This window comes from Suncus etruscus, chromosome 20 (genome assembly GCF_024139225.1).
Source record: "Suncus etruscus isolate mSunEtr1 chromosome 20, mSunEtr1.pri.cur, whole genome shotgun sequence".
Lineage (NCBI taxonomy): Eukaryota > Metazoa > Chordata > Mammalia > Eulipotyphla > Soricidae > Suncus > Suncus etruscus.
In genome coordinates, this window is record NC_064867.1 from 24,931,637 (window position 1) to 25,180,337 (window position 248,701).

General features: G+C 43.0%; 4 protein-coding genes, 1 non-coding gene and 1 pseudogene across 6 annotated transcripts; 4 read left to right on the forward strand and 2 right to left on the reverse strand.

Moving 5' to 3' along the window:
• Positions 1-9,846: 9,846 nt before the first annotated feature.
• EAF1 (ELL associated factor 1) lies at positions 9,847-24,659 on the reverse strand. Its single transcript, XM_049766147.1, has 6 exons — positions 24,514-24,659; positions 21,732-21,826; positions 19,028-19,164; positions 15,942-16,144; positions 14,035-14,274; positions 9,847-10,283 (listed from the first exon to the last, which is right to left on the reverse strand). Exons 1-6 carry the CDS (start codon positions 24,614-24,616, stop codon positions 10,237-10,239), a joined length of 825 nt encoding a protein of 274 aa, XP_049622104.1. The 5' UTR covers positions 24,617-24,659; the 3' UTR covers positions 9,847-10,236.
• Positions 19,401-19,500, forward strand: LOC125998372 (uncharacterized; annotated as a pseudogene).
• Positions 24,660-25,943: 1,284 nt separating the features above from the next.
• On the forward strand, positions 25,944-37,932 carry METTL6 (methyltransferase 6, methylcytidine). The gene is made up of 5 exons (XM_049766146.1): positions 25,944-26,269; positions 27,024-27,158; positions 35,126-35,296; positions 36,952-37,093; positions 37,736-37,932. The coding sequence occupies exons 1-5, from the start codon at positions 26,045-26,047 to the stop codon at positions 37,927-37,929; spliced, it is 867 nt and encodes a 288-aa protein (XP_049622103.1). The 5' UTR covers positions 25,944-26,044; the 3' UTR covers positions 37,930-37,932.
• Positions 37,933-108,999: 71,067 nt separating this feature from the next.
• SH3BP5 (SH3 domain binding protein 5) lies at positions 109,000-182,818 on the forward strand. The gene is made up of 9 exons (XM_049766140.1): positions 109,000-109,384; positions 111,213-111,275; positions 138,263-138,391; positions 171,555-171,719; positions 177,867-177,997; positions 178,839-178,881; positions 179,592-179,808; positions 181,071-181,322; positions 181,469-182,818. The coding sequence occupies exons 1-9, from the start codon at positions 109,196-109,198 to the stop codon at positions 181,675-181,677; spliced, it is 1,398 nt and encodes a 465-aa protein (XP_049622097.1). The 5' UTR covers positions 109,000-109,195; the 3' UTR covers positions 181,678-182,818.
• LOC125998382 (U1 spliceosomal RNA) lies at positions 122,582-122,745 on the forward strand. The gene has a single exon (XR_007491965.1). It is a non-coding gene; the product is annotated as a U1 spliceosomal RNA (small nuclear RNA).
• A 995-nt stretch (positions 182,819-183,813) lies between the features above and the next one.
• Positions 183,814-225,683, reverse strand: CAPN7 (calpain 7). 2 transcript variants are annotated; one of them, XM_049766133.1, is made up of 21 exons: positions 225,565-225,683; positions 222,338-222,446; positions 216,542-216,699; positions 214,768-214,835; positions 212,646-212,846; positions 210,771-210,857; positions 206,469-206,595; positions 205,060-205,145; positions 202,455-202,548; positions 200,869-201,015; positions 198,913-199,019; positions 197,336-197,456; positions 194,957-195,101; positions 194,775-194,874; positions 194,393-194,528; positions 192,954-193,029; positions 188,873-189,018; positions 186,782-186,844; positions 186,087-186,217; positions 185,040-185,132; positions 183,814-184,955 (listed from the first exon to the last, which is right to left on the reverse strand). In XM_049766133.1, the coding sequence occupies exons 1-21, from the start codon at positions 225,664-225,666 to the stop codon at positions 184,811-184,813; spliced, it is 2,442 nt and encodes an 813-aa protein (XP_049622090.1). In that variant the 5' UTR covers positions 225,667-225,683; the 3' UTR covers positions 183,814-184,810. The 2 variants fall into 2 exon arrangements, with proteins under 2 accessions (XP_049622090.1, XP_049622091.1); XM_049766134.1 differs by lacking the exons at positions 188,873-189,018; positions 194,393-194,528.
• Between the last annotated feature and the right edge of the window lie 23,018 nt (positions 225,684-248,701).

Sequence of the window (248,701 nt, forward strand, 5' to 3'; positions counted from 1 at the left end):
CCACCAGATCTCCTGGCCTTGTAGGAGAATGTTAGGTATGGGTGGATTGGAGATCTTCCTTGCCTGGGACTTGGCAATAAGGGAACCTGTCCTGGGACCAATTTGGTCCTTTTCTGGCTGTGATTCTCCTCCAAGGCATGGGTCTATGGGTCCAAGATTAAAGGTGATCTTCGGTCTTTAATCTTTAATATTCGATCATGCTCCAGGGATCCAGGAAACAACTGTTTCCACTTCAATCCCATGGTTCTGAGCTTAATCCCCTCCCACACCAAATGTGACACCTACTCACACCTGTGAGCAGGAGGGTTGGTGAGGGACAAGGTCTGTTGAGGGAGGTTAGGACTTGGATATGAGGTTTCCTCATGTGCCACTCTGGGCCCCCATGGACTTGCACTGCATCAAATCTTCATGAAAGTGTATGCCAGGGGCAGAGGACATACTAAGAAAGTTTTCCTATAAACTCTGACATCTCTATAGGCACCTCCCTTAGTACTGTTGTCCCAGGACTCAGTATAAGGGAGTCTCTCAGATTCTTTCAAGAGGGTTTTATAGGGCAGAGAATGAAGGGTCTTCAGAAATGGTCACAAGAGGTTATGCCTGTCCAGCTGTTTTTTGTTGGTAAGTGGCAAAAACTTCAACCCAAATAAGATATAAAGCATGAGTGAAGCTTATGGGTTCAAGGAACATACATTTCGAATGAAGAGTGGAGATCAAGCACTTCCCCACTTAGATTCTTGTTTCAGTCATCTACATCTCTCCTATTAACTTGCCCCTCCAAGATGGCAACTGCAACCTGAATATCCAGGAGAAATTCTGGCCCAGTGTCTCCCGTCTACCAAGTTGCCTTTTCTCTGAAGCCCTAGCAACTTACCTGGAACTTCTATTTAGGGTCACAAGTCCCTTTCTAAGCCAATATCAATTACCAAGAGAATGACACGGAGTGCCTGCACCATTTTGTTTTTATTTTTTTGGGTCACTCCCAGTGACGTTCAGGGCTTACTCCTGGCTATGCGCTCAGAAATCGCTCCTGGCTTGGGAGACCATATGGGACCATGGGGGATCGAACCATGGTCTGTCCTAGATTAGGGCGTGCAAGGCAAACGCCCTACCGCTTGCACCACTGCTCTGGCCTCGTGCCTGCTCCTTTTTTGTTTGTGCTCACTCCAGTCCCTCTTTTATTTCTCTTTATTAGTATCTTTATTTAAACATCTTGATTACAAATGATTGTGATTAGGTTTCAGTCAGGTAAAGAACACCCCCCTTCACCAGTGCAACATTCCCACCACCAATGTCCCAAATCTCCCTCCATCCCACCCCACCCTCACCCGTATGCCAGAAAGGCTTTCCAGTTTCCTCATTCATTCACATGGTTATAGTATTTCTCAGTGTAGTTATTTCTATAACTGCACTCCTCACTCTTTGTGGTGAGCTTCATGAAGTGAGCTGAAAGTTCCAGCCCTCCTCTCATTGTCTCTGAGGATTGTTGCAAAAATGACTTATTTTTCTTAAAACCCATAGATGAGTGAGACTATTCTGCATCTCTCTCTCTCTCTCTCTCTCTCTCTCTCTCTCTGACTTATTTCATTCAGCATGATAGATTCCATGCACATCCTGGGCCGGGGTGATCTTATAACCTTTGATTAAAAGGAGCAGGCACAATTTCCTCCAAAAATTAAAAATTGTGCCTGCTCCTTTTTTTTTTTTTTTTTTTGGGGGGGGCCACACCCAGCATTGCTCAGGGGTTACTCCTAGCTGTCTGCTCAGAAATAGCTCCTGGCAGGCACGGGGGACCATATGGGACACCGGGATTCGAACCAACCATCTTTGGTCCTGGATGGGCTGCTTGCAAGGCAAACACTGCTGTGCTATCTCTCCGGGCCCGTGCCTGCTCCTTTTAATCAAAGGTTATAAGATCACCCCGGCCCAGGATGCTCCAGGAGTACTAGATTGCGTGGGAGAAAGGGTAGCAGCCAAATCAAATACTGGGAAATACTGTGGGAAATAGGTGCTCGGAATATACTCACTGCAGCATTTGCTTTTGCTTCTCCAAGAACACGAGTTGTTTTGGGGGTCATTTGGAAAGGCTGCCCAACCCCCAGAGGGTGCTTGTTTGATTGGTTTGGAGAGGCAGATTTTCATAGGGCACCTCAGGATGTGGAAAATTTGCTGTAGTTTTGAAAAGGGAGAGCCCTAGATTTAGAGACTAGTTGGTCACCAGCTCATTTCGGACAACTTGCTTCACTTCTCTACTTCCTCCTTCATAAACTGGGTCATGGTGAACTTTACTGATAATTAATTAAACCTTGTGACACCTCAGGATGACTGATGTGTCATTATCATCACTGTGTGTCAGGGCAAGCCACTTAAAAACCCGAAGTAACTTCCCCCCTCTCCTTGAGGCTGTGGATGAGTTACAGCAGTTGGCACTATGGCAAAGCTGTGAAAATGGCCAACGTATGCTCACACGCTGAGTACTGGCCTCTCTGAGGATGAGTACCTCTAGGGATGATCCTGAAGACCAGCAGAATAAGGTTTATTGACCAAAAACCCAAACTATTGGGCATTTCATTGAAAGTCAAAGTTAGGTTAAGATTTGGGAAGGGGTTGAAGAGATAGTACAGCAGTAGGGCGTTTGCTTTGCATGCAACTGACCCAAAACAGATGGTGGTTCAAATCCCCGCATCCCATACGGTCACCTGAGCTCTGCTGGGTGTGACCCAAAAACAAAAACAAGATTTGGGAAGGGAACGGATGTACAGAGATTATAAAGGGAACAGCCAGGAAGAAAAGGGGGGCATTGATACTTCTGTGGGCATTCTCAAGAACGGGGTGAGGGTCAGATTCCCCTTTCTCCATGAACCACAGCAGCCCAGTACCACACTTTACAACTCCAATAGACACAGCCCAGCTCTATAATTAACTTTAAACTTCTAACCTACAATTTTGTTTCAGATCTATAAATTCTTGACCTCAAAATTTTATAGTAGTGTCAGTCTTGTAATATCAAAAACTGATGGGAAAGTTACATAGTTATCTACCAAACTCAGTGAACCTAAATCGTGACACAGGAGGTTCTATTAGCACTAACCACAGCTCAGTAAATCCTTAGACATGGAATTTATTTAGTAAAATAAGGGAGAGATTTAACAATCACTTTAAATTTACCCTTGTTGGTCTAAGTTCTGATAATTCCATTTGTGTTTGTATCGCTTTTGGAACAAGCAATATGAAACACATTTGTGCCTGCTTGGAGGCAGGCTATAGTGGTGGGTGGAAGTAGGGACACTGGTAAAGGGAGGGGTCATACTATTGGTAGGATTGGTGTTAGAACATTTTTTTTGTTTTGTTTTTGGTCACACCCAGCAGCGTTCAGGGGCTACTCTTGGCTCTACGCTCAGAAATCACTCCTGGCAGGCTCGGGGGACCATATGGGATGCCGGGATTCAAACCACTGACCTTCTGCATGCAAGGCAAATGTTTTACCTCCATGCTATCTCTTCGGCCTCAGTGTTAGAACATTTAATGTCTAAAATGATTTCTGAAATAACTTGGTAAATCAGTGTTATAATTTAAACAAAAGGGGGGGGGGGAGGAGCAGCCAGGGAAAGGTGAGATCATGTTATAATGGGATTGACCCTGTCTAGACGAACATGCCGCTTTCTTGGAAAAATATCACAAAGAACCACACGAGTGCTCTGCCTTCAACTATTGCCAAGGGCAGAGGGAAACACTTTGTGGTAGTTACTCATGTACTTCTGCCACAAATTCCAGGCAAGAGCAAAATGTTCTATTCTTATAGATGAGCTTGTAATCTGCCAAGAGTTGACAGCTCAGAATTTTACTCAAAATTCTCTTCCAGTAGCAGGAGTTTCACTAGAAAGAAAGCAGCAGTCACTCAGAAAAAGGACATTAGGACATTCTCAGCTGTAGCAAAGCTTGGGACACAATGAGATCAAGATGGTTTCCTGAACCCTTGGCTGCTGGCTCTGTAACAGCTGCACTGACCCTCCTGCAAATGGCAACACAGTTAATCTTTTTGTCCAAGGAGGACCAAATTTTTCCTTTTACAGTAACTTAAGGCCAACTGCTCCAAGGACCCATCACTTCGGCTGGAAACCATAACCAGGAAGGGTTTAGATCCAGGACACCTTTTAACCCATTTTGAAAAGTTGTTTGAGGGCCAAACTGCTATGCAAAGTCCAGTTGGGGACTGGGCCTTAGGAAGCTGTGCTTGGGAAGATGCTCAAAGTTTCTTCAACTTATGGGTCACACACTTTGCCACTTTAATAGGGACTTGGAGGCTGCAAATCCCCAAGCCTCTTAATTAATGAACAATGTCTACTTCATGTCTGCTTTGCTTCAGTTGCTGGCCGTGTCCTCCCTACATTCAGTGAAAGTTGGAGCTTCTGTTTGTGGGGTAACTATGAGAACACAGGTCAAGGGCCTTGGCACTTCACCATTGTGAGGTAACTGAATTTGAGCAACCTGTTACTGACCTGGGCCCAGCAGATCCACAAATGAGGTATTGTCTTCATTTGTATCCACTCTGGGGTGTCCATCAGACAAGGGGAATGGGTTAAAATATCCCACCCCTAAGAAGTAGAACTCATATTACCTGTTAAAGAAGTGCTTTCTTTTACTTTTGTTTCTGTGGGACCTCCAAGCAGTGCCGAGAGATCACAGGCCCTCTGGGTTAGCAATTCAATACTTCAAAGGAACTTTTGCTCTGGGAATTCATTGAAATTCTCTTGAGCCCAAGACATCTGAATTCTAGAAGTAACTCTATTTAAAAAATTGGCTACTTCATCTGACTTCTGTTCTCTTGTTCCCACCATTTCCTTTATAGGAATGAAAAAGGATCCATGTAAACTGAAATTCTACCAGGGCACTTATGTTGATGGAAAATTTAAACTGTTGCTATTTGGGCTCCCAAAATTCCTTTAAGGACTGTGAGGAATTGTCTTGTTTTTCCTCTAGCCCCAACCCCAGTACAACTTTTGGTTTTGATCTTGATGTCCAAACCCTAATCTGTGTCATACCAAATTCCATGCCCAGCTACCCACCTCCATCCCAAGGTTACCCTCATTCCATCACCTCTTAAGTTGAAATTGGTCACCCTGATCCTGGAGTTTCAGCTGAGGCTCATCAAGACAAATGTCTCAGAGCAGTGGGGTCCAAATCGTAGGGTTCATTAGAGTGGCCTGAAGACATGTGGATGGACTCTCCAGTCCTGCCCATTGCCAAAGAGCCAAGTCATCTCAGTTGATGCCACAACTGCCACCAACAAACATCATGAGACATAATGGTTGTTACAAGCCATTAAGCTTTGGGGTAGCTTATTAGTGAACAACAGGTTACAGGAAATGTGTTTTAGGTGATAAAGGGTGGGAGGGAAGCAAACAAATATAGGGGCTAAGGAGCAAAGTGCCAAGTCTAGAGGAGCTTGGATTGGGTTTGGTGCCTTCTATAGGTATCATAAATAATAAGCCTTCTATTATTTGGCCAGGAAAAAACTGTGAGGGACCTTAGAGAACCTATATTCCAGTGTTTGATCATGGTGGAAATAAGGGTAGGTAGAGATAGTAGATTGTAATAACCGTCCTAAATCTTCACATCTTCTTCCATTCATATCCCTTCCAAGGCACTTGCAACTCCTTTTGTCGATTGGGAAAAGTCTATTTTCCCATCCTCTGATTCTCAGCTCAGCAATGGTGAAAGGCTCAGTTGTCTGCCTTCTCATTCAAGCACCTCTGCCTTTTGTTACAAGCAGCTGGGTTGCTAGAAAGTAAGACACATGGAGCCAATCCATTTGTGCTGGCCAAAGCACTCCCATATATGCCAAACCTCAGAACTGCAGGTTTGCGAAGGTGCTCAGTCAAGACCATTCCCTCTAAAGTTATGCAATTCAGGGTTGACAAAAGGAATGTTTGCTGTCTTAACCCAGAGTCTTGCTATAGCATGTTAAATGTTCAATGTAGTGGAAACAGTAAAAACAGGATACAACTCAGGTGGATCAATGATTTTCACTTCTTCACCAATCTTGGTTGAGTCTCAAACTTCTCCTTCCTCTAAGGAAATAGAGGTGAGGAGGAGTAAGCAGCCAAGGATTCCTAGTTGACTTCTCTTAATAAGTGCTTATATTTATTTTTTGGGTTTTGGGTCACACCTGGTGTTGGCGCTCAGGAGGTTACTCCTGGCTCTGTGCTCAGAAATCGCTCCTGGCAGGCACGAGGGACCTCGTGGGATGCCAGGATTCGAACCACCGACAGTCCTGTATTGGTTGCTTGCAAGGCAAACATCCTACAGCTGTGCTATCTCTTTGGCTCCCACAAGTGCTTATATTTGATCTAATTTTAAGTACCCTGTAGGTGAAAGACACAATTGGGGCCAGAATAAAAGCAGTGAGTAGGAGGCTTGTGTGCATGAGGGCAACTCTGGTTCAATCCCTAGCATCAAATATAGTTCCCTAAACCACACAAGGCATCATTTCTGAACGAAGAGCCAGGAGTAAAACCTGAGCAGCACCAGGTGAGGGCCCAAAATAAAACAAAGAAACAAAACAAACAAAAAAAAGATGGTCAGAGACAATTTAGGAGTTCACAGCTAGCAAGAGAGCCAAGGCTGCCAGACAGGTGTGGACATGGCTGTCCACAAGTGTGAAATTGGAAGCAGGAGGTAGGTCACCTCCAGCTTGTGAGTATTATTGTGCATAGCCCCCACATAATTGTGTGGATGGCATTCAAGATGAAAGGACTAGTCTGTCTTGCAATTCAGCTGAATCTAGGACTCATGCTTCTTTTTTGCCTTGCTTTCCATATCAGGTAAAAGGGCCTCAGTTGCCATGTGGCTTTCTAAAGTAATTCTTTTGTTTTGAACAGCCTTTAAAGTTGATGTGTACATCCTAGTATTAAACCCAAAGCAAAAGGTGTCATTAGACTTGAGCACAAAGGATTTTTAAAAGATTCCATTTTTCGGGGCTGGAGGGATAACACAGTGGTAGAGTGTTTGCCTTGTACGTAGCCAACCCAGGATGGACCTGGCATCCTATGTGGTCCCCCAAACTGTCAGGTGTGATTTCTGAGCACAGAGCCAGGAGTAACCCCTGAGTGTTGCCCGGTGTGGCCCATTAAAAAAAAAATTCTATTTTTCATTTTTTTTCAAATCATTAATTCCTGCTAAGAAAGTAAAATCCACCAAGACATGGAATATTGCTGACCTTCATTTTTTACTTAAATATAGTGATCTTTTTAGGAGAACAAAAGTTACTTTACATAGCAAATATTTTACATAAATGTAAACATGCACATCTACTTTATAATTAAGCAAAACAAACTTTTAGGCACAAAGTTTTAAGAATCATTTATGAGAGTGAACCCAAGACAAAAGTAATATGAGCAACATAAAAACACGTTTCATAAAGCTTTAATTGGTCTTGTCTTCCAACCTATTGGTTAAGGCCTGAGTTTTGGAATTCATACCTTCCTTGCCAACTGGAAGCATCCAATTTGGCTATACCAAAATTTATCCACCTATTTACTCTTTCAAGATAATGTAATAAATACATCACACACACAGACACACATATACATAAAACCACGTTCACTCCCACACACCCTGACTGAAGCAGTCTCTCAAATAGGACAAAGGGATTTTTGAATTGTCATGTTTCCTACCACTGAAGCACATATATATTAATACCACACCCAGAAATGAGAAATAATCCTGCCACAGAAATAAAATAGTAAATGAGTGGCATCACTACAGATCACTAGTACAAAGTTCCCCCAACTCATGTCTTCACCGTGGCTTTGCATGGAACCCTCGGTGCTTTGGACCAAAATCATTTTACTTTGCCGAGTGACCCAAGGAATGGCAGACCAATACAGTATGAGGAAAATTTAACATCTAAAAATTCATGAAAATCAGCATGAATCTGAGAGACTTCCAATTCATAAAAACCAGCGGATTCCAAACATCTGGACTCTTGTCTGTCTCTCCCAATTTCCCTGTCAGTTATCTCTGCCTCCTTCCCATCAGACTGTCAGCATTGGAGGTTTCTTCCTGTGGACACTGCAGGGAACAGAGATGAGAACAGTCCCAACTCTTGAGGAATTCACACCAAAATGAACTCAAGTGAGAGGAAGGTTAGTAAACCCCAAAAATTGGGGGGTGGGGAGATAAGAGAACTAAAACACCAGAGACAGAACCTATGACGATGGCAGATTTGAGGTGGGGTGGGGTGGGATAAGGGTAGGTGGAACTGAGAAGGCACAGAGGTAGGAAAAGCAAGTGCAGTCTGCTGAGATTCCTTACTTTGGGGGGTAGAGACAGAGACCTGCAGGAGTAGGCTGTGTGGTTTGAGCAGAAGGAACGAGCTGAGGGATGGAGCTCACCAGTCACCAAGTCAGTCCTCCACACAGGGATTTCCCATAGAAACATCTCGACCAACATGCTTCAAACCACAGTTCTCTCTCTATCAATCGACTTCAGAAGTGGAGGAAAAGAGAGGCTTAAAAGCTGTATTTCGTTCAAGTTCCTGAAGCCTGCCCCAATAAAGATCAGTGAATACAATTCCCATCTCCAATAATTCAAGTCTCTCAACCATGACCATCGCCTTCCCTGAGTTGTCATTTCCCAGGAAGTACAAAGCACTTAGCAACTCATTATATACAAGTCCCTATCTGCCATTAATTAAACCCACTAAACCTTATAAGGGACTAAGAATCCAGATTAAAGAGGCGATCCACCCAAATGCCTATGATGGGTAGAGAGGAATAAGGATACACCACACGCCGATCAGTTACCTCTGCAATTCCCTGGGGTCCCCACATAGGTGAAACAGTCACCAACAGGCCTAACTTTAACCAGTCTCCATCCCTGACTCTCTGCTTTCTTCCTTGGTCTGATCACATCCTTCCCTTAGCTGAGGAGGAGGAGACCATCTGAGTTCACTGATCTTAAGGAACAACAGTCATGTTTAGTCTGTATTCACTCCAATGGTGGAAATGGGCTACTCCATACTAACTCTGGGATCACCCATGACAGACATTTACTAGTGACCTGTTTCTTGCAACAACAAACTTATTTGGAAACTGCTCACTGCAGAAGGCAACCTTGTGACTTAGCTCAAGTTGTCTATAAAATATAGCCATCAGTCCAGGAGTCAGGCACAAACAGTGGTACAAAAGCATGAATGCAAATACCGCACCCAAACATGTGCTTGCTTCATACAGCACAGCTCCCTCGGTTCTGGTCTGGGAAGCCAGCAGCTGCTTCCCAGTTCTGAGAAACTTGTCTTCACTGTAGCTCTCTCCCCTTGCCCCTGGTCCCAAGTCTGCTGAATGAATAACATTCGGGAGGAATCTACTACGTGGAACTAAAAGACCCAATTCAATGGAGTCACAGAATCAGCTGCTGTGTTTATCTGCTCATCCAACTACATGAGTTAGGAATTGCCTGGATTTGAATCTGATGAACCCATTATTGTGGTCTTGTAACTCCAAGTAAAGAGCCAGTGGATATATTAGTTCCATGTAGGAGAACTCTGGTTCCGATAGAGGAAATTTCAGGAAGGGAGTAGTGAGAAAAGCATGGAGTGGAGGCAGGAAGCCACCATAGTGCAGAGGTGTGTTTCCCTTTCCTGTACTGAGAGGGCTTGAGGAACAGAGGTTAGGTGGGGGGTGGGGGGGGGTGCCCAGCTCAGAAGCTAGCTCCCACCTGGAAGTCTACTTCTAGACAGGCTCGTCACGCTTGGTCTAACAAAGGTTCCTTCCACTTTTTGTCAACAACTGAAAGTGGTTCTAGAACAGTCTATGTGGCACTTTGAGGTTCCACTCTCTTGTGAATCTCTCCAAGACAGTGTTTCACTTCACTGCTGCAGACCAACTGCCCAACTGGTGGCTACTGAGGTTTGAAGCTGTATCATCACTGGCCTGGTGAGGGAAGGGCCTGAGTCCCTTAGGGCACTCTGGTTTTCATTAACAGTCTTAACCAAATAGAAATGCAGTTCTGTAAGTTCTTCTATAGCTCTACTTAAACTCGGAAACACGAGATTACATGAGAAAAATCACCCATCACCACCAAGTCGAAGGACTGGAATATGAGAGCTCCGGAGCCTCAAACTCCTATAGGTCACCAACCCACCACATTTTCCTCTTGACTATGGATTCCATGCTCAAGTAGCCCCGTCTTGCAGCGTATTTGTGAACCAATTGGCTGATTTCAAAAGATCTGGCTCTAGTCATCACTGTCACTGCCAGACTCACTCAACTGCAAGTCATTCCCTATAAAAAAGAAAACAGAATCAAATCAAAATGACACATTTAAAATGGCCACCGCCCTACATAAACATCCCTATCCCTGGAACCCCGGGAACTGAGGATTTCTTTTTAAACTTTATTTATTTGATTAACTGATTGATTGGCTTTGGGGCCACACCCAATAGTGCTCAGGGGTCACTCTGCTCTCAGAAACCGCCCTTGGCAGGCTGGGGGACCATATGGGATGCCGAGAAGGTTGGCTGCATGCAAGGCAAATGCCCTACTGCTGTGCTATCTCTGCAGCCCCAAGAAACTGAGGATCTTGGTTACCACTCTATAGCACAAACAGGTCAGTTTCATTAGGAAAACCTGCTTAGGTCACTGACAAAACTGGTACAGTCAACATTTCAAAAGAAATGTTATTTTTGTAAGTGTAAGACATAGCACCACTCCTTACAGGGATAGACTGGGGGACAAGTAGGTGAAACTGAATTTAAATGTACTAAGAGAGAAAAGACAAATAATGGATTCACTAGTGGAATGGCTTAACTGAAGGCTGCTTTTGTAAAAGCAGAAATAATAAATAGTAGGTAGGCTCCCCTTACAAAAGCAGCTGGGCACTGCTCACACCAATATGTTAACACTGCCTCTGGCATGCCACTGTCCAAGACACACCTCAAATCTCATCTGATGAGTTTCCTGTAAAATCTTCAATGTTTAGTGTGTGTCTGATTTAAGAACAGAGACTATAAGGTCATCTAAGACTAAAAGAAATTCAGGACATCCCTTCCATTAAATTACAAAAAAGCATCTTTTTAACTTCCAGAATGCAAGTATCTGTGCCAGGTCCTTTTAAATTTTGTTCTAAGGTCACAGGGGTCCTTGATATTCTATTGGGAGTGGGCAACTGAGACCTGTCTTCTCTAAGGACACACCACTGTGCAGTGCTAGATTTTCTTCACATGTTGCAACCTGAACAACTTTTGGCAACAGATGTGGATGTTAAGAATCTACTGGCTAAAAAAAAAAAAAAAAGAAAGAAAGAATCTACTGGCTTAAAACAAACACAAAAGAATTCAGTGGCTTTCTATTAAGTTAGACAATAAGAAAATTAGCAGGGGCTGGAGCAATAGCACAGAGGGTAGGGCATTTGCCTTCCACATGGCAGACCCAAGTTCAATTTCTGGCATCCCTTATCGTCCCCCAAACCTGCCAGGAGCGACCCCAGAGTACCACCAGATGTGGACTTTCCTACCCCTCAAAAAAGCAAAGCAAAGAAAAAGAACTACAATAAATAGATCTGTTTGAACTTGGACTAAACCAGTTCTGTGAAGAATTTTATAACTGGGTTTTTTAGCTCCAGTCACACTAACCTGTCACACATGAACATAATATCCTTACTTGGGAAGACATCCTGCTCAAAGTACTGAGGGAGAGTTACTGTTTCTATGGCCCATTACCTCTCCCAAGTCTAGAATAGAACCTTGGTCAGCCAAACGCAAAGCAAAAGCCCTACCTGCTGTACTATTGCTCTAGCCCGTAGTGTAGCACAGGGAAATGTACTGAAGAAAAATAAGTTATGTTATTACTACTTTGTATGTTTTTTTTTTTACTTTGAAGTGTAGCAAATATGTAATTTTTGCTGAGTTAAGAGATCACCTGACCCTTGTGTATTGACTGAGCACAAGGAAGAAATCAGTTATGGCCAAGGTGGCTGACTATTTTACCAGGGTGACACCAAATGTGAAATGTGAAATTTACTATTTCATGTCACTTGAAAGAAGCACTAAGCAGCTCCAGTTTGGGCCAGAAAGATAGTGCAATAGGTAAAGCACTTGCCTTACACACGGCTGACTAGAGTTCAATCCCCAGCAGCTCACTAGAAATGAGCCCGATAGCAGAGCCAGGAATAAGCACTGAGCACAGCCAGGTTTGACCCAAATCAAGAAAAAAAAAAATAGAACTTGTTATCTAGAATGTGGGAGACAGACTGGGAATAGCAGATCTTACACAGGTCATAACAGTGCTGAGCTGATTCAAGTTGTAAGAGTAGGACCAGGCAACTGTGAGCTCAGGGGTCAGTGGCACAGGTCTTTCAGCTCAAGAGCCTCAAGTGAATCCCTGATACTACCCTGTTGGCCAAGATCAACAGTAGGTGTGAGCATCACCACATCTGGCAGATCCAAACGTTGAGCCCTCTGGCCTGGGTGGCAGATTATTGCTGGGAATGCCCCACCCTCCGAAAAAAAAGGGCAAGGCTACAGGAGGGAACGCAATAGTACAGTGAGTAGGGTGCTTGCTGTGCATGTAGTCATTCAGATTTAATCTCTAGTATCTCAAATGGTCCCCAATTCCTGCAAGGAGTGATTCCTAAGTACAAAGTCTGAAGTAAATCCTGAGCACTGCTGGGGTAGGCAAAAAACAAAACACCCCAAAGAAACAACCAAAAAAGAGCAAGAGCTAATGTAGTGGCCTTCAATGGGTAATTCTGCCCCACCCCATTTTTCAATGTCATGAGACAATTTTGATAAAATTGAGAGAATGAAAATAAAATTTACTGGACTGAGTCAACTTATTTATTTTGGGACACACCCAGGAGTGATTAGGATTTACTTCCTGGCTCTAAGTTCAGGAACTACTCAGGAATTACATATGGGATGCCAGGAATCGAATCCAGGTTGATCATGTGCAAGGCAATGCCCTACCAACTATATAGCACTTTAGCCCGGGAGGTCGGCTTTTAACCATCTTGTGATGCACAGGACAGACCCCACAACCAAGATTCATCTGGTCCAGCTGTATCTAAGTTAAGAACCATCTCTGACCCATAGTAGATGATGAAGAACTAGGTTAGCTTCCCCATCACTATCTCCAGGCCTTCTAACCTCCTGAAAGAAAATCATGCCAGAGGAGAACATTTGGCAGGACTTCAAAAACAATTTGCCTTTTGGCTCCTCCTTACACCCGTGTTCACACCATCTGTATTGGAACACATCTACATTAAAACAGCTCTTCTTGGAGCTGGAGAGATAACACAGTGGTAGGGCGTTTGCCTTGCATGCAGCCGATTCACGACGGACAACGATGGTTCGAATCCTGGCATCCCATATGGTCCCCTGAGCCAGCCAGGAGTGATTTATGAGTGCAGAGCCAGGAGTAACCCAGGAGCACTGCTCGGGTGTGACCCAAAAATCAAACAAACAAACAAAAAAACAAAACAAAAAACCCCAGCTCTTTTGCCAAAGGTGAGGTGGACTCCAAATATAGCCTAAAAGGCTGCCAGTCTATGGGTTGCAAGATACTACAGTGGAGACACTGGGTTTCTGAGAACATAAGGAAACTTAGAGGCAGGAGACAAGTCTGGTGGCAGGCAGAGGCCCTCAAACCTGGCATAAACAAGCCGAGAAAGCCTTACTGGGCACACTTCAGCACTTTTTCCAGTTTCTTAAAACCCTAAATTGGGCCAAGTGAGGCAGAAAAAGGAAGAAGCGATTTTTAGCTTTATGCTTCTTTTTTCCCCACTACTGGATAATTTACAGCTTTATGGCTCTGGTTTGGGGGGCCACACCCAGCAGTGCACAGGGGTTACTCCTGCTGGTGAGTGCAGGAGCACATGGTGCCAGGAATGAAACTCAGGCAGGTCTCTAGCATGAAAAGCATGCAGACGTGTGCACTCTAGCCACCCGTGCTGAAGTGCTATCTTCTCTCTCCAGCCTTCCAACTCATCTCTGCCTTTTTTAGGCCGGAGCTATTTTTGAATTTCTACCATACTCACGGAGGGTGTTCATGAGCTGGTTGCTTCCTTGAGTACGATCGGTCCCGTTGGCAACATCTAGCCTGCTGCCATAGGGCTGCTGGTGCGAGGGCTGTGGCGGAGAGGCGGAGGTGTTGTCCTCACCGCCACTGCTGGAGCTGTCGTCATCATCGTCACTTCCTGAGGAGCTCTCCGAATCCGAGGAGCTGCTCCCACTGCTGCTGCTCATCTGCTCGATGATGTCGACCTCAGCCCTCAGCTCTGGAAGGAAATGACACGCGGGATGAGCACAACAGCCCAATCTCCTGGCGGTGTTCAGGAGAAAGCACAGCACAATCCAACAGCAAGGAAGGAATCATTTCGCTAAAATCCTACTTCTCAGGCCCCACACAACCACTTCTCATGACAATCCCATCTTCAAAGAAAGAAGGCTTCTGAAACTTGACCTCCGGAACCAGAAAGCAAACTGGTTCTGGCTAAGGGAGAATGGTTATTCTGTTGGGAGTGAGTTGTCTCTTTTGGCTTTATTCACTTGAATTACAAGATTTAACTCTAGATAAGAAGCAGCAATACTAAAGAGTTGTAAAGCATTTGATGAGGAGCTGGAAGGATAAGTAGATTGTTTTAGATGTGCCACTAAGCAGAAGAGAGAAGTCAAAGTATATTCTCTGACATTCTGGAATAAAGGCCAGCGCAGCAGTATCTTTGTCCTCTCCAGCTCTTCCATCCCATATTATGAGACTTAGACGAGAAAAAGTAATGGGGAAAGTGTGTGTGTGCGCGCGCACGCGCATGTGTGTGTGTGTGTGTACTGAAAACATTGACAATACATCAATTACAGACTCTATAAAGCAAGATGTGGGGCTGGAGTGGTAGTACAGCAGGTAGGGTGTTTGCCTTGCACATGGCAGACCTGGGTTTGATCCCCAGCATCCCATATGGTTCTCAGTGTCTTGCCACAGTGATTTCTGAGCTCAGAGATAGGAATAATCCCTAATCCTGCTGGGTGGGTGTGGCCAAAATCAAAATCAAAACAAAAACATTAAAGCAAGCTGCCAAACTTTCCTACTCAAACATAGAATAGGGACTTAAACCTAATAATTCTTTCAAACATAACTGACAACAACGAACAACTCATAGGCTAATTTCTCAAGAGTACCCAATATCTACAAATAAAAAAAAAAATCAAGAGACTTAACTGAAAACTGACTAGAGTGATCTTAGAGGCACTTCTACAAGATGCTTCCTAAGGACAACTCATCGGCATTTTGATATTTACAGACTTTACAAAGAACAGGATGTCCTCATCCAGTAAAACACTAACATGGGCACAACTGGTTTTCTTCCCCACACCCCATTTTTTAAAATTAATATCTTTATTTAAACACCTTGATTACAAACATGATTGTGGTTGGGTTTCAGTCATGTAAAGAACACGCCCCTTCACCAGTGCAACATTCCCATCACCAATGTCCCAAATCTCCCTCCTCCCCACCCCACCCCCACCTGTGCTCTAGACAGGCTTTCTACTTACCTCATTCACCTGGTTATGATAATTCTCGATGTAGTTATTTCTCTAACTGCACCCAAACCCCATTTTTACTTTTTTTCCCTCCACACCCATTTTTGATTCAAACATAAGATTCAGAAGTGCATGCAAATATGTAGAAATGGAAACATTTTTCCCCAGAGCCTAAAAACATGCTACATGGACTTGTTAGACAGCAGTCGGGAGCCATTATCTAAATGCAAAACAGTTGCAGAGACAGAGGCAACTCAAGTCACTTTTCCTCATCCACTGAGATAAATGGCAGCACCCGCCCTCCTGATCTGGAAGGTAGCTGATAGGGCAATATGGCACCGGATGATTTCCACAAACATGGTTCCCATCCATCCAGGCTCGCAAGGCTCCTAGGAATGTGCTTTACCTCGTTTGATGTCATCCAGCTGAGGCTCAGGTGAGGGGTTGTCTTTCAAGGGAGAAGTTTTGGATCCAGCTGGAGGCTTCGTTGGGGCTCTGAAGGGCATCGGTGGTGGCGGTGGTGGAGGTGGCTGTGGTGGCTGTGAGGGCTGTGGGGGACGTGTGGGCTGCTGTTCCATCCGGGCTTGGATTTTACTGCTACCCTCAGCTCTGAAATGAGAATTAGACTATAAATGGGTGGGAAGGGAGGGAGGGAGAAGGTGAAGGTGCGAGAGAGGGAGAGGGAGGAGAAATTCTTGAATTTTTCCAGGTGGCTACTCAGAAAACCAGCTCTTACGTTTCAAAAATACTGGCGAATTTACATTTTTTATTATAATAATATGATTGTTCACTCAACTGACTGCATCCTGATTCTACACTATGTACCAGAGACAGAAGAAAATGGATCTGTCCTCAGAGAACTTCCCAGCAAACAGTGGACTCAGCACATGGATATGGAGAAGCAAACTGGAAGAGGAAAATCGTCTTCTGCCTGAAGACAAGACTACTCGACAAATACACGACAGGAAGCTATGATCCTACATGTGTTTAAAATAAAACCAGCTCTTCAATTTACTGGCCAGTTTGTACATTTTCCCGTGACTTTCCATTTTTTTTGTCATGTACAAGTTAGCTCCTACTGCTAGATAAGCAATGAAAATGTACCAAAACAGAAAATGCCATTTCAACATGTCCTGGCTGGTAAAGGGACCAGCCAGCCAGCATATTTCAAATTTTAACCTGGTGATTTAATGAAACTATGGGTTCTGACTAAAGAGATCTGGAAGCTACATTTTTTTGTTTTGTTTTGTTTTTTTGGGCCACACCCGGTAACGCTCAGGGGTTACTCCTGGCTATGTGCTCAGAAGTTGCTCCTGGCTTGGGGGACCATATGGGACACCGGGGGATCGAACCGAGGTCCGTCCAAGGCTAGCGCAGGCAAGGCAGGCACCTTACCTTTTGGAAGCTACACTTTTTATAAGCATCAGAGAGATAGCATTACTAGTCCCTAGAAGAACACTGAGGCAACAGCACTGGTGGAGCAGCAGGTATAGGAGAGGTGCTCAGAAATAAGCCTGGAGAATCCACAGACCTTTTTCAGGGCTGGGGCATCCCGTGTATTGAGTACACATGCCAACCAGGTGCCAGTGAGTCAAAATTAGGAGCAATGTCTGAAAAGAATGACTACTATCAATACCTTAGCAAAGAACAAGGAAAAAAAAGAGATCTGGAAGAATGTGTTGAGCTCAGAGCTGCAGTGACTCTCTACTATTTTCATGGCTGCAAAATGGATCAAATAAACAAAATAGGTCTCACCCTGAAAATTCAAGGAGCTGCCAACTATTTTTTTTATTGTGCTTTGCATGTCTGAGACAGAATATTTAACTTCTCCCTAAACTAGCCTGTGCTCGGCACTAAAGAGAGGCAGGGGCCAGGGTGTGGTTAAGCCATCGAGCACTTGATGTGTTCACATTGAGTGGACACCCCAAAGTACCACATCCTCATAATACAGTGCTGGGGGCCGGAGAGATAGTACGGAGGTAGGGCGTTTGCCTTGCATGCAGAAGGATGGTGGTTTGAATCCTAGCATCCCATATGGCCCCCCCGAGCCTGCCAGGAGTGACTTCTGAGCATAGAGCCAGGAGTAACCCCTGAGCACTGCCGGGTGTGACCCAAAATACAATAAATAAATAAATAAATAAATAAAATAAAATACAGTGCTGGGTTAAGAATGGAGTGGATGGAAAGCAACTCTGCAGACACCAGCACAGGTGATGAATTTAGATAAAGTGCAATTCTCAGTCTTTTCATCCATTTTGGCTTAAAAGACTTTTAAACTTTAATTTGAATGGGAGGGCACATCCTGTGGCATTCAGGAATGACTTGTGGCCATGCTCCTGTGGTGTTAGGGATTAGAACCAGGTGATGACTACTTCAACAGCAAGCAAGGCAAGTGCCTCCCATCCTGTACTATCTCTGGTCCATATTTTGACTTTTAAAAAGCTAGGGGCTAGTGACAGTACAACAGGTAGGGCATTAGTCTTGCACAATGCCATCCCAGTTCAATCCCTGGCATCCATATGGCCCCCTGAGCACCTCCAGGAGTAATTCCTGAGTGCAGAGCCAGGAGTGAGCCCTGAGCTGAGTGTGGCCTCAAAACAAAACAAAACCATTTTAAAAAAAATTAAAAAGGCAACCACTTCCCCTAGGATAGCATCTTCAGAAGAGACAATTTGTGAAGATTAGATAACACACATAGACATCTTAGCCAAGAGCCTGGCACAGAATATATGGCAGTTCTTTTTCTTTTTCTGAATTAGTAAAGAAAATGTAGACACAAATAAATGCTGTGCTCTAACACTATAAAATTTAATTACAACTTTGCAATAATTGCTATATCACAACATAACATATAAAGTTGCTTGGTTACTTCTTTTTATGAGGGGGCACACCCAGTGGTACTCACAGGAGCTTTCTCCTGGCAAGTTGGGGAGATCATATGGGATGCTGGGAGCTGAACTTGGGTAACCATCATGCAAAGCAAACACACACCTACTGTACTATTATTCCAGCCCCCATGCTTGGTTACTTTTATTTGTAAAATGATTTTTACTTTTCAAAATAAAATCTGACCTCCCATAAGATGCCTGCTGAATAAAATATTCAGGAGAACTCCAAAATCAGGCAAAGCTTTAATTTGTCAAATGTATATTGTAAAAAAAAATAATATTTTCATTATTCTTTCCCTCGTCACATTCCCATATCCCCGTTCTCATTATTCTTTCTTAACTCCATTCATTCAAGTATTTCAGGTGGTACTGTATTAGTAATTGTGAGATTAATAAAACTGATTTATAAAACACATCTTTTCTCCAACAAGTTCTACACTTCATGATTTCTTTCCATTCTATTTGGGAGAAATACAGGGGTCTGCCTGGGAGATTGGCTATCACGTGGATGAAAATCTGAGTCCTCCAGATGCTTAAGTCCTCATGAGAGTGAAGAGGTGATACAAAGGCAGGGGCTTTGAAGACTTGAATCTGGGTCACGTACCGTGTTTTCTTGACCTGAATGCTGCTACTGAGTTTTTCCAGCACATATTCCCCAGTGTCATGGTTGATGATAAGTACACAGTCTTTTTGATAAGGCCTTTTGTTCCCTTTGAATACAGTCATTGGTGGTGTGGATCCCTACATGTCACCAAGAAAAGCAAGTTAAACAGATTGGTAATGAATAGCTAAACTTATTCTATAGACACTTAAGAGGAATGGAATGAACTAACTCGCATTTAACCCTCTGGCTTCCTGGGTAAAAATAAAACAGAAACAATATAGCAAGCATGAGTGAGCTTGTAATTAGTTCTAGGTAATCTAGAAAGGTAATTTATTCATTTTCCTGGACATAAGCAAATCTTAAATAATGGTACTTGCTTCGGCAGCATATATACTAAAATTGAAACAATGCAGAGATTAGCATGGCTCCTGCATAAGGATGACATGCAAATTTGTGAAGTATTCCCTATTTTAAATGCACATTAGTGAAGGCTGTCACTGTGTGACTATAACCTAATCATGAACAACTTTATCTGTAAAAAAAACAAAAAACAAAAAACAAAATAAAACTGTCTTATGAACAACCTTGTAACCAACCAGGTGTTTAAATTAAAAAAAAAAAAAAAAAAAAGGTAACGTATGGGCCACAGAATGGTCTAGCAGGAGTCCTCAAACTTTTTAAACAGGGGGCCAGTTCACTGTCCCTCAGACCATTGGAGGGTCTGACTATAGTAAAAACAAAACTTATGAACAAATTCTTATGCACACTGCATATATCTTATTTTGCAATGAAGAAACAAAACAGATACAAACATAATATGTGGCACGCGGGCCACAGTTTGAGGAGCACTGGTCTAGGGTATATGTTTTACATATAGGAGTCCCAGGTTAATCTCTGGCACACCATGGCCCTCCAAGCACTGCTATAAACAACTCCTGAACCAAGAGTGAACCTTAGCCCAAAAATAATAATGGTGGGGCCAGAGAGATAGCACAGCAGCAGGCATTTGCCTTGCATGCAGAAGGACGGTGGTTTGAATACTGGAATCCTGTATGGTCCCCCGAGTCTACCAGGGGCAATTTCTGAGCATAGAGCCAGAAGTAACCCCTGAGTGCTGACAGGTGTGACCCAAAAACAAAACAAAACAAAATAGTAATGTGACACAGGAATAAGGAAAGGAAATTATTTGCTGCTCACATTACCCTGCATATAGCTCTCACTATGAAAGGCAAAACAGGTGAATGATGTGTAACTTCCTCATGTCACGTAACTGGCTGAGCATCTCCAAGGGCCGGTATATTCAGAACAGCTCAGAGTAAGGACACCAGGCTACTCCTCTGCTTTGGTTCTGAGGTCAAAAAATAAAATCTTAAAACCAGACATCTGGCCCTCCAGCTTTGTGGATCCTCGGCCTTAGTGCTCACAGCAGGAGGCAGCTGGCCTGCCTTCCCATCCACAGGCTCTAGTTTACAGGCATATACAAGCTTCCGCCATCAATATCCCGCCCTTCCCTCTCTTCCAATTACTCAACTCTTCACAATCTGCTCGAAGGTCACTTCCTTAGGCAAGCCTTCCCTGATTTTCTACAAAAAGTGTAAGTTTTCTTATGTTTGTTTACAGATGATGTTCCCCAAAGGCAAGAAATGTGCCTACTTAATTTTAAGGCGGTCTTCTCTGCCTAGTGATGTGCACACTGGGGACTCCATATTTATAAATATAAGTTTTACACAGAATTCAAAACAGCTTGTTCCCTGACTCCTCATCCAGAGAGCAAAATTTAAAGAGTTGGAAGGGACCTTAGGGATTTATTTAACCCATTTATATTATACCGGGAAAATTAAGGTCCAAAGGGAGATGATGTAACCTGCTAAAGGCAGTTAAAGAAACAAACAGCCAGTTTGGACTACAGACAAGTAAATTTTCCTCTGCACAGCATTCCTGAGTTGGCCTGTACAGAACCCCATCTACGGTGCTGAGCAGACCATTCCATCTGGGGGAAACCAAGAACTTGGACGTCCTAGGATAGGGCTACGACGGGCAATGCCAGGTTCATTAAAGAGCCTGACCCTCAGGTTTTGTGATCAGAGTGCAATCTTGAGTAAGACTTCACAAAGCTTTGCAAGGGATTGCAACTCAGCTTTCCATGGGTGCCTTCTAGCCTTCAGATAGCCCAATGCTCCGAACCTCCACACCCCAGGTGGAATTATATGCCTGTTCTTCACTCCTTTCCTAACAACTGAAAAGCCATCACCTTCAGTTGATCCTGCACACAGTAACTTCTGGCCTGGGAACTCAACTTTCTGAAGGCTGCTGTAAACATGCAAAGGCTCTGAGGCCTCCTCTCTTCCAAGTCACTTTGGGGAACTCTTCAGAATTCCTATGGGGAGCTCCTAACTCATGGGGGGGCAGGGCTAAAGCTGAGCTAACACCTTGTTTACAAGGTAGCACAGGGAAGAGGAGTTTATACCCTCTATGGTTAAGCCAGTCATTCAGAATATAGACACTTTGGGGGGAAGGTCCACACCTGGTGATGTTGAGGGGTTACTTCTGGCAGGTTCGGGATGCTGAGGATGGAGGCAAGGCAAATGCCCTACCAGCTGCTATCTCTCTAGCCCCAGAATTTAGACATTCAGATGGCAACATACTCTAAGGATTCCCTGTGAATTAACACTACCAAAAAAATGCAACGAAGGCATAAACTTACAGGGATATGTGGCAGTGTGATTGTGACTTCATCTCCTTTGCCAACCTGAAGCTCTCCTTCGCAGGAAGTGTCAATAGATGCTGGCTTAAAGTCATCTAAGGAAAGAAAAAAAGCATTTATCCACCTTACACTAAAGGCTTCCTAGGCATTCGCTTTTAGGAACTAAGCAAACAGTTGCATTAATCAATAAGCAAAAAATTAAATAAAAAAATTAAATGTGGGGCCGAAGAGATAGCATGGAGGTAAGGCGTTTGCCTTGCATGCAGAAAGTCGATGGTTCAAATCCTGGCATCCCATAGGGTCCCACAAGCCTGCCAGGAACGATTTCTGAACATAGAGCCAGGAGGAACTCCTGAGCGCTGCCAGGTGTGACCCAAAAACTAAAAGAAAATATAAAAAATTAAATGTGGGGCTGGAGTGATAGCACAGGAGGTAGGGTGTTTGCTTTGCAAAGCAGCTGATCAGGTTTTGATCCCTGGCATCCCATATGCTCCCCCTAAGCAGGCCAGGAGTAATCTATGAGCACAGAGCCAGGAGTAACCACTGAGTGTTGCCAGGAGTGGCCCAAAAACCAAAACGACAATGTCACTGTGAGGAGATGAGAATATAGCTCAAAAAAGATTCACACTTCTCATGTGTAGAATGCTGGCACAGAAAATCACACACACACACACACACACACACACACACACACACACACACACACACACACACACACACACACATGAAATTTAGCCCCCACTCCCTGTCCCCCAAAGCTTCACATATACAAAACAACAGTATAATGAATACACACACACACACACACACACACACACACACACACACACACACACACACACACACACACGAAATTTAGCCCCCGCTCCCTGTCCCCCAAAGCTTCACATATAGAAAACAACAGTATAATGAGCCCCTGGGTACTATTACCCAATAGTGGTGTCACCCAGGGACAATCTTGCTTCATCTCTACCTCCACATATTTTTCCTCCCTCCCCAGCTCATTTTTAAAATGACTTTCTTGATTTTTCTTGGGCCACACCTGGTGGTGCTCAAGGCTTACTCCTGATTTTTCACTCAAGGATTGCTCCTAGCTGGCCCAGGAGACTATAATAGGATACAGGGGATCAAACCCAGATGGGCAGCAAACAAGGCAAGCACACTATCAGTTCTACTATCCCTTCGGCCCCACCCAGCTGTTTAGACCAAAAGGGATGCCAGAGTGAGTTCCAATGCGGGTAGATAGGGTAAAAGGCAAATGCCCTCCCCCACTGTGCTATCACAACTGCCCCAGCTGTGTTATTTTAAAAGGAGAAAAAAAATGAGTTGTGTGTGTCTGTTTTCACCTTCGTGCCCTTATTTTGTTAAGCAAAAACATTATCTACCCTTAAATGGCAGATGGTAACCCATGTCTTTTTATGCCCTAGTGCTTCACATGAGTTGTTAGGGAGGATCAAAGCATTTCATAGAGCCCATTAAAAAAACACTGTGATTGTAAAACCCTGTAAGGAATAAGGAAGGCCACCGTGACATATAAGCAGGAACTCTGCAATTTGAAACGAGCTATTGTACTTCCAAAGCTTTAACAAAAAAGATCTCCCTGAACGGGGGTGGGGGGTGGTGGGGGGGAGGCATTCACAGATGATGGCTGGAGAGTTATTATCTCTGCCAAAGCAATACTTCTCCAATTCCAACTGCAGTTAGGCTGGGCGTGTTCAGCGGCCACCTCCCTCCACCTTATCCTGCTTCAGATGGCCCTTAAGTGTAGGGTCTTCTTCCAAATGCCTTCCACCCCATTACAACATCCCTTCCATGCAAAGGCCACTTCTCTGCCACACACACCCCCCCCCCTCCCCAAGAATCTTCTCTCCAGAGAGCCAGATCGACAGGCTGTCAATAGCAATGGTAGTGAGAAAAAAGTAATGACAGGCAAGTGACTACGCCAGGATGGCTCTTCATTATGGAGCACACCCTCTGGCAGTGCAGTTGAGTCACAATATTAGCGCCTCGGACATAAACAAGTCATAACCAGCACTGGCTCTCCCCTGTGAATCATAGGGAAGGGCAGCTAGACTGCTGACCCCCCACATCTTTCCCTGGGACCGCCCCCCCCAGGAGTCTGTAAATCAACCCCAGAGCCCAGACAGTCCATGCAGAACCATCATTCGGACAGTCCTTATGCTTCTATCCTTTTTGCAACTAGTACTCATGGGTGAAGCTCATTGCCAGGCCCCCCAAAAAATTCTTGACTTCATGCTATTCTAGGAATAGCATGGAATGGGCTTGGGGGGAGCAAACCATAGAGGAGCCCCTCTTCCAAGGTGGAAGGGGCCTTGTGGGGTGGTTGGCAGGAGAATAATTAGGAGGGGTGTTTCAGCTTTTGGTAAAGAAAAGAACTGGGGTACAGGTGAGCACAAGCAAGGAGGGCTGGGAGAAGAAAATAGAGAGGGCCCAGTAGTTTTGCAAAGAAGCATCTGGGACCAGGAGGCAGGAGAACAGTGTTTCTGTGTGTGTGTGGTGGGGGGAAGATGAGGCATTGGGGTGCAATGGGGGTGGGTGGGAATGTTGGGGTGAAAAATCTAAATCCCTGAGAGGTTGAGGTGCAGGTGAGGCTGGTTGGGGTGAAAAAAAAATCTAAATTTCGGAGAGGGTGCAGGTGAGGCTGGCAGAAGTTGGGGGGGCCTCCCCAACTCTTTGCAGGGCCAGTGGAAGAGGGGTGGGAGCTGTGATGAGCAGAGGCGCAGCAGCAGCCCCGAGGGGACACGAGGACGCACGCACTCACAGCGAATGGTGTGGAACGAGGTCCGGGGCCGCTTCTCGAAGCTCTCCCCGAGTCGCAGGCAATGCTCCTCGCGGTCCAGCAGCGGGTTCGCCGTCCCGTTCATGGCGTCCGGGAGAACCAGGCGCCCATGCAGAGGTGCCCAGCCGGCGCCCAGCCGGGACCGGAAGTCAGACCACTCCGCGGCGACTGGGTGCGGGGAAGCCGGGCGGAAGTGACGTAAGGGACATCCGCCACAACGGGCGGGACTTCCGCAAGTATGGCCGCCGCCACCGCCCTGATGAGCCAACTTCCGGCTTCTCGCAGGCCGGCTGGGTCGACTTCCGGGGCATCGCGTCGTCGCTGCCCCGGCTGCCCGGTTCGACTTCCGGGTCATGAGCATGGCGGAAGATTGAGGGCTCCTAGTTGTACCCACCCAGCAAGGTGAGGCCTGGAACTGACGACAGCACTCTATGGCGACGGATAGGATTATAGAGTCATTATGGTTGACTCCCTACAACGCCCCCTAGGAGACGGAAGACTTGATTTGCAACGGGGAACCTGAGAAAGAGGGGTCCCACGCCTGGCATCTTGGGGTCTCTGAGGGCCTGAAGAGCAAAGCCTCCTTTGCTTCATGTGCTTCATGTGTTTCATGTGCTTCATATGCTTCATGTTTTTTCATGTGCTTCATATATTTCATTACTTCATGGGCTTCATGCTTCATTTATTTCATGTGCTTCATGTTCTTTCAGAGGAGGCTAGACACCCGCCCTGAGCATCATGATTCTTTCTCCCTGGAAAAAAACATACCGTCTTCTTTTTTGGGGGGGGGAACTGGTTCCCCCATTGTCTGTCCATTGACAGACCACCCCAAACACATACCCTGTTGCTTTCAGTCTGGGTCCACTTGGTCGTGGATTTTATTTCTTACCTCAGTCATTTTCCAGAGGCAAAGTAGAAGCGACCCCAGGACTGTGAGAGAGGGGAGAGGGCTTGGTTGGGCATTGGGAAGTGATGAAGGTGTAGTCACTGTCAAGACTGTCAAAGTTGACACGGTTGTAGCCACGTTGCCCTACCTACACTGTCACAAGAAGCAACAACAACTGAAGTCATCCCTTTGTCAGACACTGAAAAAATTTTTTTTCCTCTGCTGGGTCTCCTGACCCATTTTATGTGTCTTTTTTTCTAAATATATATGTATATATATAAATGGCCTCATTGCAGTGGTGGGTTTACCCTGGTGTGGTTTGAGTCAGAGTTGGGGGGTGCTGAAGGCTCCGACCCCTTTGTGAGCTCACTGAAGGGAGGGGCTGATGGGTCTCTGTAACCTCTTCACTGATGAATTGATCTGTTTGCAGCGTTTTCAAAAACTGTCCTAAAATCCCTAAATCGGAATCTCATTCTCTTTCCTCCAAATTACCAGATGCTGCTTGAAGCTTCACATCCATTCAACCTCAGGAGCCATCTGTAAGAAAACTATGCCTGCATTGGATTGGATTCCTTCCTTACTCCCCTGCCTTCAGCAGTATTAAATGTATGACCGTGCAATTATAAGATGGTTTCTCTGCAAAAGAAAGAGCAGCAGACAAGGATTCTCAGCTCAGAAGAAGAGGAGAAACTGAAAAAAGACCAGACTTTAGTATCTGAATTTAAACAGCAAAAGCTGGAAAAAGAGGCCCAGAAAAATTGGGATCTTTTTTACAAGAGAAATAGTACTAATTTTTTCAAAGATAGACACTGGACCACCAGAGAGTTTGAGGAACTGAGATCATGTAGGGAGGTAAGCTAATGATGCTTATCAATGCAAAGTTTCTTCTTGTAAACTTGTAAAAAGGAAGGAGTGCTTTCGTGAATTCCCACGGAGAGGGTGGCACATATAGGAAGCGTGCCAGACAGAATTTACCTTAGAAATAAACTGGTTTGCTGGGTGGAGAGAGTACAGGAATTAAGACACTTGATTTGCATGCTGCCAAACCCAGTTTGATCCCCAGAGGACCATGAGTTGTGGCTCCCAAGTTAAAAATTTTTTAAAAAGGAGAAAAAATGGTTTTAAGTAATTTAGCCATTGCTTAGATATACAATTTAATGGGCATTTACTCTTTAATGCTAATCCAAAAGTTGTAAATGTTAGATTCATTTTTAGTGACTTCTTAGATAGACTCTAATTTGTGACAATGATAAACACTTTCCCTTGACCTTTTTCTGGAACTTGGCACGAGTTTTACAGGTTAATCCTTATAATTACGTTGTGAAGGAGGTTTAGTATGAACCCCACTTGCAGATGAAAGTGAACACAAGCCTGTTTAAGGGATTTAAACAGGACAGGACACAGGTAAGGAGAGGGATTCTGCAAGTAGTTTAGTTGTGGATTTGGCTCTGTGTTCTATTTCTCCACATTTGGCTTTCCAGCATCGAATGTAGATGAGTTATTGACATTTGCTTGTATATCATGGCACTCATATTCTGGACCTTATGTTCATATTTTGTTGCTTTCTTCATATATAAACCTACTATACTTTGGATTCTCTTCTTAGTTTGAAGATCAAAAGCTGACTATACTTGAAGCCGGATGCGGTGTTGGTAATTGTTTATTCCCACTTTTAGAAGAAGATCAAAATATCTTTGCCTATGCCTGTGATTTTTCTCCAAGAGCAGTCGAATATGTCAAGGTTGGTCCCCCATCCATATATTTTCTTCTGTTACCTTTGTTGTTGTTTTTGTATCTATTAGATATGGTTTATCTGACCACCAAATTCATATCCTTCTTTGTTCTTTTCCTTCCCTTGAAGTTAAATAACTGGGGTCACTTTGAGAATACTTTTCTTGTTACATACATATTTAGAAATAGCTTTAATTGGAAACTTATTCCCAGACTAAAATTTAAGGAGCATTTTGCTACTTCTGTAGACATTTTTTATTTGTGAAAGTTTTTCAACTATATATGTCAAGAGATTTCATTCTTTTTGGGGGCGAGGAGGGGCACACCTGGCAATGCTCAAGGGTTACTCTCAGCTCTGCACTCAGAAATCACTCAGACAGGCTCAGGGGAGCCATATGTGATGCCAGGGATTGAATCCGGGTCCATACCAGGTCAACCACATGCAAGGCAAACACCCTAACACTGTGTTATTGCTCCAGCCCCAAGATATTTCATTCTTTAATGTCTGCACACATAAAAAAATTTTCTCGAGACCTGGAGAGGTAGTACAGTAGGGAGGGCCCTTACCTTGCATGCAGATCATCTGCAACATCTCATATTATCCCCGAAGACTGCTAGGAATGATCTCCACAAAGAGTCAGGAATAAGCCCTGAGCATCGCAGGATGTGATCCTAAAACAAAAGAAAAAGTAACTTTTCTATCTAACAACAGACTTATCGTCTCTAATCTTTTCATGTCTTTAATATCCAACCCAGATTCAAATATCTCCATCTAGTTCCAGTGTGTTTTGTAAAACATTTTTTCTTTGCAATTTGCTAAAGATTGAACACTTGGCTCAACACCTGCCTGCCATACACTCTGCAGCTCATTATAGCTGATTTAACCAGGTACTAATCTTGAATTTCATCGTGTACCTTAACTCTCTTTAGCACAAAATACTCCTGACTTACGCTTTGAACTTTTTCTCCACTGACAATTTTAGGAGAGTAAGTCATTTTCTGTGATAAATCTCCACATACAAATGGGCTTGAAAATGTCTTTCTTGGGTTTTTGTTTGCGTTTTGGTCATACCCGGTAATATCTACACTCCTGGTGTTGCACTCAGTGATCACCACTGGCAGTGCTTGGGGAACCATAAGTAGTGCTAGGGAATCAAATCTTGGCTGTATGCAAGGCAAGCATCCTAATCACTATTTTAACTTGTAGTTCCATCCCCTGTAGTTCCTGTAAAATAAAAGTGAATTTGAATCAGGTAAATTATTTTTAGAAAAATTGATAAGGGATGTACCTGCCATATTTCCTCTGATCAACAGGCCCTAATACTTATTTATCTCACCACAAAATAAGCCTGTTTTTTTTTTTTTTGTTTTGTTTTTTTGTTTTTTTGTTTTTGGGCTACACCCGGCGGTGCTCAGGGGTTACTCCTGGCTGTCTGCTCAGAAATAGCTCCTGGCAGGCACGGGGGACCATATGGGACAATGGGATTCGAACCAACCACCTTTGGTCCTAGATCGGCTGCTTGCAAGGCAAACGCCGCTGTGCTATCTCTCCGGGCCCGAATAAGCCTGTTTTGATTGAATTGAAATAACTTCTTAATTTCACTTATAATTTTTACTTGTAAATTTTACTTTTGCTATCATGGAAGAAATGTTGGCAGCATGTATGTAATCTCCTATATATTTTCCTGCCGTTAGCATCCATTTAGATTTTTTTGTTTCCTAGAAGTATAACATTGTGCTGTAACTTGCACTCTTTACATTGTCTCTTGTAAAACCATACACTGTATTTCAAACCTCAGGTGAGTGGGTCTGAAGCAGCTTAGCAGCAAAGAATTAATAATCCAAGACAGTCATAAGGGAGAGAATCTTGGAATCAGGTGGCTTTTCGCCTTGTGGTCTCTAGCCCGCCAAACCAAAAATTCTGTTTACCAGATCAAATTCCAACTGGTTGGGGAAGGGTTGAATGAGAGAAAAAAGTTAGTCTCGGCGGACTTTTACATGGTTTTTTTTTTGTTTGTTTGTTTGTTTTGTTTGTTTTTGGGTCACACCCGGCGGTGCTCAGGGGTTACTCCTGGCTGTCTGCTCAGAAATAGCTCCTGGCAGGCACAGGGGACCATATGGGACACCGGGATTCGAACCAACCACCTTTGGTCCTGGATCGGCTACTTGCAAGGCAAACGCCGCTGTGCTATCTCTCCGGGCCAGGCCTTTTACATGTTAAAGAAATGAGTGAGAAGGAAAGAGAAAGCTGGGAAAGGTGTTTTGGGTAAAAGCAGGGTATAATCTAACAACTTCCTATAAATCTATAGGATAGTGCATATATGTATTTCGCCTTTACTTTACCTGTCATCGTATTTCTTTTTATTTACTTGAGTTTGTGTGTGTTTGTCCCATGTGTGGTAGTGCTGAGGGGCTGCTCCTAATCCTATACTCAGGAATCACTCCTGGCAGTGCTCAGGGAACCATATGGGATGCTGGATTGAAATCAGGCCAGCAGTGTGCGAGGCAAATACCTTATCTACTGTGTCTACTAATACAGTCCTACAAGGATCATGCTTGACATTGATCAGAACCATATGTAGTGCTGGAAGTCAAAGTGGGTTTGATTAAAGTGTTACTTCTTGAAAATATTTTTAAGTTTTTCTCTGTGGTGTGAGGTGGTATCTCATCGTTGTTTTGATTTGCATCTCCCTGATGATTAGTGATGTGGAGCACTTTTTCATGTGTCTTTTGGCCATTTGTATTTCTTCTTTGTCAAAGTGTCTGTTCATTTCTTCTCCCCATTTTTTGATGGGATTAGATGTTTTTTTCTTGTAAAGTTCTGTCAGTGCCTTGTATATTTTGGAGATTAGCCCCTTATCTGATGGGTATTGGGTGAATAGTTTCTCCCACTCAGTGGGTGGCTCTTGTATCCTGGGCACTATTTCCTTTGAGGTGCAGAAACTTCTCAGCTTAATATATTCCCATCTGTTAATCTCTGCTTTCACTTGCTTGGAGAGTGCAGTTTCCTCCTTGAAGATGCCTGTAATGTCCTGGAGTGTCTTGCCTATGTGCTGTTCTATATATCTTATGGTTTGGGGGCTGATATCGAGGTCTTTAATCCATTTGGATTTTACCTTCGTGCATGATGATAGCTGGGGGTCTACGTTCAATTTTTTGCAAGCGGCTATCCAATTGTGCCAACACCACTTGTTGAAGAGGCTTTCCCTGCTCCATTTAGGGTTTCCTGCTCCACAGAGAATGGCGCACATCACAAAGAATGAGAACAAACAGTGTTGGCGGGGATGTGGAGAGAAAGGAACTCTTATCCACTGCTGGTGGGAATGCCGTCTAGTTCAACCTTTATGGAAAGCGATATGGAGATTCCTTCAAAAACTGGAAATCGAGCTCCCATATGATCCAGCTATACCACTCCTAGGAATATACCCTAGGAACACAAAATCACAGTACAAAAACCCCTTCCTTACACCTATATTCATTGCAGCACTATTTACCATAGCAAGACTCTGGAAACAACCAAGATGCCCTTCAACAGATGAATGGCTAAAGAAACTGTGGTACATATACACAATGGAATATTATGCAGCTGTCAGGAGAGATGAAGTCATGAAATTTTCCTATACATGGATGTATACGGAATCTATTATGCTGAGTGAAATAAGTCAGAGAGAGAGAGAAAAACGCAGAATGGTCTCACTCATCTATTGGTTTTAAGAGAAATGAAAGACATTCTTGCAATAATAATTTCCAGACACAAAAGTGAAAAGAGCTGGATGTTCCAGCTCACCATAGGAAGCTCACCACAAAGAGTGATGAGTTTAGTTAGAGAAATAACTACATTTTGAACTTTCCTTATAATGAGAATGTATGAGGGAAATGGAGAGCCTGTTTAGAGTACAGGCGGGGGTTGGGTGGGTAGGAGGGAGACTTGGACATTGGTGATGGGAATGTTGCACTGGTGATGGGTGGTGTTCTTTACATGACTGAAACCCAAAAACAATCATGTATGTAATCAAGGTGTTTAAATAAAAAATAAATAAATAAAACTAGTGGCACTACAAAAAAAAAAAAAAAGAAAATATTTTTAAGTTTTTGTATAGTTAAATTTTCTTAATGACATTTCCCTCTAAGAGAATAAAACTACCTTTTTTCCTACCCCTTCCACATTAGGTTTTTTTTAGATTTTTTCATTCTATGGGCAAAAAGAACCTTTCCACATTAGGCTTTTTTAGGTTTCCCTATTCTATGGGCAAAAAAAAATCCCAAAAAACCCTCCATGTCTTTTATTTTGTTTATTCCTTATAACCAAAAAGTTTAAAGATACTGTAATAGAAAAATGTTTCTCTTCTAATTATGATTTCCTTTATTCCATATATGTATATATAAACACACACATAATATATATGGACATATGTAAAAGAGAGGCTAATGTGTGCCCAGTTGTTCTAAGCTCTGAGAAATATAGTAAACAAAATAGACAAGTCTCCATGCATATAGATCCACTATAATAGGAATTCTCTGTTCAGGTGTCCTGTCCATTTTTTCTTTTTCTTTTTTGGGGTTTTTTTTTTGTTTTGTTTTGTTTGTTTTTTTGGTTTTTGGGCCACACCCGCCGGTGCTCAGGGGATACTCCTGGCTGTCTGCTCAGAAATAGCTCCTGGCAGGCACGGGGGACCAGATGGGACACCGGGATTTGAACCAACCACCTTTGGTCCTGAATCGGTTGCTTGCAAGGCAAACACCGCTGTGCTATCTCTCCGGGCCCTGTCCATTTTTTTCTGTCACTTCTTTTACTTTAAGGATATAGTCTAGCTGTTACAAATGTTTCTTCCAGTTTATTCATCATTGCTTTATGGTATTTTTAAGTTTGTTTAGGTTAATGGACTTTTCTTCGCCATGTTTAAGTTTAACTATTTTCTCTTTGCATTTTCTAGTTGTAATTCTTTTTGTTTGTTTGTTTTTTTTAGTTTTGGAACCACTCCCAAAGGTTATCAGTGGTTAGTCCTGGCTCTTCTCTCAGGAATTACTCCTGTCAGGGTACCATATAGGATGCAGGGTAGGCTGCATGTAAGGCAAGAGCCCTACCTTCTGTGCTATCATTCTGGCCCATTGTAATTCTTGTCTAACCAGGTCATTGACTCCTCCCTAGTTGTAGGCATCCATACAGATAAGCTTCTTAAAAGCATTCTTCATTTTTTACAGTTTTTTTCTTTTTGTAATTTCCAGGTATGTTTTTGTTTCTGCTGACATCTCTCTGACCTCACTTATATGCCCTGATCACAAATTGTTCTTTCAGTGACCAACCTTTTAGTCCCATCCCAGTAGTACTTCTGAGTCTGACTGCTGATTGGTCTTCAGATTGCTATTTCTTACCTTTTGGTATGCCTCATGTTTTAATGGTTGAGAGTGGTTATACTGTATAGAACCTATAAATATTTGTTATTGATTACTAAGGAAATAAGTGTAATGGTCTAGCTGGGAGTTGGGCTGAGGGTGACGTCTGTTGTCCCATGGTTACCTATGAGGTTGGTTATTATGTGGGTCTGGAAACCTGGACTCCTCCAGCAACCTTATTTTTTTTTTCCTCTCTTCACTTGGCTTTGGCTCTTCTCTTTGTGCTATTCCCTTAGTTTCTTGTATTACCCTCCCAGTTGGATGTGAGGGTATTGTTCTCTAAAATTCTGAATCTTAGGCAGTTTTTTGGGTTGACTTTGAGTTTGAGGTTTTGTTTTGGGGCCACACCTGGTAGTGTTCTGGGCCTATTCCTGGCTTTGTGTTCAGGGGTCACTCTTACAGACTCAGGTGAGCATATGTGGTACTGGTGATAGAACCCAAGTCACCAGCATGCAAAGCAAGCACCCTAACACTGGCCCAGTTGTTTGGTTGTTGTTATTGTCTTTTTTTTTTTTTTAAATAGGGGTTATTCCTGGTAGTGCTCAAGCCCTGTGGTACAAAAAACTGTCATGGGATGCTCAGGACCTTACCTGGTCAGGCAGTGTGCAGGAAGCTTTTTAGATCTGTATAGTTGAGATCTGTGTCTCAGAATAAGCCTTCACTGGTGTGTTTGCCTCTCTAGACACATTTTCTTTCCCATCTCTTCCACTTCTGGAGGAGGAAGAAGAGATTGTATCTTCCTCAAAGGTCCTAAAGCTATTTTCCCTGATGTTCTAAAATGACCTTTGCCCTGCAGATTTTCTTTTCTTTTTTCTTATAAGGATGAGAAAGGCCAACTCCAGCCTGGGCACCATTCATTCTGAGAGCCTGGTGGTGATGTTGCCAGAAACACTAGTGAAAGGGCAAGGATAGGCCTCTGGACCCTGGAGTCTCAGTTATGTAACAGTGCCTGCCTAAATAATCTCCACAGCTTGGTGGCTTTTCACTCTCATCCCTCAGCCTTGGAAAAGCACGTTTTTAGTTCCCTTTTCTCCCAGAAAATTTGGAATGGCTATTCTTTGACATCTGTTCTCTGCTTTTGCTTCACAAAAGAAGTCCTTCTCTACTTCTCTGCAGGCCTTTTCTTGTGAGGATGAGACCATCTTTCTGCCTTAGCCATCTGAGCTGAATCTGGACATCCTTTCATTATCATTTAACTACTTGTTCTTCACTACCATGAATGAGGCTAGTGTTCAAATGCAATACATTGAGAAGTTCATGTTTCTTCTTCTTCTTCTTCTTCTTCTTCTTCTTCTTCTTCTTCTTCTTCTTCTTCTTCTTCTTCTTCTTCTTCTTCTTCTTCTTCCTCCTCTTCTTCTTCCTCCTCCTTCTTCTTCTTCTTCTCCTCCTCCTCCTCCTTCTTCTTCTTCTTCCTCCTCTCTTCTTCCTTCTTCTTCTTCTTCTTCTTCTTCTTCTTCTTCTTCTTCTTCTTCTTCTTCTTCTTCTTCTTCTTCTTCTTCTTCTTCTTCTTCTTCTTCTTCTTCTTCTTCACCTTTATTGCCTACTTATTTTAGTCTGTCATTTGTATCATTTTCCATGTATATTTAAATGTACAAGTCTTTTTTTGGGTTCTGTTCAGTCTCAGTGATCTGTTTGTCCATATTCACAATCCACATAGTTTTAGTAGTTAATTTTGTGTTTGCTTTGAAGTCCAGTAGAAAACCCCCTTCATTGGTCTTTATTTTAAATAGTCATCAATGGTTTTACTCTGAGATGACAGATTCACCTTGTCAAATTTTAGAAATATATTGTGATTTGGTTGAGATTCTGCTGGGTATAATTACAAGTGGAATCATAGGGAAAGTTGACATTTTTTCAATGTTATCTCTTCCCATCCATTGAGCTTTCTGCTTCTCTTTTTCACATCTTCATTTACACAGAAGCTAATTTTAATATATATTTTTTTGTGGCACACTTAGGTCTAGACCCACCAACCAGAATGGACCAGGAACATGCCAGTAGTCTTAAAAATAGGTTTATTTAACTTAACTATACCCCAGAACTATGGGCTCATCTTAATAAGGGGTGCTGGAAGTAATCCTCATAGGATTTAGATTGGTATTTGATGAGTCAAGGGAAGATTAAATAAGTAAGACCAGTTAAATAAGTCTGGTCAACATTCCTTTGGAAATAAGTAGCTTTGAATGTGTGATGACCATGGTCTCTAATCAGTTAAGGATGATTTGTTAAAAAAAAAAAGGCCAGAAAAATAGCTTACTAGGCTGAAACTTTGCATTCTGTTCAATTCCTGGTACCACATGAATAGCTGGGAGTAACCTTCAAACACCATTGGGTGGCCCAAAACACACACACACACACACACACACACACACACACAAAATTATTCATTACAATGATATCTTGCCTCTCATGGCAATATTGAACTTTATGACCTTTAGCAAAATGCATTTCTCATTTTCCCTAGGAATAAAGGGATTTTTTTTTTTATTTCTCTGCAGCAGAACACAGTCTCCCTTTGCTGCTGTTTTTCTCTATCTGTATGGATGCTGAGTTGAAATTCTTTCATGCTTTCCCCTTCTTTAGCAGAATCCTTTATACAACACAGAAAGATGCAAGGTTTTCCACTGTGATCTGACGAAAGATGACCTTCTGGAACATGTGCCCTCAGAATCGGTCGATGTTGTCACATTGATATTTGTGCTCTCTGCTGTACACCCAGAAAAGATGCACCGAGTCTTACAAAACATTTACAAGGTCAGTGATGGAGTGTGCACTTGAGAACTGGACTTCCTGGTCTTGCTTCACTTCCCCCTACATCCTCTCAGTAGGCAGCATTGTCAGTGTCCAGAATCAAATGGCCACCTTAGTTCTGCTCTTAGTGGTCATTACTGCTGGTGGCCATTATTGCTCTTCAGAGATTGGCCAGGATGTCTGCACTTACCCTAACACTGAGGAGCTGGGGGGAATACCTGATCACTATACTATGATCAGGGGAGGTGGTAGGGTCATAATTATTATTTTACAGGCGAGAGATGTTTTATAGGTGAGAGGGAGAAGATTATTTACTTCACTTGTTAATAGAAGCTGAGGGACTGAAGTTAACGAATGGGCTTTCTTTCCCTCTGGGCCTCATAGCCTGGCCCTCTCAAGTGAATACTAAACCTCTTTCCCATGAACTGAGGGTCTCAAATGTCCCCTTCTCCATTATATTTCCACTTACAACTTAGAATCTCTGACCAATGTAAAAATGTTTGGCTTCAAGAGCCTCTTTGTTGACAGTATTCAAAAGGCACCTGAAGCTTTACTAAGAACTTACTAATTAAGCAAATACAGCAGATGGGAGAATTTTGGAAATCACCTTCAATGATCTATTTAGGAAGAGGAGGAACTATGTCAACTGATATCCAAAATCTAGTTAACATGGAGTAAGTGTGGTAAAACAATCATCCTGATGTAGTGACCAGAGTAAGATTGAACGGAATTTGATACAGCATGCGTCTCTATTAGTGTCACTCTGACTTGGTAGTCTCGGGAAGTTTGAAAGCATTTTCGCATGAAAAGCAAGTAGGTAGCATTGGTTTTGGGCCTGAAAAAATTGTTCATATAGCTCTTTATTTTAGACAGTGGGGTCCATTAACGCCCACTCTGCTGGTCTTGAGACATATTTGGAAGGCAGCTATGCTCACCACTATACTACTAACGTCACTGTGAGACATATTTTGTCAAATCTGACAGGCTTTTATGGAACCTCATGGGCTTCACCCTACCCTCTCTCCACTTATGAGCCCTCCTCACACAGGGCTCGGATTCCTCATTGAATTCCGTTGACCTAAGAGTGGGTCTTGGCCTCCACTTAGGTCAAACTTGTTGTGGGGTCCTGGGTGTCATTTGCTTCCTTTATCTTTTAGTTAGCATAAGTCTCCTTGGCTCACAGGCCAGAAATCACCTTCTTTCCCCTCAGAATTGGATCAGATTCCTTGAGAAAATGTCTGGTAAGCTAGAGAGTACCAGGTGTAATTACTGTGCTGATGAATGATGCTATTTGAAGCAAAGGGAGAAAAGGAAAATTCCAGTCAGAATCAGACAAAGATAAATATCAATTTTTTTTATCTTTTTTTTTTTTCAGAGACATTTTGTTATAGGCTATGACAGGTATAATGTTGGGAGAAGGGGCTTGATGTCACATCAGACTCTGTCTCTCCTATTTTGCTAGGTTGACTTTTCTTGCACATTGGCCTACTTCTGTCCCATGCCTGCCTGTGTTTAGTAAAGGGCCATTTCCCTCTTGTGGAGGGTTCACTCTTTCCCCTCTCTTCAGGCTCCCAAATCTCAGGCTTCTAATTGAAGATATTTCAAGGTTGTTATAAATTCCTAAAGTAATGTGTAGTCCTCTTGCTTTTGTCTCACAGGTTTTAAAACCAGGCAAGAGCGTGTTATTTCGTGACTATGGGCTCAATGATCATGCCATGCTGAGGTTTAAAGCCAGCAGCAAGCTTGGAGAAAACTTTTATGTGCGACAAGACGGGACCAGATCATATTTTTTCACTGCTGGTAAGGGGAAGGCTAGCATTTGTGCCATCACATCCTTTATCTTGATTGCATTAGCTCTGCTGTGCTGGGTGGAGAGACGGTGAGATTGGGAGGGATTGGGGGGGATAGGGTAGGAGTGGCAGGGACGGGATGACCAGCTATGTGTGGCTCACTGGCACCAAACTCTGCAACCATCTGTCCCACGCCTACAGGGCCCATCTGGGAATGTACCCCCCTCGTTCTCAGGGATTCTTCCTGCTAAGGGGTTACTCCTGGCTATGTGCTCAGAAATCGCTCCTGGCTTGGTACACCAGAGGGGATGCCGGTGGATCAAACTGTGGTCCTCCTAGGCTAGCACGCTCTGGGCCCCCTCCTCCTTTTCCTAACAGTCTCCATGGGGATCTGAAAGGACTTGAGGAAGCAGATCGGAAACTCTTCTGGACTTAGCCATAAGTAGAGCAAGTACAAACCAGGTGATGCCTTGAGATGTTTTTCCCTGGTCCAAAAAGCCAAAAATCATTTTATGAAAGCAATTGAGGGTTGAGGTGCAGAGAGATGGGTTTGGGTCCAGGTCTGCTGCCACACAGTCCCCTAAGAACTCCTGAGCACTGTCAGGTGTGGCCCCAAAAAAGATGTGAGCGTTGTTGATGCTTTATCTTCCAGAATTCCTGGCACGGCTTTTCACGGATTTGGGCTATGAAAAAGTGGTCAACGAGTATGTGCTTCGAGAGACTGTGAATAAAAAGGAGGGGCTGTGTGTGCCCCGAGTTTTCCTACAGAGCAAATTCCAGAAGGTACCAAAGACTCCTCCCACTTCCGAGGCCCCTAGCCCCAAGTCTGATATTTTGCAGAACTGAGCTTTGTGTCCTTTTCGGGAGCTGAGTCACTCTAGTTGTCGTTTTTTTATATCATAGTTTATTTAATGAGGAAATAAAATAATAAATATATTTATAATTATATTTTTATATGTGGGTTTTGCATTATTTTAAGTCGCAAGGACATTTATGCTACAGAAAGGTAAGTACAATTCTAAGTCCTGCAGAGGAAAGGAATCTGAGCAGTATGACCCCCAATCCCCCTGGAAGGAAAGTCTCAGGCTCCTGGGTGTGGAGCCCTGGAGTGCCACCAGCCACCCTGCAGATCGCAGACAGCCCTGGAGAGCTGGCGGCCAAGACAGGAATAACCCATCACATGTATTTTTAGTGCCCACACTTGTTCTCTTTTTGTCATTTCCTGGTGTCTCATTTTTGCTCCTTTTCCCTTCTCCACATATAACCAGATCTCTGGACTCTGCTGTCTCAGCCACCCACTGTGGATCCCTGTCATTTTTTTGGAGGGACTAGGGATCCAGCAGTGCTCAAGAGACTCAAGACCATTCCTGGCATGCCCAGTTCTGGAGCCTGAAAGTCCCTTACTGGCAGCTACCAGGTCCACCCTGCCAATGATTGGGACATCGGGGTGCTGGTGCTGGGTGTCACTAGGCCATGCCTGGCAATACTTGGGGGAGCCATGTAGTGTTGGGGATCAAATGCAGGTCTTTTTGCATGCAAAGCATGCTGCTTAAATCATTGGAGCTCTCCCCAGTCCCTTAAATCACTGTTTCTGGCAAAGCTAGTTCACCAGAATGTAAATACTAAATTAAACCTACTTTGGGAGTACTAATGATCACCATGGTCTGTAAGGCCCTTCCCACCCCCACCCCACCCCACATACTTAGATAACACCAGTTCTGTTCTCCAGTCTAAGGGTTTTTTTTACTTATATTCCATTGGTCAGTGTGCTCATGGAGTGTTTGTCTATCCCCTGTTTCCTGACTTTCCTTTCCTTTCCTTTCTTTTCCTTTCCTTTTCTTTACTTAATTTAGTAAGGCCTCTCCAGTCCATCCATGTTGTAGCAAAAGGCAATAGTCAGTCTTTTCTGAGGAAAAGGTAGTATTCCACTGTGTATATAGACCATGGTTCCTTTAACTACTCTGTTGTTGGGCAGTTGGGCATTTCCAGGTCTTCACTATGTAAATAGAGGTGTGTCATAATTGGAATATTTAAAGCAGACAGTACAGGGATTAAGGCACTTGCTTTGTATGTGGTGAATTTGGGCTCTATCCCCAGCATTTCATATGGTCCCCAGAGCACAGGCATGTGTGATCCCTAAGCACAAAGCTAGGAATAGCCTCTGAGTAGCAGCAGGTTGGCTTTAACCCAAAGCAAGTTAATAACTTATCCACCTCTGACACCCACCAAGCATGGTAACCTTTCATCACACCACTTAAATATATTTTAAGAATTTAGTTAATGAATGAAGTGATACAGTTCATGAAGGTTTTAGCTAACAACAGTCAATTGGACTTAAGGCAAAACAGAGGTCAAGAGATGGTTCAATGACCTAAGGTAACATTTTGCAAGCATGGGACCTTGAGTTTGACTCAAAGACACATGAAAACAGCATCTGCTTTGAGCCTGTGTCCTCCACAGCCCCTACCCTCAGGTCCACAACATCAGGGTACAACCTCTGGTGTGAACTAAAGTATGATTCCCAGCCAGCAACACAACTTATAGAAAGAGTACTCAGGCTGAAGTGAATGCTTGCATGCAGCTTTGCTTGCAAACTGCCTGGGTTCAATCCCTGTCATCCCATAGGGTCCCCCCAGAGCCCTCCAGGAGTGACTCCTGAGCACAGAGCCAGGAGTAAACCCTTGGTACCACCAAACATGAACCAACACATCCACCACCACAAAAAGCACCACACTAGGTGCACAAGTGTGCAGACAAATGTGTGTGTAGCCTTTGGTCATTGCAAGAACAACAAAGCCAAGGGTTTCATAAGGGCTGGGTTTAATATGATCACATCTGTGGACCCTGAGCTCTTCTTCCACCAGAGCTCCAGATCCTAACTGCAAGGGAGTAGGGTCTCAGAGTTTGTGAACCTGGGACCCAGGACAGTATGGCCCTGGTTTGGTTGCAAAGCTCTTAATCATAATGATTATTTATGGAATGATATGGACAGAATTGACCAACATTGCCCATCTTCACAGATGAGGCCCCAGCAAAGTTAAGAGTACAGGTCAGCAATACTATAGGAAATAGCATCAATAGGGGCTCAAGAGTTAGTGCAGAAGTTAAGACACTTTTTTTTTTTTTGGTTTTAGGGTCACACCCGACAGCGCTCAGGGGTTACTCCTGGCTCTATGCTCAGAAATTGCTTCTGGCAGGCTCGTGACCATATGGGATGCCGGGATTCAAACCACCGTGCTTCTACATGCAAGGCAAATTTCCTACCTCCATGCTATCTCTTTAGCCCAAGGCACTTTTTTATGCTTTTTATGCCACTGACCTCAGTTCGATTCCTGGTACCAGAGAGCACTGACAGGAGATACCTCTGAGCATAGAAACAGTACTCAATACTTCTGGCTCCCAACCCCACAACCTCCCAAGATAGACACAAAAAGCATAAATAGCATGGCATATATATAAATAAATATATATATATACACATACTATATAGCATGTGACATGTAGATGGCATGCCATAGTTTATAGTATTGTAGAATATAATTCTTTTAATATTTTAATGTATAACATTACATATATATTTGTATAATACCTACACAATAATTAAATTGTAGTACATGATTTGGAGTAATCCGTTCAGGACTTTTCAATATTACCGCCAACTTTTCCTAGTCTTTTCAAAAGTCCCATCTCTAAAGCTCCTATTTCAAAGGGCCAGACACAAAGGGCTCCTGGGATTAAATGAGATTTTCAGGCGGGGTTGCTTTATTCATTCCAAAGTGCCAGTATGACTCAGGTTGTATTCCCTAGAAAATCATTTCTCCTGTGAAAGTTCATCATCAACTCTCCATGAAAGCTGTCCTTTTAAACCTGGGGTCCATGAAAGGGCGGAATGTAGATGTTATACCTCAAGGTGGCGCTAGATACCAACTGTACCATCTCCATGCTCTCCCACTTTGGAGCGTGTCCATTTTTGTTATTGTCTGAAAAAGGAACCTATTTATGCATGTGTTTTTGCAGCCTGCTTTAGAAAGGAGGGGCACACTTAGCCCAGCACTCGGTTTCCTTTGCCTTTTGAAGGTAATTTGCTTTCTACTAACTTTGGTGGTACATTATTGGCAGTATCTACCTGTGACAGTTTCTGAGGGTATCAGCGAGACTCCCAGACATCATATATATACATACATACATATATACACAGATATATCATATATATGATACTTATTTGCTTCCTACATTCTAGTTTGACAGCACTTGGTTTCCTGTTCCACAGTTGTTAACTACCAAAAAATGTAAAATAAATAATATATACCAAGAGTTTTTCAGGATCACGTTTGCTTTTAGGGAGCAAATAGTTAATATAAATTTCAATAGGCTTTGCTTCTAAAATGAAATGTTCCATTTAAAATAAGATGCCATCAGGGTCAGAGAGATAGTACAGCAGGTAAGGCGTTTGCCTTGCTCACACTAAGGCGTTTGCCTTGCTCACACAGCCAACTGGGGTTCAACCTCGCACACCACATATGGTCCCTCAAAAAGATTGGAGTAATTTCTCAGCATGACTGGGTGCGGTCCAAACAAAATAAAATGCCATCCCTCCTCCACCCCATTTGTCTATTTGTCCTTTCTGGGTGGGATTTTATGAGATGGTGTTCAATAAGGGGCCCTGTGTGGGTCCAGGGCCTTGTGGCATCACTGTGACTGGGCAGATTGGGTATAAGAGGGAGGAAAACAGCCACAACCATAGCTTTAGCAAGCCCCAGTAAGACAGTTATGAAACACAGCATGAGTTCTTAGAACACCATAAGAAAGGAAAAGAGGAAGAAAGTGGTGGAAAACCTGATTGTGACACTGGTCATCATCATCTGGTAAGATCACATTTTTATAGTAGAAGCATCCTAGGCTCTGGCTTGGGGTGTTACCATAGAGATGAAAACATAATGCACAACTATTCTAGAATGTTCTACCAAGGACAAATAGGTCTGTGCAAGGGACACCAAAACTTGTTAACTTGAGACAATTCTCAGAGGTAAGACAAGGATAACCAAGTTACACTGAAATCATTTCTCCTTAAACTTGGATTCCCTTTTCCAACCTATAAGACAATTTTTTTTTTTGGTTTTTGGACCACACCCATTTGACGCTCAGGGTTACTCCTGGCTATGAGCTCAGAAATCATCCCTGGCTTGGGGGGACCATATGGGACACCAGGGGATCGAACCGCGGTCTGTCCTATGCTAGCACTTGCAAGGCAGACACCCTACCTCTAGCACCACCTTCACGGCTCCAAGTTTTGTTTTGTCTTTTTTTTTTTTTTTTGACAAGTTTTAAAAATGATAATACTCAGGGCCAGAGCAATAGCACAGATTATAGGATGTTTGCCTTACACGTCGAAGATCTGGGTTCAATCCCTGGCATCTCCTATGGTCCCCCAAACCTGCCAGGAGTGGTTTCTGAGTGCAAAGCCAGAAGTAACCCCTTATTGCCACCTTGGTAGAACGTTCTAGAACAGCTGCGTGCGATGTTTTCATAAACATAAATAAAAGGGACAGATATTTAATGATCTCTCTGGTATGTGGGACTTGAAGATGCACAGCAAGGCAGCAACAAAGATCCAAAGGCAATGTAATGGAGAACTAACACAATTGAGTAGGGGTGAGAGCTCCAGGTGAGAGGGAGCTAGGGTGAGGTGGAGGGGAGAGAGATGAATACACTGGTGATGGTTTTGATGTTGGAATAACATCCACCAGAAACAATTACTTATAGTATGATAAATCAAAAAAACGAAACTCAGGTCTCACTCTTTCATCTCCACATCTCAGATCTTTGGTTTGCCCCTCCATCCTTTTAGAAAAGCTTAACATCTCAATTGACATCCCTGTGGCTTTTCTGGGATTGAAATTCTACCCTCTCTTTTTGCTAGGTCCCAGAACCTTTCCCATATCAACAGACCACCTCCATGTCGCCTGAGCAGCACTCCTCATCAAACTCCATATCGCTCACATTTACAACTTTTGTCATTGGGCAAAGACAGCAAGAAAGGGAGAGAGGACATTAGCCTAACCCCTCAGAGACTCCAGGAGCTAACTACAACGCTTCATGTTCAGCACAGCAAGAGCACAATAAACACAATGGGGAGGACACATAGATATTCACCGTACTCAACGTGGGATATAAAGAAACTTAGTAAGGGAATAAAAATCAATGGAAGCCATTGAACTGAAGACTTTGTCCATAAAACTGAGCTTACATGGGAGGGAAGGATAGGATGGTCCCTGGTGATACTGGTAGGAGGAAGCAGGCCCTCTGGTGAGCCTGGAATGTTGCAATGATGTATGAAGGAAAAGCACAATTCACTGTATTATCAATCTTGGCACCTCAATAAAAATGAAAAGCAAAAGAAAAGAAAAAGAAAATATTGGGGTTGGAGAGATAGCATGGAGGTAATGCATGCCTTGCATGCAGAAGGACGGTGGTTCGAATCCAGGCATCCCATATGGTCCCCTGAACCTACCAGGAGCGATTTCTGAGCATAGAGCCAGGAGTAACCCCTAAGCGCTGCCAGGTGTGACCCCAAAACAAAACAAAATAAAACAAAACAAAAGATTGTGGGGAAATGTTGAACTTCAGACCTGGAGGATGGTTTAGTGGTAGAGCACTGGTTTTACACATAGGAGGTTCCTGGTTCAATCTCTAGTAACATACACAAGCATGTTTACACACACACATTCACATATATTGACTTTCTTGGATGCATACTACAATTTTACAATCTCTTCTCTTTCTTAGTGCTATGCTTTTTGGGAAATTTACAATTCTTTCATAGAGTTTTAAACTTCTGCTTTTCTATTTTTAAATTTGAAGAAGACTTTCTTGTTCATTCTCTATTTTTGGGGTCACACCCATTGGTTATCAGGGCTTCCTCGTGGCTCTATCTGTGCTTAGGGATCACTACTGGTTGTAGTCAAAGGACCATATGCAGTGCCAGGGATCATACCAGGGTCAGTTGTATGCAAGAAAAGTGCCTTACCTGGTGTACTATTTCTTGGACCCCAATCAGAGTCTCTTTTTAAGCAATGTCTTATCTTTCTAAGGCAAGAGTCTCTCGGAGTTCACATGTTCCCCCAGGTGGCAAATGTTCCTTTAGAAGGTGGTAAAAACAACAAATCCAAAATTTAGATATTACAGCAACGTGTGACCTTGCAAAACTCTCAACTCCAACTCAAAATTTCTCGCTCTTTAATACTAAATTGTTCTTATTATGGAAAAAGAACATTTCATTCTAATTTTTCCACTTGGAGTTATAATTTTTCTGCCTAGTCTCTACATAAGAGTCCGAGATCTCCTGAGGAAAAAGTACCAATAGACTTTTATATTTATGGAGCAATAGTGGGCAGGACATTTGCCTTGCAGTAGCTGACCTGGATTCAATCCTCAGTACCACATTTGGTCCCCTAAGTGATCCCTAAAGAGGGATCCCTAGGTACATAGCTAGGAGTTAGCCCTGAGCACTGACATCTATGGTACACCAAAACAAAACAAAAAATATATTTATGTATATAAATAGTATATATTTGTTTACTATTACATGTGTTGATATACTTTACAAACTTGCCTATCTATTTATACATTTCTTATGTGCATCTGTTATAATTTACTTTAAAGAATTGGCTCACACAGTTACAGAGACTGAGAAGTCAACAAGTTGAGACATAAAGAATGGATAATAGTGTTCTAGTCAGAAGCAAAGGCCTGAGAAGCAGCAGAGAGTGTCTGGAAGTCTGTTTCAATCAGTATGAAGGCAGATACTAGGATTCAAGGTCAAAGAACTTTCTTTCTTTCTTTTTCTTTCTTTCTTTCTTTCTTTCTTTCTTTCTTTCTTTCTTTCTTTCTTTCTTTCTTTCTTTCTTTCTTTCTTTCTTTCTTTCTTTCTTCTTTCTTTCTTTCTTTCTTTCTTTCTCTTTCTTTCTTTCTTTCTTTTTTTCTTCTTTCTTTCTTTCTTTCTTTCTTCTTTCTTTCTTTTCTTTTCTTTTTCTTTCTTTCTTTCTTTCTTTCTTTCTTCTTCTTTCTTTTCTTTCTTTCTTTCTTTCTTTCTTTCTTTCTTTCTTTCTCTCTCTCTTTCCTTTTCTTTCTTCTTTCTTTTTCTTTCTTTCTCCTTCCTCCCTTCCTAACTTCTTTCCTAGACACTGTTCTCAGGTGGTGGGTGATCCTTGGTTTTCTATGTACATTTTAACAATGGAGGGCTAAAAGGGAGCTGAGGGGCTTCTTGTATGACTATCTTGGTGGGCCATTGCATTATATAAGACACTATGGCCTCGTTTTAGCTCTCTCCAGAAAATGAGCTTCTGTCCCAAGCCTTAGGGATACCCTCCAATGTTTCTGTGATTTGAGAGCAAGCCAATAGTCTATAGAACACATAGAGTTTATAGACCATAGGTTAGATTAGTATAATTAGAATTAGATTCTAGAAGCCTCAGATTAGTGAGAACAGCAAAGCACAGTTGAAAAAGCTGGGGGCAAAATGCTAAGAATGGTTAGGCAAATTTAAGCACAACTAGATAATGAAATAGAATATGATTCTCAGTGTAGTTATTTCTCTAAATGCGCTCATCACTCTTCATAATAATGTCAGTGAGTGAGGGGTCTAGAAAACCTGTCTTGAATACAGGCAGGGGGGCAGGGGGAAGAGATGGGGCATTGCTGACGGGAAGGTTGCAGGGGTGAAGGGGGGTGTTCTTGTTATGACTGAAACCCAACTACAATTATGTTTGTAATCACAGTGTATAAATAAAAAAAAAATTATTTAAATAAAAAAGTGAATAATGCCCCCTGGGGAAAAAAGAATAGGGTCCTTATATGTGTGTGTTTTCTGTTCCTTTTTTGTATGTATGTGTGTAAACTGATTTAAAAATAAAAAGCCACATCATAAAATTTACCATCTGAACCTTCTTTAAATTCAGTCCTGTGAACAACATTCATTTTGTTGCGAAAACAGAACTCAGGATATTTCCATTTTGCAAATCTGACACTATTTATACCCATTAAACATTTCCTCCCTCTTCCCCTGTCACAGCCCCCAGGCTTCTGGTAAAACCCACTTTACTTTCTATTTCTATGAATCTGTGTGTGTGTGTGTGTGTGTGTTTAAAGATATCTCATAGAAATGGAATGTGACAGTGTTTGTCTTTTGGGCTTCTTTATTTAACTTAGTACAATGTCCTCAAGGTTCATCCATGTTATGGCAAGAGACATGATTTTCTTCCTTCTTAAAGCTGAAAAAAAAATTAATGTATCTGCCACATTTTGTTTATCTTTTTTATACACTGATAGATATTTGGGTTGCTACTATCTTGAGGCAATTATGAATAAAACTACCATGATCCTGACTATAGGAACCCCTCAGAAACATTCCAAACTTTTGGCTAAATACCCATTAGGATTGCTGGATCAGAGGATAGTTCTAATGTCAAGACTGGAGCTATTTTAATTGTTTTCCATAGCAGCTGAACCATCTACAGTCTACCAAATGGAACAAGAGTTCTACTTTTTTATATCTTCAGTAACTTGTCATTTTATTTATTTTATTTTATTTGGGTTTTGGCCACACCTGGCAGTACTCAGGCTCTGCATGCAGAAATTACTTCTGGCAGGCTTGAGGGACCAAATGAGATGCTGGGGATGGGACCCAGTGCAAGGCAAATGCTTTGCCCTCTGTGCTATTGCTCCAGTATATTTACTATATCTTTTATCCAGTATCTTTTATTATATCTTCAGTAACTTTTAGGATTTTTTAAAAATTTATTTATTGATTGATTAATTGGTTTTGGGCCACACCCAATGGTGCTCAAGGTCTCTCCTGACTCTGCACTCAGAAATCACCCCTAGCGTGTTGGGGGATCATATGGGATGCCAGGAATTAAACTGTGTCTGTCCCAGGTCGGTCACATGCAAGGCAAACACCCTACTGCTGTGCTGTCTCTCCAGCCCCAACTTTTACTATTTTGTATACTTATATATATATATATATTATTTTTTGGTTTTTGGGCCACACCTGGTGATGCTCAGGGGTTAGTCTTGGCTATTCACTCAGAAATCGCTCCTGGCTTGGGGGACCAAATGGGATGCCGGGGATCAAACTGAAGTCCATCCTAGATCAGCCACATGTAAGGCAAATACCCCACAGATGTGTTATTGCTTCAGCCCCTATTTTGTATATTTTTGATCATAACCATCCTAATGAGTAGGATAACCTAATAGATATCACTAATGGACATCTCGTTGTGGCTTTGATTTGCTTTTCTCTGATGATATATGCTTGTTGGCCATTTATCTCTCATCTTTGGAAAATGTGTATTTCAATTCTCTGAACTTTTTTTTTTTTGTTTTGTTTTTGGGCCACACCCGGCGGTGCTCAGGGGTTACTCCTAGCTGTCTGCTCAGAAATAACTCCTGGCAGGCACGGGGGACCATAGGGGACACCAGGATTAGAACCAATCACCTTAGGTCCTGGATCGTCTACTTGCAAGGCAAATGCCGCTGTGCTATCTCTCAGGGCCCTCTCTGCACATTTTTTAATTGGGTTGTTTTGCTTTGAGTGGTAGGAATTCTTCATATATTTTATCATTACCACCTTTCCTAAAATGTTTTCTTGATTTTAGAGTGGTCTGGGTATTGTGGCTTCACATTGGATCTCTAAAGTTCTCACAAATGTATCCTGGTGGTTTATTGGGGTTGCCACAGTGTTGGTGAGGGAAAGAAGCCTGTGGTTTGCTTCCAAGTCTGCTATTTTGCTGATATCATTATTGTAGGGAAAGACTTTTAGCATTTTAGTAAAATGTTTGTGTTACAGTGTTAAATTTTAAAAAATTCATTTATGAAACTGTAAGATTTGTCTGAACTATGTAAAAATATTCATAGAAAAATTACTGGTAAGAAAATCAGTACCATACATTGTTAATGCTTTTCTTGTCCATATGGGATGCTAAATATTTTATAATAGATAGGTAAACCTTTATAATGAGGAGTAGAGGTCATTAAATAAAGCAACCAAAAACTCAGAGGCAGACATGATGGTTTATTAGGAAAGAAGACTTCTGTAGCCATAAGCCCAAGAGCCGAGAAATAGTGCTCTTACGAGTAGGCAGAATGGATTAGATAAATAGAGCAGGGGGTGAAGTTGGGAATAAATAAGTTGTGGCCAAGCCATAACCTCTGTGAGTGTTATCAGGAGAAATAAGAAATGGCCTCCCAGTCAGCTCAGATAGCGGGAGCTTCCCTGGTAAATGCATACTTTATATGGGAGGAAAACTTTCTCCCACCTTAACCTGGTCTGTTCCAGTTAAACATAAAGATCAACAGGAAGCAAGGGAACCATAGGGAGAGAGAAAGTGGAAATACCAGGACTTTCAGTCCTTCCTCGAATGACAGGCCCAAGTTGCCCAACTTGAGGGAGTTTCCAAAAGTAAGGTGACCAACTATTCCAGTTTGTCAGCAGTGTCCTAGTTTTATCTTCAAAGCCCAGAATACAGAAAATTCCCTCACAATGCCCCCTATGCCCCATAAATACCCATGACACTCTACATACTCACACATACAATTCAAAGCCACTCACAGAAATACCCCATTTCCCACATACACACAGAATATGCTCATACAAATATCACACAGATTTACCTAGCTTTGGCTAACCTTCATGCAATACCTGAGAATGAATTTGTTGTCTTTGGAGAAACATCTTCAATGGACAGAATTCCATTAAGGAATGGGTACTTTTTTGTTGTTGTTTTGGGCCAAATCTGGAGGTGTTCAGGGGTTACTCCTGGCTCAGAAATTACTCCCGGTTAGGGGACCATATGGGATGCTGGGGATAAACCCAGGTCAGCTGCTTGCAAAACAAATTCCCTCCCTTCTGCTATCACTCTGTCCCTGAATGAGTACTTTATTTTATTTTAGTTTTTTGGTGTTTGGGCCACACCCAGTGGTGCTCAGAGGTTATTCCTGGCTGTCTGCTCAGAAATAGCTCCTGGCAGGCACGGGGGACCAAATGGGACACCGGGATTCGAACCAACCACCTTTGGTCCTGGATCGGCTGCTTGCAAGGCAAACGCTGCTGTGCTATCTCTCCGAGCCCGAGTACTTTATTTTTAAAATACCTTTATTTAAACACTGTGATTACAAAGATGACTATAGTTGGATTTCAGTTGAATGAGTACTTTTGTATTATATAGAAAAAGGTCCTATTTTGGGCATGTGAAGCTGGAGTGTGGTTTGGTGTAACTTGGTGGGAATTGTGTCTTCTAGCCCTTCTCCAAAGCACAGAGCTCAGCAAGCAAAGCTATGGCTGGCATTGCACCAACCACTCTCTCCCTTGCCTCCCCAGGGTCCACCTAGTAGGAACTGCTTTGTGGAGCACCAACCATTTGATCATCAGTGAGCAGTTTGCTTCGGATCTCACATGGATATGTTTCCTGTTCCAGAGATGTCTTTCACATCAGCGATGCCAAAGAGAGAGAGAGAAAACAATCCAGTTCACTGAAATATACATATTTTGCCTAGAGACACTGCTATATGTGATATCCCAAAACACATAACTCTAATGTATGTTTTTTTTACACACAAATTAAGAATTTACAAGGGAGATATCTAAAAGAAATAAAATGTCATCATCTAGAGAGGAAATAAGGCAGCCAAGGGCTATACTGATTCCAGAACAAGAAGCCCAGCAGTAGACACAAAGATGGAAATGGATGTTTCCTTACATCAGCCCCCACCCTTTAAAAAATTGATTGATTGGTTTCTGGGTCACACCAGCAGTGCTCAGGGGTTACTCCTGGTTCTGCACTCAGAAATCGCCCCTGGCAGGCTGGGGGACCATATGGGATGCCCGGAATTGAACTGGCCCCCTCCCAGGTCAGACATATGCAGGGCAAATGCCCTACCGTTGTGCTATCTCTTTGGCCCCTACATCAGCCCCTTTACTCAGGCTAGAGAGAATAAAGTGCAGACCTTTCTGCCCTTATTCCTGCCACTGCCCTACTTTTTCTCACTCCTTCAGGTCCTAATAAAATATGTCCGAGAATTTTTCTTATCATTTTTATGTCTCCTCGCCCTTCTGTTTTTCATTTTCTTGTCTCTTAGAATGACACCAGATAATTTTTCAGCACTGTCTTGCACTTCTTTAATTTTTCCTTTAATTGCATTTCTCTGTTATTAAATTTACCCAGTGAGATTGGTATGTGCATAAGATGTTTGGTTATTGCATTTTTTCCCCTGAAGCTCTAATTAGTTCTGGGAAGACAGTATCACAAGTTTAGAATAGTTTCCTGTTCGTGAAGATAGTTGTATATTTGCCTTGTTGAGTTAGTTACTTGAAGTTACTTTATAATGAAGTTACTCTCCTCCCAGCATTTGAATGTGCTACTCTAAGCAGATAGGGACACTAAGCATTTTCAACCCCCTTTAAAAATTCAGGGTTTGATATTCCCTAATCCAATTAACAATGCCTACCAGAAAAATAGTTAAGCCAAGGAAATAAAACACATACTACATATTCAAAATAGAAGATGGGAGCCAAAGTGAATCCTAAAGTTTCTGGTACTTGGATGAATTGATATCTACAAGGTAGTAGCTGCAATTGTATGAGTAGAGATAACAGTGAAGTCCCAGGAAAATATAGACATGTTATAAAACTGTTATAATTCAGTAGAAACTCCCAAATAGGAAGCAGAAGCAAACAGAGGTAAGTTGTGAGGCTTCTCCCCAAGTTTTTACCTGATGAATTGAAGCTACTAATGAAATTTTCAAGGGCTTGTTGAGTAGAAAGATGAGCATGTTAATGTGATGTTAAAATTTCACTTCAGATGAAGAGCAGAGCAATAGCACAGTGGGTAGGGCATTTGCTTTGCATGGCCTACCTGGGTTTGGCCCCTTGCATCCTATATGGTCCCCCAAGCCTGCCAGGAGTGATTTCTGAGTGAAGAGCCAGGAGTAATCCCTGAGGGGCCCCGGGTATGGTCCAGAAACCAAATTTAAAAAGAAAAATCTCAGATAAACTTATAAACATTCATGGGACAAAAATGTATGTTGGGAGAGGGAGGTTAATAAAATTTATGTATGTGACTTTTTCCTTTTTAACTGCTGCCATGTGTTTATGAGCATTGGTTTCTCCAGCTGTGAAATAACCAGATTGCATTGATCAGTGCTTACCAAATTTTAATGTTCACACAGATTCCCTAAAATTTCATTATACTCTGAATTCAGGTCTGGATGGGTGTTGAGATTCTAAGAAGCCCGTAAGTGATTCCAACACTCTTGATCTCTTTCCCCACCCCCTTACCAATGAGAATAGAGATTTATACACAAACTTTACACTCTTCTATGAGATGAGTTCAGGCAAACAGGGACTTTTGGAGCCTGGCTAGATGATTCCAGCTCAAATATCAGGTCAAGTCTCTTCTTGAAAGTGTCCTTGGAATTTCTGTTCTGCAATGCTTTTCATCAGGCTAGGCTGGGAGCCCTTCATGTCCCCTCATGTCTTTGTGCTTGGAACTCAATTAATACTTGTGCTATAAATGTCAGGAGAAATTAAATTTCCATGGAAAGGAGACAGGAGATGATTCAGCCTGTTTGTGAACAGAGCTTAAAAGCCCAGGGTCTGCTTATTCTCAGAGTTGAAAATATTTCCTTAAACACTGTTGTGGATAAACTGACCTGTATCCTCCAACTCCCCCATACTAAAATCATTTCAATTCATTTACTGTGACCCCAACTTTACAATATTAATGCATTTGGAGACAGGATCTTTAAAATGATTAGGTCAGGGGTAGCTCAATGATAGAATGCATGTCTTCCATGGATTTGCTCCCTAGCACACAAAGAAATATTTAAAAATAAAGATGTCATCAAAGGGTCCAGGAAGAGAGGTCATAGGGCTACAGCACATGACTGGAATGTATGAGGCACCAGGTTCAACCTGGCATCACCTCTAGAGCATTATTTATTTATTTATTTATTTTGGTTTTTGGGCCACACCCGGCGTTGCTCAGGGGTTACTCCTGGCTGTCTGCTCAGAAATAGCTCCTGGCAGGCACGGGGGACCATGTGGAACACCGGGATTCGAACCAACCACCTTTGGTCCTGGATCAGCTGCTTGCAAGGCAAACACCGCTGTGTTATCTCTCCGGGCCCACCTCTAGAGCATTATTGCATGTTGCCCTGGTAGCTTCCAATGAAGAGACCCCAAGAAGTGAAAAGATGGCCAGAGCAATAGCACAGAGAGGAGAGCATTTGACTTGCATGTGGTTGACTTGAGTTCAATCTCTTGCTTCCCATATGATCCTCCAAGCACCACCACCAGGAATGATCCCTGAGCAAAACAAAGGTAATTCCAGTTAGATGAAGTGATATAGGTGGGGAGTTATCCAACAGGGCAAGGAAGAAGAGGAAGAGCCAGCAGGGATGTTTGGCACACAGAGAAAGGCCACATGAGGATTTAGCAAGAAGATAGATGTTGATAAGGCAGAGAAAGAGAGAGGCCTCAGGAGAAATAATATGACTCATAGTCATCAGAGGCTTGGTCTTGGCACATCTAGAAAGGTGAGAAAGTGGACACCTGCTTTTTTAATTTTAAATAATATTTTTATTTAAACTCCGTGATTACAAACATGATTGTAGTTGGGTTTCAGTTATAACAAGAACACTCCTCTTTGGACACCTACTTTTAATGATTCATGTCATGGTACAGATACGCTTATGGCCTCCTGCACTTACTCAACCTTCTCCTATCCTATTCTGATTTCTGCTTTCCCAGAATGCTCAGCATTCAGCCATCTCCCTCCACAACAGTGACCCTGCTAAAGTCAGGAGAAAAGCTTCCCAGAGCCTGTTAGTTCTGAGGGGAAGCCTGTAAAAGTGAAAAAGGCTAAAACAATTATTACGGTAGTTGTTCTGGGTTCTTGGGGGATGTGAGTAGGAATAGCACAACCATAACCATAAGTCTTTATGTATCACCTGCAAGAGGTCAATAACATCCTTTGCTCAGGATGGAGACCCCAGCAGCTCCCTATTAGCATTACTCTTTCTGCACCAGCTTTCTTGCAGCTTTCTGCACCAGCGCCATCTTTCCAGCATCTCTTCTTCCACCATAGCCTCTTCCTAGCTGTTCTTTCTGTGGCAACTTCTTACAGTTGTTTCTACCACTTCCAAAATGGCAATGCCCAAAATCTCGTGAACTATGGTTATATGTTTTATATATTCTTGCCCATTATCTGATTGGTTTTGCCCAGTAAAAATGGCGTGTGTGGCTTGTGTTTGTAAAACCAATCAATATATTTGGTCCTTTAAAAAGGCCAATAAGCTCCATAACAACCAGTCAGCTCAACTAGATAGCAACCAATCAAATGCGCTCTACAACATACATGCAGATGGTATCGAGGTACCTCTCTATCACTTCCACTATAATGAGTTCAGGGAAATAGAATCATGCCAGATGGGAATTAGGATCTCTTAGGCTGCTGATGACTACATTGCCTTTGAATCAAAGAATTGACTTTCAGGCCTGTGTTCTTGCCTCATCAATTCCTCTTGGTCCTGGAAGTTGTTGGTATGATTCAGCCTTCTTACCAATTCACATTCTCTTCTGTTTCTCAGAGGCTGGCTTCCTGGAAACAATAGGTTGCCAAGGTTCTTTCCAGCAGGGTTTCTTGCTAATTAGAGTTTTGTAGTGCAAGAGATTGAATAGAATGTACCTTTGCCAATTTTTGAGTTTTGGTTGTGGTACCAGGGCAGAGTGAGGAATGAAACTGTAATGTGGGGCTAACATGGAAATCTCACTTAGCACAGGAGCTAGATCCTAGACCCAACGCTCTTCTATTTTTTTTTTTTTTTTTAGTTTTTGGGCCACACCCGTTTGACTCTCAGGGGTTACTCCTGGCTATGCGCTCAGAAATCGCCCCTGGCTTGGGGGGACCATATGGGATTCCAGGGGATTGAACCATGGTCTGTCCTACCCTAGCGCTTGCAAGGCAGACACACCTTACCTCTAGCGCCACCTTCCCAGCCCCACATTCTTTTATTTGTGTGTGTGTGTGTGTGTGTGTCAAATTTTACTTTATACACTCTTCTATTTTTAATGAGAGAAGGAAGACACCTTCTTCTACATCCCCCTATAACAATAGCTGTAGCAGAAGTAGGCAACTGTGTCTCTGCAATTGAAACTCTTTTTTTGGTGTAAGTTGGGGGGTTGGGCTATATTTGATTGGGACTACTCCAGGCTCTGTGCTCAGTGATCATTCCTAACAGCACTCTAGGGACCATATATAGGGCAGAGTTGCATCAGACAAATTCCATAACCCCTTTACTAACTCTCTGGCACCCAAATAAAGTAGAAAATTTAAATGAACCAGTGACTGTAGAAAATATTAGAAGAGGGCCCGGAGAGATAGCACAGCGGCGTTTGCCTTGCAAGCAGCTGATCCAGGACCAAAGGTGGTTGGTTCGAATCCTGGTGTCCCCCGAGCCTGCCAGGAGCTATTTCTGAGCAGATAGCTAGGAGTAACCCCTGAGCACCACCGGGTGTGGCCCAAAAAACTCCCCCCACCAAAAAAAAAAAAAAAGAAAATATTAGAAGGGTAAAAAAATTTGATGTGATAGAGGTACCAGGATGAAATGGTTGCAACGGCAACTTTTCTCTAATGTTTTTTAAAAGCAAGTTGTTGGAAGGTGGTTCAATATTGGAGCACTTACCTTGTGTAAGTGAGGCCCTGGGTTTGATCCTTGGCACCGAAAACTAAGTTAGAAAATAAAATACAAGTAGTTTCAATGCTATGCTAATCCTTGACACTCAAAGTTGGTCCATGGACTAGTGGCATTAGTATTAGTGAGAGGCACCTGGCCTGCATGCAGTTGATCCCGTTTGATCCCCAGCACCATATATTGTCCCCTGAGCATAGACCTGGAGTAAACCCTGAGCACTGCCTAGTGTACACCAGTGGTGCCCAGGGTTTACTCCTGGCAGTACTCAGGAACCACATGTGTGGCAGGGATGGAAGCTGTTATAGATATGTGCAAGGCAGGCATTTTACCCTTTGTACTGTCTCTAAACATAGTTTTAAAAATATGAAAAACTTGGGGCTGGAGTGATAACATAGCGGGTAGGACATTTGCCTCTCAGTGTGGCCCAGAAACCAACCAACCAGCAAACAAACAACTTTAGTAATAAAGTTGACAAAGACAGAACCTCTTACAAAAACATAAAAGACCAATATCACTTTTAATTAAAAATAAAATCATGGGGCTGGAGAGATAGCATGGAGGGCATTTGCCTTGCATGCAGAAGGATGGTGGTTTGAATCCTGGCATCCCATATGGTCCCCCAAGCCTGCCAGGAGCGATTTCTGAGTGTAGATCTAGGGGTAACCCCTGAGCGCTGCTGGGTGTGACCTCCCCCTAAAAAACCCTCAAAATAAAATCAAATCAGTAATAACCCAGAAACATGATATAATGAGGTTAGGTTAGTTGAATTCAAATACATGAGCAGGGTATGTTGGTTTAACCAAGCCTTTGGGAAAAAAATTTTATTTTTTAGAAAAGACCTGCTTTGTAGCATTTATCAATTGCCATGGTAGAAATATTCCCACTACTAATGACTAATGATAACCATAGTTAATATTAAGGTCATTCTGCTTCTAGTGGAGAATGGAGCTGATAAACTACCATGAACTCAACCAGTTTAGAAATTACTGAAAAGCAAATAGTTTTCAGAGGTGAAAAAGCTGGTGGTCCATATTCCTGCAGAGAGGGTTATTTGAACTCTAATCAGAGATCCGTTGCTGCAGTTATTTTGATTCTTTTGTTTTTGTTTTTGGGCCACACCCAGCTGACTCTGCACTCAGAAATCGCCCCTGGCTTGGAGGATGGGATGCTGGGGATTGAACTTGCATCTATCCTGGGAGAGCCGCATGCAAGTCAAACACCCTACCACTGTGCTACCACTCCGGCCCCTGCCACAGTTATTTTGGGAGGAGAACCACGTAATTACAATATAAATAAGAACATTGGGAAGAAGATGGGTGGGCATGGCCTGCAGTGAGCTCCGTCCTATCTCCCACTCAGCAAGGTTCCAGCCCCTCTGAGTCTCTGCAAGTTTGGGTTCTGAAAACTGCACAAACTACCTGTGAGGCCTCACTTAGACTTGCTAGGCTCCCCCAGGCCTGGGTCCATCAGATCTTTCTGTAGTAGTCACAGCCAAGTCACAACCACTTCACATGCCAAAAACAGAGCTGGCAGCAGGGACACACCTGATCCTTTGCCCTGGGGATCCTGCTTTAGGCACGTCTGCCCCTTCTTTATGCAGAGGACAGAAGAGATAGACAGAGAAATGGTTTTTTTCCTGCCTAGGCTCCTTCTTTGACTTGCCTCCACATCCTCATTGTTGTCACACTCTGCACTGCATCTTCGTGTTTATTTGGCATAATTATAGCAGCCCTTCCTTCTGGAACTATCATCTTTTGATTTAGTTATTATCCATAGTGAATTTTCTTTTGGAGAGGGCATCTCCCCAAAAGTTTGGGGCCATCTCCAGCAATGTTTGGGAGTGGGTCACTCTCTCTGTAGTGCTAAGGTGGAATCAGGGTCAGCTGCATACAAGGCAAGTGTCTTGACCCCTGTACTATCTGTGGGTCTCTCGGCTGTCAGTTTTCATTGCTACTGAACTATTCTGACCAGCCCCCTTCTCCAGTGCCACTATTCCTCTTTATCAAGAAAGCCATTTAGTACAGAAATCCAAACCGTCGTGCCTATCAACAATGAAGAGAATTAGCAACCACATTCATTTCCTAGAACTTCTACAAGATTCTGGGGAAGTGGCCTAAAGTCAGTGACAACTTCCAGTTGTGCCAGTTTTGGGGGTAACCAGATGTTCTCAGAGACTCCCAAAGCACATCTAGGAAGAAGCATATTGCACAGCGACACCCTCTTGCCAGCCCTCCTCTCAATCTTGTAAGAACACTTCTAATTGCCAATGGCCAGGATCCTATTTATTTATCTAGTCGTGGAACAAATAATACTGATGGAAGGAAACCCTGACATTCCTCAGGGAATGGGAGAAATAGAAAGAGCCCCACAAACCAACAAAGAAGGAGGTTTTAGAGAGACACAGTGATGTGGAGAAAACCAGTAAGAGAGGTTGAGAGTTACATAAGCTCTGTAAGTCAGGGAAGGATTTCTGGGGAAAGAAAGACTCTAAACTGGAATGAATATATAGCTTGTGAAGAACTGGGGGGTGGCTGGGGGCATATCTCAGGGTTCAAGGACCAGCTAGACAGAGCAGAGGTGGGTGGGTTTGATTTGGTGTGACTGTGTCTGTGAGGCCTCAGAAATTCTGAAATTCTGACTTCATTGTCAGGCAAGTCTTTGTAGTGTGGTGTGCAGAGTGGCCTGGGCTGAGCCACTATGGAAACAAGACAGGCTCTTCTGGTGACCAGAACCAGTGAACCCAGCAAGTCACTTGGGGATGCAGAGCTGAGTCATCAGAAGTCGCTCCTTAAAGCCTGTCCCACAGGCAGAACCAATCACTGCAAACCCGTAACACTTCAATTACCACTCTGAAAACATACCCTTGTGTTTCATGCTGGAACAACAATAATAACAGGGCAAATGCTCTCCATGTCATCCCTTCTAACTCCTCCTGCTCCTAATGATTAACTTCAGCAGGGAACTCATTTGCTCAATCCACCTGCTCTTGCAAAAAAATCTAGGAAGTTCGAGTTCCTCAGGATCTCTGCCCTAATCTGTTCAGCCTTAACCTCCAGTGGAGTAGACTTTCCCTACACACATTATATAGAGGTCAAGGATTTTGATGGTAGGGATGTTTCCCATGATGCACATTAGATTGTTTTGACAGAATTTTATTATCCCAAATCCTTTTACCATCAGAGAGGAAAGCATTTAACCATTTCTTTCTATTTAGACACTCTGTCACTCAACACCCGATGGTTATATCCCTATAAGATTCCACATGCCACACTGGGTAGGAGCTGGGCACACAGAGACAAAAAGTTTAACTCCTGGGCTTGAGTTGGAGTGACAATCTTCAGAGTTCATTAGAACCCCTCAATGATTATTGGTTTTTTTTTTTGGTTTTTTTTTTTTTGGTTTTTGGGTCACACCCGGCAGCACTCAGGGGTTACTCCCAGCTCTATGCTCAGAAATTGCTCCTGGTAGGTTTGGGAGACCATATGAAATGCTGGGATTTGAACCACCGTCCTTCTACATGCAAGGCAAATGCCCTACCTCCATGCCATCTCTCTGGCCCCAATGATTATTGTTGAATATTTACTCAGTATCACATTCTTCATAAGGTTCTTCCAACATCCCAGAAAATGGATGTGACCACTATCATTTTGCTGATGAATATGCACTTAAAACTTACTAATCATTAAATTTTTTTTTTTTTTTTTTTTTTTTTTTTTTTTTTTTTTTAAATTTTTATTTTTAATTATGAGAACAAGGGTGCAAAGTAAGAGGACAAGGTAAAGTTACAGTGGAAGGACAATCACCCATAACATAATTCTCAGAAGTCCCCTTGCTGATATATTAACTTTGAAATTTCAGCCAAAGAACATTAAGATAAATAACACAGAATCCATGTACAATTACTTTGTCCCTCAAGTCCCCAGATTGTAATACATTATAATATTTCTTAACAGTACACAAGGCAATCTAAAGCCATAAAACTTACGTAACTCCTTAAACATTACAGGCATAGTATTTTCTTACATTTCCATATACATGCATATTAGCTTAAGTTAACCTCAAATTTTAAGTGAGTTCTTTTTAAGGATTAGAGTTAAAGGAGCACAGTAAGAATGGTGTTAGAGTGGCAATTGTTGTTTGCATAGGCTCACCAAAATATGAGGAACATGGAAAGAAATAACCTTGGCCTAAGTACAAAGAGACCAGACCCCTGAAGTTTCCTGGCACAAGACCAAGTCTAGGCTCCAAGCAAGCTAGATCGTCCAATCCAATACATTGTCTGTAGTGCCAACACACTTTTATTTTTCACACAGTCTCTGTTGTTGGTATCATGTTTCTGTATTAAAGATCCTGGAATCTGCATATCTTACATTGAAGTCAGGACGTGGAGCATCCTCTCCTTTCACCTCACAATCAAAGGGCAATGCAGGGAGCCCTGTCCTGTAAGCCGGTCGTTGTTGTTGTTAAGTCTTCTCAGTGTTAAGGGAAGTCTCTTTTGAGCAGGTCGAAGTCTGAGCAGTGTAGGTCTTCCATGGTAGAGGATTGCTTCCAAGTGATGTTATAGACCAGCCTGGATGTTTCGTGGATGGCTTTCCTGGTTCAGGGGAGAATGGAATATGCCCTTTCTTCTGACGTCTGTGCCAGGTCGTTATGTCAATGTTCAGGGTGTAAGGTCCCTTTGCACTACAAGGTTTGTGTGTTCTAATCTCTATTAGATAGGATCTTATTTGTATTTATACTATTTTCCCATTTTAATGTGCCTATGCAAATAAGAAGCAATGCCACATGGTGTTATTGGCGCGTATGGGGGCCATAAGAACAATTACAATGATTCCATTGACATGATTCAATCATAAGCATTAAACTGGGGGACTCTTCCACCAAAATTCCTTGTTAAACAGCTCAAAAAGAGAACATAAAAAGTGGTTAGAATCATCACTATATAAGACAACATTTAGTAAGAATTATAGCTGTCAGAGAAAAAACACAAAATATTCTAAAGAAATACGTGTCCATTTTATGTATCTTGAAACAGTTTGGGGTTGTCATACACAATGCACAGCTTTGGACTGTGATTACGATTCTACACTACTGAAGTTAAAAAGAGAAAACTAGATTAGTGATGTTTGAGAAGGGGTTAGAGAGTTAAGGAGTGAAAAAGAGCTTTGTAGGGGTGTGGGAAAGGGGAGAATACAAAATAAACATTCTGTGTACGGAAAACATAACATAAGAATAAGGGATATTCTGAATACATGAAATACATGAAGTACGCGCGGGGGCGTAAGCCCCCGCGCGGTTCTGTAGTTTTTGGATGCCTAGGGAGGAATTTCTCACCCCCTCCCCCCAAGGCCCGATTAACCAGGCGTGGCCCTGAAGACCCGCCTGGTGTAGGGGGAATCATGCTCTCCTGGACAAAGTGGTCAGCCCAGGGTCCTATGGCTAGCTGTCCTGCCCAGAGCCCCCATCATACCAGTCAAAAGCCCACGAAATCCTGGCATGTGGAGTGTTCTGGTCCCAGCCGAGCCTCTGTGGTTTTTGGATGCCTAGGAAGGATTTCTCACCCCCTCCCCCCAGGGCCCGATTAACCAGGCGTGGCCCTGAAGACCCGCCTGGTGTGGGGGAATCTTGTTCCCCTGGACTAAGTGGTCAGCCCAGGGGTCCTATGGCTAGCTGTCCTGCCCAGAGCCCCCAACATACCAGGCAAACACACCAAGAAATCCTGGCATTCGGAGTGTTCTGGGCCCAGCCAAGGCTCTGCAGTTTTTGGATGCCTAGGGAGGAATTTCTCACCCCCTCCCCCCAAGGCCCGATTAACCAGGCGTGGCCCTGAAGACCCGCCTGGTGTGGGGGGAATCATGCTCTCCTGGACAAAGTGGTCAGCCCAGGGTCCTATGGCTAGCTGTCCTGCCCAGAGCCCCCATCATACCAGTCAAAAGCCCACGAAATCCTGGCATGTGGAGTGTTCTGGTCCCAGCCGAGCCTCTGTGGTTTTTGGATGCCTAGGAAGGATTTCTCACCCCCTCCCCCCAGGGCCCGATTAACCAGGCGTGGCCCTGAAGACCCGCCTGGTGTGGGGGAATCTTGTTCCCCTGGACTAAGTGGTCAGCCCAGGGGTCCTATGGCTAGCTGTCCTGCCCAGAGCCCCCAACATACCAGGCAAACACACCAAGAAATCCTGGCATTCGGAGTGTTCTGGGCCCAGCCAAGGCTCTGCAGTTTTTGGATGCCTAGGGAGGAATTTCTCACCCCCTCCCCCCAAGGCCCGATTAACCAGGCGTGGCCCTGAAGACCCGCCTGGTGTGGGGGGAATCATGCTCTCCTGGACAAAGTGGTCAGCCCAGGGTCCTATGGCTAGCTGTCCTGCCCAGAGCCCCCATCATACCAGTCAAAAGCCCACGAAATCCTGGCATGTGGAGTGTTCTGGTCCCAGCCGAGCCTCTGTGGTTTTTGGATGCCTAGGAAGGATTTCTCACCCCCTCCCCCCAGGGCCCGATTAACCAGGCGTGGCCCTGAAGACCCGCCTGGTGTGGGGGAATCTTGTTCCCCTGGACTAAGTGGTCAGCCCAGGGGTCCTATGGCTAGCTGTCCTGCCCAGAGCCCCCAACATACCAGGCAAACACACCAAGAAATCCTGGCATTCGGAGTGTTCTGGGCCCAGCCAAGGCTCTGCAGTTTTTGGATGCCTAGGGAGGAATTTCTCACCCCCTCCCCCCAAGGCCCGATTAACCAGGCGTGGCCCTGAAGACCCGCCTGGTGTGGGGGGAATCATGCTCTCCTGGACAAAGTGGTCAGCCCAGGGTCCTATGGCTAGCTGTCCTGCCCAGAGCCCCCATCATACCAGTCAAAAGCCCACGAAATCCTGGCATGTGGAGTGTTCTGGTCCCAGCCGAGCCTCTGTGGTTTTTGGATGCCTAGGAAGGATTTCTCACCCCCCCCCCAGGGCCCGATTAACCAGGCGTGGCCCTGAAGACCCGCCTGGTGTGGGGGAATCTTGTTCCCCTGGACTAAGTGGTCAGCCCAGGGGTCCTATGGCTAGCTGTCCTGCCCAGAGCCCCCAACATACCAGGCAAACACACCAAGAAATCCTGGCATTCGGAGTGTTCTGGGCCCAGCCAAGGCTCTGCAGTTTTTGGATGCCTAGGGAGGAATTTCTCACCCCCTCCCCCCAAGGCCCGATTAACCAGGCGTGGCCCTGAAGACCCGCCTGGTGTGGGGGGAATCATGCTCTCCTGGACAAAGTGGTCAGCCCAGGGTCCTATGGCTAGCTGTCCTGCCCAGAGCCCCCATCATACCAGTCAAAAGCCCACGAAATCCTGGCATGTGGAGTGTTCTGGTCCCAGCCGAGCCTCTGTGGTTTTTGGATGCCTAGGAAGGATTTCTCACCCCCTCCCCCCAGGGCCCGATTAACCAGGCGTGGCCCTGAAGACCCGCCTGGTGTGGGGGAATCTTGTTCCCCTGGACTAAGTGGTCAGCCCAGGGGTCCTATGGCTAGCTGTCCTGCCCAGAGCCCCCAACATACCAGGCAAACACACCAAGAAATCCTGGCATTCGGAGTGTTCTGGGCCCAGCCAAGGCTCTGCAGTTTTTGGATGCCTAGGGAGGAATTTCTCACCCCCTCCCCCCAAGGCCCGATTAACCAGGCGTGGCCCTGAAGACCCGCCTGGTGTGGGGGGAATCATGCTCTCCTGGACAAAGTGGTCAGCCCAGGGTCCTATGGCTAGCTGTCCTGCCCAGAGCCCCCATCATACCAGTCAAAAGCCCACGAAATCCTGGCATGTGGAGTGTTTTGGTCCCAGCCGAGCCTCTGTGGTTTTTGGATGCCTAGGAAGGATTTCTCACCCCCTCCCCCCAGGGCCCGATTAACCAGGCGTGGCCCTGAAGACCCGCCTGGTGTGGGGGAATCTTGTTCCCCTGGACTAAGTGGTCAGCCCAGGGGTCCTATGGCTAGCTGTCCTGCCCAGAGCCCCCAACATACCAGGCAAACACACCAAGAAATCCTGGCATTCGGAGTGTTCTGGGCCCAGCCAAGGCTCTGCAGTTTTTGGATGCCTAGGGAGGAATTTCTCACCCCCTCCCCCCAAGGCCCGATTAACCAGGCGTGGCCCTGAAGACCCGCCTGGTGTGGGGGGAATCATGCTCTCCTGGACAAAGTGGTCAGCCCAGGGTCCTATGGCTAGCTGTCCTGCCCAGAGCCCCCATCATACCAGTCAAAAGCCCACGAAATCCTGGCATGTGGAGTGTTCTGGTCCCAGCCGAGCCTCTGTGGTTTTTGGATGCCTAGGAAGGATTTCTCACCCCCTCCCCCCAGGGCCCGATTAACCAGGCGTGGCCCTGAAGACCCGCCTGGTGTGGGGGAATCTTGTTCCCCTGGACTAAGTGGTCAGCCCAGGGGTCCTATGGCTAGCTGTCCTGCCCAGAGCCCCCAACATACCAGGCAAACACACCAAGAAATCCTGGCATTCGGAGTGTTCTGGGCCCAGCCAAGGCTCTGCAGTTTTTGGATGCCTAGGGAGGAATTTCTCACCCCCTCCCCCCAAGGCCCGATTAACCAGGCGTGGCCCTGAAGACCCGCCTGGTGTGGGGGGAATCATGCTCTCCTGGACAAAGTGGTCAGCCCAGGGTCCTATGGCTAGCTGTCCTGCCCAGAGCCCCCATCATACCAGTCAAAAGCCCACGAAATCCTGGCATGTGGAGTGTTCTGGTCCCAGCCGAGCCTCTGTGGTTTTTGGATGCCTAGGAAGGATTTCTCACCCCCTCCCCCCAGGGCCCGATTAACCAGGCGTGGCCCTGAAGACCCGCCTGGTGTGGGGGAATCTTGTTCCCCTGGACTAAGTGGTCAGCCCAGGGGTCCTATGGCTAGCTGTCCTGCCCAGAGCCCCCAACATACCAGGCAAACACACCAAGAAATCCTGGCATTCGGAGTGTTCTGGGCCCAGCCAAGGCTCTGCAGTTTTTGGATGCCTAGGGAGGAATTTCTCACCCCCTCCCCCCAAGGCCCGATTAACCAGGCGTGGCCCTGAAGACCCGCCTGGTGTGGGGGGAATCATGCTCTCCTGGACAAAGTGGTCAGCCCAGGGTCCTATGGCTAGCTGTCCTGCCCAGAGCCCCCATCATACCAGTCAAAAGCCCACGAAATCCTGGCATGTGGGTGTTCTGGTCCCAGCCGAGCCTCTGTGGTTTTTGGATGCCTAGGAAGGATTTCTCACCCCCTCCCCCCAGGGCCCGATTAACCAGGCGTGGCCCTGAAGACCCGCCTGGTGTGGGGGAATCTTGTTCCCCTGGACTAAGTGGTCAGCCCAGGGGTCCTATGGCTAGCTGTCCTGCCCAGAGCCCCCAACATACCAGGCAAACACACCAAGAAATCCTGGCATTCGGAGTGTTCTGGGCCCAGCCAAGGCTCTGCAGTTTTTGGATGCCTAGGGAGGAATTTCTCACCCCCTCCCCCCAAGGCCCGATTAACCAGGCGTGGCCCTGAAGACCCGCCTGGTGTGGGGGGAATCATGCTCTCCTGGACAAAGTGGTCAGCCCAGGGTCCTATGGCTAGCTGTCCTGCCCAGAGCCCCCATCATACCAGTCAAAAAGCCCACGAAATCCTGGCATGTGGAGTGTTTTGGTCCCAGCCGAGCCTCTGTGGTTTTTGGATGCCTAGGAAGGATTTCTCACCCCCTCCCCCCAGGGCCCGATTAACCAGGCGTGGCCCTGAAGACCCGCCTGGTGTGGGGGAATCTTGTTCCCCTGGACTAAGTGGTCAGCCCAGGGGTCCTATGGCTAGCTGTCCTGCCCAGAGCCCCCAACATACCAGGCAAACACACCAAGAAATCCTGGCATTCGGAGTGTTCTGGGCCCAGCCAAGGCTCTGCAGTTTTTGGATGCCTAGGGAGGAATTTCTCACCCCCTCCCCCCAAGGCCCGATTAACCAGGCGTGGCCCTGAAGACCCGCCTGGTGTGGGGGGAATCATGCTCTCCTGGACAAAGTGGTCAGCCCAGGGTCCTATGGCTAGCTGTCCTGCCCAGAGCCCCCATCATACCAGTCAAAAGCCCACGAAATCCTGGCATGTGGAGTGTTCTGGTCCCAGCCGAGCCTCTGTGGTTTTTTGGATGCCTAGGAAGGATTTCTCACCCCCTCCCCCCAGGGCCCGATTAACCAGGCGTGGCCCTGAAGACCCGCCTGGTGTGGGGGAATCTTGTTCCCCTGGACTAAGTGGTCAGCCCAGGGGTCCTATGGCTAGCTGTCCTGCCCAGAGCCCCCAACATACCAGGCAAACACACCAAGAAATCCTGGCATTCGGAGTGTTCTGGGCCCAGCCAAGGCTCTGCAGTTTTGGATGCCTAGGGAGGAATTTCTCACCCCCTCCCCCCAAGGCCCGATTAACCAGGCGTGGCCCTGAAGACCCGCCTGGTGTGGGGGGAATCATGCTCTCCTGGACAAAGTGGTCAGCCCAGGGTCCTATGGCTAGCTGTCCTGCCCAGAGCCCCCATCATACCAGTCAAAAGCCCACGAAATCCTGGCATGTGGAGTGTTCTGGTCCCAGCCGAGCCTCTGTGGTTTTTGGATGCCTAGGAAGGATTTCTCACCCCCTCCCCCCAGGGCCCGATTAACCAGGCGTGGCCCTGAAGACCCGCCTGGTGTGGGGGTATACTGGTGCCCTGGACTAAGTGGTCAGCCCAGGGGTCCTATGGCTAGCTGTCCTGCCCAGAGCCCCCAACATACCAGGCAAACACACCAAGAAATCCTGGCATTCGGAGTGTTCTGGGCCCAGCCAAGGCTCTGCAGTTTTTGGATGCCTAGGGAGGAATTTCTCACCCCTCCCCCCAAGGCCCGATTAACCAGGCGTGGCCCTGAAGACCCGCCTGGTGTGGGGGGAATCATGCTCTCCTGGACAAAGTGGTCAGCCCAGGGTCCTATGGCTAGCTGTCCTGCCCAGAGCCCCCATCATACCAGTCAAAAGCCCACGAAATCCGGCATGTGGAGTGTTCTGGTCCCAGCCGAGCCTCTGTGGTTTTTGGATGCCTAGGAAGGATTTCTCACCCCCTCCCCCCAGGGCCCGATTAACCAGGCGTGGCCCTGAAGACCCGCCTGGTGTGGGGGAATCTTGTTCCCCTGGACTAAGTGGTCAGCCCAGGGGTCCTATGGCTAGCTGTCCTGCCCAGAGCCCCCAACATACCAGGCAAACACACCAAGAAATCCTGGCATTCGGAGTGTTCTGGGCCCAGCCAAGGCTCTGCAGTTTTTGGATGCCTAGGGAGGAATTTCTCACACCCTCCCCCCAAGGCCCGATTAACCAGGCGTGGCCCTGAAGACCCGCCTGGTGTGGGGGGAATCATGCTCTCCTGGACAAAGTGGTCAGCCCAGGGTCCTATGGCTAGCTGTCCTGCCCAGAGCCCCCATCATACCAGTCAAAAGCCCACGAAATCCTGGCATGTGGAGTGTTCTGGTCCCAGCCGAGCCTCTGTGGTTTTTGGATGCCTAGGAAGGATTTCTCACCCCCTCCCCCCAGGGCCCGATTAACCAGGCGTGGCCCTGAAGACCCGCCTGGTGTGGGGGAATCTTGTTCCCCTGGACTAAGTGGTCAGCCCAGGGGTCCTATGGCTAGCTGTCCTGCCCAGAGCCCCCAACATACCAGGCAAACACACCAAGAAATCCTGGCATTCGGAGTGTTCTGGGCCCAGCCAAGGCTCTGCAGTTTTTGGATGCCTAGGGAGGAATTTCTCACCCCCTCCCCCCAAGGCCCGATTAACCAGGCGTGGCCCTGAAGACCCGCCTGGTGTGGGGGGAATCATGCTCTCCTGGACAAAGTGGTCAGCCCAGGGTCCTATGGCTAGCTGTCCTGCCCAGAGCCCCCATCATACCAGTCAAAAGCCCACGAAATCCTGGCATGTGGAGTGTTCTGGTCCCAGCCGAGCCTCTGTGGTTTTTGGATGCCTAGGAGGATTTCTCACCCCCTCCCCCCAGGGCCCGATTAACCAGGCGTGGCCCTGAAGACCCGCCTGGTGTGGGGGAATCTTGTTCCCCTGGACTAAGTGGTCAGCCCAGGGGTCCTATGGCTAGCTGTCCTGCCCAGAGCCCCCAACATACCAGGCAAACACACCAAGAAATCCTGGCATTCGGAGTGTTCTGGGCCCAGCCAAGGCTCTGCAGTTTTTGGATGCCTAGGGAGGAATTTCTCACCCCCTCCCCCCAAGGCCCGATTAACCAGGCGTGGCCCTGAAGACCCGCCTGGTGTGGGGGGAATCATGCTCTCCTGGACAAAGTGGTCAGCCCAGGGTCCTATGGCTAGCTGTCCTGCCCAGAGCCCCCATCATACCAGTCAAAAGCCCACGAAATCCTGGCATGTGGAGTGTTCTGGTCCCAGCCGAGCCTCTGTGGTTTTTGGATGCCTAGGAAGGATTTCTCACCCCCTCCCCCCAGGGCCCGATTAACCAGGCGTGGCCCTGAAGACCCGCCTGGTGTGGGGGAATCTTGTTCCCCTGGACTAAGTGGTCAGCCCAGGGGTCCTATGGCTAGCTGTCCTGCCCAGAGCCCCCAACATACCAGGCAAACACACCAAGAAATCCTGGCATTCGGAGTGTTCTGGGCCCAGCCAAGGCTCTGCAGTTTTTGGATGCCTAGGGAGGAATTTCTCACCCCCTCCCCCCAAGGCCCGATTAACCAGGCGTGGCCCTGAAGACCCGCCTGGTGTGGGGGGAATCATGCTCTCCTGGACAAAGTGGTCAGCCCAGGGTCCTATGGCTAGCTGTCCTGCCCAGAGCCCCCATCATACCAGTCAAAAGCCCACGAAATCCTGGCATGTGGAGTGTTCTGGTCCCAGCCGAGCCTCTGTGGTTTTTGGATGCCTAGGAAGGATTTCTCACCCCCTCCCCCCAGGGCCCGATTAACCAGGCGTGGCCCTGAAGACCCGCCTGGTGTGGGGGAATCTTGTTCCCCTGGACTAAGTGGTCAGCCCAGGGGTCCTATGGCTAGCTGTCCTGCCCAGAGCCCCCAACATACCAGGCAAACACACCAAGAAATCCTGGCATTCGGAGTGTTCTGGGCCCAGCCAAGGCTCTGCAGTTTTTGGATGCCTAGGGAGGAATTTCTCACCCCCTCCCCCCAAGGCCCGATTAACCAGGCGTGGCCCTGAAGACCCGCCTGGTGTGGGGGGAATCATGCTCTCCTGGACAAAGTGGTCAGCCCAGGGTCCTATGGCTAGCTGTCCTGCCCAGAGCCCCCATCATACCAGTCAAAAGCCCACGAAATCCTGGCATGTGGAGTGTTTTGGTCCCAGCCGAGCCTCTGTGGTTTTTGGATGCCTAGGAAGGATTTCTCACCCCCTCCCCCCAGGGCCCGATTAACCAGGCGTGGCCCTGAAGACCCGCCTGGTGTGGGGGAATCTTGTTCCCCTGGACTAAGTGGTCAGCCCAGGGGTCCTATGGCTAGCTGTCCTGCCCAGAGCCCCCAACATACCAGGCAAACACACCAAGAAATCCTGGCATTCGGAGTGTTCTGGGCCCAGCCAAGGCTCTGCAGTTTTTGGATGCCTAGGGAGGAATTTCTCACCCCCTCCCCCCAAGGCCCGATTAACCAGGCGTGGCCCTGAAGACCCGCCTGGTGTGGGGGGAATCAAGCTCTCCTGGACAAAGTGGTCAGCCCAGGGTCCTATGGCTAGCTGTCCTGCCCAGAGCCCCCATCATACCAGTCAAAAGCCCACGAATCCTGGCATGTGGAGTGTTCTGGTCCCAGCCGAGCCTCTGTGGTTTTTGGATGCCTAGGAAGGATTTCTCACCCCCTCCCCCCAGGGCCCGATTAACCAGGCGTGGCCCTGAAGACCCGCCTGGTGTGGGGGAATCTTGTTCCCCTGGACTAAGTGGTCAGCCCAGGGGTCCTATGGCTAGCTGTCCTGCCCAGAGCCCCCAACATACCAGGCAAACACACCAAGAAATCCTGGCATTCGGAGTGTTCTGGGCCCAGCCAAGGCTCTGCAGTTTTTGGATGCCTAGGGAGGAATTTCTCACCCCCTCCCCCCAAGGCCCGATTAACCAGGCGTGGCCCTGAAGACCCGCCTGGTGTGGGGGGAATCATGCTCTCCTGGACAAAGTGGTCAGCCCAGGGTCCTATGGCTAGCTGTCCTGCCCAGAGCCCCCATCATACCAGTCAAAAGCCCACGAAATCCTGGCATGTGGAGAGTTCTGGTCCCAGCCGAGCCTCTGTGGTTTTTGGATGCCTAGGAAGGATTTCTCACCCCCCTCCCCCCAGGGCCCGATTAACCAGGCGTGGCCCTGAAGACCCGCCTGGTGTGGGGGAATCTTGTTCCCCTGGACTAAGTGGTCAGCCCAGGGGTCCTATGGCTAGCTGTCCTGCCCAGAGCCCCCAACATACCAGGCAAACACACCAAGAAATCCTGGCATCGGAGTGTTCTGGGCCCAGCCAAGGCTCTGCAGTTTTTGGATGCCTAGGGAGGAATTTCTCACCCCCTCCCCCCAAGGCCCGATTAACCAGGCGTGGCCCTGAAGACCCGCCTGGTGTGGGGGGAATCATGCTCTCCTGGACAAAGTGGTCAGCCCAGGGTCCTATGGCTAGCTGTCCTGCCCAGAGCCCCCATCATACCAGTCAAAAGCCCACGAAATCCTGGCATGTGAGTGTTCTGGTCCCAGCCGAGCCTCTGTGGTTTTTGGATGCCTAGGAAGGATTTCTCACCCCCTCACCCCAGGGCCCGATTAACCAGGCGTGGCCCTGAAGACCCGCCTGGTGTGGGGGAATCTTGTTCCCCTGGACTAAGTGGTCAGCCCAGGGGTCCTATGGCTAGCTGTCCTGCCCAGAGCCCCCAACATACCAGGCAAACACACCAAGAAATCCTGGCATTCGGAGTGTTCTGGGCCCAGCCAAGGCTCTGCAGTTTTTGGATGCCTAGGGAGGAATTTCTCACCCCCTCCCCCCAAGGCCCGATTAACCAGGCGTGGCCCTGAAGACCCGCCTGGTGTGGGGGGAATCATGCTCTCCTGGACAAAGTGGTCAGCCCAGGGTCCTATGGCTAGCTGTCCTGCCCAGAGCCCCCATCATACCAGTCAAAAGCCCACGAAATCCTGGCATGTGGAGTGTTTTGGTCCCAGCCGAGCCTCTGTGGTTTTTGGATGCCTAGGAAGGATTTCTCACCCCCTCCCCCCAGGGCCCGATTAACCAGGCGTGGCCCTGAAGACCCGCCTGGTGTGGGGGAATCTTGTTCCCCTGGACTAAGTGGTCAGCCCAGGGGTCCTATGGCTAGCTGTCCTGCCCAGAGCCCCCAACATACCAGGCAAACACACCAAGAAATCCTGGCATTCGGAGTGTTCTGGGCCCAGCCAAGGCTCTGCAGTTTTTGGATGCCTAGGGAGGAATTTCTCCTAATCATTAAATTTTAATTAAAAATGTTATTTAGGTGATGTGTGATTAACATATGAAGGCTGGGTGAAGCTATGGTTTTAGTTAGCAGCATTGCTAGTCCTAAAACTAGGCCTGCTCAACTCAAAACTCCATGTTCTTTCCCTTTTGGGCTTCTGAATTGAACTTGATTAGGCTTGTTTCTTTGAGGGATCCCACCTAATGGTGAGCAGGCTTACTCCTGGCTTTGTGCTGGCAGGATTCACAGACTGTATGGGGATCAAATCTGAGTCAATGGTCAGAGTGAAAGCACAACAGTAGGATGTTTACTTTGCATGTGGCTGACCTGGGATAGAGCCGGGTTCGATCCTTAGCATGCCATAGGGTCCCCCGAGCCTGTCAGGAGAGATTTCTGAGCACAGAGTCAGGAGTAAACCTTGAGAACCACTGGGTGTGGCCCCAAAACAAAACAAACAAAACAAAACAAAACAACAAAAAAAAACAACACGCTGAGTCAGCTGTGTGCAAGGCAATCATCTTTATCTGCTGTACTATCTCTCCAAACACCCACCCCAACCCCTTTCACCCCATCTGAACTTGAAAGCAGATCGGACTCAAAGAGAAGAGAAAGGAAGGCTGAGGTCCCTCCTGTCCAAAGAGAAGCCTTCTTGTGTCATTACACAACCAGGAGGAAGTCTCATGTCAGGGATGATAAAGTCTCAGCAAGAAAAGCACCATGAAAACAATAATAATTCATATTAAGGGACATCGTGGAAAAACCCAGCAGGCTGTTTCTCTTCAAATGAGTCATCCTTGGGAGATGCTGGAGAGGGATTAGAAAATGGATGGGTTATGGGATCAGAGCTGCAGGAGTCAGGCCTGCCAGCAACCAGCTGCCCGGAGGAGGCGGGAGGAGGATAGGATGCTCTTGGGACTTTGGTGAACATCCACTAGAGTCCTCCCACATCTGTGGTCCTATGTCATAATTTGGGAAACTGCACCCACAGGACTTAAAGTTCAGATGGTAAACCTAATAGAGTCTGTAATATGTCTAATGGGAGGGAAGAGGTTTTGTGGAAAGACTGGGGTGTATGCAAACAAGGTATGATTTATCCTTTGTAGGACTGGGCCACCATGGAAGTCAGTAAAAGAATTTCCCTTGATGAGCACAGCAGTAGGAGCTGACAGGGGTGCTTGCTCTTTTCAGGCAGAGGGAACTCTTTCTTCAGAAACCCTGTTCCACCACCATGTGCCTGGATTAGGCAAGGTAAAGGAGAGTTTATAGTGATAGGAATGGAGAATGGAGGGAGAATTTGCTCAGAGCTAGCAAGGTAAGTGAAAAATCTCCCATCATGCAGGCCTTGGGCATGATAGATTTTGCATTGGAAACAGTGGGCACTAAAAGCTTTAGAATCAGTGAAAAACAATCAAAAAGCTGCAGGGACAAAGAGAAAGTACATAGGTTAAAACACTTGCCTTGCAGCAGAGGCCATGACAATAATTCAAATCCTGGGACCACCTATAGTTTCCCAAATGTCACCAGGTGTTTTCCCTGAGTACTGTCATCTGTGGCAAAAAAAATTGTCTTGTAGATAGTCAGTGAAGGAGTTCCAAGGTGACATAGGGAAAGAGAATTTATACCTGTTTTTCTTTGGAAGAGGGGAGGAGTCACACCCATCAGCACTCAGAGGTTATTCCTGGGTCTGAGCTCAGAAATAACTCCTGGCAGGCTTGAGGGACCAATATGATATAAGGCAAACACCATACCTGTTGTGTTATCTATGTCATACTTGAGCCCAATAATTTATATTTTGGTTTTCTGAAGTCAGCCATTCTCTCTGTCCTGAAGTCATCCAGCCATCTGTCCATTCTTGTCACTGTAATAACAGATATGACACTGTGAGATGAATACCTAGATCATTGGAGAGCCATTTATAGCACCATTTATTTTTATTTATTTTTTTTAATTTTGTATTACACCTGGCAGTGTTCAGAGCTTATTCCTAGCTCTGTGCTCAGGGATGACTTCCAGGTGTGTGTGTGTGTGGGGGGGGTTGTTCATGTCCCTGCCATATGCTCCCCCTAACCATATAGTGCTAGGGAATAAACTCAGGTCAGTGGCATGCAAAGCAAGTGTTTTACTGGCTATACTATCTTCCTGGCTTCTCTGATAGCATTTTGATGAGTGTGTTTAGTATAATCAGTTTCCTTGGACATTCTAGGCATTTACTTTGGTGCATTTCAAGTTGTATTCTGGTTAAGACTTCCTTGGCACTGAGATTTTTAGGGGGGCAGGGGTCTGGCTTAAGGCCTTTCCAAGCCAGGATATTTTGGAGATATCCAATCTTTTTCTCTAACCATGGTAGCTCCCATCTGAAGAAAACTTCCTTCCTTCCTTCCTTCCTTCCTTCCTTCCTTCCTTCCTTCCTTCCTTCCTTCCTTCCTTCCTTCCTTCCTTCCTCCTTCCTTCCTTCCTTCCTTCCTTCCTTCCTCCTTCCTTCTTCTTCCTTCCTTCCTTCCTTTCCTTTCTTTCTTTCTTTCTTTCTTTCTTTCTTTCTTTCTTTCTTCTTTCTTTCTTTCTTTCTTTCTTTCTTTCTTTCTTCTTTCTTTCTTTCTTTCTTTTTTCTTTCTCTTTCTTTCTTTTCTTTCTTTCTTTCTTTCTTTCTTTCTTTCTTTCTTTCTTTCTTTCTTTCTTTCTTTCTGTGTTTCTTTCTTTCTTTGTTTCTCTCTCTCTCTCTCTCTCTCTCTCTATTTCTTTCTTTCTTTCTTTCTTTCTTTCTTTCTTTCTTTCTTTCTCTCTCTCTTTCTTTCTTTCTTTCTTTCTTTCTTTTTTTTAATTTTTCTTCTTCTTTTTTTTTTTTTTTAAGAAAACTTTCTAAAAGTCCTCTCATACACAGGCAGCTAGGACAAAGGCTCTGCACTGAGAATCTGAAGCCAGGCCTCCCAGACAGGAATCCTGGGACTGCCCTTTTCAGGTGGAAGACACAGCTAGCTGCATGCCAAGTAGCATCTAATTTCCTTTGTAAAATAATCCTCACTAACTGGGTTATTGGGAGAATTAAATCAGAATGTGTGCAAAGCCTTGGCTGGGTGCTCAGCTCCTTACCCCTTGGAACTGTAAGGTCTCTGGAGTGACCTGAGGACCTTGAGAGGGACATCTAGGGAACAGAACAATCCATTTGCTCCCACTCATATTGGTTGCATTTATCTGGTTTTCTCTACCAATGACTTAAGAATTTCTGACCCCCAAAACAAGGCAATATTATCATCCTCAAAGTTGAGGTTGCATAATGGTGCTCACCAAAGGAAACTCAAACCTGAGTTCTGAGACAAATTGTGGATTTGAGAGGCAATCTCAGGAAGTGGAGTAAGGAAGTGTGACAGAGAAGAGAGAAAAGCCAAAAAAGTATATTACTGAACAGGTACCCCAAAGGACAGCTGGGTCCCTTCTCAGAGGCTGTGTAGGCCATACTCTAGTATTTTCCTGGGGCAAGGGGCTGGGGACTCCTACCCATTGATCTTGGGGGCCTTGGTCTGGAGGTGGGTCTTATTTATGTTCCTATCTCCCAAACTGAGGGGGTGGGAAAAGCTCTGTATAGTGGATAAGCACCCCGGAGAGAAAACCATGTGTACAAGAATTTTCTTCCAGGGCTATGGTAGATCTGGGGCCCAGACTATATCCCATATTGTGGAGCAGGTGAATTGGACACCCCTTTCCCCAAAGCACAGAAGAGACTAAAAACTGATTGGCTTTGACTTTGAGAATGTGGCTGAAAAAGGCTGGACCCCTGAATCTTCAACTTCTTTCCTCACGCCCCCACTTGTTGAGTCAGCTGTGGTTTTTCACAGGTGGTTCCTTTGGCAACTCATATGTGATTTAGTCTTGAAGGGTGTGCTTAGAACTTCTCACCACCCACTTTCAGGCTCCACATTAACTTTTCAGGGATCTGAGGGGGTTGTCGGATAATTATTTTGGTAACTGTTAATTAGCAAAAAAAATTTTTTTTTCAAAAAGCAAACAAAACAAAAACAAAATAACACCTCCCGAATCAAAACTGAACACTCTGAGTTCCTGGGATGTTTCTTTCTGGCTATTATCTTTCAATTAAATGAGCACCATAACTGGCTGTGCAAAATCTGTTTGCCTGTGAACTATTTGATTCATTTGGTTGGGTCTCAATATAGGGTAAGTAGTAGGATCTTGAATTTCATTGAGTAAGCAAGGGATCATAGTTGTGGCATGTTCCATAAAATAACAAAAACAAAAACAAAAACAACATCTACTTAGATTGCAGGTTGGAGAAGTTATGTATTGATTATCACTCTTCTAAAACAGCACGCAGTGGAGACCAGAAAGGTAACTCAATGGACTGAACTCAGGTTTAGAAAGCAGGAGTCCCTGCACTATGTGATCCCACCTCTGGCCCACAGCACCCCTGGAGCAACCCCTCGAGCATAAAAAACTTCTGAGCTGGGAGTAGTTCCCAGCACCATTGGGTGAGGTCCCCAAACAGACACAAACACGAGGCCTCCAAGGCAAAGGAAAAGAAACACACAATCTGTACTATGGATCTGACTTTTTATAAAGTTTGCAAGTTTATGGAAAAGAACTGGAAGGGAGAATGGGAAAGTAACTCATGTTTTACAAATATAATCAATTAAACATAGAGTAGAATAAGTACAGAGGTTTAGGCACATACATGCCTTGCATGTAGCTGAACTGGTTTGATCCCTGGCATCACAAATGGTCCCCTAAGGGTAGTCTGACATCACTATTAAACAGAAAATCAGGAATATTCCCAAAGCACTGCCTGATGTGTGTCCCAAGTCTCTCCCACTGCAAATAAAATAAAATAAAACATAAATAAAAATAAAGTCATATTCTATCATCAAGTTCCATCATGACAAGAAAACTTTCATTCTCTCTCTCTCTCTCTTTTTTTTTTTTATGTTTTTTGGGCCACACTCGGCAGTGCTCAGGGGTTACTCCTGGCTGTCTGCTCAGAAATAGCTCCTGGCAGACACGGGGGACCATATGGGACACCGGGATTCGAACCAACCACCTTTGGTCCTGGATCGGCTGCTTGCAAGGCAAACGCCCTGTGCTATCTCTCCGGGCCCCATTCTGTTGTCAACTTTTTGGGCTCAGATCAAGTTACAAAGTCAATTGTCTCCCATCCTTTTTTGTTTTGTAGGCAAAGAAATTGGGGCTGGCAAGAGACACATTCTAGACATGGATGGACCTTAGAAACAGTAAGATGAGAGAGGGAAGCCAGACACAGCAGGTTACATGGTGTGTGGTTCCGCTTACGTCACATTTCTTCAAAAAGACAAATTTAAAGCTTCCCAGTCAGTAATTTCCCAGTCATTCTGGAAAAAAAGGGGTTGAGTCTGAAAAGGAATTGGGGCAAGAGGAACATTTTTCCAATGGTGGAATAATCCTCAAACTGAATAATGGTGATACTGCTGCATGCATTACAGAGCTCATCAAATATTGACCTTCATGCTCTGCAGAGCAGACAAGAAAGTCATTGAAGAGAGAAACAGTGGGAATGCACCATACCCCACCATTTGCAAAATCCCAGGCACTAGTAGGAAACAGCTTCTGGTTCATGTGGGATAGAAATGCTCACTGAAATTGGGAGGAGTGTAGCCCTCCACAGTGTGTACTTTAGCAGTCCTCACAAAATAAGCCTCCTCAAACACTCTAAGAGAAAATTTGCCTTGTGTTTGACTTGCTTGACTTGAAACATTAAAGCAATAACCTCTTTGCACAGGAGACCCCAACATCTCTCTTGTACCAGGAAGAGCAGACACAGCAAAATCAGAGAGCGGGAGGGAGCTAACTGTACAAACAGTCTTTTATGCTTTCTGTGTGACACACGAATAATGTAAAGAGAAGCAGGTGTGATTAAGTGTAATAATGTTTTCTTGAACGTGATATTTCCAAAGTCTTATTATTTTGTCCTAAAAGCAATATAAAAATGATGAATGAGATGTTTTACTTTTTTTTTAATATTAAGTCCTCAAACTCTGATATGTGTTATATAGAGCCATGCCCAGCGCAAATTATATTGTCAGGTGTTATTCTTTTGGCAAACACAGGTGAGAGCCTCCTGTTTGTCTTTTTATTTTATTTTATTTTATTCTATTTTATCTTATTTTGTTGGGGTCACACCCGGCTTTTTGCTCAGGGGTCACTCCTGGGTCTATATTCAGAAATCGCTCCTGGCAGGCTCGGAGGACCATAAGGGATGCCGGGATTCGTCCTTCTGCATGCAAGGCAAACGCCTTACCTCGATGCTATCTCTCCGGCCCCTCCTGTTTGTCATTTATTTTTATTTTGGTTTTTGGGTCACATCCAACTGCGCTCAGGGGTTACTCCTGGCTCTATGCTCAGAAATCGCTCCTGGCAAACTTGGGGACCATATGGGATGCCGGGATTCGAACCACTGTCCTTCTGTATGCAAGGCAAACACCCTACCTCCATGCTATTTTTCTGACCCCAAGTCTCCTATTAATGAGTGCTAGAAGATTTGAAGAAACTTTTGTAAGGTGAGAATTGTCTTCATGAAAACCATCCATTGCTAATTTTAAAACAAAGTGTATTTTAAATTGTATTTGATAAAAGGACACATTATACCTGTGATCTCATTTTGAAAAGGGGCAAAGGTATCACAGTTGGTTTAGGGGTTACCAGGGCAACATTCAGTGCCAAGCACAACTGGGCTGGGGTCACCAGGTCTACATCCAGGATCCAGTTTAGGGTTGCATTGTGGAGCTTGAAAATGAGGGCTTGCATGTGGTGTCAGGGATCAAACTCAAGACTAGGGTTCAAACTCATGCTATCTATGTCTTTCACTACTTGAGCTGTTTCCCCCAGACCTGATATTTTTTTTTGCAAAATTAATTTTTCACAAAGTCCTAAGACACTTTTTCATATGCTCCGTGGGTTTCATTTTTAGATCTTGCTTAAATCCTGAGGACCTGCAGTAAAAGATCTATCCAATTTTCAAAGCTGCCTGCAGTCCTTTAGAAATATATCAGTAGAGGCACAAAGTTATTCTTTGGGAGGGCCTTTGATTAGTTGGATTTCATGGGGGCAGAATAAAGGTTATTCAGGTTTGGCTAATATGAATAATATGAATCTTATGCAATAGATCATTTTAGGGATTAAGATTTGCTACCCATTCAAGGTAAAACTGATCTGCTCCAGGGACTGGAGACATAGCATTGAGGTAAGGTGTTTGCCTTGCATGCAGAAGGACGCTGGTTCGAATCCTGGCATCCCATATGGTCCCCTGAGTCTGCCAGGAGAGATTTCTGAGTGTAGAGCCAGGAGTAACTCCTGAGCGCTGCCGGATGTGACCCAAAAACCAAAATAAAAACAAACAAACAAACAAACAAACAAAAAACAACGATCTACTCCACATTATTTGCTGTTCACCTTGAACATTTGCACTTGTAGCTGATCTCCCAGCTTTCTTGTGCCATTCAAAGTATTCTGCAGATGTCTGTAGCACCTGGGGAAAATTTCCTCCAGAAAAACTGTGATTGCATTGTCTCTTTAAGTAAACTGGAAAATACAATTAGGGAAAAAAAGGCAACTTCATAACAGGAAGGCAGGCAGGCGACCGAGTTCCCAGTTACTGTAGATTTCTCCTGGAAATCCCCCTTTTGGCAACAGTGAATGATTGTTTTATTTATCCTCCACCACCCCTGGTTTAAAATCATGTCCTTAGGATGCAGGTGTCACTATTAGTCCCCCATTGCCTTTTCCCCAAGTCTCCCTCCATATATTTCCTTTTCCTCCCAGAAAAATAGGCCCACAGCCAGGGTAATATTTGAGTCACTGACATTGTTAAGGGCGCTGTATCATGGAAGGCTCCTCACACAAATGTCAGGAAGGAAGAAGAAGCTTTTCCCTTGGCTATTTCATCACCAGTCTCCCACCTTTAACCTAGATATCCTAAGATGTACAATTCCCATCTTCTATCTTTCATTTTCTGGCTCTGGAGCTTCCTCTGGCACTTCCCATATCCTCATGATCTTCAGTGAGAATTGATCTCTGTCTCCACCTCAGCTTTTTCTTGTTCACACATATCACCACCAGTGCCCACATGAGAATGTGGTAATAAATTCAGCACCCCAAACTGTCCCCCAGAATATGTTCCTCCCTATTTCCAGTGGCTCAGATCTCTGTCATCAGTTCCCTTCATTCCTGTGCTCAGAACTCTGTTCTCTGGGGGTCTGGAGCTATAACTCAGTGGGGAGAGTATTTGCCTTGCACACAGTCAGCCCAGGTTTGATCTCCCACATCCCATGTGGTCCCCTGATCATCACCAGGAGTGATTTTGAACACAGAGCCAGGAAGAACCCCTGGGCACTGCAGGATGTGGCCCCCAAACCAAACCAAAACAACAACTGCAAAAAGAACTCTCTTTCCATTTGTTCTCACGTCAAAGACAATTCTTGTGTGGCAAGAGGGCAAAACCTTTTCTGCACTTAATAAAATATAACTCCTGTCATGCTCCTGGATGGATATTTAACTCTCAATTCCCCCCCCCAAAAAAAACAAAACTTAGGTAGAGACTTGTGTAGAGGTGGTCTTTTGGGGAAGGAGGGAATAGGGTATGAGAGACAATAAAGGATGTATGTAGTCATCCATTGGTTATTGTGATGAGCAACTGGGCTCATTCTGAATGGAGAGAAATGGGCTCTTACCCCACAAACTGTCCCTTCTCAGGAGCTGAATATAGGTGTATTTATCCATTGATTCTTCATTCCCCCAGTGGCTGAGGGCTGCCCAGGAATGTTAACACTCCCCATCCACCCCCACACCCAAACTCCATACTTTAGACTGCTGGTGTAGAGGACAAATGAACTTCCAAAACTTGACTTGAGAGAAGTCGGGGACTTCTGGTGCTAAAGTTGAGGTACTGAATGGGCCTGAAGAAGGCTGCTCTTGTTCACAACCCACACCCAGAGTGGTGAGCTGTGGGATAGAATTGAAATAGCTAAAATGGCTGTCTTCTGGGTTCTTGGGCACAGAGAGTAAGATTAGTACTCTGACCACTGGATGTCTTCTATGTTACAACTCCTTTATTTTGTTTCTGTTTTTGTTTTTGGGTCACACCTACACGTACTCTTGGCTTTACATTCAGGAATTACTCCTGGCAGTGCATGGGGAATCATTATTAGATGGGGAATGCATCTTGGGGAATGCATTATTAGATGCTTTAGATGGGATGACGGAGATGGAGCCAGGTCAGCTGCCTGTAAGGCAAACCACCCTACCCGCTGGACTTTCGCTTGGGCCCACAACTCATTTTTATAAAACAGGGCTTCATGTTTTTAATTAATGAATGAAGATGTTGAACATTTACCATTTATGATTTCTAATCTAGTTCATGGGTAGATAGATATAATCCACACCAATGTTCTTTAGATCTGCTCATTAATTTTTATTTTATTATTTTTAAATTTATATGTTAACATTTTTTTAATTTGGGTAAAGAACAAAGTTACTGATAGTTGAGTTTTATGCATGAAACTCTTCAACATTAATCCTACCACCAGTGTTACAATTCTTTGTGTAGTGCTCACAGAAGTCTAGTCTACCACAGTCTCTGTTTAGGATCAGGACCCCAGAAACTCATTCCCAGTTTATTTCCTGTAGTATCTTCTCAGAGTAGTTTCATTCTCATTCAGTTCTGCAATACCAGCAACTCATAACTTAATAGGTGTCTGCACTTCTGTTGTCTCATTGGTTATGCCTGTTTTTTTTTTGTTTGTTTGTTTGTTTTTGGGCCACACCCGGCGGTGCTCAGGGGTTATTCCTGGCTGTCTGCTCAGTAATAGCTCCTGGCAGGTACGGGGGACCATATGGGACACTGGGATTCGAACCAACCACCTTTGGTCCTGGATCGGCTGCTTGCAAGGCAAACACCGCTGTGCTATCTCTCCGGCCCCGGTTATGCCTGTTATAATTGGCAATCTGATTGGTTACCCACAATGACTAATCAGATCTCCTAGAAACAACCAATCAGAGCAGTTCTACAGCTTCCATTCAGATGGTGTATATAAAGAGGTGCTTGCCTCAAGTCCACAGTAATGGAAGTCCTAGCCACTGCTCATACATGCTAACTAAAAGTTTTCCTCCTTATTTTCCCTTAGCAAGTAGAAAAAAAAATAGAAAATATACCCAGAACAGTATTCACCTGCTACAGTCATTTCTTCACTTCAAGTTGGGACACTCAGATACAGCCGTGGGACTGCAATTGAATGGGGCATGATGCAGAGACCTCCTTCACTGGGGTTTATTTCCTAACTCCTGTGGTTTCCCAAGTGAGATTTCTTGGCAAAAGTCAGGTCTGTAGGGGCTGGAGCAATAGCACAGTGGTAGGGCATTTTCCTTGCACGCAGCTGATCCAGGATAAATCTTGGTTTGATCTCCAGTGCCCCATACGTCCCCTGAGCCAGGAGCAATTTCTGAGCGCATAGCAAAGAGTAACCCCTGAGAGTCACAGGATATGGCCCCCCAATAAAGGCAAAAAAAAAAGTCAGGTCTTTATAAGGTCATCTCCAGTGTAGTGGGCACACTTGACCTGTGGCTTTCAATATATAGATCCCAGGACACACAGAGCATGATAGAAAATCTCTCTATGTGTCCAGGGCTTTGGCAACACTCAGAGCCAATTTGTATGAGGTTTCCACATGGCATTTTCTATAGTGGAGCCTCCAATGAGGCTCAAACAAGTCTCTTTGATCACTAAGAACTTGCAACAAGGCAGAAGAAAGAGTAAGGGCCCACCAAGGAGCCACTGGTGCACCACTATTGGGCGATATTTCATGTTAATCTGATGTCCCCCTAACACATTCTCAAAGTACCAAGATTATTGTTTAGACAGACAGAGAGACAGAGAGGGCATCTGAGATAATGAACAGGGTAGCTCTTAAAAGCTGGGATTCTTCTAGTTAGGTCATGACAGGGCTGAGACTTTTAGTGAAGGGCTGGCTATGCCCCAATGGTTATTCTGATAGATGCCGATGATTTATTGTAATCAGAACACACCCAAGACCTTACTGATGTGAACTTGTTTGATAAAAAACTGTCTAATACATTCATGACCACCCATTGACATATGAGGACATGGTGTGCCCCAGAGATAAAAGACTCAGTTAGGTTTGCATTGTTTTTATAAGGAGTAAATCTGGGATTTTAAACTAGATCCTGGCCAAAGGTAGGTAAATGACTTTTGTGTTAACACTCATCAACTCTCCACCACACACACACATCTTCTTAGATACAGGAGACAGTCAACCTAATAGGCCAATCACCATCTTGCTTTGCTAACATGGATTGCAAATGTTTAATCAGAGCTTAGGACCTGGGGGTCAGATCTTTTTTTTTTTTTAAGAACCATCCTGGAGGGCCCAGAGAGATAGCACAGCGGTGTTTGCCTTGCAAGCAGCCAATCCAGGACCAAAGGTGGTTGGTTTGAATCCCGGTGTCCCATATGGTCCCCCGTGCCTGCCAGGAGCTATTTCTGAGCAGACAGCCAGGAGTAACCCCTGAGCACTGCCGGGTGTGGCCCAAAAACCAAAAAAAAAAAAAAAAAAAAAAAGAACCATCCTGGAATAGGATAAGGGACAAACTTTTCTTCATGTCCTCCTCACACACTGTGATTAATTATTTTAAAAATAACAATAGATTCTGTATTCAGGATTCTGTTGTTTTAATTTTTCCTAAATGTTTGTCATGAGAAATGTTTTTCAGGAAAAAGAAGAATAACGAAAGTTCTAGTTTGTATTCTACGTGATGTGCTGGGTCCTGATTACAGAAATCTGCTGCAGGCTGTTTGGCAACACTGTCAGAAGTTTGCATAAACATTTTTCCTTGGGAATGCGTGGAAGGAAGAACATGAGTGATTGCACACAATAGAAAGAAAACTGCAACCTCATGGGCTTGTTGGTCTTCCAGAATGAGAAGAAAGCTGTGCAATATTTACACTTGCTGCTCAGGGGCTACGCTCCTGTGGATTTTGTTTTATATTAAAGCGACGGGCCTGAATTTCTCAGGAAGGAATTTGTCATCAGTTTTGCAGTTGATGAAGTGGTACCCAATAGGACTAAAAGCTCTTCGTGGACTGAAAGCTCTTGTCGATTGGAAAGGACACAAAATCCTTGAACCTTCCATGAATGGGCTTTGACGCATTAATTAGTCATTCATTCTCAAAGGTTTAATTATTGTTGGACTCACTTGTTTACAACCAACACTTTCTTCAACCCCTTCTGCCATTGTTCAGTGCACATTCCTCACAGAATTTGCTGTGGTGGAAGTGTCATGGTCAGAGAATCACATGGTCAGAGAATCATATGGTCAGAAAATCATTTCCTTCTCTGTTCTCTTTGTTGAGTTGTTTCTCCAGTAGCTTTTGACTCAGGCCACTCAGTCCTGCTTGAATATTCCAATATTCTTTTCAGGCTTTCATGAAACCAGCTTGCCAGCTCCCTTCTGCTTTTCACAACCTCTCTTTCTATCATCATCTCTCATATGTACATCTCTGTTGCTGATAACCTTTAGTTATTATTGCCCTTCCCCAGACTCTCTCTACACTATTTTCTTGTGATTATTTCTTCCAGACTTTTGGCTTTCAGTAATATTTACTGAGTTTTCTAAACTTTTACCCTGACCTCCAGACTCAAGTATTTAACTACTTAGGAGACTTTGCTCCACAGATGCCTGACACATACTCTACACTTAATATTGCAAAACAAAGCTCTTGAAAATCTTTTCTTCCTGCATTTTTTTGATGGTAAAAGAAAATATCACAGTTAATTAACTACTCTTAATATAGTTGCTCCAGTCAAGAACTTAGAAGTTATGTTTGGTTGCTCTCTTCTCTGATTTCCATTCCATGAACTTCTGGTTTCCTGGCCTTACTTTTTTTTTTTTACTCTATTTCTGCAATGGATCTTTTTTTAAAAGTTTATTTTATTGAGACAATTGTGATTAATAGAATCCTTCATAGTTGCATTTGAGTTATACAATGAGTCAAGGCCCCTCCCACCACCAGCGTTAACCTCCCTCCATCAATGGCCCCAGAATGTATCCTATACCACTACTCTTTGCCCCCTGGCCTGCCAGTGTAAAAGGTCCCTTTAAGTTTAGATTGTTAAAATTTAGGTCCTTGAATCTATTATCCTTGACTCTGGCTAGGATATTTAGTTCTGTCCTTATTTATTTCCCCACCAATGCATCTGAGACCACTTGGCCTTTCTTGATCCTTTCTTCTTAGCTTTATAGAAAAATGTGGACATATGTGGTAAAAAAAAAAAAAAAAGTAATTTGTGTCCTGAAGTTTTATGGAAAAGGCGAGAGTCCCAGTTTAAATGACCTTTTAAACATCAAGGTCAACATTGTATTTTACTTGTTTAAAACTCTAGAAATTTTTCATCACTTAGAATAAAACTCAAATCTCTCAGACTTTCAGTTCATTCTATGGCTTAACCCAGTGATCTGTGAACTTTTATGTAATGGGCCACAGGGTAAATACTTTAACTTTGTGAGCCCTTTGATCTCTGTTGCAATCACTCCACCTTGTTAAAACAAGAGAGTAGCCCATGGGTAATGGCTTAAATTAATGTGGCTATCTTCCAATGAAGCTTTATTTTTTAAATAAAAATCAATCAATTGACTAGATTTGGCTGGGTAGACACAATTTTCTGAGCCTTCCTACCTTTCCAGTCTCATAGCACTCTTCCCTTCACTCTGTACCTCACTGACTAGGCAGACAGTATTCCAAGTTGGCCATTAGTTTCTTCCAGTCCTAAATATTAATGTGCCACTCTTTGGATATGATCATCCACGATCACTTTGGTCATTGTGATCATGAAATTGCCAGAATGGATGTTCTAAGACTTCTAAATAAAGGCTTAATAAGATGTTCAGCTTCTGTATTCTCTCAGAATTCAGCCACCATAATATGAGAAAACATGAGCCACGCAGACCGCGTGGAGAAGATGTAAGGAATCCCTGGTCTTGCAGCATGGATGTGAGAGAGCCTTTGAATGTGTTCTAGATCAGCCATGCATCCAGATCATCCCAACAGCTGGAATCACAAGAGCATAAAATTTCCCAGAAGAGCCCATGTATGTCACAGAACCATGAGGGAGAGAATCTTATTGCCTTAAGCTGTTCTATCCATGCTTTGGCAGCAGTAGAAAATTGAAGCAGGGTTTCATCTCTATTCCCCAAATTCTTCTATCATTCTTCCCTTAGCATCAGCTATCATCTCTCTCTTTTGAATGTTTCCACTCCTGATCTACCCTTGCCTGGGCCCTTTCCTCCTCAAGGTTGGCCTGCTGATGCTCTATTTAGTTGTTTATAGAAAGCTACCCTGGAAAGCTACCCTTTCTTTATCACAGTCTGGTGGCAGAAACCCCCCTTTTCTCTCCCCACCTCTGTCTGAACTTCATGATTGACTTGCAATGGAGGCAAAGCCATTGCAGAGCCAGTCCTAGGAACTGTTGGTTAGGTGAGACTGTCACTGGGGCTTATTGTGCAGATTCTAATTAAACTTGTTGGTAGCCCACCCATCCTTTCCAAGGTTCTGGCTTGTCTGGGAATAGTCAATACAAAGAAGAGCAGACAGAAGAGAGGAAGAGAGGGTTTAGGTGAGACAGAAGAGAGGAAGAGAGTATAACTGGCTCTAGTCATACTTGGAACAAAAATTGCCTCGAATTTTTCTTTGTTTTCTTTTTTTTATGGAGGCCACACCCATTTGATGCTCAGGGGTTACTCCTGGCTAAGCGCTCAGAAATTGCCCCTGGCTTGGGGGGACCATATGGGACACCAGAGGATCTAACTGCAGTCCTTCCTTGGCTAGCGCTCGCAAGGCAGACACCTTACCTCATGCGCCACCTCACCGACCCCTAATTTTTAAATGATACAGGCCAATATATATTCTACTCTACTATTACTTTTGCGTAGGCCAGTTTGAGTTGTGTATCATTATTCTTATAATAGCCTTACCAGAAGCTATTATACTCATTACTGAATTCACTTTTCATCATTTTCACCATAGGTCATGTTGAATAATATGTATAGCAATTTAACATGGCCAGTGTCTTAATTCAGTAGTATCTTAATATTAATAATTTCATATGATATCCAGAATCAGAAAATATATTTTACACTTGAAAAGTGAACAGATTTTGAAGCTAGAGTTCCTGTTTTTGTATTCAGGGAGGATTTCTGGTAGTGCTATTGCATGCAAGACAAGTGACCTACTCATTGTACTATCTCCCCAGTCCTTTTCTGAACACATTTTATGTTTACTGTAGCACTGGACTGGGAAACCATAGAGGAAGAATCTTTGAGACTCATGGTTACATGACACAAGGACTCTTTCCAGTCTACTATTTTCTGCCAATATGAGAACCCTGTGTTCTCTATATCCCTTCTAGTCTTTACTATGGGTCAGAACTGAGAATGAAGGCAGAAAAGTAGGTCTAGTGGAACAGTGAATCATGATCTTTTAGCTCTGGTTTTTTAGTCTTTTATGACTTCTCTGAAGGACCATCAATCTCCATTGATTTTCAGCCTGGACTCTAGGCAGTCACGATTCAGCTAAATACCTCAGTGATATATATAAGGGGCTCCTCATTACTGGATTTATGATCTCACTCCTGGAGATAAGTGGAACAGTGTTTAAGGATGGGTGAGCCATCATAACAAAAAGGCCCAACTGTTTAATGTCTAAACCCAAAGGGATTTTATTTATAGCTTTAGGCAACAACAGATCAGGTGATCAATTTGATTGGGGTTCTTTCAGTCATGTAGTTATTTGGGGGAATCTAAGATTTAATTCTACTTCAAAGATCTGCTAATCTCTAGATCTTCATTATTATCTGTATTCGACAGAAGGAGGAGGAAATCATTAAGGCGAATACATGGGAAGCTTTTGTGGAATGGGCCTGAAAAATAGCATATCCCTGCTGCTCAGTGGAACACAAAGCTACATACAATGAGACAACTGGTGGTAAAGAAAAGCTGTTTCCATAAGAGTTTAAAAATGAAACCAGGACAGCTAATGACCTTTTTTTCTTTTTTTGGTTTTTGGAGCACATCCAGTGATGCTCAGAAGTTACTCCTGGCTATATGCTCAGGGATTGAACTCAGGTCTGTCCTGGGTAAGCTGCATGTCAAAAGCCCTACAACTCTGCTATCGATTCGGTCCCAGCTAATGACCTTCTAATACTATCATGACACCAAGTTAACCACTTTAAACACACATCTTTCCTTTATTTTTTATTTTTATATACACCCATTGGTTCTCAGTCCTTACTCTTGGCTCTGTGCTGAGGGTTCACTCCTTGAGGTCAAGAGGAGAACATATATGGTACAAGGGACTGAACCTAGGTTGGCCAGGCAGGTTGGCCACATGCAAAACAAACACCTTAAACCACTGTCCTATTTCTCAGGCATAAACATCTTTTCCTTTTAAAAGCAAGCTTCTGTTTCTGATTGTTAGGTCAAAATCTTGTCCCTTTGATTCTTTCTCTAGTTGTCAGGTTGCAGCCACATTGTGCATATACAATGCTGGTAGTATAAAAATGATGGCACGATAAAACTGAGTGTTGCAAAATGAGAAAGATTTTGAGATTGAGAAAACAATTTTGGGAAGCTGCTATAATTATTTGCAAAGCTATTGACAAATCAGGAACTGACAGTGTTAGGCCAGAAAATAGCTTGGGGTTCAAGACACTCAAATGAGAAAGAATGGGCTATAAAATGGGTGAGAGATCCTTGGGAGAATTAATTATTGATTCATGAAGATTTATTTTCCTTGGTGAAAGGATGTTGGCACTCTGGTGGTGGGTATGATGAGGAGACTGCATTTCTAAGATATTAATATCAAATCTATTATAAATCTTCGTGCCTAAATGAAAAAATTATTTTTTGCTTTTTGGGCCATATCCAGTGATGCTCAGGGGTTACTCCTGGCTATATGCTCAGAAATCGCTCCTGGCTTGGGGGACCATATGGGACGCTGGAGAATTAAACTTGGTCTGTGTGCAAGGAAATGCCCTACCACTTGCACCACCACTCAGGCTTCTAAATGAAAAATGTTTTAAAAAATAGATTTTCGGAGGCCGAATCCCTTCCCTGCGAACCCAGGAGGCCAGGTAAGGCCCGGTCCCCAGCGGCTGCCAGGCCGAGCCCCTTCCCCTGCGAACCCGGGAGGCGCGGAAACAGCCTTGTAAGGCCCGTTCCCCCGCGGCTGCCAGGCCGAGCCCCTTCCCTGCGAACCCGGGAGGCGCGGAAACGGCCTTGTAAGGCCCGTTCCCCCGCGGCTGCCAGGCCGAGCCCCTTCCCCTGCGAACCCGGGAGGCGCGGAATCGGCCAGGTAAGGCCCAGTCCCCCGCGGCTGCCAGGCCGAGCCCCTTCCCTGCGAACCCGGGAGGCGCGGAAACGGCCTTGTAAGGCCCGTTCCCCTGCGGCTGCCAGGCCGAATCCCTTCCCTGCGAACCCGGGAGGCGCGGAAACGGCCTTGTAAGGCCCGTTCCCCCGCGGCTGCCAGGCCGAATCCCTTCCCTGCGAACCCGGGAGGCACGGAAACGGCCTTGTAAGGCCCGTTCCCCCGCTGCTGCCAGGCCGAGCCCCTTCCCCAGGAACCAACAAGCGCTGAGGAGAGTGGCTTGAGGGAAGCCCTTCCTCTGGGTAGGCACCTGGAAGGGCAACTTGAACAACCCGAATAGACAAGGGAGATAGGGCCAGTCGTCTGGCCCCTCAGGTGACCTAGAACAGTCCATCCCCTAGGGCCCTGGAGTGGACCAGGGGCTCCCCAAGGACGAGAGCTCTGGGTTGGGCGGAAGGAACTCCTTCAACGGAGGCTTGGAGGGGACGGAGCTCCATTGACTCTCGGAGAGAGGAGGGGGGATAGAGAACTAGGCTCAACAGCGCCAGCAAACATTGTGGCCAGGAGCGGAACTGCACCGCTGACAGAACTAAGGAGCAGAAAAGGGACAGGACCCACAGGGAAGGCTGACCCCTAGGCAGCAAAGGGGAGGAGAAAGAGCTAGGTTCAACAAGCTCACCCAACAGGCCCCTCTAGAACCACCTTCAGGAAGGGGAACAAGCAGGCCGAAAAAAGAAGCCACAGCACTCCAAAGCACACCATTAAATACAAAGAACCATGCGCAAATCAAGAAGATCCCTAATAACTGGAGACACCATGACAAATCCTAGCAAGTTCCCAAGTCCACCAAATCGCACAGATCCAGGGGAAGAAGACTTAAAAACGGTAATGAGGAAGGAAATGCAGGAATTACTAACATAATGAAAGAAACCCTAGCTACCGAATATAAGAACACCATGGAAGAACGAATCAGCCAAATTAAAGAAGAAATGTCAAAGAACATGAGAGAGACCATACAAAAAGAAGTGAAGGACTTAAGAGACAAAGTAACAAGCCTTACGAGCAGAAACACAGAGTTGGAGAAGCACATCGAAGAACTCGAAGGAAAACTACAATCAAAAAAAGATCAAGAAACCAACAAAGAAATAAAAGGCAAAGCACTGGAAGGAAAAATCCAATATCTAATGAACAAGGACAAAAGAAACAATCTAAGAATTGTGGGTATACCAGAAGGGGAGGAAATAGGGAAAGGGGAAGAACAGGTAGTCAGGGAGATAATAACAGAGAACTTCCCCACCCTCTGGAAAGACACTTCAGGACAAATCCAGGAAGTCAAGAGGGTCCCTAATAAAATAGACCCTAATAAGCCAACACCAAGACACATAATAATCCAAATGGCAAAAAACAAAGAGAAAGAGGAACTCCTGAAAGCAATAAGGGAGAAAAAAAACCTCAAGTACAAAGGAAAGGACATAAGAATCAAACCGGATCTCCCATTTGAAATAATTCAAGCAAGAAGACAGTGGAATGACATATTTACACGACTGAATGAAAGAAATTTCCAACCCAGGGTCCAATACCCAGCAAAACTATCATTCATATGGGAGGGCAGAATAAAAACATTCTCAAACATGAACGAACTTGAACTATTTGTGCAAACCAAGCCGATCCTAAACGACTTACTCAGAGATGAATTACACAATCCAAACCCCCGATTGTAACAACAACCACTCCACACAATACAACGGCACAACAGTCCTCTCTATCAATAATTTCCCTAAATGTGAATGGACTGAACTCTCCAATTAAAAGACACATAGTAGAGAACTGGGTTAGGAAAAATAAACCGGACTTCTGCTGTCTGCAAGAAACACACCTACAGTTACAGGATAAGCACAGGCTTAGAATAAAAGGATGGAAAGTAATTATTCAGGCCAATGGAAAACAAAAAAGAGCAGGGACAGCCATTCTTATATCAGACCAAATTGTATTCAACCTCAAGAAAGTGATCAGAGACAAAGAGGGTCACTACTTACTGATCAGGGGAACATTAGATCAAGAAACACTAACCCTGGTCAATATCTATGCACCTAATGTAGAGTCAGCAAAATATGTGAGGCAACTACTGGCAAACCTGGAGAAACACATGAAGGGAAATGTGATAATAGTAGGGGACCTCAATACTCCACTATCACCATTGGACAGATCCACCAAACAGAAAAATAGCAAAGAAATAAGAGCTCTAAATGAAAAATTAGAAGATTTAGGGCTAATAGATTTATATAGAGCCCTCCATCCCCAGAAAGCAGAATACACATTCTTCTCAAACCCACATGGAACCTTCTCCAGAATAGATCATGTCTTAGGATACAAAGCCAACCTATATAAGACCACAAAGGTAAGGATCATAAGAAGTACCCTTTCAGATCACTATGCAACAGAGGTTAAAATTGATGTCAAGAAGAAGCAATGGAGAAAAACTAATACCTGGAGATTAAACAACATGCTGCTCAACAACAGCTGGATCAAAGAACAACTCAAGGAAGAAATAAAAAGATTCCTTGAGACAAATGACAATGAAGAGACAACATGTCAAAACTTATGGGACACAGCAAAAGCAGTAATTAGGGGGAAACTCATAGCAATACAGGCCTATGTCAAGAAACAGGAAAACAACAAAACCAACAGTTTAAAAGATCACCTCAAAGAACTGGAACAACAGCAACAGAGGAATCCAACCACAACCAGAATTCAAGAAATAATAAAAACCAGAGCAGAAATAAACAACATCGAAACCAAGAAAACAATACAAAAAATCAACGAGACCAGGAGTTGGTTTTTCGAAAAAATAAACAAGATAGACAAACCATTGGCAAAACTCACCAAAAAAAAGAGGGAAAACACCCAAATCAGTAGGATCACAAATGAAAGGGGAGAGATTACAACAGAACCCCAAGAAATACAACACATCATGAGATCATATTATGAACAACTATACTCAACTAGGTTAGAGAACCCAGTAGAAATCGACAGATTCTTGGACAAACACCCTATTCCAAGACTGGAAAAGGAGGATCTAGAAAGACTAAACAGACCAATCACCTCAGAGGAAATTGAAGATGTAATTAAAAAACTCCCTAAGAACAAAAGCCCAGGCCCAGATGGATTTACAGGTGAATTCTATCAAACATTTCAAGAAGACTTACTACCACTTTTCCATAGGCTTTTCCAAACCATAGAAAAAACAGGAATCCTCCCCAACTCCTTTTATGAGGCTAATATCACACTCATTCCCAAAGAAGGCATAGACACCACCAAAAAAGAAAACTACAGACCAATCTCACTAATGAACATAGATGCAAAGATACTTAACAAAATCTTAGCAAACCGAATCCAACACTTCATCAAAAAGATCATACATCACGACCAAGTGGGATTCATACCAGGAATGCAAGGTTGGTTCAACATACGCAAATCAATCAATCTGATACATCACATCAACAACATGAAAGACAAAAACCACATGATCATATCAATCGATGCAGAGAAGGCGTTTGACAAAATCCAACATCCTTTCATGTTAAAGACACTCAGCAAAATAGGGTTAGAAGGAACTTTCCTCAAGATAGTTACAGCTATATATGAAAAGCCTACAGCCAACATTATACTTAATGGCGAGAAACTAGAAGCATTCCCACTAAGGTCAGGAACTAGACAAGGCTGTCCACTCTCTCCACTCTTATTCAATATAACCTTAGAAGTCCTAGCAATAGCAATTCGACAAGAGAAGGGAATCAAAGGAATTCAAATAGGGAAAGAGGAACACAAGCTATCTCTATTTGCCGACGATATGATGATATACATCGAAAACCCTAAAGAGTCCACAGTAAAACTCCTAGAAACAATCAGCCAATACAGCAAAGTGGCTGGATACAAAGTCAATACACAAAAGACAGTTGCGTTTCTATATACAAACAATGAAGCTGAGGAGAGAGAGATTAAAAATGCAATCCCATTTAAGATAGTATCAAAAAATATCAAGTATCTAGGAATCAACCTTACAAGAGAAGTGAAAGACCTATACCAGGGAAACTTCAAAACGCTTCAGAAAGAAATTGAAGACGATCTAAAGAAATGGAAGAACATCCCATGCTCATGGATAGGTAGAATTAACATAGTCAAAATGACTATCCTACCCAAACTTCTATATAGATTTAATGCAATCCCTATCCAAATCCAGACACAATTCTTTAAAGAAATAGAACAATCAATCACAAAATTCATCTGGAACCACAAAAGAGCCAGGATAGCCAAACACATACTCAAAAACAAGAAGCTGGGTGGAATCTCCTTACCTAACTTGAAACTATACTATAAAGCCATAGTAATCAAAACAGCATGGTACTGGAACAGAGACAGGACCTCAGACCAGTGGGTTCGAACAGATTTCCCAGACATAAACCCCCAGATATACAGCCAACTAATATTTGATAAAAGAGGCAAGAATCTGAAATGGAACAAAGAAAGCCTATTCAACAAATGGTGTTGGCACAACTGGAAAACCACATGTACGAAAGTGAAAATCAACCCATACCTCACTCCTTATACAAAAGTCAACTCAAAATGGATCAAAGACCTTGAAATCAGACCCGAATCTATAAAATTTATTGAGAATAAAATAGGGAGAACACTTGAAGACCTATATATCAAAAAGGTCTTCGAGAATGGAACACCAATGGCAAGAACCTTAGCAGCAAACATAAACAAATGGGACTACATCAAACTAAAAAGCTTCTGCATGGCGAAAGAAACCTTACTTTATGCAAGAAGACAGTTAACAGAATGGGAAAAAATCTTTTCACTAGACATATCAGATAAAGGGCTGATATCTAGAACTTACAAAGCACTCAGAAAACTGAGCCCCTCAAAACCAAATAAAGCCATAAAAAAATGGGGAGAAGAAATGAATAGACACTTTTCTGAGGAAGACAGAAGGATGGCTAACAAACACATGAAAACATGCTCACCTTCACTCATCATCAGAGAGATCCAAATTAAGACAACAATGAGATACCACCTTACACCAGTGAGGATGGCTCACATCAAAAATACTGAGAACAATCTTTGTTGGCGGGGATGCGGTATGAAGGGAACCCTCATCCACTGCTGGTGGGAATGCCCCCTAGTCCAACATCTATGGAGAACAGTCTGGAGAGTGCTCAAAGAACTCAGAATTGAGCTCCCTTTTGACCCAGCAATTGCACTTCTAGGTATATACCCCCAAGGTGGAAGAACATTCATCCCAAAATACGTGTGCACCCCACTATTTATCGCAGCACTCAGTATAATAGCCAAATCTTGGAACCAACCGCGATGTCCAACAACAGATGAATGGATCATTAAGATGTGGTATCTATACACAATGGAATATTACATGGCAGTCAGAAACGATACAATCACAGATTTTGCAGCAACGTGGATGGACCTAGATCATGTTATGTTAAACAAAGTAAGTCAGAAGACAAAAGATAAACACAGAATGGTAGCACTATTCTGAAGCACATAGAACATACATCTTAATCACAACTAATACTTAACAATCAAATAACAGGGTCTAACAGGATAAAAACTCCAAACACTGTAATAGTCAACATATACCTGGGAACAGTGCCCAAAACACATGAAAAACTAACAACACAAACTTTCGACTACACATTATACCACGAAGAAAACAGCAACACCAGAACAGCAGCATAGAGAGAACAGCTACGTAATCAACCTTCTACAACAAGGGCTCATAATAGTCCTGTAGAGATCGTATACAGGAACACAGGTAAAGAATACCAAGGCAAACCACTGACTCCAATGGAAACATCCCATAACACTACGTATTAATGCCTCTATCTTACTATATGTAAAATAACCTCTCAGCTTCTCTGTCCACAGGCGTTCTTGGATACAAAGGGCGGACAAGCTAAGATGGCAGCTCGGGATACCACACGAGATACCATACCTAGTTTGCACTACGAGATGACCCCGAGAAAACTCTTTTTTTTTTTTTTTGAGAAATCTCTTTAACATACACTTTATCTCTAGGTTTACCTTCTTTTAGGCTTTCAAGCACGTGACCAGTCAAACCACCGAAGCAGTAACAGCGACGAACAGACTCAAACTACATGCTCTATTCACTGAACACATTCAAGCAAACTAGCATTCCCTTGTTATTCTCTCCTCTCTTCTCACCACTTGCTTTTTGATTTTTTTCTCTTTTATTCTTTTCTTTACTTTCTATCTTTTCTTTTCTCCCTTTCTTTCTAATGTATTTTTCTCTTTTCTCCCTCCCTACCCCTTCCATTCACCTTACCCTTTCCCCCCTCTGGAAACCCAACTATCCCTCCACCCCTCAATCCCATCCAGACCTCCCTCTATATTAAAACACTTCACCCTCAGTCCTTAATCTATTAGGCAACAAGATCGACCTCCTACCCCAACGAACCAGTACCCAGCACCCAAGAGAAGGGACACCCAGTCAAACCCACACCTCGTCCCGGACAAGAAAAGACAGCCAACTCCCCTGCGGACTCATGCTGCGAGGCCCTCCCTACCAACTCCCCCTAATGTGGACTGTTACTTGAAACCGGACCTAGGTCCAAAAGTATCCCCAATGCAAGAACTCTTCCAAGACCTCCCTGCCGCAAATTTTTACCAACCTGAAGAAGGTCAGGGGGTGGGATAGGAAGATGCCTGAGAACCCACACATTACAACAAAAACCCAAAAGACAATGGGAAAAACTGTACTTCCAACATAGGCATAGGACCTGTAATACACCACCTCGTTACCTGCTCTCCCCCAAATGTAAGGTAGTCTTTTGCACCACTTTGGCCCTTTAAAACCTTCGCGAACTCATTTTTCTTCTTTTCTTAAATTTATTTATTTTTTTTTAAATGTTGGTCCTACATATACATTTGCGAGCACATACATTTTTATTTATTTCTTCTTTCTTTTTTTTTAATTTTAATTTTTATTTTTATCATTTTTGGGTATGTGACCTGTGTCTGTTATACCCTCTGTCCACCCCCAGCTACACCGACAATATAATGTAGCACCATTTCCCCCTGCAAAGACACACTAAATAAAGGGGAAATCTTACATATATATATATAAAACAAAAAGAGCTCTTATCTACTAGAGATAGGAACTCATAGTTGTTTACAATACAGGGATATCTCCTACCTTGAAAATATGTCATGTGGAATCAGCTTAGACCTCAGGTGATTAGATACCATTCATCCAGCCTTGAAATCTGGATCCCAGACATAGAATCGGCACAGCTCTTCACAACAGCTACAGGAAACAAACTCCATCTGAGCCAGCCTTAATACTGCGGGGTCAACAACAAGGGCCAGCTCTAACATGATATCCTGACAATGAGGAAAATGCGAACAACTTGTCCTGAGAGCAGATTAGCATACCTTACCAGCTAACGACAAGACAAAACCAGAAGACGCGGCACCATTTGGTAGGTCCAAAAGCCAAGATCATGACTTACAGATGACTGGCTACTAGAACCACGACCAGACAGTATACACCTTGGGCCCAATATAAAAGCCCTAGTTCAGGGTTTGCACTATGACTTGCACAATAATCATGATCCCTAGTCCCAAAGGTCTGACAGAGACAACTGCAACTGAATGGGGCTTCTGGAAGCACAAAGAAAGATGCTATCCTAGGTGCCATCCTAGGTTCAGTGCAAAGACCAAGATCACCAACCACAGAAGATGGATTAAAACGACACTGAGGCAACAGAACCTCTAGAACCACAAAGACTGACTTCATCATAAGTCCCACCTCAGGACTGTGCAGATACGGAGACCTCTACACACAGAGCTCTGATTGTATCACCCTGGACAGAGCAGAAGTCTTCCACACACAAAAAAAAAAAACACCACCGGGAGAATAAATGATCCTGAGCAAAGTCTAGAGCTGATCCCATGACAGTATACTCCAAGGACGGAGAAACCCCATATTTCTTAGGCCAAGTGAATTCCTTTCCGAATGACCCCAATATTTACTGTGCCAGGGCAGGAGGGGAAAAAACAAAAATACAAAAACCACAAAACCTTGGTTATTTCATATATACATATATTTTTCCCTTCATTTATTATTGTTACTATTATTTTTATATACCTATCTATTTTGGTCGATTTCTCTGTTTGGGTGTGACTACTGAAATCGTGGTCCCCAATTATACTTATTTTTTTTTTCTCTTCTTTTCTCTTCTTTCGTTATGTGCTATGCCATGTTTCTTATTTCAAGACCATGCGTGTTTTTGGTTTGTTTGTTTGGTTTTTGGTTGTTTGTTGTGTTTTGTTTTGCTTTGTTTTTCATCTGTTTTTTTTTTTTTTTGAGGTGCTTATCGATATAGATGGAGTCCCCACTGGATAATTGACTCTTTTTTTGGTACTGGTGGAGTGTTTCAACTTCTTTTTCTCCTTCATCTCCCAAATCGATGATGAGAGCCTCTAGAAGGATTCCATCCATTTTTGGAGTATTAGACTCTTACCCCAGTTTATTTATCTTCTCTTTTTCAGGCAAAATTATGCAACTTGAATTAGCTAGTCCTGCCTACAGTTAGAGGGGGAGATAAGGGAGGCATTAAGACCAAACAGGGGCAAGACTACTAAGTAGTGGGTTGGATACAGAGGGGACCACATATTCTAGCCTCCCTGGGGGTGAGGGAAGAGGAAATGGGAGGTAGAACAAAAACGGAGGTGTAGGGAGGACAAATTGGTGATGGGAATCCCCCCTGATTTTATGTAAATATGTACCTAAAATGTTATTGTCAACAATATGTAAGACACTATGATCAAAATAAAAATTATATATATTATAAAAAAAAATAGATTTTCGGGGCCAGAGAGATAGCATGGAGGTAAGGTGTTTGCCTTTCATGCAGAAGATCATTGGTTAGAATCCCGGCATCCCATTTGGTCTCCTGAGCCGGCCAGGAGCAAATTCTAAGCATGGAGCCAGGAGTAACCCCTGAGTGCTGCCAATGTGACCCAAAAGTCAAAAAAAAAAAGTAGATTTTCCTCGAATTATGTGATTGTGATTGTTGGGGTTTGTTTTCTGGGCTGTACATGTGGTGGCCAGGAACTTATTCCTAGCTCTCTTCTCAGGATCACCATATGTGTTGCTGTTGATCAAACCTGAGTCAGCCTCATGCAAGGCAAACACCTTACTCACTGTACTATTGTTCTGGCCCCCCAAATGATGAGATTTATGATTATCTTCTAAAATTCAGATCTTAATTGAAGAATTTGATATTACTATATTTTATCATAAAAATACATGGGACTGGGGATATAGTTCTGATGAGTAGAGAATATGCTTAGCATGTTGAAGACTGAAGTCTGATCAAGTATGCCTCCTCCCCAAGCTCTATTGAATGTGGCTTTAGGAAACCCCAAGCAGCATAGGACTGAATAGTGCTATGCCACCAGGCTAACTTGAACTATAAAGTCAAGGACTATGAGACAAGGGCTGCCAATCTCATGCCTGAGCTTTGTTTAGTGAGTTTTCACTACAAAAATATATTCTAGAGTTGCTTATCTGTTGTTGTTTTATTTGGGGGTTGGATTTAGGCCTCACTTGTTAATACAAATTTTTCTTACCTTTTGCTTGAAGTTTGTCCCAGCAGTGATCAGGAGATCAGGTGATACCAAAGATCAAACTGTGATCAGCCAAATATAAAGAGGCCTTAATTCTTATACTATCTCTCCACCCTATTAGCTGACAGTTTTGTACTGTTATTGTCAATACTATTAATGAACGGATTGTAGTACTCTTCCTTGCTCTGCTCTAAGATTCAACCTTTTAATACTGTTGGATTAGGACAACCCTAGGGCTTTGTCCAATTCCTTTCCCTTCAGAATTTCCTCTTTCCTATTAGTCATTTATATCTATATGCAGTGACTTGCACTTCTTTAATTTTTCTGTTTGGGGGACACATTCACTGATGCATTTCTATAGGTGGGCATAGATAGGATAGGTCTACTGGACATCACCATATGGGTCATTGAAAGTCTCTCGGTCGCAGGTTTTCAAAAACACACTTTGGGATTTCAAACCTGTTTCCCAGGTATTTCCTGCTTTGCTCATTTCTCCAGACAAAATTTTGAGTCATTCTTGATGCCTCTGACTTCACCCATCACACATCCCATGAATAAACAAGTTTGGTGAGGCCTCCCTTCAAACAGCACCCTGAATCCACTCCACCTTATTTCTCCACTAGAACTTGGTTCAAATGCTCCCATCCTTCTCTGGACCCTGTGACACCTTCACCTGGGATTCTCACCTTCTCTCTTGCCATCCTGTGGAGGTCATCCCATCTCCATAGTACAGCCACCATCATCTTGGATGATGACTGTTCTCAAAAGAAAGTCTCACCTCATTAAATTTAGGCCTACCTGTCTTTGTCACTCTCAGTCCACTCCATGCAGATTAGGAGTCTTATTGGCCCCTCCTTAGATCTCTTCTGTCTCAATCATTCTTTCCTCCAGAACACTTGGCTCTCCCTGATGCTTCCTCATAGTACATGATGTGTTTAGAGTGGTTAACTTGGTGTCATGATAATATTAGAAGGTCATTAGCTGGGGCAAGAGCAATAGAGCAGTGGTAGGGCATTGCCTGACACATTTGCTGACCCAGGACAGACCTGAGTTCGATCCCCAGTATCTGTGGAGATACTTTCCTCATCTTCCCTTGCTGTGGTCCTCAAACTTTGTAAACAGGGGGCAAATTCACTGTCTCTCAGACTGTTGGAGAGCCAGACTATAGTAAAAACAAAAACTATGAACAAATTCCAATGCATTCTGCATATATCTTATTTTGAAATGAAGAAAAAAAAAGGGGGGGGACAAATACAATATGTGGCCCACGGGCCATAGTTTGAGGACCACTTTAAAAGCAATCTTGGTTTCTGTGATTATTCCTTCACTGTCACCATCATTATTACCAAATGCATCTATTTCATTTATTTTTAATCCCCCTACCCAGGTTTTTCCTTAGACTATTACTCCCTTACTCTCCACCCCTGTGAAAACTGGGTTTGTATCTAACTTCTTCATTGCTGTGTCTTCGTTAACACAAGCAGTTACAAAAGAGATGCTCAGTGAACCTATTCATTAAGAAAAAAAAAAAAAAAGAATAGTGGGTTCTGAAAGATAGCACAGTGGTGGGGCATTTGCCCTGCATATGTAGCTGACCTGGAAGGGACCCAGTTTGATTCCCAGCATTCCATATGGTCCCCAGAGCCTGCCAGAAGTGATTTCTGAGCCCAGAGACAGGAGTAACTTCTAAGCGCCTCCGGGTGTGGCTCAGAAACCAATCAATCAATAAAAAATAAAAATAAAGTTTAAAAAAATAAAAAATAATAGAACAAATAAATTTGGCAATTTAAATTTTTATTTTGCAGGCTGTCTCCTTAAGGCCCTTTTTCCATTTTTAATATAAAAGGTTGGTTTCCTTGATAAGTGGATTTATTTAAGGCACCTTTTCCTGTACCGATTATCTTTGAACAATGAAGAGCCCCTGTGTGGCTCATTTCCTTCCTTGACTGGACAAATAAGCACAATGACTAAGGAAGCGAGGGCAGGGCTGACATGATTTGTTTTTGGTGAAGTCAAGCTGGGCCACTGTAATCAATTATTTTCTTTTCCAGAGGTACAGAAATGCTCTTATCCCTCTAAAATCCATTTAGAGTTGCATGTTAAGATAACTGGTCTGGGTCTGTAGTATGAGCACTTCTTCTTTTCAACAGGACATTTTTGTGTCTCTAGGATTCCAGAACCATTTTCAAGAACTAAAGGCTAAAACCATAGATAAACATTCAAAGTTTCTTTCCCTGGTTGTCTCAGTACTCTGACCTGTTATTTATCAAGATCAAGAAAGCTGAGTTTAAATAATTTAGGACACAATTAAAAGGTCTCATGATGGGAGAACAGCCATAGGGCAAGGTAATTTGATAATAGGCTGGGGCCAGAGAGATAGCATGGAGGTAGGGCGTTTGCCTTGCATACAGAAGGACAGTGGTTTGAATCCCGGCATTACATATGGTCTCCCCGAACCTGCCAGGAGCAATTTCTTAGTATAGAGCAGGGGTCTCAAACTCGCGGCCCGTGGGCCATTTGAGGCCCTCCGTACAACATTTTGTGGCCCGCGGCCGGCCTTCAAATATCGCAGTATTTGCGATTATTCGCTTACCAAATAATCGCAATAAAAATTGCATTAGTAAGAAAAAAAATCGCATTAAACATTCGCATACCCCGAGCAGTTCCTTTCGGGGTATGCAAATGTTTAATGCGATATTTTATTGCGAATATTCGGTAAGCAAAATCCCTTATGCGGCCCAACCTCACCCCGACTTTGCCTCCTGTGGCCCCCAGGTAAGTTGAGTTTGAGATCCCTGGTATAGAGTCAGGAGTAACTCCTGAGCGCTGCTGGGTGTGACCTTCCCCCCCCCCCGCAAAATAATTTGACAACAAGCAAAAGTCATAGAATCTCAGAACTAAATAGCTGCTTCTTCAATGTGGAGGCTCTGAACCTCCCAGAGAATCAGATATTCTGTCTCCGGGAGTTCCCAGAATGAACCAGGTACCATGAAAAATGTAGTTAGAGGACTGGAGATCTACTTTAAAATTCTCTCTTAGGACTGGAGAGAGAGCTTCTAGAGATGAGTGCATGCTTTGCCTGCAGGAGCTTTGAATTTTGTTCCCAGCAGAACACTTCCAGGGAAGACACCTGAACACTAGGCTGGATGTAACTTCAAGAACTATTCCACAATCAATATAAATAAGCAAAATTCTCTTTAGGGATCAGACAAGGGGTCAAGTGTTAGGGTCATGTGCCCAGCATATGTCCACCCCCAAACCGTAAAATGCAACTTTCTTCCCTCTCAATAATTGCTAAGATTCCCTGGAGGTCCCATAGGGGATCCCATAGGTCGAGGAGGAAGAAGATAGATTTGATGGTCTTCCCTTTCTCACTTTGCTGCAGGGTGTTGAGGAAAGATGAGGGTGCAGCCTGCTGGTTTGAGTGAGTTTGGCCCACAGAAGGCTGGGAACGGGTGTCCTTTCTCAAAGATTGGCCACTCATCACCACTCCAGAGCTTTGCCCAGGAATTGAGTTTGCCTGCCACCTGGCCCAAGTCCTGCCGGAGAGATAGCATGGAGGTAGAGTGTTTGCCTTGCATGCAGAAAGATGGTGGTTCGAATCCCGGCATCCCATATGGTCCCCCGAGTCTGCTAGGAGCGATTTCTGAGCCTAGAGCCAGGAATAACCCCTGAGCGCTGCCGGATGTGACCTACTCTCCCCCAAAATAGTCTGCATCAACCTGGCAAATTGTGGTGTCTATTCTGATCCAAGTGGGAGCTCCCAGCTATGAGCTCTGTTCTAAGGCTCTGCCTTAAGCAAATTGGTTTAAGAGGAGACACTCCGTGTGTTAGGTCACTTCCAGCAGATGGAGTGTGATATAGTTTTTGTTCTTTTTTTAGTTTTTGTTATTCCTAAGATAAATTATTCATTTCTATGTTGGAGAGGTTAACAAGCAGATGCAGAAAATTTTGTAGAAGGCTTTAGGCTAAAACTAACAATATTCAGGACTTACACATAACTCTGTGCTCAGGGATCTCTTCTGGCAATGCTTGGGGCCTTGTATAAGGCAAGCACCGTATCCCTTACACCATGTCTCCAACTCTAAATCATTTTTATTTTTTAAAAATTATGTTGCTGGGCATCTTAATTTAAATAACACTGATTTGTCAAAAAGAGCTTTAACTGTATGATTCTGACTTCTGATTTGGAGCCTCATTTATTTGGAGGTGTGTTTACCTGAGTCAGGAGACTAATTTTGAACCTAGCTTTCAGAACCCTGAAACCTATACCCAGAATAGTATGTAGAGCAGGCATGTAGAAGATGCCCATTAATTTCATGCTTTTTGTTTGTTTGTTTGTTTTTGGGTCACACCCGGCGGTGCTCAGGGGTCACTCCTGGCTGTCTGCTCAGAAATAGCTCCTGGCAGACACGGGGGACCATATGGGACACCGGGATTCGAACCAACCACCTTTGGTCCTGGATTGGCTGCTTGCAAGGCAAACGCCGCTGTACTATCTCTCCGGGCCCAATTTCATGCTTATTAAATGCTGCTGAGCATGTTCCATTTATAAATTTCACTTTAAAAAGTTAAAAAAATAATGGGGCCTTGGGACTGGAGAGATAGCATGGAGGTAAGGCGTTTGCCTTGCATACAGAAGGTTGGTGGTTTGAATCCTGCATCCCATATGGTCCCCCAAGCCTGCCAGGAGCAATTTCTGAGTGTAGAGCCAGGAGTAACCCTTGAGCGCTGCCGGGTGTGACCCAGAAACCAAAAGTAACAATAATAATAATAATAATAATAATAATAATACTGGAGAGATAGCACAGCAGTAAGGCATTTGCCTTGCACACAGCTAACACAGGACAGATCCTGGTTTAATTCCCGGCATTTCATATGGTCCCTCGAGCCTGCCAGGAGCAATATTTGAATGCAGAGTCAGGAGTAACCCCTGAGTATCACCAAGTGTAATGCCCCCCCCAAAAAAAGTTAAAAAATATTACCTGTTGGGGCCAGCGAGATGGCACTAGAGGTGTCTGCCTTGCAAGCACTAGCCAAGGAAGGACCTAGGTTTGATCCCCCAGCATCCCATATGGTCCCCCCCAAGCCAGGGGCAATTTCTGAGTGCTTAGCCAGGAGTAACCCCTGAGCATCAAATGGGTGTGGCCCGAAAAACCAAAAAAACAAACAAAAACAAAACAAAACAAAAAATATTACTTGTTACTAGTCCATATGAATGAGTACAGTTTCAATGGTGCTGCCATTGAGAACTCAGAGTGACAAGTGTGTTATCTCCAGTCCCCACAACTAAATGTTTGCAGCCCCCAGACATAGCAACTATGAGGATGATAATAAAACAACCAAGAGGAGGAAAGGGGAAAAAGTGATTTAAGATCTCAAAGCATGATTTTTCATGTGATATCTACTGAGGTGGGTATTGTTGAGCACTTAAAACCACTTAAAATAACCTGACCTAAAAATGAATTCATCTAAAAATAAAATGATGGCATGTTCTCAGCAACATATTTTTAAGGAAAGAAAACCCAATGATTCCAAAATGAAAACAGAAAAGCTCTTCTAAAGCAAAATAAGAACACTATTTTACCTTTTTTTTTTTTATTTTGCAAATCTCTTTCATGTGTGACTTACTGGTTCTCGCATTTGAAGTCTGTTGTGGTGTCATGTCATGTGGCGTCCGGAAAATTTTAGTGCACACTTGTAAGAGAATGAGTGTGAAAAAAGGCAAATATGGTCCTAATATTTGTATGAAAGTGGCTTTTATTTCTGGGAAGACCTGAAGTTTTCAGAGAGTATCAGGGCTCTCCGGCTTTTATCTAGAGACCAAGGATCCTAGCTACAATGGATTTTGAATATTTTCTTGGTTTACAAACAGCTTCTATGACTGGCCTTTTTAGGATGTGCAATCAGCAGAATAAGATGCTGTACATTGTACATGCTCCTCCATAACTTTGGAAACCTGTGACTGGGATGGGATAACCACTTCCATAACTAGGTTATGTAAGGTCAGAATTGACTTTAAGGATGGGAGTCTAAGGGGCCCATGAGACAGTATAGACAAGATGCTTGTCTTAACATGTGGTTCATTCATCTTTTGCACCACATGGTCCCCCAAAACATTGCAGGGAATGACTTCCCTCATCTCACCAAAGAGCCTTGAGTTCCTTCCACAAATACTAGCAGATGTGGTCGCAAAACAAAAGACAAAATGAGTGACTGGGGGGGGGCAGGGAGATAGCTTAAAGGGCTAAAAACTCAGGTTTTTTTCATGTGGGAAGTCCAGTTTGATCTCTGACACTACATGGTCCTCTGAGCATTCACAGAATAATCCTTGTAGTAATGAGGTGAGAGTAGTCCCTAAACATCATAGGATATGCACCATCTCACACACTGACCCTCCGGGCCAATGGGAGATCTGACATATTTAAAGGGACTGGGCCCTTTTTGAAGAAGAGACCAAAGGGTGTGATTTTGTGCTGCTGCCTTTGATGATGAAAGTGACCAAGTGATAAGTAAGGTAAGGCAGGCAGCCACCAGTAGTTAGGATTGTCCCTTTACGATCAGGCCGTACAATAGAAAACTCAACCATAGGGAAGGAAATTTAGCTAGTTGACTGAACAAACTTGGAGAATTGTTCTCTGAGCTTCAGGAAAGGAAGGGAGACTGCTCATGCCCTGATTTGAGACTGTGCAGAGAATCTAGCCAGGCTGATGGGCCTGGATGTCAGATTCCAGCTATAAGAATTAGTTAGGTTGTTTGAAGTCATGAAATTTGTGATAAATTGTCACATTCCAGTAGGAAATAAATGGAATATGGTGCTGTCTTTTAAAATTATAAATATAGGGGCCGGAGAGATAGCACAGCAGTGTTTGTCTTGCAAGCAGCCAGCCCAGGTCCCAAGGTGGTTGGTTCGAATCCTGGCATCCCATATGGTCCCCTGTGCCTGCCAGGAGCTATTTCTGAGCAGACAGCCAGGAGTAAACTATTAATTGTCAAAAAATGAAGTTTTTATTTTGGATCCTTCCTCTCATCATATTAGGTCTTTTTCAGGTTTTTTGTTGCAGAAGTAACAGTCTTCGTTAAGTATGGATTCTTCCTCTGAGAGTATTTTCTTTTCTTTTCTTTTCTTTTTTTTTTTAGTTTTTGGGCCACACTCGGCGGTGCTCAGGGGTTACTCCTGGCTGTCTGCTCAGAAATAGCTCCTGGAAGGCACGGGGACCATATGGGACACCGGGATTCGAACCAACCACCTTTGGTCCTGGATTGGCTGCTTGCAAGGCAAACGCCGCTGTGCTATCTCTCCGGGTCACTCTGAGAATATTTTCAATGCATCCTTATATGTAGCTTCCCTGACATCACAGTGATTTTTATAGCACCAGTAGCTGATATGCATGGTGTATATATGCCAGCATATAGCATGTGTGTAATTATGTGTGTACCAATAGCAGATGGAAGCTACAGATACAGAATACTGCTTTGGTTTCTTTTTCTCAATTTCACTTCAGAACATCTGAGATTTATGCTCAAGTTAGTGTGGGTCTTTCCTGAAAATAAGAAAAATAGTCTGAACTGGTATCAGTTTTTTTTTTGGGAAGCTGTTTTGTTTTTGGATCACACCCAGAGGTGCTCAGGCATTACTTCTAGCTCTACATTCAGAAATTACTCCCAGGGGAGTAATTAAGTAATTAAGTCCCAGGGGACTTATGGAATGCTGGAAATCGAATCCCAGTCAGCTGCATGCTAGACAAACCCTACCAACTGTGGTATTGCTTTGGCTCCTGAGAGCAATTTCTTTATGTTGCACATATCTTTTTTTTAATTTATTTTTATTTTTTTATTTTTGGGTCACACCCGGTGATGCTCAGAAGTTTCTCCTGGTTATGGAGCTCAGAGATCGCTCCTGGCTTGGGGACAATATGGGACACTGGAGATTAAATCAGGTCCATCCTAGTTAGGTCGAGTGAAAGGCAAATGCCCTACAGCTGTGCTATCACTCTGGCCCCTGCACATATCTTTTTGAATCACTTTTGCTCTTAGATCAAAGTTAGAATAGCAGAGTCTTTTTAATTTTATTTTTGAAAAATTATGGTATCAAAGTTTATAATAGTATTGAAGTTGTTATTTTATAGTTGCAGAAACTATACCAATCTTTCTCACTAGAGACTCAAAGATCCCTTGTAGTGGATAATAGTTTATCCCATGGATCACTCCTGCCATAGTTCTATTGATTATGTCTCATAGTCTGTTCTATTACAACAATTTAATTCCTTGTTTGGTATTTTTACACTCTGTATTTGGGAAAGGTAATTTGCTATTTATCTCTCTTTTTTTTTACTATTTACTTAACATGCACGATCAATTCCATCCAAGTTACAACAAATTGTGAAGCTCCATCTTTTTTTCAGAGCCCAATAGTATTCCATTATGCATATGTCATAAATTATTTGGCTACCAAAAAATGGTTCACTTTGGTTGGATCCAGAACTTGGCTAATGTGAATAATGGTTCAATGAACACAGGTGTAAACACATGTGCTTTTTGAAAGTAATGTGTTCATGGGGCAGAGTTTCAGGAGTGGAATCACAAGGTTATAGGAAAAAGTTTTATCATAATGTTTTGAGAAGTCTTTAAAGCATTTTCTAGAGGCTGAACTATACAACAGTCCCATTAATGGTGAATGAAGATTTTTACCACATCCTTACCAACACTGTTTTTGTTTGTTTTTTCCCCCATATATTCCATTTTTGCTGGTATGAGATGATAGTTCATTGGCCGTTGGGTTTGCCTTTCTGTAATGACATTTGTAGAGTTCTTTGGAGGCTGCTATTTAGCACAGTGAGCATGAATTTGCCAGCAAATTTAGAGTCAAGACTTTGCATAGCTGTTTCTAACCTCTGCCATTTACTCAGATGTTGAACCTGCTCAGCAACAGGCTCCAGTCTAAACCACTAGGGAAAGTTGGGTGGCTTTTCTATCTCCAAGTGACCCTTAATGGCTACCTTGTCCTTGCTTTCCTTTACCACTAGAAAATCAAAGAAAACAGTGCCTTTAGCAAGGAGCCACAGAATAGTTTCCTAAGACTTGCAACTGTTCTCTTCATATGTATGTGTGTAAAACAAGATATATATATATATGTATATATATATAAACTTATTTCTTATTTTGCTTTTTTAAAATTTTGTCTCTTACTTTGTTTGTTTATTTTGGCCACACCAATGGTGCTCAGGGATCACTCCTGGTAGGGGATCATATCTAGTGTCAGGGATTGAATCCATATCTACTGCATGAAAGGCAAGTGCCTTACCAGTCTCTCCAGTCACTGCTCTCTGATTGATGTGTGTGTGTGTGTGTGTGTGTGTGTGTGTGTGTGTGTGTGTGGTTTTAGGGCCATACCCAGTATCGTTCAGGGCTTACTTTTACTTCTGGCTCTGTATTCAGGGAACACTTCTGGCTGGGGGTCTGCAGGATCACAGGTCAGCTAAGTGCTTTTTTTTTTTTCTTTTTCTTTTTTATTTAAAGAGCTATGTGAGGGGACCGGAGTGATGCTACTGAGGTAAGGTATTTGCCTTGCATGCAGCCAACACAGGACAGACCCTAGTTCGAATCCCAGCATCCCATTTGGTCCCCTGAGCCTGCCAGGAGTGATTTATGAGCTTAGAGCCAGGAGTAACCCCTGAGCACTGCCAAGAATGACCCCCCCCCAAAAGAGCTATGTGAACAGACACAGGAAAACTATGTATGTTACCTCCAGGAGAAAAGATGGTGGTGCTATGTGGTACTAGGTGGAAGACATTTTCCAGACTAATGGCCTATAAGATCAACAGAGCGGGCTAGATTTCTAGGGTATCTCTTAGTCCAGGGTAAGCTCCTTTTTCAGGCAAGTTGGTCCTCTATTCTCACAGAGCCTGAGGACTGGGATTCTGTGTAGAAGACATCCATGACTTGCTCCTGAGTGGCCAGTGACATCACAGTAACCAACCCTTCTGTGCCCTTTGTGATGTTGAGTTGGCTTCTTATTGGGACTGGGAGACAAGAAACTCCAAATCTACTAAGTTCATTTACTGGGGTGCGGCCTGACACCTGCCTGAAAAGATATGTCCACCTCACACTATTCCGCACCCCTCAGTGGATTCTCCAAGTTTCCTGGCTGTCCAGGTAGGACCCCAACCCCATCATAATGAGAAAGCCTGGTGTGTGGGGAGTGAGGGGAATTCCTTGCTAGCGCTCTGCACTTACCTGGCTGCCTAGAACTCCCTTTTTGAAGGGCCCTGCCACCCCCCTGGCTCCCTTTGGCACCTTTGGGTGTCTCTGAGCAGGTTTTAACCCCCTTTCTTAGGGAAATCAAACCGACTCAATTCCCAAGCTCAGGGGGGATACTCACTAGGAGGAGACACAATGAGTCTTGAAAGTGACTCAGGGTTCAAGAAAGATTTCATCTTCCAGGAGTAAAAAGACTCCCAAGGGGCCAGAGATAGCATAGTAGGGTGTTTTGCTTTGCACGCTGCCGACCCAGCATGGATGGTAGTTTGAATCCCAGCATCCCATATGGTCCCAGGAGCCTGCCAGGAGCGATTTCTGAGTGCAGAGCCATCACCCCTGAGCACCATTGGATGTGACCCCAAAACAAAGAAAAAGAAAGAGAAAGAAAGAAAGAGAAAGAAAGAAAGAAAGAAAGAAAGAAAGAAAGAAAGAAAGAAAGAAAGAAAGAAAGAAAGAAAGAAAGAAAAGAAAAAGAAGAAAGAAAGAAAGAAAAGAAAGAAAAAAGAAAGAAAAGAAAAAGAAGAAGGAAGAAGAAGAAGAAAGAAAGAAAGAAGGAAGGAAAGGAAGAAGAAAGAAAGAAAGGAAGGAAGAAAGAAGAAAGAGAAGAGAAAAGAAAGAAAGAAAGAAAGAAAAGAAAGAAAGAAAGAAAAAGAAAGAGAAAGAAAAGACTCCCCAAGCTTACCACAAAGTGATGAGTGCAGTTAGAGAAATAACATTGAGAACTATCCTAACAATGTGAATGAATGAGGGAAGTGGAAAGCCTTTCTAGAGTACAGGCCGGTGTGGGGTGGGGAGGAGGGAGATTTGGGACTTTGGTGATGGGAATGTTGCACTGGTGAAGGGGGGTGGGGGGATGTTCTTTACATGACTGAAACCCAACTACAATCATATTTATAATCAAGGTGTTTAAGTAAAGATAGTAATAAAAAAATAGTAACATAAATCCAGTGACAACATGTTAAATGGTGAAAAAGGGTTTGTTTGATCATTTGAGTTATTTTATTGGTCATCATTTTTAAAGTCTCAAATGTGTATTAAACATAGTTTTTTTTAAAAAAGACTCCCCAACTATCCTGCTCTCCTAGGGCCTGAAAATATGGGGTGACTGCTGCTCTCCAGGCAGTAAACGCTGGGGGGCTAGGAAGAAAGAGAAAAGGCGCCCCAACTTTCCTGCCTTCCTGAAAATATGAAGGCGACAGCTACTTTTCAGACAGCAGACTCTGGGGGACTGACTCTCCTTGAAAGAAAGAAAAAAAGGCTCCCCAACTTTCCTGCCCTTCCAGGGGTTGAAAATATGGGGGTAACAGCTACTCTCCAGACAGCAGAGACTGGGGGGCTGTGTGTATGGGGGGGGTTAATGCTCACTCTTATTGGAGATACTGAATTCGAATTCCAGTGGACACCCCTCGAGGCCTGTGTGTGTGTGTGCGTGTGTGGGCCGGCCCAAGGGGCAGGCAGGGCTGGAGAGGAGGCCAGGCCTGCTCGGGGCGAGCGGGCGGATTTGCCTTTGGATTTGGGGCGGAGCGGGTGGGTTGTGCTGACGGCCTCGGCAGAAAGGGGGCGGCCTCGCCCAGCCTCTCTCCTTGCACACACAGCCTGGGCCGGCCACACGCTCCTATCCGATCCCATCGGATCCCCACCGAAAGCCCAGCAGCCGTTCAACCGGCTCCGCATGGACAAGGCATCGAAGTGGGGTCGCTCGGAAGAGGAGCCGGCCGAGGGATTGCTGCTGTCATCTGCCCGGGACCTGGAGGAGGACGAGGAGGAGGAAGAGGAGGAAGAAGAGGAGGAGGAGGGGATGAAGCCAGGACTGGTGGTGGAGGAGGCGGAGGAAGAGGAGGAGGTGGACCCTCGCATCCAGGTAAAGGGGACTCTCCTCCAAGTCTACACCCATCACCCCATCTCCAGCCTCCAGGAGCTAGGAGGTTAGGGTTGGAATAATCCATTTTCCAACCCCCCGAATCGGTTTGCAGCAACTGCAAGAGCCTGCGTAGACGCGGCCTGATTGAATGTTGGGGAGCCCCCCCCACCTCCAGATCCTCCCTGCAAAATCTGGGGCAGCCCCGGCTGCTAGGAGGATGTGCAACAAAGAGAAATGGAGTGGCCGGGCTCCTCATGCGGGTTTGGGGGTCCCTAGCTAGACTTGCAGTTAGGATGGACCCCCCCCCCCCACTCCTGGCCAGACCCGGGAGGGTGGAGGAGGAAGGCTTGGGGATCCCCCTGGGGTGTCCAGGCTGGGTTTAGGGGGGCGTTGCCCATCCCCGCGGCGTGGGCTGCAGCCCTCACCTGGCAGAGATGCCCCTCTGATGGCCCGAGTCCATCTTCAACGCGTTATGGTTGAGAAAACTAGGGGTTCATTGTCACTGCAGTGGGGGCTCCCTGCTTGCTTTGGCCTTGATTTGGCCTAAGACACCCAGTGTTTCTGTTTATGGGGTCTTGGGGAATGGAACTCAGGAGTCACAGATGAGCTAAGCTCAGGTGGGGAGAAGCTAAGGGCCAAGCTTTTCTGCCTATTTTTTGGGGGTGGGTGGGTGTTGTGTGTGTGTGTGTCTGTCTGTCTGTCTGTCTGTCTGTCTGTCTGTCTGTCTGTCTGTGTGTCTGTCTGTGTGTGTGTGTATCTGTCTTTATGTCTAAGGAAGGAATTAAAAAACCAATTTCCCCACCCGAGTTGATAGTTTTAACCTCCTTGCCTTTTTATTTTTATTTTTTTCCAAGCCAAAAACAAAACAGATCTCCTTCCCGGAACCCCCTGTTATTGTAGCCTTTCCATAAGTCATTTTGGGGAAAAAAATAATGTTGCTTTTAAAGCACGATCTGAATGAAATGTTGGGGGTGCCAATCCGGTTTGCAGCACACGAATCAATTAAAAACTCATTTAACTGAGCTGCTGGAGTTGGAATGAATTGTTTGGGTCAGATTAGCAAGGTAAGGATCAGATAGGAAAAAAAAAAAAACTTTGCATTAGGAATTATTCTATTAATTAAAACCATCGGTTTGTATTCTTGGATCAGAAATCAGAAATCTGTTAACAAGATCTTTTGTCTGCCGGGTAAAAGGAGTTAACTTCTTGTTGTTAGCTTTTTTTTTCTTCACAAAATGCCAGTTTGTGTGTTTTCTCTTTAAACGCTCAGAATTAAAGCTTGTCTTTCTTTCTTTCTTTTTTCTTAAAACAAACTTGCCAGTGGAATAGTTGACTGATAATTTCAGCTTTTTAGAGAATATTTAACCACTAAGTCAATGTGTGAATTCTGTCTGCTCTTGATTTAAATAATTTTTCTGGATTTTTACTCATGACTTGGCCCTATTTATTTCTTTCTTGTCTCTTCTGGTACGTTCTTGCCTAAAGCAGAAAGAAGGTTGTTTTGATTTGACCCTCCAAAGCCATTTAAAAATCTGGTGGGTTTACCTGCAGGCACATACCTGGAGTAAATATTTGACATTCTAAGAAAAATTCCTAGAGCCTTGCAAGATTTTCAGGAGGCTTCCATTAGGAAAAGGATTTCAGAAAATGCTGACTGTGATTTTCTTCTCCAGCCAAGGTCCAATTATTTATTTCCCTTGAGAATAAATACCTACCTGTCTCTTCTGACATTTGTGCTTGAGTAATTTTTCAGGTACGGGCTGAGTCACACTGAAAACAAAGGACCAAGACCTTATGCCATTTTCTCACTTGTTCTTTTCTTCCTTAGGGAGAACTTGAGAAGTTAAATCAGTCCACGGATGATATCAACAGACGGGAGACTGAACTTGAGGTACGGATCGTGGGTCTCTGTTCTTGGTGAATGGGTTTCAGGCCTCTGGTACCTAGCAGCTTGCCTTGGTAGTACTATATGAATTATTATATTATAGTTTGGCATTGTTTCCACAGAGTTGAGCAATGGCTGGCTGTCTTGACCAGATAGAATATACCACCGAGGTCCAGCCTTTGGGAGGAACACATGTGGATCCAATTTCACATGTTTTTCATCATGGAAGCTCCATGGGGCCAAGACCAAGGGCAATGTAAAACATTGCACAAACTGGGGTTCTAAAGTGAACATAGCTTTGGAAAAGCTGTGAGGACTGAGGGGGAAATGAGCCGAAGCCTTTACAGAGAAACTCATAAAAGAGCTCACAAAACCCCTTCTGGATTTCAAGCAGTTTCTTCTATTTACATTTGGAAACCTTGTGGATTTCCTCAAATTCATACCTCTTTGGCCTGTCCTCCTATAAATTCACCCCATTTCCAAGTCTCTGCTCATTTCTTTGTCTGTTGGAGTGTAGAATGTAATTATTTTAATGGTAACTAAAAGCTGTTTAGACTAGGACTGGCTTTCCTGCTGGGAAAAATCTTGGAAGACTAGAACTTGATTTGAATTTCATGAGCATCCTCCAACCTGCCTGTAAACGGATTAGCATTTTCACAGCTACTGATTAGTCTCCATGCCTTTTTTCAAAGTGGCTGGTTGTACCATCTATCAGCAAATTTGAACCTTCCCTCCTCTAAATATGTCAATATGTCTGAGAGCCTGTGAATCATTGGTAGAGAGTTGAAGTAATGCTGAGGGCTGCTGGGAGGGCCTATTACTGGAGAAAGAGTATGTAATATTAACTTGAAGGGACAGAAAATACATGCTTCATAAGAATGAATGTTTGGGTGATACAATTGTTTTGGGAATACAATTACCAGGAATTCCCTAGCAGCTCCTTCCTTCCTTCCTTCCTTCCTTCCTTCCTTCCTTCCTTCCTTCCTTCCTTCCTTCCTTCCTTCCTTCCTTCCTTCCTTCCTTCCTTCCTTCCTTCCTTCCTTCCTTCTTCTGTCTCTGTCTCTTTCCCTGTCTCTCTGTCTCTGTCTCTCTCTCACCAGTGATTGAACTCAGGACATCACATCTGGCAAAGTAATTGCTCCACTAACTGAGCTATATCGCCAGCCCCTACAGACAGCCTTGATTTCTGACTGCATGGATAGGCCTGGAAAATATTGACTCTAGAATTAAAAATCTTGTTGCAAAGAGCTATATGTCAAAGGTTATCCTGGTCCTTTATTCCAATGGTAGTTGACTTTGTTTTTTTTCCTCCAAGTGACTTAAAATTCTACAAGGTGTTTTTTTTTTTTATATTAAGCCCCAAGGGCAAAACACTACTTTTTCTATAGGATTTTTAATTTATAAGCTACTTTTATAAGCTTTAACTACTGTCATTCTCTTACAATGGCCTAGATCTATGCTTCCAATATAGTGGCCTGTAGCATAATGGCTATGGAACTAAAAATTACTGTTTTTTTCTCTGGCAGTGCCAGGGTGAGATACAGAAAGCCAAGAATCATTTTTTTTTTTTTTTGGTCTGTTTTTTGTTTTTGTTTTTGGATCACACCCGGCGGTGCTCAGGGGATAATCCTGGCAGGCTGGGGGACCATATGGGATGCCAGGAATCAAACCGAGGTCCATCCAGGGTTGATGCATGGAAGGCAAATGCCCTACTATCTCTCTGGTCCTGAAAGCAAGAATGTTAAGAATCTTAAGTTGAGGGCCCGGAGAGATAGCACAGCGGTGTTTGCCTGGCAAGCAGCTGATCCAGGACCAAAGGTGGTTGGTTCGAATCCTGGTGTCCCATATGGTCCCCCGTGCCTGCCAGGAGCTATTTCTGAGCAGACAGCCAGGAATAACCCCTGAACATCGCTGGGTGTGGCCCAAAAACCAAACCAAACAAAACAAAACAAGAATCTTAAGTTGAAATGCTCGTAATCCCCAAGATGAGAAAGCACCATAAAATTTAAAAAGATTAAAAATTAAAAAAAGGACGAAAAATCCAGTTTTTCAGCTACACTAGCCATACTTTAAGAACTCAACAGCCATAAATGGAGAAGAGAACAGTTTAATTTTTGTAAAACAATTCTACCATGATACCATGGGTAAGAGACTTGGCATCTTAGGGTTTAGAAAGGACCAATTGAGGGGCCGGCGAGGTGGCGCTAGAGGTAAGGTGTCTGCTTTGCAAGCGCCAGCCAAGGAAGGACCGAGGTTCGATCCCCTGGCGTCCCATATGGTACCCCCAAGCCAGGGGCAATTTCTGAACACTTAGCCAGGAGTAAGTAACCCCTGAGCATCAAATGGGTATGACTCAAAAAACCAAAGGAAAAAAAAAAAGGACCAGTCGAATAAATATTATATTCTCTAGGTTTTACGTAATGACAAGAGGGCCCCATGTCTCATTCCTCACAGAGGTCAAAGTGCAGATGTTCAACTTTTTTTAATCCTAATTTCCAAATTTCTCTCAGCCTAGACTTGGGAATTTGTATGTCACAGAAAACCACTAGACAGGTATTTCCTTGTTCTGAACTGTGCTTGGCAGCATTGAAGAGAGGTGGTCAGAACTGGCTTATATTTCAGATTAACCTTTCAATGAATCTCTAATCATGGTGGGCTTGTAGAATTCTAGTTGGAACTACACAAATCATTGAAACCTTCTTGCTAGCCATGGTAAAATGTGAAAAGAAAATAGTTTGGATTAGTTTTAATATGTAGTATCCAAATCCAGATATCCAAAACAGTATCATTTCAACATAGACTCTATGTTAAAAATGCAAACACATGCAATAATTTACATACATTTTTGTATTAAGTCTTTTATTCCTATTTTATACCTAAAGTATATTTAATTCTTGGGAATAGCTTGAAATCTCATGGGTTCTCTTACCAGACAGGCCAAGAAGGGTGCAGCTCTGGGTGCTTGTCACACTGCAGGAGATTCAGAGGGTTGTGTGTGTGTGTGTGTGTGTGTGTGTGTGCGCGCGCGCGCGTGCGTGCATGTGTGTATATGTGTGTGTGTCCCATGTGTTGTGGCCTTCAGTCAACTCTGGCATCATAAACTTGTGTCTGAGACTTCTGTTGGCAATCTCAAAGATAAGTTCAGAGGCTGACTAAGGACTTCATCTTCAGGGAGTTCATGTTGGAACAGAGGGAGAAGATAACTATAGATTGGAGCAGCTGTACCTACTGCCATAAGCCCCATGTGTGGACAGGAACTGAAGAGTCACTTGACTGTCTTGGGAGAGAAGTCTCAGATGGAACCTGAGCAGAAGCCTGCAAAGGGAGACAGCAGCATATGGGTAGTGGGGTGGTTAGGGGTTATGGGACAGGAAGCAGCCATTTCAGTCTCTGGTCAGTAGTGGTAGTATTTGAGGTTGTTGTTTTCTCTGCAGCAGCATTGCTTTCTGAAAAAAATTATGGGGCCCAAATCCTGTTTCTAGTTCCTGCTAACTCTATCTGCTTCCTGTTAGCTTTTGGTTCTCCTCTCTTTGGCAGTGCATTCATCCAGAGCCGTGTTTTAGGCATTTCTGTTCACATACACCTTAATACCTTTTTTTTTTTTTTTTTTTTTTTTTTGATTTTGGGCCACACCCGGCGTTGCTCAGAGGTTACTTCTGGCTGTCTGCTCAGAAATAGCTCCTGGAGGCACGGGGGATCATATGGGACACCGGGATTTGAACCAACCACCTTAGGTCCTGGATCGGCTGCTTGCAAGGCAAACACCGCTGTACTATCTCTCTGGGCCCACCTTAATACCTTTAATACCTTTAAACACCTTTAATAAGATGCTGTTAATTTTGTATTGGGCTCTGGGATGTCTGATCAAATGAGGACCCGCATGAGTTTCTCTATTAGGCAGGTGATATCAAGAGGCTCCAGACAGATCACGACACTGAAAGCCATTTTGTTTTCCTATTAAAAACAATTTGTTTTGGTATCTATTGAGAGTAGGGGCCTATTTCAAACAAGAAATTCAGTTAAACACAACAACATGCAAAGTGCAAAACACTGACCCTAAGAGAACTTAGGAGACCTGTTCTCTAGAGGGAATTTCTGTGGAGTGAAAGTGGCCTTGTTCCCCAGAAGGTGGATGATGCATGTACTTCATATGTGTGTGTGCATTCCTGGCCTTTGTGGTAGCTCTCCATTTTGCACCCATATGGCTCCATGTTGACTCAATAGTGATGTCCTTTTGGGGCTTTTTGAGGAGGAGGAGGGAGACAATCAAGCAAGCAAATTGTCCCACACTCAACTTTAATCACTGCTGGTACATTTTGGATCACCTATTGTGTACCAAGAGGACAGTTTTAGGAGCTAGAGGCAGAATGGTGAAGAGTAGATAGGAAAACTCTCTGCCCCCCCACCAACATTTTTATTAAAGAGAGGGAGGAAATGCAACAAGCAGTGTAAATAGAGTGGGGTGGGAAGATAGTTTAACTGGTACCTGAGTTCTAATCTTGGCACCTCATTCCTTTTCTCTCCCCCCCACCCCCCAGCATAAAGGGTAGGAGCCCCACTGTCCTTAGCACCTTAGATCACTTGTTGACTATTGCCAGTTGTCCCCTGAACTCCTGAGCACTGCTTAGGAACACCCCTTACCCAGTCATCCAGAGTGAACAGCTTAGCCAGTCAAGGGGCCACACATGAATGGTAGATGCACTTTTCATCTGCATGGTGTTGGCTCCAGCCAACTTTTGTTAAGTTTGATTAAAATGAGACATAGCACAGACTTTCTGCATATCATTGCAATCAAGGTTTACAATGTTCTGTGCCAGTTATTTTATTTATGTTACCTTGCTATTGTCATCATTTCCTGGCATGCTCCAAGTCTGGCTCATGTAGGACATGGAACGGTCAAAGGGAAGAGGAAGGACAGAAATGACAGGGCTGGGGCCAGTAAGGTGGTGCTAGAGGTAAGCGCTAGCCAAGGAAGAACTGCGGTTCAATCCCCCGGCGTCCCATATGGTCCCCCAAGCCAGGGGCAATTTCTGAGCTCTTAGCCAGGAGTAACCCCTGAGCATCAAATGGTTGTGGCCCGAAAAACCAAAAAAAAAAAAAAAAAAAAAAAAAGAAAGAAAGAAAAAGAAATGACAGTATTACATAGCTTTCTTTGGCTTCAAACTTTTCAGCTGCTTTGACTTTTTCTCTTGCCCTTTTCCCATGTGGGGAAAAAGCAGTTCATTGTGAATATTCCTGCCTTTTGCCTCTCTGCTTGGGCATAAAGGGTGTCTTGAGTTGACTTGTGGGGCAATTTGCACTGAAAAAGTACTTGACTCTGGACATCTGTGTTCCTTATGCTTGCGATGAGCCAATGAGCCTCCCCCTACTCCCCAGTCTGCCTAATTCTTTTCCTGCCAGAAACCAGAGAACATTTTCCCTTTGGGGGAAAAGAAATTGTTGAGCCATGAAACTTGGGTGTGGGGTAAAACTAATCAATGAGTAGCCCAAATTAGGGAGAGAAAACTTTTTGTTTGTTTCTTTGGGGGGGGGGCACACCCATTGGTGATCAGAAGTTACTCCTGACTCTGAACTTAGGAATTACTTCTAGTGGTATTTGGGATACCATGTAGGTAGCTGGATATAGAATCTGAGTCAGCTGTGTAAAAAGCAAGCACGCTACCTGCTTATACCTCAAGTTTATTTTCTGAGAGGACAGAGCACATTTTTTTCTTTAAGATTATTGTGAGTGTGTTATGAGTATGTTTACACTGTGGGTTTTATTTATTTATTTGGATTTTTGGGTTACACTTAGTAATGCTCAGGGGCTACTCCTGGCTCTGCACTCAGAAATTGCTCCTGGCTTTGGGGGACCATATGGGATGCCGGGGGATTGAATTGCGGTTTGTCCTAGGTCAGACATTGTGGGTTTTATTGTTATTTCTTTTTGGGCCACATCGGGCAGTGCTTGGGACTTATTCCTGGATCTATGCTCAGGCATAACTCCTGATAGTGCATAGGAGGTCATATTTAGTGCTGAGTCTTGAACCAGAGTCATCTGTATGCAAGACAATTGCCTGAGCCCTGTGCCATCTCTCTGGCCTGTTGGCTATGTTTTAAAGGAAGTGTTTTTAGAATGCTTGAAGTGCCCCACGGAGTAGAGGAAGCCAGAAAGACTTGTTTCTTGAAGCTGGCTCTTACTTCAGGTTCTTTCCCTAATCTCTATGACCCCAGGTACAATCTGGCTCAAGTAGACCTGGAGAAGTTTATGACCCTTAAGCTGAACCCTTTTGTGTGACTACTCAGCAGAAGCTCAAATTTAGTCCCTGCCCTGCTGATGTGGCCTAGATTAGGGGCCTGCAGTCAAGGAGTCTGGGAGACAGGCAAAAGTTTTTGGGGAGTCAGAATGTAAGTTATGGTATAGGGGGCAAGTCACTTGGAAGGGGCAGTTAAGAGCCTAGAAATGGAGACGAGCCAACCTCACAGATGTCATCTGCAACTGGAACAGTGTTGGGGAGCAGTGTTGATCTAGCTGTGACACTTGAAGTCTCAGTGATTTTGGGAATCTGAGTTGGAGCTCTTGGTGCCCTCATGGCTTTGACCTGGAGATTGACTACCAGAGTGGTTGAACTTCCAGCTTTCTGTTTCAGAAGTCTCCACCACACACACACACACACACACACACACACACACACACACACACACACACACACACACACACACACGAGCGCACATACACATAGCTGGCATTCCAGAGGACAATAACTTTTTGACTAGTAATTACATTTGCAATGTTTATTCTAAGGAGGGTCAGAGAGATAGTATAGGAATTAAGGTATTTACTTTGCATGCAGTCAATCTGGGTTTGATTTCTGGCACTGGAAGCATGAGCAAAGAGCCAGGAATAAGCCCTAAGCATCACCAGGGGTATGGTCCAAATAACCAAAACCAAAAAAAATTTTTTTCTAAGGAAATAATTGGGTAAGGATGCAGGTTAAATATTATTTATCTCAGTGTGGCTAAAAATGTTGCTCTAACTATCCACTATCAATAAGGGATGGGGCCAATGAATGAATACAATGCTTAGGCAAATGCCAAGAGAATTTAGGTTTTAAGGTGATTACAGTTTGGGGCTGGAGTGGTAGTAGAATGGAGGTAGAGGTCTTGCCTTGTATGATCTCTTGGCATTCATATGGTACCCTGATCACCAGAGGAGTAAATCTTGAGTGTAGAGCCAGAAGTAACCCTTGAGCATTGCTGGGTGTGGTCCCAAAACAAAACAAAGAATGATGATAATTTACTGCTCACATAAAGAAGACATAAATGTATAGAGCAATGGCCCTCAAACTATGGCCCGCGGGCCACATATTGTATTTATTCCCATTTTGTTTCTTCACTTCTAAATAAGATATATGCAGTGTGCATAGAAATTTGTTCATGATTTTTGTTTTTACTATAATCTGGCCCTCCAACAGTCTGAAGGACAGTGAACTGGCCCCCTGTTTAAAAAGTTTGAGGACCCCTGGTAGAGGCAGGTTCCAAGGAGCATGTATGGATGCTATGAAAAATAGGTTTTATGTATTATTTATGTATTTATGTATTATTATGTATTAAAATAAATATCTGGAAAAGATGACCCAGCAATTAATTGTTAGACCTAATGAGAGATGAACAATAACTATTGTTTCCACATTTCCTACATTTTTTATCTTTTTGGTTTTTATTTTTGGGCCTCACCCGTTTGATGCTCAGGGGTTACTCCTGGCTAAGTGCTCAGAAATTGCCCCTGACTAGGGGGGACCATATGGGACACCGGGGGATTGAACTGCGGTCCTTTCTTGGCTAGCGCTTGCAAGGCTTACCTTACCTCTAGCGCCACCTCTTCGTCCCCCATTTCCTACATTTTCTAAATTAATTTGCTTTGAAATTATATTACTCTATGGTCATAAACTAGAATAAATAGCATCAAATTTCAAACCCTGAAGAGGGGTGGGGAAGGGAAGACTTGGGGACACAGATGAGAACCTATGTGAAGTTCAGTGGTCAAGCACTTTGTTTGCAAGCACAAGGATGTGAGTTTGTGACCCTTAGAATTGCCCTCTATGTACCAGGCATGAAAACAGGATTTCATTCCCAAGCCTATGTGAACATCACAGGTAGGGGGTTGAAATACAACCAGCACCATGGCCAGGTATGTGAGCCCTAGTGTGTCCTGTAACCTTAAATGTGCACAAGAACTACAATTTGATAGTTTGACCCCCAATGAGCCGCATAACCAAGTGCGTGTGATCCTTGGTCATTGCAACACAAAAGATAGTGAAGGGGAATGAAAACATGTCTGAGGTCTGGTAACTTTGAGAGGATGTCAACCCATTGGATCCTGGTTTTCCTTGTCTGTGATTTGGGGTTGGGATTCTGGCCTATACTCCCAGTGGCCTGGAGGACAGAAGATATTTTTTGTGGGTGTGCTTTGAGAGCTACAGCACTGAGCAAAAGAGAGGCCTCCTTCATTAAATTTGGGGATGCTGGTAAGGAAAAGGTACTAAGAAGCTGTCTTCTGGGCACAGGTTGTAGCTCTGATCTCTATCCCCAGGCCTTGCCATGGTATGAGAAAGAAAGGTTGGGGAGAAAAAATTAGGAAGAAGGAGAGAGGAGAGGAGAGAGGAGGGATGGAAGGAGGCCAGAGGAGAGGATGCAAGAAGTCACTGGTACTGTTTAGGGATATTGCAGCATGGACCTAGGGATCACTTTGAATGTTGAAATCTGTTTCCTTGTGCTGAACTTCATTTTGTTAGACTCCTGGCATGTAATAGATTCTGAAGAACTATAGTCACGGGTCTCTAGTACAAGGCTGTGTTCTGAAAATTGCTTCATTAGATGATTTTGTCACTGCAAATGTCATGAAATTTATGTATTCAAAGCCAGATCATTTAGCTGCATTGTGCAATATAGACTAGGGTATGATTTGTGGGAACCACCTCCATAGAATATGAGGTCCTTTGTGGTCAAAAAAGTCATTTAGCCACGAGACTGTGTTTGAATGGACACATAGCAACCTATTGGGTGGTGGCCTTGGACAACCCAAAGTGTGTATCCTCAGTCTTCAGTTCCCTTTTCTCCAGGACAGGGTACTGTCTGCTCCTAAAAAACAGAGAGGTGGTGGCCACAGTGCAGAGGGAACTAACAGGAAAGTCTCAGGTCTACTCTGGAATGTTCCTTCCTGCTTTTGTGCCTTGTCTTTGGTGCACCAAACAACCGTATGTAATAGGTATCCTCACCCCCATTTTTCGATGCCAAAAGAGCTCAGGGTTCAAGGACTCTGTGCAGGAGAGCTCTCAGCAGGAGTGGGATGGGTTTTAGAGTATGTTGAGTAGTCACTATTCACCAGATGAATCACAATACAGGGGAGAAGAGAGCCTGCTCAGAGTCTATGCTGGGTCCTCCCTGTCTCCCCATCTTTCTGGGTCATTATTGAGCTTGTATGCTGGTCTAGCTCCCCAGTAGATTCAGCCCCCAAAAGGAGGGGTGCTGGGCCTCTCATCTTCATGTGCCTTTAACATGAAGGTTCTCAGGAGCCTGTCCTGGAATTACAGTCACCCCCAGGTTGTTCTTAGGCAGGGCTCATCCTGGGGACAGTTGCAACATGGTTGAGGCTATGCCTGCATCATCCTGCCTCTCCCCAGACTTCCTGTTTTGCTGAAGACTTTACTTACTGAGATGGAAGGTCCCACCCTATTTAGAGATGCTCACATTTTCAGAGGGCCTTCATGGCTGTGGACTCAGGACCCTGAAATATTTTGTGGGGAAAAAATTAGGTGATGAAACTATAAAGCCCATGTGTGCCCATACACACAATATATATGATTTGTGCACAGGAGTGAGACAAGTCTGAGAACGGTGTGTTAGTTGTAGGGTATGTCTTCTTTCTTTTATGAATGTCTTTGTTACCAAAGGTGAAACAAATACAGAGAGAGTAAGACTGTAAAAAACACTTTTAAAAAGCAACGTGACTTTGGCTGTGACATCCAAGTGGCACTTCATGTTTCAAGCTTTTTTTGATGATGATGATGATGATGATGATGATGATGATGATGATGATGAGGAGGAGGAGGAGGAGGAGGAGGAGGAAGAGGAGGACTAGTGTTGGCTCAAGGTAGGCTGGTGGGAGAAAAAGAAATGCATTTTTCTGGGCCGGAGATATAGCACAGTGGTAGGGTTTTTGCTTGCACGCAGTCGATCTAACATGGATGGTGGTTCAAATCCCGGCATCCCATATGGTCCCCCGTACCTGCCAGGAACGATTTTTGAGTGCAGAGCCAAAAGTAACACCTGAGCACTGCAAGTGTGATACCCCCCTCCCCCCCCCAAAAAAGAAGCCAAAAGTGGTGCATTTTTTTTTTTTTTTGGTTTTTGGGTCACACCCGGCAGTGCTCAGGGGTTACTCCTGGCTGTCTGCTCAGAAATAGCTCCTGGCAGGCACGGGGGACCATATGGGACACCGGGATTCGAACCAACCACCTTTGGTCCTGGATCGGCTGCTTGCAAGGCAAACACCGCTGTGCTATCTCTCCGGGCCCAAAAGTGGTGCATTTTTATGTAGTTTGAGAAACATCATTTTAGAACAAAGTGCCTTTGGATGTTACTACTGGTTATCCCTCATGAAGAATGCTGGTGACTTTGTTTTCATTTCCTGGTGTTTTCAGAATCATTCACAATGCCCGTATTTGATCTTTGTCACAGGCTGGCAATGAATGGGTAGGAGAATGAAGCACTGTTACAAGATGAAGTTTCTGAGTTGAATAAATGAATTAAAAAAAAAAGAATTTTAGGAACTATGATGAAGGCTGTCGGGGAACGGGGTGGCAGTAGGGATGTTGAGTTCGGCAGTCCCAGCCTTGTTGTAGGTGCAACCCAACATGGGTGGGTTTGCTTGGTGAATTGCTTGATTGTAGGTTGCTCAATGTGGTCATTCATGGAAAGAAAAAAAAAAGCCATGAAGGAATCTTAGTATTATCTACAGCCACAAAAAATCTTCATTTAGAAAATTCTTAAAAAAAAAACCACTCACTGATAATTGCCCAGTATTAACATTCCAAATACTAAGACTAATATTTAGATATCAAGTTTAGCTACTGTAGTAGTAAGTTTCTTTTTTGTAGTAGTAAGTTTTGAGCACTAACATCATTTCTTTCTTTCTTTTATTTTTTCTGACCCTAACATCATTTCTAAATGGATGAAGACTAGCAGTCACATGGAGGCTCTTTCTCTCTGTAATAGTAAAATATTACATATAAAAATAATTATATATAAATAATAGAGAAATATCATTCAGCATACTTACATAGCAGGGGAGATACCATGATCACAAAGGTGGTTTCCCCAGGGCAAGGCATATCCATTGCACTCTGGATGTGCTGACCCCTTCGATTTCCCCAAATGTGGGAAACTCGACTGCATAATTTGTGGTAGTGGGGGACTGTGTTTGTGCTCTCCCCTGAAAAAAAAAAAAGAAATATCATTCAGCCACCTTATGAGAAGAAGTTCATGGGTTAGCACCTAGAAATAGCTGTTCAATATGGAAATGAATTTTGATGCTGTAAATTCAGAGCTGTCTTCTTTTTTCCATAGAAAAAGCAATGAGTCAGATAATATAGAAACCTTACAGGCTCCTTACCCACTGTCCATCTAACAGGGTGGGTGCTTGCTATTGTAGTATAATCTGATACATCTACACTGACATGACTTCATCCTCAGGTTGGCCCAAGATATCCACTCTCTGACTGTGAGATGTCCCTGGGTATCCCCCTCTTCAAAAGAAGACAGGCGTGGGTGGTAGATGGATTTATTGCTCTCTCAGTGGGTGACCGAATCTTCAGATCCTCAAGGAAGTAATAAACTGCAGTAGGTCCCTGTGGACTGCAGCCTTTTAATACTATTGAGCTGTTGTGTTTGATTCTGAGCATTTAGTATTGGGACATTTAACATAGTGGTGGCGTGGCTGTGTGTTTTGGCTGGATGAATTAAACATCTATTGAACCTCATCCTTTGGCAGACATCCCAGCTATCTTTGCCCAACCTTCCTCTTGGAGAGTTACTTATTCTGCCTGTGGCACAAGCAGTGAGATGTTTAGGCAAATAAACACATAGATGCTTTTTAATAGGAAAGACACTCAATTCTATGCAGCACCTTTAACTAGGGGACTCATGCTCATTTGCAAAGTAGCTCTTAAGAGTTCAGAGCATCAGCTGCATGCATTTCCGCAGAGGAAGATGGCAACAACAACAAAACGTTTTTGTTTTATTCTTGCCCAGTTTTCCTCTGCTATGTTTGACTGGATTAGCTGAGAAATAGCCATGCTTGCTTTGATAGGAAGATATTGCATCAGGAAGATATTGAGAGGAATTAGAACCATAGTAAAGTTCACTCAGTACAAACTCTTTTTTTTTTGGAGGGCATCAACTCAACCAAAGTATGATGTATGGGATTTGGTTGTTCTTTAATCAGAAAGCAAAAGTGAATCTTTAGCTATTTTGCAATTCTCAAGTTTAGGCTTTGTTTGAAGAGGCAAAATATTGGTGGTGATTGGGTGGCATTGTATGGCTTTACTGGTCTGGTGACTAGTCCTACCTAGCAATTCAACCCAGATTATATATCTTCATATAACTACTTAATTTTGGCCACAGTTTGTGGGTCAGGAATATGGAGAGTCCTCAGCTGAACAATTACATCTGGACAGTTGAGTAGGTCACTGCTGGGTTTCATGTGGTTGTAATATTAGGTATTGGTAGGAACTGTGGCATCTGAAGACTTGGCTGGATTGGTCATCAGAAGAGGGCCATGGTTACTGATTTCTGGCTGATGGCTCTGCCTGAGTGAGATACCAACCAGACTAGAGATTTGCCATCATGGTGATTTCAGGCACACAAGCTTCCTCTGGGGCCTGATGTCACTCATAGTGGGTGTCCAAGAGGGTTGGTGGGATACTTATGCCTCAGAAATTCCTGACAGATTTCTGTTGTGTTCTTTTGGTTCTGAGCCCAGCAGATTCAGGAGGAGGAGGTGAGAGATATTCTCTGTTTTGGGACTGTATATGAGGGAGAAGGGGCAGTGCCACACAATTTGGAGCCCCATTTTCAGAACTGTCAGAGTCTTGCTGGAGACATAGTGCCATGTTTTGAGGCTTGTATTTTTGTTTTTGTTTTTTGGGTAACACTCAGAAGCTCACAGGGGTTACTCTTGGCTCTGTGCTCAGAAATCGCTCCTGGTAGGCACGGGGGACCATATGGGATGCCGGGATTCAAACCAACATAGGTCCTGGGTTGGCTGCTTGCAAGACGAACAAACGCCTTACCACTGTGCTATCTCTCTGGCCCCTGAGCTTGTATTTTTATTCCTCTTCCTTTGGTGGGAGGAGGAAGGGAGGTTTTTGAAGGGAGACAAAGGGCCAGTTGCCAGTAGTCCTTGGGGCCAACAGGGTCATACCTGGGAGTGCTCAGAAGTCATGAGGTGCTGAAAGTTGAACCCAGGACTTTGCACATGTTAAACCCATGCTTCTGATGTCTGAGCTATCTTCTGTCTCCTGGCCCAGAAAATGCATTTTTATTCACTTTTGAAATAATCACATTTCCCAGTGTTTTCTGGAGTTGCCTTTATAGCAGACCAGCCAGCAAAGCAAAGACTTTGGCTAGCACATTCCTTGTGGCCCATTACATTCCCTGTAAGCCAACAACCATTAAAGCAATAGGGAGCAGTTTCTGATATTCGCTGTGAGTTCTGCTTATGGGAACTCCTTGGTTGCTCTGCCCCTTTCTCCAATGTTTTGTCTGAGTGAAGCTCAGGCAAAATTGTGGCTTTAATGCTGTGGCTTTAATGCCTCTTTAGGAAAAATGAGTGGTGCCTAGAGCCAAAAATATGATTGCTGGGCAGACGTTTTATTCACTCCAGGGGAAGATTCTGCTATTCCGTGGGCAGCTGCTAACATGTTCCTTTCATTCCCTGCCACTGGTTTTGCTAGCAGTTTCCCTGGGGAAATAGAATTCTGGTATCATCATATGCATTTGCTAGGAATTGGCTCTCCTGTCCAAGTTGGAACCTAATAAAGCAACTCATACTGTTATAATGCTCTGAAACTTTGGCTCACAAAAGCATCAGAAAATATGATATGGAGCCAAGAGACCCACGTTACCTGGCCTGTGATGGTGGTTGGAGAATATGGGATTTGGGGTCAGGGGAACTAGGCTTGAAGCTGCCTTTCTCTCTCTCTTTCTCTCTTTTTTTTTTTTATAATGTTACACCTGGTAATATTCAGGGTTACTCTTGGCTCAGTGCTCTGTGGCCATTTCTGGCAGTGCTTGGAGGACCATATGGGATGCTGAGGATCGAACTCCAGTAGGCCGCATGCAAAGCAATCACCCTACCCTCTGTGCTATTGTTCCAGCCCCTGATATTGCCTCTTAATAACCTCTATAAGCTTGGCAAGGACTTTTATAATTTCTTCTCCTCACCTGCATTCTAATTTTCTTTACTCTAAAGTGGGGAAAAAAAAATACCTCACTTGTAGGGTGGTTAAGAATTGAATAAGGTGGGCCCGGAGAGATAGCACAGCGGCGTTTGCCTTGCAAGCAGCCGATCCAGGACCAAAGGTGGTTGGTTCGAATCCCGGTGTCCCATATGGTCCCCCGTGCCTGCCAGGAGCTGTTTCTGAGCAGACAGCCAGGAGGAACCCCTGAGCGTCGCCGGGTGTGGCCCAAACCCCCCCCCCCCAAAAAAAAAAGAATTGAATAAGGTAATATGTCAAATGATGGAAACGACATCCAGCAAATATTTTCAGTTTGTTCTTCTTTTCTACCTTTTGGCATTTATTGAATTAACTTACACAGACATCACAAGAGAAAGCTTATGATGTTCTAAGTTGTGAGCAAGGTGTTTTGTTATTTATCCTAATGTGGATGAGATGGGGTGCAGGAAGGTTGAATCTCCTGGGTCTTGGGGTTAAGGCTAGAGGAGCCATCATTTGAATTTGAGAGGCTAAGGCTGAAGCCTCTTCCCTTCAGTCTGTGCTTGTGAGTGTGGAGGGTGCATGTACTGAGATTCTCCTCAGGGCTGGTGAGAGGGGGAAAAAAACTGGTCTAGGACTTGTGGAATCAGGTTTTCTATCTTTGCCTGGATTATTTGCATCCATGAGGGAGGAATTTGACTTTTTGAGACCATACATCCCTCCTCTGAGAACTGGCAGCATTAAAACCAAATGATGGGATGATCTTTACTGCTCCTGACATTATGTTCAGTTTTAATTTTGTTTGCTGATAAATGAGTCAAAAGTAATCCTCCAGGGCCTGGAGTGATAGCACAGTTGTACGGTGTTTGCTTTGTGCGCGGTTGACCCAGGACTAACCTGGGTTTGATCCCAACGTTTCATATGGTCCCCCAAGTCAAGGGGGATTTCTAAGCCAGGTGTAACCCCAGAGCATCATCTGGTATGACTCAAAATCCAAAAACAAACAAACAAACAAAAAACAAACAAACAAACAAAACTAACTCTCCAGTCTTGATGATAGAGAAAATATCAAAACCTTTTGGTCAGTCTGTCCTAAAATTGGCCTTAGGTTTTATTTTTATTGAAGTACTATTTACACATATATATTTTTGAGCCACACCCGTTTGATGCTCAGGGGTTACTCCTGGCTAAGCGCTCAGAAATTGCCCCTGGCTTGGGGGGACCATATGGGACACTGGGAGATTGAACTGAGGTCCTTCCTTGGCTAGCGCTTGCAAGGCAGACACCTTACCTCTAGCGCCACCTCGCCGGCCCCTACACATATATTTTTTATTTAAAAATTTTTATTTAGAGTCGGAGAGATAGCACAGCGGTAAGGCATTTGCCTTGCTCGCAGCCGATCCAGGATGGATGGTGGTTCAAATCCCAGAGTTTCGCTCCTGCCTGGAGTGATTTCTGAGCACAGAGCTAATAGTAACCCCTGAGCCAGGAGTGACCCCCCAAAAATTTTATTTTAAGAACTGTGATTTCATTTAAAGAATAACGGTTGATTATTGAGTTTTAGGCATATATTATTCTAGAACCAATTCCAACACCTGTGTCAACTTTTGTCCATCAGTGTTTTCATGATCCCTTCTGTCCTGCCAAGCCTGAAACCTGAAAGGCACATTTTAAATTTTGATGGTTGTAGTCTGGGTCTCTTGTTTTAAGGGTTGTTGTATCTGTTGTTTGTATATGTAACTACCATGCCCCCACATTATCAGTGTATTCAAGGCCGCAGACCCTTACCCCCTTATTTACCTTTCTCATTTTCTTCCTTCTCTCCTTGATTTTCTTTCTTCTCTGTCCTTCTCCCTAATATTCTGGGTTCAAGAGTTATCTAGGCATTCCTCTTTATTACATTTGTTCACAAAAAGATTTTTTTTTAAGACCTGGGGTAGATTTTTTTTTTAAAGTCCTAGGACTAGAATGATATAATATAGCAGTAACGTGCTTGCCTTGCTGTAATCTCCAGCACCTCATATGGTCCCCTGAGCCACACAAGGTATAAGTATAGATTCAGGAGTAAGCCCCCAAACAACAAACAGTCTCAGGATAATTTTAACAGAAAAAAAGATTTCCATCTCATTCCTTATCACCTCAGTTCTACTCTGAAAAACCTCTACTTTTAGCTTTTCTGTCCTTTTTTTTTTTTTTTTCCTGCTTAGTACTCCCTTAACTCTAAAACTAGAGCAGTGGGTTTTGTTTTGCACACTCTGTCCTCCTCTTTTTCCTTCCTGCCTAGCTGCTCTGAGGGAGGACAGGCTCAGAAAGCCAGCTGGAGTGAGACAGCCTGCTAGCCTGGAATACTTGTGGGGGTGGACAAGGCCGCATGCTTCCTCCAGAGGCTGCGCAGGGAGCTCCAGAGCTTTCCAAGATTGGGCTATGACCTTACCATGTTGTTCTAATTCTAAAACCTGAGTTAATTATAAAAAGAAGCCATGTTGCATAACAACCCGGGTGGTGGATGAAATATTACCCCTGATAAACACATGTATTAATTATGTAATCCATTTTGCAGAGCATTTATGAGATTTTGAAGGGAGTGCCATGTGTATGTTTATTGAGTAACAATGGCTTAGGGCAGTGTATCTTTCTTATATACAGCTTTATATATTGGCATCTGTCTACACACCACCAAAAGTCTAGTCATCACCTATCAAATTTATCTATTTATTTATTTGTTTGTTTGTTTGTTTTTGGGTCACACCTGGCAGCACTCAGGGCTTAGTCCTGGTTCTACGCTCAGAAATTGCTGCTGGCAGGTTCGGGGGACCATATGGGATGCCAGGATTCGAACCACCATCCTTCTGCATGCAAGTTGCATGCAAATGCCTTACCTCCATGCTATCTCTCCTGCCCCACCACATATCAAATTTATTGAGCTCCCTTACTCTGTTTTCCTCACTCCTTTCTCTAAACCTTTTGCCACTGGTCTCCACCATTCTCTTAGCAGAATCAAGGGTCTCTCTTGGTGTGTTTGCTCTGTTTCTTTATTTTCCACATTGGAGAGAAATACTGATGTCACTTAGCATAATTTCTTCCAGGTCTATCCATATTGTTGCCAAAGGCAAGATTTTTTTTTTTTTTTTTTTTTTTTTTGTCTTTTGAAAAAGGGGTGTTGAAGTTGAAGAAATAGGTTCAGCCTCTTGGAGTAAATCTGGAAAGAAGTTAGTTTGTAGTGCAAAGGAGTTGAGTGCTATGACTTGGAACAATTCTGCTTCATCTTGCATTAAGAATTCTGTGTGCTTATAAACATGTTTTAGGGGGCCAGAGAGATAGCACAGCGGCATTTGCCTTGCAAGCAGCCAATCCAGGACCTAAGGTGGTTGGTTTGAATCCTGGTGTTCCATATGGTCCCCCATGCCTGCTAGGAGCTATTTCTGAGCAGATAGCCAGGAGTAACCCCTGAGCACTGCCGGGTGTGGCCCAAAAACGAAAACAAAACAAACATGTTTTAGGCTGTGAGTAAAAAAGCAATGTGTCCTATGTAGAGATAAATTGAGTTCTTCCTCCAGGGTCTCTCACTTCCCTTTTTTGGGGAGGAGGGTTGGGTCATACCCTGTGGTGTTATAGGGTTACTCTTGGCTCTGCTCTCAGGAATCACTCCTGGTGGGCTCAGGACCATATGGGATGCTGGGGGTCAAGCCTAGGTCACCCATGTGCAAGGCAAACACTCTACTTGCTGTATTATCACTTGGGCCCAAGGCCTCTCACCTCTTAAACTAACCCCTGCCTTGAGGTGGTGAAGTCTTATGAGTAATTTTCCTCTTGTGAAACAAGCTTTGGACTTTGAACTATTTAATTTTATATTTAGTTAACCAAATTCCACTTGAGTGGTTCATGCCTATGCTATCACTATTAACAACAGAAAGATAAAAGTCAATCTTCGGGACTGGAGAGATAGCATGGAGGTAGGGCATTTGCCTTGCATGCAGAAGGATGGTGGTTCGAATCCCGGCATCCCATTTGGTCCCCCGAGCCTGCCAGGAGCAATTTCTGAGTGTAGAATCAGGAGTGACCCCTGAGCGCTGCTGGTGTAACCCAAAAACCAAAAACCAAAAAAAAAAAAAAAAGTAAATCGACTCAATATTTAATATAAAACCAACTTAAAACTGTTCTAGGGGTGTGACTCAGTTGTAGTGTATGCATAAAAATAAAAACCTTTTTGGGGCCGGAGAGAGAGCATGGAGGTAGGGCATTTGCTTTGCATGCAGAAGTTGGTGGTTCGAATCCCGGCATCCCATATGGTCCTCCGAGCCTGCCAGGAGCAATTTCTGAGCGTGGAGTCAGGAGTAATTGCTGCCAGGTGTGACCCTAAAATCTAAAACCAAAAAAGAAAAAAAGAAAAACTTTTCTTTCTGGTGCCTGGGATTGAACCTAGAACCTGATTGCTGAGCCATATCCCCAGTAAAAATCTCTATTTCTTGATCTTTACATGTAAAGATTATGTATAAAGATCATGAAGGACAAAGCTTGAGAACACTTCCAGGTTAAGGGAGATGAGAGAAAGGTGGCTACTTTAGTATAATGTGTGAGTTTCCAGGAAAGTTGATATAACTTGAAGGCAGTTTTTGACATGATTAGTAACACAGCATCCATGTTAGTTTACTGATTTGGGTCCCTTGCTTTGTTATATAAAAGAATATAATGTTTTGGAAATGCATAGGTCTGAGCCATTTGAATGGAATTTGATAAACTAAGAGAAATTTAAATATGGAGCTGGAGCAATAGCTCAGCGGGTAGGGCATTTGCCTTTCACGTTGCCGACCCGGGTTCGATCCCTGGCATCCCATATGATCCCCTGAGCCTGCCAGAAATAATTTCTGAGCACAGAGCCAAAACTTAAAAAAAAAATTTAACTCAAAGTCCAAAGCTTGTTGCACAAGAGGAAATATTTCAGAGAGGTCACATGTCTGCAGTTAACCCTGCATACATGCAGCAGATAGGTGTCAGCTTCTATGCTCCTGAAATCATTGTGGGTCACAGAGAGCCTTTATTAAGTGCTTTATAAAAAACAGTTAGCGGGGCCGGGAAGGTGGCGCTAGAGGTAAGGTGTCTGCCTTACAAGCGCTAGCCAAGGAACGGACCGCGGTTCGATCCCCCGGCGTCCCATATGGTCCCCCCAAGCCAGGGGCGATTTCTGAGCACATAGCCAGGAGTAACCCCTGAGCATCAAACGGGTGTGGCCCAAAAACCAAAAAAAAAAAAAAAAAAAAAAACAGTTAGGAATGACAGCTAAGAAGTTGAAAAAAGCATATACCACTTTATTAGAAATGAAAACAATAAACCTGCTACATGGCAGCATTATCTTATGAAAAATAAATTTTCCTCACCTCTACCATTCTCATCTCCCATAAATTAAAGACAAGAAAGTATACACACACACACACACACACACACACACACAAGCACACACACACACACACACACACGTGGATTTTTTTTTAGTTTTTCTATTTTGCAAGACTCTTATGCCTGGCTTACCAGAACTGAAGTCTTGATTCCGTCTTCCTTCTTTTGTGAGGTCACATATCGAGTAGTTTGAGAATACCTCTGAACACTTTATGGGAGAAGGAATGTGAAAAGGTTTGTACATCTGACACAACCATGAAAAGGGTTTGATACTGGCAGGAAAGGCTTCTGGAACTCTTACCACCTTGAGGTCCCCTGACTGTACTTTGAGAAACCCTGGTGCAACAAAACATACTGTTCTCTAATACTTAAAGGTTTGCTTTTATTGTCTGTTTGAACTGTGATATCTGCGAGTGTAGCATCAGCCAGGATGAGCATTCCACCCTCTTCTCTTCCCGTGTCTTACCTGGAGTCTGGTCATGCTTGGTCATTCATGCTGAGCCAGTCATACATGTTTCTTCTGAGACCAGATTCTACTATCTGGCAAAATTCAGCATTTATAAATGACATCACCAAAGGTTCTTTTGTTTTGTTTTTGGGTCACATCTGGTGGTGCTCAGGGATTACTCCTGGTTCTGTGCTCAGAAATTGCTCCTGGCTGGCTCGGGGACCATATGGGGTGCTGGGATTCGAACTGCTGTTTGTCCTGGATCGGCTGTGTGCAAGGCAAATGCCCTACCGCTGTGCTATCTCTCTGGCCCAGACCGAAGGTTCTTTTAGTCTGCTGTCATCTTTTCATTTGCAGGGAAGTTATTTTTCAAAATCGATGTTTCATCTTAACTTCACTTGCTTCTGGGAGATACCCTGGCAAGGGAGAAAGACCGTTTTTCTGATCCATAGAGGCCTAAATTAGTGGCTTGATGGGCCAGAAAGGACTGTGTTTTCTGCAGACAACCCGGCAGGCCATTTCCATGTGTGTCTGTGGATTTGCTTTAGCTGGGTGTTATCTGATTGGGGCTGCCTTCTTGACACACTGACACAATCAGGTAGGGTAACTGTGCCATCCTCAGCATTTATGTGCTTGAATGAATTGTCTTCAGTGTGAGTCATCTATTGGATGGGATAGTGTTTTCAGATGTGAAGATCTGAGACTGTGGGAGCCCAGAGCCCTTTAAAAACACCTGTAAGTGCTGATCTCAACAGCTGGTAACAACCATGGTGGTGAGTGACTTGCTGGCTCTTGCTTGGCTGAGACTAGTGTGTGTTTCTAAACAGGCCCCATTCACCTGAATCATTTGCTGAAAGTAGCATCTCTGCTGCCCCTGGACATCTCTGGGAGCAGCCACACCCTGATTTTGTGTGTGTGTGTGTGTGTGTGTGTGTGTGTGTGTGTGTGTGTGTGTGTGTGTAGGATAAGAGAGACAGACATAAAGAACCAAGATTATGTGGTCAAATCTTTGCTCATATTAGGAGATAAGCCCTCTACAAACCCCACCCCCCCCCAGCACACATTTGACAGACAATTTGACTTGAAGATGTGTATACATACCTTCCGGACTGAGGATCTGAGGCCCAGTGAGATCAAGGGACTTCGCACAGCCTTTATTCTGTGCAAACTCTTCTTTGTTATCAGGTAGAAATCCTTCAGCAGGAAACTATTTAATCCCGGCTCTTGCTGGGTATGGGCTATGGAGATAGACTTTTTAGCTACATTAATATTACTTTCTTAAGACCTATTTCCACTTCTTTTGAAAAGGCAGACTTCAATGACAAGAGACAGGAGTATAATTATAACTAAACTAGCTGGAACAAAACCCAAAGTGTAGTGGTAATTGGGCATGGGGTTGTTTTGACTTGAAGGACTGTGGTAGAGACTATAAAACATGCTAGGCCCAGAAGCTCAGGGTCCTGCTGTGACTTCCTTTCTTGCTCCCTTCCCCCTCCTATCTCCCCTCTCAGTCAAATTTTACCTCATAGTGCCAAAGTGGCTACCATTTTTTTTTTTTTTTGGTTTTTGGGTCACACCCGGCGGTGCTCAGGGGTTACTCCTGGCTGTCTGCTCAGAAATAGATCCTGGTAGGCACGAGGAGACCATATGGGACACCGGGATTCGAACCAACCACCTTTGGTCCTGGATTGGCTGCTTGCAAGGCAAACGCCGCTGTGCTATCTCTCCGGGCCTGGCTACCATTTTTCTAAACTCTTATTTTGTTCTCGCAGCCATTTCAGTGGAGAAAATTTCCTCTTTTCTGGAGGATGTGGCTCAGTAGTAGAGGCTTTGGCTCTACTCTTACACATGTAATGCTTTGTCTTTGATCCCGAGAGCTTTCAAAATTAAAACAAAAAATTTTTTTTAATTTAAAAAAGCTCCTTTTTTCCCTAGCAGTTACAGTTAAGTTACAGAATAAAATTTCATTGGTTCTCAACAGTTATTGAAGTTAGAAGTATCCATGTCTAAAAAAAAAAAAAAAGTATCCATCTCTGATTGACCAGACTTTGGGTTATGTGATCACTTCTGGGACTAGGTGAGAGCCGATAAAATGGGGGGGGGGGGCTATTATGTTAGAAACAGAAATGATTTTGTTTCCATGAACCCCTGTATTTGTGGAGAATTATTTCTCAAGTAGCGGTGGTTCTTTGTGAAGAGTGAAAATGCTGGGTCCACCTTGTCTCCTCAGATAGAAGGTTTTTCAATTTACCTAGGATGAGTAGCAGTGTTGCTGGTTGGGTGTTGGCCAACCACACGTCATTGTCCTGGAAATAGCCCCATTTATAGAGAATATGCTAACACCAACTCAGGTCTCTTGAATTTGATACCCTTTGATGGTCACATGCTTAACCAAGCTCTTGGGTGCCAAGTCTGCTTATTGCAGGACAAGCATACTGACTCTGGTAAAACCCAGGTTTGGACCAGGCCCCACAGGCCGTACCTGCATTAAAAACCACAAGTATTTTCTCACAAGTGAAAAATAGAAAAGAAAAATCTTGCCATTGCATTGCCATTGGTAAATACCATCTGTAAAAGAAATCCACACTTTGTATTTTCAACCCAAAGTGAGCTGGTTTGAAGCAGAGTTGCCACGGGAATTAATAAACTGAGCCAGGCATAGGGGAGAGAACCATGGAATTGGGTGGCTTTTGTCCTTGTGTCCTCTGTGTCCCCCAAACTGAAATTTCTCTTTATTTACCAGTTCAAATTCAACTGGGAGGGGGAGGGTCAAGTGAGTGAGAGACAAATAAAAGCACCTATATCAATCTAGTCTAGGTGGATGTTTACAGGTCAAAGGTCTAAGTGAAAAGGAAGGATGCCTTTGTTTGGCCTGGAGAGATAGCACAGCGGTGTTTGCCTTGCAAGCAGCTGATCCAGGACCAAAGGTGGTTGGTTGGTTCGAATCCCGGTGTCCCATATGGTCCCCCGTGCCTGCCAGAAGCTATTTCTGAGCAGACAGCCAGGAGTATACCCCTGAGCACCGCTGGGTGTGGCCCAAAACCCCCCCCCCAAAAAAGGATGCCTTTGTTTTGGGTAAAACCAAGTTGTAAAAAAAGAACACAAAGAATACAAACAAAGGTACAAAGAAATCAGGGATGATATTTGTTTTGGGTAACCAAGGTGTAATCTAACAACTGTCCTTATGTTCCATATATTTTCTTCTAATAAATCACTTTAGTATACCTTAGTTGATTAGGTATTTATTTTTTTGTGCTCCTAACTAGTATCACATGTTTAGAAATTCATGATAAAGTAATCAGTATAAAATATTTAAAATATTATAAAATTGTGTTATGTGGCTACTATCTTATTTTTTGGAGGGGTTCTCTCAAGCAGCTCTCAGGTCCCTGAGGGGGGTCAGACCTGATGATACTCAGTTATTCAGGTCCAAAACTGAGATCCAGTGTGGTGATACTGACTTGCTGGTACCGAGTGCCACCAATACCACTCTGGCTGTATGTTGGGGGGGGGGGTCATGTGTTGCTGGGGATAAAACTTGAGTCATACAGAATATACACTCCTGACCACTGGGACATCTTCCCCACTTTTTGATTTTTCAGCATCTCACTAGGGAAGGTGTAATATTTGTCTTTGCATTCCCTCTCTCCCAACCCCTCAGCCCTTTTCTTCTCAGCAGTACCATAACGTGGTGGGAATTTGGTGTTTTCATTAACTCAGCTACATATGTGCTTTCCACCAATGGTAGAACATTATTATTTTTGTCATTCCTGCCAATGGTGCATGGGAAGAGAGTTGAGATTTATCTTGGAGAAATCCACCAGTTCTCTCCGTTGGAGGATCAAATTTAAGCATATGTGCTTTGGCTCTCATTCTTGCCCTCTCAGCCACCATGCTTTGGCTCTGACTGGTTCTTAGACTTGGATGTCTCAGCCTCTTCCCTTTTGGACTTTCTTCGAGGCCCAACTCAGGTGAATCTCTGAGCTGCCTTTTCATGCTTGTCTCTCCCTGGTCCTAGTACTTATCACACTCTCTGCTTGAGTTTAAGTCTTGGCTCTACCATTTCCCAGCTCTGTGTCTTCAGGCAAACAACCTATTGTTCCTTTATTTTCTTCCTTGTAAAACCATGCTGGCAGCCCTGGCATAAACTCTATGTGGTTGTGCTTCATGAAAGTGAGAACTCCTTTACCACAATGTGGTCTGTTGCCAGAGAAAAAAGGACCAAGTGTGACTTGAGACATAGAGGGAAAAACCCTAAAAATGAATTCTGGTAAGTGATAAACAACTCATAAGCCAACAGTTATCTGGTCCACTGGCTTGGGGCCCTATTTTTATTTATTGTGATTTCCCTGGTTCACATAATGACAGTCTGAGCTTCCATGTCCTCTCTTGTGGTCTGGATGTGGGGAACCAGGGCTGCCCTACCACCAGAATTAGAGGATCTGGTCATACATGTGACTGGCCACCCTCTACCACAGGTTCTCCTTCTGTCATGTTGGGGCCCTCCACCAAGGAGTTTAGTCCAAGGATCAGGGGTCTCTTACCTACCTTCTTGCTAGTTCTATAGACCTGTAGCTGTTTTACATTTGTGGTCTCCTTCTCGCCTTTTCTTTGTGAGGTACAAAGGAATGAGAAGATAAAATAAAAGTTGACTCTTGGGGATATTAATTTTTCAGGGCCTTGCAGAAAAAGAACTTTAACCAGGATTTTTTTTCCTCCTCAAATCTCACCTTTAGACAGCCTGCCTTCCCAACTTCTACCATTCACAGAAGTCACATGGGCAGAAGCTTAGGGGAAATCTGCTGGTCACCCGGGGGACCTGAGCATCTGTGGCATCTGCTCCAAAGAGCAAGCTTGGTCTTGTTGTGGCTCATCAGAAGTTGTACCACGTGGCTGTGGGCAGGAGGAGAGAAAGTAGAGATGATAATGGTGGGATGATGACACAGGAATGGAGAAGAGAGGTTGGTGTTAGAGTGAGATTGAGCTCTGGAACAGAGAGACCCCTGTGGAAGGTACAGGGCCAAGCATGCAGGCTGGACTGCTGCATTGTCACTAAACCCATTCATGGGGGCTGGAGAGATAGCATAGCAATAGGGAGTTTTGACTTGCAAGTGGCCAACCCAGGACCAATGGTGTTTCGAATCTTGGCATCCTATAAGGTCCCCCGTGCCTGCCAGGAGCGATTTCTGAGCACAGAGCCAGGAGTGGCCCACAAACAAACAATGACAACAACAACAACAATAACACTAAACCCATTCAGCTGGCCCAAGGCCTGAAATTAGACTAGAGTCTTTTCCACCCCACAAGATGCCTATTGGCCCCAGGGCACCATCTGTTTGATGTTTAGAACTTCTTGTAGGTGGTAATCTGGACAGCAGGCTTCGTGCAGCCAGAGGACTCCCCTGGGTTTTTCCAGTGTGGGGAGGGGGGAGAGGGGGGCTTTTAGTCTCAAGGGAACCCTGCAGCTGTGTGCGTAACTGTTTCCCCTTTCTCAAACAGGCATGCATGACTGCGATGAGCAGGCATGCCCGTGTCAAGTGATTTACTTTCTCTCTCGCTTTTAAAATTTTGGGCCACATTTGGTGGTGCTCAGGGCTTGCTTCTGAGCTCATGGGTCACTCTAGATGGGGTGTTAGGGATCGAACCCAGGTCAGTCTCATGCAAGGCAAACACTCAACCCTCTTTATTATTGCTCTGGTCCCCACATGCAGTTTCTTGAGTTTCACTCTGTGGTCAACTTGGCCTGACTCATCTTCTGATTCCTTGTTTCTTCCCCCAAAACTCTGACCAAGACCCAAGATGCTAATTGTGTTTCCAAGATAGCCGCATCTCTTCTCAGACCACTCTTCCACTTCCTGTTACCTGAGTCCCCTGCAGACAGACTCTCACTTCTCACTTCTCCCTTCCCAGCTGGGGCTCTGCTGCCTGCTCCGGATTCCTTCCTTCCCATTTCCCCACCAGATTTGGATCCCTTTGAAAGTGTTCCAGGGGGCGGCTCTCTTGATGAGCCTCTTCTGCCTCACCTGGCTGAGAAGGGACTCCATTGCTGGGTGCTCTGATACTTGGGTCTTTCCCATCTGACCCTGACGTTCAAGAATGGACCCCAGGTTCCTACCTCACCTACTGAATTTGAATTATCTCTAGGATGGGGCATAAGCTTAGCTCAGCACAGGGTCTGCAATTAGAAATGGGTGCTCTGGGGCCGGAGTGGTGGCGTGAAATGGTAGGAAATTTACCTTCATACGCTGACTTAGGACGGACCACAGTTTGATTTCCCCCAGCATCCCATGTGGTCCTCCAAGTCAGGAGCGATTTCTGAGTGTACAGTCAGGAGTAACCCCTGAGTGTCACTGAGTGTGGCCCAAAGCCAAAACCAAAAAAAAAAAAAAAAAAAGAAAAAGAAATGGATGCTCTATTGAGCATGGAACAGGTCACAGGCATGGAGGGAAAGGCTTCATCATACTGAACTCAAACTGTATGGGTGACTTGGACATTTTCTCCCAAGGACCTGCGCAGAGATTTTGACTCTAACTAGTCACCAGCATCAAATAGTTCTTGGGGTTCTCCATGGCCATGTGATCTGTGTTGGCAGGTCAGGTGGAAGCACTCCTGGTGGACCAGGGGCAGCTTCCCTCAGAGCCTGAATGGTCCCTTTCTCCATTTCCCTGCTGCAGGATGCACGGCAGAAGTTCCGCTCTGTACTGGTGGAGGCCACGTTGAAACTAGACGAGCTGGTGAAGAAAATTGGCAAGGCTGTGGAAGACTCGAAGCCCTACTGGGAGGCACGGAAGGTGGCGAAGCAGGTAAGGTCTGTGTGTGTTTGACTCTGCATGAGTGAAGCCAACTGGCACCCTTTCCTGAAGTCTGTCAAGCTTCTTCCTGTGCATCTTCTTACTGGGCTGGAAGAATTTAGCCCTCGGTTATTTTAGAAATCTTCCTCTAATGTCATGGGAATGTAATGAGGTAGCAGGGGACACCAAGCCAGGAGAACTGTGGCCTTATTGGTTCTGCATGGAAATGTGTTCTGGGTATGGAATATGCTTCCCCTGATGACCTTTGATGGGACGCTGGCTGCTACTTCTTTCCCCTCCCAACTCTTGTAGCAAAGCACTATGAAACAGAAGGAAAAGAATCCCCAGTACTTTTGCTTCTTGCAATGCCAGGCTGAGACCAGAGCTCCTTATGGGTGTGTCTGTGCAAATGTCACTGCCTATAGCAGGCCCATACATGCCATTGGGCCAGATTATTGTTCCTGCTCCCATGTGAGTGGAGGGAAGAAGATGCAGGTATGGGACAGTGTCTGCATGTAGGAAAATGTTCAGTGAGTGGGCACAGTCAGGGAACCCTTCACAATAGCATAAACACTTGGGGATTAAGCCCCTGAAAACTGAGAAGCGAGAGTCATCAAGAATTAGGGACTTGTGCCTACCCACTCTCCATTCACTTTTTTAGCCCCTGTAAAGTTTTCCTCTTTTTTTTTTTTTGTTGTTGTTTTTGTTTTTGGTTCACACCCGGCAGTGATCAGGGGTTACTCCTGGCTCTAGGCTTAGAAATCGCTCCTGGCAGGCTTGGGGGACCATGTGGGGTGCAGGGATTCGAACTACCATCCTTGTGCATGCAAGGCAAACACCCTACCACCATGCTATCTCTCCAGCCCCGTCCTGTAAGGTTTTTTTTTTATCTATTCTACTTTGGCAGGTTCCTGGGATACTGGCTATGCTGCTGTGCTTCTCAACTTGAAGCCTGAGCTGAGCTTTCAGGCTGTAACATGCCACATGTGGTACTTTTATTCCTGGGCAGGATTCTGCTCCTGGCTCTTCCTTCTTCCTCCTTCCTTGGCCTGGGAGCTGAGCTGTCCACTAGCACAACCAGCCACTCCCTTCTGCAACTAGCCACACCTACCCTCTTCCCTCTACACCCCACCCAGGCTTCTGGGTTCCCAGAGAGTAGGGTTTCTTGTTTCTGTACCCGAGGAGCTTCAGATCTTGAAGCATTCACATTCCAAAGCTCCTGTTGCATCCAATGAAGTTGTTTATCTAAACCCCACCCCCCTTGACCTATATAAAAATACATACACATATACATATTTACACATATATACACATGTATATATACTGGATAATGTATATGTGCATATATATACATATATTTATTAGCTTGTTTTGGGGCCACACCTGCAGTCCTCAGAGGTTACCCCTGGCTCTGTATTCAAGAATTACTCCTGTATGGCCTAGGATGCCAGGGATTGAATCAGGGGTGGTTGCATGTAAGGCAAATGCTCTACCAGATATATTATTACTTCAGCATTCAGTGGGTATATTCTTTTTTGTGTGTGTGTGTGTGGGGGGGGGTGTCACACCCGGCAGCTCTCAGGGGTTACTCCTGGCTCTGTGCTCAGAAGTCGCTCCTGGTAGGCTCGGGGGACCATATGGGATGCCGGGATTCAAACCAGGGTCCGTCCTGTGTTGGCTGCATGCAAGGCAAACACCTTAACACTGTGCTATAGCGTCAGCCCCAATGGGTATATTCTTAAAGTCGTAGTTTGAGGGGTTGGTTAGATACAAGAGGACATTTCTGCTCACTTAATGAAGACATTGCATTCATGCTATTTCAGAAGTACTCAGTACTTGAATTTCTTGTCCTCTTGAGTTTTTATTGTGTCTACAAATAGCTGTTAAAGACCTGCACCATGGAATGATTTTAGGCTGTTCTGCTCAAGTATGCCCTCAGAGTGGAAATAGCAGTTCCCTTGCTGAACCTCTGAGCTCAAGTCTCCAGGCATTGTTGACTGAAGGGACATGTGTGCGATCACGGGCTCTGGCTCATCAGGTCATTGGACCCCTGCTGGAAGGTGTTTTCTTCCTTGGACTGTCTTTTTTGGGTAGGAAGGTAGTTTACAAGTTTTAGACCATAGCTTGCAATACTCGGGACTATTCCTTACCCTTATTATTCCTATTTCCTTCGCAATGCTGAAGAGAACCCTATGTGGTACTGAGGCTTCAAAGCAGAACAGACTGCATTCCGGCCAGCACCTTACCCCTGTCCTATTTCTGGCTTTTGTTATTGTCTTCATTCTGGAATTTGCCTTGTCACTCCATTTATGCCCTTTGGGTTTTTGCTCAAATGTCAATGCCCTGTGCCCTCTCACCTCCCCTGGAAGCATTTTGTGGTTTTCTTTGGGGGAGGTTGGGTTAGGGTAGGGTGGGGTTTGAGCCCTACTCAGCAATCCTCAGGTCTTACTCCTAGCATTGCACTCAGGGATTGCACCTTGTGGGGCTCCGGAGACCTTATGTGGAAACAGGGATTGAGCCCACGTTAGCTATGTGCAGGACATGTGCCCTCTCTGCTACACTATCTCTTTGACTCACACGTTCTTGGTTTGCAGCTTTTCCCAGTATGCTCTTAGATGCCTGTCTTGTTTACATTAGTGAATTCCTCTCTTATACCACCCAAGAATAGGGAATTGGATCTGTTTGGTTCATTGCTGTGCCAGCAATACTAGGGGTTCAAATATGGAACATCTACAGAGAAGTGAGAAGATAGAAGTTGGCAGGCCATCAGGGGACAGATGTCCTCCTGGTCCTCCCTGGCATTCTGAGCTTCTCTTCTCTATTGCCCTGGTCCCCCAATTTCATTCCTGCCTGTGTCTAGGTAAACGGGAGGAAGGGAATGCAATTGGCAAATCCAGCTTCTTCAGGGTGGGGTCCATTGAAATCCACCTTGCTGGGTGTGCTCATAGTGGGGTGTGGAAGTGTGTGCGGCATATTTCATATTTAATACTCTTCTGCATTACAAATCCTCTCCAAAGGCTGATGGGGAGGAGCAGGGATGGGAGGGTGCAGGCAGCAGTGATTGGTGATATCATTGCTTCCTCTCATCTCCTGGCTAGCAAGGAGGGTGATCATGAGGTCAGTGATTATGGCAATTGTTGAGTCTCGTGGGCAGGCCTCTGAGTCATTAGGTCAAATCAGATAATGTCCAGGCTCCGGGATGACTGACTCATTCTCAGCCAGGTTTCCTTCATGTTAGAAGAATCCTGTGTGCTTTATACCTGCAAATGAACCCCTTAAATCCTGCCTTCTTGTGAGTAGAGATAGTCTCTCTGTAACACCTTCACACCATCACCTTCAAGGACATTTTGGGTGCTGGTTCCGAAGTTTCTGCGTTCTTGTCTATTGGATAGGGATGAGCAAGGGACTGAGTGATAGGATCAACACAGGACTGGTTTTGGTTCTCTAATGAGGTCAACATCAGGACCATAAATGAGATCTAGTGAGGGGCTCAAGTACACAGTAGGTAGGGCCTATGCCTTGTGGCTGACCCAGGTTTGCTCTCTGGCATCCTGTATAGTCACTAGAGCTGACTTAGTTGTGATTCGAGTACAGAGCCATTTGAAAATCCTGAACTGTCTGATGTGACTCAGAAATCCCCCTACCCCTGAAAAGAGATCTAATGGGTCTGATAGCAAAATCCCTCACCAACTTAACTTTAGGGTTCATTAAAAATTTTTGCATTAAATTTTTTTTGAGATTGAGAAATAGATCCCCCAAATCAAGAATTTATATCTTCTATCAGTGTTCTGTATTTATCTTGTCTTTTACTTATTAAAATTTAGATATAGTTGGGCCCGGAGATATAGCACAGCGGCGTTTGCCTTGCAAGCGGCCGATCCAGGACCAAAGGTGGTTGGTTTGAATCCCGGTGTCCCATATGGTCCCCCGTGCCTGCCAGGAGCTATTTCTGAGCAGACAGCCAGGAGTAACCCTGAGCACTGCCGGGTGTGGCCCAAAAACTAAAAAAAAAAAAAAAAATTTTAGATATAGTTTAGGTACATATTTACAATAGTATTGACATTTGAGCCTGCTGTACAATTATCATACAGTGTCCAAGACCTCTGACCTATATCCTAATGAATTTCTAGTCTGTCTTATAACACACGCCCCCATCTCCCAACCCATTTGGTCATCTCAGTTTTGCATTTCAAGGCCAAGAGCTAGTCATCATTCAAAACTGTCTCTTTCCTTATTTCTCTATATAGCACAGATGAGTAAGAACATCTATTTGTCCTCCCTCTGACTTATTTTCCTTCACATGATCCCTTCAGTTGAATTCAATTTGCAACAAATTGCATGATTTAATCTTAGATCCTCCATAGTATCCCATTGCTTATCTACACTACAGCTTCTTTATCCATTTGGCTGTGTTGGACATTTAGGTTGTTTCCAATTCCTGGATTCTGTACTCTGCATTGCAATAGATACAGGTGGATATCTTCCTTTTTAAATGAATGCTCTTGTGTTTTGGGGGTAGATGCCAAGAAGTAGGGTCCTATGGAGGCTCTATTTGTCTCTTGTGTTTTAAACTAAGAATTGCATCCATTGTAATGACCTGACCACTATCTGAATGCCTTTGTTCATGACTCCAGGGCCTGGTAGTATAGCTGGATTTATAATAGGAAACCAGAGCCAGAGAGAAAACACAATGGGTAGGTCTTTTACCTTGCACACAGCTGACCCAAGTTCAATCCCTGGTATCCCATATGATATCCCAAGCCTGCCAAGGGTAATTTCTGAGTACAAAGCCAAGGAGTAAGCTGCTCCTGTGTGCTGCTGGGTATGACTCAAAAAAGAAAAAAAAAAAGAAAAAAAAAAAAGGAGGGGTGGGGAGAAGAATGGGAAGCCTCTGCTAAAGCTTGGCTTTCTATAGACTATAAAGTTGTGGGACCAGTAGAAGTTGTAGCTGCCCACCAAAAATACATCTGAAATATTGTTCTTTTTTTTTTTTTTTTTTTTTTTTGGTTTTTGGTTTTTGGGTCACACCTGGCGGTGCTCAGGGATTACTCCTGGCTGTCTGCTCAGAAATAGCTCCTGGCAGGCACGGGGGACCATATGGGACACCGGGATTCGAACCAACCACCTTTGGTCCTGGATCAGCTGCTTGCAAGGCAAACGCCGCTGTGCTATCTCTCCGGGCCCTGAAATATTGTTCTTAATGATCAATTATTCTACCAGTAATTCATTTCCAATCCTGAGATCTGGAAAGTTTGGTCCAAATTCTGCCAACAGATAGTCGAACTGAACTTGCTTTTTAGTTGGTCTCTTGTCTGGATTGGGAGTACGGAACTGTCTCTGATTTCAGGCTTTTGACCTTGAGTCAGAGCATGTTCCTAGGTTCCTAGATATATCCACTTACCCCATGTGTGGCAGACGGGCACTAACCAGGGGTAGGATTGCTGTGTGACTTGGTAAACCTCAGTGTGTCTGTGTGTGTGTGAGAGAGGGGGTGGAAGGTATATTTTGCTTTACTGCCTTTGTTCTATGTACTGGGAACCCCACAACTTGCTTCACAACTACCAGTTCCAGTTCTTATAGTCATCATTATTATTTTTTATAAAACAGCAGGGCTGGAGAGATAATATAGCAGTTAAGGCACTTGCCATGTATGCTACCAGCCACAACACCACATAGGGTCCTTGGAACACTTGAAATAAGCTCTGAGCACTGATGGTGTGACCCCAAATTAGAAAACATAGTTAAAATGGTGCTTTACTGCATGAAACAGAAGGCCACCATAGCAACTGATTTAGAGTGAGTGATTCTGTGAATCGAGCACAGACATAGGATCTACAGCTCCATCCCATTCTTCAGCTCCCTGAAAATTTTGATTTTCCCAAACTGAAACTGTTTATGTACACTAACTCCCCAGTCCACCCTTGAGACTCCCTATTCTGTAGCTGGAGAAGTGCCTCCTCATCTGGTATGCAAGTGGAACCTACAGAGTTTGCCTTTGTGCCCTGTATTGGTCTGGTTTTCTGAGCCGCTGTCTGTAAGGCTTCTCTGGGATGGACATGAGTTAACTGTTTCATGGCCAGACCGTGACACATTCTCTTTATTCCTTCCTCTGTCGATGGATATGTGGACAACTTCTGATTTTTTAAAATGTATTTTAATTTATTATTATTATGATTATTATTTTGCATGGCTGAAATGCCTCAGAAAACTTGGCAGAACTGAAGGGCGGTTTAAGTGTGAATTCCTGAGGTTTGATTCAGTGCTCAGAGCTGCCTGTTCTAGGTAGATTTGGCCACCGAAGCCTGTTCCTTTTTCTGTGAACCTTCTGGAGAAATCAGGGAGTTATGGGGAGTGAATCAGTGTGAAGCATTTGACTTCGCAGAGCAGGATGACTTCACTGGAGGATGATGGCCAAGCTGGGCCCCACCCTGACTTAGGATCTCTGCTTGAGTGTCCTGGGATCTGGGCAGGTTCCTTTCACTCTGTGCCTCAATTTCTTTACTCATAAAATTGAAATTATATAGCAATTTGCTTTTAGTATACTGTCAATCAGCCTGAACCTAGTAACTGCAGGCACTCATAGAGGTCCTGCTTTTGCTGGGCCATTTTTTCTCATTTCAGGCTTGGCAATTGCTGCCATATCTCATGCATATACAATTATTGGTGGTTGGCCGATCCGGGATGACTCTATCTGTCAAGCATTTGGCTGGTTGTCAGTGGAGGCGTCAGAATGGCTGGGCCACAGATGTCTCACCCAATAGGCTAGCGTGGGCTCCTAGTATTCCAGGAACAAAGAGGGAAAGTCCTTTTCAAGCGTGTGCTGGCATCGCCTTTGCTAGTGAGCAAGTCACGTAGCCCCCACATATCTAGGAGTTGGAAAACACCTGCAAAATATTATAGCACCCCCTTTTTCGCCTTTTATTATAATGATGAAATTAGTACAGGTTGAGGCTTAAGAGATAGCACAAGGCTTAGTGCATCTGCCTTACATGCTGATAATACTGGTTCTATACATGGCTAATTTCTGAGCAGAGTCAGGAATAGACCCTGAGTACCACTGGGTGGGGCCCATATATCTCCCAAACTGTGCATGTAAAATATATATATAAATTCAAATACAAAAGAATGTAAATTATCCAGTTGCATTTTTTCCCTATCAGATATTAAGACTATATGGGAGACTCCTACTTAAAAAAATTAAGGCCTACCTCCACTACTGCCACAGAAGCCTGTGGGTAGAAGAAACAGACCTTTGCTGTCTTAGAGGGCATCTGTAATGTGGAAACTAGGGGTATAAGGGTGGGCCTCAGGCATACTGAGATGCTTGTGGGAATGGAAGCTGCTAGAGGATTGAAGACTAGAACATCTGACATTGCCTGAGCAGATAATGTAGAGAGGGTCTTGGTTGGATGGGGAAATTGTGGGCTTCATGAGATAAAGCAAAGAGCAAGTGCTTTACATAATCCCCCTGAATTCTGTAGGCTTTGTTGTTCTTGTTTTGGTTCATACTCAGTGATGCTCAGGGGTTATTTATTCCTGGCTCTGAGCTCAGTAATCACTTCTGGAGGTGATCAGGGAACTATTTGGCATGCCAGGCATCTAACCCAGGTCAGCCACATGCCAGGCAAGTGCCCTCCTTGCTGTACTACTGCTCTGGCCCTGATGATCTCCATAACTTTTACCATGCATGGCTATATTGCTTTAGGAATGTCTCACCGTGGATTTGCTTTGGAAGATATTTGTGGAGAATATTTGATAAATGGAGAATGAGGGGTCTGGGTCAGAAATCACCTAGGGGTGATGTTCCAGGCTTGTCTGGGAATCTCTTTCCTTCTGCTTTATTATTTTCTTTTATTCCATGGATAAGTGCTGGGTTTGTGTTAAGTACGAGTCACCATTTCCCCTTTGCAAAATAGAAGAGAGACAGACCTCATCTCCCTGACTTTCCCCTCTTCGTTTTACAGCAGTTTTGTGGGTGGGATGCTCTGGACAAAGGGAACTCTTGGTTCCTTACCAGTCTTAGTGCCCGTGTTCTCCAAATAGAGTGAGACTCTAGAAGTTCAAGGTTAGACTGCAGATGAAAGTGTGCCTTTGTGTTTCCTGTGTGTGTGGCCATTGTAAAGCATAAATCGTGCCCACTGGCCTCCGACAGCCCCAGCCAGGCACACCAGCTGGTGGCTTGCTGCCCTAGGTTGTCACAGCTCATTGTCATCATATGTCGTCATTTCCAAGGGAAATAGAGGGTCAAGTTCCCAAGAGCCTGGAGGAATGGGGCACAGTTTCATCCTCCAGTCCATGCATTATCTTGTTTTCTATTTCTGTTGGTTCATAGGTTTTCTTTTTTGTGCCACACCCATAGTGCTCAAGGACTACTCTTGGCTTTGTGCTCAAGGACAGCTCCTGCTGTTTGCGGGGGCAGGAGTAAGCCTCCATTTCTGTTAGAAGGTACTTTGTTTAATCTGTACTGTTTTATAATGGAGCGTATACACTATCGCTTTATAATTAAACTGGACAAGAAGGGTCTAATAGCTCCCTGGTCTGGGCCATGTAACTAAATTTCTTTGACTTTCAGAATCACCTCTAAATGTTTTTTATTTTCATTATTTTTCAGGGGTGGGTGGTGGTTTTGAGATTTGAACCCAGGACCTAGTAGTTTATGCTGAGCCACAAGTCCAGCTTTTCCCTGTTACCTGTGCTTTTTTTTTTTTTTAAACAATTATATCATCTTATGCATTGACACCAATCAAGTTCCACTAGGTTTGTGAGGTCATTGCTCAAGTGGCTCTCTACAGCCACTTGGGGTGGCTTAGGGTGAGTCTCTTACATGCCTGATCCTGTCTGATCCTGCAGCAAGCAGGGTAGTTGAGGTCTTGGGAAGTGGTGGATTTAAGTGCAGTTGACTTGGGGGCCTCCAGGAGAAGTGTTGTTCTCTCTCTGAAAGTTATTTCTAGGCTTTTTTTGCTTGGGGACCTTTATGCAACTCGCCCTGACCCTGTCCTCAGTTCTCCTGGGACTCAGGTGAGGAGGTCGGGGCAGTGACGTGAGTTCCTGTGCTTGGGGTTAGGGCACAGGCCAGTTACTTGGAACTGCCATTATCCACATGGCCCACAGCCAGGCCACCTGTCTCCTGAGCAGAGTTCCCCAGGATTTATGACCCCAAGCAGGGGTGGACTGTTAACCCTCCTACACCCAGACCTCTGCTGCTGCCCTTCAGTGGGGAATGGAGATTCTGGGGGAAGGACAGTGTCTTCAGGCTTTGCACTTTTTGTTGTTGTTGCCGTGTTGGCCACCCCTGGCGCTCTGGAGCTGCCACCTCTACAGAGCTAGGGAGCCATCCAGCACTGCAGATCAAACCTGAGGCTCCTTTGTGCAAACCAGGAAGAGCCTGGTTTTGTCTATCCAGCCCTGCAGCTACACTTGGGAACTGGACTTTTGGGTCCAGGTGGGGTAGAAAGGGAGGGGAGCCAGCTTTGCCCCATGTGGAAGATTGGACTCTAGGAGTCCTGAGGACTGTCACAGTCCTGCCCCCCTCATGTGTGCCCACTCCTGCCCCATTGCCTCTGCCTCAAATCCCTCTCACTGGGCCTGAGCAACTCATGAGGCTGATCTTATGGTGCCACTATGGAGGCCACTTGCCTTGAACCCTTTCCTGTATGGCAGAAGCAGCAGGGTGTGACCAGTTGGGCAGGCTGAGCAGTAAATGGGAATGCCCCCCACTTGTGGCCTTCTTGTTGGTAACAGTATTGAGATAATTTCCTTATCCTTTTCCTCTCAGGAGAGGTGACTAAGGCCCAGTGGATGCATCCGGGCAGGTGACCTGTTGCCTCCTGCTGACTCACACACTTTGTCTCCAAGCCTCAGGGCCAAGAGGACACTCGGGCTCCAAGCCCTTCTCTATGCCTGGTCCAGGAGGTTTTTGAGAGCTCTTTCTTTATTCTTGTTTAAACCGTCAGCCCATCCCTGCACAGATACCGAATTTTGGTGCATGGATGCAGGGCAGCCCCAGAACTCTTGTCACCCCAGAGGAGCACATAAGGTGATGGACTCTCAGCTGAGGAGCATCAGAGTGTTTGTATCACAAATTTTGGCATTATTTTATTGACACAGGCTTAGACCTTCCATGTTGCCTGCAGACAGTTTAGTCCTGGACCAGTATGACATTTCTCATGAGCACCTGGGTTAGTTTTCCACCTCATAGCGGTACCCCCAATTCTCCCTTCAGTATGAATGTCTGGTGTCTCCCTTCTGAGCAAATCAGTCCATAAAAACCTGATGCTGGGATGATAGTGCAAAGGGCTGAGCACAGACTTTGCAAGTGGGAACCTCAGGTTAGATCCTCAGCACCACAGGCTCCCCTAGCACTGATGAAGGAGCCCCAGAGTACCCTCCCCCCATTCCTCAGAAAAAAAAAACTTGCAGGGGCCAGAGTGGTGGCACAAGTGGTAGGACATTTGCCTTGCATGTGCTAACCTCAGACATCCCAAATGGTCCATAAGCCAAGAGTGATTTCTGAGCACAGAGCCAGGAGTAACCCCCAAGCATCACCAGGTGTGCTCCCTTCCCACCCCCCCCAAAAAAAAAAGAACTTGCAGAATTTATACTGAGAACTTGGTGACTTATGGTGAGAAGCATAAGGTCTCTGATGTTCAAGTACTGCACCTTAAAAAAGCATTCCACCACTTGGAATCCATTGATTCAAGCATGAAGCATCTTCCCCCCACTCTGCTGGGATGTGGTCTGCAACAGAGCCTCTGTTTGAACAGGGGTGAGGAGGAAACACACCCTCCACCAAGAAGGGAAAGCTCTGTGGTGGTAGATGTGTTTCTTGGGACTGGATGGCTTTGTGATGTGATATCCCCACCCAACTTAGGGTTGGCAGACTAGATGCTCAAACACATTTGAATTTCATTTCTTTTTTTTTTTTTTTTTTTAGCATCTGTCCTGTGCAATGTTTGGGACATGCTTAATAAAAAAAAAAAGTGCTCATTCTTGGTTAACCAGGAGCCCTGTGTTTGTATTTGCAGAGTGGGAAAGTTGTGGGGTTGCCATCAGCATCCCTAATGAACTTTACTGTCTCACCCAGGGCTCCTGTGTTTTCAGTATTTGGGTGAGATTATTTTGTGTGTTTATTTTTGGTTTGTTTTTGTTTGTCTGTTTTGATTTTTGGTCCATACCCAGCAGCCCCTCAGGGTTATCCTGGCTCTGCTCAGAAATCGCTCCTGGCAGGCTCAGGGGACCATAACCTAAGTCTGTCCCAGGTTAGCTGCAAGGCAAAAAGGCCCTTTGGCTGTGTTATCTCTGGCCCCAGGTGAGAGACTTTTTTGTTTGTTTTTGGACCACACCCTGTGGTGCTCAGGGGTTGCTCCTGGCTCTGTGCTCAGAAATCACTCCTGGCAGGCTCAGGGGACCATATGGGACGCCAGGAATCGAACCTGGGTCTGTTCTGGGTCAGCCGTGTGCAAGGCAAACACCTTACAGCTGTGCTGACACTCCGACCCAGGTGAGAGAATTTTGTATCTAAACTTTATATGCCCTGTAAGAATTACACTTGGGCTGGTATTTGGCATTAGTCAGGTCCAGTCCGCCTGTTTATACAAACTTGTCTTTTCTTCTAATCTCTCCACTGCTGGCATCTGATTAAAAAAAAAAAAAAACCAAACAAACAACTTTTAGGGTCGGGGCGGTGGTGCAATAGGTAGGGTGTTTGCCTTGTGCGTGCTAACCTAGGATGAACCACGGTTCGAGCGTCCTATATGGTCCCCCAAGCCAAAAGCGATTTCTGAGTGTGTAGCCAGGAGTAATCCCTAAGTGTCACCAGGTATGGCCCCCAAACAAAACAAAACAAAAACAAACTTTTATTATAACACTGTGATTTACCAAGCTATTCACAATACAGTTATTTCAGGCATTAAATGTTTCAATCCCACTACCATTGTGGCCTTTCCTCTACCAGTGTCCCCAATTTCTCATCCACCATCTTAGCCTGCCCCCTTGTAGGTACAAACAAATTTACTTTATGTTGTTTGTTACAACACACAGGCAAATGGACTTATCAAAATCCAGAACAGTAAGGGCCAATTTACATTGTTTTATCTCTCAATGGTGATATTCAAGTTATTCGGATTTACTGGGCTGTGGTTGGTGCTAATGTAACCTTCTAGGGTACTGTTTAGACTCAGTGAACTTGGTAGTCTTTTATGCAAGTTTCCCATCGAATTTGCTCTTGGTCTGACATTACTACAAAATTTTGAGGTCTTGTGCAGCTTCAAGCAGGTGAGAAGTCCAGGATTTATAAATCTGGAACAAATTTTGAGGCTTGGCAGGTTGATAAGGTTAAACTGTGGATCGTTTCTGTTGGAGGGTGTTGGGTTTGGCTGTGAACTGTACTTTTAGGCAGAAAAGGGAATCTTTCCCCCATCTACTTTTAGAAGGCTCTAGAGTTTTCAGCCCACACCAGACTATGTGGGAAGAATCAATAACCTTTATTTCCTTTTGAAACTACTAGAGGTGCTAGGCCATTTTTCTCTGATTCTCAAGTCAGATTTCTATAACATCTATACGAAATAGTCATGGGTTAGTGAATGAGAAGGCTACCTTCTGAGATGTGTCTCTTTAGGTGATTTCATCCCAGGTGAATGTTCAAGTTCAAGTTTAAATATTCAAGCCAAAATGGAACAGTCTGCCACACACTGGGATCACAGGAATTACTGCCATGTCTGTGGCCTGGAGCTCACTGCAATATGGTTGATTGTACGCCTTGTGGCTGTGGACATATACGTACTGTGCTTCTGTGCATCAATGACCCCAACTCCCTGAGTGCTAGTTTCTTCTATAGGGCCAAGTCCCAAATTTAGGCAGTACACAGGCTTTTGGAGTTTCCCAGCTAGGCTCTGTGACTCCTCCCACAGATGCCACACATATCATGTGGTTTCACTTTCTGAGCCTTTCTTTGGGATGTAGTCATTTCTCTGCCTCTGAGTCTGTTCCACAGATGACCAGTCTTGGGGTGCTAACCCAGCAGTGGTCATAACCATCTGGGGCTTCTGAAATGAACAGAGTACAAGCAAATAAATTCTGTTCCTTGAACTTTCTTAGAACCACACAAGGTTGAGAACTGACTATAGACAGAGGGGAAGCATTTGGTTATAGCCAAATGTTTCCAGGCACCGGGCTCAGTGTGGGACTTGTGCCTAATGAATAATCAGAGGGTGCATATTTGTGGATCTTGCCTTGGTCAGCTTGCCTTGGTTTGCTTGAGAATTTGGCAAGTGCTAGAGACATAGTATGATGATGAAGACTGAATCTGGGTTTGATCCCTGGCACCACCCATGATCCCCTGAGCTCCCAAGAATGATTTCTGAGTACAGGTCTGGGAACACAGCTGAGTGTGATCCCCTGACCCCCAAATGAAAACTTGGTGAAAGTTCTAACAGTCCTTCAGAAGTACCTCTGAGCCTGGGAACCTGCCATATAAGTAATTTCAAGCTTCCCTTAAAGGTCATTCATGTCCAGAGGGTGAATAACCATGAGTTAAGGTTATAGCTCAGTGGCAGAATACCTGCTTTGCATGTTTATGAAGCCCTTGGCTAAATCTCCAGTGCCTAAAGTAAACCAGACACAACAGCAACCAAAATTATAGGGGGGGAAATGGAGGGGTTGAACAATAGTAAATGGATAGTGTTTAAAAGAAAAGGACCTTGTAATAACCCTCCTTAACTCTTCAGTCTGGTAGCAACTTTTATGAGTTGCATGTGCCTGATCTCAGCTCTTCTGCATGCAAACACACCTGACTCCCTAAACCCCACAGGGGAGCTTCTGATATTGCCTCCCTATGGAAGATGGGGGAAACTGAGACACAGAGAAGTCAAATCCAGTGTGCAGTGACAGCCAAGAGCTAGTGCTAACAGCTCGAGCTTCAGCCTGGTGTCCTTGCAGGTCACTGTGACAAGGTGATGGGGAATAGTGGAGGGAGCATGCCCCTTTCTTGCTCCCATAGACTGAAGTTTTCTCCTTAGAGGTGAGAAAAACCCAGAAACTTGCTTTCTAGGGTGATTCTAGGTAGAAAGGAGGGTGCATGGCAGCTTATACAAAGAGCTGCAGTGGTGTTCTTCTGGTGCCTGCCTCGCTTCTCAAGTTGGCAGCTGCAGTAGCCCTGCCACAAGCCCGTTCCTATCTCTCCTATCCTGCAGAGCCCTTGAGTGGCCTGAGGCAACATGGCGTTCCAGGGTGTCCCAGAAAATATGTAGCTTTGGGGTCTCTGACCTGACTGTACCCATGGTGACATCTGTCACTTGTATGTCTGCCAGGCAAAGCTGTGAGGGAATGTGCTAGATGATCTGCTGTGGATCAAGTCCACATGTTTTTTTTTCTTGCATCCCCCTGACTTGACCTCCAGAGATCTTCTGGAGACTCCAGTGAGAACTGAACCACCCTCTGTTGCCCCAGAGCCAGGAATGAGTTGGAGGGAAGAAGGTTTGACTTTTTAGTGACTCAGCCTGCTCTTCTGGCTTTGTATCTGGCAGCACAAGTGGCAAGAGGTCAGGGAAACTTGTGACCTAGAGAAATGGGTCAGAGCAGCCAAGATCCTTAGACTGACAGGTCCCCCTGTTAGTGGTGGGGATTCAGCGACCCAGAACATCGCTGGGCTCCAGGAATAGAATCAGCCTTGTCGAGAGGACCCAGTGAGAACTGAAAGGAAGTAAAATAATATGTATGATGTTCCTTCAGTAACAGCATTGCAAACCATGATACGTAAAGGGAAAAAAATGGAGAGAGAAAAGGAAGAAGAAAAGGAGAGAGAATTGAAGGGAGGAAGGAAGAAGGAGAGATGATTGCCATAGAGGGGGACTCAATGCTCCACAAATTTTTTAACTGTATCTTACAGTGATTTAATTTAAAAAAATAAGAGGACTCAATGACTGTCACATCCAAGAAATGTGCCCATCTCTTATGTTTATTGGATTTATTTTTGTTTTCTCTTCATTGGCAGCTTGGGGAATTGAATGTGCTTTACTACTGGCCTATATTCTCAGCCCCCACACTGTATATTTCTGGGTAGGGAAGCCTGCCCAATGCTTGTTTATCTACCTGATTCGTGGTCTTCTGCAAATCCAGAGAGAGTAAAGTTTCACTGTGGAAGGAATCATTCCTAAGCCCTATTGGGACTTAGGTAGTGCTTCCTCTGCTTGCAAGAAGTGAGGTAGAGTGAGAGAAGGTTGGTTTAGGTTCCCGAGAATGGCATTCATGCACCATGATTTAGTGGATGCAATTAGGCCATTATTCAGCGGGGTTTTCACATCACATAAATGGCCATTTCCCAGGATTAATGTGCCCAGGGAGACATTTATCTGATTGTGGGAACCCGAGAAGAAGGGAAAAAACTCACGGGGTACATTAAAATGATTGACCACCAGGGAGTCATTGGCAGCTTATCATTCATAACCAGCTTAGAACTTTCATTAAATAATATCTCCGGCATCTACAGGGGCACGGCCACCATGCAGGTTTGAGAATTGACATTTGGTGACTCAGTTCCTGCCCTAAGCAGGCCCCCAGCTCACTGGGGAGTTGGCATTGGGGAAAGATGTGGAAGATGCTTTCCATCCTGATGCCTGCAGCAGACAGTAGGTGCTGTAGCCACAGTTTCCTGGTCTTAGACCAGGGGGTGGGATCTGGGGTGGCTATTGATCAGGTGTTTTCTGATCACCCAGCACTAGCTGGTGGCCCTGGGGTCACCTGGGGTGTCTGTTCTCTCCTCTCCTTTGTGGGTCTGTGGAAGGCTTCCAGGCAAGAGCAGAAAATTTTGCCAAGCATTTATTTCCCCAACCCTCCACTACCAAGTTGTTAAATGAGATTTGTTGTTCTTTTTTGGGGGTTGTGTGTGGCAGGGGTCACACCTAGCAGTATTCGGGGCTTATTTTTGGCTCTGTGTTCAGGGATCTCTCCTAGTGGGTCTTGAGGTAACTGTATGAGATGCTGGGGATTGAACCTCAGTTAACCATGTGCAAAGCGAGTACTCTGCCCACTGTACTATCTCTCTGGCCCCAAGTTTTGATGTTCCTTGAAGTCATTGTTTTGAAAGGGGTATGCCATCTGCCCCTGTCAGTGGCATCCTTTAGGGAGTGAAGCCAGGCCAGTTGGCATGGCACTGGTCAGTCCTGATCACACCTGTTTACTGGAAGGAGACTTTGAAATTTCAGCCCACAGGGAAGGAGCCTTCATCTCATACTCATCATTTCCTTTGAGAAGCTTTTGGTCTCAGGGGCACCAAGAATGTAAGTGACTGTAAACCCAACTGATACTTAAAAATATATCTTTTTGTTTTTTTGGGCCACATCCATTTGATGCTCATTGGTTACTCCTGGCTAAGCAATCAGAAATCGCCCCTGGCTTGGGGGGACCATATGGGGCGCTGGGGGATTGAACCGCGGTCCTTCCTTGGCTAGCACTTGCAAGGCAGACACCTTACCTCTAGCGCCACCTCACCAGCCCCCCAAAATGTTTTTTTAATGGAGATGTTACTGACTTAGACCATGTTGGTTCTGTGTGGTGTCCAGAATAAATAATTCCATATTTGCTTCTGTTGTAAAGTGACTAAGGTGATACGTCTGGCTCACACTTTCTCTTATACAGAATGGTACAGATTGTACAGTGATGAGAAGGGTCAGTATTCACAGGGATGCCACTCTGCCACTGAACAAGATGAAGTAGTGCATGTGGGACCAATGTGGATAGAAGTTGGGTGACTGATTTGCAAAATGACTTTATTAATGAGTAAAAGACAATTATAGGATAATTTCACTCAGATGTGGAAAGGAAGGAGTTGAAGCCAACAGCAGCAGTTTCTAAGATGAACATCTAAACTCTGAAAACAGTAGTGGGTACTGTGGCATCTTTTTTGTGGGCAGAGAATGTTGGGATCTCAGAGGTCAGTGTACACATACAGAGGTGTTCAGTTGTACCCTGAAATGGCATGATGTTGTAAATGATGCTGAATCAATAAAAGGAAGACAATTGAAACATAGTTTTGCACATGAAGAGAATGTTTAGGATGTTTCTCAGCACATTTCACAGCTGAGCTCACCTCCCTGGGGTTGACTTAATTCATAGCTGAGCCTTTGAAGCACCACTTGTGTCCCTTATCTGCCCCGCCTTCCCCGAGAAAGCCAGTTTCAGATTGGTGGTGGTGGGGGGAACCTGGCACTGGCTTAGTTCTTTGGCCCATGACAGGTCCTGCTGAGTAGGCAGGTGGCTGGTGGACATGCTGACCTGCTCTGTCCTGCTGCCCCTTTTCTCTAAGCCCAGGGAATCAGTGTCCCTGTCATGTGCTCAGTAATATTTGGCCTTGGTCAAATAGACTATTTGATTACTTGACTATTGAATATTTTTTACTCATCTATGTGGTATCTGAAGGGACTGGGGGGGGTGTCATTATTTTGGGGCCGCAGATGGCTTGAGCACTGGCCAGTCCAAACTGTTAGTTTCGATGTGCCAGCAAAACATGGTCCTGCCTTTTCTCGGCAACAGGGCCTCAAGGGGTCTCAAGCATTGTCACCACATTCCCCAGAAAGAGGCTTTGGGTGGAGGCTTGGCCCTGTAGAGAGGAAGGACAGAGCACACTTCCTGCCTTCTAGAAGCTTTTGTGCATTTTGTCAGCACTCACGTGCCTAAAGTCTTCGGGGCAGCATAGGGCGATCTTGGAAGCTTCATCAGAATTCAGAAAAGAGGAAGAAAGCCAACCAGGGCTGCTCATTCTAAAGAAGAGGTTGAGGATGACAACTTTTTTTTTTTTTTTTGGTCTCCTATAAAGTGTCATAAACTGTCAACAAATGAGTTCCTACATGTAGTAAAAGAATTCACAGAAGATGGGCTCTCTGAGTTGGCGTTGAAGGATGAAATATGAATTGTGAAAAGGGATTGCTGTGCATGTTGCTGGCAGGGGAAGGAGTGTTAAAGGCTTTCAAGTGGTTTGGTCTTACTGGGTAGAGGGAAAGTGACAGCCTATTGCTGCATGCCCCCCAAAATTCTTGATGCTTTAGGGACAGGGCAGTGTTAGTCAGTGGAGTGAAAGTGTAGATTAGACACAATCAAAAGATTACCAGAGATCCTCAGTGTAATCATAGGGAATTAAACTCTTGCTACATGGTGTGTGTGAGTGTGATTGGCATTTGGGAAGGGGTTAGAAAGTTTGTAAACTAATCCAGGCAAGAACCACAGGAGCTGAGTCTCCTTAGCACTCATTTTTCCCTTGGCATAGAGCTGGGCCTTCAAGAGGCAGTGCCACGCTGGTCTGCTGGGCACTGTGAGTGGATGGTGGCTATAAGAATCTGAGTTGGGTGGGTTTTGGGGCCAGTCTCTCAGTCCTAGACCACCCGAGAAATGGGGATATACAATGTGTTGTGTCTGTGGCACAGGGTTTCTGTCCTTTCCTCTGGCCATGTGAGGCCAGTTCCTTAACTTCATGTTCTTTGATCCCCAGAACCACCTGGTCCCCCCATCCGGCACAGCTAGGAGTGACCCCTGAGCACAGAGTCTCCTCCCACATCCCCTTTCTCCTCCTTTATTTGAGGGTGGGAAGTGGCTATGCTTTCCCAGGTACCTGGATTGATCCTCTGCTGTGATAATAAACCCTTTGCCCTTGTGAGTGGGTGTATTTCTCTCTTGTCTCTGCTGGGTACAGTGGGCTGAGGACTTATAGTCAGCGGAAGAGTTGGGGAGATCAGAGACAAGTGCTTCCTGCCAGCTGCTGGGGTTGGCCATAGACAGGCTGTGGGTGCCAGAGTCAAATCACATTGGAAACAAAATTGCCGAAATCATATTGGTTTACACAACAGGCAAGGGTCAGCAGTACTGCCTGGTGACATCTGTGTAGACCAGATTTCCATACATGTGACCTACCACCGCCTTTTTAGAAAAAAATATTACTCAGTGCCCCCTGAAAATTTTTCTTTAGGTGGAGATGTAGAAAGCATTCCCCAGTTGCACCAGAGGCTACCCTTGCTTCTCTATGTGGATTCTCTTAGGATGGGGTGTAGACTATCTTGTGTCTGTACCAAAGTTCTTTCACAGTAGACCATGGGCCCCTGTGCTCATTTTCCTGCCAGCTTCTTCCTTACCTTGTGATAACTCGTTTTTGAGTTAGTAACAGAGTTTTTTTCTGGTGCATATGATAGAGCAATAGTACAGTGGGTAGGGCATTTGCCTTGCACATGACTGACCTGGGTTTGATCCTCGGCATTGCATATCATCCCCTGAGCCTGCCTGGAGTGATTTCTGAGCATAGATCCAGGATTAACCCCTGAGTGCCAGCAGGTGTGGCCCCCCAAAAGCAAAAAAAAAAATATGATTGGAAAAACATGTAACACTGTTGTCTCATGTCACATTGGACTGGCTCTATCAACAGAAATGACTCTTGTTGCCAAAATTTCATCAGAAACTTCAGTTTGGCGCTCTGATCCATGGAGGCATTAACAGTGAAGTCACCAGAGGTGCAGGAAATTGAGTTGCTGGTGTCAATGTTAATAGACTTTGTGGACATGGTGGGCAGGAGAACGGGGACCCTTTCCCATCAGCTTCATCTTGTTTGAGTAACAGGTTCTTCTTGCCAACATGACTGGTTTTTCCTCTGCCTTACTTCTGTTTATTTAGGGAGCTTAACTTTTGCCTTTATGGAGGTCAACCTTTGCCACAAATCTTTGGGTTCCCGAGCTTTCGAGCAAGTCAGCTCTTTCTTGAGTTTTGTGAGAGTGAAGTAGAAAAATAGCAGAAGCTCTGACTGAGGAGTTTCAGGCTCTGAAGGCCATTTCTTTACAACTTCCTGTTGTGGAACATTTCCAGTATGAGGGAAGTAAAAGGGAAAACTCAGTAAGTACTCGAGGACACAGTGTCAGCCTTGGCTCCTTCCTGCCAATCTGGTTTGTTCTTACAGCTATTCAGAGATACTTGTCCTTCTCTCTGAAATAACTTGGTTGTTTGCCAACTTTTTTTTCTTTTTGAGAGTCGTTTCCTAATCAGTAGGCCAGGGGGCCCCGCTGGTGGTTCAATGTGAGGGTATGAAGATGTGCTGCCTCTTATGAACCCATGCTGTTGGGGATTACTTGGACCACCCCAGTGGTGGTGTTTAGGGGGTCTCCAAGGTTACACCCAGAGATACTTGGGGCCTTATGAAGCTGAGGGTTCAATTTAACTGCATGTAAGGTTTGCACCTTAGTCCCTGGACATATCTCATAACCTCACCTAATTTTTTGGGTTTTGTTTTTGTTCGTTTATTTTTTGAGAATTACCTGGCAGCACTCAGGAATAACTGCTGGCAGGTTTGGGGGACCATATGGATGCCAGGGATCAAACTCAGATTGACTGAGTGCAAGGCAAATGTTCTACCTTCTGTGTAATAATTGCCTTGGCCCCATCTCACCTAATTTCATCTGTAATGGGGCTCTCACTTTCTCAATAATATGTTCCTTTTTTTTGTTTTGTTTTGTTTTGTCCATAACCAGGATGCACAGGGGCTATTCCTGGCTATTCCTGGGGATTTCTTGAAGCAGTTCTGGAGGGTTGGGTGGGGAGAGGTACTATGTGGTGGCAGGAAATGAGTCCAAAGCTCTTACATGCAGAGCCAGTTCGCACTCAGCTCATTGAGCTATCTGTGTAGACCAATAGTAGTTCTTTTATCTCTAGATCCTGTTTTATAATTTTCCAGTGATTTTGAAAATGTGTGGTTTTTTGCTTGTCATACTCAGTGGTATTTAGGGCTTATGCCTAGTGAGACCCAGGGTGTCATAGGGGATGTTGGGGATCAAACATGGGTAGGCTTCATTCAAGACAAGTGTCCTGTCCTCTGTGCTATCTCTCTGGCCCCTTGAAGCCATGTTTTCTTTGGACTGCCATAAGGCAGTTGATGAAAGTGGAAGCACAGTCACATTTTGCTCCAGTAAATACGCCTGTTTCTTACATAGAGTTTTGAATTTGGACGAAGAGCAGTGTGGGAGACACACGGCAGAGTGCCAGCCAGCTTAGGAAGTGCCTGGGAAGCAAACTCTTTCCTGCACTTTCTATCAGGAAAGATTTGCAAATGTGTCCCCACAAGCAAGATGATGGGAAAAGCAAAAGAGCTTGATGTTGGGGGTCAACTCATCCACTGATTGGCTATTTGTGCAGCTTGGAGCCACCCGACTTTCCTGGAAGTGAGTCCTGCTGTGATTTTATATCTATCTCCAGCATCCCCCATCTCAGGATTCCAGTTGGAATTGAATTGGCCTTTGTTCAAGGCCATCTATACAGACAATGGCCATTGTGGGTACCAGGACTATGCCCCATTGTTCTTTGTTCCCCAGCTACCACTCACTGAAGCCTGATTGTCCTGGAAGATCAATGCCAGCTCTGTGTGAGGCAATGGGATATTTCCTTCTTTTGAGCTATGGTGCGTTGTGAACTGGGTTTTGGTAGTTGCAGCTATTAATAGAGATCTTGGGCTCTAAGGGGCACATGGGGGTCAACTTTGTAGGAGACAGATCCTGGGAATGGGCCACCTGTTACAGTCCCCATGTAGCAGGAGGCCCAAGGAAAAGAGCTGTGGGGAAGGAGGGGCCCTTGGATCTGGAGGAGGGCAGTGACAATCTCACATTCCAAGCTCTGAGCACTCAGTTCCCAGGACTGACCCTGAGTCATGCGCCCTGTCACCTCTTTATCTCAACTCCAGCTTCCTCGTGGAAAATACATAGCTCCAGGAATATTTGTGTATGTGACAGCAATATGCAGGGTCCCCACACCCTGTGCCTGTGCAGGAATTCCATAGTCTCAAACCCCTTTGGAATGTGCAACTTATCATGCCACCTATGCCACTTGTCTTGGGGAAGGTGAAGTGGGGCATCAACCCCACATCTTTCTGACCTAATGATGCTGGTGCAAGGATGACACTTGTTTCCGGGGTGGGGCTATGGGGTCCCAGGCTCAGAGGAAGTTTAGGAGGAGGGAGAGACAGCCCTGTGGGGCCTGGAGTGAGCCCTGGGAAAAGGGATCCACATGCCAGCCCCCAGCAGAGTAATTTAGATGTGGGGTGTGGCATGTGTGGAGGGCAGGAGAAAGTCTGGGCCCACTATTTGGGTATCTTTGTAGAATGTGGCTGAGATTAAGGTTATAGGAGTGCTCAAACTCCTATAAAAATTCTTGATTTTTTTTTCCTTTTCTTTTTGGGGGTTTCGGGCCATGCCTGGCAGTGCTACAGGGCTATTTCTAGCCCTACGAGTCACTCCTCCTAGCTGTGCTGGATGGAGTGACCAGGTGGTTCTGGAGATCAAACCAGGGTTACATACATGCAGAGCAAGAGCCTTAAATCTGTTATTGCCTCTCCAGCTCCCAAATGGTTATTGCAATGAAATTGCATTGTGTTTCTCTTGCAGCGTAAGTAGTAGGTCTATATTGCCAATTTTTTTGACTTAGAAACTGAGATTAGATGCCATTGGCCCAGGGGTCTAATGGGGTGGGGGATTGCATGGGGTATTACAGACTCACCTGGGCCTTCACCTGCAGTCTATGCCTTAGACCCCAACACCTTGACCTCAGACTTCTGCCAGCTTGAATGTGAGCAAGCAGAAGCTAGGAGCCAGGGACCAATCAATAGTACAGCACTTGCCCTGCACATGGCCAAACTGGGTTCTGTTCCCAGCATCCCACATGATCTCCTGAGCAGAGAATAACCCCTGAGCACTGTCAGATACCCCCCCCCCCCCAATTATTTTTTCAAGGAACTGGAGAAAAGTAGATGTCATACTTATGTCTGGAGTGGATGAGTACTGGTGCTGCCTCTGTGACAGGAAGGGCTCGATTTGGGGACTCCCAGGATGTGCTGTGCCTCCAGTGAAGGGTGCAGAAGGCTCAGCTGGGAAGAGAGTCAGGAGTCCATGAATGGACCAGGAGGCCTCTGATGTGGTTGGTACATGTGCCAGAGGGTTTTTCGATCCCTGAGAAAATCAAATACAAAACCTAAAAGATACCTTGTGTGGCCTTGTGCAGTGCGGATGGTCCTGCCAGGGACAGACCTCCCACCCTCCTGGGTGGCCAGGTCTTTCCACTCCAAACACATTCCTCATGTCCCATCAGCTTCCTCTGGTAGATTTTATTTTCCTGTGTGGTTATTTAAAGCCCAGAGCAGGAAGGCTGCCACTGTTCTGATGAGTGCAAAGCAGAGATTCAAGCTGGTTGGCGGCATCTTTCATCAGCCTTCTTGTTCCTCTACCTGTGAAGCTGGCTTTGGGGCCCCATGAGTGCTGGGAATATTGGGTGTCTACTTTGGTCAACTTGTGAGCCACAGATGGTTGAGGTGCTGCACTGGCAACTGTAATGTGTACAGGCTTCGTGATAACAGCGATATGGGCCCTAACAGTGATCTGTTAGGGCACTTGCCTTGCATGTGGCTGACCCAGGTTCTATCCCAGGCATCCCATATGGTCCCCTGAGCCTGCCAGGAGAGATTCCTGAGTGTAGAGCCAGGAGTAAACTTGGCACTATCAGGTATGCCCCCCCCCCCAATAACAAAAACGAAACAAAACAAAACAAAAAACTAGTGATCCAGGATCACACAGTGCGAATGATGGAAGCTTGATAAGGTCTCAACACAGTCTTTGCCCTTTTTCCTGTAGAGAATGGACCATATGTCATGCCAGGGACCAAACTAATGTTGGCATTTACACGGTGAGCACTTTAACCCTTGGACCATGTTTACAGGACTTAGATGGCTCATCTTTGATCTCAGAAAAGAACAAAGAGTCTTTTGTTTGTTTATTTTTGTTATTTATTATTTTTTTATTTTTGGTTTTTGGGTTACACCCATCAGCGCTCAGGGGTTACTTCTGGCTCTATGCTCAGAAATTGCTCCTGGCAGGCTGGGGGGACCATATGGGATGCTGGGATTTGAACCACCTGTCCTTCTGCATGCAAAGCAAACGCCCCACCTCCATGCTATCTCTCTGGCCCCTTATTTTTTTTTCTTTTGGGGCACACTCATCTTTGAACTGGAGAGGAAGCTGGAATAAGCTGCCCCTGTAGACCTTCCAGCTCCAGCCTGTCTAGCCCCCATTCTCCCTTCACTCCAGCCAGATTGCTTTTTGTTTGTTTGCTTTGTTTTTATTTTTGTGCCACACCTGGCAGTCCTTTGAGCTGTCTCTGTGCTCAGTGTTTGTTCCTTACAGTGCTTGAAGGACCCTATGGGGTATCATGAATCAAACCTGGGTTGGATGCCTGCAAGACAAACTCCTATAGTATCTCTCCAGTTCCTGCTTTAAAAAAAACAGATTATTTGAGGGCCACACCCAGCATGCTGTGGGGTTATTCCTGGCTCTGCCCTCAGGGATCACTCCTGTCTGGCAGATTTGGGGAATCAAATGGGATGTCAGGACTAGGACCCTGGCTAGCTGCATGAAAAGTGAGTGCCCTACCTGCTGTACTACTTCTTTGGTTCTTTCTTGCCTTTTTTTTTTTTTGGTTTTTGGGTCACACCCGGCGGTGCTCAGGGGTTACTCCTGGCTGTCTGCTCAGAAATAGTTCCTGGCAGGCACAGGGGACCATATGGGACACCGGGATTCGAACCAACCACCTTTGGTCCTGGATCGACTGCTTGCAAGGCAAACACCGCTCTGCTATCTCTCCGGGCCCCTTTCTTGCCTTTTTAATCTTTATTTTAAATAGTTCACCCTTCTGTTTTGTTTTTGGGTCATACCTGACAGTGCTCAGGGGTTCCTCCTGGCTCAGGCCACTTTTTTTTTGCCAGAGATCAAACTAATGTTGGCACTTACATGATGAACACTTTTATCTTCTGGCTGTCTTTCCAGCCCTTAGGTGGCTCATCTCTGATATCAGAAGAGAGCAAAAAGTTTGTTTGTTTGTTTGTTTTTGGGCTACACCTGGTGGCCCCCATGTTACTCATGACTCTATGCTCAGAAATTACTCCTGGCAGGCTTAAGGGACCATGTAGGATGGGATACTGAGGATTGAACTCGGGTCAGCCACATGCAAAGCAAACACCCTACCTGCTGTGCTGTTGCTCCAGCCCTGAAAGCAAGACATCTTTTTTTCGTTTGTTTTGTTTTTGGGCCACACATGGTGATGCTCAAAGTTACTCCTGGCTATTCACTCAGAAATTGCTCTTGGCTTGGGGGGTCATATGGGACTCTGGGGATCGAACCAAGGTCTGTCCTGGTTAGGCCATGTACAAGGCAAATGCCCTACTGTTGCGCTATCGCCCAGCAAAACAAACAAAAAACCTTGGTTTTTCTAATTCCTCGAGTCTGTTTGATCCTGATATGTTTTGGGAGCTTTGGAGCCCAATTGCAGACATAGTTTTACACCTCTTAGGACTCTTACTTTTCAGATACATATCAGGACTCTCTTATTTTTAATAACTTGCATTGTTTAATGTGTTATGAATTATACAATTGAACATGAACTGCTAGAGACTGAAACTGCATGTTATGGTCTGAGTGAAAATTGTTATCCTGTATGCTTAACATATTTTCAGAGCTGCAAAAAGAATTGATCAGGATGGGGGTGTGGAATTCAATCAAATTGAACACAAATTTTTTAGCATAACCTTGTAAAGTTTGATCTGAATGAAGCTGATCAGTGGATCAAAGTTGTTAATTTGAAAGAGTAGAGAGTTTATCTTTATTGGAATCAATTCGATTGAATAAAATGAAAAACAATAAGGAGCTCTGGATATGGAAACATTGATTTGGGAATGAAATAGCTTTAATGAAATTCCTTCTGGAGCATGCTTTCAAATGAGAATGTGTCCACTCTGGGCTTGTGCTGATTAAAATGCATATATCAAAAAAAATGCATATATCCCAGTACCCATCTGCCCATGCTCCAGCGATGCTCAAACCACATTGCTGAAAGGAACTGAGAGGATGGGAAGTTTTCAGAACCAAAACACCCAGCTTCTCTGTCAAGTGCTGGCACCCTCTGATCACCCAGAATGTAGTCAGGCAGCTTGGGCCTGAACAGACAGAGCTGAGAGCAGAGCAGGTGTCTGCTCTCTACTTTGATGCTGACCCTGGACATCCCTCTCCTACCCCAGGGACCAGGAGGGGTTTGGTCTTTCCAAGCTTTTGATCTTCCCCAAGCAGTCAGAAAGGAATCAGGAACTTGATTTCATGAACTGGGGGATGAGTTCTTTCCAGCCTCTTCAAAAATACTCTGCAGAAGAGGCCAGGACAGAAGGGCTATTTGAAAAAGAAAAGTTAAGAGCAAGGACATAGAGTCAGAGAGATAGCACAGTGGTAGGGCTTTTGCCTTGCATGCAGAAGGATGGTGGTTCAAATTCTGGCATCCCATATGGTCCCCTGAGCCTGCCGGGAGTGATTTTTGAGCAAAGAGCCAGGAGTAGACCCTGAGCACTGCTGGGTGTGAAACACCACCCCCCCCCAAATACCAAAAAATCCCAAGGACATAAGCACTTGAAGTGCAGCAGTGACATGTAGGATGAGGGACCTCAGTTGGAGCACAGAGGTGTGAGAAGCCCAGGCTCATGAGGCTTGGGGTACTTCCCTTGCTTTGACTGCCCATTGAAGACTAAGGCTCTTACTGACCCTACCTGCCTGTATCTTTATCTTCCTCTTAGAAGAAGGGGCTCTTGTTGGCACATCTATGCCAAGGGATGCCCCCAGGCTGTGTCTCTGCCATCTTGCAGCCTGTGTGCACGGTGCCAACTCTTAGAAGAATGTGTTATGGGTGGGTCTCATGGTAGCAGGTACTAAGAAAGGAGTGGGGAAGTGATCTGGGTGATGAGGGGTGTGCTCCATGGGTGGTCTCTGTGGATGTGAAGCTTAGAGGGCCCCACCTTCCTGCTCTCCTTTACCACCTCTTTTACCTCCTCTTCCTCCTCCACCTCTTCCTTTTCCTCCTTTGTTGGGTCTCCATGTGGTCTCAGTGACCAGTGTGTGTGTAATTGGGGTCAAAGCCACACCATACTTCCCTTTGTGTGACTATTTCTGGGAAGGCAGCTCTTAGTGGTCAGTGTGCTGGTCAGCATTTATGTGAGCTTTTTGCCTAAGTGTCCCTTAATGTCAGACCAGGTCAGACCTTGTAAGAGCAACTGTCATGTGCTCAAAGCATTTTTTTCCCTCTCCTCTCCTCTCCTCTCCTCTCCTCTCCTCTCCTCTCCTCTCCTCTCCTCTCCTCTCCTCTCCTCTCCTCTCCTCTCCTCTCCTCTCCTCTCCTCTCCTCTCCTCTCCTCTCCTCTCCTCTCCTCTCCTCTCCTCTCCTCTCCTCTCCTCTCTTCCCCTCCCCTCCCCTCTCCTCTCCTCTCCTCTCCCTTTCCCCTTCCTTTTCCCTTTCCCTTTTCCTTCCCCTTCCCTTTCCCTTTCCCTTCCCCTTCTCTTTTCCCTTCTCTTTCCCTTGCCCTTCCCTTTCCTTCCCCTTCCCCTTCCTTCCCCTTCCCCCCCCCCCCCCGTTCCCTTCCCTTCCCTCCCTTTCCCTTCCCTTCCCTTCCCTTCTCTTTCCTTTCTTCTTTTCTTTTAGGGGTTCACACCCAGAGGTACTCAGAATGAACTCTTGGCTGAAATCGGTTTAGGCAGTGCTTAGGGAATGATACGCAATTCTGGGAATCAAACCAGGGTTACTTTCATATATGCAAGTGCCTTCAACCCCTGTTTTATGGCTCTAGATCTAAGAGTATCTCATCTCTGGCCCTGACTTGGAGTGAGCATTCTGAGCTCTAGCCTGGGGTCTCCTTTGTCCTCAGAGTGGTCATGTGAGCAGTGGGTGCTCTTTGTGACCTGGAGCCATGCCCTGCTTGTGCAGCTCTGACAGCCACATGACCAGACTCCACCTTGTGACACTTCCACAGCAGAGTGGCTGCTTGGAGACCACAGCCGCCTCATTGCCTGTGGCCTCTTTGCACTCTCTCTATCCGGTCTCAGCTGTGCTCTGCTCTTCTATCACCCCTCATCCTTGCCAACATTCCCAAGCAGGCAGACTGCCTGGTAGAGTAGAAATAGCCCTGTAGGGTCAGATTGCTGGGCTCCTGGCACCAGCCAGCCGGCCGGCCACAGGCTCCTCAAAGGTGGGAAGGGCTTGTTCCTGGTAGTCAATAAACTTCCTTGAACTTGAACTTTGGTTGGAGCCACTACAGATGTCCGGTTGCTCTTGTTCCTTCCTGCGGCCCATGATGGACTGGACTGGAAGTGAAGTCAGAGGGTGGCGAGTGCAGCTGAGACAGTGGTGCCACCTTCTGTGCCCTTGGTGATGGACAATACTGGGGAATTCATAGGCATTTCCAAGCACTGTCTGGCATAGCAGGGTCCTGCTTGCTCTACCATTCATGAGTAGCCTCTTGACCAAGCTGTTTCTAGGGAAGCTGTTTAGCGTCCCTGAATCATGGAAACATTCACGTTTCCTCTTGGGTTACCTCCTACAGGTCCGAGCAAGTACATAACCTCCGACAGATGCTCCCATGGATACTTCTGCTTGGGGTCTACTGGGCCAGATCCTCCATGGGTCTGATTGAAGGCTTGTTTGTGATCGAGCCACTGCCTCAGGGGGGCCCTTTGCCTGGAAGGAACTCCTCGTGCTTGAAGGGGAAGCTTTGTGGGGTTTCCCCAGAGATTTCTAGATCTTTTCACACTCCGGTGAGAGGCAAATAAGCAGGCTGGCTTTGGGATGGCTAAATTGGGTTCTGATTTTGGCTGTGAAATTGGGCTTTAAGGAAGCTCCCATGAGACTGGGACCAGGAAGGTCAAGATACTAGAATAAGGATGTGATACTAGGTAAGGGCATGGAGTTTTAACTAGGTGAGATTTTGTAGGCTGCTCTAGGCTTAGAACCAGAATCTGTCTCTATTGGCCTGTTGTCAGATTTGAAGAAGAGTCCAATCTTTGAAGAGGAAACATTTTAGTTATTTAGGTTCTGATTAGGCTATGTACAATTTCCCAAATAATTCTGGTTAAAACACAAATGTTATTTTTTTTTCTGTAAAAAGTTGGGAGGTTTGTAGTTCAAGGGAAAGAACCCAATTTACCATTTCTCCATTCTTAGAGCATTGCCTCCTAATCCAAAATGGCTGCCCAAAGTACCAGCCATTGAATCACTATTACAGATGAAAAAACAAAGGAATTTTACTGGGATTTTCCTTCGTTATCTACTTTTACGTCTTAATAGTTTGAGTTTAGTCAGCTGCTATAGTGGAAGCTGGGAAGGGAAGACAGAGAATCATGTCTCTCCTAAGGCATACAGGCTCCTTTAGGAGTGGGAAAAATATGTATAGAAGAGATGCCCAGCACTTATTTGGGTAAATGAATGTATAGATGAGTGGATGAGAAGATGGATGAATGAAAGGATAGGTGGACAAACACGTGTCTAGGTTGATGGACAGACAGGTGGATGGACAAACGGATGATTGGATGGGGTGGGTAGATGGGTGGATAAATAGACTGGTAAGTGGATGAATAGATGGACGAATGATGGTGTGTGGATGGGTGGATGGACACTGGTGAATGATGGATGGAAAGATCTGGGCTGAAAATTTACTATTTAGTTTTTAGGATTCAGTTTAGACAAAATCCCCTTCCAGCAGCATCTTTGATAATGAAAGTCCACCTCTGGTTCTGAAGGGCTCTGTGAGATCTTCTCTCAGGGAAGGGGAAGGTTTCTGTGTCAGGAAGGAATATCTGGGGAGAGAATGTGCTCTCTTAGCTGCTGCCAAATGTCCAGTCTAGTGTCTTTGTCCCATTTGGGAAAGACTTGCATCCTGTTGTCAACACTGCTTGGAACTTCTGAGTAGTCTGGGGAGCAGCTTTGAGGAGAGAACCGCCATTGTTCTCTTAGCTTGTCTGGGTGGACGGAGGTCCCACAAGTGAGCTCTATGTTCCTGTGGAGAACCTGGTGAGCCTGTGAGTTCAGGGTCCCAAGAGACTGTGTGGCCCTGTGCAGGGTGGCCTATTTGTTCCTACCATGCTGAGTGACATATGGTCCCCAGGAACCCCCAGAACAGGCAGGTCCCTTAGCCACTGTAACTTTCACTCAAGGCTGCTTCTCTGGATTGTTTCTAAAAGTGTTGACCTTGTCAAATCTCCTACATTTCTAACACTGCTTCTTCCTAGCCCATCAGCTCCAACTCTTTACTTATTCCCCTTTCTTGCCTTTGTCGAGGAGCCTCTTCCAAGAAGTCCTCCTAGACCCCATCTGCCAGCAGTGACTTCCCTCCCCTCCGAACCCAGCATGTCATGTCCAGCTTTTTTTGGCCACTTTTTTTTTTTTTTAAATAATAACGGGCCAGAGTGGTGGTGCAAGTGGTAAGGCGTTTGTCTGCCTTGCACATGCTACCTAGGACGGAGTGCAGTTTGATCCCCCAGCGTCCCATGTAGTCCCTCAAGACAGAGCTATTTTTGAGCACATAGCCAGGAGTAACCCCTGAGCATCACCCAAAAAAAACCCAAAGAAAAAAATTATAACAATGTGAGGCCCAGAGTGATAGTGCAGTGGTAGGGCATTTGCCTTGCATGCGGCTGACCCAAGATAAACCTTGGTTCAATCCCCAGTGTTCCATATGATCCCCAAAGACAGGAGTGATTTCTGAGCGCATAGCCAGGAGTAACCCTTGAGTGTCACTGGGTGTGGTCCGAACAACAAACAAATAAAAAAAAATTATACCAATGTGATTTACTAAGTTGTCCATAGTACAGTCATGGAACTGTCTACTCATTGCCTGTTTTAACCCTCCCTGATCTGACTATTTGGTTGGAGGACAGTGAGTTCCATGAGTGAGGGTGGGTTAACATTCCTGGGGTCACAGAGCTGTTTCACTCTTAAGACTGTTGGGCCTGCTATTTTACGCCCTGCTATTAGCTCTATTTTATTTATTTTTATTTCTTAATATATATTTTTAGTTTTTTGGTCACACCCGGCAGTGCTCAGGGGTTACTCCTGGCTCTATGCTCAGAAATCACTCTTGGCAGGCTTGGGGGACCATAGGGCCAGGATTCGCGCCACCATCCTTCTGCATGCAAGACCCTACCTCCATGCTGTCTCTCTGGCCCTATTAACTCTATTTTAGAAGTGTTACCAGTTGGTAGGTCCCTAGGAAAGTCCTTCCTTTCAGTCATGTGAGCCTGGCTCTGGGGTGAGGGTGGGGCACTGTCCCTTCCTCCTTTGGCCTGTGAGCTGGGTATACCCTGGACTCCTTTTATTGAGCTCAGATCTAGAGGGGAACAGAGAAGTAGCAGCTTCTGGGACAGCAGCAGTTCTCGAGGGTTTATGGCTGAGTAGTGAACATTTTTTTAATTAAAAAATTAACATATCCTGTTTTTATAATAGGATTTTTATAACAACCTTAGATGTATTAAGTTGTCTATAAAATAGTTGTTTCAGGCATTCAATATTCGGACGGACCGCGGTTCCATCCCCCGGCATCCCATATGGTCCCCCAAGCCAGGAGCGACTTCTGAGCGCATAGCCAGGAGTAACCTCTGAGCGTCACCAGGTGTGGCCCAAAAACCAAAAAAAAAAAAAAAAAAAAAAAAAAAAGGGCCGGGCGGTGGCGCTAAAGGTAAGGTGCCTGCCTTGCCTGCGCTAGCCTTGGACGGACCGCGGTTAGATCCCCCGGCGTCCCATATGGTCCCCCAAGCCAGGAGCAACTTCTGAGTGCATAGCCAGGAGTAACCCCTGAGCGTTACCGGGTGTGGCCCAAAAAAAACAAAAAACAAACAAAAAAAAATTCCAACATCAGCATGAACTTGCCTCCTCCAATGTCCCTAGTTTCCCAACCAGCAACCCAGCCAGCCCCCTTAGCAGGCACAAATTTACTTCATGCTGTTTGTTATGCCACAAAGGCAAATGGAGGGGCTGGAGTAGTAGTAGCACAGCAGGTAGGGCATTTGCCTTGCATGTGGCTGATCCAGGTTTAATCTCAGGCATTCCATGTGGTCCCATGAGCTTGCCAGGAGTAATATCTGAATGAGGAGCCTGGAGTGACCCTTGAGCACTGCTAGATGTGGCCCCAAAGACAAAGCAAAACAAAACAAAACAAAACAAAAAACAAAGGCAAGTAGAATGATCAAAACATAGATTAGTAAGAATTCAAGCTCCTTGATATACTCTCACAGTGCTGTTACTAAAGTCATTGCCTGAGCATCTATTGAGCTGGTTGGTCTGAGTTGAATTTTTTGTGTTATTTAGGCTCATTGAGCATGGTGATCTTCCATGCAACTCTCTATCACATTTTGCTGTGATCCTACTGGGCTGACACTACCATAAAATTTGAGGTGTCATTTAATGCTACAGTCATTTTGCTGCATTTGTGGCCACTTGGTCCAGGAGCTGTAGATCTGGAATAATTTGATGGCTTGGCCATTTGATAAAGTTCAGTTGTAGAGCAGGGCTGTTTTTGTGTTAGAGGGTCTGGCTGTGGGCTGCTGTGCCTCAGGCAGAGAAGGGAATCTGCCTGCATTTGCCACTTGTGAGGGCAGTCTCTCTGTTCTCTGAAAGTTGGAATGTGGACCTACTGGGTAATTATCTTTTTAGTAGCCACAAGCATAAAGTGAAAAACAGGTGAAACTGATTGTAATATTCTTAACATAATACATCCAAAATGCCCTTTGCCACATATCATCATTGAAGTCATTAACAAGATCACTAACATTCTTTTTTGTGCCATGTGAGAAACAATTGGCATGTTTTATACCGTCAGGACTGATATCCTTGGAGGGCTAGACTGGTTATGGCTCTATTCTTGTTCTGGGCTGGTGTGAACTGGGCTGGGTGGGAGTGGGGGTGTGTTTGGCAGTGGTGGGGCAGGAGCTGGGACTTGCTGATCCTGGAGTTGTGTCGCTCCAACTTTGCAGCCTGTAGATGACCTCGTAGGGGCTGTATTTTATTGCTTTGGGCTCACATGCTGTGATTTGGACCATGGATCTGGGTATGGGCAATCTTGGAGACCCCATGGCACTGTCTGTGAATGACAGGTGCCTATTCTACTCATTAGAATCATTTCCCCATGCTGACTAGGAACTGACCTGTTTGTATATCTGGAAATTGCCCAAAGGCCCTTTTGCTGACTGTTCTCTCTGAGGACCTGGCTATCAGGCTTCTTCCCAGAAAGGGGGTATGCATAAGGGACAGTTTTATGGAAGGCCCCCCAGGGGGCCCTGCCTTTTCTGAATCCTCACTGGGGCTCTTTCTTGGATAGGCTCAGTTGGAAGCACAGAAAGCCACGCAAGACTTTCAGAGGGCCACCGAGGTGCTCCGGGCTGCCAAGGAAACCATCTCATTGGCTGAGCAGCGGCTGCTGGAAGACGACAAAAGACAGTTTGACTCAGCCTGGCAGGAGATGCTGAACCACGCCACTCAGAGAGTGAGTGTCGGCTCCTGTGTCTTGGGGGTGGGATAGGGTGGGGTGGAATGCCTGTGTCTGTGTGTGTGTGTACACATGTGCATGCATAAGTGCATGTGTATGTGTTGGGATTGGCATCATCCCTGTGTGCCTGGGATCTTCACAACTATCCAATGGGGACTTTCTGCTCCCTCCTACACAGTGAGGTAGGTTTTGTTGAAGCTCCCAATAGGGTGGGCAGGTTGCCTGATTTCATCTCACTGTGTCCTTGGGCCAGGGAGGGACAGGAGTGCCCATGGGTGTCCTTAGTGGGGAGGTGGTAGGAGAGATCAGAATTTTGGGGCCTGGATTGGGGAGCTGACACATAAGTGGGACATGGGCCCTGTGGAGTCTCTCACTTCTGGACCATTATTACTGGGCTCTGAGCCAGTCTCACCTCCCATACTGCACCCTGGCCATGCAGGGACAGCTGCTAGTTCCCCTGCACTTGCTACCTCTACCTGACTCCTGGGTTTTGCAGCAGGTGCATGGAAAGTGCATGGAAGCTTCACCTTAATGCTTACTGCCTAGCTGCAGACTGGGTAGGTCACATCAGCCAGATGGAAGTGATGTAGAGGCCTCCCCCCAGGGCTTCAACCTTGGTGAAGGTGACAGACAGGCTGCGGGTGGGGCTGGGACAAAATTGCCAGAATCCCTTCTAGCAGCATGTCCCCTTTCAGTGTCACCTGTCAGAATGACTTTGGTCCTGTGGGATCTGCTCCTTACAGACAGCTGGCTTGTGCTTCCTTAAATAGAAAGAAAATCCTGACGCCATAACGCCATAGTCTGGCAGCTCTGCCCTGACGCCATAACGCCATAGTCTGGCAGCTCTGCCCTGTCTTCTTCGTACTCTGCTAGGCCTCTTGCCCCCTAGTGGACATAATGACCACTGTGGGGTGAGATGAACCTGGTGTGTGTGTGTGTGTGTGTGTGTGTTGTGTTCAGAAATCTGGGACACTTGGCCTAACCTGTCCAGATAGGATGAACCTGGTGTGTGTGTGTGTGTGTGTGTGTGTGTGTGTGTGTGTGTGTGTGTGTGTGTGTGTGTGGTGTTCAGAAATCTGGGACACTTGGCCTAACCTGTCCAGATAGGAAAAGAACAATAGAATTTCCCTCCAGGAACTTAGCAGCAGGCCTGCCCATCTGGTCCCAAATGGAAATCCAAATTATATTCTAAGAAAGAGTTTCAGAAAACCCCAGGAAACATAGCACATATTTCTGCTCTTCCTTCCTATTTTCCAAGGCTCTGGTCTCATTAGATGATGAGAATAGGTCAAGGAGAGGTGACATACTCAGGACCTAGATGGCACACATTATATGGGGACCACTGTTCATCACACACATGGGCTTGGGAGAGGACACACAGGGTGATGTTGTGTCTATTTGGAAAGTTCCATTGTGTCTATATGCCACATCTTCATGACCATTCATATGTTGTTGGACACCTGTACTGATTCCATATCTCAGCTATTTACTAAGCATTTAAGTGAAGAATGGTTGCACATGACTTTTGAATAAATGTTTGATGGTAGATACCCAAGTGAAATTTCTGGGTTGTATGGCAGCTCAATTCTTAGTTTACTAAGAAATCTTCAAATTGTTTTCCATGGGGGTGGAACCAGACAACATCCTCATCACCACATCCCTGTCAACATAGCGTTCCCGTTATTTTTGTTGTGTGCCATTCTCATTGGTGTGAGATGGTATCTCATTGTCATCTTGACTTGGATGTCCCTAGTAAGAAGTGCCTCTTCCCATTTTTTTTATAGGGTTTTTGGATTTATTTAGTTCATTTTTTTTGTTTGTTTGTTTTGGGTCACACCCGGCAGCGCTCAGGGATTTCTCCTGGCTCTATGCTCAGAAATCTCTCCTGGAAGGCTCAGGGGACCATATGGGATGCTGGGATTCGAACCACTGACCTTCTGCATGGAAGGCAGGCAAACCTATCTCTTCGGCCCCCATTTTTATGAGTGCTTTATATATATCCTGGATATCAACCCCTTTATCTGCTGTGTTGAATGTGAATATTTTTTCCCATTCAGCTAGGGTGTTTTTTAGTTTTAGTGCATGTTTCTTTTGCCATGCAGAAACTCTTTAATTTGCTTTTTAATTTTTATTTTGTTGCCTTTGCTAATGGCATTATATCATTGACAACCTCCTTGAGTTCCAAATCCTGCAACATTATGCCTATATTTAAGTATGTCTTTGGCTGTTTGAGGTCTTTTATGACTCCCAACAATTTTTATTCTTGATTATTCCTTGAATTTGCTTGAATTTAGGTGGGGATTGTGTTGAATCTATATAATAGTTTAGGTATTATGGCCATTTTGACAATACTTTTTTTTACAATACATAATCATGGAATATTTTTTGATTTCTAAGGTCTTCAGTCTTTATCTTAAGTGATTTAAAATTTTCATGGTATAGACCTCCCACCTCTTTTGTTAAGTTTATTCCTATGTCCTTCATGTTTTTGGACAATATTCTGAATAGAACAACTCTCTGATCTCTTTGTCCTCTAATTTATTATTTGTATGTAGGAAGGAATGCAATTGATTTTTGTGTATTTGTTTTGAGGCTGACTACTTAGCTGTAGGGGTTTATTATTTCCTGGTGTTTTTTGGTGGACTCTTTAGATATATACAAATATATCTTTAAATTTTCTTTTTTGTTTTGGTTTTTGGGTCAGACCCAGCAGTGCTCAGGGGTTGCTCCTGGCTCTACACTCAGAAACCGCTCCTGGCAGGTTCGGGGGACCATATAGGATGTCGGGATTTGAACCACCGTCCTTCTGTATGCAAGGCAAATGCCTTACCTCCATGTTATCTCTCTGGCCCCATATCTTTATATTTTCATGCTGTCAGATTTTATAGAAGTTTCAGAGTAAAATTCATACACAGACATACACACAAGCAGAATACTGGAGTGAGGTAACAGATGCAAAATCAGTCAGTATCAAAGAAAATCAAACCTTTCCTTGCCACTTCACCAGGACACAGTTTGTGCCTTTCTAAGAAAAAGACTCAGTTCCCTACAGCTCACAGGGTTGCAAAATAGGGCCAGATAACTGAAGCCACAAAAACCTGCCATTCTTTAAGTGCAAGTTTGAGAGTCTAATGTCATTTTTTTCCAATACATCTTGGATGTAAGTAAATGAATCCTGTGCCCCAAACTGACTTGACTGACTGTTGCCTTGGTGGACCATGACTCTGGGCCCCTATCTTGTTCTCAAGTTAGGTACAGAGAACACCCCCATTCACTTCCTTCCCAGTTCATTTTAAACACTCCTATGTGTTACTCATAATGCTCAGATAGAAGTTCCGAGATTTCATAGGACCCAATGAGTGGTTTGTTTCCTTCCTCATTTTACTTCTGGGCAGCCTGTTTCTATCCCATCAGTGATGGAAGGAGGGAGAATGAAAGTGGGATGTTTCTAGGGTGCATCTGTGAGATTCCTGGTTTTAGACCATTGAGGGCTCTTGATTATCTCTTTTTTGGGGGGATGCTTAAGTGGTTGGGCCTGGTCTGGAAGTGCTCAGGAGCTAATAATAATAATAATAATGATAATGATAATGATAATGATAATAATAATAATAATAATAATAATAATAATGCTCATAAGTCATTCCCCCTGATGCTCTGGGGACTTTCTAGTACTGGAGATTCTTGAACCACGCTCAGCCACATGCAAGACAAGTACCTCAACCCCTAAATTATTATCTCTCAGATCTCTCAGGCAATTGTAGTTCTTTTTTTCTCAAAAATCCATTGATGGTCAGGGCTTACTCCTGGCTCTGTACTCAGGAATCACTCCTGGTTCTCCTGGTTCTCAGGGACCATTATAGAGATGCTGGAGATCAAACCTGGCTGTTTGTGTTCAAAGAAAGTGCCCTAAATGCTGTACTGGTTTCTAGCACCATCTTTTTACAGTTCACTTTTACATCTTTTTTTGTTTTTGTTTTTGTTTTTGAGCCACACCTGGTGACACTCAGAGGTTATTCCTGGCTTTGTGCTTAGAAATCGCTCCTGGCTTTGGGGGACCACATGGGGATCGAACCATGGTCAATCCTAGCTCAGCCACTTGCAAGGCAAACGCCCTACTACTGTGCCACCACTCTGGCCCCTTTTCTACATATCTTCTTTTGTTGTTGTTGTTATTTGGGGTCACATTCAGTGATGTTCAGGAGTTACTCCTGGCTTTGCGCTCAGAAATCGCTCCTGGTAAGCTTGAGGGATCATATGGGCTGCTGGAATCGAACCCGGTTTGCCCTGGATTGGCTGCATGCAAGACAAACGCCTTACCACTGTACTATCTCTCCAGTTCCTTTTTTCCCCCTTTCCCTTCCCCTCTTCAGTTCCTTTTATACATATCTTTTGTGTGTGTGTGTGTGTGTGTGTGTGTGTGTGTGTGTGTGTTTTGGGTCACACCCGGCAGTGCTCAGGGGTTATTTCTGGCTCCAGGCTCAGAAATTGCTCCTGGCAGCACAGGGGACCATATGGGGCGCCGGGATTCGAACCGATGGAACCGATGACCTCCTGCATGAAAGGCAAACGCCTTACCTCCATGCTATCTCTCCGGCCCCCTTATACATATCTTTTTTTTTTTTTTTTTTAGTTTTTGGGCCACATCTGGCAGTGCTCAGGGGTTACTCCTGGCTGTCTGCTCAGAAATAGCTCCTGGCAGGCACAGGGGACCATATGGGACACCGGGATTCGAACCAACCACCTTTGGTCCTGTATCGGCTGCTTGCAAGGCAAACGCCGCTGTGCTATCTCTCCAGGCCCCCTTATACATATCTTTTTTTTTTTTTTTTTGGTTTTTTTTTGGGCCACACCCGTTAAACGCTCAGGGGTTACTCCTGGCTATGTGCTCAGAAATCGCCCCTGGCTTGGGGGGACCATATGGGATGCTGGGGGATCGAACCGCGGTCCTTCCTTGGCTAGCGCTTGCAAGGCAGACACCTTACCTCCATCGCCACCTACCCGGCCCCTCTTATACATATCTTAATAAAAGTATTCCACCAGAATTTCCTGCCAAAACATGGATCTCTAGCTTACTCTGTTATTGAAAAGCTCAGGATCTGTTGTGAATGTTTTGATTTCTTTCATTGTCAAGTTTGGACCCTTTTGGGTCCTGGATTAGGGAAAGGGATGGGACAGCAGGGACCCCTGGCCACAGTGTGTTGGCCTGTCTGATTCTGCTTATGGTCCCACACTTCCATGTCTGTCCATTCCTGCCCCACCTCTGCAGTACCCCCACACCCATGGGAGCCTGAGCAGGAAGAAATAATTACTGACTCAGTATACCTTATTTTTCTAATGTTTGTTTCTTATTTTCTTTTTTTTTTTTTTTTTTTTGGTTTTTGGGCCACACCTGGCTTTGCTCAGGGGTTACTCCTGGCTGTCTGCTCAGAAATAGCTCCTGGCAGGCACAGGGGACCATATGGGACACCGGGATTTGAACCAACCACCTTTGGTCCTGTATCGGCTGCTTGCAAGGCAAACACCACTGTGCTATCTCTCCGGGCTCTTGTTTCTTATTTTCTAGTCTTTACCACTGCCCATCTGGCAACTTTTTGTTTATTTTGTTATTATTTGTTTTGTTTGTTTTTGGGTCACACCTGGTGGCACCAGGGGTTACTCTTGGCTCTGCACTCAGAAATTGCTCCTGGAAGACACAGGGGATCATATGGGATGCCGGGATTCGAACCACCAACAGTCCTGAATTGGTTGCTTGCAAGGCAAATGCCCTCCCACTGTGCTATCTCTATGGCCCTGTTTTTGTTTTGAGATACACCCAGTGGTGCTCAGGGGTTACTCCTGACTCTGCACTTAGGAGTTAGTCCTGGTGGACTCAGAGGACCACATGATTGATCCTGGGTCAGGTGTATGCAAGGCAAATGCCCTGCCCAATGTACTATTGTTCCAGTTCAGCAATTCCTCCTTGGTTGATTCTTCCAGATTAGAATAAGGGAAGAAAAGTAATCACATACAATAGGGAAGTTCATTCAACCTTAGTTGGCTCACTACATTTCTCAAAGGATCTTTTGTACATTAAGCAGTAATACCTCCACAAAGGGATGGGGCTGTGCTGTGCTGTGCTGTGCTGACTTCTGCTGTCATTTAAAGGTCATGGAAGCTGAGCAGACCAAGACACGGAGTGAGCTGGTGCATAAAGAGACGGCTGCCAGGTACAATGCAGCTATGGGCCGCATGCGACAGTTAGAGAAGAAACTCAAGCGCGCCATCAACAAGTCCAAGTAAGCCTGGACACTTGTTCCTCTGCTGCCTCTTCTCCATCTTCTCCCTGAGCCTCAGAGCTTAAGAAATCTCCAGAAGTTGGAGGAATTGGGGATGAGATGAGTGATTTGGGATAGACACCCCCAAAAAAGAAAATTATAAAACAAACCATTGCATGACCCCTTGATGGAATCTTAGCTAAGGTGGACTCTCCCCACCTCTTTAAATGTAGTTTTTATTTATTTGATTTGTTTAGGAGGGGGGCATTGTTTTTGTTTTTGTTTTTGTACTACACCTGGGTGATGTTTAAAGGTTACTCCTGGCTCTGAACAATGCTCAGGGAATCCTAGGGATGGTGGGGATTGAACCCAGATCAGCACATGCAAGGCAAAAGCCCTCTTTACTATATTATTATTTCAGCCCTATTTACTTGGTTTTTGGGCCACAATCAGCCTTGCTCTTGACTCTGTTCAGGAATCACTCTAGGTGGGGTACAGATAACAGTATGCATTACTGGGAATTCAAGGGGGGGTCAGTTGTGTGCAAGGCAAGTACCTTACCCATTGTCCTATCTTCTGTACTTTAATTTTTATTTCTTTCTTTTGGGGCTCTACCTGGTAGTGCTTATTTTCACATTCCATATGTACCCCCATTTTATTTGCCCTGCTTGGAATCAAATCTAGAGAACCATGTGCTATACTGCTGAGCCACATTCTCAGCACAGCATGTCTCAGTTTACCTGCCAGTACCATGGCCATGAGTACACACCTGTATCTGTCTTCCATAGACCTAGATGAAACTTGTGAGCCTGGTCTTCATGGGTTCTTCATCTCTGACACTTTTCTTTTCTGCCTCTTTCAGGCCTTATTTTGAACTCAAGGCAAAGTACTATGTGCAATTGGAGGTACGTTTGGCCTTGGGCTTTGTGGCTGGAGTGACACCAAAGTCCCACTTTTCTGTGGTCGAGATTCTAGATGGCTTATTTTCTTCAAGGGGAAAAAGGAAGAGGGAAAAAGGGAGGGAGGAAGGGATGGAGAAAGGGAAAGGAAAAAAGCAAGTAGAGAGGAAAGAGAAAAGAGAGAAGAAAAAGAAGAGAGGAATAAGAAAGTAAGAGAAAGGAGAGAGTGAGAAATAAAGAGAAAGAAAAAGAAAAATAGAAACATCCCAAATATTGACATTCCATAGTGCAGGGCTGGGGAGACTTGCATCATTGGCAGGCCACATCCGGTTTTCATGGAACAGACCACAGGACTTTTATGTCTCTCTAGCCTTCATTTTCTGGATCTCAGGGGAATAGGGATACTCAGGGTGCTTCTAGGACCTGCTGAGGTCACACTCTCTGGGAACCCAGAAGTGGCACCTCACAGGTCCCACCATGCAGGCAAGCCCCTTGTCAGCTGCATGTCCCCAGCCCTTTGGGCTTTTGGAGCAGGCCTGGATGGGAGAGGTAGTACAGGGGACCTTTGCAAACAGTGTGGTAGCGTAACTCTCCTGTGGCTTCTTATCAGTGGGAATTTCTGGCCTCTAGAGCCCGAGCATATCCCCTGAGGGGCTGGAAGGAGGACTATGGTCCTCACAGGAAAATGACTGTCCTCCTGTCATTTTTACAATCAGCAACTGAAGAAGAGTGTAGACGAACTGCAGGCCAAACTGGCCCTGGCGAAAGGCGAGTACAAGACGGCCCTGAAGAACCTGGAGATGATTTCAGACGAGATCCATGAGCGCCGGCGCTCTAGCACCATGGGGCCGAGGGGCTGCGGCGTCGGGGCCGAGGGCAACTTGTCTGTGGAGGGTCTGTCGGTGGGCAAGCCTGAGCTGGATGCAGTTTCTGGTGAGTTGGTTTCCATGTGCCAGCAGGGAGGGGACAAACTTCATGCCATCATGAGCTGACTTACCCAGAAGGGTGTCTTTGGAGATCAGCTGGGGGACCCGTGTCTGGCAGCATCTTGCATTTGGGTACTGTGCCCCCCTGAACTCAACAATATATGGTTAGACATCAAAAAAGTCACACTTTCACATTCAATGCTCCGAAAAGTTCTGCATGAAAAGTTAACTTAGGGTCTAGGAGCTTGGGAATTTGATTTGATTCAAATCTTGGCTGTGATCATACTAATGAATTCGTGGCACAGACAGGGGCATAGGGGGATCTCTCATGGTTGATTTTCTTGGGAGTGGGGATATGAAAGTGTTTATGATCCAGGGCAGAGTGGTCTGAGGACAAATACTGCAAATAGTGCCCCTTGCTGGTGTCTGACCCTGTAGACCACTTCTCACTGAGGTCTGACCCCCAGAGACTACTTCCTCAGCATACTCTACCCCTGGGAAAATGGCAATGCCTTGTCATGCCACCCTTTGTTTAATCAAGCACAGCCCTCTGGGGTTGTTACTTAATCTTGCATACTTCCAGCCACCAATCTAGTTGGTTGGGAATTGCTGAGAAAGGGGCCCAGACCTCCTGAGCATTCAGGAATTTCTCATCTCCAACCTCCATGAGACAAACCTACCTCTCTGGTACTGTCTTTGCTCACTTGACCCTTCCTCCTTTTCCGTGTAATAGAAATTTCTATGGGTTCTTTCCCAAGAACCTGCCAAAGGAATTCAATGTCAACATCAAATCTGTTTGTTTAAGATTAAGGAAAAGGAAGCCAATGTGAGGAACATTGGTGTATGAGGTGCTATCATTTGTGTCCTGGTATGGGATGAATATGGTGCTATGAGTAGGCTCTGTGCATGCCCTCGTAGGCATTCCACGTAGACCTGTGTTCCAGAAGCTTCTGCTGTGGAAAAAGAGTATCTGCAGGTCTGGCTTTGTTTGGGAGGGTTGCATGGTGGCCATGTTGGAGAAAAGCCCATGTATGGCTAACTCAACATCCATGCCCTGGTAGTGTCTGGTGACACCAACTTTGAGGTCAGGGGCTAGAAAGTCGCAGCAGGGACACTCCACTCAGGGGATCCAACTGTGGCAGTCTAGTCCTGCAGGTTGGAGGTTAGGGAACCCCTATCTTTTTGGTCAGTCTCAGATTGCCCAACTGCGAGAGGTGTCAGGAACATGGATGCTGAAAGGCCTGTCTGACTGGTTCACTCTCCTTCTAGTGGCTTCCGAGGCATTTGAGGATGACAACTGTAGTAACTTTGTGTCAGAAGATGATTCGGAAACCCAGTCAGTGTCCAGCTTCAGTTCAGGACCAACGAGCCCCTCAGAGCAGTTCCCTGCAGCCGTCAGGCCAGGCAGCCTGGACCTGCCCAGCCCTGTGTCCCTGTCGGAGTTCGGCTTGATGTTCCCAGTGTTAGGGCCTCGCAGTGAATGCAGTGGGGCCTCCTCTCCGGAATGTGAGGTCGAGCGAGGTGAGTGCATCCTTGTGGCCCTGACAGACATCTGACTGGGGTAGTTTTCCTTGGGCGTGGTTGTGTTGGTGTGTGGAGAGGGGGGTGATTTCCTCTCTAAAGAGAAGAGAAACACCTTGAGCTCATGAATCTTTATGTGTTTGTAGGAGACAGGGCAGAAGGGGCTGAGAATAAAAGGAATGACAAAGTCAACAACAATCGGGGGCCCAGCAACAGCATCGACAGTGGCAAGAGTGAAAACAGTGTGTCTTCCAAGGGCCAGGCTCTGGAGAAGAGGATGAAGCAACTTTCCCTCCAGTGCACCAAGGGAATTGACGGCATTTTGGCCGACAGAAACGTGGTGCAGATCGGCTGAGGCCCTGGCCTAATGCATATCGCTGTTTATACACAAAACTGTATGGAGATCATTGTGCCATAATCATTTAATGTATGCCAAATCATACACATTGACTTTCAACTGCACTAAAGGAGTTTCAGTGACTCTGAAGATATTTTTTTCTGGGTAAGAGCTTCTGGGCTGGTTGCTTTTATTTTTCTGAGTAGCGGAGTTGCTGTTGGCAGTCTGTGACCAGGTTCACACCCTTTGTGAACTAGTTTCATGACGAGGTATGGAAGCAATAACTAGTTCCAATGTAAAAATTCTACCCAACAGACGGGCTGGTAAACTGAGGCATACTAGAGCCAGAATCATGCCTCTCTTCCCCTTCTCTCATCTTCTCCTTGTTTAGGAATATGGAGATGTTCTCTCCTGTATATACACCCCAAGAGATTGAGATGAAAAACTCTGGTGTTTCAAGGGGTGTCGAAAAAGTGAATGTTGGGACACTTGTTAAAGGCATTTTCTAGGTTTCCATGAAATGCACTTTTGGGGACGGGAAGAATGAATGCCAGTGGGAAAATTGGGAGGGGGGTGATGGCAGCAGACTCATGAAATAAAAGGGGGGGTTGTGGCTGTGGGAGAGAAGGTTCTGTAGTATCAGCCCTATCCTGCCCAGCCAAGGGGACTTATTCTGAGAAAACTGCATGTGAAGAATGGTTGGTTGCCCTTATAGCTAGATCAACAGGTGTTCATTTCTCCGTAGGTTGTAATTTTTTAAATACAAGACATTATTTAAGGGTTATGCTGCATTAGTATTTCTTAGAGGAAGTTGAACCTTAAAGCTAGGAAAGGGAGTAGGCATGTATGGCAAAGGCTGCTAAATAGAAGCAATGGAGTCTGTTATGCTAATAATAGTGTTAAGGCTACTTTTCTTTACTGTTTTCAAGGTGTCACATATTTAGAGCGCAGTATTGTCCCTGTCTTTGGTCAGCATTTCTAGAGGAAAAAGCAACTCCATTTCAAGTTGTTTAATTCTGTATGTGGAAGTCATTTGTACACTTTGTCATACTGTAGTGTTTGCTCCTTTTTTTAATAACCCAAACACGTATCCTAATTACATAGCTATTTTGTACTTGTCTCAATACCTCAAGCATAATAAAAATGGCTTATGAAAATGTCTTAACTTTTCTGTGATTTCAATAAATCTTGACATTAATCAGAATCTCTTAGGCAATCTTCTTGCCCCGAGAACATGGAACAGAGTAATCAGTTCGCTGTTGTTGTTTTCAATTAAAATACTGGATCCTAATCATTAAAGATCCTATTGCCAAGGTTTGAATTAGATTTGCACTTTGCTGTTATTGAAGCCAAACAAGGAGAGGTCCTATAGAAATGAAGACAAAGCAGTTCATCTTATGGCTTATCCATGAGGATGGAGTTGTTTTCAAGCTCATACACATTGGAATCATCTGGGAAACTTAAAAACACTTGGGAATTGAACTTAAGAAAGTTCCCCAGATGATTCTAATGTGCATTCTCCATGGATATATTGGTCTATATTACTCCACCAAAATTAATCTCTCCAATTTACTCAAAACAGCTGCAGTACTTCATTTGAGTTCTATTACAGCACACAGTATTATAGCTGCTCATATATAGGTCTCCATAAAATTTTTGAGGAAATGAATTAGGTTTAGTTTCTATCTTATATCTTTTTTTTTTTTTTTTTTTGGTTTTTGGGCCACACCCAGTGACGCTCAGGGGTTACTCCTGGCCATGCGCTCAGAAGTCGCTCCTGGCTTGGGGGACCATATGGGACGCCGGGGGATCGAACCGCGGTCCGTCCTAGGCTAGCGCAGGCAAGGCAGGCACCTTACCTCTAGCGCCACCGCCCGGCCCCATCTATCTTATATCTTAATGTGAGTTTAAAATTTTTATCTCTTATGCTCTGGATTTTTCTCTAAGGTGCTACAGGAAAATACCTAATATTAATATACTAATACTAAAGTATGTATTACAGTGAAATCTCAAATATAGAATAATCTATCACTACTCTAAAATTTTTTTGAAGTATGATCGTGCAAATGAGCTATTTTCAATGGGACATAAAAGATGAAAGTCCTTTAATAATTGGTTTCTCTTGGTTGAATTATGAAGTATATGAAGTTTCCATGAAAGTATAAACATTTTATTTCAATTAAAGGTAGTAGAAATACAAAATAAGAAATAATTATAAAGTAGAGACAGTGAAACATTCCCATTAATTTTCTGATCTTTAAAATCTAGAGCATCATTCTGCTCTGCTGAGTTTTGGTGCAGACTGGGAATTGACACAGAACATATCTCGACAGTTTTTCTGAATACAGCCCAAATTACTACATATTTCTCACTTGTATTTTCTTTAGAGTGTTATTACCCTAAACCCTAAACAGAATTGTAGAACAATCAAGATGACTAAACTGTGGTGTCTTCAGTGTTGCAGATTACTGCTTTTACCAACCCAAGGAAGAAAAATTGCAATAGCGAATATATCTTAATTTTCTTTACACGGAGGGAAGACAGGTAGTAATTAACTTCAACTCTTTCTTAAGCATGAGCATCTTTGTTCTAAATTAATATTTCTTAAAGCTTTATTCTTTCAGAACACCTGGACAACAATGAACATTTAAAATCATAAATAATGCAGAATTAAATATGGTAAAATGATTCATTTGGTAGTTGCCCAAGATGTATAGGAGAATGATTCACAGGTTTAACACACAACATGCTTTCTGCCCAACAGACAATCTATCTCAGATTATTACACCAGCCTATGGTTCATTGCAGACACTGATTTTATGTCCCTTCATTTTCCTATGGGGCTACAGTCTCTTAGCAGATGCACCTCACAGTGCTGACTTGAGTCCAGTCCTATACCTTTTTGTAAGTTAAAATGAGGCTTCTAAATCCAAACCAATTCCATATATACAATGCCATAATACAATGGCATGTCTGTATGATTTAGAGTAATCCTGATACACAATTCTCATTAAACACCCTGATTTGAGCACCAGTCTCCCATGGCCACATGTTTCAAGGTTTAATTCTCTTGATGTGTTTAGTGTCCTCATCTGAAGTGCTGATGCTTGGTAAGCATAAAATCCAGTCAGTGCTAGCTAACACTTCTCCATCACTGAAGCTGCGTTGTTTTGATGGGAATAATACTATTAAAGTCCAAGAAAAAAGGTCCTTCTTGTTTAGGCAAAAACGTACTGGGAATAATATTGTAGATTCCAGCAGGTATAGTTTCTATTTCCAGGTAACAAAACCCACACCTGTATTCAGGAAAAGGAGAACAATGGTTACAACAGATTTCATGGAAAAATAGAAATTAGATAACAACAGACTGCCCACATTACCTGTAATCACCACTAGATTTCCTCTGAAAGCCATGGGGTCCAGCATCTCCTGCCACAGAAACAGTTACGATCTCAAATCCAACACTGTATTGCCTACCAGGAGAAAAACAATAAAATCATGGATGTTACTACAGATTCTGATATTTGATTTAAACTATACTTTAACACAAATGTCTTATTAAAACAAATGTTATGCTGTTTTATTTATACCCCGTTTTATTAATTAAACTGGTAAAAAATTTTTTTATGGCTCAACAATGTTCTTAAAGTAAACAAATAGTTTTTTCCCACCAAGATGATAAAACTCTATAATCCCCCAGAATTCCTTTCTGATAACTCTTCAAAGCTAAGTTTAGACAAGTAATTTGCAAGTATGTACTATCTCACACACAACAGCTTAGACTGTTCACTTCACATAAGTAGAATCAAACAGTATACATACTGCTGTGGGTCCCTTCTACTACTTAGCATGGCTTTTAAGAATTAGCCAGCATGTAGCTATTTATTTTCAACCATGTGACTTTTTGTCATATTTAAAGCCACTAAGGAATATTACAATGACTTCAAATTTGTGGCTTTTACAATAATCATTTGAATTTTTGTTTTGGTATTTTTAAAAAATAAACATTTTTTTTACTAATGTAGATTATTCACAAATCTTTTTATGTGATCTTTGTGTCTTAAAGTCTCTTTCCTTACACTAAAGCCATTTAATTATTCTCCTGTTAGTAATTCACCCAGAATTGGTTTTTAGATCAGGGTCTAGTTATATTTTTAGGTACATGAACACTCAATGATTCCAGCACCATTTTAGTGAATGGAAAGACTATTCTAACTTTTCTGCAGTGCCATCTTTTTAATATATCAAGTGTCCACATACACAAAGGTCTAGCTTATTCCACTAAACTTAGTTTTACCACAACTTTTATTTTGGTTGTCAGTGATTACAGTGATTAAAGGCCTGGATCTTCTACATGCAGATCAAGTATTCTACCTCTGAGCATCTTTCCTGGACCTGAATAATGACTGAATGAAATTATCACAAACCTTGGTCCTCTTAGCTCGATCAGTAATGGCCCAGTCTTTTCTACATGGAATTGATAGATGGGATTATTTTTGTGGGTCTCTTGGAAATTTCCACATCCTCCAGCGCTATGTCCACTCCACTTTCCATTAATCTAACAAAAAATATTTTTTGTTAACTTTTACATTCTTCTTTAAAAAGGAACAAAAAAGAAAAAAGAACTTTTACATTCTTCAATACAGCTTTAAAAATAAATTTCTCTGCAACTTAAAACAAAACAAAATCATTCTCCCATCTCCCTCCACCTGTATTTGTCAATAGCAATCAAGGGAATATGCTATGCCAGAAAGATTGCTTTGTAACACAAAGCGCTCTACTTTCAACCTTTAATCAAGTTGTTCTTCCTATCAAAATCCTTCCTCCAACCTTCCTATATATCAAGTCCACCCCACAAAACCAACCTCTTATTCTACTTTAGAGATTCTACCAAATGACTCCAATGACCAAGATTTCTATTTCTCCAATCTCTTCCAATAGTCACTTCCTACTACTCATTGAAGACCAACTTAGCTCAGATTGGAAGCTACTTACATTTTTCATGAAGTCTCAGAATATTCTTGTGAAAAGTTGTTAAATGTGAAGAATAAAAGGACAAAACAAAATGGGAATTCTATGATATCTGAGATGATTATGGCCCAGAGTAATGAAATCTTTTTACCTGTTTTGATAAGGTATATGGTGAAGGAATCTTTGAAAAAGTAAAGCTGCATGCTGAATATACCTAGATTAAAAAAAAATACATAGACTTATAAGTTTACCCTTACACAAACACAAAAGATATAAAGAAATATTATCATAAAGCTGAATATTTATGGGGCCGGAGTGGTGGCGCAAGCCATAAGACATCTGCCTTGCATGCGCTAGCCTAGGACAGATTGCAGTTCAATCCCCCTGCGTCCCAGATGGTCCCCCAAGCCAGGAGTGATTTCGGAGTGCATAGCCAGTAGTAATTCCTGAGTGCCACTGGGAGTGACCCAAAAACCAAAAAAAAAAAAAAAAAAATGAATATATGTGCTAGAATATGTGTCTTTCAGGCAAAAATGGTAACAAGTCTAATTATTGAACTAGCATTGGCTTGGCTTTCTTTGCAACTGACTTTTGCAGACTCAGGAGAAATGAACACCTCTCCACAGCTGAGGCTTCTGCATAGGAGCCTCCCAATGCCCTTTTCTTTACTAAAAATCTATTAGAATTGAGTTTCTTTACTGATCTATTGCAAATAAATGTAAACAGGTCAACACTGCAATGACCTCCCTTGCTACAGTAAAGTGGTTATGTTTTTTGGCAATTGATTCAACTCAGTTGTCTTTTTTTAACTCAATGAAAGCATTAGGAAAGTTGTAGGAATTTAGGGCCAAAGCTATCAGTAGAATTCAATTCCCTACATCTCATATGGTCCCCTGAGCATCGTCAGATAACTCCTGATCATAGCTGAGTATGTATGCCCAACCTCCACCCCCCAAAAAAGAATATTAGAAGTTTATGTTGCTTACTTTGATACTAAGTTTATTATTTATCCCTGTGGCAATATGGTGTGACTGAAAACTAAAAAATAAAATGACTCTGAAAACTAAACTTTTTTTTAATTACAGAAGACTGACTGCATGTCAGTAGTTTTAATTACATGTTCATGTTGCATGAACCACAACTGAACAGAACTTTTCCTTGGACCAAAAAGAAAGACCTTGGGGTTTGACAACTAACATGTGTGGAGCATGACATGTATGCTCCCCTGTATCTCTTAGGCCAAAGGAATTTCCTTTCTAATTTCTCTTTTTTTTATTAATATATTTAAACACCATGATTACAAACATGATTGTACTTGGGTTTCAATCATGTAAAGAACACCCACTTTCACCAATGCAACGTTCCCATCACCAATGTCCCAAATATCCCTCCTCCCCGCCCTACCCCCACCTGTACTCTAGACAGGCTTTCTACTTCCCTCATTCATTCATTCATTCATTCATTCATTGTTATGATAGTTCTCAGTGTAGTTATTTCTCTAACACCACTCACCACTCTTTGTGGTGAGCTTCATGTCGTGAGCTGGACCTTCCAGTCCTCCTTTCTTTGTCTTTGAGGATTATTGCAAAAATGTCTTTTATTTTTCTTAAAACCCATAGATGAGTGAGACTATTCTGCGTCTATCTCTCTCCCTCTGACTTATTTCACTCAGCGTAATAGAAACTGGTACATGTATACAATGGAATATTATGCAGCCGTCAGGAGATGAAGTCATGACATTTTCCTATACATGATGTACATAGAATCTATATGCTGAGTGAAAACTAAACTTTTTTAAAAAATTAATTTATATTTAGGTTTTCAGGCCACATCTGACAATGCTCAGGGGATACTCCTGACTCTGAACTCAGAAATCACTCTTGGCAGGCTCAAGGGACCGTGTAGGATGCCAGGGAATTGAACCCAGGTTTGTCCTGATTGGCTGCATGCAAGGCAAATACCCTACCCACTAAGCTATTGCTCCAGCCCCTGAAAACTAAACTTTTAATTTAAAATAAAAACATTACTTATCAAAAAGTCTTATTTTCTACAGGAGGCATCATAATCATTTAATGTGGAGTTGTGAGGTACATCTGAGCACATATATAAAAGCATATAGAAATCAACTTTTAGTAAAAACTTTCTACACAAAATTCGACTTAAAAGAAAGAGCTTACTATGCACTTTGTATTGCTCACTTATTGGCCGTGTATTTTTATCAGATGTACTTTGTATTACTCACCCGGACTGTGTAATGAATTGTGTTCTGTTTTTCATATTGAGAAACCACTAATGTAAACGTATGGGTCCCAGGTGTAGTCAGTTTTATCTTAGTCAAATAATGAGGGCTGTTAATACGAATCCCATCAATATATGGAGCTGGATCAGCTGCAAATAAACAAATAAGTTTACAGAAAAGGAGATGTTAATTTTATGGCTGATAAGAAAATGAATGAAAATGAATGGATGTGCCTTAATTTTGTTCTAACTTTAAAATACAATGATACTAAAGAATCACATTTCAATTTAGAACTTGACCATGGGACAATTAAACCTCCAAAATTAAATAGATTCAAATAGTCAAAAGCATCTTTTGAAATACATTCACTGTCACAGTATCTAATTTCAGATCCTTGTATTTTTTTCTTCTGGTATAGGACTTTAAAAACGGATTTAACTTTTATTTATTTGTTTTTGGGCCATACCCAGAGGTACTCAGGGCTTACTTCTGGCTCTTTGCTCAAAGAGTGATCACTCTTGGAAGGGTGCAGGGGACCACAGGGTGATGGAGCTCTATCAAACCCAGGTCATCAAGTGTCTTACATGCTGTACTATAACTCTAATTAAAAAATTGTAGATAGGGGTCGGAGCGATAGCACAGTGGTAAGGTGTTTGCCTTGCACGCAACGAACAGGATGATGGTGGTTCAAATCCTGGCATCCCATATGGACCCCGAGCCTGCGAGGGGTGATTTTTGAGCACAGAGCCAAGAGTAACCCCTGAGCATTGCTGGGTGTGACCCCAAAACAAAAACTTGTACAGATAGAAAGCATATAAAAATACAGTCCTTATCTTTAGAAGCACAACAACATTTTGGGGCTTTTTTTTTTTTTTTTTGGTTTTTGGGTCACAAAAAGCCAGGGTTCCTCCTGGCTCTGGGCTCAGAAATCCCTCCTGGCAGGCTTGGGGGACCATGTGGCATGCCAGGATTCAAACCACCATCCTTCTGCATGCAAGGCAAATGCCCTGCCTCCATTTTGGGGCTTTTTTTTTTTATTAACAAACTTCTTTTAACCATTACCCTTAGAGTTTTACACACATTAATCCCATCAAAATGAATAAATGGCATTTCTATGAGTATGTATCCTTTAAAAAATAAAATCTATACTTATATCTTCAATTTACCACTCCATATACTTCTAAGATTCAGGTTGTTCTATATTGTTTATTCCTTTAAAAAATGCCTTTATAGTGTTAAACTACACAAGTATGACACATATTTATACTGGCATCTAGTTATTCAATTTGGATATTTAGATTATTTCCCATAAGAGTAAATGCTATAAAGACAATGCCAACACACTCTTCAATAGCTTTACCAATCACGAGTTAACTACTCGGGGCCAGAGCGATGGCGTTAAGTGGTAAGGCATCTGCCTTGCCTGTACTAGCCTAGTATGAACCGCAGTTCGATCAGGTCTCCCATATGGTCCCCAAGCCAGGAATGATTTCTGAGTGCATAGCCAGGAGCAACCCCTAAGCATCACTGGGTGTGGCCCAAAAACCAAAAAAAAAAAAAAAGTTAACTATTTTTGATTCCATTTTCCCTTTCATTGTCCATTTCTTTGCACAGCTTTCTCTTAACAAATTAACCAGTGCTTCCTTACTCACAGTCTCCTCTTGAACCACACTGCAAGAGGGCTTTGAATCTCAATCCTCCCACCAACTGTTGGGGTGATATGGTCAACAGTTTCTTCTCTCACCTGATCTGGCCTGATTTCTACAACAGCAGCCATGCAGGTGTTCCCCTTTCTCTCAGGAACTATTGGTTTCTTTCTCTTGTGCTATTGAAGCCTGACTCTATTTCACCTAGTATTTTGTTCAGATCTTCTGTAGCAAAATTTTCTTTTCTCAAATATCTTTATTTAAGTATTATGCTTACAAACATGTTTGTAGTTGGGTTTCAGTTATAAGTGACCCCCCCCCCCCCCCCCATAAAATGAACACCAGAGCAACATTTAACTTCTTACCAAAGTGCAAGGAGTAGGTCCAGGTCATTCATTTGCAAATGATATAAATAATATTCAAATGTTATGTCTCTATACCCCAATTACTCAACATGAAAGTGCAACAGCCTATTTGCCATCTTCACTAGCCAATAGGTATCTCAAATGCACCAAACCAAAAATTAACTTTTGATTTTACTCCACACAAATCTGCTCCTTTATCTACCCCACCAACTCTTAGTATAAGTTCCACCCTTTCCTTCACTCCAAGTTAGAAACAAAACAAAAACAGCAATCGTTCCAGAGTCATCCTTGTCTCTCAAAGCAAGTCCTGATCTGTTCTTTCTCTTCTAATTCTCTCATCTTTGTTCTGTTACCTACCACTCTAATTAGAACACCATCATTTTTTTTGGTTTTTGTTTGTTTGTTTGTTTTTGGGTCACACCTGGCAGCGCTCAGGAGTTACTCCTGGCTCTATGCTCAGAAATCACACCTGGGAGACATAGGGGACCATATGGGATGCTGGGATTTGAACCACTGTCCTTCTGTGTCTAAGGCAAACACCCTACCATTGTGCTATCTCTCCGGCCCAGAACACCATCACTTTTGACATAAAAGCACCTAATTGGTTTCTCTGCTTCAATTTCTTAATCTAATATTTTCTACAAGGAATATTCTTTAATAAAACAAAATAAAATCAGGGCCGGAGGAGTGATAGTACAGGAGGGAGATGGTATTTGTCTTGCACACTGCCTACCTGGTACACCTTATTGTCTCCTGAGCCTTTCCAGGAGTGATCCTGAATGAAAAGTCAGGAGTAAGCTCTGAGTGTCACAAAACAAAACATATGAATTTTCCTTATTAAAATTCTCCAAAGTTTTCCCATCATTTAGCACAAAAGTCCAATCTACTCCTGTGGCTCATGAAGCCACATGACCTAAGCCTGCACACCTTTTCACCTCTTCCTATGCTTTCAATTCCTCCCAGGTCTCCTGGCTTGTGTTCTGTTCCAAAGAAACTGATGTTTTTTTCCTCATCTTCCAATCTTTCCCTCATCTTTCAGGCTCAGCACCTGCTATTCCCTTTATGGCTTTATTCCCTTATGGCCATCCTACATCCATTTCTTTGAGTAACAACTCTGTTAATTAGAGTTCCTTTTTACTCCTCAAAAATGTTTCCATGGTCACCCAACCAAAACAACCAACCTTTCATTAACATATACTCTGACTTCTTTATACAGATTTATCACTAGTTACTATTTTTCTTATCTTTATCAACCCAACTGGAACATAAATTGAGTCACTCCATTCAGTGATAGATTTTTTTTTTCTTTTGAAAACAATAAAGTTTCAACATGGGATATTAAATGCCACAGCAGCTCCTTGCTGGAAGAATAATTCTTTTTAGCAGAAAGGTCAGCACAGAGGAAATAACATAATCTGGATCTTAACCATATTCATTACACATAACAGGATAAAAGGAAGATGTGGGAAGAGAACATGGAGAACAGAGATTCCTGGCAGAAGAGTGTGGGTAAAAAGATCAGTCAGGGAGTGGTGTGTTCAGAGCAGATAATACCTAAATGAGGCACAGTGAAAAGTGAAGGCTGGAGGTCAAGGATCAGAGGGAGGCAATGACCAGGGTATATAAAGCCTTATTCACACTCTAAAAAGCCTGAATTTTATCCAAGAGTCCATGAAAAACCACAAATTTTTAGCAGAATAATATACTTTAAATTTTATAAATAAAACTCTTGACAATAATGTACAAAAGTTCCTGTAGTATCTAAACTAAAAATAAGCCAACAATAAAGCCACAAAATTAGCTTAAATATCTACCCATCTGGTTTCTGTCAGTCTAGCAGAGTTCTTTCTATGTACTAACTACATAAAATGTGGCCAATTTTCAACGTAACCATGTAAGTACATTTTAAATGTTTGTCAGAAAGATAGTACAGTAGGTACCTTGATGCAGCCAACCTGGGTTTGATCCCTGGAACTACATTTGGTTTCCAATCCTGCTAGGATTGACCCATGAGCAGAGAGAAGGTACAGCCCAAACACCAAACCAAACCAAAAACAATTTTTTTAAACATACCTGGATAATAAACTTTTTTCCCATCAGTCTTGTATACAACCATTGTGATAAATTCTCGATTATTTGCAAAATCATCCTAAAAATACAATTAGAAAAATGGGCTTTAAAAAATTCTTTCATGAAAAAAATTCTTATTTGGAATTATTTTAGCTATTCAGTACCATAAAACATCTTTATTCCGAAATTAAACTTTCTTAAATAGTAGGTTACATTATCAGAAGCGATACATTAAGTGACACGCAAGAGGCTATTATGACTGCCAGAGAAAATGAACTAATGATTTAACATTTCTGAATATGGTTTTTGGGTCACACCGGGTGGCACACAGGGGATTCTGAGTTTCTGGGTCTTCACTAAGAAATTGTTCCTGGCAGGCTCAGGGGACCATATGGGATGCCAGGAATTGAACCTGGGTCTGTTTGATTGGGCTGTGTGCAAGGCAAATGCCGTACCGCTATGCTATTTCTCTGGCCCCTATGAAAATATTCTTAAACTTTAAGGAAGATTTAGCATCCAAACCCTCCTGTAAACGCATAAATTCAGGACGGCTCATTGGTCGAGCTATTTTTACTTGCAAGTGTGAAGCCCTGCGTTTGATTCTTGGCACCAAAAAATAGAAATATTTAAAAAGAAACCCATAAACTTCCTCATATTTTTCTTGAGATAATTTTGAACAAGATGACTTGGTCAAGGATTTCAAGTGTATAATCACAAATTATATATTTCCTTAAAGGAAAACATTCATTTTGTTAAGTTAATATGATTTTCTCCCTACACTAATGGGAATGCGCTTTGGGAGGAGGGCGGGCCGTTCTAGCACTGGTTTATGTTGGGATAGTCACTGGAATTTTTTTCTCCTTGTTTTCCTATTGATAGTATTGTATGCATATATTTTATATATCCATAACATCCATCTTGTATTGTGACCTTGATACTGCCCTACAAATCTCATTTCTAATCTTATACTGCCTCAGTCCCACCCTTATTTCCCCCCATCTTCCCATGTAGGTGCAGCTCATGACATGAAGCTCACCACATAGAGTGATAAGTGCAGTTAGAGAAATAACTACACTGAAAACTATCATAACAAAGTGAATGAATGAGGGAAAAAGAAAGCCTATCTCGAGTACAGGTGTGGGTGGGGTGGGGAGTAGGTAGATCCGAGAAATTGGTGGTGGGAATCCTGCACTGGTGAAGGGGGGTGTTCTTTACATGACTGTAATCATACAACTACAATTATATTTGTAATCACGGTGTTTAAATAAAGATAATTTATTTTAAGAAAAGAAAAAGAAAATATGTTTTTCAAGAAAAAAATATGATTTTCAAGACACCTTTATAAACAAAATAGGCTGGTGGTCAAATTACATATCTCATCCGCATGCTCTAATTGTATTTAAAGAATTTCTGTATGGATTATCATAAAAGGGTGGCAGTACCTTGTCTGTTATGTGTCTACTAAGCAAAACCCAAACGGCAGCACCCCCTTGTGGACATTGCACCTCTAGTTTATACTGGGGGTTGTTGGCCAGGCTATAGGCATCTTTCACAGGTCCTTGTTTAGCATCCCAAGTACTGAAAGATAAGTCAATAGAAGCAATTAGATTTTCCATTGAACCAAAATGCAATACTTTATAAAATGAGCTTTATTTTAAATCAAACTATTGTTGTTTTGATCATAACCAAAAGGTATACAAAGAAATTATTATCACAGTTATCTGTGCGCATGCAAAAATTAGTTGTCTCCCCAAATTAGCCACTACACTTTAAAGAACAGTAGAGACTGCTATAAATCATATTGTGAAAATGCAAGAAAGTTACCTGTGAATACAAGTTGATTCCTTAAAAAGACTTGGATTCCAACTCAAATAAATTACATCATAATACTGGCAGAGATCATCCCATGTAATCCAGAATATCCCTAAAAATGACAATTTGTTATATATATTTGTTAAAATGTTATTAAAGATTAAATGGTGCTATAATTAGAAACCTAACTTTACCATTGTCTATTTTCTGTGCTGTTCGAGGGTCAAAGTTTAAATATTTTTGTAATTCTGGAGTCCAATTTTTTACATCATTCTCACTATACCTTCCTTTCCAACGTAAATGACTCCAAGGATTTTTCAACTGGATAAATCGTAGTCCCTAATTAAAAAATAAAAATAAAAAGAGATAATAGATTTGTAAAGTTTACCAGTATTTTTTAATTTTCTCTCTAAAAGGCTTCTCAATACTTTTCTTTCCAAACCAGCTTGAAATTAATATTCCTTACAGCACTTTTACCCGGTCACTGTATTATCAAAAAAATTTAATGGGGCAGTGATAATGAGGAGTGTTCTAAGAAATGCTCGAAGAATTAGAGCACACTGTCCTCACATGGGAAGCCTGTGTCCTATTTCCAGTACCACAGGGTCATTCAAGCATAGCAGGGCACAACTCTGGACTACTGAGCTGGGAATAGCCAGGTATGGCACCCCCAAAAAATAAAAGATAAAATAAATGGCTGTGCTGCTCATATGGTACTAATCAAATATGATTACTGAAACACAAGTCCTTATTTACTTTCTTAATCACTCCACCCACATTATCAGATTTGAAGGAAATGAGGATTTAGTAGCCAGTGCTCTGAGAACAGAGCATGCTTCCATGCTTACAAGTAGTCCTATTGGGTAGTGCTGCCTTAGAACGTGCTGCCTTTTCATTTCTACTCAAAGCCTGTTCAACTCTGCCTCTGCTGCCTTTCCCACTACTCGGACCTTTTGTCTCCATGGCTTACTCTTCTCTCTCAGAAGCCTGTGAAAAATCCTCATGAAATTGTACTACTCGAGGCACTTGTTCCCCTATTGTCCAAGGCCCTGAGGAGGATTTTAACGGTCTACCCTCCTCACAGGCATTCTTTAGCCCCTTCCTTCACTGACTGACCCCTAGTGAAGAAAAGAGCAAAAGATGTGGGTTTTGGAGTCAGAATAAAATGTGATCAGATTTAGCTCTATGGGCTGAATAAATGGGCAAATGGGACAGTTCTTTCACCCTCTCAGGATTTTCCTATTTATTGAAAATGTCTCCTTAAAAGACTCTAGAGTCTAATAAATGTAATGTTTACTCTTTACTTGTAAAGAGTAAATGAAGGTGCACAGAGTATCTAATAATTTGATAACTTCCTTCTTTTAACCTAAACATTACAGTGCTAACAATGTGTATTAAATTAGTTAAAAATAAATAATATACAGTAGAAGAGAATGGTAAGACCCCAATAGTACTGGTTATCTAGAGAGCTTTTTTCAAGCAGTCAACTTAGAGAGATAGTATAGTGGGTAGGACACTTGCCTAGTATGCAGCCAACCCAGGTTTGATTCCCAGCATCCCATATGGTCCCCTAAGCCCAGCATGAGTGATTCCTGACTGAAGAGCCAGGAATAACGCCTGAGCATCACAAGGTGTGGCCCTAAAACCAAACACACTGCCAAAAAAGGGAAAACCATATGTTCCCCTCTCTCCCAGACTCATCATGAAGACAATCTCACTGCTAAAAAATGAAAACCAAATGGCATCGTCTGCACTATAGACAACAACATATAATGGAGATGGATCTTCACAAAAGACTATGTCATGAAACTATAGGAAAGGCTGAGGGGGAAAAAATGACTCAGTGAAATGAGTATATACCAACCCCTAAGTCCTCCAAATAGTTCGACTGCAAAAATAACGTTAAAATGATACATTCAGAAAGAAAGTCCTTCAAATACACATTCAATCAAAGATACTAAATAAATTCCATGGGGCTGGAGAGATAGCATAGTGGTAGGGCATTTGCCTTGCATGCGGCTGACCCAGGAGAAACCCAGTTCAATTCCCGAAATCCCATATTGTTCCGAAGCCTGCCAGGAGCGATTTTTTGAGTGCAGAGTCAGGAGTAACTCCTGAACACTGCTGGGTGTGATCCAAAACAAACAAACAAACAAACAAACAACTAAACAATAACCTGAGAAATAATGACACTGACCATAAAGGATAGGGGCTATTATGAAGAGCAGCACTGGCAACTCCACTGTTTCTCATTCAGGGGATCTTCTGCATTTTTACAGAATTTCTACTCTGCTGTAGAAACTAAAACCAACTGACCATCGAACCAACACAGAGGAGGCTGTACATTCACCTCAAGCCAAGGTTCTCAGGAAAGACAAATGGCTTCTCTATCAATATCTAGGTCATCACTCATTACACTTCTCATCTTTTCATTCCATAGCTTCCAATAGTAGAGGTCAAGTTGTTTAATTTACTAGGTAGAATAATTTTTAAACCACCTAGACCAATTTAAAAATATCCATAATTGAATGTTGCAATGTTAGTATCAAATAAGAGAGATCATGAGGTGAAACCTTGAACTCTCTAATATCCAACACAGCATATGCATGTGTGGGAACCAGACCCCACTTCTCTCCTTCTGCTTCAGTCATCATTCCAGTCGATGCAGTGATGAGCACATCTCCTTTGTGAAACCTGGAAGACGCCAAGGACACATAATTAAAGAAAGGCACTTTTGTAATCCCAGGTCACATCATCTTTCATCTAGTGGGTTTACATGAAAAATTGCCTCGAAACTGCAATCTTTTAAAAATGAGGTTACATTTGTTTCCAGCATATCCTTTTCCACAATCATCATATCACTTCCTACACCCCATTTTAGACAATTTAATACTAAAATACGTAAACTTATCAACAAGGGAAAGTGAACTTTAAATTTTCAAATGGTTTATAGATAAGGTTGATGTGAAATATCAAATGAACATCCCCAAAGCAATATTGGTGTTTGTCATATTGCTGAATTTTAGGCTTCACTACTGAATGTGCATTGCTGTATATATAATTTTCCATTCTCTCTCTCTTTTTTTTTTTTTTTTGGTTTTTGGACCACACCTGGTAGCACTCAGGGGTTACTCCTGGCTTTGCTCTCAGAAATTGCTCCTGGTAGGCTTGGGGGACCATATAGAATACCAGGGATCAAACCAGGTCCATCCTTGGTCGGTTGCATGCAAGGCAAATGCCCTACTGCTATGCTATCGCTCCAGCCCCTATAATTTTCCATTCTTAAACTACATGAGACTTATCCATATAAAGCCTAAACTACTTTCCTCTTTATGTTCTAATTTTCCTTTTCTCATCTTCACTCAAACTTGTAAATACTCAAAAAGCACACAACAATATTTCCATATTACAAATTCCAGATACATATGTTTCAGATTCTCTACAAGGTGGATTAACTGCAACAAACATTAAGGATAATTGAGAGCTGACTCAGGGAATTAACTAAAGTGAACTCTTTTTTAGTTTTTGGGCCACACAGGGTGGCACTCAGGTTACTCCTGGCTCTGTACTGAGAAATTACTCCTGGCAGGCTCAGGGAATCAGGAGGACTGAATCCGGGGATTGAATCTGGGTGGGTCACAGACAAGGCAAAGGCCCTACCTGCTGTGCTATTGCTCTGGCCCAGTGAAATCTATTTTAAAAATGCAATTTCCTGGTGGTATATATACACAATGGACTACACCTCATTACAGATAAGAGGAAATACTATCTTTTTGATGTAACTTGTATGGAACTAGATGGGGGTCATATTAATGAAATAAACCCAAGGAAGGATGAACACTGGGTATTTTGCCCATTTGTGGTATAGAAAGAAACAAAGCAAGGAAATGGATAGTGTTCCATGAACTCAGACCTTTGGACTTTGACTATAGACCAGAGTTGAGAAAAAGAGGTTGGGAAAGGCAAACTAGAAGTGAAAAATCTCTAAGGACAGAAGTGGAGAGTCTTTGGCATTTGGGTGGTAGAGGGGCAGTTACTCTGCACACCAAAGCATAAATATTAACTGTAACCATGTGAGCTCAACTATAATATTTATTAAAATAATATCAAAGAGTTTTCCTAATGACTGAAAAAAAGAAATGCTACCTACCTTTGATAGAGCATTCTGAAAGAGTTGTCCTTACTGAAAGATTGGCTATCTGAATGCATAGCTATTCTTTCTGGTATCCACCCAGTCAGTGCGTGAAGGTCAATATTCTACAACAGAATCACATTTCACAGTTGTCAGCACTGTTTTCCAGGTTATAAATAAATCCCATGGGAGTAATTAAATCTCAGTGATTTGATACAATGAGGGTGGTGAGGGGTGTAAGGGCCTTTTGAGCAGTTGCCTGAGGGTCCTGTGATCACTCCTAGAAAGACTTGGTCCACCAGGCAGGTGATCCAAGAGAACAGCCGAGGATATTGAGCTGCGCTTAGGCCCTGCACTGCTGGGGGACTCCTAGGGCTACACCTTATGGTACTTGGACGGTTCAAGCCCAGGTTCCAAAACATGCAGAGCCTGTGAATCTGACCACTGAAACATGGTCTCAGCCTTGGATACAGTGATTCTGAAGGAAAAAATCATAAGCTGGTCTGTTTTCTACCAGAAATAAACCATTATTTAGATTTTAATTTATACCTAAACTTAAACATTAACCATTCTTTACCTTACAATCTATGCTGGTTTTCTTGAATACAACAGGACTTTTTTCTTATAACTATGATGAAAACTAAAGACACTTTAACAAAAATTGCAAAAATACTGAGGATGTAATAGCGACTATCCATCGTTGAGTTCTTATGATTAAAACTCTGTTTTAATGCTTTACATATGCCTTCATTCTTACTCTAAGCTACAGTGGATAATTTCTTCTTTTTTGGGGGGGGGGGTCACACCCGTTAGATGCTCAGGGGTTACTCCTGGCTACGCACTCAGAAATTGCCCCTGGCTTGGGGGGACCATATGGGACGCTGGGGGATCAAACCGTGGTCCTTTCCTTGGCTAGCGCTTGCAAGGCAGACACCTTACCTTTAGCGCCACCTCACCGGCCTCCTATAGTGGATAATTTAACAGGGAATGGATTAGATGGCTAAAAAAATATTTGAAGGCTAGAGCAATGGAGTATGTAGACTAGGAAGAAATTTTAATATCCTATTACATTTAACTATCAGCTAACATGATCTAACATGAGGAAAGGCCTCCTGATATTAAGGTTGGGAAACTAACCAGGTATGAATAAGTGATGGCTTCTATAGACTGTTTCAATTATTATAACATTAAGAACTAGGTATTAAACTATATTAAGTACATAAAATCATATATGCCATCCTATACGACAAAGGTTTAATACAAAGGTTAAATGTCTGGTGAGACCTATAATTCAAAGATGTGCTAATGTATTTAATTTTTGGTATAAGCACAATAGGTTTACCTATTGGTAAAGAACTAAAGAATTTTGATAGAGAATTCTGTTTTTTTTGTTTTGTTTTGTTTTGTTTTGTTTTTTCGGTCATACCCAGAGGCACTCAGAGGTTACTCCTGGCTCTATACTCAGAAATCTTTCCTGGCAGGCATGGGGGACCATATGAGATGCCGGAGTAAATGAAGGAGATATGGGATGCATGCTGGGAACAGGGTGGAGGGAGGACAACACTGGCGATGGGACTACCCCTCATTTATTATCCCTATGTAACTTAGATATCACTGTAAAAGATTTGTAATTTACTTTGGCCAACAATAAAAATTAAAAAATAAATTACACATTCCTTTCATATAAGAAATTTCTTCAGAAAGATTAAATATTTATGTATTATAGGTAGTAACAATACAATAACAAGATACTTAATTGGCCTTGTATCCTAATCCCATATCAGAAGATTTACAATTTAGGTTTTCCTAAAATGAAAGCATAAAGTGAATACAATGCAAATCCTTATAAAAGAAACTGAGTATCCCCATTATAAGAGAACTGAAGAACACATTTCAGGGGTTGACAATCTGTTTCCAATCTGTCTTCAGATTCAATCATAAAACAGCGTTAAGTCTGTGCTTAACGTTACTTACTGAATTGGATCCTGGGAAGTCATATCCTCCCATTACTTTCATGTATGCTTTCTCTATGAGAGAAACCCACAATTCACTTTTGTTGTTAGAGTAAGAACAGAGCAATTCTCCCTTATGATCAACAGGTAACTGGTCATCGATGATCACCTGGAGACAGAGAACATTTATTTCCTTAGGTGATACAAAATAGCTTAATGTTCTATCAAGTACAGGGATGACGCCTAGTGTAGAGAATCTGCCCTGCATGTGAGATATAGGGTCAATTCCAACTGCCCCATACAACTTAAGAGTGGGTCCCATGAGACCCACAACTAAGTGTGGGAGCACAGCAATCAAGGGTATGCTGAGCCAGTGTGATAGTATAGTGGATAAGGTGCTTGCCTTTCAGGCAGCTGACCTGGGTTCTCTCTCCAGCATCCCACATGTCCCAAGAACTCCAGTAGTGATTTCTGAGTGCAGAGCCAGGAGTAATCCCTGAGCATCTCTGGGTGTGCCTTCCTGAAAAAAAGCCTGCTGATGCCCCCCTTTCTTAAATGTGAAACTCCTGACACACAATGACAAAAATAAAGAAGGAAAAAAAATTTTTGTATTGACGAAAGACACAATACACCTTTCATTAAAGCAACAGCAGTTTCATATTTGTAGAATCTGGCCAATTATAAAAGGTTGAAGGATGTCTTTTTCTTTTCTTTTTTACAAGCAATTCTCTCTATCAGATGACAACTTTGAGCTGAGTAATAAACTCAAAGTTTACTGGATTAATGCTAATATTTCTAGCACAGAAATAGATGCTAGGATATACATTATATCTAAGCCTTTAAACTCGCATTTTTTAAAAGGACTTTGACCTATGCTGTCTAACCCTGCATTATTAGAATTCTGTAACTCTATTTATCTAGAGGCCAGAGTCTATCGAGAAACAAAAGCAGTTAAGATTATATGCACAACATACGTAACATATCTATTTTAAATTTATGGATGTATTTCACAAGGTAAAACAGAACTCAATGGTTTTTAATGTCTCAAGTCATGATATATACTAACTCTTCTAATACAAGACTTAGTTTAATATCCTATTAATTAAACAATGAAAAACTATCACATTAAATTTTAGTTTAAGCATTAACAATCATTAGGCTCAATGTTACTTTTTGGAATTTTTTTGTGTGTGTGTGTGTATGAAGCAAGATAGTTAATTAACAAAAATAACTTGTTCAGAAAGATGTGAGAAGAGAGAAAGAGAGGAAATATGTATTCAAGAGAGAACATAAGCTTCTCCAGTGTAGAAAAAGCAAGCAAAGAGACATAGAGGCAAGTGAGCTGCATGCTCAAGGGAAACCATGAGCCTGAAGAGCAAGCCTACTTTCTAGACCTTTCTATAAATGGTTCCAAAATAATTTTAGAAAGATAATACCAATTTTGATCAAAATAATCTGGGCAGTAATATGTGCAACCACAGATTCAAACTAAACTGATATTTAAATTTTTACACTCACACACACAAAATACCTATAGTTCTACTTCAGATTCAAATGCAAGAAGGGAGGGGGCGAGAAAAGGCTGAGAGAGGGAGAAACAACATTTACCTTTCTTGGGACACCATTGAGGTGAAGTTTTACCATATACTTTCCACAAGGATTGTACTCTGGCTCACCATCCTTATTCTGAGGGTAAATTATGCTTTTGTAAGGAAAATAAATAATTAAAAAACATTAATATTCAATATAACTATGATGTATGCCAGATAAGTATTTTACTTAAACATGTTACTGGCTTACAATGTTCTAAAATATATAAGATTTCCTGTAACGGCCCTAGAGAAAGAATGTTTCTGCAGTACAGGAATGCAATTTGCATATGTGAGGCTGAGTTTGGTTTTCAACACAAATATGTAGCACAGAACATATATGGCATAAAACATATACACATTGCATACAAAACATACTGGCACAACACACTCATACCCTGGCAAAAGCACAAATACACATGCAAGTGTGCACATGTGCAAGTGTCTGCACAAGGTGACAAGGCAGTTATTTGACATAAATCAAAGTGTCTTTTAAGACCATACAGAAGGGCATATAAGCTCACAGTTTTCGGGGAAAGTGCCAAGTTTTTCATTATATACTTAAGCATTCTGTTAGGCAAGATGTATTTTAAGCAAGTTAAAAAAATCTTTTATAGGCCCCCCAAAATAAAAAGAGACTGTTTTAACCACTAACCACAACTAAAGTGAGGAACCACAACTCTGGCAGAGATGAAATTAGCACAACTCTAAAAAAGTCATATGCGGGGCCAGGCGGTGGCGCTAAAGGTAAGGTGCCTGCCTTGCCTGCGCTAGCCTTGGACGGACCGAGGTTCGATCCCCCGGTGTCCCATATGGTCCCCCAAGCCAGGAGCAACTTCTGAGCACATAGCCAGGAGTAACCCCTGAGCGTTACCAGGGCCCAAAAACCCAAAAAAAAAAAAAGTCATATGCAACTATTCAATATCCAATAGGAAAATGCAAAACCTGTCAGTACTAATTTCCTTTAAGTATGTACAATATTGGGGCTGGAGAGGCGGCACAAGCAGTAGGGCGTTTGCCTTGCACACGCTAACCTAGGATGGACTGTGGTTCGATTCCCCAGCGTCCCATATGGTCCCTCAAGCCAGGAACGATTTCTGAGTGCATAGCTAGGAGTAACTCCTGAGCATCACCAGGTGTGGCCCAAAAACCAAAAAAAAAAGTATTTACATTATTTACTCATAGTCTGTTACTCCAATGATGAAACAGATTGAATCCAAGCTCTGTATCTAATTTATCTTTGTACGCCTATAACTTAACACACAAAAATGCTCAGGAAGTTTTTGAAAACATATAATGCTTAATGTTAGTTTTTTTTTTTTTTTTTTTTTACGGAGCCACAGCAGATAGGGCATTTGTCTTGCATTCAACAGACCCAGGTTCAATCTCCAACATCCATATGGTTCCCTGAATACCACCAGAAGTAATTCTTGAGTATAGAACAAGAAGTAACCCCTAAGCATTGCTGGGTAGGGAATGGCCCCAAAACAAACAAGCAAATTAAAAAGTTATACAATTTTTAAAATATAAATTTTTTTTGTTTTGTTTTGTGTTTGGACAACATCTGGCAGTGCTCAAGAAATTCCCTGACACTGCATCAGAAATTACTCCTGGCAGGCTCAGGAACGTATGAGATGCCAGGGATTGAACTCTGGCCAGGAGCATGAAAGACAAATGCCTTACCTGTAATGTTATCACTCAGGGCCCCCAAAACATGAAAAAGTATTTGAAGTAACATTTCAGTCTATTCTAAGGCAGTGACTAGCAGAAACTGTTATTTTATATGTTTCAATGTTCACACTAAAAGATGAGATGGTTATATTAATTTTATTAATATATGCGAAATATTATTTTAATGTAAAATGAATTTTTGTTTTATTTATTTAATTAATTATGTTTTTGGCCACACCTGGCAGCAATCAGGGGTTACTCCTGGCTCTGAGCTCAGAACTCACTCCTGGCAGGCTTGAGGAGGGGGTACCGGGGGCATATGGAATGCTAGGATGGAACCTGGTTAACTACATCTACATCCAAGGCAAATGCCCTACATGTTGTGCTATTGCTCCAGCTTCAAAGTGAGATATTTTCTTATTTATTTGTGATTAACTTCAAAATCTGATGTCCTATTTTCTGGGCAGTCATGCAGCATTGCCTAGGGAGTCACTCTGGGCAATTTGCTCAAGAGGTGTTCCTGGCGACAAAGGCAGGAGTGGCGGTGGCATGGGTGGAGGGTTGGAGGATGGAGCAATGTGGTACTTGGGATTGAAACCAAGTCTCTTGCTTTCAAAGCATGTACTTTAGCTTTTTAACCCCAAATATGGTGCACTTCATACTTACAACCCATTTCAATTCAGACTAGTTTATTTCAAGTGTTTACTATAAACATATGGTACCATGCTGTACAGTAAAATTATAGTGATGACATATTACTTTAATTTACTTCAAAGCATTTGTTCCACATAATCTACATGTGCATATGTCCTTTCAGAAAATCTTTCCATATTTACAAATCATCTGCTTATCACGCAAGGGTCATCCTAAGAGACAAGCCAGCTCTACTTTCTATGCCAATACAGACTAAATTTTTAAATGAAAGGGAGAACTGAATAAATATAAAAATTTACCTGGTAATCAACTTCTTATTAAATCTTCTTTCATAAGCTGCACTGATAGCCAGTGATGCCACAAAGGAACAATCTGATACTATAGTCTGTTAATAAAATTTAGTAATCATTCATCCATTCATGTAATTTACAACTTTACAATATCCAAGCATTGCAACTTAACATCTGATACTTTACACTAATAATCTTGACTGTTTCTTATTAAGAGATGCTGCACTGCCAATTCACACACATTTTGGTTAAAAAATTATAAAAAATAAAGAATTTAAACTAAATTAATAATTTAGGATCATTAAAATGGATAATATGTACCTTACATGGATAAAAGATACTGAATCACAGTTTCTCATTTTCTTTTTTATTTATTTATTTTTTGTTTTTTTGGGTCACACCTGGCGGCACTCAGGGGTTAGTCCTGGCTCTTAGCTCAGAAATTGCCCCTGGTAGGCATGGGGACCAAATGGGATGCTGGGATTTGAACCACCATTCGTCCTGTATGGCCTGCATGCAAGGCAAACGCCCTATTGCTGTGCTATCTCTTTGGCCCCTGAATCACATTTTTTCAAAGGAAAAGAAATCAAAGGCATTTTTAAAAAGTTAGTCTGTTTAATACAGATTAACTAACCCTTCTATTATTGTATTTCAGAAGCCTTATTTTTTGTTTTTTGTTTTTGTTTTTGTTTTTTGGACTACACCCATTTGATGCTCAGGGGTTACTCCTGGCTAAGTGCTCAGAAATTGCCCCTGGCTTGGGGGGACCATATGGGACGCCGGGGGATCGAACTGCGGTCGCGATCTTTCCTTGGCTAGCGCTTGCAAGGCAGACACCTTACCTCTAGCGCCACCTTGCCGGCCCCTGAGAAGCCTTATTTTCACACCAACTTGGAGGACAACTGTGTCTTTGTTTTTTAGGTTTTGGGGACACATCTGCTGGTGTTCAGGGCTCATTCCTATCAGTGCTCAGTCTACTAGCATATACAGTGCCAGGGTTCTGACACTGAACCAGGGTCAGATGCAAGCAAGGCGAGCACCTTATCCATTGAACTATTTAGCTGGCACCACATCTGTGCCATTGACGGCAAAACTAAAATTTGAAATAAAGTAACATTGTTGTTTATCACTTAATTATTTAAAAATAAGCCCAAGAGCTTTCTTTTATTTTTATATCATTAACAAAGAAGAAATTCAAATCTTCATCTGAAAGCATGCCTTAATAGGATCTATGTAGTCTGTAATTCTCTTAAGCATTACTCATACCTACATTATTTCAGTATTCTAAGTTAAAGTGTGCAGAATAAATTTCTTTTTCAATGACAACTGTGCATCTGAATAAAAATGAAAAATAAAAGCCTATATCAAAACTACTTAAAAAGTTATCTTTCATATTAAATTATACAGAAAGTATTTACCTGCTTTATGCTAAAACTGGATACAGTATAAATCATTGTAGGATTATTGGTGAGGTCTTCTGGCCGTACCCATTTGGAAAATGTTGTTTTTTGTTTAGGTGATAATGGTAGCTTGCCCCATCTATCACTGAGATAGTAACAAAAAATTCTAAATTAATCTTAAAAAATGATTCAAAACTCAAATCAAAATTCTGAGAGAAATCTTGGTTGGTAAGTCTAGTACCATATACCATAGTACCATGGACAGACATATGTCATTCTTTTTTTTTTTTTTTTGTCAAATGAAATTTCAACATATTCTATTTAGTAAAACAAATCATATTTTTGATAAGGTTAGACAGATAGAGAATAGTGCCACTTATCTATGGGATTTAGGAAAAATAACAAACAGTATCGTAATGATATCCAGAGACAAGAGAGATGAGATTTGAAAGGGTCAGCCCATGATATGAAGCTCATCACAAAGACTGGTGACCACTGTTAGAAAGACATATGTCATTCTAAAGTAACTCTGGTCGTATCTTATTTTTATATTTACCCATGAAATAGTTTGATAACAAAAACAGACAATGAAGGAAGAGGAGCAACCTAAATTATTTTTTTAATTTTATTTTATTGAAACAATTGATATCTACAGAGAGAACCTAAACTTTTTATTTACTTTAATAATATAATATAAAAACCCCTTATATGACTAAAACCCAACCACAATCATGTTTGTAACCAAGGTATTTAAATAAAAATATTATTTAAAAAATGTTTTTTGGGGCCGGGTGGTGGCGCTAAAGGTAAGGTGCCTGCCTTACCTGCGCTAGCCTAGGACGGACCGCGGTTCGATCCCCCGGTGTCCCATATGGTCCCCCACGCCAGGAGCAACTTCTGAGCACATAGCCAGGAGTAACCCCTGAGCGTCACCGGGTGTGGCCCAAAAACCAAAAACCAAAAAAAAAAAAAAAAAAAAAATGTTTTTTGGTTCAGCATGGTTATATGCTGAATTTCAGTTCCAATAAAATGAAGTAACAATTAAAACTAATTTACTCGAAAGGGCTAGGGGTTTATGTAGACTCTGACTAATCCATTAATGCTAATCATGTAGCTAATGACTGGGTAATAAAATGTGCAGGCATCATGCTAAAGTGGTTTGTGTATATCATTCATTTAATCGTCAAAATAAATATTTTTATCAAAGTGATAAAAAAACTTGCCAAGATCATTTAGTGATCATTTCACAGACTTTATAGAACCACTAAAACTCTGGCCCCAGTTAATGCTTAAACATTTTCCAATAATAACCCATTTTATTGGGGAAATTTGTATGCAACCTGGGTATATGAATATGAATACATACAGAACGTTTTATGATTATAAATCATAAACTTAAAATAAATTTTCTGCAATCACCACATTCAATTATGGGGTTGTGGCCTGCAGTTTAAGAAACTAGGTTATGTGGCTGGAGAGATAGCACAGTAGGTAGAGCTCTTGCATACAGCTAACCCAGGTTTGATCCCCAGCCTCCCTCATAGTCTCCTGAACCATGCTAGGAGTGATTCCTTAGTGCAGACCCAAGAGTTACCCCTGAGCACTGCCAAGTGTGACCCCAAAACTAAATAAAAAGAAAAGAGAGAGAAGTTGTCATAGGTAACATTTTCATACCTGTATAGTATCACAAACAGAAAGTGAACTAAATGATTTGAGAATAGCTTAAATACATTTGTCATCACAAAATTTTAAGGGAAAAAAATGTGACTAACTCAAATCTATAATTACTTTGTATTATTAATTTGCCATAAGAACCACTACCTTTAAGATTTCTTAAATCCTATTTTAATTTCACCACTTACGTGTCAGATAATACTATTTCCTTAAAGCATTACTGACAATATAAAATATTATATACAAAAAGCTTTTTTTGCAATGTAACTAAAAATAAAAAAATCTTACATGTTATTTAATAGAGCTTATATAATTTTTAAAGTTATAATTGGCCAGAATTTTAAAAAGTTAAAAAAATCACCCATTCTTGGGCCAGAGAAAGTATAGTAGGTAAGGCATTTGCCTTGCATGCATCTAATTTGGATTTGATCCCAGCATTCCATATGGTACCTTCAGGAGTGATCCCAGAGTACAGAGCCAGGCATAAGCCCTGAGCACTGCTAAGACTTATAGATGATCTATGAATACATAGAACAGCATTAGGACCCATTCTCAGAACACATCCCCATCATTAAGGGACATGAATCGTATGTAATACTGATGAACTATCTTTTACATACATCTTTGATTATAATTATAGAGACATTTTAGGATTGGTTTCTTGAAGTAGAATTGCTGGACAAAGATAAAACACCAGTTACTGTAATACTTGAGTAGTAGTCATAAACAATCACTTTCTAAGTCATCTTCTATTACACAATGCTTGTATAAAGTAACAGAATAAGGAAATTGTTTTATTAATCATCACAGTACACTGAAATATTTAAGATATATCTTAAAATGAGAAAGATTAAAAATTTGCTCAGTGTCATATAAGATATGAAACTGAAGAGACTGGCTCTAGAATCAATGTCTTTAACTTTAATGCTACAAAGGTTTTCCCATGTCACACTAGTGTCATAAGGTTGTTGAGCAGAAAAATTTTTTGTGTTTTTTTGGGGGCCACACCCAGCAGTGCTTAGAGTTTACTCCTTGCTCTGTGTTCAGAATTCACTTCTGGCAGGCTTGGAGGACCATATGGGATTCTGGGGGTCAAACCCGGGTCGGCTGTGTGCAAGGCAAATGCACCACCCACTGTGCTATCGTTTTGGCTCCAGTTAATTTGAGATGTCTAATTTTTGATCACCCAAAGGACAGAAAGCCACTAGATAATAAGAAAACCAGCTGTTTTATTCTTATAAAGTCATTTATATATTTCTATAATAGAATAAAATCTCATGTTCTTTAATGATTTTTTTTCTAATAATATACTCACTGCAGAAATACTTAAATCAAAACTCTTAATGCTGTTACTTAGAGACAATGAAAACTTTTTCACATTATCTTTTGTACTAGTTCTTTTTTTACCTATAAATATATAAAAAGAAAAATTTGATATTTAAGCATAATTATACATAGATATTTATTTTTGTTGTTGTTTGTTCTTGGGCCATATCTGGCGGTACTCAGGGTTTACTCCTGGCAGGGGTCAGGAGATCATATGGGGTGCTAGGGATTGAACCTGGGTAGAAAGGTAGAGTAGGACAAGTGCAATATAAGTGCCTAACCCATTGAACTATCTCTCTGGCTTAACAATCATATTGACAAAAAAATTACAATTATAATATGTACTTTCCCAAGGCATAATTTATGGGTGGCATAATATTTACCATTGTAATATGGATATACCTTTCTTTACTCAGTCCCTACATATTTGACCAATGTTTTGTTGTTTGCTTGTTTTTGGGGTCACATCTGATGATGTTTAGGGGAATATATGTGGTGCTCAGGATCAAACTAGACATTTTCTTAGTATAGTTAGAAGATGGGAGACCTGAACCAAACAATAATTTTATGGCTCTTAACATAAGCTGCCACTGTCTTGAAGACTGTTAGCCATCTCTCTCTCTCTCTTTTTTTTTTTTTTGTTTTTGGGCCACACTGGCGGTGCTCAGGGGTTACTCCTGGCTGTCTGCTCAGAAATAGCTCCTGGCAGACACGGGGGACCATATGGGACACTGGGATTCGAACCAACCACCTTTGGTCCTGGATCGGCTGCTTGCAAGGTAAACGCCGCTGTGCTATCTCTCCGGGCCCTGTTAGCCATCTCTTGACAATATTTTCTTGAACTGGATCTTCCTAGTAAATGATAGCTGGATCTTCCTAGTAAATGATAGTCACTACAATCCACTTTTCCATTCTGACTGACTCATATTTGTATTGTGATTCAACAAATATTTACAGTGTATTAATTTTATGCCAGGTGCTCTGCTAGGCACTTGGAGCATGCTTAGGAAAAGAGTTACACCCTCAATCGCAAGGCAAAATGCTCAAAACACACTCTTGATCTGCTGCCCAACCACCTTCCTTTTGTCATACCTCTCCTCACATCACTTTTTTTAATTACAAATTTTATATTACTTAATTGAAAATAATGAAGCTTATATATATGTGTAATTAAAATGGCTTTTTCTGTTTGAAAAAAAAATAAAAACCATTACAAAAAAAAAAAGAAAATAATGAAGCTAATTGAGCTTCAGAGTATAGAATATGTACTGAAAAATTAAAACAATCTTTGAAATTAAGGCTGCAAGAGTGCTTACTTACCAGAAAGGCATTGGATAAGCAAAACGTTCCCTCAGATCAATATTCATGAAGGGGACATATTCTATACCATTTATTTTTGAGGTTGTCCTATAAAACGCAAGAAAACAATATGAAGTAAATATTCAAGTCTACTTTTATTATTATTATTTTTTTGGTTCTTGGGTCACACTCGGTGGCACTCAGGGATTACTCTTTGTTCTGAACTCAGAAACCGCTCCTGGTGGGATCGAAGAGTTAGCATGGAGATATAGCATGGGCATTTGTCTTGCATGCAGAAGGACAGTGGTTCGAATCCCGGCATCCCATTTGGTCCCCGAGCCTGCCAGGTGCAATTTCTGAGTGTAGAGCAGAAGTAACCTGAGTGCTGCTGGGTGTGACCCAAAAACAAAAACAGAAATCACTCTTGGCAGGCTCAGGGGACCATATGGGGCACCAGGGATCAAACCAGATCTGTCCTGAGTTGGCAGCATGTACAGCAAACACCCTATTGCTGTGCTATCACTCGGCTTCTCAAGTCTATTTTAATCAACAATCTTAAACTCCTGAAAATGTAAATGACAAGGAATACTACTTTCTTTTTCTGTGTTTTGAGCCATACCCAATGGTGCTCAATGCAACACCTGTCTCTTTGCTCAAGAATTACTCTTGGCAAAGTTCAGGGGACCATATGCAGTGCTACTAATTGAAGCCTGATCAGCTGCATGCAAAGCAAGTGCCTTACCCACTGTACTATTATTCTGGACACAAGGTATGCTACTTTTATACAATTAAACCAAAAATCATGTTGCTTATATCTTGTATAACATTTTCACAAGATGGCTGACAACCAGAAAATGCCTCAATTCAATTAATTACCTTAGAGTTACTCTCTTAGGATGAATATCTCAACATCCATCACATCAAAACAACTATCCCAAATCAGTTTACAGTAGATATTATGTGTTGTGGATAACTTCACAATTTGCTCTTTCGTAATAATATTCAGTGAGGTGAACACAATTTGAAGACTCATTAATAGAGTAAGGGAAGAAGGTATTGAATATGCTTATCTCTAATATCAAAGAATAAGAAGTTTTCATAAGCTCTGAAGGAGTTGCAGTTCTTCAATTTAGAAATGTGGAGTTGTTTACTGTACCACAAGTGCCAAGTGTGTGGAGAAGGTAGAATATGCATCTGAATGACAAAAGCGCTGGAAATGTATTGTCTCTTTATTTAAAAGCACCAATGTTACTTTACAATGGTTTGGTTCATAAGCAACTTTTCTAAGCAAGAGAGCCCAGTTTAGACGAATTAAAATGTTCAACAGGAAAAGAAAAATGCTCTCAGGTAACTGTTATATGAAAAAGGGCCCTTTCTGCTCAAGTTTAGTGAATTTAAAATGAGGACCAGAGCAATAGTACAGCGGGTAGGGTGCTTGTCATGTACACAGTTGACCCAGGTTTGACCCCCAGCACCATATCACTGCTGTGAAAAAGCAATTTTTTTTTTGGTTGTTTGTTTGTGAAACTATGTATTGTTCCTTCAAACCTGAAAGTGAGTCACACCCGGTGACACTTAGGGGTTACTCCTGGCTATGCACTCAGAAATTGCTCTTGGCTTGGGGGACCATATGGGACACCAGGAAATTGAACTGCGGTTTGTCCTATGTCAGCGCATGCAAGGCAAACACCCTACTGCTGTGCCACTGCTCTGGCCCCAGAAAGCATTTTTTCTAAAAACTTCAATTATCTCAATTTGTAAGTATATGATGATAATTATTGCCTGATAGTACAAAACACAATAACAAAGGTCTGAATGTAAGTCAGTAAATCTAAAACAAATACCACTACTTGTGCTAATAGGTATTTCTTATAATGAATCATAAAAATCACTTACCTGAGAACTTCTATTTCTTCTGCTGTGTATCTCTGTCCTTGTGAATCACATGACTGTGGACTTATAAATGCCTGAGGTTTTTCAAGGAAGGGATTAGTTCCCAGTGGAAAATGCGTTCTCACTGGAGGTGGCTTTGGCTTATTATTATTAGACTTGATTTTGCATATAGGCTTTGTAAGAGGTTCACTCAATGCTTCTGCTCTGTAATGCAAAGAGGTTCAGAAAATTTCTTTCAGAGATTTTCAAAATTTACTTCAAGAATCAGCTATATAACTCTAATATAAAACATATGTTAATGTCAGGTAATATTTCACTACTTCCATAGGAAGTATGGAAACAGGGAACAATTTATAAGTAATTTTTGCAAATAATGTTCTACTGGTAACATTAATTGAGCATGTCAGAAAGTACACAGGGTAGTGAGAGATACCGGAATATATAAAATACAATTGCTATAAAAAATTACAATTGCTAGTTTTTTTTGTTTTTTGTTTTTGGTTTTTTTGGCCACACCCAGTGACACTCAGGAGTTACTCCTGGCTATGCACTCAGAAATAGCTCCTGGCTTGGGTGACCGACCATATGGGATCGAACCTTGGTCCATCCTAGGCTAGCGTATGCAAGGCCTTATAGCTTGCACCGCTCTGGCCCCTACAATTTCTGTTTTTAAGGTGCTCATAGCTCTATCTGGAAAGACAACTGCATTAAAAGTGACAGATGCTGGAAGAATTACATGCAAATGAATACTCAGTAGGACATATTAACTTAATGACTGACAAGGAGAGAGTTAAGGAAGGTATCTGAATTGATCTTGAAACTGCAGAGAGGTTTGCCTGATGAGAAAGAAAGCATTTATGTTAAGAACAACAAGTGCAAAAGTGTTGAGCAGAAAAGTGAGTTAAGGTGATTTCAAAAGAAAAGATGGAGCCTCTGTGAAAAGTAGTGTACAAAGGAAGCAGATGATGGGACCATACTCAGGGGAAAGAGTCTAGAAGGCCTCTCATGAAAGGCAAAGGAATCTGAACTTTGTTCTATCAAAGAACAAGCTAAAAAAAGAAATTCTTAACCTGAGGTTTATAATTGAGCTTGAGAAGCCACCCCTTCGTATTTAGGATGGACTCAGAGAATACAGAATGGGTTTCTACTTAGGTACTCAAATTATTTATTTATTTATTTATTTATTTATTTATTTATTTATTTATTTATTTATTTATTTATTTATAATCCTGACTTGTGAGTGAAAGTCAATATTTTGACTTTCAAAATTTGAGAAGATAACCAAACACCAAGACTCCATTCCTCATAATTTCCAAAAACATGCTTAAAGCTTAGGTGATGGTAATGAAATGGAGGGATGATGGTTTATCTCAAAAAATGGGCTCTGGGCAATAAAACCACCCAGTCAGAACTTTTAAATGGAGTGATTAATTCATGCTATAACAATAACTTCCATCCCTTCAAACATCTAACATTCTTCAAGAGATATAACTCTCAAAGAAGATATAAACTCAATCATTCCTTCAAACAAAAACCTACTGAAAACATATACTATGCTATGTGGTTCTAATACTGAACAGTAACTATACTTTCAGAGTTTACAGAGGATGGGGTTGTTATTAATGAAACAGATATTAATATGATAAGAATCATAGGAAAAACCACAATAAAAATAAGGCAGGATGAAAGTATTAATGATTAAACTTTAAAAAGAATAAGCATTATTGAAAATTTGAAATTAAGCAGAGTTGAAAGAGCTATACACTGTATGATTTGGGTTACACACATGACTAACAGCAAGTTCATTCTCCATTTCTTCATTTATTTTTTTTCATAGTAGGTCTGGAAGATTCTTTGGAAATTCTTTGGTAGATTGCTTCTACACACAGAAGGGAAGTCTTTTATTTGAACTATACTAGTTTATTTTAGGGAAAAGCAAAAACTAAATGTTTTGACTTGTAATTTCTTGAAGTTAAAACAGAAAACTTATGTAAAACTCAGAAAATGGTAGATTGTTTGACTTGATGGACCTACTACTAGTTCTACCACATATTATTCTGTTCAGCGAAGAAATGTACTGAGTATTGTTATCTAACAGAAAAGAACTCGAATAACCCAAACTTACCTATCTAGTGCCTGTCGAGCCAACTGTTTCAGTTTATTTTGCAGGGTTTTATCAGCAGTTTCAGAAGACTTAAGAGAAAGAGAAATAGACATTCTGAAGCATAATTATTTTTTTTTGCTTGATCCATGACATTTCTAAGCAAAAAACAAATTTAAAATGCACATTACATATCTTGTATTAAAAACTTGTCACTGAGGTACAATTTAAAGTCACATATTGTGGACAAATAGCAGCTGGATCACAGCCATCTTGAAGCTAACTAGCAGGCCCATCAATGCAGGGAGGGTTCTGTAGAAAGCAGCAACAATTATTCATATAAACATTTTATTTTACAAAATAATATGAATTCTTCCAAATCATAGCCTTCATTTCTAATGTGTGAAATACAAGTATATATTTTTGTTTGTTTGTTTGCGTTTGGGCCACACGCAGCACTCAGAGGCTATTCCTGGCTCTGCACTCAGAAATTGGGGCTGGAGAGATAGCATGAAGGTAGGAAATTTGCCTTACATGCAGAAGAATGGTGGTTTGAATTCCTGCATCCCATATGGTCCCCCAAGCCTGCCAGGAGCAATTTCTGAGCATAGAGCCACGAGGAACCCCTGAGTGCTGCCAGGTGTGACTCCAAAAACAAAAACAAAAACAAAACGAAATAAAATAAAACCCCCCAAAAAGAAATTGATCCTGGCAGGCTTGGGGGATCATATGGGATGCTGGAGTCAAACCAGGGTTGGTCTCCGGTTGGTGGTGCAAGGCAAACACCTTACTGCCATGCTATCGTCCAGCTCTTGAAATTTGGGGGTTGGGGGATTGAGATTTTGGTCTATATCTGGTGATGCTCAGTTTACTCATGGCTATAAGCTCAGAAATCACTCCTGGCTTGGGGGACCATATGGGACACCAGGGATTGAACTGTGGTCCATCTTAGTCAGCACGTGCAAGGCAAACACCCTACTGCTTGTGCCACTGCTCTGGCCCCACTGGAGATATTTTTTAAAGTGGAAATTTATTCTAAATTCATGAATTTATGATGAATTCATAAATTGGTAGTTATAAATATAAAAAAGGTGTTAAAAAAAGAGTACCTATAATTTGGAAAATAAGTCCTAACAACTCAGTATTGTCAAGTTTTTAATAAGAAATCAACACCTTTAACTAATTTTTGACTCATCTTTTAACAAGAAGAAATTAAGTTGCATTTTTTTTGTTTGTTTGTTTTTGTTTTTTTTTTTGGGCCACACCCATTTGACGCTCAGGGGTTGCTCCTGACTATGTGCTCAGAAATTGCCCCTGGCTTGGGGGGACAATATGGGACGCCGGGGGATCGAACCGCGGTCCTTCCTTGGCTAGCGCTTGCAAGGCAGACACCTTACCTCCAGCGCCACCTACCCGGCCCCCATAAGTTGCATTTTTGATAATATTTTTATCCTTAAAGGATATAGAGAAAAATCATTCTTGGGGAATAGGAAGATGGTCCAGTAGTCAGTGATAAGGGGAGCATACAAAGCACCCTAAGGATCACTCGGGTGACCCTGGTAGTTGACTGCACCCCAGTGCCTGGTCAGCTTTGCAACCTCTAGCCAAGCATAACTGTCTGCCTGATTGGCTGAATATCTTGGAACCACAGAGTACTTGCTATGTAAAATTCATTTAGTAAGGGAAGAAATAACATTAAATTTATAGATAACATTATAAAATTATTTGAATACTTATATATTTGTAAACAGATACAAATTACTTAGTTTTCTAATTGAACTTGCTGCTATATACATACAGTTTTCAAGCAAAGATCCACAGCTTCTGTATATAATTCTATAGCATCTTCCACGTTTCCTTTTTCATCTTCGTCAAATGCTTGTGTAACAAGGAAATGAGCGCGTTCTAAGTCCAATTGATGTTTAGACTTCAAAGGATCAGTACTCTTTGACTGAACTAAGGAAAGGGGAAAAAAAGCGAGAATATTAGAAATACTTCATATTGTATAAACATATATATATATCAAGGGAATGAAATGCTACTATTTAAATAAGCACATCTGAGACATTTAAAAATAAAATTCCACAATGCATTTCAAAAGCTTAGCAATGTAAAAGAAAATATTGAAAAATGGTTAATTCCTACCTTTAATCTTATGACCTAACAAATAATTGTTCTGAACAAGGATTTTATTTGAATAGGATTTTCTCCTGCTTAAAATAATAAAAAATAAGAACACTGAATTCTCTACAGACTAGACTACCTGTTGAACCAATAAGCCCCAAAGCTGACAAAGCAATTAAGGCATGTTATACTTTAAAAGTCCTTTTTGAACTTTAATTCACTGACAAGTCTTTGTTTTTCAAGAAATTATGGCTGTGCAACACAAATGTTGTAGGAGACTTTAATGAAACTCTATCTCTGCTGGATAAGTCATCTAGGATAGTCAACACCAGGGGTCTCAAACTCGTGGCCCGCGGGCCATTTGCGGCCCTCCGTACAACATTTTGTGGCCCGTGGCTAGCTTTCAAATATGGCAGTATTCACGATTATTCGCTTACCAAATAATCGCAATAAAAATCGCATTAGTAAGAAAAAAATTGCATAAAACATTCGCATATCCCGAGCAGTTTCGTTCAGGGTATGCAAATGTTTAATGCGATTTTTTTTCCTTACTAATGCGATTTTTTATTGCGAATATTCAGTAAGCAAAATCCCTTATGTGGTCCTGCCTCACCCCAACTTTTTTTTTTTTTTTTTTTTTTTTTTTTTAATTTTTTTTTTATTTAAACACCTTGATTACATACATGATTGTGTTTGGGTTTCAGTCATAAAAGGAACACCACCCATCACCAGTGCAACATTCCCATCACCCAAGTCCCAAATCACCCTCCTCCCCACCCAACCCCCGCCTGTACCCTAAACAGGCTCTACATTTCCCTCATACATTCTCAATATTAGGACAGTTCAAAATGTAGTTATTTCTCTAACTAAACTCATCACTCTTTGTGGTGAGCTTCCTGAGGTGAGCTGGAACTTCCAGCTCTTTTCTCTTTTGTGTCTGAAAATTATTATTACAAGGGTGTCTTTCATTTTTCTTAAAACCCATAGATGAGTGAGACCATTCTGCGTTTTTCTCTCTCTCTCTGACTTATTTCACTCAGCATAATAGATTCCATGTACATCCATGTATAGGAAAATTTCATGACTTCATCTCTCCTGACAGCTGCATAATATTCCATTGTGTATATGTACCACAGTTTCTTTAGCCATTCATCTGTTGAAGGGCATCTTGGTTGTTTCCAGAGTCTTGCTATGGTAAATAGAGCTGCAATGAATATAGGTGTAAGGAAGGGGTTTTTGTATTGTATTTTTGTGTTCCTAGGGTATATTCCTAGGAGTGGTATAGCTGGATCGTATGGGAGCTCGATTTCCAGTTTTTGGAGGAATCTCCATATCGCTTTCCATAAAGGTTGAACTAGACGGCATTCCCACCAGCAGTGGATAAGAGTTCCTTTCTCTCCACATCCCCGCCAACACTGTTTATTCTCATTCTTTGTGATGTGTGCCATTCTCTGGGGTGTGAGGTGGTATCTCATCGTTGTTTTGATTTGCATCTCCCTGATGATTAGTGATGTGGAACATTTTTTCATGTGTCTTTTGGCCATGCGTATTTCTTCTTTGTCAAAGTGTCTGTTCATTTCTTCTCCCCATTTTTTGATGGGGTTAGATGTTTTTTTCTTGTAAAGTTCTGTCAGTGCCTTGTATATTTTGGAGATTAGCCCCTTATCTGATGGGTATTGGGTGAATAGTTTCTCCCACTCAGTGGGTGGCTCTTGTATCCTGGGCACTATTTCCTTTGAGGTGCAGAAGCTTCTCAGCTTAATATATTCCCATCTGTTAATCTCTGCTTTCACTTGCTTGGAGAGTGCAGTTTCCTCCTTGAAGATGCCTGTAATGTCCTGTAGTGTTTTGCCTATGTGCTGTTCTATATATCTTATGGTTTTGGGGCTGATATCGAGGTCTTTAATCCATTTGGATTTTACCTTTGTACATGATGTTAGCTGGGGGTCTAAGTTTAATTTTTTGCAAGTGGCTATCCAGTTGTGCCAACACCACTTGTTGAAGAGGCTTTCCCTGCTCCATTTAGGATTTCCTGCTCCTTTATCAAAAATTAGATGGTTGTACGTCTGGGGAACATTTTCTGAGTATTCAAGCCTATTCCACTGATCTGAGGACCTATCCTTATTCCAATACCATGCTGTTTTGATAACTGTTGCTTTGTAGTACAGTTTAAAGTTGGGAAAAGTAATTCCTCCCATATTCTTTTTCCCAATGATTGCTTTAGCTATTCGAGGGTGTTTATTGTTCCAAATGAATTTCAAAAGTGTCTGATCCACTTCTTTGAAGAATGTCATGGGTATCTTTAGAGGGATGGCATTAAATCTGTATAATGCCTTGGGGAGTATTGACATTTTGATGATGTTAATCCTGCCAATCCATGAGCAGGGTATGTGTTTCCATTTCCGTGTGTCCTCTCTTATTTCTTGGAGCAGAGTTTTATAGTTTTCTTTGTATAGGTCCTTCACATATTTAGTCAAGTTGATTCCAAGATATTTGAGTTTGTGTGGTACTATTGTGAATGGGGTTGTTTTCTTAATGTCCATTTCTTCTTTATTACTGTTGGTGTATAGAAAGGCCATTGATTTTTGTGTGTTAATTTTGTAGCCTGCCACCTTGCTATATGAGTCTATTGTTTCTAGAAGCTTTTTGATAGAGTCTTTAGGGTTTTCTAAGTAGAGTATCATGTCATCTGCAAACAGTGAGAGCTTGACTTCTTCCTTTCCTATCTGGATTCCCTTGATATCCTTTTCTTGCCTAATCGCTATAGCAAGTACTTCCAGTGCTATGTTGAATAGGAGTGGTGAGAGAGGACAGCCTTGTCTTGTGCCAGAATTTAGAGGGAAGGCTTTCAGTTTTTCTCCATTGAGGATAATATTTGCCACTGGCTTGTGGTAGATGGCCTTCACTATATTGAGAAAGGTTCCCTCCATTCCCATCTTGCTGAGAGTTTTGATCAAGAATGGGTGTTGGACCTTATCAAATGCTTTCTCTGCATCTATTGATATGATCATGTGGTTTTTATTTTTCTTGTTATTGATGTTGTGTATTATGTTGATAGATTTACGGATGTTAAACCAGCCTTGCATTCCTGGGATGAAACCTACTTGATCGTAGTGGATGATCTTCTTAATGAGGCATTGAATCCTATTTGCCAGGATTTTGTTGAGGATCTTTGCATCTGCATTCATCAGTGATATTGGTCTGTAATTTTCTTTTTTGGTAGCGTCTCTGTCTGGTTTAGGTATCAAGGTGATGTTGGCTTCATAAAAGCTATTTGGAAGTGTTTCTGTTTGTTCAATTTCATGAAAGAGTCTTGCCAAGATTGGCAGTAGTTCCTCTTGGAAAGTTTGATAGAATTCATTAGTGAATCCATCTGGACCTGGGCTTTTGTTTTTCGGCAGACATTTGATTACTGTTTTAATTTCATCAATGGTCCTCACCCCAACTTTGCCTCCTGCGGCCCCCAGGTAAATTGAGTTTGAGACCCCTGGTCAACACCTTCACAAAGAAAAAGGTTTTGAAGGAAGAAATGGAAGAGATCAGCTATCAGACATATACAGGCCCTTCATCCCCAAAAGTTGACTACACATTCTTCTTCAGTACACACTGGGAATTCTCCAAGATTGATCACATGCTGGGCTACAAAATATATCTCCATAAAAATCAAGAAGATATATATCATATTATATTATGTATCTCAGATCATGATGCTTCAACATTGGAAATTAATCACAAAAAAATGGGAGGAAAAACTCAAACACTTGGAAATTAAACAAAATAAAGAATTTTGAGTCAAACAAAACAAAAACTAATTCAAAACAAATAAAAAAGAAATTAGGGCTCTTTCATTCTGTTCTTGAGACTATTACATTCATTATATACTCAGGAACTTTATTTACTTAGCTGAGGATATTAAGTTTATTTAAATTACATGGTATTTTGAATATATACAATATTTTGCAGGCTTCAAAGAAAGTTTTATTTCAAAACACAATTTCTGAAATAAAGCTCTAGATTACTAGGCAATTAAGTTTAAGAACTTCATTTATTTAGCTGGGAAAGTGAACTTCATTTTAATTACATGGTATTTGGAATACATGAATCACTAAAACTTTCTACCAAGTGAAGCTCTTAGTCTACATTTAATATATGCAATTTCTGGACATCATCTTTAAGAGGACTGTTACAACAAGAAATTCAGTTATCAAATCTACTTTATCCTAAATATGCTGTAACTTGTATTTATCTACTCAGAATAAGAAGGGTACATTACAATGAATAATTAAAAATTCCTTTATTTGTGCTCTTTTATATTAGCCACAGAAATAAAGAGTTCAAGAGTCCTTTTGGTAGAAGTTGAGATTGATGGTGGGTGTGGAGTCAGAACATTGCTTGAAACTCTATCTTTAACAGTATTAAAATAAATCTGTTTTAAAATACTAAGTTAAAAATCATGGTGTCCCAGTAAAAACAGAAAAAAATTTATTAGATAAATGTATTTCTGAAACAGCCAATAATTTTCTTTGTGTACACATGTACAGATGAAACTTGGATTGAACCTATTTATCTTTGACTAATGTAATTGACAACCAAGCTTCCATGTACTTTTATCACAGCATCTGTCATACTGTTTACAAAAATAAATACAAGCTGTCCTAGCTCTCTGCTTACATGTCACTTTTCCAGTTCAGAGATGATTTTAAAAAGAGCACAGCCAAGGTCTTGAGGTGGAAATGTTGATACTAAAAGCTGTGGGTGAACCTGCAGCTGAAGTCTTTGTCTTTTTGTTTTTGGGCTTTACCCAGCAGTACTGAGGGCTTACTCCGAGCTCCGAGCTCAGGGATCACTCTTGGTGGGGCTCAAAAAACCATATGAGATGCCAGGGATATGCCACATGGCTGGGCACATGCAACAAAATGCCTCACCTACAGAACTCTTTCTCCAGCCCAAAAAGCTGGAGCTAAAGCTTTTAAAGCATAGTCATTTAATCAGTGTTCCAAGGGGCACGAGAGATAGATGTGAGAGCCTTTATAACTGGTCCTACTCTCAGCCATGCCAATGATGACACGCTGTTAGAATGGCTATATTTATATCTCTGAGAAACCAGAAATCTGGATGTTATTAGTTTCTGGGGTTCCTCTTTGCAGATATATCACTTACTCCCAGTTATGAATTTGTATTTAGGGCAGGGGTGCTACCATACTGTTAATCTGAATGTTTCAGGATACAATGTTGGCTCTCTCCACCATGATCTCTTAGGTCCCCTCTTAGTCCTCCCATCCCCTTAATAGACATTTCAAAAATTGGTTACCAAAAGAGAAATGGACAGGAGAATGAGGATTAAGATTCAAAAATTGAAACAAAATAAAACAAAAACCAGAACCAAAACACAGAAACAAAATAGGGCAAGCAGGTGATAGGAGAGAGAAAAAAAAACAAAAACCTACAAGTTTAGTAGTCATCTACTAACCTGCAGAATGTAAAGCTTGAACTCGTTCCAGATACTCATTTATTTTTTCTTGAATATTTTCTAGGCCTGATCCTGCCATTTCAGCATAAATCAAAGCTTGCGCAGCTTCCTAATACAAAAAAGAGAAAGGAATATAAAAGATGAATTTGATCTTTCTTTAAGATACTTTTTAAATATAAAATAAGTGTTATATAATCTTTCAATGCCTTTTCTTTGGTTTGAAATTCAAATTTCTTCTACACTGAAACTTACAAACTAATATACAAGGATTGACTGATTTATTTTTTTAGAATAGTGATTCATGTTTTGTTTTCCTTTTTCTGTGTGCAACAGGTTAGACTTAAAAATTATCTTTTAAGGGAAGAACTGAAGCCTTTGAAAAAATTAAAAAGATAATCAGCAAAAAGTATCAATAAATTATGAGGATTGAATGTCTCATAATGGAAAGTATTCTTCTCCACTGTCAAAGGTTATTTACTAAAAGATTACATATTAAAAAGGTTACATAAACAGAATTTCAGTTGTATGAAATAAGCTTCCCTGAAATAAGAGAACCTGACTTAGTCTTCCTGATTTGGCTCTTGTACAATTAAGTTATTATACTGTGCCTTAGGAGGAAGAGCCTGAATTTTCCGTATTACAGTTTGGACAAGGACCAGAGATTTCTCCAAAGTAACGATCTTCTCTGTAACTAATCATGTACTTCTTGGAGACCCATGCCTGTCTGGATGCAGAGTCATCTATGGATGGCTTTTGTTTTTGTTTTAGGTCCATATTTGACTATGCTCAGGGCTTAATCATAGGTCTGTGCCCAGGGATCATTCCTGGCAGGTTCAGGGGACCATAAGGATCTGCGGAATGTAATGTGCCAGTTGGACTATCATTCCAGCCCTGGAGCATCACTTTTTGGTCTTTGGTTGTCATTTTTGTTGTTTTTGGGGCCACACCTGGCGATGCTCAGCAGTTATTCTTGACTGCACTCAGGAATTACTTCTGGCAAACTTGGGGATGATATGGGATGCCGATTATGAAACTCAGGTTGGCCTTTTACAAGGCAAGCACCCTACCTTCTATCTCTCTTAACCCAGGAGCAATCACTTTTTGAATTCATTACTTTACCCAGCATTGTTCCACAGAACAGCACAAAAATCAGTAAAAGTACACTTTTCATCCAAATGGAAATTCAGTCTAAAGCTATGGGGGTAGAGAGATGATTTCCTCAGAATCTGTCAATTACTTGGGGGAGGAAAACAACCTCACATGTAAACATAAATATTATATTTTAGGGAAGAGAATAAGCCTCTCTTGCCCATGATTTGGGCAAAATGGTTTTTAAAATACCTCATGTAATCCTCTGCACATAGATGGGGTGAGTGGCCCCCAAATTAAAAATACAAATACAATTACATAGTATTTAATGTACCTTTGTATTACTAAATACATCACAGCTACACTAATGTTAATGAACTGATATGATATATATGTCGATATATTTCATTCCTTCGATTACCTTGCTTGTAAATTTCAATCTTCAAATGACCTCGCTCAAAGTAAATACAGTTTTTAAATCACTGATATCAATTTTACTTAGTTTTCATAGTTGAAAGTGGCTGACAAAAAGCCTCATAAAAAATGAAAGGTGATACTGTGTTGTAAGTTTATAACTGAAGTTCCTAAAAGTGCACACTGTCCTGACTTACTCAAGGATTAAACATTCTTTTGAATGGCAAGCTTATAACTTTAGAGCTGTATAATAATATTACTGTATGATACATTTTAGAGCCAATACTAAAGCAAAGTACTATTACCACAGTATAGCAGTTACTCTGAGCTATTTCTTTAGCTTCAGCTATTATGTTACAAGGCACTATTTTTTTGTTTTGTTTTTTTGTTTTTTGTTTTTGGGCCACACCCTGTGACGCTCAGGGGTTACTCCTGGCTATGCGCTCAGAAGTTGCTCCTGGCTTCTTGGGGGACCATATGGGACGCCGGGGGATCGAACCGCGGTCCGTCCTAGGCTAGCGCAGGCAAGGCAGGCACCTTACCTCCAGCGCCACCGCCCGGCCCCTACAAGGCACTATTTTATACAATTTTTTTTTAACCAACTATTACAAGTTTACTGAGCTTCAGAGAAATAGCAACTTCATGAAATTGCCCCCCCCACAAGAAATCACAAAGAATTATCATGAGACACCCAGTTTCTAAAGATGGGTTATAAAATCAAGGCAATATTGGGTTTAGAAAATCAAACCGCATTGCTGATGCACATGAAGACAGAGATCTGGGTAGGCAGGACAAGTCTGTCTGCAAATCTTCAGCATGGATGAGAAAATACAGCTTTTGGATTTAATAACTGTATTCCAGGTGAGGTTAAGAAAAATGACTGTATAAAACACTAGCTATAAGGATATTCATGGCATCATTAACTTATGCTGGAAACCCAGAACAGACGCGAACAATCACCGCATTTTGGAATCAATGATGGTTCCAGCCACATAACAGAATAGTAACCATTCATTACTCATAGGACATTACCAAAAAAAAAAGTCTATTTAATGAATTTTAGAAGTAGAATGAAAAGGATAGATGTAAAAACAAAAGCACAAACAATACCACCCAATTTTGTCTTTAAAAAAGAGGTGGTGCCCCTCAGGGCATGGATAAACAAGTGATAAACATCCGATGAGGGGGGTAGGTAAGAGATGTTTTTTAAATTATATATTTATATATTTGCTCAAAAATTTCCCCCCCTGGGATGGCCAGACATCCTGGAGGGGTGCGTTTCTCAACTGGGGCACCCCCACAGGGGGCCCCCCAATTCACTCAGGGAGAAGTCAGGTATAATAAGGGGGTGCCTAGCACAAGGCTGGGAGCCAGCCAGGTAGGAGGAGGTGGACGGGGCTGACTGAAGTGGGGTTCAGGCAACTAGAGAGAGATGGGGGAAAGCTGGAGGAGCACTTTTTAGGGTGCAGCGGGGAGCACTTCAAGCAGAGCAAGCAGGCCAAGCGACGGGCTGGGTGGGAGGCGCCAGCCCCTGGCCCTGTGGGCCTCGGGAGCTGAGGGGCGGCAAAGCGTCGCCTCAGGAGCAGATCGGGTTGAGGTGGAGCGGGAGGGCCGCGGGTTCGAGGCCCCGAGACGGCATGAGGGCGTGAGGGCAGGCGACGGCCCGGGCTGGCGGGCCTCCCCGGCCCTGGGCCTGTCTGCCGGCGGCCGACCTCACGCCCCACCTTGTAGTAAAACACCGCCTCGGAGTAGCGAGCTTCGTGATCGCGCTGCACCGCCAGCCGGGCGAACTGCACCGCATCCCGCTCCAGCGCCGACGCGTCCATGTCCTCCTTTCAGGGCCTCCTCGGCGTCTCCTCTGCCTGGCGCGCCCCTCAGGACTCACAACGCTTGGCCACGCCCACCGCTTCCACTGCGCAGGCGCCGCCGTCTCTTTTTCCGGGTTCCTCTCAAAAGCCGGGGGCGGGGCCGCCCGAAACGGCCCGCCCCTCATACTGTCATCGCCTGGCCACGCCCATCGTCCCCAGTGCGCAGGCGCAGACCATCTATTTTTCCAGGTTCCTCTTAGAAGCCGGGGCGGGGGGAGTGTCACTGCCCGGGCGGGGCCTCCCGGAACGCCCCGTCCCTCAGGACTGTCAATCCTGGCCACGCCCACTAACTCCACTGCGCAAGCGCCGCCGTCTCTTTCAGGTTCCTCTCCGACGCTGGGGGACGGGGCCTCCCGGAACGCTCCGCCCCTTTTTTCTGTCAGCCCCCGGCCACGCCCACTGACCCCACTGCGCAGGCGCTGTCTCTTCCTGGTTCCTCAGAAGCCGGAGCGGGGGCAGATCGCGCTCTGAGTGAGCCCGGGCGGGGCTCACCTGACGAATTCCCGGAGCCCACGTGATCTCATTGGCTTCCGGGACTGGACGGAAGAAGACCGCAGTCAGAGCAGTGACCGAGAGGAGACTGACGGACTGCCGAGGCGTGACGGCGACACTGCGCGTGCGCACTAGTGAGGCATCTCTCACTTGGGTGAACCAAAGCACTTGCTCCAAAATCTAGTTTGATTTTTATTTTTCAAGATTTTACTAAGTAAATCAGGAACGTAAGGACAGTCTTTCTAAGATCCTTTTCAATAGCCTTTATTTAAAAAAAATACACTCATGATTCTAAATATATTACACACCCAAAGGATGGTGGACTTTTCTCACAGACATTGCATGACATTGCATTGTCACATGTGTCCTTTAGGTTGATGTCTGCTCTGGTCATTACTCGAACATGTGATTATTGGTCTGTTTGGTAGGTGATCATATCTTCCCCTCTTCCTTCATTGTCTAAATTCATTCCTTTCATGTCTGAGACTGTGGATTTGCCCTATATATGCTCCCTATCTCTATATATCCATATGCATGCTCCTATATATGCATGGAGATGAAATTCTGTCACATGTTTGCAAAAAATTTCATAAAGTCTAATGTATCACAAAAAATAAACTAGAGAGTGAGAGCTGCTGCACTGGGTAAGAAACTCAGAATTCAGAGTTAAAGCTAAGAAACACGAGTCAGAAGATAGATATAGATAGGTAGGTAGATAGATAGATAGATAGATAGATAGATAGATAGATAGATAGATAGATAGATAGATAGAGATAAATATATAGGAGAAGCACTGAGGGCATGAGGACTAGGATCTGGGCACAGTGAACACACAAAACAACCACAGCAATCGGGTGCACATGCAATACATTTTCAGTCTGAGCCTTTATTCCCTTCGTTGTATCTTTAATAAATTATTATGGAGGCAGGGTAGGATCATCCATATCCATTGAAGCTCCAGTGTCCTTAGGCCATGCTGGGTATCAGTCCTGCTGACCTTTAACTCCTATACTATTTCTCTGGCCCCTTTAATAGATTCTTTTTAACCAATTGACCTCCAAGTTAAAATTGCATTCTTGTTTCTTAAAATCATCATCATCAACAACAAAGCCTATTCAAATGAGTGTTGCAAACACATGCTTTTCCTTAGAGACGACATTTTTATACCCAACCCTGGGTCGTTTCTTTCCTAGTTTTATCCCAGCCTTGCGCAAAAGCTTGCATCCACAGCTGGTGTTTCCAAAAAGTAGTTTTAAATGTTGGGTGAGCGTAATTGGCTGTCAGTATATAATGTGCCCTCTCCAATGATAGGACCCCACCCTCAAGATCCTACAGAACACGAGCTCAGGACATATCCCCATGGTGTTTCCTTTTGCAGGTTTTCCACAACGGAACCCCAAACTACAAAGAGAACACAGTTTCACTTTTGTGTCTCATATACCCCTGGTCATCACAGTGAATAGAATTTATAGTTCACCTCAAATGGAATGTTCCTCGAACATTTGGGTAGTTAGAATCTCATCCTGAATGTATTCATTTATTCTCTATATGTTAAAATGCTTGTTCATATGTTTGGTAAACAACTCCCATGTTGTGCCACACAACCTCTCAGACCCTGACTTCTAGAAATTGCCAATATTCATGGTCACTTCTCCTTCTCCCTAATGGGAATCTTTCCTTATCCCACTCAGTGTTCTCTGGGTTTCCATTTGAGAAAGGCAGAAACAAGCACTGGTTCATGCTTTCATGTTCTAGCTACTGATTAGTACATCAGCAACCAGATTTACAAATCATTGACAGATTGGAGACAATGGAAATAGGAAGAGAACAGAAGTTTCTGGAGAAAGGCACATATTGAGCTTTATTTTACAAAAGATCATTCGATCCATTTGAACTGTTAGGTCCAACGATATGAATTTTCTCCTCAAAATGGGCCATATATCTGCTGAAATCTGTAATTTTCTGTGAATCAGATTAATTATATAGTCGAATTGTGTGAGACAAATATCCCAATAGCATCTTATTCTGCTACATCTGCTACAAGAAATATATTTCACAATGACTTCAAAGGGACTATAAACTATGATAGCTCATAGTTTATATATTTTAAATATATTTAAAATAATATATATAGTTTAAAAAATAAATATATAAATATATATTTTACATATAATAAATATATTTTAAAATATATGCACATATATTAATTTTATGTAATCTACAATATATAAAGAAAACCATATTGATTTCACTCATGAAATTAAAAATAGATTAGATGTTTATTAAAATTATAATCAAATGTATACATAATTCAAATATTAGAATGCCTATAAATTTCACATCTACCTAAAGTTTGGATATATAATTATCTTAAAAATATAGATCTTAATTTTACTTTTTGCTTGACTACTTTAAGATGGATTATTTTGAGGGTGCCTTGGGTGGTGCTTAGAAGATCTGGTAATTCTCTGATTCCTGGAAATTGTTTGCCAACCAAGCTTGGGATTCAATGTGAGTGTCCACGAATTGGGTGCAATTTTAGTTACTTAGGACTGAAGATTACCTTGTCATCCTTGGTGGTGGTCAGAGGTCTCCAGAGCCACACCTAGTGGTTCTCAGGGGACCACATGATAGTGAGGATGAGTACAAGGTAAGAGCCTCACTCTTGTTCTATCTCTCCAGCTTCTTCTTATTAGTAGTAATAGTATTATTAGATTTTTATGGGAGGCCACACCTGATGGTGCTCAGGGATCACTCCTGGTAGGACTGAGGGGCAGTATGGGAGTAAAAGAAATGGAATGGGGCGGCGGGGGGTGGGGGGAGAAGCTGCATGCAAGGCATATGTACTGACCACTCTACTATCTCTCTGCTCTCTTCCTTAGTATTTTTAACGGGGCCCACTCTAAAGTTTTAGGGACTCAGGACTAGTTCATGAAATACTTAGTCCAGGAGAAGATTCCTCAAGGTTTGGTGTTTAAGCCAGAGATGCCATATTTGTGCAAACTGGTGCCACACCTGATAGTGTTCATGTCCATAAAATGCTAAGGGAAGAACTCTATGCATAATGCATGCCAGACATGCTATATTGGAGCTATATATATGTATATATACACATATATATACATATATATATACATATATATATATATTCCCAGTCCAATGTCTTTCCTAGTTGTAAGATACAACTTAATTATTGCTCTCATATCCTCATAGTCTCTAAAACTATACATTTATTTCTATGAAATGCATAACTTTAGTCTTCATTTGTTATATTTTATTTTATAAATAGCCTAATGTTGTAAGACTACAAATTACTTATTCATTTAACTGGTTCCTGAATTAAAAATTTGGTAATGAAAATTAAGAAAGGGTTTATTAGACCAAGGACTATATTTCTGTTGGTCCTTTGTAGTCACCATCTCACTGAGGGAAACAACAAAACACAATTTAGGAAACAAAGAAATGAACCCTAAAAAGATTCCTGCAACAATCTGTTCTATTGACTACAAATTTTATCTTCCCAGCCAGATTTATGGGAATTTATGAGAGCACACTGCCACCTTATGTTTACATGTGGACACTACACTGGATGCTTAATTGGATTCTTGGATCTATCGCCACCGAAGTGCTTTATTTGACCACGAATTTGTTCATTCAACAAACGTTTTTGCTAAACACTTTTCATCAGGCTGATTTCCAGTGCAAGTCACTCTGGAACTCTGAAGGCAAAGGCATCAATCAACCCTACAGCAGAAGAGAAATGGGATCTGAGATCTGGGGTAGAGGTGGAAAGAAAAGGTAGAAATAAGGTGGAAAGAAAAGGCTTCCAAATCTAAGAAACAAGTAAAAATGTAACCCTTTTAAAGGGACCTGAAAAGACATCCTTTCAAACTGAGGGGTCCGAAGGCTTTGTGGCCTGTGTTAGATAACACAGAACAAGATATAGCAAGGCCTGTGAGGCTGGAGCAGAAAGATCTGGAAGGTCAAATTCACACAGAACTGCCTGGGAGGTGGATAGTCATACACAAAGCCTGGAGGGCCTGGTGAACTTGTGAAAAACACGATTCTAACTTGTCCCTCCGCACAGTCTCAGACCACTCAATCCATTGTACTTTCTGAGCTTTCTTACAGAGAAGTTGGACCTTATGGTAGGAATTAATATTGCAACGATGCTCATCTTTTATTCAAGATCAGGGGTCTCAAACTCAATTTACCTGGGGGCCGCAGGAGGCAAAGTCAAGTTGAGGCAGGGCCGCATAAGGGATTTCGCTTACCGAATATTCGCAATAAAAAATCGCATTAGTAAGAAAAAAATCGCAGGGCCCGGGGAGATAGCACAGCGGTGTTTGCCTTGCAAGCAGCCGATCCAGGACCAAAGGTGGTTGGTTCGAATCCCGGTGTCCCATATGGTCCCCCGTGCCTGCCAGGAGCTATTTCTGAGCAGACAGCCAGGAGTAACCCCTGAGCACCGCCGGGTGTGGCCCAAAAACCAAAAAAAAAAAAAAAAAAAAAAAAAAAAAAATCGCAAAAATCGCATTAAACATTTGCATACCCTGAACGGAAGTGCTCGGGGTATGCAAATGTTTAATGCGATTTTTTTCTTACTAATGCAATTTTTATTGCGATTATTCGGTAAGCGAATAATAGTGAATACTGCGATATTTGAAGGCCGGCCGTGGGCCACAAAATGTTGTACGGAGGGCCGCAAACGGCCCGAGAGCCGCGAGTTTGAGACCCCTGTTCAAGATCTTCCAATAAGGAAATTTAACAGTCATGATTTCCCTTGAAATTGTGTTTTGTTTCCTGTTCAGGGATCATGATTCTCTGATGCCTAATGGCTTCAAAACCATCATTCTATGTATTGTATTTGGTTTTAGTTCATGTCAGTTCAGAAGTTAATCTGGTCCCTGCTTTTCCATCATGTCAGACATCCTGGTGATCTATTTTCAAATGTGTGTGTGTGTGTGTGTGTGTGTGTGTCTTTATAATTTTGTCTCATATAATAGTACTTAGATTGTGATGACTATACCCAGTAGTATAGTCAATCATGGATGACTGTGGGACTCTCTGTTCTCATTTCAGAGAGAGGAGAAAGGCACTTGTGAAAGGAGGAGTAATCTCAGATTAATCCATTGCTGTATGCAACTAGATTGTGTGTGAATGATGACCAGAACACCTAAGTCAAAACCTTGAGCTTGGGGCCGGAGCAGTGACACAGCAGTAGGGCGTTTGCCTTGCACGTGGCTGACCTAGGATGTACCTCGGTTCAATCCCCTGGGATCCCATATGGTCCTCTAAACCAGGAGCGATTTCTGAGCACATAGCCAGGAGTAACTCCTGAGCGTCACCTGGTGTGGCCCCAAACCCAAAATAAGTAAATAAAAAACAAGCTTATCACACGAAAAAAAAAATAAAAACAACCTTGAGCTTTAGTTGATGGTTGTTCAGTGTAAAATGTGCTTTCCTAATTCTTGCTGTGGAGTAGTAAGCTTGTGGGTCTTTTTGTCTTGCTGGCTCAGTGTCAGGTTTGGTCAGAGATAGATACAGAAAGGACACTGCAAAGTCAGAGCCAGTGGAAGAGACTGTCCTTCTTGCCTTTCTGACAGCTGGGGTAACTGGGGTCTAGCTACCAACCTAAGGGTTATAACAGAGTCAGAATTCACTATCCCAACATTGCCTGGGTGTGTGGAAGTGGTGGCACCTCATACCCCTTCTGCACAATGTGAAACACTTGGCATCTGTGTTGCTTGTAAGTAGAACTCAGGGCTCTCTTGCTCACTCTTTTGTTTCCTTGCTTCTGTGTCTTTATGGGCTCTGAGCCACTGGGAACCTCCCTGATTTCAGACATCACTAGTGAGATTTCACTGGCCTCTGCATTTTACTTGGATCTTGGTGTGTGACTCATGCCCTTGTGCTGTACTTCCAAGTTACAATGGATCATTACTAGTATTCAAAATATTTAATATAGATTTATTTCATATCCTGTGATCTTGATACATTACTAATTAGTTCCAGCAGCTATACTGTAGGTTCTTTGGAACTTTTTGTTTCATGAAATCATATTAGGCATAAATAGTTTCATTTCTTCCATTCTATCATAAATGCCTATTATATTTCCCTTGCTTTACTGCAATGGCTAGGGTTTCCAGAATGATATTTAATAGGAGCAGTGAAGATGAGCTTCTTGACTTAAAGTGGAGAGAAAAAGGGGTTTTGAGCAAAGCATGGATAATAATATATTATTTGATTCACTATCGGCTATGATACGTATATGGTCATTTACAGGAAAGTTTTGATATGTGATCTACAGGTTTTTCTATTTTATGAGCTCAATTTGGTTTTAAAGGTTTTCTGCTGTTTACCTAGTTTTTGATTTCCATTATTATTTACTTCCTTTGGATAAAATTTCTTACAATTTAATAGGGTTAAATATTGAGATCATTCATATTTTCTAATATTTCCAAGGACTTATTAATGTTGGCCCATAGCCCCCATCACAAACTTGTGGTTTCAGAAATTCCCAGAAGGAAACAAATATTAAAAAGGTTGTGTCCTGGGGACCATACCAGTCTTAAAGGGGTCTATGAGTATTAAAATGGTCTCTTTGGTGACCAGCTTGCATAGCAGACATAAATTTCTTGGGTGTTATTCCCGGTACCCCATATTGTCACAAAACCTGCCAGGAAATTTCTGAGTGCAGACCCAGGAGTAATCCATGAGTGCCACCAGATATGCCTGCAAAACATGGATGCATCCCTAAAGAAATATCAATAGGTAATTATGAGGCATTAAAAAGCATGAGGAGGAAGAGGAAGAGAAAAAGGAAAGAGGAGGAGAAGGAACTCAAGCTTTACAGGAGCTACTTCATGACAAACAAGCAACCCAGGTGAGAGGAATGATGAAAATGAATTTCTACTGGAAACAGAACCACTACTCACCATTGGATAGGAAGCAGGCAGTGTGTTGGCCACAAGCTTAATCTGAGCCCCTGCCCAGGGAATGTCTGAGTTATCATTGTAAGAACCATCCGTCCTGGGAACCCGACAGCTGCCTTCTTTCCCCTACAATGAGAGACCTGAGGTTTATATCTAGAAATCTGAGTCATATTGCTAAATTCATATTGCTCAGGGCATTGTCTTCTTCCTACCATTTAGCACTACCCAATTCCCAGACCCTCTGCCAGTTTTTTCTGGTTCAGAATCTAATGCAATGTGCTGCTCTTTTGCTGATCTGACCTGCAGGTTATGGTACAATTATTTAGAATGTGAGTGCTTCTTTTGATTTGTACATTGCTTGTTGGGCAAGAAAGAAGAATTTCAAAATGGCAGTTGTTTTCTAAACTGTCAAGTTTCAAAGCTTCATTTGATTGTTTACCCATATTTTAGTCTCTGCAGACAGGCAGAGACTAGGTCTTAGTTAAACCTAGGTCTAAGCTCCAAGTTTGGGGAAGATAGCTAATAGGACTCTCCAGACTATTTCTTCCATATCCTGATATTCCATGGGTAAAGGAATTCTAATACACGACTTATTAAATGTTAAGAGAAAAGTTAATCTGTTCTTGGATTACTCTGAGTATAACTTGTTGCGTTTGGTTTCAAGTGAAGTTTATTATAGAAAGTTTTACTTCATCTAAGTCAACAGAAATTGATATCACTTAAAGATCATACTTACTCAGGGCTCCTAGAGTCCACATCAGGAAATACCATGGCAATTAGAAAGGTAGCAGGAAGTTAGGATAAGTAGCGCGCGCGCGCGCGTGTGTGTGTGTGTGTGTGTGTGTGTGCGCGCGCGTGCGTGTGAGAGAGAGAGAGAGAGAGAGAGAGAGAGAGAGAGAGAGAGAGAGAGAGAGAGAGAGAGAGAGAGAGAGAATGATTTGGGATCAAGACTGTTGACAGTATATGAAAAATGGGCCTTTGTAGGGAGCATAGAGGTTGTAACAAGGAAGTCAGTAGGACAAGAGGACATACTTAATACTTGTCCTGCACATACATGAAAAACATCCAAAGATCAATGAGGCTACTAAAAGATATCTACCATCAGAATAATTTTCCTGAAACTACAGGTACAAAAAGCAGTTACTCAGCACACATTAATTGAATAAATGTATATAACAGACACCAAAGCAAACCTGAGGTAGGAAGCGATCTCAGTCCTGGCTTCAAATTGAAGTCTCCCTCCTCTCATTATGGTCTGGAGCTTGAGAAGGTGGTGATGGGAAAGGGAAAACACCAAATATACTCATTTGAAACACACTGGAGGATCAAGGGAGATGATAGGAACTGATACCCTCCAAGAAACAGAAAAGAGAAGGATCCAGTCTCTGGCTACCAAATCTTTCTCTAGCCAACTAGCCAACTTCCTACCATGAAACACAACTATGTGTTCACTAGTTTCCATGGTGAGGAATCAACTTCTGGCCAATCAGCACATTCCATGTGCAAGGGCTCATAATTGGTTCAGGACTAGGCCAGAAACCAATCAGGTGCTGTGGGTGGAGATTTGCCTTTGGAACTCTTTGGAAAAAAAATTCCTTTTCTGTTGGTGTGCTGGGCTAGGCCAGTACAGTTGTTGAGAAAAAGCTGTTTGAGTAACAGCAGTTAGAGTTTATCTGAGCATATCATGGGACATAGTAGATCCTGTGAGGAGACTTCAGTGAGCTTGCACACAATGAGAAGATCCTCAGGTGACGGAGACAATGAATACAGATAGCACTGAGCATAACTCCAAAATCCTGTAGTAGACAGACCATACGTTGGTCTGATGACCCCATGAAACTTTGACCGAAGTGGACGTCTGCGCCATCACTGTAAGGATCTCCTTTCTCCCGACCGGAGGTGGCCTCAGCTGTGCCCATGAAAGCAATCAATGAGCATAAGGTGACCTCTCTAGGCTCAGGGACTTTTCCAGCAAGTGAACTAAAGTAAACTACCTCTTAGGATGTGGTTGGAAATGTCTGGCAGAAATTGGACTGAATAAACATTGAGGGCAGGAAGTATTTTCCAGTGCCTTCTGCAAAGATTCCTCCCTCTTATGATAAAAGATGAGGAAGGCGGACTCAGACAAAGCTACAGCACTGAAGTTTGACCTATCTTCTTCCCTTGAAGTCCTGAAGTCAGGAAACTCCTTGTTGCTTATCGGGTTGGAAAAAATGTACACTTGAGTTGTAGCTGCCAACTGTAGGGAGAGAAGCTGGCCGCCACCCATGCTCAGTTAATGTGTTTCCAGCATCTTCAGGAGCTGTCACTGCAATGGCCTCATCATAGCTCTTTAGAACCTTGGATACTATTGTATCATAGGATAATGAGGAAGATACCTTTTGATACAAGCTTTTTGGGGACCTATAGAAGTAGGTGCTGGTGGTCAATTTTATCTTTCCACTTACCTGTCCTTTTATTCAAAACACCTACCTTAAAAATGGTGAACATTGACTTCAGAATCAGGGCACTCCATGAATGAAAATGTTCTGAAGGTTGTTTTTGGATGAGGAAGATTTCCTGAAATGCAGTGAGTAGTACTTCCAAGAGGACAGGGCTCAAAATTGGCAACAAACTTTTCCCATGTGGGAATTGGTTGGAGGCAGATCCATAGGTCTGTCACTGCTTTGGGTTGATGGTGTCTTGATCCATATGGACGCGATACTTTCAGCCAAGCCTTCAATCTAGCTAAGTTCACAGCTGAATTCATTCACCAAAAAGTGAGGGAAACTCCCTATGAAGCTCGCAACTCAAATCTGAAGAGTCTGTTCTTCCTCACCTACTCTGCAAGGAGGCCTTAATCCTCCTGCACAACCATCACTTAATCCACTTCAAAAGGCCTCACAGACATGCTTTCTCCTGTGAGGTGGGCTGACAAGAGGAGCTTCTCTAGACACAGTCAATATCATAGGGATGCAGAGGACTGAGATGGTGAAATTCCTGCAAAAATTTTGTTTATAGGCCCCTCTGAAATTGTGCATCACTCCAAATAGTGTGATCCAAATGCCATTGTAGCAGTTAAGGAGATGGACTGGGAGTTGGACTAATGAGCCTTTTGAAATAACTAGTTCCTGCCTGGAACTAGTGCTGGACTCAAAAAACAAGGGGAAGTATAAAGCAACACTTCATTTTCTTCTCAGATTTACCTCAAGGATTCCTTGTAACCTCATGACCTCAGAAGCATTGGATCCAAAATTCCTGTTTAACTGAGAGAGAGGGGACAACTATTCCCTGGTAGATGGAGAACCACGTTATCCACTAAAAGTTCCCACACTCTCAGGATAATATTCAGTGTTGGATCTTTCCTGGAGTTACTTCCTTGTTACCCAACAATTTCTTTCTCTCCTTTCCATATAAATTCAAAGGAAGTATCTTGGGCTAGGCCAGAGACAAGTCAGTTTCTGTGGGTGGAGCCACTTCACACACTGTTTTATAGTGTTATTAAGGAGTATAAGAGAAGGTATAAGGAAATGATCCTTTCCATATACATTCAGAGGAAGTATCTTGAGCTAGGCTGGAGATCAATCTGTTTCTGTGGGTGGAGCCTCTTCCCATACAGTGTTTGCTTTCATAGTGGTTTTAAAGAGTAGAAGAGAAGGTATAAGGAAATGTTAAGAATCATTCATCAGTGAATGACTAAGGAGACTTATTGCAGTAGGGCTTGGGGCAAAGAAATGAAGGTGGGGAGACTGAGATGAGAGCTGAACATTGGCAGGGCACAGCATGTGAGGGTGATGATCCCAAAAAGAATTTATGATGACAGATTGAACCACAGGGTAGAGCAGGAGCGTGAAGGCCTTGCCTAGCCCTGTTTTGAGTTATGGAGTGACTGAGTAGTTCCCTCATTTTTTTTCTTAGGGGTCTATTTATCTATAAAATGGGAATTGTACCTTCCCTTCTAGAGGTATAGTAGCATTGGAGTAACCACAGAGAGGCCAAGAAGAAGCTTCTCCATCCTCATAGAAGGAAGCTGTTGGGGGAACTCAGAGCAGAGGTGGTTCTTAGGAGACTGTGCTTGAGGGTACTGGGGACCAAATTCATATCAGCCACATCCAAGACAAGGGCTCTACCCACAATACTATTGCTTGTGTCCTGAAGCAGAATTTTATGTTTGTGTTAGGCCATTTCCAGCACTCTAGCAGTCTGATATGTGTACCTCTCCCTTCTGTGGGTGAATAGCCAAGTTTCCTCATTCCACTGTCCCAGGGACTTGACTAGAAATGAAACTCCTGGAGAAAGATGCTCTCAGCATAACTCATTTTGATTGGGGCATTGTCTTCTTCCTCACATTCTGTTCTCAAACTGAGACTGGAATACAACATGCTGCAGCTCCTTCCCTACCCAGACTTGCAGGTTATGTGCAAATTACTCAGGAACTGGCTGCCTCTCCTTTTGATGCATTTGGATTAGCTACCTTCTGACATGTTCTTTTTCTATGTCCCATTTGATGAAAACAGATTTCACTTTCAGAAGTCTGTTAGAGTGTGTCCAAATCTTGTGCTAAGGTCTGAATTTGGGTACAGTTATTAGTACTTTGAAAGAATTGGTATCACCTGTAGACTTACCAAAATTTCCTCTTTATTATGCCTGCCATTTATTGCAGGAAAGAATGTATAATAAAAAGTATAATAAAAAAGCATTTCTCTTGATGTTGATACTATAATAAGGTATAGATATTAATTAGGTATAGATATTAGTTACCTTTCACTAGGTTGGTTTATTATAGAACTCATAGGATGGCAGGGAAGAAAGGAAATCAGAGGGTAAAGTAAGAGGTGGATGGGAGATAATTGGCAGAGGTCAGGATTGTGTAGAGGTAAACCATGTACAAAATGGTTTAATTTCAATAAACCACAAAGCCTAAAATAATAATGGAACCCAAACTATGATAATCAAACTTAAAAATATACTTACGTGAGATGAAGTCTGTGGGGTGGGAGAGAACCTGCAGGCACTGGTGGAGAAAAGGAGACATTGGTGATAGGATTGGTATTGGAAAATTGTAAACTTAAAACTGACTTTGAGGGCCCGGAGAGATAGCACAGTGGCGTTTGCCTTGCAAGCAGCCAATCCAGGACCAAAGGTGGTTGGTTCGAATCCCGGTGTCCCACATGGTCCCCCATGCCTGCCAGGAGCTATTTCTGAGCAGACAGCCAGGAGTAACCCCTGAGCACCGCTGGGTGTGACCCAAAAATTAAAAAAACAAAACAAAACAAAAACAAACAAAAAAACTGACTTTGAACAACTCTTTAAATCATGGTGACTTAATAAAAAATAAACTTTAATTTAATAGATATTTTGAGTTTATTTAATAGAAGAAGTAGTGATATTTGATTCCTATTGCAAATAGTTTTACTCAAAATAAGTCACAATGTGTGACTTAAATGACTGACCCAATTCCTGAATTGGGTTTATAGCATTTTGCGTGGGGTGGGGGAATTAAGGGAGATGAACCTGTGCTGGTTGGAATCTAGCAATAGGCTGGACCATTTCCTGTGAGACTGGATTACTGGTTTGCTTTGTGACAATTGGGTCATAAAAGGAGTTGTCCATGCAGTATAGGAAGCTGGTAATGCAGAAGGTAGCAGGTCAAGAGGAGATGAATCCCAGAAATAGGTGTCTTGTTCATCTATAAGGACCACACAAATTACTTGACAACCATTTATTTGGTTACTCAGGGAAAATCCTAATTAGCTTCCAGCTGACAACCAGAGTTTGATGATCTGAGTGTCTGATCTATCCTACTACTGCCCTCTTCTCTCCTCTAATTCAACCTACAGCCTTGTTATTTTCATGTCCTCAGACTTCTGTCTCTGGCAGAACATCCTGCTTGGATGCTTTGCTTGCTGTCACCTTCCACATCTCAGATCCTGGAAGCAGCAGAATTTGTCTCAAGTTGACACCATGCAAATCCATGTCAGGCACTGAGCAGAACTCAGTCAACATGAGGAAGCCTCCCTCCTGACACATTCTTGTTGTGGTCTCTGGGTTGATCCGGTTTACAGTCACTGAGAACCCAGTGGGCCCATACAGATATTGGGTACCAGGCAACCAGTGAAGGAAAAAGAGAAAATAAGTACAGCATTTACCATGTTGTATGCTGATGTGGATCCTGGAGAAAAAAGGAAAACAAAATTCAGAGGGAATTGAGTGCTTTCCTGAAATATGTAGTGAGAGGTCATTGCCAAACAAGAGTGTTTTGGGCTGAGAGCTGTCAGTTACATTTAATCTTCTGGGAAAGGTTAAAATCCATGTCCACATCATATGCCCTACTGTATGTTTATATATACACATACTGCAGGCTTTTCTCTTCCAAGCACATTTATTACTTTCTGTGGTTCAAAGGTGATTTTCCTCAGTCATTTCCCATGAATTTACTTTTTTAAAATAAAATTTTCACTGAATCACTGTGAGCTACAGTTACAAAGCCATTCATGATTTCAGTTATTTAAGTCACACACTGTCCAACATTTTCCTTCACCAGTGTACATTTCCTTCCACCAATGTCCCATTTACCACTGCTGCCTCTATAGCAGACATTCTTCTTTTCCTCCTCCTTCTCCTCCTCCACCACGACCTCCTCCTCCTCCTCGTCTACTTCCTCCTCTTCTTCCTCACACTTCTCCTCACCTCCTTCCTCTCCTTCCTTTCCTCTCTCCTCCTCCTTCTTTGTTTTCCTCTTCCTCTTCTTCCCCTTCTTTTTCTTCTTCCTCTTCTTCTTCTTCTTCTTCTTCTTCTTCTTCTTCTTCTTCTTCTTCTTCTTCTTCTTCTTCTTCTTCTTCTTCTTCTTCTTCTTCTTTTCCTCCTCCTCCTTCTCCTTCTCCTCCTCCTCCTCTTCTTCTTCTTCTTCTTCTTCTTTTTCTTCTTTCTTCTTCTTCTTCTTCTTCTTCTTCTTCTTCTTCTTCTTCTTCTCCTCCTCCTCCTCTTCTCCTTCTCCTCCTTCTCTTCCTCCTCTTCTTCTCTTCTTCTCCTCCTCCTCCTCTTCTTCTCTTCTCCTCCTCTTCTTCCTCCTCCTTCTCCTCTTCTTCCTTTATACCTTCATCATAACTTTCCTTGTCTTCTTTCTCCTACCCTTCTCTTCCTCTTCTTTTCTTTTTCTTCTCCTTCATCTCCTCCTCTTTAATTTAGACACTGTGGTTTGAAATATTGTTACTGGAGGTGCATCATGTATATTTATTATTTTGATTGAGGCAACATCATTAACTAGATACATCTCACACTGGCATAAACAGGATTGTACGAGGGAGCAATTCAGTTTATCTAGACCCATCTAATTCAAATGCATCTTTCAGAGCTTATAGTTTCAGAAGCTGTGAAATAGCAGGGGGGTGGTGGAGACTATTTAGACTATCTAATTAAAATTATTGATCAAGGTTCTGTGATGATTTACTATATTATAAAATCTGTTAATAACTTCCCATACACATAATTACAACATCATACTTCTCACTAGTTTACCCACCTGCCTCAACCAATGACCCAAAACTGCCTTCCTTTCAAATCTCTCCAAACTGTTATGTGATCAGTTCTCCTGTTGCATTGCCTTTAGTTCTTTATTGCTACCTTATTGTGTATATGTAAGTCCTATATATTAGAAAGACCACTCTGTATATCACTTTCCTCTGACTGACCTCACTCCATACAATATCCTGTATTCCCATATATATTGTGGACAATTGGTTTTCCATTAAGGAATCACTCCTGGTAGTGCTTGGGGAACCATCTGAGATACCAGGGATCAAATCTGGGTGGCTGCATGCAAGGTAAGTATTCTACCCACTGTATTATCTCTTTAGCACCTCAGTAGTATGTCATTCTATTATATCTTGTATGCTGCGCAGTTTTTTAAAGTTATTAAGGCACCATTATTTAATAAGTATTCATAGTTGACTTTTGTTTTTACTTTTATTTTACTTTATTTTATTTTATTTTATTTTTTACGCGACCCCCCCACTTTATTTTATTTTTTAAGGTCATACCCAGCAGTGCTAAGGCTTTATGCTCAGAAAATGCCCCTGGCAGACACGGGGACCATATGGGATGCCAGGATTCGAACCACCATCCTTCTGCATGAAAGGGAAATGCCTTACCTCCATGCTATCTCTCTGGCCCCTATAGTTGGCTTTTAGGCATACAATACACCAGCACCAATCTCATCACCAATGTCAACCTCCCTCAAATTTACTTCTCTATTCCCAAGGTTACCTCTTCTAGCCCTAGCCCTTCAGCCTGTTATGTAAATGGGCACCATTTTAAAATCAGTTGATAAAGTATGGGTCTCATTATTTCCAGTGTTGTTGATTCTGTGGTTTGGATATTTAGCTATATCATTTCTTAACACTGTCAATGTACTTGATGTCTTTATTTTCCTCTATTGGGCATGTCAAGGGATTGCTTCTCCTCTGTGTTTCCCATATCCACCTCCACTCTATTATTCTCATTCTTCTCCCTATTCTCTGGGCCATCAGTGATCTAGGCATCCCCTTTCAACCATTGCATACTCTCATCCAGTTATTCTAAATACCACATGTTATATACTGTTTTTATCCTTTCTCTGGGTTACTTTACCTAATAAGATATTCTCCAGTTTCACCTATGTTGCAGCAAATTGCATGATTTCATCTTTCTTGATAGCTGTGTAGTGTTCCATTGTGCATTTACATGATACACTTATCTTTCATTGGACATCTAAGTTGATTCCAAATCTTAGCTTTTGTACTGAGTGTTGCAGTAAATAATAATGGTGTGCATACATCCTTTTGAATGCAGATTTTTCTGTCCTGGGGATTGTACCCCAAATTGGAATTTCTGGTTCAGATGACAGCTCAATTCTATGTAATTATTGAGAATAATTTATACTCTTTTCTATGGGTGTTGGATCTGACAACATTCCCGCCAGCAGTAGATGAGTTCCATTTTTTCACCACATTACCATCCATACTGGCATAACATGATACCACATTCTTATGCTTGATTTATATTTGCCTAATAATAAATGATTATGAACATTTTCTAATGTACCTGTTGGCTATCTATTGGTCTTCTTCAGAAAATTATCTGTTCATTTTCTCTCTCCATTTATTGCTGGGGTTTTAGATTTGTTGTTATTGATCTTTTTGAATACTTTATAAAAATACTGGCTATCAATACTTTATCTAATTCAGTGGTCCTCAAACTATGGCCCGCGGGCCACATATTGTATTTGTATCTGTTTTGTTTCTTCATTGCAAAATAAGATATATGCAGTGTGCATAGGAATTCGTTCATAAGTTTTGTTTTTACTATAGTCAGACCCTCCAGTGGCCTGAGGGACAGTGAACTGGCCCCCCGTTTAAAAAGTTTGAGGACCCCTGAAATTATTTAGTATTAATATTTACTCCACTGTTCACTCTTTTTTTTAGTTTTTTAGTTTGTGTTTCTTTTACCAAAAAGAAATTTTAGTTATATATAGTCCCATTTGTCAAGTTTTAATTTTCTAGCTTTTTCCAATGGCACTGTATTGTTGAAGACTGTTTGAGGTATAGGTCTTGGACTGCTTTGCCTATATTCTCCTCAATTTACTTTTTAGATAAAAGTCTGATATGAAGGTCTTTGATCAGGGCTGGAGCGGTAGCACAGCAGTAGAGTGTTTGCCTTACAAGCAGCCGACCCAGGACCAAAGGAGGTTCCACTCTTGGTGTTCCATATGATCCCCTGTGCCTGCCAGGAGTGATTTCTGAGCAGAGAGTCAGGAGTAATCCCTGAGTGCTTCCAGGTATGACCCCCCATCCCAAAAAAAATAAAAGAAGGTCTTTGATCCACTCTGAGTTGATTTTTGTATAAGATATGATATATGTACCCAGCTATAATTTATTTGGACTATTTATTGGAACACACATGGTTATCTCCAAATATCATTTGTTAAAGAAGCTAGCTTTATTCTGTTTCATGCTCTCAACTCTTTGTAAAACATTAGCTCACCACATAATGTGGGGTTTTGTACTTGAACATTCTTTTATCCATTTGTCTAAGAACCTGTCTTTATTCCAGTACCTTGCTGTTTTGTTCACCATGGCTTTATAGAATAGTTTAAGTTAGGTAATAAAATGCCTCCTAATTATTTTAGTATGATTTTGTTTATCTGGGGCCTCTTCTGCTTCCAAACAAACTTTATAATTGACTATTCTAAGTCATTAAAGATTATTGCTTGAATTTGGACAGAGATTGCACTGAATCTATATAATATAGGTATGATGGTCACTTTGACAATTTTGATTCATCTCATCCACAAGCATGGGATTATTTTTATTTTATAAGGTCTTCTATTTTCTTAAGTGTTTTGACATTCTCATGGTGTAGGCTTCTCACATCTTTATTAAGTTGATTCCTAAGGTACTTTTTTTAGATACTATTTTAAATGGGATAGAACTCTTTCTTCTCTGTTTCATTATTTGTATATAGGACTGTACTAAGAATTTTCTATTTGTCTCGTCAAGCTGTTAGGATGCTGAATTTATCAGGTGGTAAACATACATGATTTGAGTTTTCCCTGAGCAGGAATCTGAAAGAAGCTTCTTGTCTCAAGCTAGCATACATTGTATGGCCAGAGAGTCTGCCAGGAGATGAACCATGGAAAACTTTCCATTAGGAGCAGAAGTTTGAGGCCAGACCTTAATTGGGCAGGCAGGATATGGTCTCAACTGCCATCACAAAGTGGCAAAGGCTGGGTACCTTCAACATAATTTTATTTCACTGTTCAGAAGCAGGAGGCCCAGCTCAGAATTGTGAACAGGTCAGATTTCTGGTGAAGCCTTCTTTTCTGCTGGCAGTCATTTGCCAACTCCCTGGGCCCTCACTTGGCTGAGATATCAGGCCACAACTTCTGTCTACTCTAGATGTTTTAGACCTAAGTGCTATGATTCCCCCCAAAAAACTTCCCAATAAACCCTGGTTTCAAATAGAACCAGATTGGGTCCTAAAACCCAATAATAAGGAAGAATGGAGACACCAGCCATGGAGACTGGAGGCATGAAGAATGGAGACACTGGATTAGGCTGTATATATTCTGCCTTGAGCACCACTATTAATCAGATTAAACACATTTATCAATATTAATATACAGGTTTGAGCACCTAAATTTGTGGAAGTTAGGACTAACATTTGCAAGACTATTGTGTGACTTTTTCCCCCTGTAAAAAGAGACACAGTTAATTGGTATTGCTGGAATGTGCACCAGATTCATAAATGTCGTGGTTCCTTAGAAAACCCAGGTTTCCTATTCATCTCTTCAGCACGATTCCAGATATGCCACCTCAAAATTGATGCACTTTCTTTTGGGTCTTGTGTTTGCACAAGAGAATATTATATGGCTAATTCAACATATTCAATGAGACCATGTTAATGACTCCCCTTACCTACAAAGTTTGTGCCTAGTATCCATAAGTATCAGCCCTAAGTAATTTTCTCTTATCCATCACTCCTCAACATCTCTTCTTCCATATTGGCTTTACATTATGAAAAAAAAAGTACAAATACTGAAAATATTGTTCTGAATTACTCAAGGTGAAGTTTCACACTGTGAGCTCACATACCAACCTAATGAATGGGGCTAGAGGACAAAGGGTTCTCACATCAGCCTGCAATGCTCACTATAACACAAAATTCAACCAGTGAGTCAAACGTTTTCATGGCACTCTTTGCAGAACCCACAGATCTCAAGTCTCAACCTCTCCTACACACAACACAGAAATGAGGCTATCCCCAGTCCTCACCCACAAGTCACATAGCAGAAATTCCTAACACTCGCCTTGGGTATTAGGATTTGCTCCAGTGGTTCACAACACTCAGGAAACCGTTCACTCACCAGAACATTTATTTACTGCATATTTGTCACTCCCATATGCATACTTTGTGTGTTTCTTGCTTAATACCACTAGCTGGTTCTAGGTTTAAGCTGTCTAGAAGGGGAATAGGACTACTATCTTTGCCTTATGGGGTGGTAGTGATGTGGAAGAAGAGATAGTGTCCTCACCCCCTTGATCTCAAGGACCCACTGTTATCTTTGATTGTAAGACTGTGAATAATTTGTGTCTAACAATTAGTCCATATCTTTACGTTGTCACCTTTACAGAAAAAATTGTAGTCTGTCACCATGTACATAGGATTTTTTCTTCATCATCTGTCTAGAGTATGAGTTTCAAATTGGGTTTACAGGACATATTCAGCCCATAGACATGTTTTTGTAAAAAAAATACTTTGTTTTAAACAAAGGCTAAAATATTTATTTTCTGGTCTTTTATAAAAGTGTCTGCTAATATCTAGTTTGTGAGTTTTTCCCCCTTTTCCCTCAATTCATTTTAATGATTTCCTACTGTTTATAGTTTCTCACTTTACTTTTTTATTCTTATATTTAAATTGCTTTTATTTGGTAAAGCAAAAGCTAATTTGATCTTCAGTTATTTTCTAATAGTGTTAATACCGTAAATCTTTTAATTTTTTAAATCTATTTTTATTTTTTTATTTTTTATTTTTTTTTTGGTTTTTGGGTCACACCTGGCTGTGCTCAGAGATTATTCCTGGCTCTGCACTCAGAAATTGCTCCTGGCAGGCTCAGGGAACCATATGGGAAGCCGGGATTCGAACCGCCGACCTTCTGCAGGCAAGGCAAATGCCTTACCACCATGATATCTCTCTGGCCCCAATATAGTAAATCTTGAAGGCACTATATTATCACAGATTTTAAATTATGTTTTCATTTTAATTTCTTTCAAACTATTTGGAGGCTCCTGTGATTTTCTTTTGAGTCTGATAGGATGTGAATGTGATTGAATAACTTATTTATTTTGTTATTTTCCTTTAAGGATCAACAGTAAGATCTTTGCCAGTAAAAGTGCACTTCCATCTATTCAAATATCCATTCACCTATCCACCTCACCATTTTTTATTTATACATCAACATAAACATAGTTTATTAAATCATCTACCCATTATCATCTATTTAACTGTGTTGTTTCATAATCATTTGTCCATTGATTTCACCCATTTCCACTTATCCATTCTTGCATTTACTCATAATTCATACATTACAAATCCTTTCACTAATTAAGGCCGGGCGGTGGCGCAAGAGGTAAGGTGCCTGCCTTGCCTGCGCTAGCCTTGGACGGACCACAGTTCGATCCCCCGGCGTCCCATATGGTCCCCCAAGCCAGGAGCAACTTCTAAGTGCATAGCCAGGAGTAACCCCTGAGCATTACCGGGTATGGCCCAAAAACCAAAACCAAAACAAAACAAAACAAAACAAAAAAAACCAAATCCTTTCACTAATTAAAATTTACAAGGGTTGGAGTGATAGCAGACCAGGAGGAGGGTTTGTCTTTTTTCATATTTTTTTGGGGGGCACACTCAGTGATGTTCAAGGGTTATTCCTAGCTCTGTGCTCAGAAATCGCTCCTGGTTTGGGGGACCATATGAGATGGTGAGGGATCAAACTGCTGCCTGTCCTAGGTTAGCGCATGCAAGGCAAATGCCCTGCCATCTGCACCACTGCTCTGGTCCAATAGTGTTTGTCTGGCATGCAATCCCCACCATTAGATCCCAGATTCAATACTCAGCATCCTATATGATTCTGAGCCTGCCAGATATAATTTCTGAGTACATAATCAGAAGAAACCCGAGTACTTCCGGATGTGAACCCAAAACAAAACATGAGCACACAATATTCTTATTTTCCCTGGTTTTACTCTAAAGGTATGAGAACAGGTTCTATTTTGACCAGAGAGTTATCTGATCACTTTTTGAAAGCAGAAATGGACATAACCCTACATCTCACACAGAATTCTGAAGGATATTTTGTGGAGGAGGAGGAGAAGAGAGATGAGGAAAATGAAGGAGAGGAAGTAGATGGTAGGAGAGAATGAAGGAGGAGAGGGAAGAGGAGGAGGACACAGCTATTGGATGAGGGAATGTATTCTATCAGAAAAACACAATTCATGTTCCTGAATAGGCTTCTAAATTTCAAAACACAAACTGAGATGACTAAGTTTAAATTCTACTCAAGTTCTAAAACAATAGATTTGCTGAAGTGTAGTTGACAAGTTCAAAACCTATGAATATAACTAACAATAATATCTGGATTAGTAACCCCAAAGAAATGACAAGATAAATTCTTTCATCATATCTCTATTTATTGAGATTTTAATATGTGCTAACCAAAAGTCTATAGATTTAATGCGTGCTCTTGAATAGTCAATGAGAGCATGACTGAAATAGGCAGGTGCCATCCCATTTCTATGAAAACATGAGAAATCTGTCATCCTCCCATGTCAATGATATGCTCAAAATATATTTTAGGAATAAAAGAGGTTCTGCTACTTCATGTGTCTTCTAGAAGAGGAGGCAGAGAAATCCAGAAGTCAGGTCAGCAGCAAAAGCTTCATTTTCCCTTGCGTACCATCCAGCCCAGAAGGAAGGATGATTACACCAGACCAGCTCCCAAATGTTTGTGGAACTTCACCCTTGACCCGCACCAACAGCAACAGTATTGTGCCTTCAGAGAGGCCCAAGTGAACCCAAAAATTCTCTTTCCACGGTAGGACCTGTCAAAGAAACTCAGAGTCTCATCGTCCACAATCAAGACATAATAGGTGTGGTCAGGGGAACAGTGTTGCAAATCCTGAAAAGACTCGTCTGTTGTATGCCACCCTTAGAAAATGGCAGCAACAACTTGAACAAATAAAAACATGAAAATTGCTTTCCTAAATTCAGATAAATTTGCACAAAAGGATGGATTCAATGACCATCCTGTACAAGTTGAAAATTTATTTGTAGAATCTCTACAAGGAGAACCACTCAGTCCCATGAAGAACAAACCATGCTGAGCACTAGTGTCAACTTCAGTTAAGGTGATGGGGCAGGATTTAGTTCAGGTAGTTAGGGTAAAGTCCAGGCTGTTCTCCAGATGACCAAGTGCAATTGTGGGTCAAATAATTAAAGGAGACATGCAAATCGCATCTAGGTGCTATGTGCCAGAGTCAACTCAAGGTGAACCTACAAACTCATGACAAGAGACAATGGATCCAAAATTCCTGTTTTGTGAGTACAGCCGATACCACCTGGAGAGGAGAGAAAAGGTCACTTACTGCAGATCCAGCCCAGAGCCTACCCAGAGATTTTCTTCCCCCTCCTCCTTTTTTCTATTCCCAGCCCTTAAAATTAAGCTCAGAAACAAACTCCTGCAGATACACTGTTGATCTCCTTGCATAGACCCCAATGTATACCCATTTAAGATATAACTAGTAATAGCTCTTAAGACCTCCTTATCCAGTTGTTTTTGTTTTTAGGCCTCACCTGGAGGTACTCAGGGGGCTCACTCCTGGATCTGCACTTGGGAATCACTGTTGCAGGCTCAGGAGATAATATGCGATGTTAGGGGTTGAATCTAAACTTGCTATATCCAAGACAAGAGCCCTGCCCACTGTACTATCACTCATGCCTCATCAGCGAGTCCCTTTCTCCATATTTTTACTCATAGGCCTCCATTGTGATTAAGC

Bases quoted from the DNA above. Each gene is read 5' to 3' on its own strand.
- EAF1 (XM_049766147.1), bottom strand. From the start codon at position 24,616: ATGAACGGGACGGCGAACCCGCTGCTGGACCGCGAGGAGCATTGCCTG. The intron at 21,827-24,513 runs GTGAGTGCGTGC...TTCTTTCCTTAG, and splicing joins CTCGTTCCACACCATTCGCT to ATGACTTTAAGCCAGCATCT. The intron at 19,165-21,731 runs GTAAGTTTATGC...GGTGACATGTAG, and splicing joins TCACACTGCCACATATCCCT to GGATCCACACCACCAATGAC.
- METTL6 (XM_049766146.1), top strand. From the start codon at position 26,045: ATGGTTTCTCTGCAAAAGAAAGAGCAGCAGACAAGGATTCTCAGCTCA. The intron at 27,159-35,125 runs GTTGGTCCCCCA...CCCCTTCTTTAG, and splicing joins GAGCAGTCGAATATGTCAAG to CAGAATCCTTTATACAACAC. The intron at 35,297-36,951 runs GTCAGTGATGGA...TTTGTCTCACAG, and splicing joins TCTTACAAAACATTTACAAG to GTTTTAAAACCAGGCAAGAG.
- SH3BP5 (XM_049766140.1), top strand. From the start codon at position 109,196: ATGGACAAGGCATCGAAGTGGGGTCGCTCGGAAGAGGAGCCGGCCGAG. The intron at 171,720-177,866 runs GTGAGTGTCGGC...TGTCATTTAAAG, and splicing joins TGAACCACGCCACTCAGAGA to GTCATGGAAGCTGAGCAGAC. The intron at 178,882-179,591 runs GTACGTTTGGCC...TTTTACAATCAG, and splicing joins AGTACTATGTGCAATTGGAG to CAACTGAAGAAGAGTGTAGA.
- CAPN7 (XM_049766133.1), bottom strand. From the start codon at position 225,666: ATGGACGCGTCGGCGCTGGAGCGGGATGCGGTGCAGTTCGCCCGGCTG. The intron at 186,845-188,872 runs GTGAGTAATACA...TTTTTAATCTAG, and splicing joins CAATTCATTACACAGTCCGG to GTATATTCAGCATGCAGCTT. The intron at 186,218-186,781 runs GTAAAAAGATTT...ATTTTTTGTTAG, and splicing joins CATATACCTTATCAAAACAG to ATTAATGGAAAGTGGAGTGG.